Below are 288,358 nucleotides of genomic sequence, written 5' to 3' on the forward strand. Positions count from 1 at the left end.
CACACTCCCTGGCTCCAGCACAAGTACTCTTCTATAGCATTTGGGGTTTTGTGAGAAGCGTTCGGTCTCAATGTTTCCCTTATGGATTGAACTGTGAAAAGTTAGCGGTGGAACATCGGTATGAAGTTCAGAGTTATAGATTTGGCTCAGTGCTCCTCTTACACTCTGTGCTGCACAGCTTTTTTATTTGTCTCCCAAGGCCATTAAAAAAGGCATATTTTATCTTACTTTATTTCGAAATGTTTGGAGGACTTCCCCCTGAGAAGTCATCTTGTTTTTACGGGGGTTCTGGTATGACAACATATACGCAGTATCGTGAAATCCATTGCAGTTCCCATATCATTATTTTTCTCAAAACTGTATATTGCATATAGCTTGAATACATTGACTCAGTGTGTGTCTGAGGCAGAGATGAGAGAAAGCAAAGTGGTGGTGGTGAAACGGGCCTCAAGTGGGAGTCCAGCATAGTAAAACAGAATAGACTCTCCCTTCACCAGGGTGAAGCCACATTCCCTGGTCTGAAGTCTCTGTGATGAAAGTGGTGTGTGATCTCCCAGGTCATCCTACGACCCTGCCAATGTTTTCATAAGAGGAGGCTGGGTCCTGGGTGTTTTATCTGCCTGGTCTGGATGGAGCTGGACAGGGGGTGGGGAGGGGCCGGACCCTAACCCCCCTTTGTTTGGTTTGCGGGACGGGCAGGATTCTCGCAGCAAGGTGCTCGCTGTCATCGCTTTGACCCCTGACCTAGGCCACTGGCAATCCCCAGGACTCCAGAGAAGAGGGCCGCAGGGGCTCCTGGGACAATCACACAGAGGTCAGAGGGCAGGGATGCTGGCCATGTGCACATGTGTCAGGAAGTGGACCACGCTCTCTCTTCTTCATTCAGCAGTATATCTGGTCTCTAGATTTGTTCTCAGTTATTTACCCTTTAGAGTTTTGTCTGAGGTTTAATTTAATTCTGAGCCAATGTGTAATGGATATCTCTACTGAATGACAGGGTAATAGCCTGATCCAAGTGTGGTGAAGCCAGCTTCATGTAGATCTGCAGCCTGCTCTCAACCTCCCAAATCAACAGTCTCTGCCTCATTTCATAGTGTCTGATTACTATGAGACTTCTGTGTGTTAGCTAGAGTAGTGCTGAGTTTCCCCCAGACAGGACAGGCGTTCGTCTTAAATAAAGCTATAATTATCAGTGAAGGGTATGTAGTGGACTTGTCAACAGCAAATAGTCTGCTTGGATCACGTCTGTGCCGAGAGTGTGTTACATGTAACTTATACATTGCCAATCCTGCTGGCCCTCGTTTTGTACAAGGAAGGGGAGAGGTTAAACACACACATCGCAACACAAACCAGGTTTCCATCCAACCTTTTTAATGCCAGTAAAGTACGTGGGATAAAAAATGTAATGACAGGCCTGATGGAAACAGCAAATTTGTCGGTAAACGTTCCAAATGTCGACAATACGAAATATGCTACACAAGGTGGGATCTTTTTGAGTCAGTAAAATGTATTATGCGAAAAATGGCATTGGAAACTTTGAGTCGTGCGTTGATATGTTGTGTGGTCCTCCCACTACTACTCGGGAAAGCATGCAGTTTATTAAGCTACAGATGAAGTAAGTTATGAACTTCACAGGGTGGTGAAAGTGATTGGTGATGATCTTGATGCTCCTTTCCAATAAATATCGAGGGTCTTCTTCTGGTGACATAATGATTGATGCTTGGCTGCCGTTTGACAAATAAAAATAATGCTATTTTGTCCTCATCATGTAGGTAGCCTACCCACACTGTATCTATGAGCTATATAACACAACATGTTTTGTGACAAAACGATCAGTAGAGTTGAAAATGTGATAGAAACCCATTTAACTTGTATTTTTTATTCGGTACATGTCAACACACACAGCCTTTTATCCGCAGCAAGTCAATTTGATGGAAACACATCTCTGGTGGGAAAATGTGCATATTGTTTTTATGCAGATTTTAGAATATTCACATGAAAATCTGTCCCCAATTGGATGGAAACCTAGCTACAGACCCTAAGCCTATCACTCAATGGTTGACGGACAGTGTCCAAGGGTGTTTTACGCTGTTTACTCATACTCTCTCTCTCAAGCCTGTACCCTCATTGTCACACACATTTGCACGCACACGCAATGTACACACATTCACACAGACACACACACCACACACACACAGATTCCTTCCCTCTTTCCCAAGCTTGCAAGCGGATCTCAGAGATCCAGGTCAGCCACCTGCCTCCAGGCTGGCACATAGTCCAGTCTATGGACTACCTTTTCCTTCCTATAACTACCACCTCCAAATCAAATGGAAATATTATGATTGGACAGAGGTCAGTGTCACCCCTGCCCCCTCCATCTCCTCCCTTGCCCCCTCCAGGCACACCATTGTAATTCAATTAAATATTTTCTTAAAGAGGATGGAGCAGGAAGAGGCTGGCTGGTCAGACACAGGTCAACACAGGCCTTCCAGCATATACTGCAGACAAAAGCTCTCAGTGCTATGGGACACAGAGCCATACTGACATATGGATTTACTGATGCCCTCAGCACCAAGGAGGTGCTCATTCACTCTCACTATCATTAAATGTGTGGAGTACCTCTATGACTATGCAGCCTACAAAACGTAATGTAGTACCTTGCACAACATGTAAAAGGAAGAATTCAGATACTTTTGCCCTTTATTTGAGTCCTCACAAGCTCCCAAAACGACCCATCTAAAATACTGTACATCTTTTACTTTGCGTGAATGTTTTGTTTCAGTGGAAAGTAATAGTGTGTTATTTTATCTCAGAAAAGGTGTCATGTGTGTGAAGTGTCTGTGATTTCAGTCTGATGTTTAAATTACCCCTTTAAAGTTTCTCGCTCTCGTGTTCTGTGTAATGTGGCCTCTCTCACGGTTAATGGCAACACAGAGAGCAATCACATGTTATATAATAGCCCTGTGTTGTAGACTGTACAGTCACAGAGGAAAAACATCACAAATTAAAAGTCGTCTGTCTTTAATTTGTCAAATCTGGACAGAAGAATCCATCTTTGTAGAATGTAAGCTAGAGCTCCATCTTTGATCCGGCTTGGAAACCCACTGTAGACTTACTGTATACAGATTGACTTACAGTGTACTGTAGACAGATTGACTTACAGTCTATAAAGAGAGGAAGAGAGTGCTGTGAAATAGAGAATATATGCCTCCAATATTTGTATTCTATATTTGTCAGTGTATTAACTCAGTCTCATTGTCAATATGGGTTTGATATTCTGCAGAAAATCATCCATGTCCTATTTCTATGCCTCTCAGGTTGTCCTGGTTGTGTCAGTCATTTCCATATTGGATGATGACCATTACCAGAAGAATGATATATCATTTATTTGGAAAAAAAAAGAAGCAGCTGTAAAGGCTCTCGTTGGCGATCTCATTTTACATGGGTTTCCACATAAAACACTCTTGTGTGATGCCACAGAGGGGGTTCACTGTTTATTAAGGGTTTGAGATGGTGATTCTGGCCTAGACAGGAACTTTTTTTCTACAGTACAGCACACCACTGCTTACTTTGGTTTAACAAGCATGACACCACATCACATACTTTACAGTAAAACTACATGAATATACAGAGTGCTTGATTTCAGTGGACAAGCAGTAGAGAAATAAATAATCCATTTATCTGAGACCGTCTTCCATCCACAGAGTACACTCAGTGAAAGTGGCACAGAGACAAACTGGAGTCAAGGCAGCTTCTGTCTGCAACACAAAAAGCTGTATATTTCATAGATAATTTACTTCTTAATGAGGTGTTTGTGTTTTCTCCATGAAACCCCACTATAATGTTCATTTTGATGGCTGGCTAGACTGTAGCCAAAGGCCGTCCAAGTCTCCATTGATGGAAGAACTCCATAGACATGCACTGCCACTGCACTCACAGGTATTTCACAGGGGGTAATATTGCACTGTGGCACCAAGCTCAGAAGAGGTAGACAGTGGGCCAGGAGGTCTGTGGGTAGAGAGTCCATCTTTAACTGTGAAGGCCGGCAGCCCATCCTCCAAAGTAGTTACAGTCTGTGGTCCTGTGGCTATCATACAAATGTCCGATTTTATTAGGCTCAATAGAGGAGATGGCTGCCATCAGAATACCACACTAACTATCTCTGCCTCAGTAAGGCACATTTGTAGTTTAAGCTATGATTTTCCTGATCTTTCATAGAAATGAGGATTTGAATTGGAAGGTCTTCCCAGAAGCATTAAAACAATCTCCTCACATTTGCTTCTCCAATAAGCTGATTATCTCTCTGTGACACTGAATGTGAGGACATTACTATGTCATTACTGCAGCGATAAGATAAAGACAAAGAGGTCTAGTGCAGTTTGATGAACAGGAAATGCCACAAATCTTTGTTGGTCTACGTACAATGTTGGATCAGACGTGTTTGAGTTGCAGCCTCTCTAAGGCATCATTTGTTTATCTGCTAACAGGGCCGGGTGGCGTGTTGTGTTGTGGAGCCGGAGCAGCTGGCATCCTCTCTGCCCAACAGAGCTGTCAGGTATTGCGAAAAAACTGACCTCTTGAGCAGAGGCCATCATGAGGAGGAAACAGAGAGGGCCACTCATAGGCCTAATACCTAGGAATGTCCTGAAAGAGACTAGAAAGGAGCCCTTTCAAACAGCCCCCTAATCAGAGTCATGTTCTTCATTTAATTTGCGAGGACACTTGCATGGATGAAGATGTCCTTTATTCACAGCTCATTCTTTCCCAGGGTTGGGGAATTGAGGAACACAAGAAGGAGGCTGTGGGGGTGGGGGGGGCTTGATGTCTTCTCCATCTCTCCCTCTATAGACCCATACATACATCCAGACATTTATTTCACTCCTTGCTTCACTTGCCCGCTACCCAATTCAATGTAAATGCAATTTAACTTCAACAATAGTAATTTGATCTTATTTTATTTACATTTACATAGTTGATTGGTGTGTGCATATGTGAGTGTGTGCGCTTGTGTCACAGGCTGGGCAAGTGAGCAATCAAACTGCCAGGATTTTTTATGAAATGTACTAATAATGTTTGATCACATTATCTAAAATAAGGACCCACAAAGACCTTCCAAGTGTTATATTTAGAATGTGAGGGCCTTGGAATGTAGCCACTGATTACGTTGAGGGAAGGTTAAGGCTTGGCAGATTGCGGCCTGATAGACTGGTTGAATGGTTGTCTCTGTGATACACTTGGGTCAGCCATCAGTTTGACCCCTCTCATCTGGAGAAGACCTGACCTGGGAGGTCACTGATAGGGCACACGTAAGCAGTAAAATGAGTGAGTAGTTAGTGCATAAAGGGCACATTTGCACTGTAATTGTAGAGGTGTAGAACAGTTTAAAGTGTAGCCCATGTGGTCCAAACCTGTTAGATATTGCAGGTTGTGGAGGTCAGCCAGGTTGGCAACAAAGCCCTGTTCATCCTGCTTGGAAGGTCCAAATGATTTCAATCAGAGCTGTATGTGCTGTTTACTGACACTTGGGTCACAAGGCTCATGCTGATCTTCATCGTATGGACCAGAGTCCTGAGTCCCTCGTCCTCTCTCCCAATGGACAGACACAGGATCCAAAGTCAGTGTTCTCTCTCTTTTCCTCAGTCTGGCTGGACACTACAGGAGAGCCTCCAAACAACAGATAACAGTGTTATAGTCCTTAAGGACCATACAACACTGAAACTAGATTTGTCCTCTTCCAGATTTGGTGGGAAATCCCCTAACATAATACAATGGTACTAAAATAAATTGAATGGTTCCAGAGGGGTTTTAGACAAGCACCACATCCCACAATAAAACTCCCAATCTCAAGTGAATCTGAACAGACTTGGCTAACCTCTGACCCTTATGGTCTCTACCCTCATCCTCTCCTCTGAACACTAAAATACAACCAACATGACTAAACTGCACACAAACAATGTAAACCAATTAATTCGATTAACATAGAGCCATGCAGAAAAAAAAGGCAAGAATAATCAATTTGGCTTAGTATATTATGACATCCGCTGAGTGAAAGGGAGCGGAAGGCCGGGCCTGGAGGGGAGAGGAAGCGGAGTTTAGTGGTCTGCTAGCTGTGCCTGAGGCCAGCTATAGCTCAGCTATGAACAATGGAGGCCACAGACAGAGGCCCAGGCAGGCAGAGCCCCATTCCACAGCTACAGCCCAGCAGGGGATGGCATGGTTGGGAAAGAGGCAAACATCACGTGACACCGTTACGTCCATATGGGTGAGTCTTCCCATCTCTACTCTGTGAATATACAAACCTAATTCACTTGAATTTATGATATTACACGATATCTGGTAACATTTCATTTTAAGGTGTCCTTGTTGCAGTGTAATTACACTGTAACAAGTGTTGTAGTTAACTGTAATAACTCATAGTTACAGTGTAATAACAACATGCCACTGGTAGTAATTGCGGTCTGTAATTACAGAAGTATAACAATGAATTCTTGTTACCATGCTTGTTACAAATGGGCAGGTTTCCACTAAGTTCACCAACTTATACAGTACATTACAGTACATCACCCATTCTGACAACCTGGCCCTCATTTTCAAGCTTCTGGAAGTGCGACCCAAGTGGGAGAATAAATACACTAGTACACCAGAGTACATGTAATATCTGCATAAGTACAATGTAATTACTAGGTGTTACACTTCATTTTAACTAGCCAAATCCTGTGTATCTTGAGGGGTACTTACTTGTAATTATAGTGTACCGATAGCCAGTGGTGGAAAAAGTACCCAATTGTCATACTTGAGTAAAAGTAAAGATACCTTAATAGAAAATGACTGAAGTAAAAGTGAAAGTCACCCAGTAAAATATTCCTTGGTTTTAAATATACTTAAGTATCAAAGTAAAAGTATAAATAATTGTACATTCCTTATATTAACCAAACCAGACGGCACAATTTTACTTTTAATTTTTATTTGTGGATAGCCAGGGGCACACTCCCTAAACTCAGATATAATTTACAAACAAACCATTTGTGATTAGTGAGTCCGCCAGATCAGAGGCAGTAGGAGTGACCAGGGATGTTCACTTGATAAGTGTGTGAATAGGACCATTTTCCTGTCCTGCTAAGCATTCTAAATATAATGAGTACTTTTGGGTGTCAGGGAAAATGTATGGAGTAAAAAGTACATTATTTTCTTTAGAACTGTAGTGGAGTTAAAGTAAAAGTTGTCAAAAATATAAATATAAATAGGAAGGAAAGTACAGATACAGTACAAAAAAATGTTTTTCCTTGAAGATGCACACTCAAACTTTTGTATAATTTCAGCCAGTAGTTTTGAAAGTGGTGCTCATGAGCCAAAAGTGGTCCCCATTTTTTGTGTACTACGTTATCAAATTGTGTGTTATGTCATCCATTTCGTATGATATGTTACATCCTGCAAAAAAAAACATATTTTTTTGTTGTTGTGCAATTTGTATGATATGTTAGGAATCCAATTCAAACTATATGTTACGAATTTATTGTGCTTAAGATCCTGGAGTGCATCTTTAAGTACTGGTACTTTAGTTTACACCACTGCCAATAGCATCCCAACACACCATTTTCAGCCTGCACAAACCACATTATATGTGTTAGCCAATTTAGAACCAATCATCTCATTGACACAACTCTGCAATAAAGAGCTCTGGAGTCTGATGTCCAGGCCCAGGTCAAACTTTAGTTTCAAATTAATGGAAGCTTCTGAGTGCAATGGCAAAAACGGGTTCACTAATGGTTCACATAAAAAAAACATTTAAATTGTTAAATCATTTAAAGTTGTATTTGACAATGGTTCAATTGTTTTAACCACCAATTAAACATTTTTAGAAACAAACAGTTATGGTAAATATTGTGAAATAGTCATTTCTGCTTACCAAATTGTAAGCTTGCACTTAAATGGTCATAAGACAAACTCAAAATTCTATAGCAATATAGAGTGGGAAAGCGTCCGTGTGTTTGAACAATTAATAGACACTGGACTAAATAAAACCTAATAAAAACATCTGTCTCGTCCAGTACCGAGTCTACGCTGACCACTGCACCATAGCCAATGGAGCTACAGTAGTCCTTTATGCAAACAACCCATTGCCACACAGCTTTGAACTGGACTGTGTGTATACAGGCAGTTGCAATGGCGCGACGTTAGATCATTAGAACGCATTTGCCAAAAGCCACAAAATACATCTGAATGGATTTCTGCAAATATGTCAATACCATGAGAGTTCTCTTACATTTGGGAACTTTACAATCCTATTGATCAAACAACCATGAAAATATAGGCTTTCTCCCCCTCAATTATGCACATCAACAACAAGATCAACACCTAATGCTAACCAGAGCAAGATGAGCTAAAATATAACGAAGAAACATTAGATAAACCCTCTCAAACCTTTTCAGCTAGTTGGCTGTCAAAATTGCACTGATAAACGATGGGGTATTGTAGCCTACAAGTCCTTCTGCTGCTTGCCTTCCTGGCTAAAGTTGGCTAGCTTGCTAGCTAGCTACTTCCAGACACAAATGACAAACCTCACTCTGACCATTTTACTCACCCTAGCAGAGCTGGTTAGCTAGACTGTTTACATGTTATCTAGAATGTTCGTGACTAAATATTGTTTTGCCTATGTTTACTGACATCGGCCATATTCAGTGGGTGTTGTGTAAATTAATCAGCTATTCTGCGCTCTGGCACACTCAGACAAGAGTGCTCTGAAATCAGAGTAGATAGCCAGAGTGAATTTGCGAACACAAGAGATATGCTAACTGGATAACAGTCGTTCAAGTTCTTGCTAGCTAACCAAATGACAACTGCATCTCTAACTGTGTATAGTAGGGGTGTAACGCGTTTAACAACGATTCGATTTGTATCCGCGATTCAGTGGTTGTCGATACGATTCAAGCGAAATTGGTTCATTTAGAACGATACGATCCGAAGCTGATTCAGTGACTTGAAATCGATTCAGTAACCTTTTAGCCAAAAATTCAACCAGTGTGACTGAATATATACCTGGATACTGGACAGTGCAGGTGAAGTTTCCTAGATTCCTGTTTCTTGTAAGGACCGCAATGGTGCCTTGATAATTTCTCGCCGGCTTCTCCTCTGTCGTCCGCCTGCTATGTTTTGTTGTCTTTGCGCCTTTGCGCTGCTGCTGTCGCAGGCGATGACGTCACGGATAGGCGGACTGAATCGAGTAATGTTTAAAGCCTTTATCATTAAAAGTGCTAGAAAAAACATCCATATAAAGTCTGACGTGCTTAAATCCAATGGGTTATTTCCTAGTATCGATACAATCGATTTATTACATTTTAAAACGATGTTAGATTGATATATGTTGTCCAAAAGGCCAACTGCTTGAGCACAGATCGATGTAGTTGGATCATAGGAATATAAATCGATACATCGATGTAGTAGATGGATCGTTACACTAGTGTATAGCCACCGAAAAAACAAAATGAGGGGAAAAAGTCAGTCACTCACCCACTCCTCCAATGACATGACATGACATCCTCCTAGCAGCTAGCTAGCTATCTAGTTAATGTTATGCTCTTTTTTTTTTTTTAGCTTGTTACATAAATACATATGCTATTAGCCATGTCATAACTGACTTCTGATCATTGCCCTTGTCACAAGTGTAGAGAGGAGTAGGCAGGAGGCAGTCACAAGTTTAGAACTACTGAATTTATTAAAGCACCATAGCTTAAAGTGGGACAAAACCCACAGTGCAAAAGATAAAGTACTCAGGAAATAGTAGGAGAGATTCCTCTCAGGAAAACAAGCAACATATACAATGACCGACAAAGACAAATGACAGAGGGAGTATGGGGATTGGAACTAGGCGGGTGTAATGATGACGAGACAAGTCCGGGGTTGATGAGTGAAGGGCGTTTGCCAGCAGCAGGTTCGGCAGCAGCTAGAAGGCCGGTGACGCCGAACGCCTGAGCTGGACAGGAGGGGGAGCCAAAGTGAAGGCTGGTGTGACAGTACCCCCCGCCGACCTTGGGGACGACCCTGGAGACGCGGTGTGGGTCAGTAGGGACGACGCCTGTGGAAATCCCGAATGAGAGAACGGTCCAGGACGTCCCGTGCCAGAACCCAACACTGCTCTTCGGGACCGTACCCCTCCCAGTTGACCAGGTACTGGAGAGACCCTCCACGATGCCTTGAGTCCAACAGGCTGCGGACGGAGTACTCCTGAGGAGAGATACATGAAATGAGGGTGAGATACGGTAATTGACGGGGAGCTGTAATCTGCACATCACCTCATTGATTCTCCTCAGGACCTTGAACGGCCCCACAAACCGCGGGCTCAGCTTCCGGCAGGGCAGGTGGAGGGGCAGGTCCTTCGTAGAAAGCCAGACCCTGTCACCGGGGTGAAAGACCGGAGCCACACTGCGGTGACGATCGGCCTGCGCCTTCTGCCGGAGGACAACGCGCTGGAGACGGGTGTGCTCTGTGTTCCATATCTCCTCGGCGTGCCGGAACCAATCGTCCACCGTAGGAGTCTCGATCTGACTCCAGTAGCCCACTCCCCCGGCCGTTCTGACAGTAACTACAAAGGTACCTACCCAGTTCCTGATTTACCCTTTCCACCTGCCCATTAGATTGGGGACGGTACCTGGAGATGAGGCTGACCGTGACCCCCAGTCGTTCCATTAAGGCCTTCCAGACACGGGAGGTGAACTGAGGACTACGGTCAGACACGATGTCCTCCGAGCTCCCGTAGTGCCGGAAGACATGAAAGAAGAGAGCCCCCATGGTCTGCATGGCCATAGGGAGACCAGGCAGAGGAATCAACTGACAGGCTTTGGAAAACTGGTCCACAACGACCAGGACGGTGGTGTGCCCCTCCGAGGGGGGAAGGTCTGTGACAAAGTCCACGGAGAGATGGTACCAGAGTTGTTGTGGAACCGGCAGCGGGTGGAGTTTGCCATAGGGGAGGTGTCTCGGTGTCTTGCTCTGTGCGCAGGTGGAGCAGGAAGAGACGTAAACCCGGACGTCCTGGGCCAAGGTGGGCCACCAGTACTTGGCGGAGAGACAGTCGATAGTACAGGCTATACCCGGGTGCACCGAGAAGACGGTCCCGCACATGAGAGGGCACGTAGATACCCCCCGGGACAGGGGAATAATGGGTGTCGCTTCCTCCCGCCGATCCTCTTTGTAATGCACCTGGGACAACGCATCGGCCTTAACGTTCTGAGATCCTGGCCAGTAGGAGAGGGTAAAGTCAAACCTGGTGAAGAATAGGGCCCACTTGGCCTGATGCGGGTTCAGCCTCATCGCTGCTCGAATGTACTCTAGGTTCCAGTGGTCCGTCCAGACAAGGAATGGGTGTTGAGCACCCTCCAGCCAGTGCCTCCATGCCTTCAACACGTTCTTGACGGCCAACAACTCACGATCCCCCACGTCGTAATTCCGCACCGCGGGAGACAGCTTCCGTGAGTAGAAGGTGCATGGATGGAGTTTAGGTGGCGATCCAGTACGTTGGGAGAGAACAGCCCCTACTCCAACCTCGGAGGCGTCCACCTCCACAATGAAGGGCCAAGATGGGTCAGCGTGAGCTAGAACCTGTGTGTTTATAAACCGTTCCTTGAGCGCACAAAAGGATTCGTTAGCCTCCCCAGTCCAGTGCAGCTGTCAAGGACCTCCCTTCAGAAGGGAGGTGAGAGGGGCCACCACTGTGCTGAAACCCCTAATGAAGCGCCTGAAATATTTGGCAAAACCTAGGAAGCGCTGCACCGCCTTGATGTTGGAGGGAACAGGCCACGACCGTACTGCACTGACCCTCTGTTCTTCCATCTCCACTCCCGCGGTGGATATCCGATAGCCCAGGAAGGAGACCGCCTGCTGGAAGAAAAGGCACTTATCGGCCTTGTCATACAGGTGATGCCTTATCAGCCTCTCCAAAACGGACCTGACATGAAAGACATGTTGCTCACGTGTAGTGGAGTACACCAATATGTCGTCTATGTACACCACTACTTATCGACTCAACATGTTCCTAAACACCTAGTTAATGAAGGATTGGAACACAGAGGGTGCATTTGTCAGGCCGTAGGGCATTACCCTGTATTCGTAGTGCCCTCTGCTGGTGCTGAAGGCAGTCTCCTTTCATCCCCCTCTCTGATGCGCACCAGGTTGTAGGCACTGCGTAAATCCAATTTGGTAAAGTACTTTGCACCGTGCATCTGTTCGATCACAGTGGGTATGAGAGGCAGGGGATAACTGAATTTAACCGTAGCCTTATTCAGTGTCCGGCAATCGATACAGGGGCGGAGACCTCCGTCCTTCTTCTTCACGAAAAATTAGATGGAAGAGGCCGGAGAGTTGGACGGATGGAGGAATCCTTGGGCCAGCGCCTCCTGGATGTACAACTCCATGGCTTCGGTCTCTGCATGCGTGAGAGGGTAGATGTGCCTCCGCGGCAGGGTAGAACCAGGCAGTAGGTCGATGGTGCAGTCCCATGGGCGATGAGGGGGCAGGCACGTGGCACGAGTCTTCGAAAAATCCACCTGTAGGTCCCGGTATTCCTCTGGGATAGGGACGTGGGTGGCCTGGTCCGGACATTCCACGAAGGTGGCAAAGATAGACACCGAGAGACACCTCCCCTGAAACTCCTGCGACCAACCCAACAACCTCCTCTCTGTCCATTATATACTGGGGTTATGCAACTGTAACCAGGGGAGACCTAAAACTACGGAGTGTGCAGGAGAGTCTAAGATGAGGAACTTGATGCGTTCATGGTGGTTGTGATCAACTTTGAAGGAAATGGGAATCGTGGTCTGGCTCACCAGTCCTGTTCCTAGTGGACGGTTGTCTAGGGCATGGACTGGGATAGGGGGTTGTAAAGGGACTAGAGGAATGTGTAATGATAAGGCCACTGACCGGTCTAGGAAATTGCCTGCAGCACCTGAGTCCACAAGGGCAGGACTCAGTGGGGGACCAGGATAGTCCGGGAAGGTGACAGGGAGGAGGACGGGCTGGGTGGACAGAGAGTAGCAAGGCACATCCACACCTACATGGGAAGGTGCAGGAGCGCTCCTCGGCCTGTCGCATCCTCGCCTGGTTCTCCTTCTGGGACAGGTGTTCCAGGGGTGGTCCGACTCCCCACAGTAGGAGCAGAGAACCTGTTGACGGCGGCGTTGACGTTCCTCTTGGGGAAGGTGCGTTGTGCCCACCTCCATTGGCTCAGTCTCGCTGGAGGTTCCTGGGAGAGACCCGAACCCCTGGGATGGGCGACGACGGGCATGCAGGAGATTATCCAGGCGGATGGCCAATGGCGATGAGCTGGTCCAGCGTGAGGTCCTCATCGCAACAGGCCAGCTCGGTCTGGACGTCCGCCTGTAGCCCGTTGCGGAAAACTGTCTACAGGGCCTGGTCATTCCAGCCAGTGGACGCAGCCACCGTCCGGAAATCCAGAGCGTACTCAGACGCTGTCCTGGACCCCTGGTGCAGACAGAGGAGACGCTCACCTCCCTCTTGGCCCTCTGTTGGGTGGTCGAAAACAGCACGGAAGAGTTGGGTGAAGCGTTCATAGGACTGTACTTCTGGACCGTCCCTCTCCCAGACAGTGTGCGCCCACTCCAGACCCGGCCTGTCAGCACTGAAATCACCAAGGCCACCCGGCATGACGTGCAAGGTGGAGGTCACACTGCAGGAGAAACCCCCTACAGTGAGCTGGGGTGCCGTCAAACCGCTCCGGGAGGGGCAGGTGGATGTTGCTGATCGAACCGGATGATGTAGAAGGTGGTGGGGTGAGGAGCTGGGAAGGTGGAGAAGCTGGGAAGGTGGAGGTGTAGCCTGCAGTTGGCGTACGGTCTGGATCACCTCGTCCATGGCAGTCCTACAGCAGAGAGGTCGGGATGTCCTGCTGCCTCCTGTTTTCTTGGGTCGGTCATTCTGTCACAAGTGTAGAGAGGAGTAGGCAGGAGGCAGTCGCAGGTTTAGAACTACTGAATTTATTAAAGGACCATAGCTTAAAGCGGGACGAAACCCACAGTGCAAAATATAAAGTACTCAGGAAATAGTAGGAGAGATTCCTCTCAGGAAAAAAAGCAACATATACAATGCCCGACAAAGACATGTCAGAATAATAGTAGAGAGAATTATTTCTTTCAGCTTTTATTTCTTTCATCACATTCCCAGTGGGTCAGAAGTTTACATACACTCAATTAGTATTTGGTAGCATTGCCTTTAAATCGTTTAACTTGGGTCAAACATTTCGGGTAGCCTTCCACAAGCTTCCCACAATAAGTTGGGTGAATTTTGGCCCATTCCTGCTGACAGAGCTGGTGTAACTGAGTCAGGTTTGTAGGCCTCCTTGCCCACACATTTTCTATAAGATTGAGGTCAGGGCTTTGTGATGGCCACTCCAATACCTTGACTTTGTTGTCCTTAAGCCATTTTGCCACAACTTTGGAAGTATGCTTGGGGTCATTGTCCATTTGGAAGACCCATTTGCGACCAAGATTTAACTTCCTGACTGATGTCTTGAGATGTTGCTTCAGTATATCCACATCATTTTCCTTCCCCATGATGCCATCTATTTTGTGAAGTGCACCAGACCCTCCTTCAGCAAAGCACCCCCACAGCATGATGCTGCCACCCCCGTGCTTCACGGTTGGGATGGTGTTCTTTGGCTTGCAAGCAACCCACTTTTTCCTCCAAACATAACGATGGTCATTATGGCCAAACAGTTCTATTTTTGTTTCATCAGACCAGAGGACATTTCTCCAAAAAGTACTATCTTTGTCCCCATGTGCAGTTGCAAATCGTAATCTGGCTTTTTTATGGCGGTTTTGGAGCAGTGGCTTCTTCCTTTAATTAGTCTATCAGAAGCTTCTAAAGCCATGACATCATTTTCTGGAATTTTCCAAGCTGTTTAAAGGCACGGTCAACTTAGTGTATGTAAACTTCTGACACACTGGAATTGTGATACAGTGAATTATAAGTGAAATAATCTGTCTGTAAACAATTGTTGGAAAAATTACTTGTGTCATGCACAAAGTAGATGTCCTAACCGACTTGCCAAAACTATAGTTTGTTAACAAGAAATGTGTGGATTGGTTGAAAAACAAGTTTTAATGACTCCAACCCTAAGTGTATGTAAACTTCCGACTTCAACTGTACGTGTTTGTTTTGGGCTTCGTCCACGTCGTTTTCCATGATGTACCTTATGTTGGGTTGAGTAATAAAAAAACTATTAAGTATTCCTGCGCCTGTCTTCTATCAGTATACAACGTGACAGAATAATCGACCCATAAAAATGGAGACAGTGGGAAAGGCAGAGCTGATGACCATCGTAGAGACAGTCCAGCATCACGAGGACTGTCTCTCCAGACTCGGCAGCGCCATGGACAGCGTGCTGGCAACCATCCTGCGGTTGGAGGGGAAAGTGCAGTACCGCAGAATACCCCTGTCCCTCCCGGAGCACTTTGACGGCACGCCAGCGAGATGCAAGGTTACCTTCTGCAATGTGACCTGTACCTTGCTCGCTACGCCAAGGCTGTCTCCGGGAGGGACAGGGTTGCCACAGTCTTCTCAGCACTGACCGGAAGGGCCCTGGACTGGGGTGCCGCGGTCTGGGAAATGGGCGGACCCGAGGTCGAGTCCTACGAGCGCTTCACCCTCCTTTTCCGCTCGGTGTCAGATCATCCTGTCGAGGGCCGAGAGGGGGGTGAGCGTCTACTCCGACTACGCCAGGGATCTAGGACCGCCTCGGAGTTCGCCCTGGATTTCCGGACCATCGCGGCCGCCACCGGATGGAACGAGTCTGCTCTGGTCACTGTTTTCTGCAGCGGACTGCAGGAGGAGGTACAGATGGAGTTAGCCTGCTGTGATGACATCCTGTCACTCGACCAGCTCATCAGCATGGCGATCCGGTTGGACAACCTCCTGCTGTCCTGACGAAGACATGCACGGAATCTGGAGCCCATGGCTACACCTGCTCTGTGGCCAGAGCCGATGGAGGTGGGCTCTGCTCGTTTGCCCGAGGCAGAGAGTAGGAGAAGGAGGAATCTAGGCCTCTGCTCCTATTGTGGAGAAAGGAGTCATTTCTCCCCAACCTGCCCTCTATCCACTAATAGGCGAGGAGGTGACAAGCCAGGGAATTCCCCTGCTCCAACCCAGGGAGGATGCAAGATCTACTCTCCTTTTCTGTCAACTCAACCGGTGTGTTTTCCCATTAAATTCCCTGAATACCCTAACCCCTCACTCCCGTTAGCTCTGATTGATTCCGGAGCTGCCAGGAATCTTTTAGATAGCGCACTGGCCACTGCATTACGCATTCCTTTGGTTCCCCTACAGTCACCCATTCCGGTTCGAGCCCTGGATAATCGTCCAATAGGGACAGGGCTCGTACATCACATCACTGTTCCCGTTTCTCTGCTGACCCATGACACTCATTTAGAACAGATCACCTTTTTGATTATAGACACCCCCACGCACCCCGTTGTTTTAGGTCTCCCCTGGTTGAGTTGGCATAACCCTGTTATTTCCTGGTCCGAGAGGAGGCTGCTGGGTTGGTCGCAGGAGTGTCAGGGGAGGTGTTTCGCGGTGTCTGTCAACACCACTACGGTGGAAAGTCCGGACCACGCCACTCAAGTGGATTTACCGGAGGAATACCAGGATCTGGAACGGGTTTTCTCTAAGACCCAGGCTACACGCCTGTCTCCTCATCACCCCTGGGACTGTGCCATTGACCTGCTGTCTGACGCAGTACTCCTGAGAGGACACGTCTATCCCCTCTCCCACGCGGAGACCGAGGCCATGGAGACCTACGTACAGGATAGCCTCCAGCAGGGTTTTATCCGCCCTCTACGTCACCAGCCTCTTCAAGCTTATTTTTTGTTAAGAAGAAAGATGGGGGACTGCGCCCCTTCATTGATTATCGAGCATTGAACAAAGCCACAGTTAAGTTCAGCTATCCTTTATCCCTCATCCCAACCATCATCGAACAAATGCACAGGGCGCAGAACTTCACGAAACTGGACTTGAGGAGCGTCTAAAATCTGGTGCGCATTCGTGAAGGCGACGAATGGAAAACGGCCCTTTCCACGACCACAGGGCATTACGAGTATCTCGTAATGCCCTTTGGCCTGTCTAATGCTCCTTCAGTCTTCCAGGCCTTTATTAACTAAGTGTTTCGGTACATGCTGGGATGGGGTGTAGTGGTTTATAAAGACAACATTTTGGTCTATTCTGCTGACCGAGCCTGTTGGACTGTTGGACTGTTGGAGCATAATCTCTATGTTAAACAGGAGAAATGTTAGTTTTTCCAGCGGTCCGTGTCCTTTTTGGGCTACCTCATATCCACAGAGGGAGTGGAGATGGAGGAGCAACGAGTCAGCGCAGTCAGGTCATGGCCCATCCCCATCTCTGTGAAAGCAGTCCAGCGATTCCTGGGGTTCGCCAACTATTTCCGGAGGTTCATCTGGGGCTTCAGCACGGTGGTCGCACCTCTTACCTCCCTGTTGAGAGGAGGTCCCCAGTGGCTTCATTGGACGGCAGAGGCGGAGAGGGCGTTCGAGACGCTGAAGGCACACTTCACCACTGCTCCCGTGCTGGCACATCCCGACCCCTCACTCCCCTTCATCGTCGAGGTGGATGCCTCCTAAGTAGGAGTCAGGGCAGTGCTGTCCCAGCGCACCGGAACCCCTCCAAAACTGCGGCCCTGCGCTTTCTACTACAAGCAGCTGAGCCTCACCCAGAGGAACTACAACGTAGGGGACTGGGAACTCTTGGCGGTCAAGAAGGCTCTGACGGTGTGGAGGCACTTGCTGGAGGGGAACAAACACCCTTTCCTGGTGTGGACGGACCACCGCAACCTGGAGTACATCAGGGCAGCGAAGAGGCTAAACCCGAGACAGGCCAGGTGGGCTCTATTCTTCGCCAGGTTCCAATTCATGCTTTCCTATAGGCCAGGCTCGGAGAACGTGAAGGCGGATGCCCTGTCTCGCCTCTATGATGCAGAGGAGAGGCAGGGAGAGGAGACCCCCATCGTCCCTCCGTTCAGTATCATCGCGCCAGTGGTGTGGGACGTGGACTCCGACATACGACAGGCCCTGCGTACATAACCTGCACAGTGCCCGGAGAACCGCGCCTACGTGCCCACGGGTGTGTGGGACCGCCTCCTTTCCTGGGCGCACACGCCGCCTGTGTTGGGTCATCCTGGGATAGGCCGTACCATCGCCTGCCTGACTGAGAAGTACTGGTGGCCCACCTTGGCTAGGGACGTCCGGGCTTACATCTCTTCCTGCTCCATCTATGTCCAGTCTAAGACACCCAGACACCTCCCTTATAGAAATGTCCTTGCCCTGCCAGTTCCACAACGACCCTGGCCTCACCTCTCGGTGGACTTTGTCACTGACCTTCCCCCTCCCAGGGGAACACCACCATTCTCGTCGTTGTGGACCGGTTTTCCAAAGCTTGTCGCCTCCTTCCTTTGCCTGGGCTCCCGTCGGCCATGCAAACCGCGGAGGCTCTTTTTACACACGTTTTCCGGCACTACAGAATCCCGGAGGACATTGTGTCAGACCGTGGTCCTCAGTTCACCTCACGCGTATGGAAAGCGTTCATGGAACGACTGGGGCTCACGGCCAGTCTCACCTCCGGGTACCGTCCTCAAGCTAATGGGCAGGTGGAGAGGGTCAATCAGGAAGTGGGCATGTTCCTGAGGTGTTACTGTCAGGACCGGCCGGGGAAGTGGGCAGATTTTCTACCTTGGGCTGAGTACGTGCAGAATTCCCTCCGCCACTTCTCCACTAACCTCACTCCTTTCCAGTGCGTGTTGGGGTGTCAGCTGGTTCTGGCACCTTGGCATCGGAGCCAGACCGAGGCTCCTGCGGTGGACGAGTGGTTTTAGCGTGCTGAGGAGATCTGGAACGCTGCGCACACTCGTCTCCAGCGGGCCATGCGTCGGCACAAGGAACAGGCCAACCTCCACCGCAGTGAGGCGCATGTTCTCTCTCTAGGCGACTGGATCTGGCTCTCCACCCAGAACATGCCCCTCCGCTTGCCCTGCCGGAAGCTGAGCCCGCGGTTTGTGGGGCCGTTTAAAGTCCCGAGGAGGGTTAATGAGGTAATGTACCGTTTTCAACTCCCTGCTGATTACCGTATTAACCCAACTTTTCATGTGTCTCTCCTCAGGCCAGTGGTGCCTGGTCCCCTCACTGAGGCTGGACCCAGTGACGCCCCGCCTCCTCTGGACATCGAGGGAGGTCCGGCGTACTCGGTCCGTGAAGTCCTGGATTCGAGGCGTTGGGCGGGGCGTCTCCAGTACCTCATCGACTGGAGGGGTACGGCCCAGAGGAGCGGTGCTGGGTTCCTGCGGTGGACATCCTGGACACTTCGCAGACCAGGGATTTTCACTGTCGGCGCCCTGACCGACCCGCACCAAATTCCTGTGGTCGTTCCCCGAGTCCAGTGTCATCCCGCTTGGGGGGGGGACTGTCACGGATCTCCCCGGTACTGCTGCTCATTCCATTCACCAGCTCTGGAGGTCTACGTCACCGGCATTCTAGGCATCACTGACCTGGTTCATTACCACCAACCCCGGACTGTCTTGTCTCATTACGCACACCTGGGTCCCATTCCCCCTGATTAGTATGTTTATATATGTGCCCTCTGTTCCCCATTGTCCTTGTCGATTATTGTCCCATGTCCGTTGGTCTCGTGAGTACTTTGTATTACAGTTTACATGCCGAGTAATTGTGCACTTGTTATTACGGGTCTCGTCCCGTGTATTTATTTAGAGGTTTACACCTCGCTCTTTTGTTTCGGTTACAGCCCTGTGTTATATATATATATATATACGTGTTTGTTTTGGGCTTCATCCATGTCGTTTTCCATGATGTACCTTATGTTGGGTTGAGTAATAATAAAAACGATTACGTATTCCTGAGCCTGTCTTCTATCAGTATACAACGTGACAATATCTGCAAAGTAGTTAAAACGCTGTCAGTTCCACTTTAAGGCATAATGTCTTCCCGATCTGTGACAATGCACATGTGACAATGCTGATTTTCTCATCGATTAAACATTTGATGTCAATACAGTTATCTGTTCCCAAAACTAGAATATGTTACAAACAGACTAAGTTGTGTAGTGTCTCCCGAGTGGCGCAGTGGTCTAAGGCACTGCATCGCAGTGCTAGCTGTGCCACTAGAGATCCTGGTTCGAATCCAGGCTCTGTCGTAGCCGGCCGCGACCGGGAGACCCATGGGGCGGCGCACAATTGGCTCAGCGTCGTCCAGGGTAGGGGAGGGAATGGCTGGCAGGGAGGTAGCTCAGTTGGTAGAGCATGGCGTTTGCAACGCCAGGGTTGTGGGTTCGATTCCCACGGGGGGCCAGTATAAAAAAATACAAATAAAAAAACAATTCTAAAAAATTATAATGTATGCACTCACTAACTGTAAGTCGCTCTGGATAAGAGCGTCTGCTAAATGACTAAAATGTAAATGTAAAAAATGTGTAGATTTACCCTTTGCCAAAGTGTTTTGAAATTGTGTTGTTTAGAAGAAGTGCAAGGGCAAATTGAGTTATTGCCCACACACGTCACAGAGTAGGCATTCCCTAACGGAAATATGCTAATTTAGTTTGTTATAAAAATGTTTGGTGTTAGCATGCACTTTTACAGCTAGGTAAGACTAAACTATAGAAAGCATGATGATAGGAACTACTATAGGGTAATGTAGTGTATAATGCTAAATTGTCATACATTCTTCTTCTCTACCACAGATTTCCACAAGGTCTCAGACTCCAGGATGGGAAAATGCTTCTAAGAAAGAAACAGATGAAGACAGAGACAGATTGTTGATTTCCATTGCTACTGTAATGTTAAAAAGGGGAGTAAAAGACAATCTCATTCTTCTAAATGACCTATCTAGGCTACTCACCATTCTATAGGCTACAGATTTGAGTCACCACTAGAATAGTTATTTTTAGTTTATGTCTTTGTTTAATCTAATGAGTCAAATTATTAATCTAACAATAAAAATCCTAATTATTTTGTAAGAAATGCAAGGTCTTTTTACATGTTGCAATAAAGTTGACTAAAGTAGAAGTACATCTATTGTTTGTAGGTATTTTCACTTGGTAATGAGTAGTAGGCCAAAGTAATTATATACTGTAGAAATAGCTATATCCTGTGTAACACCTAGTAATTACATTGTACTTATGCAGATATTACATGTACTCTGTGGTGTACTAGTGTGTTTATTTTTCACTTGGATTACTCTTTCAGAAGCTGACGATTTGGTTGTCAGGATAGGCAATGTACTTTGTAGATACACTATAATTACAAGTAAATACCCCTCAAGATACACTTCATTTTAACTAGATAAATCATGTGTCACAACTAGTAATTACATTGTACTTAGGCTTTGAAATAGTGTCTTCTTGCTCATCTGGAATAACACTCGTATTAGTTCTGTTTTCGTAAGCTCAACCAATTTAAACCATATGGTATGCATTATTTTGGGGGCAAGTGCTAGCAACAACATTGACTGGAGATATACACTGAACAAAAATATAAAAGCAACATGCAACAATTTCAAAGACTTTACTGAGTTACAGTTCATATAAAGAAATCAGTCAATTGAAATAAATTCATTAGGCCCTAATCTATGGATTTCACAGGACTTGGGAATACAGATATGCATTTGTTGGTCACAGATACCTTTAAAAAAAGGTAGGGGCGTGGATCAGAAAACCAGTCAGTATCTGGTGTGCAGCACATCTCCTTCGCATAGAGTTGATCAGGCTGTTGATTGTGGCCTGTGGAATGTTGCCTACTCCTCTTTAATGACTGTGCGAAGTTGCTGGATATTGGCGGGAACTGGAACACATGTTGATCCAGAGCATCCTAAACGTGTTCAATGGGTGACATATCTGCTGAGTATAAAGGCCATGGAAGAACTGGTACATTTTCAGCTTCCAGGAATTGTGTATAGGTCCTTGCAACATGGGGCTGCGCCTTTTCATGCTGAAACATGAGACGATGGCGGCGGATGAATGGCACGACAATGGGCCTCAGGATCTTGTCACGCTATCTCTGTGCATTCAAATGGCCATCGATAAAATGCAATTGTGTTCGTTGTCCATAGTTTATGCCTGCCCATATCATAACCCCACTGCAACCATAGGGCACTCTGTTCACAACGTTGAAATCAGCAAACTTCTTGCCCACACGACGCCATCTGCCCGGTACAGTTGAAACCGGGATTCATCCGGGATTCTTCTCCAGCGAAGGTGAGCATTTGCCCACTGAATTCGGTTATGACGCCGAACTGAAGTCAGGTCAAGACCCTGGTGAGGATGACGAGCATGCAGATGAGCTTCCCTGAGATGGTTTCTGACAGTTTGTGCAGAAATTCTCTGGTTGACATTCCTACAGTCAGCATGCCAATTGCACATGCCCTCAAAACTTGAGACATCTGTGGCATTGTGTTGTGTGACAAAACTGCACATTTTATAGTGGCCTTTTATTGTCCCCAGCACAAGGTGCACCTGTGTAATGATCATACTGTTTAATCAGCTTCTTGATTTACCACACCTGTCAGGTGGATGGATTAACTTGACAACGGATACATTTTCACTAACAGGGATTTAAATAAATGTGTGCACAACATTTGAGAGAAATAAGCTTTTTGTGTGTATGGAACATTTCTGGGATCTATAATTTCAGCTCATGAAACATAGGACCAACTCTTTACATGTTGCGTTTATATTTTTGTTCAGTATATTTTGAACAGTGCACATTCATGGGTAAGTAATTCGATCTGATTGAGTATAGGCTATAATCTCTCAGACACGCAGCGCATCCACAAGGGTTCCCAACCTTTGTCACAGTTGTTAATGAATCGGATGCAGCTGAGAAGAAGTTGGTGAATTTAGTGGAAACCTGCCCATTTGTAACAAGCACGGTAACAAGAATTTGTTGTTACACTTCTGTAATTACAGACCACAATTACTACCAGTGGCATGTTGTTATTACACTGTAACTATGAGTTGTTACTGTTAACTACAATACAAAGTGTTACCAGATATCTTTTTGATTAGATTTATGAGAAGACGTGGTAATAAATATTGATTTAGTATGGCTGTATATGTTCACTTTAGTATGCGGTTCATGCCCTGAGTATCTCAAGGGCCAACTCAAATGTTAAAAGTGTGATTCAGCAGTAGCTGTTCAGGTGCGTCAAGCAATAAAAACAGTCTGTCATCAGAATGTCTTTCTAGCGGTACAGTAGGTTTTAGTGTGGTGTACCTTCACAATAGGTAGTGAAAGGAGTAATACGTAGCGCCAGCATGTGGTATCCAAGGCTGAGTTTTGGGTTCTACCTTTGTGCCAGCTGCTGTGACTGTAATAATAAAGCACTACAATACGTCCTGCCCGCTGCCCGCATGGGGAATCAGTAGCAGTGATTTGAAATAAAACTTAACAACCAATCAGAAATAGCAAACTCCCCAGGACAAGCCTTGCTGTGCTCCACTCACAGTCTTTGTTCATAGCTAATGAGCTATGGTTATTTAGAAACACATGTTTTTTCCATAAGATTTAATGATTTCCTAATATAGTGACTTGCAGCATACACAGCAATTATATTCCTATAATGATGGCCATTATAGAGGACCTTTCTCTGGATATTGTATGATGTTGGCAAAGTCTAACACCAGGCTTGGTATGGCACGGCCTCCCGTTATGAGAGCACAGCAGCCATGTTGTAGTCCTAGTCCATGGTCTACTGTTGCATTGAAAATGTTGCACGTTTATTTGGTAGATTTGCTACTGTTTATTATGGTTTACAATGTGGACAGTCTTCAGTCACAATAGTCTTGGGTGTTAGACCATAAAGCACATATCTGATTAGTGAGATATCAGTCCCATAGGTTCAACTTTACACACAATTTAAGGTGAATTACCAAACCGACAAGTTTGGATGAAGATACACTTTTAATGGAAGTTAATTTAATCTAATATTAGTTCAGAATTCCTCTCAGGGCCTCTGGGGTATGAAATATGATTATGGAAACACACCAAGATGTGAAAACGTTGGACATGTGAGAGGAGAATCCCAAAAATGAAAGCGAGAGATGGCCTAAGTTGATTAGACGATTGGACAGGGGGTGTGTGGTACGAGCGCTGGCAGTGCCTCGGTCCAGAAGGGCTGCTGGCCACGTGCCGATCAGGACTTGTGACTGAGGGGACTATCAAAGGTAAGGACTGTGGCCGGGTCGTGATACAAAGAGGCCACTGAGCAGTCGCCCTTTTCATTTCATGACATACATCCATGCCCTTATGCTGCTGATTCAATTACAACTAATCACTCAATTAAAATCACATGCAGGGGCAAGTAAGTAACCTTTTTTTCTAGAGCCTCAGCCTCAGCCCCCCCAAATGTCTGGTGAAGAGAATTTCTAAATAACATGGCAGAACAGGCCCATTATCCCATTTTTAGCACCTTTAAACAACCAGCCATTAAATGGGCCACTTGTTAGTGAAATACATTCATCTGAGGACATACTGTATATTCAGAGGTTCACTTAGGACAGTTTTTCTTTACAGTGGACACAACTTTTCGTAGTTTTCTCCATACTATATGAACACCAATATTAAAGTTATATAAATGTTTCATACAGTGGACCAATCATCATTCCCCTAAATTACATGTTTTAATGTCTACCTCGTTTTTCTATTCCTTAGGTTTATTTCCCAGGCTACTTAGAGCCAGTGATTCTCCCTCCTCTCCGTTCTGCTCCCTACAGCGCTAGCTGCACGGCTTTGGTGAGGCCTATAGCACACACAGAAGGGAGAGATTGCTTGCAGAGGAAGATGTGAAGAAGAGGAAATAGGGTCTGGCATGTTGACTCAGGAGTAGGCCCCTCAGGACCCCTCAACGGACAGCTATTAAAGTTTAATTGCTAGCCTCGCCTATCATGGAAGTCCTCAGAGCTCTGTAGGGGTAAATTGCTGAGCTACTGGGGAAGGAAGGATTTGTTGAATAAGGCCCAGTCATGGTTTAGGTAGGAGATCATCACTACTACATCTACAACATACCATGATGTTACTGTAGGTTACAGTGTATGGTATAGTGAGAAAAAAACCACAATGGATTTTAGGGAAGATTGTGGCCAGACCAATTTCTTCTTTCCCTCACAGGAAAAATAAGGAGTATCTGAGCATTGTTTTTTGCATAATTCACTTTGATGGGCGGATACTTGTCTCCATCCCTCGCTCTCTTTTGTATGTGCAGATTACAAAGGGACTGTTTCCAGCGCCACACAGGCTACCAGGAGGAGACTATCAAAGGGAAGGAATGGGCTTTCAAGTCAGGACCCTTCGATTGTATTACAGATTGGTTCCAGGTGAGGCAGCTTTGGTAAATTCAGCCAGAGGAAAATTGCCCTCCGTGGATTGCCGGCGAGAGGCAGGGAGGCTTCACGGTTGGCATAGCATTCCAGAATTCCAAAACTACACACGTTCAGCAGGATTTCGAAGGGATGAACGCCGGGCTTCAAAAATCTTGTTGTGGTTGATTGCAGTTACATTAAAAGCTAAGCCAGAGAAAGGGGTACACAGGGTGTCTGGCTATTTCAAAATATGATGTTGGAATAGCTGGATAGTATGGTCATGCACAGACTTCAACTGCCGCCATAATGGTCAAATTATCCCTTTGATTCCCTCAGAAAATAAGTCCAGGATTTATCTTTCAAACTGAGACATTCTCCAGCTCCTCTTTGGTGTTAACTTGATTTTGTAAATTAGAGGTTCATCTTCATTTCCATCTCATTCACACATCATGACAGGAATCTCTGCCTGCAGCACTCCTGACTGCTGAGAATCTTGCAGCTTTTACTAAAGAGAATACCAATCCTATTGACTAAGACTGACCTCCGGTTGTGTCTTGGTTAATTTGATAACAGCTAGTTTTGAGGCTTGGTATGAATGGTATGAATGACACTGCCAAATCACAAACGTGGCCATTGTTCCTGTTTTTCTTTGTGCAGATTGGATTCATTGTGTTATAACAGTGGCAGAGAGGAAATTCCTTGGTACGTGAAATAGAGGCAGAAAATGAAGGTTTGGTGCAGCACAGGTGCATACGGAACGTCTATCTTTGATATACCTGTTGACAATGGAGCAGAACCTCACCTTGAGGGTAACCCAGCCAGCCTTAACTCCCTCCCTCACTGGTGTTACTGTATCTCTGCTGTAATGGATACCCTGTCTGTCATCATCTTCTTTCAATAGACCCGTGCCCACTGCCCATGTTGCCAGATCTCAGAGCCAAGCCCGTCTGTTTAGTTAAACGCATCATAAACCAGTCCTCAGGGAAACACTAAACAGATCTTGGATTGTTGTACATGTATGTAGAGCTGGTTGTCCTGGACTCCCGCTGCACGCAGCAGTGTCAGCTCTGATCTAAAGCAGGCTGCGTGTGGAAAGGCCAATTAGGCAGAGTGTTCTGAGGACCGCGTGGGCATGCCAGGCCTTGCCATGCTACATCACTCACCTGCCCCGACAAATTGTCCCAGACACTGCAACATCTGCTCATGTTTTTGAACTGGGCGGATTAAAAAAAAATCATCCTTAATTAGGTGTTCTTCTTTGTTGTCAAGGTTTTTTGAAGCAGAGCACAAATGAAAAGAGTAATCTATTTTGGTTTTGCAACACGCTATACAACAAAGGTACAAATCAAATGTCCACTGCCAGCATCCTTTAAAGTGCCCCAGTCTGGATTTCCTCTGTGTTATTTTTTACATTTTAGTCATTTGGCAGATGCTCTTATCCATAGTGACTTACAGTTAGTGAGTACATACATTTTCATACTTTTTTCATACTGGCCCCCTGTGGGAATCAAACCCACAACCCTGGCGTTGCAAACGCCAAGCTCTACCAACTGAGCTACACGGGACCTATTTCTGTCAGATCTTAATTCATCAAATGTTCCCCCTTTTGAAAGAACATACTGTATGTCCTAGCTGTGAGTCAATCATCAACGTTCTATTTCCAAACAGCATCAGATAGCAGAGTTAGTAAGGCAGTGGACCAGGTTGAGTGAGGAGGCCAGGTTATTGACGTGGGGAAAAATGTAATCTTGTAATGGTTCACCAATTCCCCACTGATTAAGTTTACACTGAGAGGAAAGATTGTTTCCACCTTTGCAGAGGGCTGAGCTCAACAACAAAGAGTATTCGGTGGATATCAGTGCAGACTACAATTACTCCACCCTCCTCCTAGGCACACAGAGCAAATAAGCTGTTATTCCACTGTTGTTTGGAAGGATTGCAGAGGGATTGGTCCTGTAATGAAAAGAAAATAGAGGCGATGTTCCCATGACAGATATGGTAAACCGAATCGAGACGGGCCGCACCGTTGGCTCTGAGTTCACACCTCTTGTCCCGGAGCACCCCCCTTAACCCCCATCCCCAACCCTCACTGACTCACCCTTTCCAAATAACCTGATCCGGCCTGGAGGCCCATGAGGTCACGTCCTGGTGAGGATTTGTTTGATTTCTCTAATCACTGCTCCAGCTCTGCTTGTCTTTGTTTGCTTTGTAGAACAAGCAGTAAACACACATGCTTAAGATGGTTGAATGGCACACAGACAGAGAGAGCAGAGGACAACTGCTGGACGACAGCGAGCTCTTGATTTTTTTAAGGTCATGGTAATTACTTTGTCATGTGCCTGTCCTGAACTACTCTGACTGTGCCAATGGTATGTCAAAAATATGACGTGGGCATTGCAATTGATTCAAAACAGATAGACATGAAAATATACTGGTCATACGTCACACACAGTGTGAATCCTAAGACATTCCCAAGTAAACAGCAGTATTTGCGTCATCAAACAGAGTGCCACTCCATATGTTAACTTAGAGATCAGCTCAGCTAGGTGGATATCCAGCCTCCTCTTGTAAACAGAGGTTTGTTTCTGTTGGACCCTAACTCCCTCTCTGGTGGTAGGGGGTCAGAGGGGTCAGCCCTGATTGGACTAAACGCCAGGCCCACTTGCCAAGCCAAAAGGCAATGTGGGAGCTTCAAGACTGAGTGGAACACTCTGGCCATGTCTCACAGGGGGAAGAGGTTGGGGGTGGGGCAAGCTGGACCCCTGAGGAGAGAGACCCACAGGGTGGGAGGACGCTGCTGTGAATGAAAACCAGGAGAGGGAGGAAGTGCAGTGTTTATGCTGCTCATGGTCTCCTCTCTTCACTGTCAGGGGGAAACAAGCCCTACTGGCGGTAGGTAGAGCCTGCCTGGCCTGGCCTTACTCCACTAACAGGAGAACCTGCAGGGCCAGAACCCTGCTGCCTGTTACTAGGTTTAGGCTTTGCTCTCCCCCTCTCGTCAGGACCCCAGCTGCCTACCCTCTGAACTCCCTGCTGCTCCATGATTTGGTGGGAAAAGGAAGGAGATGATATGGGATTGATATGGATTTGTTTCTGACGACAGGTTCGTCCTGATTCATAAGTCAAAATTTTAACAGAGACATGTTGATTCTTCAATAAGAAAAAGTGACTTAGTATAGGATTTAGTGCCAAAAGGCGTTTTCTGCCTAGGCTGATCTGTAAACTGTAAGTGGTTGGAATTAGCACAACCAAATGTAATGCAACTCTCTGCAGAGTACACACCATCATAACTTTGTCATAATAATCCACTGTCCAAAAATCTCTCCCGTAGAGTTCGGAGGCAGAGTTATAGTTGTTTATTGTTTGGTACTGTGTGTTGTCATTGTTAGATCATGGCGTAAACTGTAATTGTCTTTTCTCAAATCTCATTTGCTCCGTTACCAGATAACCATCAGTTTTATTTGTTTGTGTGGAGTAACAGTACTCTGGTCATTTATTGAGTCTTTGGCTCTTAAAGGGAAATCTAATTTATGTTACAATGACACGCTGTCGGTATTTTTTGTTTTGACTGCTTTAGGTCAGGTGATAATTACAGTGTTATATTACATTAGATTAGAGGAAAAACAAGATACTGAAAGAAACTATGTGATTAATATAATATCACTGCATACTGGTGGTCTGCAGTCATTGTCTTTTGGCATAAAAAATGTAGACTGGTCTTAGTCTAAAAACGATATGCTCAGTTTGAGAATTTCTGATAAGATAAACCAACAGGAATCAAAGCTGCGGATGCGGCCCTTGTGGGTGAAATCAATTGAGAGGTACACAATTAGCCTAATACACAATTCAATGCCTTGTTTTCCTATTTTACCTGACATAAGGCCATTCTCCCACAATTAATGCACAGTCACACCACCACTACCAGGTCTGGAGGTCTGGAACCGAACTATAACTACATAATGAACCATCTGGTCTCTGATGTTGGACTACAACATTGCACACAAACACAGACAACACACCGCAAGGGCCTGCACACTGTCTCCAATCACACATATACACGCAAGTACATGTACACACACTCTCTTACACTCCCTGACACGCACACACACATGCGCGCGCACACACACACAGGCCTGTTGATGTGCGTGAAACACGTAGGTGGATCTCTGCAGTGCGTCTTTATGAGCTTTGAACTGTCATTAGTGTGTTTTGAAGGCTCCTTTCAGGGTCTTTGATTGGACGCTGCCCGCCCATTGCGTGCCAGGAAGTGTGTCTGATATGGAGTCTGTATGCTCCGCAGACTTCCTGGTACTGACGCATGCCCATGGTGTAATGTCAAACCCTACCTTGTCTTAATGGCTCCTCAGCCTCAATCTAAACCCTGACCCCAGATCATCCACAGAGCCCCACCACGTCAGCCTTTCAACCCCATAACCATGCCCATTCTGAAGGCCCGACGTGGCACACACACACCGACCGACTGAGGCCTGCTGGGCCGAGGGGGTCAGCCAGCGCCTCACGTCAGCCCTAAAGAAACAGGAAAGAGAGAGAGTGGCTCATGTTATTCAGAATAGCAACCAAAGTTAATTAAATTGAGGCTGTCTCTGTTCCTGAAGTCTCCTTCTGAGGAAATGCTGACAGGTTCCAGAGCCCTGGTCCAGTCCGACCAGACTGCAGAGAGACACCGCAGAGGACTTGGGAGTTCTGGGACACACAGGAGTCACAATAGACCCTTCTCCTCAGGAAAGTACACCAGACATCAGCATGTGTGTTCAGCTGTGAGCATGCTAGTCAGAAATTCTCATGCACACCGTATGGTCCAAATCTGTGCACGCTTGTTAGAGATGCTCATGCACATGAAAGCATCCTGCACGGTGCATTCTTTTTGGGGCGCAGTCATATAGCTAATTTTGTCTATGATCTATAATTGTGTATCCTGTGTTTCTCATAACCATTCCACTCCCATAGGTTCAGTCATACTGTGTTTTTCAGAGCAGGCCTTTCTCCTCCTCTGTCCCTATGATTTATGTGGAGCATATGTGTTTTATCTGTGATACAGTGTGATGTAGGCTCTCTTTTTCAATCATCCTCTCCCAGTCCCTCTTTTTCTTTCTCACTTGCTATTTTTCACCTTCTGTATGCCAAGATGTTCCCTGGAGAAAGCAGTAGTTCTTGATCGCATGAATATTGTTACTTCCTATCTTAGGCAGAGACAGTGCAAGAGTGTAAAATGTTTAATGGTCTCTCATCCTAGTTAAAAACTAATGGTCAATCCTTTTTATTTTGCTGCATATCTATCCAGTGAGCTGACATCTGCTACAGAGCTCATGGACTGATACCATCAACAGGAATGAGGATACATCCAAACATGTTTCTCGTTTCACTCGTTTGGATGAAATGTCAATTTCTGTTATCTGCAAATTGTTTTGTTTTTCCAAAATGGATAGATTTCACCCGAGGTAACAGTGGAAGTCTAAAACCCTCCATAAAGCTAGAACACAAACACCGGCCTGAAGCGGAGGCTCTTTGGCTCCAAGTTTGGGTTTAGATTTCCATCTGAATTGATTAAAATCTGAATTTCAAGTAAACATGACAGAGTCCATCTGCTTTAATGTAAAAATGAGAGAGTTCTGATGACAACAGCAGAATGTTTTAAAGAAATGCACAGCTAGGTATTTCAGGTCAACTCATCACTGTCTTCTCTCTTCTCCTCCTGTTGTGATCTGGTTGAGACCCTCTTTGTGTGGCCCAGGGGGTTTCATTGGCAGAGCACACAGAAATATCACAGAGTGCTTTGATGCTGATTTCAAATGAGACCTAAAGTGAAGCACACACAACGTGTAGTCCAACATTGAGCATAGTAGGTCACAGACTTCCATTCTACTATGTGACCCCTCCATGTGTGTCGAGGCTTGGATCTGAGATGGGAGAGCAGTGCAGTTGGATCACAGTGGGTGAGCTCAGATTTAGTAGGAGACAGAGTCACACCCCTGGATGGAGTCAATCACCCCCAGGGGAAAGTATGAGATCCAGCACAGAGTGTGAGATCCAACCCCGCCTCTCAGCTCGTAGGACAGGAGGAAACGAGAGGAGGAGAGAACCAAAGATCCAGTACTCATAGGGACCCCTTTAATTTCTGCTCTGCAAGATCTAATAATTGCTGATCCCTATTTTCTGCCTAGTTTGTTCTACTGGTAGTATACAAGTAGTAGTAATAGGAGCATCATTTTATGTTGTGTATGATCTCTTCAAGGGACACATGTTTGAAAGGCCATCTGAAAAGAACACTGTCTCATAAAGAAGAATGGTAGGAGACAAGGGAGTGTGCTACACACCTCTTTTCTATCTTCAGGGAATGAAGAGGGTTGAGGGATTTCATGCACAGTGACTGAACAGTACCAGAACCAGAAGTGCTCTAGTCTAGAACATATGGTGATGGTTTAAATAGGAGATAGAGTTATGGCCTAAAACATGACACAGACTAGAATGGATTGGTGGGGAGGTGCATCATGGGATGGCTTTGTATTTGTTGCCCAACTGTAACACAGACACACACATGTGCACGCACACACAAAAACTTGTTAAATTGGGAATAACCCTAACCCTAACCTCAACCACAACCCTAACCCTAGCTTCATGTCCACATCCCGGTTCAACCCTAACCCTATCCTCAACCACAATCCTAACCCTAGTTTCATGTCCACATCCCGGTTCAACCCTAACCCTAGCCCCAACTACAACCCTAACGCTAGTTTCATGTCCACATCCCGGTTCAACCCTAACCCTAGCCACAACCACAATCCTAACCCTAGTTTCATGTCCACATCCCGGTTCAACCTAACCCTAGCCCCAACCACAACCCTAACGCTAGTTTCATGTCCACATCCCGGTTCAACCCTAACCATAACGCTAGTTTCATGTCCACACCCCGGTTCAACCCTAGCCCCAACCTTGGTTTATGATACTTTCTTTATTAGTTTTAGTTGTAATTTTTACCCCCCTTTTTTCTCCCCAATTTCGTGATTACGATCTTGTCTCATCGCTGCAACTCCCCGAACGGTTTCGGGAGAGGCGAAGGTCGAGTCATGCGTCCTCCGAAACATGACCCACCAAGCCGCGCTTCTTAACACCCGCTGCTTAACCCGGAAGCCAGCTGCACCAATGTGTCAGAGGAAACACTGTTCAACTGATGACCGAAGTCAACCTGCGGGCGCCCGGCCTGCCACAAGCAGTCGCTAGAGCGCGATGAGCCAAGTAAAGCCCCCCCCGGCCAAACCCTCCTCTAACCCGGACGACGCTGGGCTAATTGTGCGCCGCCCTATGGGACTTCCGGTCACGGCCGGTTGTGACACAGCCTGGGATCAAACCCCAGGCTGTAGTGAAGCCGCAACACTGCGATGCAGTGCCTTAGACTCTTCTTTTTATTCTCCTTTTCTCTTTGACCCAGGGTGCAGGAGCCCTGCTCCAGGTAGCTCCAGCTCAATTTAACCTCTGCCGCTACCGTACATGCATGCACATTTGCGCTCACAGTATTGCGCTAGCATACACAAACATTTCAGACCAAAACAACATCTTTATAAAAGGCAGCATGTAGCCTAGCAGTTAGAGCATTGGGCCAGTAACCGAAAGGTTGCTGCTTCGAATACCTGAGCCGACAAGGTCAAAAATCTGTCGATGTGCCCTTGTGCAAGGCACTTAACCCTAATTTGCTCCAGGTGCGCCGTACTACTATGGCTGACCCTGTAAAACAACAAATTTGTGTACAGTGGGGAAAAAAAGTTTTTAGTCAGCCACCAATTGTGCAAGTTCTCCCACTTAAAAAGATGAGAGAGGCCTGTAATTTTCATCATAGGTACACGTCAACTATGACAGACAAAATGAGGAAAAAAAATCCAGAAAATCACATTGTAGGATTTTTAATGAATTTATTTGCAAATTATGGTGGAAAATTATTTTATATACCCTTTGTTGGCAATGACACAGGTCAAACGTTTTCTGTAAGTCTTCACAAGTTTTTCACACACTGTTGCTGGTATTTTGGCCCATTCCTCCATGCAGATCTCCTCTAGAGCAGTGATGTTTTGGGGCTGTCGCTGGGCAACACGGACTTTCAACTCCCTCCAAAGATTTTATATGGGGTTGAGATCTGGAGACTGGCTAGGCCACTCCAGGACCTTGAAATGCTTCTTACGAAGCCACTCCTTCATTGCCGGGCGGTGTGTTTGGGATCATTGTCATGCTGAAAGACCCAGCCACGTTTCATCTTCAATGCCCTTGCTGATGGAAGGAGGTTTTCACTCAAAATCTCACGATACATGGCCCCATTCATTCTTTCCTTTACACGGATCAGTTGTCCTGGTCCCTTTGCAGAAAAACAGCCCCAAAGCATGATGTTTCCACCCCCATGCTTCACAGTAGGTATGGTGTTCTTTGGATGCAACTCAGCATTCTTTGTCCTCCAAACACGACGAGTTGAGTTTTTACCAAAAAAGTTATATTTTGGTTTCATCTGACCATATGACATTCTCCCAATCCTCTTCTGGATCATCCAAATGCACTCTAGCAAACTTCAGACGGGCCTGGACATGTACTGGCTTAAGCAGGGGGACACGTCTCGCACTGCAGGATTTGAGTCCCTGGCGGCGTAGTGTGTTACTGATGGTAGGCTTTGTTACTTTGGTCCCAGCTCTCTGCAGGTCATTCACTAGGTCCTCCCGTGTGGTTCTGGGATTTTTGCTCACCGTTCTTGTGATCATTTTGACCCCACGGGGTGAGATCTTGCGTGGAGCCCCAGATCGAGGGAGATTATCAGTGGTCTTGTATGTCTTCCATTTCCTAATAATTGCTACCACAGTTGATTTCTTCAAAACAAGCTGCTTACCTATTGCAGATTCAGTCTTCCCAGCCTGGTGCAGGTCTACAATTTTGTTTCTGGTGTCCTTTGACAGCTCTTTGGTCTTGGCCATAGTGGAGTTTGGAGTGTGACTGTTTGAGGTTGTGGACAGGTGTCTTTTATACTGATAACAAGTTCAAACAGGTGCCATTAATACAGGTAACGAGTGGAGGACAGAGGAGCCTCTTAAAGAAGAAGTTACAGGTCTGTGAGAGCCAGAAATCTTGCTTGTTTATAGGTGACCAAATACTTATTTTCCACCATAATTTGCAAATAAATTCATTACAAATCCTACAATGTGATTTTCTGGATTTTTTTTTCTCAATTTGTCTGTCATAGTTGACGTGTACCTATGATGAAAATTACAGGCCTCTCTCATCTTTTTAAGTGGGAGAACTTGCACAATTGGTGGCTGACTAAATACTTTTTTTCCCCACTGTATCTGGTGTATGTGACAATAAAACATCATTACTTTATTTTATCAGAATAGTCACAAAAACCCTGTTTTCTGTGTATGTTTTACATTTCCATCCTTAAAATGCTAATAGACAAATGTTAAAATATGACAAGAAAATGATTATGTAGTATGATTTTCAGTAGCTATTTTGGGTATATGAGTTGTAGTATATTAAATGTTTTCCCCTGGAAGTGTAACTGGACCTGGAGAGGGATTAATGATGAGTGACAGATGAGATTCAAAGCCAGTCTCTGAGCCGGTCACATGACTGTGACCCTCAGTCAGGTTCCTGCCCCTGGGCAGGCATCCCAGGAGTTCCCATGATGCCCTCTGGGCCTGGCTCAGTTTGATGGCAGCGCCAGGCCTGCTCTTGTTTCACCCTGCCAGATAAGATCGGCGCGTGTGGATTCCTCAGCTCGCTGACCAACGCAGGTTACCGTTGACCCCTTGGAGCAGCTGAAATAATGCCCCAGGTTTGGGGGTTCAAGAGCCAAACTCAGTCACGCAACACTAGAACAGGAAGCCAGGGTCAAAGTTTGGCACTTCCTCTCCTGTTGGTATGATTTAACTGATTTTACAGTCCTCTAAACTTCTTTGCTTACAGCAATGCTGTAATTCTACATTCGAAAAAGAGTCTCTCCTAAGTGTAGAGAGAATCAATCCAGGCCATCTCGCTCCTCTCTCTCTCTCTCCCTCTCTTGATAAGTGTTGTAATGTATCTGTGCAGGGCCTGCTTGGGCCTCACAAGCAGAGGAGTCTGCTTTGTGTCGGCTGAGAGAGAGAGGGGGAGAGAGCGAGAGAGAGAGAGAATATGGGCCCCACCAATTCTGGGTCTCTACTAGAGACTAGAGACTCTCTAGTCAAGAGTACACTAGGGCCCTCAGCTACTCAGCCTGGAGAGGCCTGCTGAGGAACAATGGGGGAGAAGAGGAGAGGATTAGAGGAGCATCTCACAGAGCTCTTCTCATCTTTTCATTTCTCTCTTAATTAACTTGCTACTCCCTGTTGTCTGGGGAATATCTGGTTCTTTACTGAGAGGAGGATTTGTGTGCGTGTGAACAACACATTAAAAAACTAGGGATACCAACTCTGACACTCAGCATCAGAGAGCATTCGCATTAGGAACATGTTGAAAAGCTGTGTGCTAATTTCACCCGCAAAGAGCATGTGCTGTGGTTCAGAAAGGGCCTCAGTTATCCATGTGCCTCATAATGAAACACTCTTCCTTTAATGTCACCCATATCTCTTTTACTTTAGGGAGGCATTCTCTGAGTGTCTCTTGGGTGCCTCACTGGGTGCTGTGTTCATATCAGATATTACATTAAACTAATTATGTAATTCCCATTCACATCTTCACAACTTTCACAACTTTACCCCAAGAGTAGTGGTTGAACTACAGTATACAAGGCATGGTGAATAGAAGTTCAACATCTTATATCAACATATTTTAATCAAATGGTAAATAAATCAGCTGTGGCAGCAGAGGTTATTGTAGTCAGCTAGGGGACTCTGTGGGGTCTCCTTTAGGGTGATGCTGAGGGACCTGCAATGCTGGGGAGAGAAAGTCAGCTAACCCTACAAGCCAATGGGAAGCATACATACCCCCAAACTACAAGAGACGGACACACCCTGCTTATAGGGAGATATAGGACAGATCTCATACAAGGCAGCTGGTGAACAGAACAGACCCCCCCAACCCGCTGCCTCCCATTCCCCCCATCAATAGAGGAGGAGATCAGGCCTCCACTCTCACATCACTCCTGGGGAAAGGAATATTTATCTTTTTGATTTCAATCTTGGCACCAAATGCTGCTCCTAGCTTCCCCCATATGGGCAGGCATCCCTGGATCCTCATAAAGACAGACACACAGGGCGAGGGGGAGACACAGAGATAAAGAGAGTGAAAGAGAGAGTTAGCTAGAGGGAGGGTCTGTGTGGAGGCCGACCACAGGCCCCTGTCCCAGCCTGCACATGGATGGATGTGTACCCTGATGGATGTCTGTGGTAATTACGAGCTGGGATTATCCTGCCCACCCCCCGGCTGGACGCCATATCATCCCTGAGCGGTGCACGTGGCAGACAGACCAGGGGACCACAGGCTCACTGAGCATCAGTCTGCTGCCTGGCTAGTAGTAAACACACTCCTATGAACTCACCATGTTATGACTGGCCAGTGGCTTCAGCTGGCCACTCTCTGTGGGATAAGAGACTCTTATAGCCTCTTTAAAAACATCCAAACTACCAGAGCCTTTGCTGGTTTGGTCTTGTAACTTCTGCAATCCAGGACATGATTGATTTGGATTTTAAATCTAAAGCTAGGGAATACATCATCTTGAGCTCTGATCCTAAAAACTGATTAAAGCATGGAATCGTAAGCAATCCTGAACCAGCCCCCAACCAAAACCTCACTGTATTTGCATGATGGTGCATAAAATGGGCCTTATATAATAATGATAACGGTGGGTAGTTACGACCGTGGACTTTGTTTGTAATCTCTCTCTGCGGCACATATGGCCCATTAATTATTAATGTAGCTTGACTAATTTAAGGGAGACTCTTGGTGGAGTAGCGCGCAATTGGCCCAGAATCGTCCAGGGTAGGGGAGGGAATGGCCGGCAGGGATGTAGCTCAGTTGATAGAGCATGGCGTTTGCAACGCCAGGGTTGTGGGTTCGATTCCCACAGGGGGTATGAAAAAAATAATGTATGCACTAACTGTAAGTCGCTCTGGATAAGAGCGTCTGCTAAATTACTAAAATGTAAATGTGAGTACACACATCCAAATGACTCGAGGAGTTGAAGATCCTGCCTTTACCTCTGAAGAGAGAAAGGGAGGGGGAAGAGTGTGAGAGAGAGTTTGGTTTAAACAGTGTTTTAAATGAGCTACAGCCTCCTGTGGGTTTGGAGATAAAGAGAGGGAAAGGGAATATAACTAATTATAAAATGATTCTAATCAAAGCTGCAAATTAATTAATATCATAGGAGGTACAAATAGAGACAACTGAGGATGACATAAATCAAATCAAATTGTATTCGTCACATGCGGCGAATACAACGGGTGTAGACTTTACCGTGAAATGCTTACTTACAAGCCCTTACCAACGGTGCAGAGTAAAATAAATAATTGTAACCCAGGAGGAAAACAATACACAAGAATTAAGCTATATACAGGGAGTACCAGTACCAGTACCATATCACTGTGCAGGGGTACCAGGTATTTGAAGTAGATATGTACATAAAGGCAGGGTAAAGGTACTAGGCATCAGGATAGATAATAATACTAGTCAAATAAAGGACAGAGTGGGAGCAGCATTTGATGAGTGTGAAAGTGTTTCAGTGTATGTGTGTGTGCGCGTGTGTGCGTGTATGTATGTGTGTGTGTGGTGTCAGTATGCGTGTGTATGTAGTGTATGTGAATGGGTTTGTGTGAGAGTGTCACTGTAGTGTGTGTGAGTGAGTCTATATATAGTGTTTATATAGTATTGTGAGTGTGCATAGAGTCAGTGCAAGATAGGGTCAGTGCAGATAGTCCGGGTAACCATTTAATTAACTATTTAGCAGTCATGGCTATTTAGCAGTCTTATGGCTATTTAGCAGTCTTATGGCTATTTAGCAGTCTTATGGCTATTTAGCAGTCTTATGGCTATTTAGCAGTCTTATGACTTGGGGGAAGAAGCTGTCTTGGAGCCTGTTGGTCAGAGAGCCGATGCTTCGGTACCATTTGCTGGATGGTAGCAGATGAACAGTCTATGGCTTGGGTGGCTGAAGTCTTAGGCAATTGTTCTGGCCTTCCTCTGACACCGCCTAATATAGTGTACTGGACCGTCCACACCACCCTCTGTAGCGCTTTGCGGTCGAGGGGGGTGCATTTGCCATACCAAGCGGTGATGCAGCCAGTCAAGATGCTCTCGATGGTGCAGCTGTAGAACTATGAGTGGAACCAGAGAGATTCATACGAGATGTAGGAAAGCGAAAATAATATGGAGAGCTGATATTGGAGAGAACCTGGAAAAATGAAGGTGGAGAGTAAAGGAGAGGTGAGGAGAGATACAGAGACATATTGTGAAAGGGAGAAGAGAAGAGAGGAGTAACCGGTGGGGCATCTGTTGAATTCCTGCACCCGTCTAGGCTGCACTGAGAGTGGAGCTGGGCTGAAGTGTTTGTGGGGCCCCTGTGGTTTTTCATCCAATAAATCCTCTGCACGTATTTAATCCAGTCAGAATGTGCAGCAGGAGAGGAGCGCTGAAGGATGTACGGCCATTACTCAGCGGCCCACATCAGAGAGTGGAGCTGGGGATCCATAAACCTCCACCTCCCCTGCCCCTGTCCCCGGCAGCCCAGGAGAGGGCCAGACGCTGGGGATCACTGTTGAGGTGTGAAGAGGTCTGGTGCTCTGGAGGCCTGATAAGCTCCTTGTACTCACAGGTCCTTCACCAAATGATCCAAAGTGTTAGACATCCTAAATTTGACTCTTCAGACAACCCTTCTCTGGCCATCTGATTCATCAACTAGGACTATGAGAGAAAGTAAGGCAAGAAAAAAAGTAGATAAGGGAATAGGTCAGATGTAGGCTTAATGATTTCCAATACAGTGTTTCCAAATACATCAGCACATGAGTAGAGTAACATTTGCTGTTACTGTGTACATTTAGTTGATCAGAGTGCATCATGTTCTCTGTAGCCTGTATTGGTATTCCTTTTTGGTTTCCCTTCATTTATTATTAAAAGTGAAAAGATTTGACAGAGGGCAATGCAAGTGCATCATAATATCCTCTAATGTGAAGAAGATGCTGTAAAGTGCATGTTGTTCTCTTCTTATAAACAAGTTCAACTCTGTGTCTATCCTCTCTTCTCTTTCCCTCCTCTTGCGTCTCTCACAAACTGTGCACTTTCGCTTCTCTCCTCCCAATCTGTGATATTAGCGCCATCTTCTGTCTATAGGAGCTATCAACAGGCGAATCTCCAATAGGTCAGTTTGTGTCTGACTTCAGACAAACACACTGGTCTAGTCCACTGTCTTTACCTCATTTTCCATGAGGCTCATCCATTGACTCTGTGTTCCACCCCTGTCCTGAATGGCTGCTGGTTAGTGATGGAGTCATGATGTAACAGACGTGACCTCTTAAATAAAGCGCTGCTCTGTGTCTCAACAGGGTTCAGTTTCTCTCAGGCTCAGCCCTCTCCGGCTCGGGAAAGACCTGCGATTGGAACCAGACGCCCTTCATGTCGTTTATTAGAGGTTTACATTCTGTTTATACTCTGGATGCTATGATGAAAACAGCAGTCTCTCGTGGCTTTCCATCTGAGACTTGATGAACTCCAGCGACAGAGGGTTTTATTTGGGGCAGACGTGTGTCAGGCCTGTGCACTTGTTCAATGGCCTGACTGAAGACAGGTGTCTCCAAGCGCTTTCAACAGGAGGGTAACACTGGGGTTCTGTGTTGCGGATTCATGGCCATATCCATTCACAACCGAGGGACTGGGTGGGTGTTGCCCTCTTAGGAGACAGCAAACTCTATGAGGGATAGGCAATAGGCAGTCGTTATGCTGAGTAACCATTTTGTATGCTAGAATGTATAATCAGACATGAGTTGCTCTGATGTGTATACCAGGCCATGTAACCCCCTGGTGCATGCATACATACAGAGCAATCATCATATCTAGGGAGAGAGACAGAATTCTGGAACCGTTCATTTTGTGGATGGAGCCAGTTCAGTACTCATTCTATTTTCATTCCTTCTTTCACTTCTTTCCTCCCTCTTTGCACACACAGAGGACATCATCCCTCTCTCATGTGGTCGTGATCCTTTCGCAAGCCAAACACTAACCATTTGTTTGTCTGTTAGCGCCGTTTCTCCAACTCCCTCAATTACGACAGACTTAAACATTTTCAGAGACCTCACATGCAAAACCGAAAACATGGCAGCCATGGATGCAATTATCTCTCTCAGCAGTGTTCCAGGAGAGACATAGAGAGAGAGAGAGAGAGAGAGAGAGAGAGAGAGAGAGAGAGAGAGAGAGAGAGAGCAAGGGCTGTGGTCGTTCACTCACTGGCTCAGAGAAAGACGAAGGATTACTAGAACTGGAGCCTGAGGAGGGGATGTCAGATGGGGGCGGGGCTCTTTAGGAGCTGTCAGTGACACAGGGGTAAGGCCCTCAGATGGAGACGCTCCCATGACAGGCACAAGCATGGGAAAGGTAATGGGGAATGATTTGAGCTTCAACTTAATTCCACATAAAAGCCTTTTTAACCACAAGACAGACTCGATTCTCTTTTCAGATGTATTCTCTTTTTTTACGCCCATCCACAGCAGCCTCCATAAATAGCCTATCAAAGCACAGCTCAACAGTTGCGCAAGCGTTCAGTGTCAGGGGACAATATTCAGATCATCAATTCAGCTCTTATGGAAGGTTCTCAAGCATCTCTCAGGGCCCAGATGTGTTGGTAATGCCAGTTTGAAATTAACAGTCTCCTTAATCAAATTACAGTACATTTTCCCCTCAATATCAGGGGTGTAATTAGTTTTTCCCCATAAATTATTTGCTTTGGTCAATAAGGGGAGCAGATCTCACACAGACTCTCATATCTCAGGCCATCCATCTTAAAGATGAGACAGTAAGAAGATCTGTGCCAAACCAGACTAAATTGAAGAATAACAAACACATAAATTAACAAAAGACAGGGAGACATACAGATGTTCCAAACCCCAGCGATGGGGAAGAGAACAATAGCTACTTGTGTGTGGCGGCATGGTCTTCAGAACTACAGTGGGGAAAAAAGTATTTAGTCAGCCACCAATTGTGCAAGTTCTCCCACTTAAAAAAGATGAGAGAGGCCTGTAATTTTCATCATAGGTACACGTCAACTATGACAGACAAATTGAGAAAAAAATCCTGAAAATCACATTGTAGGATTTTTTTATGAATTTATTTGCAAATTATGGTGGAAAATAAGTATTTGGTCACCTACAAACAAGCAAGATTTCTGGCTCTCACAGACCTGTAACTTCTTCTTTAAGAGGCTCCTCTGTCCTCCACTCGTTACCTGTATTAATGGCACCTGTTTGAACTTGTTATCAGTATAAAAGACACCTGTCCACAACTTCAAACAGTCACACTCCAAACTCCACTATGGCCAAGACCAAAGAGCTGTCAAAAGACACCAGAAACAAAATTGTAGACCTGCACCAGGCTGGGAAGACTGAATCTGCAATAGGTAAGCAGCTTGGTTTGAAGAAATCAACTGTGGGAGCAATTATTAGGAAATGGAAGACATACAAGACCACTGATAATCTCCCTCGATCTGGGGCTCCACGCAAGATCTCACCCGTGGGGTCAAAATGATCACAAGAAGAGTGAGCAAAAATCCCAGAACCACACGGGGGGGACCTAGTGAATGATCTGCAGAGAGCTGGGACCAAAGTAACAAAGCCTACCATCAGTAACACACTACGCCGCCAGGGACTCAAATCCTGCAGTGTCAGACGTGTCCCCCTGCTTAAGCCAGTACATGTCCAGGCCCGTCTGAAGTTTGCGAGAGTGCATTTGGATGATCCAGAAGAGGATTGGGAGAATGTCATATGGTCAGATGAAACCAAAATATAACTTTTTTGGTAAAAACTCAACTCGTCGTGTTTGGAGGACAAAGAATGCTGAGTTGCATCCAAAGAACACCATACCTACTGTGAAGCATGGGGTGGAAACATCATGCTTTAGGGGCTGTTTTTTCTGCAAAGGGACCAGGACGACTGATCCGTGTAAAGGAAAGAATGAATGGGGCCATGTATCATGAGATTCTGAGTGAAAACCTCCTTCCATCAGCAAGGGCATTGAAGATGAAACGTGGCTGGGTCTTTCAGCATGACAATGATCCCAAACACACCGCCCGGGCAACGAAGGAGTGGCTTCGTAAGAAGCATTTCAAGGTCCTGGAGTGGCCTAGTCGGTCTCCAGATCTCAACCCCATAGAAAATCTTTGGAGGGGAGTTGAAAGTCTGTGTTGCCCAGCGACAGCCCCAATACATCACTGCTCTAGAGGAGATCTGCATGGAGGAATGGGCCAAAATACCAGCAACAGTGTGTGAAAACCTTGTGAAGACTTACAGAAAACGTTTGACCTGTGTCATTGCCAACAAAGGGTATATAACAAAGTATTGAGAAACTTTTGTTATTGAACAAATACTTATTTTCCACCATAATTTGCAAATAAATTCATAAAAAATCCTACAATGTGATTTTCTGGATTGTTTTTTCTCATTTTGTCTGTCATAGTTGACGTGTACCTATGGTGAAAATTACAGGCCTCTCTCATCTTTTTAAGTGGGAGAACTTGCACAATTGGTGGCTGACTAAATACTTTTTTTCCCCACTGTACTTTACATTTGGGTATGTAATTGGTCACTGTTCATGTTTTGTCCAAGGCATAGATCACTGCAGCACCCCGACCTGGACAGACAGGTGTCTCAGCAGCATTGCTGTGTATCAAACCCTGATCCAAGATACAGAGAGGGAGATAGAAAGAGACTGAGGGGAGAGATACTTAATGGCATCACAAACCACCCACTATTTCTGGCATAGGCACATCGAGAGCTGTTTAACAACATGTGGGCTGCATTATTTGAACAGAAAATGATGGAAAACTGGTTGAATAAGAGTTTAATAACATGCAAAGAAAATCTAAACGATCTATGAAAATATAGTTAAGCATTTGTTACTCTCTATTGGAAATCAAGGGCTGTCAATTTACAGTAAATCACCTCAATGTAATTTATTTAGAATGCTTAATGCATTTCTGTATAGCCAGAGTGGGAAAACTCATGGAATGGAATTAAAATGGGTAAATCTGGAATTAGATCACGGTCCCAGGGCTCAATTCCCAATTAGCCTGCCTGTCGTTTCTGACCTGAGCAGTAGTACATAATTGTCTCAACCTGCTGTCATAATCGCTATGGTGCCAGAGCAGCCATCATAGCGATTATGACAGCAGGTTGAGACAATTATGTACTACTGCTCAGGTCAGAAACGGCTAGTGTGGCTGTTCCATGAGGTAGGCAGACGTGGCTTCTGGGGTGGCTGATGATATTTGACAGCCTGAACCTCTCATCATATGTAAGAGGGTTTTAAGACTACAGAAGCACACATGAAAGACTGCTGTCATCATCATGGAAACTTTTCAAAGGCATACAGTATGTAGGATGTGTGTGTGTGTGTGTGTGTGTGCTTGCAGATGTAGCCTATCATGTGGGTGAAGTGTATATGGGAATGAGTGCCTGTGAGGCTATCTATGAACATCTGTGTGCCTGTGTATTTGTGATTGTATGTGTGTGGTGGTTTAGTTGCATGAGTGTGTATCACCATTGATGCTGTACTAGAAAGTACTTTGGTCATAAACATCACACTGCTCCTGACTGCAGGCACTGCCATTGTGCCACCCTTTACATTTAAAGAGTAATGCGGAATCAGTTTCAGACAGCAGAGAAATTCCTAATGGCCCTGGACTTTGTGGTCATTTGGGATGTATGTTGAATTGAGACAGGAGTGCTTGATTATACTGTTATGCCCTCTAGTAGTAAAAATTGGTCATTTTCTGCAGTACCACTGGCAGCACTTCTACCATAGAGTTTTCATCTTTGCTTATTCGGACAGCCCAGTAAATCACTGGGACATAGCTCCCTACCACCCAGGACCTCTATATCAGGTGAAAACAGGATTTTAGACATTTTTGCACATTTATTAAAAATAAAAAAATGAAATACCTTATTTACATAAGTATTCAGACCCTTTGCTATGAGACTCGAAATTATGCTCAGGTGAATCCTGTTTCCATTGATCATCCTGGAGATGTTTCTACAACTTGATTGGAGTCCACCTGTGGTAAATTCAATTGATTGGATATGATTTGGAAAGGACACACCTGTCTATATAAGGTCCCATAGTTGACAGTGCATGTCAGAGAAAAAACCAAGCCATGAGGTCGAAGGAATTGTCTGTAGAGCTCCGAGACAGGATTGTGTCGAGGCACAGATCTGGGGAAGGGTACCAAAAACGTTCTGCAGCATTGAAGGTCCCCAAGAACGCAGTGGCCTCCATCATTCTTAAATGGAAGAAGTTTGGAACTGCCAAGACTCTTCCTAGAGCTGGCCGCCCGGCCAAACTGAGCAATCGGGGGAGAAGGGCCTTGGTCAGGGAGGTGACCAAGAACCCGATGGTCACTCTGACAGAGCTCCAGAGTTCCTATGTGGAGATGGGAGAACCTTCCAGAAGGACAACCATCTCTGCAGCACTCCACCAATCAGGTCTTTATGGTAGAGTGGCCAGACGGAAGCCACTCCTCAGTAAAAGGCACGACCGCCTGCTTGGAGTTTGCCAAAAGGCACCTAAAGACTCTCGGACCATGAGAAACAAGATTCTCTGGTCTGATGAAACCAAGATTGAACTCTTTGGCCTGAATGCCAAGTGTCACATCTGGAGGAAACCTGGCACCATCCCTGCGGTGAAGCATGGTGGTGGCAGCATCATGCTGTGGGGATGTTTTTCAGCGGCAGGGACTGGGAGACTAGTTAGGATCGAGGGAAAGATGAACAGAGCAAAGTACAGAGAGATCCTTGACGAAAAACCTGCTCCAGAGTGCTCAGGACCTCAGACTGGGGCAAAGTTTCACCTACCAACAGGACAACGACCATAAGCACACAGCCAAGACAACACAGGAGTGAGCTTCGGGGAAAAGTCTCTGAATATCCTTGAGTGGCCCAGCCAGAGCCGGACTCGAACCCGATCGAACATCTCTGGAGAGACCTGAAAATAGCTGCCGCAGCGACGTTCCCCATCCAACCTGACAGAGCTTGAGAGGATCTGCAGAGAAGAATGGGAGAAACTCCCCAAATACAGGTGTGCCAAGCTTGTAGTGTCATAACTAAGAAGACTCGAGGCTGTAATCGCTGCCAAAGGTTCTTCAACAAAGTACTGAGTAAAGGGTCTGAATACTCATACAAATGTGATATTTCCCTTTTTTTTTTTATACATTTGCAAAAATGTCTAAAAACCTGTTTTTGTTTTGTCATTATGGGGTATTGTGTGTAGATTGAACAATTTGATCAATTTTAGTATAAGGCTGTCACTTAACAAAATGTGGAAAAAGTCAAGGCTTCTGAAAACTTTCCGAATGCACTGTAGCTCCATTCTTATGTAGTTATTCCTCTTGTGTTACCATTTTTCATTTTATTATTATAATTTTTTAACTGCAACATTGGGAAGGGCTCATAAGCAAGCGTTTCATGGTTAAGTCTACCTGTTGTATTCGGAGCATGTGACAAATACAATTTGATTTGATTTAAACATACTACACTTAATCACTTAATGATTAACAGGCACCTGTGGTTAATAAAATATTTGTAGACTATTAGAGAACAATATTATCAATGTCAGTACAGTATGAAGATAGGCTTACACTGCTTCTCCAATAGAAATCACCGATCACATTTGTAGGCGATGTTATGGCGACGTTGATCAACTAAGCTAATGCATGGAAACACGTACGTGATCGGGTCTAACGTTCGTCTCGCGCCAAACTGCGCATGTGCAAGCCATCAAAGGCACTCCTTCGATTTAAAGTTGTTTTTTACAAAAAATTGAACGTGTCAGTTTGTCACTTTCACGGGGTTGGAGTAATAACATGTTCAACTATTTACGAGATTGGCTCGAATCTAGGTTGTGCCTTTAGATTTCGATAAAATTAACAACTAAGGAAGATTTTTTCACTTCTCTCATTGACTGACTTCTCAAACCCCAAACCCTGGCCTGGTCTGTTTGGTCTGTTTCGCAAGCGTCCGCGGGAGTCTCGCGATGTTGAGCCTCTGGGTTTAGAAACTGTGATATTATTTAAACGTAATCGTTCTATAGACTTGCAAAGGATAATCTATGGTACTTTTCAAAGCAGAGGAAAATAGCTTAAATAAAGTTGGTATTCAGTAAATGGCTTGGAATACAATACAAATTGACAACTTTCCTTGCATAAAAATGCTTACCTAAAGCTGTCAAATGCAACTGCTTCCATAATAATTGGTCTGCAATTTAATTGCAATGTTGTTGAGGAATTATTCTAGTTAAATCTGTCCAGTATCCCAAGATGAACTCAGGCAATTCTAGGACTACCAACCGGGCCTTGCAGCCATCTGACCCTGTTCTCGTGTCTTGTTAGCATCTAGTGCAGCCAGCCAGCAGAATAGTGTATAGTTGTCGGTGAGGCCGGCGAGGCGGAACACCATTGTCGAGACAAAATAACATACAAGTTACACGAAATATATAGAGCTAAAACTACAACGTCAGACGACGAACCAAGACAGATAGCCTAAAGGTAAGTGAATGTTGTCAGCATCAAATTCAGAATTTTTTTTGCTAGCTAAGTTAGCGAGCTAGGCTAGCCTCTCAAAAGTCGTCTTTCTAGCTAGCATTGTCCAGTCATCCAATCGATTAAACGGAATCCAAGTTCAGTGTTCACATTAGCAAGGTACATTTCAACAAAATAGTGTGATGGCTGTCGTTCAAATAAATGTAGTTAATCATATTTTTCGAATCGCGTTATTCAGCTATCGATTTCTACCTCGCATCTAAGTGATTCGCGTAGCCAGCTAGCGAACGCCGGTCTCGGTAACAATGCGAGGAAAAAACGAACTAGCTAACATTAGCTAGATAGCTAAATGTTGCTAAGCTAGCCATGCAGCCGGGTGGGGGTTGTTGTGGGATGGGATTCAAGTTTAAGCCTAATTTGATGACCATCTGTTTTCAAATGGCATAAATGTTATACTTGTGACGATATGTAGCTAGCTGCATCAATAATTGTTTTGTCGGAATTAGTTATTTGTTTGATGTTGATGGAAGATGAGTAGCGTAGCTAGCTAACGTTAGGCAGGTAACGTTTATGCTGTTCAATGGACAATGCCCGGCTGACAGTCCCTCGACTCACAAAGGACTTGCAATTTATCCCCGTTTTCCCTTTTATGTGCCTCGTCGGCTTCAGTTTCTTAGTTGGCTAATAGCAAAAAATCTGGGAATACTAACGTAAACTAGCTAGGTACTAGTTATTGAATTATACTTGTTTTGAGAGTTTGCGAACGTTAGCGGTTGACAAAAATGTTCCTGCAAAGCGACACAATATCCAAATTGATTCATATTTACATTTTACATCATTTAGCACACGCTATTATCCAGTTCGACTTACAGGAGCAATTAGGGTTAAGTGCCTTGCTTAAGGGCACATCGACAGATTTTTCACCTAGTCGGCTCGGGATTAGAACCAGCGACCTTTCGGTTACTGGCACAACGCTCTTACCCACTAAGGAACATGAATAGGTAGTACCCCATGCTTGATTTTTTTTGTATATTAAAATGCCTGTTGTCTGACCCCTTATGTGGTCAACAATGTAATGCTATTGTTCAGATGAGGCCTTTGTTGTTTATAGCACCATGTTTTAATCATCAACATATTTTAACCTTTATTGTATTCAATTACAGGCTCAGTGTTATGTAGCCTTCACTAATAATGACTACTACAAATAATGTTCTGTCTTCTCATCAGATGCCTTCAGCAACAGTTGGCAACAATGCTTTTCAGGCCTCCAGCCCAGAGTTGGGTTCTGGGACCCAGTCTGAGGCCATGAAGCAGGTCCTGCAGGTGATCGACAAGAAGGTCCGCAACATGGAAAAGAAAAAGGTAACAATGTTTCCTTTTTTTCATCCAAGCATTTCAGAGACCTCCCAAAAAGCATAGATTGTTTCATGCTTAGTCATTGCTTGAGACCAACTGCAACTGAGGAACAATTCTGGATGTCTTTCTTGTCTGGGAAGATTGTCTGCTTTATGACCCTGCATTGACTTTCTCAAAGTTGGTAATTAAGATTAAGGTTACAGACAAATTTAGTTGGTGTAATCAATCATTAACCTGTGACTTATTTGGCATTAGAATCACATCACTTAATAGATGGTATATACCCGGGTAAACCAAAGTTGGTATATTTCTGCTGAAAGAATCTCAGCAGACCTTTTTGTAACCCTTATTAAATGTGCCATATTTTTATAGGGCAAGCTGGATGACTACCAGGCCAAGAAGAATAAAGGAGAACTGTTGAACCAGGATCAGCTGGTATGTACAAGACACTGTGGTCTGGGTTGATGTTAGCTCAGGGAACTTCAATTGTGAACTTGATTGTTTAACCTGTTGCATATGTACTATAATCTTTCAGTCTTGAGCTTACCATTGTTTCTATACTTTGGTGTTTGTTGTTTTGATCTGTGACACAGCTAGCAAAACATATGTAATGTTCATTCCCTCTCTCGTCTCGTCTCGTCTGTAGGATGCCTTGACTAAGTTCCAGGAAGTGACCAACAACCTGGATTTTGCTCGGGAGTTGCAGAAGAGCTTCCTGTCTTTGGGGCAAGAGGTGAGTTCAGTCTCAAGGTTTCAAATCAAATCAAATTTTATTGGTCACATACAAATTTTTAGCAGATGTTATTGCGGGTGTAGCGAAATGCTTGTGTTCCTAGCTCCAACAGTGCAGTAGTATCTAACAATACACATCTAAAAGTAAAAGAATGGAATTAAGAAATATATAAATATACAGTGAGGGAAAAAAGTATTTGATCCCCTGCTGATTTTGTACGTTTGCCCACTGACAAATAAATGATCAGTCTATAATTTTAATGGTAGGTTTATTTGAACAGTGAGAGAATAACAACAACAAAAAATCCAGAAAAACGCATGTTAAAAATGTAATAAATTGATTTGCATTTTAATGAGGGAAATAAGTATTTGACCCCCTCTCAATCAGAAAGATTTCTGTCTCCCAGGTGTCTTTTATACAGGTAACGAGCTGAGATTAGAGCACGAGTGCTCCAAATCTCAGCTTGTTACCTGTATAAAAGACACCTGTCCACAGAAGCAATCAATCAATCAGATTCCAAACTCTCCACCATGGCCAAGACCAAAGAGCTCTCAAAGGATGTCAGGGACAAGATTGTAGACCTACACAAGGCTGGAATGGGCTATAAAACCATCGCCAAGCAGCTTGGTGAGAAAGTGACAACAGTTGGTGCGATTATTCACAAATGGGAGAAACACAAAAGAACTGTCAATCTCCCTCGCCCTGGGGCTCCATGCAAGATCTCACCTCGTGGAGTTGCAATGATCATGAGAACGGTGAGGAATCAGCCCAGAACTACACGGGAGGATCTTGTCAATGATCTCAAGGCAGCTGGGACCATAGTCACCAAGAAAACAATTGGTAACACACTACGCCGTGAAGGACTAAAATCCTGCAGCGCCCGCAAGGTCCCCCTGCTCAAGAAAGCACATATACAGGCCCGTCTGAAGTTTGCCAATGAACATCTAAAAGATTCAGAGGAGAACTGGGTGAAAGTGTTGTGGTCAGATGAGACCAAAATCGAGCTCATTGGCATCAACTCAACTCTACGTGTTTGAAGGAGGAGGATTGCTGCCTATGACCCCAAGAACACCATCCCCACCGTCAAACATGGAGGTGGAAACATTATGCTTTGGTGGTGTTTTTCTGCTAAGGGGACAGGACAACTTCACCGCATCAAAGGGACGATGGACGGGCCATGTACCGTCAAATCTTGGGTGAGAACCTTCTTCCCTCAGCCAGGGCATTGAAAATGGGTCATGGATGGGTATTCCAGTATGACAATGACCAAAAACACACGGCCAAGGCAACAAAGGAGTGGCTCAAGAAAAAGCACATTAAGGTCCTGGAGTGGCCTAGCCAGTCTCCAGACCTTAATCCCATAGAAAATCTGTGGAGGGAGCTGAAGGTTCGAGTTGCCAAACGTCAGCCTCAAAACCTTAATGACTTGGAGAAGCTCTGCAAAGAGGAGCGGGACAAAATCCCTCCTGAGATGTGTGCAAACCTAGTGGCCAACTACAAGAAACATCTGACCTCTGTGATTGCCAACAAGGATTTTGCCACCAAGTTGTTTTGCAGAGGGGTCAAATACTTATTTCCCTCATTAAAATGCAAATCAATTTATAACATTTTTGACGTGCGTTTTTCTGGATTTTCTTGTTGTTATTCTGTCTCTCACTGTTCAAATAAACATACCATTAAAATTATAGATGCGATGTCTTTCGTAGGGGAAAAAAAAACAGGAGATCAAATACTTTTTTCCCTCACTGTACAGTTGAAGTCGGAAGTTTACATAAACCTTAGCCAAATACATTTAAACTCAGTTTTTCACAATTCCTGACATTTAATCCTAGTAATAATTCCCAGTCTTAGGTCATTTAGGATCACCACTTTATTTTAAGAATGTGAAATGTCAGAATAATAGTAGAGAGAATGATTTATTTCAGCTTTCAGTTCTTTCATCACATTCCCAGTGGGTCAGATGCTTACATACACTCAATTAGTATTTGGTAGCATTGCCTTTAAATTGTTTAACTTGGGTCAAAAGTGTCGGGTAGCCTTCCACAAGCTTCCCGCAATAAGTTGGGTGAATTTTGGCCCATTCCTCCTGACAGAGCTGGTGTAACTGAGTCAAGATTGTAGGCCTCCTTGCTCGCACACGCTTTTTCAGTTCAGCCCACACATTTTCTATAGGCTTGAGGTCAGGGCTTTGTGATGGCCACTCCAATACCTTGACTTTGTTGTCCTTAAGCCATTTTGCCACAACTTTGGAAGTATGCTTGGGGTCATTGTCCATTTGGAAGACCCATTTGCAACCAAGCTTTCACTTCCTGACTGATGTCTTGAGATGTTGCTTCAATATATCCACATCATTTTCCTTCCTCATAATGCCATCTATTTTGTGAAGTGCACCAGTCCCTCCTGCAGCAAAGCACCCCCATAGCATGATACTGCCACCCCTGTGCTTCACGGTTGGGATGGTGTTCTTCGGCTTGCAAGCAACCCCCTTTTTCCTCCAAACATAACGATGGTCATTATGGCCAAACAGTTCTATTTTAGTTTCATCAGACCAGAGGACATTTCTCCAAAAAGTAAGATCTTTGTTCCCATGTGCAGTTGCAAACCGTAGTCTGGCTTTTTTATGGCGGTTTTGGAGCAGTGGCTTCTTCCTTGCTGAGCGGCCTTTCAGGTTATGTCGATATAGGACTCGTTTTACTGTGGATATAGATATTTTTGTACTTGTTTCCTCCAGCATCTTCACAAGGTCCTTTGCTGTTCTTCTGGGATTGATTTGCACTTTTCGCACCAAATTACGTTAATCTCTAGGAGACGCAACGTGTCTCCTTCCTGAGCGGTATGACGGCTGCGTGGTCCCATGGTGTTTATACTTGCGTACTATTGTTTGTACAGATTAACGTGGTACCTGCACGCGTTTGGAAATTGCTCCCAAGGATGAACCAGACTTGTGGAGGTCTACAATTTTTTTTTCTAAGGTCTTGGCTGATTTATTTTGATTTTTCCCATGATGTCAAGCAAAGAGGCACTGAGTTTGAAGGTAGGCCTTGACAAACATCCACAGGTACACCTCCAATTTACTCAAATGATGTCAATTAGCCTATCAGAAGCTTCTAAAGCCATGACATCATTTTCTGGAATTTTCCAAGCTGTTTAAGGGAACAGTCAACTGAGTGTATGTAAACTTCTGACCCACTGGAATTGTAATATAGTGAATTATAAGTGAAATAATCTGTCTGTAAACAATTGTTGGAAACATTACTTGTGTCATACACAAAGTAGATGTCCTAACCGACTTGCCAAAACTATCGTTTGTTAACAAGACATTTGTGGAGTGGTTGAAAAACAAGTTTTAATGACTCCAACCTATAAGTGTATGTAAACTTCCGACTTCAACTGTAGGTGGTCAACAATCCTTTTCATTCTGGTTACTATGACCACACTCACTGTATTTATTAGTTGCTGTTTCTCAGTCACTGTGGCCATATTGCAGCGACACAACTTCTTCCCTGTTTCCTTGCAGATCCAAAAGGCAGTGAAGAAGTCTGCCCGTAGGGAGCAGCTGCAGCGGGAGGAGACGGAGCAGAGGCGGCTGAAGACTGTTCTGGAGCTGCAGTTCCTGCTGGACCGGCTGGGGGACGAGCAGACGAGGCAGGACCTGAAACAGCCCGCCGCAGGCTCCCCCCTGCTCACCGATGCTGACCTCACCGCACTGGACAATTTCTACAAGCTGGTGGGCCCTGAACGGGACCATGACGTCAGGTACAAACCTTTTTTTGTTTCTTTTTAACTTTTGTGGTAAATGACGAACGAGTGAGGTAATATAATGGAAGGCATGTTGTTAATGTCCTTCCCTGTTCTCTAGGTTGACTGACCAGTATGAGGAGGCCTCCCTACACCTATGGGAACTGCTAGAGGGCAGAGACCAGGCTGTGGCAGGAACCACATGTATGTTTCTAACACTTTTGAAGTAGCTCTCAATGTATTTACTCTGTACAGTTTAAGTCGGAAGTTTACATACACTTAGGTTGGAGTCATTAAAACTAGTTTTTCAACCAATCCACAAATTTCTTGTTGACATCATTTGAGTCAATTGGAGGTGTACCTGTGGATGTATTTCAAGGCCTACCTTGAAACTCAGTGCCTCTTTGCTTGACATCATGGGAAAATCAAAAGAAATCAGCCAAGACCTCAGAAAAATAATTGGTGACCTCCACAAGTCTGGTTCATCATTGGGAGCAATTTCCAAATGCCTGAAGGTACCACGTTCATCTGTACAAACTATAGCACGCAAGTATAAACACCATGGGACCACGCAGCTGTCATACCGCTCAGGAAGGAGACGCGTTCTGTCTCCTAGAGATGAACGTACTTTGGTGCGAAAAGTGCAAATCAATCCCAGAACAACAGTAAAGGACCTTGTGAAGATGCTGGAGGAAACGGGTACAAAAGTATCTATATCCACAGTAAAACGAGTCCTATATCGACATAACCTGAAAGGCCGCTCAGCAAGGAAGAAGCCACTGCTCCAAAACGGCCATAAAAAAGCCAGACTACGGTTTGCAACTGCGCATGGGGACAAAGATTGTACTTTTTGGAGAAATGTCCTCTGGTCTAATGAAACAAAAACAGAACTGTTTGGCCTTAATGACCATCGTTATGTTTGGAGGAAAAAGGGGGTTGGTTGCAAGCCGAAGAACACCATCCCAACCGTGAAGCACTGGGGTGGCAGTATCATGCTGTGGGGGTGCTTTGCTGCAGGAGGGTCTGGTGCACTTCACAAAATAGATGGCATCATGAGGAAGGAAAATGATGTGGATGTATTGAAGCAACATCTCAAGACATCAGTCAGGAAGTTAAATCTTGGTCACAAATGGGTCTTCCAAATGGCCAATGACCCCAAGCATACTTCCAAAGTTGTAGCAAAATGGCTTAAGGACAACAAAGTCAAGGTATTGGAGTGGCCATCACAAAGCCCTGACCTCAATCCTATAGAACATTTGTGGGCTGAACTGAAAAAGCGTGTGCGAGCAAGGAGGCCTACAATCTTGACTCAGTTACACCAGCTCTGTCAGGAGGAATGGGCCAAAATTCACCCAACTTATTGCGGGAAGCTTGTGGAAGGCTACCCGACACTTTTGACCCAAGTTAAACAATTTAAAGGCAATGCTACCAAATACTAATTGAGTGTATGTAAGCATCTGACCCACTGGGAATGTGATGAAAGAAATGAAAGCTGAAAGAAATCATTCTCTCTACTATTATTCTGACATTTCACATTCTTAAAATAAAGTGGTGATCCTAACTGACCTAAGACAGGGAATCTATACTAGGATTAAATGTCAGGAATTGTGAAAAAACTGAGTTTAAATGTATTTGGCTAAGGTGTATGTAAACTTCCGACTTCAACTGTAGGCTTTGGCTTGTTTAATTAGTTACCCACATCCCCATATGTATACTGAGTATCTTGGGGCTTATCTTAGATTTGAGGGGAAAAAATAGCTTGGAAGCAAGGTTAGCTGAGCTGGCTCAACTGGGAGCAGCGTTATGACTAAAGCCCATCCATCACCCAGCCCCTTGGAGCACAAAGGGCATGCTGGACGTGCAGGCCATGTTAGCAGAACATGTATAAGGGGAAGCTCTTTTCTGGGTGGTTGGGGTGAACTGGGGTGAGGCTATGGGCTGGCACTACCCCTCAAAGCCCACGACACAGGACACCTGTCATTCCACAAACACTGAGCATCCACCTCCCATGTTCCAGAGACAACTTTGCGGTGGATCATATGGCATTGTGGATTATGAATACTTGAGGGTTATTAAAGTGCTTAGAGCAGTGGATCTTGGCCAGGCCTGGCACGGTGCTGTGGAATGGGTCACAGCTGTGATTATACCAAGCATAGACCCGGCCTATTGACTAACTCTGAGTGCTTCGTTGCACAACACAAACGTTTCTGTTATGGATTGGGACCACTAAACAGTGGTACATTTTATGCTTTATCAAGACCTTTCTAATACCTTCTGAATATGATCTGCCCCTTTCCTATAGACAAGGCACTGAAGGAGACCCTGGACAAGGTGCTGCTGAGTGGCTATTTTGACAGAGCACAAACGCATCAGAATGGAGTGTGTGAGGAGGAGGAGGTGGTGGAAGAAGAAGAGGAGGAGCAGTCTGTGGCGCATGAGTCGTCTGGGAGTGGGGAGCAGCCTGCAGAACCAGGTATCCACCATCACCATAATCTCCCGTTGGCAGAATCTGTGTGTAGACAAAGAGAATCTGCTAGGACTGAATGGAATGCGTGAGATTCTAGCAGCATTAGTTCCGTTTTTTAGGTTTTTGTCACTGGCTATTTGGAAGTATCAGTATGAAAAATGTATGCACTCACTAACTGTAAGTCGTTCTGGATAAGAGCGTCTGCTAAATGACTAAAATGTATCAGGATTGGGCGAAGGCGGTGCTTAAACTGCTTCGCCTTGAGCGCTTTGGCTGAGAGTTTCCTTTTGCGAGGGTGGAGACTTTGTTTTTGCCGTAACTCTCAATTTCTAATACGTATGAAGACAGACTTTAATCACGCAGCTGACCAGATTACGTGAGGTTTTACTTCTGGGTTAACAGATTACCATCACCTGAGGGGAACTCATGTTACGATTGGTCTGAGTGTGTGGACCTGGATGAGTGGATATTAATCAGAGCGTATTCTTTTTACAGAAGAAACAGTTACTGAAGAATACACAGAGGCCGTTGAAGTAGAAGCCACGGAGGTGAGTTCAATCTCTACCCTGACTCTTGACTGCTGTAAAGTTCAGAACTCTCTGGTTTACCTTGCCTATTGGAATCTAATCAAGTGATCTCATGTTTATTTGTGTAGTTTGTAAACAGACAGTTCATTCCAGAAACCACATACAGCAGGACTGGCAACGACCAAGTAGAGGAGTGGACGGCAGAGGCCCAGGTATGTTGCATGTCTACACCTCATGTCATTTGTCACAAAGTCTCACACATAATCCTTTAGGGTTCATCAAGTAACTCCATGGCCCAATGATGTCATCAGCTGGGTTTAAATCTGTCCCTGTGTCTTTAGGTGGTCAACGCCCTCCAGCACCAGCCTCCTCCCCAGATGGCCCCCGAGCCCCACACTGTGAACCCAGTCTCCCACACGCCTGACCCCGTGGTCAGGAAGCAGGTCGTACAGGACCTCATGGCCCAGATGCAGGGAACCTATAACTTCATGCAGGTGATGATCCTTCCAACTGCCCCCTATGGTCCTGAACTGGGTGCCTTATTGGATCCTGTTTGGTGACTTGTTCATGCTGACCCATGTGCTTCCTCCCACAGGACTCCATGTTGGAATTTGATGGCCATGCCCTGGACCCAGCCATCGTGTTGGCCCAGCCCATGAAGCCTGTGCAGAGCGTGGACCTGCAGCAGATGGGTCAGTGTTAGTACATCACATTCTGTTTTAACTCCCCTCAAACCAACACCACCACTCAGAGGCTGTAGTCCTCCTAGAGATGTTCACATATACACTCATAGACAGTTTATTAGGTACACCCATCTAGTACCGGGTCGAACCCCTCCTTTGCCTCTAGAACAGCCTGAATTCTTTGGGGGCGTGGGTTCTACATTGGTATCAAGGGACCTAACGTGTGCCTGGAAAACAGTCCCCACACCAGGCTGGATGGGTCCTTGGACTCATGCTGCATACGCCAAATCCTGACGCTGTCATCAGCATGATGCAACAAGAACCAGGATTCGTCTGAACAGGCGATGTATTTCCACTCCTTAATTGTCCAGTGTTGGTGATCGCGTGCTCACTGGAGCCGCTTCTTCTTGTTTTTAGCTGACAGTGGAACCCGGTGTGGTCTTCTGCTGCAATAGCCCATCGGTGACAAGGATCAACGAGTTGTTCATTCCGAGATGCCGTTCTGCACACCACTGTTGTACTGCGCTGTTATTTGCCTGTTTGTGGCCCGCCTGTTAGCTTGCACGATTCTTGCCATTCTCCTTCGACCTCTCATCAACGAGCTGTTTTCACCCACAGGACTGCCGCTGACTAGGTGTATTTTGTTTGTCACACTATTCTCAGTAATCCCTAGACACTGTCGTGCGTGAAAATATCTGGAGGGTGGCTGTTTCTGAGATACTGGATCCGGCGCACCTGGCATCGACGATCATACCACTCTGTCTCTTAGGTCACTCATTTTGCCCATTCTAAAGTTCCATCGAACAGTAACTGAATGCCTCGATGCCTGTCTGCCTGCTTTATATAGCAAGCCACGGCCAAGTGACTCACTGTCTGTAGGAGCGAACCATTTTCGTGAACGGGATGGTGTACCTAATATACTGGCCGGTGAGTGTAGTACTGCTCATATACTCTTGAGGTTTGTCAGTGTTCAATTTTAGTTGCTCTAAACTGTTTTACCGACAAACCATTTTATATTTATCTTGTGTGCAGTTCATTCAGAATCCAGACTTCCTCAACCAAGCTCAATTCCTGAATCTACACAAGTAAGTGGCAATAGTGACACTTGAACAGAATTCTGATAGTAGTGGTCCCCAAGACTCAATACAGGAGCAAACTTATTTAAAGGGCAAGGGTACCATGTGAACCTTCCCTTATTCTCCCCCTTCCCTCCCCAGGTCCCCATGGTATCCCCCACACCTGATGCCTACTCCTCCACACCACCCCTCTACCAGCCCTCCCACACAGCAGAGCCCCAGCCACAGACAGACAGCACCGACCACATCCAGGTAAACCCTCCCTCCCCAAGGTACCCTCTATTCCACCACCCTCTACCCCCCTGGCTGTGGGTGGTGGAGCTTCTCTGTGCTTGGCTGTTATTGGGCAGTGTGAGAGATGGTTAGCACTCATCCTACCTGCTTTTCCTGAAGTGTCTGTGAAAACCATTGAAGTATGTGACGTCTCTGTCTCCCCACCACGCCCCGCCCCCTCCCTAAACCAGGCCTCGACGTCTCTGTCGTCTGAGCAGTCCCCCGCCCAGTCCTCCTTGCCCTCTGCCTTCCCGCCTGTCTCCACCCCCCACAGCGGCGGCATCAATGTCAACGCAGCACCATTCCAGTCCATGCAAGCGGTAGGCTTTGTTAATGGAGGACTTATAACAGACAACGCGTCACTTGAACAAAACCGTCATATAACCCACTTAACTCGAGTCACTTATTACACAACTATGGTAGCACAAGTCTTACGACAGGGAGAATAGAAGTAGTACACACTATCACACAACAGTAATACCAGATTTATTTGCAAGGATAATCAAAAAACTGATTGGGACATCAAAACTGAATTAATAAGTATAATTCCAGTGTTTTGCCTACATTTCTCAAAACCAAGCTTCAATCCCATTTCCTCCCCCCACCCCCACACACTCCACTCTGTCAGAGCAGAATAGAATGCTCCTCTTGTCTACCCCCATGTCTACATAAGGCTTTATAATCAACTTTAAGCTGATTAACTTTATTTTGCGAACCTTGAACAGTATGTACGGCATGCTCAATAATCAGACTAAAGTCTCAGTTACTGATGATTTGCTGTTGTCTGCGAGTCCTGCATGGGCATCTGCCACCTCTAAATGAAAGCTTTTCTCTGGTTGTATTGTGTCCTTCAGGTGTTCAACCTCAACGCCCCCGTGCCCCCCACTAACGAAGCAGACAGTCTGAAGCAGAACCAATTCCCCAGCAGCTACGGCCAGGGCTTCAGCAGCCAGGCGGAGCACTCCGTGGAGCAGCCTGACATCCAGCAGGACACGCTACAGTCTGGTGAGAGAGGGACTGGGGTGGCTGTTGGGCCTGAGGGTGTGACTTAGACAAGCAGAGTCTGAGGAGCAGTAGACCTTGGGTCTAAGGGCATGATCAGCAGAAAGATCAAATGTTAATGACTCTTATAATGTTGTAGGAGGCTTCCACACCCAAGACCAAGTGATATCGTCGGCAGCGGGCCACCAGGTGCAGTCGTCCCAGGGGCCAGGCTTTGGGCGGCAAGGCCAGTCCTTCTACAACAGCAGGGGGGCCGTGCCTCGCGGAGGCCCCAGGAACCCCCGGGGCATGATCAATGCATACAGAGGATCCTCTAACGGTTTCAGAGGTATGAGATCCAGATGATTTATTGTAAGGGACCTACTTTGACACATGAGTGATTTATTACGGCGTTAACAGTTTTTAAATGGTTGTCTTCCTCAGGAGGATATGATGGCTATCGCCCTCCCTTCTCGAACACTCCAAACAATGGTTATGGGCAACAGGCCCAGTTCAGCACGGCTCCCCGGGACTACTCCAACAGCACCTATCAGCGGGTAAGGGAGGACACAGCCAACCACTAGGTCCTAGTGACTAGAAGACACTTGACCCTTGCATTAAGGTTGCGTTAGTCCAAATAAAAGGGATTCTGTGAGTTGTTGTCCCAGATGCTGTCATGAAGATGGTGTATAAGAGTCTTTCTGAATGACCTGTTGTTTCTACAGGAGGGATATCAGCCAGGCTACAAGCGGGGAGCAGCCCAGGGACCTCGGGGTTGCTCTCGAGGTAATGCTCAAGCGATGCGATCCTAAAGCGCTTAAAGGATTGTCAACTTCTGCCACATTGAACATTCAGATATTATGAATGTGTTTGCCCCAGCTCACTTTTATAAATCTTTTTTGTTTTGTTTCTCATCTATTTTTGTTTTTCCTGGCCTCCTTTTCAGAGTAAGCCTGCTTTGGTATGTCTAAGATACTTTTGTTTTAACACATGTAAAGCTGAAATCCACAGCATTTAGATTTATCAGCAAGTCTGTGTTCGAAACAACAAATAGATATTCCTGTAAACTTGAAAGATTTCATTAATTTATTTTTTGTACAAAATAAATGCAAAAAAAAACCCTGCAACTGTCAGTCCAATCCATGAGAATCTTTTATATTTTCTGTCACTGCCCAGCCCTGTCAACCACTTTTCCCTGTGCTTTTGGTTTTCATAACATTACTTGTTTTTTTCTTCTCCCACCATCTCCTCTTTGTAAGCCGATGTTACTCCTTGGGAGACTGTTTCAATAAAGATGTGTTGTATAACCTGCTGTCTGCTGCTAGTTTCTTTTCGTTGGTCCCTGAACCCTGCTGCTCTGTGGGGCTACTGCAACATTATCTGCCTGTGCTGACATTATCTCTTGGGGTTAAGAGTGTGCTGGAGGATTTTGGTTATGCTTTGCTGAAAGGACTTCTCTCTGCTTCTGTCTCCCTCACCTGCTGTGCCCTGCCTTCCAGTGATGGGTGGAAGTAGTCTGTATTTTGTCATGGGAGCATACATATTATATTGGTGGCTATTAACATGCTTAGAAACATTCATGAAACGTAAATGTCACTGAGTTTCAAAGTAAACCTGTGGTGTTATTTGTAAATCGTAGGGCAACAGATGTACCCCCCCCTTTGGCTCAATCTGGCAAAATGCATACTATTATTCTGCATGACCTTGATAAATGCTTTCAAAGCTGTTTTTAGATTTGCAGTGAATATTGCCACTGTGTGTATATAACTGAGTTGACATGAAGGCAACTATTACCTTTCCCTTGTTTTCAGGATTCCATTTTGTAATGAGTGTATTAGCTTGCTCGTAACAGTCAATGTCCATTTTGTCTCCCTATTAGAGTTGAGAGATCTCTTCCTTGGCAGGTGCACACTAGCAATTTCAAAGAATGTGGATGAGGGTTTTTGATTACTCCATGCCCAGACCTAACCCAGAATAAGGGTGACGGGCTGGCCTCAGCTGACTGATTATTTTCTATCTGCTTAGCGGTTGCAGGCCGGGGGGGACTGTTTAAGCCCAGCCGAGGGATGGTGACCCAAATGGCTGCACATCAAGCCAACTAGTCTTGGATACCAACGCCTCTTCTACCCTCCACCTTGGGCAACCTTAAACATCACCTCAACACTCCTGGACCACCCTTCCCCTTATCTGACTGTTCCTCTCCATATCAACCTCTAGTTTGGTTTGGTGAGGCCTGGGTCTGAAGCCATACATGCCACCCTTAACTCCTGTCAGATCTTTAGCTTTCTCGCAATCATATGCTATTGCATTGCCTTAAACTGATCAAGCTGGAACACGTGTGCCTTTGCTGTTGGACTGTTTATTTGGGTCTCTGCACAATAGGCAATAATTTACAAATCAGTGGCTGGGGCTAGTGACAGGCTTTGGAAGCATGTTATAAAAGACCAAACAATATGTTGACTAAGGTCAGACCACACAAGGAAATGTTTTTGTCTCAATGTGAAGGTTGTGTGTACTGTACATTGTATTGCCATGGCATGTTTGGGAGTAAGGTCTGTCCAAATGGTGTGCAGTCTAAGCAGGTTGTAGGTCTGACTGAATGACGGACTGCTCATTAAGAGTACTTTGGTCTAGCCAACTGAGGCATTTGAGAGAAAGGCATTTGAAGGACTGTTTACCCAAAATGAAGATTTCCTGTGTGTACATTTTGCTCTGGCCATATGGTAGCTGTTAGTGATGCACTGAATAAATGCACTGTTCTGTAAATTTGCGTTTGTCACTTCATATCTGCTCTGTCCAAAAACATCATACCTTGGAAATGATGTCAACCCTGGAGGTCTGTAGAATGTAAGGATTGTGTCAACTTCATAGCTATAAAGAAACAAGTAATCACCACTTTATACTGTCTTAAATTTAACAAAAGTCTACAGCAATATTGATGTTTTCCTGTGCAACTGGTCACCTGAAAATTAAACTAATCTTTTGTACAAACAACTATGGAACATTTTATACAAAGTAAAATTAGGCACACCTCTGGATGGTGCAGGAGAAAATAGCATTTGCCCGAGCTAGCAGAATTTGGTAAAAGTAAACCAACATAAAGGCCCAATATAGGACAGACTGGGGGTGATTTGCTGAGTACAAAAGGTAGACCTCATTGCCTGGTAATGGGCATGTTCAGTATCAATACATGTACTGGCCTTGGCCAAGACACACCTGCAGGTCATTAGGAACAGTAACCTTATTCAAGCACAAACTTGAAAACAAGACGTGATTACTTATAATCTCCACAGAAATAACCAGATCATCAACTGATTCTTACATTTGCAAATCAGTTAAGATAATACAAAGAGCTGGCTATAGTATAGTTACCACAAAAGTAATGTACTGAAAAATAAGACTGCAATCCACTCAGGTTTCCCATGACTAGTGCCCATAACAGCCAAGATAAGAATACATTGCTGTTATCAGACTTGAGGATATGAAATAAAGTTGTGGCCAAGCTCATGCCATGTAATACACAGGAATTAACCCATAAAAAAAAGTATATCTATATTCTATTCTGTTCCATGAGACAGTTTTGTCTTTACTGTTCATAATGCTCCCAATGCCATTTTCAGTGTCTTTTGAAATGTAGCCTTTTCAGGAATCCATCAATTTCACAACTTTATCCTTATTCAGGTGGAGTGACCAGACAATTATTAGGCCTAATTGTCATGACATCACTAATTCAAAACGATGTTCCAAAATATATAGACATTGACACTACCAAAACCATTCCACCAAAGCTATGCATTTTAAGTAATGATCAATTATGACATTTACATTTTAGTCATTTAGCAGACGCTCTTATCCAGAGTGACTTACAGTTAGTGAGTGCATATATTTTTCATAGTGGTCCCCCGTGGGAATCGAACCCACAACCCTGACGTTGCAAGCGCCATGCTCTACCAACTGAGCTACAGGAGGCCTATGACCAAACCATACATCACATACACATATGCACTCTATAACACAAATTCCCTGACTGCAAATGTATAAAACATTTCTAGGCCTTGAAGGCTCAAATTGAAATCCACAAGTGGGCAGGGATACTGTAAACGCCTCCTGTGTTCTCCAGCTGGTTTTCAGTTAACTCTTCAGGATAACAGGGGCCACACATGCCCATATGGCGGGATCTCTGCACACTGGACTGGAGGTATATAGGTACTGTAAAGGGCTGTGGGTGGGGGCCATGGAGCCAGCGGTGTTGTCTATAGAGTTTTATCTGGCAGCTGGGGGTTGAGTGAACTGGTTCTGATGGGGGCCTTATGGTAAGTCATGTTGGCCCTATGGCACTGCCTGATGGCCTGGTGGCAGATCCTGGAGACGTGGTTGGGACAAATCCTGGATGTTGTGGGGTATTTGGTTCTGGAGGTGGTTGTCTTGCTTCATACCCGGGTGGTTTTGGGACATATCTTGGTGGCCCGGGGGCAAAGGATGGTTCTCTCCTTGTGGCTCTGGGATAGCATTCCCTTCTACTGAAAAAGAGAGTCGAGTTTTGAATACAGTTCATTTTTCAAATCTTGAGATACATTTTCCTCTACATTCTGAAAAATACACGACACACCAGTAAAGAGAAAATGGAATAGGGGTAAACCATCACTCACCATGAACCTCTGGAGGGGCTCAACTTTCTGGGTTTTCAACCGTTCCATGTGTTCTACTGCCTGAAACACCACAGACAAACAGATAGAGATAAGCACAGACACCTCAATGGATTGTTGTAGGTAAATATGGCAGCTCATGTCAAAAAGAACAATACCACACAAAACAATACCACACAGAAGAAGTGCATTCCAGTAACAGAGAACCTATTGGTTGTGTCTGTTCTACCACTGCCCACTCTGTACCTGCTGAAGCTCTACTTTCTGTGTGTTGAGCTGTTCCTGCTGCCTCTCCAACTCATCCCTCTGTTTCTGGAGTTCTGATGCTTTCTGGTTGAGGTCCTCTTCCTGCTGGGCCAGGTGCTCCTCAAACTCCCTCATCTCCTCATCTGTGTAGGCCTGGTTCTGCTCTAGGGTCTAACAAAGGAGGCCGTGTCAGTTCATACCCTTCTACCTCTCCTTACTGATTTAAAAAGCAACAGAATTACAGTGTGGTTGAATGTAGGGGTATTTACAGATATGGTATGATTTTTGTTACTCTTGCCGTTTCATAATAATGAGTTATAATGTTGAAGTATTAAAAGTAGGTCAGTATGAATGAGAGTTGAATAGATATAGCTACACACCTCCCAACTATCTGGTTCCAGGAATTCCTTTTTCTTTGTGGCAATCAGGAACTCTTCTAAGGAGACCAGTCTGTCTTTGTTGGTGTCCACCTGTGAACAGTGAGAGATCAGTCACCATGTGAACTATTTATTTCTTTATATCAATGAAACCAATCTCTAACTTTCAGTGATAGCAATCCTTGGGAATATAGTATGCAAGGTTCACGGCCGTGACAACAGTACACCTCGTTCATGACGTGCTCTCTCATACGCAGGCGCTCCTCCTCCATCTCCACCATATCGTCCTCTTCATTGGTAGGATCATAGATCTTCTCCAGCTGAGCCCACAGAATAAACCGTTATCTATACACGCACACATTTCATTATCATTTCAGGTGAGACATTCAAAAAGAGGACAAATCTTTACCTCCTTTGTAAACAACGCCTCCAATTCCTGCTCATCGAAGAAGCCATCTCCATTGGAATCTGAAAATTCAAACGCGAGAATGTTGAGGAACTCCGTGAGATGGATCTCCCAGCCCCAGCCTGTGATGTCTATTGATGAGGACTTACCATGCAGCTTGAAAAAGGTCTTGGGGTCAAAATCTTCAGGGTCAAGACCATCTGCTTCCTCCCACAACTCTTTGAACTGATTCTGGCTGCCCTGCACAGCAAAATAACAACAAATGTTAGTCCTGTTAGATATAAATGGCTCACTTGAGCTAATCATTAAGTATGGGGAAGGTCTAGAGCAGAAATGGGCAACTGGCCGTCCACCTTTTGTAGGCCTGCAGATCAATTTCCAAAAACAAACAAATATATACAGTATATGCATACGGAGTGTCCAAAACATTAGGAACACCTAACTAACATTGAGTTGCACCCCCCTTTGCCCTCAGAACAGCCTCAATTCGTTGGGGCATAGACTACAAGGTGTCGAAAGCGTTCCACAGGGATGCTGGCCCATGTTGACTCCAATGCTTCCCACTCGTGTCAAGTTGGCTGGATGTCCTTTGGGTGGTGGACCATTCTTGATACACACAGGAAACTGTTGAGTGTGAAAAACCCAGCAGGGTTGCAGTTCTTGACACACTCAAACCGGTGCGCCTGGCACCTACTACCATACCTCGTTTAAAGGCACTTAAATCTTTTGTCTTGCGCATTCACCCTCAATGGCACACATACACAATCCATGTCTCAATTGTCTCAAGGCTTAAAAATCCTTCTTTAACCTGTCTCCTCCCCTTCATCTACACTGATTGAAGTGGATTTAACAAGTGAGATCAATAAGGGATCATAGCTTTCAGCTGGATTCACCAGGTCAGTCTATGTCATGGAAAGAGCAGGTATTCCTAATGTTTTGTACACTCAGTGTATATTGTTAAGGAACTCATTTGGGGTCTCAACTTGCTGTTGAGAGTTAGAATAGTAGAATACACAAGGTGCAATTTCAAAATGTGGTTGTGCATCAGCAGTTTTTCTCTTGTTATGTCAGTCACTGACAGTCAGTCATTTAGACCATGTCAGCTAAACATTTTTAGACACAGACCCTCGAGCCAATGCGACCCCTCATGATGAGTTCAGATTTACTGTGGCCCCCACCCCCATCAAAGTTGCCCATCCCTGGTCTAGAGACTGGCTAGACCATATGTGAGCACAAACAGACTGAGCACTGAAACACACAGTTAACGTAGCATCCGAGTGTAGTTGGACTTACTGGATGGTTGACTTTGGGATGGTCTGCATGTTTCTTCTTCATCTCCTCGTAATGTTCTTCCTCCTTCTTCCTCCCTTCATCATCTAGAGTCTTGAGGTGTTCGCTTCGCTCATGGTCTTTCATCATCTCGTACTTCTTGAACTCCTCATGGCGCTCCTTGTCATAGTTCTCCAGATCGTTTGTGGCCTTGTGGTCAAATGAAGGATGAGAGTTAAAATGTCTTGAAGGAGAAGAAGACTACAGGTACTTCATTAAGGTATTGTATGTATGTACCATGAAAAAATGCCATGTTGTCTACATTATACTTACTGATTTGATGAGTCTGTCCAGATCCTCCACTTCAAAGGTGTGAGGATTCATGTGGTTCAGGTACTCAAACTGTTTCAGCAGAGCTTGGTGGTCTACTGCCATATCTGTGAGTGAGGTTTAACAGAATCATTACACACATAGGCACAATAGTTATCCAGTGCTGCAGGGTGTGTTGTTGTTGGTCAAAGCTCAATAACCCTGTGTGCATCGGTACTAGCCTGTAATCCTGCCAATTAGTGGTTTAAGTGAGACGTTACTATTGTGTCTAATACTGTGCTGTTACTATTGTGATTTGAAACAGATATAACATATTCAGAAGCATGTTTCACAAGTAAGTAGCTGACTCAACACTGACGCTGCACTAACCACGTCCTCCTGAGACCTTTGCCTCAAAAATGTACTTCTTGGTCACTCGCCCACACGCCCTAGTGTTTCTAGATGTTAACAGTATAGCACTTAAGGCATATTAATGGTATTTTCACTGGGCAGCATACCGTTTCCTCCTTCGATGTCTTGCTTGGCTTTGATCAGTGTCCGTAGCCGGCTAACCTCCTGCCTTTTTAGCTCGTCCAGTTGTGTCCTTACATGGTGGCTGACAAAGTCCAGCTCTTTGGCCAGCTTCCCCATCTGTAGGAAACGTGATGTAATGATTATCATACCGCTGCTGTTTTGCATTTTTCATGACTAATGACTCAATGAGAGAGTCAGAAGGACAAGAATGAGCAGGACACTGTTAGAATACCTTGATGTCCTCCATATCTGTGTTATGGAGCTTCTCTCTGAAATGCTGGTCTTTTTCCAGAAAATCAATGACTTCCCTGAGATAACGGTCATAGTGGAGTCCAGTGTCCTGTTACATGAAATAATTTTGTAAGTGGTAGTAGTATGCATACTAGCTCATGCATCATTCAATATACCTTCAGTTCAGTCTGTATACGTTACAATTCAATAGATTATGTTAGAGAAAATCATTGCTAGCTGGTATAACTGGTCTGAGCTTGTACAGGAAGCACAAATTACTGCTTTTTTCCATGTCTGTTAGGGCTGCTATGCCTGCCATGTTTCTCCACTGTGCATGCTTGGTATGTGATCCTTCACCAACTCTTACCACACTTGGTGGCGGCTCTGAGGCTTTGTCCTCCGGCTGGTTCACCTTGGTCTTGTCCACACTGATGGGCACTGCCTCCAGACAGAGCAGCTGTACCAGAAGTGCAAGGCAGCTGGTGTGGAATACCCGGCTACAAGACATCTGGAGACACAAGACGCACCTTCACACAACAACACATGGCAAGCAACACCTCAACCAGAGAGAATAGAAAACATCAGTCTCTGCCCCAAATAAAGTGTCTGTGCCCCAACCATAGAGAAAGACAGAGGACTCTTTTGTGTCCCATTATGGCCTCTGAGTGCATGGGCATCTCCATTTTGACGCTTTTATCCAAAGCAACTTACAGTCATGCGTGCATACATTTTTTTTTTTTGTGTATGGGTGGTCCCGGGGATCGAACCCACTACCTTGGCGTTACAAGCGCCGTGCTCTACCAGCTGAACTACAGAGGACCACTACTTCTATGAGTTGGTAAACAAACTGAAAGGGTGCATACTGCCACCTGGAGTATGTTCTTTGAAAAGGTTTAAAGCCAAGGCTGGCGACGTACTGCCACCTGCAGTTATGGAGTGTTTGCACACAAGCATAATTAATTAGCTGATCCCTCCTGATGACCTGGATGGAATCATGTGATCCTTCCTTAACCCATAGGAAGTCCCACCCAGTTGACTACTTAAAAATGGTGAAAGCAAAGATGGTAGATAAATGAAGATGTCCCACAGGCCATTTACCATTGGGAAAAAAAGGCACAGTTCCGGTCTGCTTACAAGGGTGGCTCTCCCATAGGCACCAATGCATTAGCAGCTGGGTCTGGCGTGCTTAATTAATTGACTGTATAAGAACCCGAAAAAACTAGCGAGTGGGATGTCTCGCTTCCTCTTCCATCTCTGGTGGAAGTCCTCAATGGCGATGCCCATGATAAAACCGGCTTTTGGGCACTAACATGCTGACTTCACCGGCCACGAGCGTGCATCTGCCTTCGCGCGCATGTTGATTTTGTCCATCCACACCAGACACGCTGTTAAAATATCAAAACCAACTGTGAACTAAGTAAGGTTACATGCAAACCTCACCAGACACGTTGCGTGCGCGAGCATTGCAAAATAAATGTACACATACATGTTATTCAGTCATTTCACCCACACCGCTCGCACGTTTGAATGTACGTCTGCATCGCCAAGTGCTAAAATAGAACTTGGTTCTTTTTTAGACACTCCACATGCTGCAAGTCCCCTCGTTATTGGATTTCAGGAAAATCCAAACCCACATGGATGCTTGAAAGACAAATGAGGAGAGAATAAATAAAGATGACTAACTGAAAATTAACTAGGTTTATTGATCTGTGGATTAAACGTCGGAGTAGAGAAACACGATTTTGTATGACTCCTGGTCAAAATTCTACAAAGAACCAGCTAAAAAAGGACCATATGCATGTCAGGTAAAATAACAACCCAATGTTCATCTTCCAGGACAAACTAGCTAGCAACAGCTAAATGTCCATGAATGTTTCGTGTGTGTTTCGACCTGCTCCGAAATTAATATAATTAATTCACAGTTGATTTTGGTATTTTAACCTGTGTCGTGATTGCATCTGGTGGGGATAGACCTAATCAACATGGTGTCACGGGTTTAGTCAGCATATTAGTCCTCTAGCTACAGCGCTTTCGGAAAGTATTCAGACCCTTGACTTTTTCCACATTTTCTTGCGTTACAGCCTTATTCTAAAATTGATTAAATAAATGTGTTTCCGCATCAATCTACACACAATACCCCATAATGACAAAGCGAAAACAAGTTTTTAGAAATGTTTGCAAATTTATAAAAAATTACATAAGTATTCAGACCCTTTGCTATGAGACTCGAAATTGAGCTCAGGTGCATCCTGTTTCCATTGATCATCCTTGAGTTGTTTCTACAACTTGATTGGAGTCCACCTGTGGTCAATTCAATTGATTGGACATTATTTGTCTATATAAAAAGGTCCCACAGTTGACAGTGCATATCAGAGCAGAAACCAAGCCATGAGGTCGAAGGAATTGTGCATTGAGCTCTGAGACAGGATTGTGTCGAGGCACAGATCTGGGGAAGGGTACCAAAAAATGTATCCAACATTGAAGGTCCCCAAAAACACAGTGGCCTCCATCATTCTTAAATGGAAGAAGTTTGGAAACACCAAGAATCTTCTTTGAGCTGGTCGCCCGGCCAAACTGAGCAATCGGGGGAGAAGGGCGAGGGAGGTGACCAAGAACCTGATGGTCACTGACAGAGTTCCAGAGTTCCTCTGTGGATATGGGAGAACCTTCCAGAAGGACAACCATCTCTGCAGCACTCCACCAATCAGGCCTTTATGGTAGAGAGGCCAGACGGAAGGCACTCCTCAGTAAAAGGCACATGAAAGCCTGCTTGGAGTTTGCTAAAAGGCACCTAAAGACTCTCAGACCATGAGAAACAAGGTTCTCTGGTCTGATGAAACCAAGATTGAACTCTTTGGCCTGAATGGCAAGCGGCACGTCTGGAGGAAACCTGGCACCATCCCTGCGGTGAAGCATGGTGGAGGCAGCATCATGCTGTGGGGATGTTTTTCAGCGGCAGGGACTAGGAGACTAGTCAGGATCGAGGGCAAGATGAACGGAGCAAAGTACAGAGAGATCCTTGATGAAAAACCTGCTACAGAGTGCTCAGGACCTCAGACTGGGGCAAAGGTTCACCTACCAACAGGACAACGACCCTAAGCACACAGCCAATACAATACAGGAGTGGCTTCGGGACAAGTCTCTAAATGTAATTGGGTGGCCCAGCCAGAGCCCGGACTTGAACCCGATCTAACATCTCTGGAGAGACCTGAAAATAGCTGTACAGCGATGCTCCCCATCCAACCTGACAGAGCTTGAGAGGATCTGCAGAGAAGAATGGGAGAAACTCCCCAAATATACACTACCGGTCAAAAGTTTTAGAACACCTACTCATTCAAGGGTTTTTCTTTATTTTTACTATTTTCTACATTGTAGAATAATAGTGAAGACGTCAAAACTATGAAATAACACATGGAATCATGTAGTAACCAAAAAAAGTGTTAAACAAATCAAAATACTGTATATTTTATATTTGAGATTCTTCAAATAGCCACCCTTTGCCTTGATGACAGCTTTGCACACTCTTGGCATTCTCTCAACCAGCTTCACCTGGAATGCTTTTCCAACAGTCTTGAAGGAGTTCCCACATATGCTGAACACTTGTTGGCTGCTTTTCCTTCACTCTGCGGTCCAGCTCATGCCAAACCATCTCAATTTGGTTGAGGTTAGGGGATTGTGGAGAACAGGTCATCTGATGCAGCACTCCATCACTCTCCTTCTTGGTAAAATAGCCCTTACACAGCCTGGAGGTGTGTTGGGTCATTGTCTTGTTGAAAAACAAATGATAGTCCCACTAAGCCCAAACCAGATTGGATGGCGTATCCCTGCAGAATGCTTTGGTAGCCATGCTGGTTAAGTGGCCTTGAATTCTAAATAAATCACAGACAGTGTCACCAGCAAAGCACCCCCACACCATAACACCTCCTCCTCCATGCTTTACGGTGGGAAATACACATGCGGAGAACATCCATTCACCCACACCGCGTCTCACAAAGACACGGCGGTTGGAACCAAAAATCTCAAATTTGGACTCCAGACCAAAGGACACATTTCCACCTGTCTAATGTCCATTGCTCGTGTTTCTTGGCCCAAGCAAGTCTCTTCTTCTTATTGGTGTCCTTTAGTAGTGGTTTCTTTGTAGCAATTGGACCATGAAGGCCTGATTCACACGGTCTCCTCGGCACAGTTGACGTTGAGATGTGTCTGTTACTTGAACTCTGTGAAGCATTTATTTGGGCTGCAATTTCTGAGGCTGGTAACTCTAATGAACATATCCTCTGCAGCAGAAGTAACTCTGGGTCTTCCATTCCTGTGGTGGTCCTCATGAGAGCCAGTTTCATCATAGCGCTTGATGGTTTTTGTGACTGCACTTGAAGAAACTTTCAAAGTTCTTAATTTTCCATATTGACTAACCTTCATGTTTTAAAGTAATGATGGACTGTCGTTTCTCTTTGCTTATTTGAGCTGTTCTTGCCATAATATGGAATTGGTATTTTACCAAATAGGGCTATCTTCTGTATACCAACCCTACCTTGTCACAACAACTGATTGGCTCAAACGCATTAAGAAGGAAAGAAATTCCACAAATTAACTTTTAACAAGGTGTAACAGTGTTGCTTCCGTCCCTCTCCTTGCCCCTACCTGGGCTTGAACCAGGGACCCTCTGCACACATCGACAACAGTCACCCTCGAAGCACCGTTACCCGTCGCTCCACAAAAGCCGCGGCCCTTGCAGAGCAAGGGAAACAACTACTTCAAGGTCTCAGAGCAAGGGACGTCACCGATTGAAATGCTACTAGTGCGCACCGCTAACTAGCTAGCCATTTCACACCGGTTACAAAGGCACACCTGTTAATTGAAATGCATTCCAGGTGACTACCTCATGAAGCTGGTTGAGAGAATGCCAAGAGTGTGCAAAGCTGTCATCAAGGCAAAGGGTGGCTATTTGAAGAATCCCAAATATAAAATATATTTTGATTTGTTTAACACTATTTTGGTTACTACATGATTCCATGTGTCATTTCATAGTTTTGATGGCTTCACTATTATTCTACAATGTAGAAAACAGTAAAAATAAAGAAAAAGCCTTGATTAGGTAGGTGTTCTAAAACGTTTGACCGGTAGTGTATATACACCACTATTTCATAAAAATCACTACCCCATTAACTCTTCTGCAGTAAAATCTCATACACCCTGGTACTTCTCTGCAGCTGCCACCCACACTCGTTAAAAACCCACTACCCTTTTCCACTACTTTTGACCCTATCTGCTCCTGCACCATTCCAACGGCCTGGGAGGACGGGCCACCACCCCTCAACACACCCTGTAACTCCTCTGAAGTCAAATCTCGTATAACCAAATACTTCTCTGCAGCTGCCACCTCGGCAGTACAGAAGATAACCATTGCTATGAACGCTAAAAAGCCAACCTTACTGAAGCATAACTCACTCGTTGCCCTATCCCTCTGTGGCACAAATCTACTACCCATCCTGCACTACGCTGACTCTGGCCACTTCAACCTGCCTCTCTCGCAGCGGACACTTCCGATCCCCAGCAACATGAGCACCCCTACAGTTGACACGCAACTTTATCCACCGAAACTACACAATCCTCTGTCCCATGCCCTCCTGCACACATATTGTAATCTCCATCCCAGTACACACTGCTACAACATTACCATAAACGTTGCACCTAAAACAGTTACGGGGATTCTGTACAAAAGCTCTAACAGGATAACTGATATATCCTAACGTGACTGTCTGGTAGAGACTGACTCAAAACGACTGACAATGAATCCTGTTTCACCACGCTCCCCACCGGGTCTTCTAGCCATCTCCATGGCCCCAACCCCATATGTTTCCAGTCCATTTCTGACGTGTCTCTCTGCAATCGATAGCTAAGCTATTAAAAACATGTTAGCTAGGAGGTGATACTTTTTATCTAACTAACTAGCGTGCTACAATTTAAATCACCATCAATTCAATAGCTAGTCGTCTAGCTAACGTTACACTTTACAGGCAGACTCACTGTGGTCAATACAATAGCTTAGCTAGTAGTGATGATGATGGCTAGGTAGCTGGTAGATGGCAGGCTAATGTAATGACAGCTAGCTTGAAGCTAATTGAGGTTTCCATTTCCACCCAAGCTAGCTAGTTAGCTAAATAACAGCGATACCGGGTCTTGTGTCGACCACAACGAGACGTTGCGATCTCTGTCTCATTCTCAAAATAACAATAGCTTCAAACCAATTAATGCCACGGTGGTACTTACTTTTTGGTTGGAATCCCCGTCAATCGGTCGTCACTAGTTACCACAGTCAAAAAGTCATAACCCCCACCTATTTCTACACTTTCTCTTCTTAAAATTAGATTTTAACCTTATGCCTAACCTTACATCAACACCAATTTTGTTTTCATTAATTTTTACGATATAGCCAATTTTGACTTTGTGGATGTGCTATCTAGTTGGAAAACCCGGCGTCAAGCTAATTTAGTTAGCTAACTAGTCTCCTCCCTAGCTGATAACTCGTCCTCTCGTCCCTTCCTTGATGCTAGCAAGCATTTGTTTACAGTGCTAGATAACAAGTGAATGAAATCCTACATTGATAACTTGGCATGCGTGCTAAATTGGGTAGTTGCCATTGGCTAAAATCTTCACTTCCTGAAGACGTGCATCGCTATTCGATTAGGCCGCGCACACTGCCAGTCAAAGGGTTAGGGAAATACTGTGCTATCATGTTAGGTTGCACTGAATCGTACGTGGCGTTCATAATTTGGAGGAGGTGGATGTTCCCTGATCCTGGATCAGTGTAGCTTTCTTGCCATGACATCAGAGACAGTGTCTAGAAACAGTAGTGTCTAGAAACTCTGTGACACAGGAGGTTGGTGGCACTTTAATTGGGGAGGACGGGCACGTGGTAATGCCTGGAGCTGAGTGAGTGGAAAGGTTTCAACAACATCAAACTCATGGTTTCTATGTGTTTGATACCATTCCATTTGCTCCGTTCCAGCCATTATTATGAGCCGTCCTCTACTCAGCAGTGGATATGGTATGTGAAGACGTTTAGGTAGGGAGATCTGATCCCAAAGCTGCATTTCTCACTTCGTCATTCTTACATAGCTAGTTCAATTAAGCAGCCTTTATTTTCAATACACCAAAATCATTCATTACACTCAGATAATGATGTATTTGGGGTGAAGCATAAAGCAGACTTTATTGAGTTGGTTTAATGGGATTGCTTGGACTATTGAGAAAATTGATGAGCAGCTTTCTGCAGGGTTATTGTATGAGTGAACATTACTAAGCTAGAAATATTAGCTAAGCTAGAAATACATGTATGTGGTTTTCTAAATATACTGAACAAATATATAAACACAACATGCAAAAATGTCAACGATTTTACTGAGTTACAGTTCATATAAGGAAATCAGTTAATTGAAATAAATAAATTAGGCCCTAATCTATGTATTCCACATGACTGGGCAGGGGCGCAGCCATGGGTGGGCCTGGGATGGCATAGGCCCACCCACTTGGGAGCCAGGCCCACCCACGGGGGATCCAGGCCCAGCCAATCAGAATGAGTTGTTCCTCACAAAAGGGCTTTATTACAGACATAAATACTCCTCAGTTTCATCAGCTGTCAGGTTGGCTGGTCTCAGACTATCCCGCAGGTGAAGAAGCCGGATGTGGGGGTCCTGGGCTGGCGTGGTTACACGTCTAAAACGACAAGGAGGCGGCTTATGGTAAAGAAATAAACATTCAATTCACTGGCAACAGTTCTGGTGGACATTCCTAAGTCAGCATACCAATTGCACGCTCCCTCAAAACTTGAGACATCTGTGGCATTGTGATGTTTGACAAAACTGCACATTTTAGAGAGGCCATTTATTGTCCCCAGCACAAGGTGCACCTGTGTAATGATAATGCTGTTTAATCAGCTTCTTGATATGGCACACATGTCAGGTAGATGGATTATCTTTGCAAAGGAGAAATGCTCACTAACAGGGATGTAAAGACATTTGTGCACAACATTTTAGAGAAATAAGCTTTTTGTGCATATGGAAAATGTCTGGGATCTTTTGTTTCAGCTCATGAAACATGGGACCAACACTCTACATGTTGCGTTTATATTTTTTTCAGTGTACATGGCTCTGGGCTATTTTATCCATAAACAATCATTATTATGACCATATAATTAGAATGAGTCATTAGAATTAGAATCATTCTATTTCTATGATTATGACATTTTCATCATCATCATTATGAGGGCAGGTGTTGTTACATGATGAATGATGACATATGCATTCTATTTGTCAAGTGGATCAAGATTAGCCATCAGTCAACTTCAAATTTCCTTAAAATGCTCAGGAAATGATTGATGTCCTAAATCAGAATATTTTAATAAAATCAGAATATTTTAGTTGTCAGCCTCTGTCTCTTTCACATGTATGATAAGTTTAGGGTTTTCCTTAGATTATGCTCCAAATTAGTCAGGAGATTAGGTCAGACATTCAGTCCATGGTCAAGTGTCAGACTATAAATCAAATCAAATGTTATTTGCCACATGCGCCGAATACAACAGGTGTAGACCGTACAATGAAATGCTTACTTACAAGCCCTTAACCAACAACGCAGTTTTTAACAAAATAAAAAAATTTGTTAAGTAAGAATAGATAAGTAAAAAATAAAAAATAGCAAATAATTAAAGAGCAGCAGTAAAATAGGGAGGCTATATACAGGGGGTACCGGTACAGAGTCAATGTGTGGGGGCACCGGTTAATCAAGGTAATTGAGGTAGTATGTACATGTGGGTAGAGTTAAAGTGACTATGCATAGATAATAAACAGAGTAGCAGCAGCGTAAAAGAGGGGGTGGGGCAATACAAATAGTCTGGGTAGCCATGATTAGCAGTTCAGGAGTCTTATGGCTTGGGGGTAGAAGCTGTTAAGAAGCCTTTTGGACCTAGACTTGGCACTCCGGTACCGCTTGCCATGCGGTAGCAGAGAGAACAGTCTATGACTAGGGTGGCTGGAGTCTTTGACAATTTTTAGGGCCTTCCTCTGACACCGCCTGGTATAGAGGTCCTGGATGGCAGGAAGCTTGGTCCCAGTGATGTACTGGGCCGTATGCACTACCCTCTGTAGTGCCTTGCGGTCAGAGGCCGAGCAGTTGCCATACCAGGCGAGGATGCAACCAGTCAGGGTGCTCTCGATGGTGCAGCTGTAGAACTTTTTGAGGATCTGAGGACCCATGCCAAATCTTTTCAGTCTCCCGAGGGGGAATAGGCTTTGTCGTGCCCTCTACACGACTGTCTTGGTGTGTTTGGACCATGATAGTTTGTTGGTGATGTGGACACCAAGGAACTTGAAGCTCTCAACATGTTCCACTACAGCCCTGTCGATGAGAATGGGGGCATGCTCAGTCCTCTTTTTCCCCCCTGTAGTCCACAATCATCTCCTTTGTCTTGATCACGTTGAGGGAGAGGTTGTTATCCTGGCACCACACGGCCAGGTCTCTGACCTCCTCCCTAGCGTCGGAGCCGGTGTAGTACGATTAACTGGTTCAATGATATGGAAAGTAGCAAAAAACATAGATTACAAGCTTTACTAACTATTACAATAGTTTTCATTTTATAGGGACTACCACAGGTGTAGTTACTTGAAAAACAAACATGTCACATAAACAACAACAGAAGAAAAATAAACACACACACACAGGAGCTATTTTTTATTGCACTGATGCTATTTTAAGTTTCATAATATAATTATGCATATATACAAAATATCACCCATTCCGTGGTCGATATGAAACACAATAGCCATTTTTATTTAAATGAGTCCTACCATAGATAAAAATATCACCAAAAAAGAAATCTTCCTTCAGCCTACGTCACTTCCGATTCAAAGCTTTACTTCCGAAAGGCCGCACATTTTTCAGCCTCTTTCTTTTCGCTTAGAACGCCATCATGGGTCGTATGCACGCTCCTGGGTAAGCATGTATTTCATTCGGAAATAATAAGCATATTGGCTTTTGTTATCCGTAGCTGGACCTTTTTACAGTACCTCATCAACCCCAACATATGTTTTGTGGACACATTTGGTTAAATATTTCCACTATAATGATTTCTAGCTAGCTAGCTGGCTAACAACTAGCGTTCTGCCGCAACGGACACAGTGACATGATGGCCGCGCACACAGTCCTGCCCTTTTAGCCGATGGCTTAGTCATTTAGAATAATTAAATGGTTCATATAATTATATATATTTAGTTATATATGCGCTGATACTGGAATGGTAACAATGAACCCACTCGATCAAATTTGTATTTGGTTACCATCAATTCGGCCTAAACCAGATTACTTTATTAGCTTAAGCCAATGCTAATGTTAGCGTAGTGTAGGCTAGTTAGCCATAGCTTCTACCTAAAGCTAGCTAGGTACACTACATTTTAGTCATTTAGCAGACGCTCTTATCCAGAGGGACTTAGTTAGTGAGTGCATGTATTTTTCATACTGTCCCCCGTGGGAAACGAACCCACAACCCTGGCGTTGCAAGCGCCATGCTGTACCAACTGAGCTACAGGGGACTACTCAACAGTTACAGTGAGCACCATTGTCTACCTGTTCGACAGGGCTCTGCAGGCCAGTCAAGTTCTTCCGCACCTATCTCGACAAACTATTTCTGTATGGACCTCGATTTGTGCATGGTGGCATTGTCATGCTGAAACAGGAAAGAGCCTTCCCCAAACGGTTGTCGCAAAGTTGGAAGCATAGAATGTCCTTGTGTGCTGTTGCGTTAAGAGTTCCCTTCACTGGAACTAAGGGGCCTAGCCCTAATCATGAAAAACAGCCAGAGACTATTATTTCTCCTCCACCAAACTTTACAGTTGCTACTACGCATTCGGAAAGGTAGTATTCTGCTGGCATCTGCCAAACCCAGATTTGTCCCTCGGACTGCCAGATGGTGAAGCTTGATTAAATCACTCCAAAGAATGCATTTCCACTGCTTCAGAGTCCAATGGTGGCTAGCTTCACACTAGTCCAGCCGATGCTTGGCATTGCGCATGGTGGTCTTAGGCTTGTGCGGGTGCTCAGCCATGGAAACCCATTTAATTTTGCTCCCGACAAACAGTTCTTGTGCTTGCTTCCAGAGGCAGTTTGGAACTCTGTAGTGAGTATTGCAACAGAGGACAGATTTTTACGTGCTTCAGCACTCCGCTGTCCTGTGTGGCCTACCACTTCGCGGCTGAGCCGTTGTTGCTCCTAGATGTTTCCACTTACCAATAACAACACTTAGTTGACCAGGGCAGAAATTTGACGAACTGACTTGTTGGAAAGGTGGCATCCTATGACTACCACGTTGCAAGTCACTGAGCTCTTCAGTAAGGCCATTGATTGTCTATAGATTGCATGGCTGTGTGCTCAATTTTATACACCTGTCAGCAACGGGTGTGGCTAAAATGGCTGACTCCACTGATTTTGAAGGGGTGTCCACATACTTTTGTATATAGTGTAGCTAGCTAGTTACACAGTACTGCACTAGGTAGCTAGCTAGTTAGAGTACTGCACTAGCTAAATAACTAGCTAGCTAGTTGAAATGCATTATTTCAAGTCCAAACGTGGCTTTAGCAGCCCATGGCGGTTTGTCATCATGATGTAGCTAGCTACCGACTTAGAGCTACTTTCCTTCTGTTTCAGCAAGGGCCTGTCCCAGTCTGCACTTCCCTACAGACGCAGTGTGCCCACCGTAAGTATCTAGTTGGTCATTAAACTTTTGGATGGTCAACTGGGGTCTAACTATCTGTTTGTAAAATATGGTTATGAATCTGGTCAACCCTGTAATGTGACTACATGGTTTGCCAATGTATCATCATTGATACAACTTTCACTGGAATGTGCATGTCATATTGCTGAGTCTAGCTAAATACCGAACTTAAACTACAAAGGATAGATTCACTACTGTGAATAGAAGGCTCAGTGGACAAAGGGGACATCAGTCTCATCCTCAAATGTTGTTCTACAGTGGCTGAAGGTTACATCTGATGATGTCAAAGAGCAGATCTTCAAGCTCGCCAAGAAGGGTCTTTCTCCCTCTCAGATCGGTAAGGACCTTGTTCATTTCTATACTGTCCAGGCCTTTCATGAGATTGTCTTCTCAGTTCATGATGTGGCAATGACTAATGCACCCCAACCCAAAGGCCATATCAAATGAATGGTATGATCTTGTCAGGTGTGCTAAAATCAACACGTACCTTGTCGCCTTTCTCTGAAGCTGCTGTGCCGTTGAAAGTGAATTCAAGGTTCAACACTCATTCCAGATTATTTACCAAGGCTGTTGTCCTATGCATATTGTTACTCACATTTTCTCTTCTTCCTCGCCATCCTTTAAGAACAAAAGTACAAAGGATTGTCGTGTCTATTTTTCTACAATCAACCCATTTCCAGTTTGGCTGACCCCCACACAAAGTACAAACCACAGGGCGGAAGTTAGAAAAGGCTGACACTACTGTTATTCTCTCTCCAGGTGTGATCCTTAGGGACTCTCATGGTGTTGCCCAGGTGCGCTTCGTCACTGGAAACAAGATCCTGAGGATCCTCAAGTCCAAGGGCTTGGCCCCTGACCTGCCTGAGGATCTGTACCACCTCATCAAGAAGGCTGTTGCTATAAGGAAGCATCTGGAGAGGAACAGAAAGGTAAAAGGGCCTCCTCTACATGTCTGTCTCCAGTTCACTTCCAGGGAGGGAAGAGACTGTTAAACCACCAGGAACTCAAGCAAAACGTACTGTTTGAAAATCCAACTAAATTGTGCCCTGCTGTAAAAAATGTATTGATTGATTGCTCAATGTGGACATCCGGTGAGGTTGCTCTTGCATGGCTCTGTCCAAGTGGCTTATGGGAGCGTAGCACTATACAGTGCCATGATGTACAGTCCCGTTCCACAACATTGTACAGCAAGCCTGTTCCCAGCCTTTGGGCTGGTGGGGACGGCGTCCTGCATATTCCTACGTCTTCCCAGAACCTCTGGGCTATGACTGGGGAGGCAAACCATGTAGTGCACAAGTTAACTCAATTGTAATACCCGCCTTTGCCATTGACTGTTTGAGGTTTTAGACTGTGGAAGGGCTGGTTAACTCTAGTTTTTTCTTCTTCTTACAGGACAAGGATGCCAAGTTCCGTCTGATTCTCACTGAAAGCAGAATCCACAGATTGGCCCGTTACTACAAGACCAAGAGAGTCCTTGCTCCCAACTGGAAGTAGTACGTATTACAGCTTTATTGGCCTTAGGGAGACCAAGCCAGCATGAAGGCATAGTACCTACTCTTCATATTTTCAGTTTGTTTGTTAGCTCACTAAATGGCACATTTCATTGTCCTGTTCTTCCCTTGTAAGAGCGGAGATATTTCTTATGTGCTAGATAAACCTTGGAGGTAAATTAGTAGAGTGGCTGTTCTGTGCCAACCTGCCAGTCCCCTTCATACATCTCCATGCCACTCAGTGGTTTTTTCATTCTTACTGACTGCCAGAGGCATTACCTGAACTGGATAATTATCAGTCTCAAGCAGGCTGAGAATATATACCAACAAATGTACACACGTGTTGACTTCAGACCGGATCATCAACATACGACTGCTTCTATTGTTAGAATTGGTGACGTTCAACTTTTCGGTTGATTACACTGCTTTTTCCTTTACTAATCCCTTTTCCCTCTTGATCCACAGCGAATCCTCTACTGCTTCTGCTCTGGTGGCATAAGGAGTATTTTTCACAAATAAAGATGGATTTGGAAGGATCTTGTCTGTGTTTCTGTTTCGGGGGGGTCGTCTGTAAAGGGTGGTGAAAGTACACATGATGGTACTTATACTGAACAAAACTATAAAAGCAACATTTAAAGTGTTGGTCCCATGTTTCATGAGCTGAAATGAAAAATCTCAAATGTTCCATATGCACACATATTATTTCTCTCAAATGTTGTGCCTAAATTTGTTTACATCCCTCATAGTGAGCTTTGCTTCTTTGACATTTTAGTGGCATATCGAGTTGATTTAAACAGCATGATCATTACAGATGCACCTTGTGCTGGGGACAAAAGGCCACTCAAAAATGTGCAGTTTTGTCACACAACGCCACAGATGTCAGAAGTTTTGAGGGAGTGTCATCCAACCGCAGACGTTACCACGTCTGGGGGGATTTCTGTCTAATACATTTTGTGGGGAGAAACTCATTTTGATTGGCTGGGCTTGGCTCCCATGGCTGCGCCCCTACCCAGTCCTGTGAAATCCATAATTTGGGCGCAATGAATTTCAATGGACTGATTTCCTTCTATGCACTCAGATCTTTTAAATTGTTGCATTTATATTTTTGTTCAGTATAGTGTAGATGGAAAAATCCCCAGAGAATAAAGGAAAATCCCTTGTTATTGCTAATGATGGCTAACCAATTATATTGAATGTTTTAATTGAATAAACATTTCCCTTAGTATTTCAAAGTCATTTGTATTATATAAACACAAGTGTAGATGTATGTTACCTTGTTAAATGTGTTCTATATAATTGGATGGAGAGGCTCTGGTTCCTAGGCAACCTGGTGCAGTGGTGTAAAGACTGCTGTGCCCTCCAGGCTGCCTCCCAGCTCTGACTCGCAGCAGGGAAGAGAAGGTGGAGACGCGATCTAACAGACTTGGCCTACACATGCAATCAATGAGAACCCTTTGTTCTGTGGCATTTAGAGGCTAAATTAATATATTGATGGCTTAATAATGGAAAAATACCACTGCAGGGAAGTGATCAGGCATAATGCACAATATTACCAGAAGAGGGCAGCATTTAACTGCTAAATTACACTGAACCAAACAAATCCCCTTAAAGGCTAAATGCCTGAAGTTACTCCTTTTGATGGTACATGTTTGTGAAGCAGTTGAATTCTGCAGGCATGTTTTTGCACGTGCAACTGGTAGATTTATCATGGGTTGGTGGTTATGTTATTAAAAGGTGCACCACAGGCCACAAAGACTACTCTTCACTAGCAGTCTCGTAAACCCACAATCCTTAAGACTGCCAGGAAGCAGTAGTCTGATTAACGGAGCCTAACCTCTCACCCAGCAGACCTGCTCATTTGGCCCCTCTGGGGAGACTGAGTGCAGGACCTGGAAGCTGTACTTACTCTCCATCCAGATGGAACCATACACCTGCCAGAAGATGATTCACTTCAACATCACCTTCAACTTTTATTCTATGACATGAGTTCCCCCCCCCCAAGGTATTATTCATATGATTAGACTAATATATTAATCTTTAATTCTATAATAATAATAAATCATTGTAAATATGTGATAGCCTCTGGTTTACATGTCTACATTTTGGCTATCAGTAATCAAATAAAATATTATTGTCTAAGATCATATTACCAATATGGTTCCTAAAGTTCCTTGAAAACAGTAGTCTATAAATATAAGCTTTATTAAGGGCTGGGGTGGGCTGTTCTGTGATCCTTTTTTTCTGGAGATTTAACATGCATTGCTTAGGCTAGCTTTATTCTGCTAAAAGAATAACGGGTAATGAAGGTGTCACACATTGTATTGATTTTGTATCAGTATCTGTGTTGGACAGGGGCATGGTTTTAGTGCCTGAGGAGTGAAATGCCATCTTGGTGTGATATCAGATTGCCTGGTAAGAAAGTGGAAGAGATCTTTATTGCATTTGCTGCAGAGCCCCTTCAGCTAGCACTGATTCAGCCGGAGCTGCTGCCTCCTAGGAGAGGACGATAACATTGAGTCACCTTGCTGCATTGTGAGCCTCTGGCAGTGGAGAGGCAGGAATCAGCAGCAGCAGCGCCTATACTGCAGAGCTGCGCAGGACTGTGCATCACTACTTTGTGTGAGAGGGAGATAGAGGGAGAGAGCGAATAGTGGAGAAAGGTTGACTGGGGACTGCAGTGTTATGGCCCCCTCTGCCCCAGGGTTCATGGTTTGGAGAGTTTTTCTCTGTTTGAAATGCTTTCGGGGAATGCACACCACACCAGTGTAGAAGACTTAGTACAGTGCAGCGACTGATCCCAGTTAAAATTGTTATGTTTTTTCCCCCTCAGACTGCTACTTGCAGATACAGTTTTTCAGAGTTTGTGGGGTGTCTCCAGGACTGAGTTGCTGCAGGGGGATTCAGTGGAATGAGAAAGGCAGAGTGTCAGGAGAGTTGTCCAAGGACTCTATAACTGTGGTCCCATGGGGTCAGAGAGCTGTCAACCACTCAGTGCTGGCCCTCTCCCTCAGCAGCCTTGCTCTGAATGCCTAATGCAGCGTTCACATGCTAGTGGGAAATAGGAAACTCAGAAATGTCCAACTTGCTAACTGGTTGTAGTTATACACGTGCCACATTCAACCAGTTAGCAAGTCAGAAATTACAGTTTCCTAGTTCCAACTAGCATGTGAATGCAGCATAACATCGCTGCTCTGAGAGTTCCTGTCACTCATCAGCAAGAATAAGTTATTCTTTATGTTCCACAGAAATGTACCAAAGTTATTTTCAAATGCTTATTTGTGTGTGTTATACTGATACAATAAATGAAACAATAGCATGGTATTTGGCTCACCTAACTTCACCTATTGTTTGCAGAGTCAGCAATGAAGACAGATCACCACCACTACGGAAACACTACCTCAATATGCCAGCCTTCAACATTTTCTTCAACATCAGGCTTACTTTTTTCATCAAGGTAGGTTTTAAAAAAGAGCTGGTTTGATGTATAATATCTGTAGTCAAATGGGTTTTGAGAAGAAGTGTGTTTGATTTCACACCAACTTTCCAGAGGAACAGTGCATCAAACCAATGGGGGACAGGCCAGCAAAGCCTCCTCCAAAGGGATTCAGTGATCAAATATTTATATTGCAGTGGGGTGTTTGATGCTTTCTACTCCCTGGGAGTGTACTCTGGGTTGGTTTTAGTCCAGGAAGGAAGGAGATTGATAACCTTTACCTAACAGGAAGCCCACGAGGATAAGGAGAGTTATTTCTCTTCTTTTAGTTGTTTTATAAATGTATTGGACCAGGAGACTGTGTTCAGTAAGAACCGGTTTAGATTAACACTGCATTACATTTAGTAAAAAAGGCCTGATGGCAGTACTATATCTATTGAGATGTAATCCACTCATTCTAAATTATGAGGAATACGTGACATTCAAATGACTATAGTAAAAAATAAAGGTTGTCATAAAGACATTGGAGAGAGGCCAGACATTATATGTTGATGTCTTCCTTTTTTGCTGTCCAGTGATACAGCTCTTTTCCCTCTTTACTTATGGAGACGTAGCCTGCTGTGTAATCTGTACTGTGACTTTGAGTTTTGCCTCACACACCCCCAAGTTAAATTTATGGGCAGCATCAGGAAATTGGGCAGGTCCGTTTGATGCAGTGTAAGCGTTATTGTAATGTGTCATGGTTGGGAAGGCTCTCTGTCCTTAAGGTCTGCAGCTGCAGTGAGAGAGATGTGAAGCTGACAGATCCACAGCTAAACCAGCTTGTTGTGTACATGCCACATACACGGTCACACACACACACATACACACACACACACACACACACACACACACACACACACACACACACACACACACACAAACACACAGAGAGAGAGAAAGAGTCTGATCGTAGATGCATCATTAATTCACTTACTGCCATTAAACATATGGTCAGCCATACCACACAATAAAGCTGGCTATTAATAGCCTTTCTCTGACGACAACAATGGCCTCCTGAGCAGTTGATTCTTCTTATGTTGTGAACTTGCCCTGCTCTTGAGAGAGGTCCTGCCTTGTCAGTGTATTTTTGTTATTGGGAAGTCTCTCACTCAGAGAAACCTGATAGCTGCTGGACCTGGGGTGTGAGGACTGTGAGGACAATGTAAGGCATGATATAATAGTCCCATTACAGCACAGCTAGATGGCATATTTGTGGACATTTCTGTCAGTATACAATTTTGACAGTACAGCTTCAGGCAATATTTACCATTAAAGAAATACAGATTTACATAGCCTATACAGATATAGACGTAATTTGATCACTGCACAGCATTTTAATTTGGAATAAGTAGGACACGTTTTGCATTTCTGTCTTTTGTAACCTCTTTCGACATCTATCCAACATATTAACCCAACACATGATACATTTCTGAGATCCTCTAGATGTTTCCATAGCCGTGGGAAGTAGGGGTGCTGAGGGTGCTGCAGCGTGGGGTGAGCTTCCTGTTTGAAGCTTTTTTTGACCTGATTCTGATCATGTGATTTCTCTGCAAAGGCTTAGTAACAAAATTTTTGATTTTCTCTTGTCAGACCAATAAATAAACGCGTCATGATTAAGCTGTCCCAGTTTATATGATGTCCCACTCATTCCGAATTCACCCTATTTGAGTTTTTAAAATGCTTCTAAAGTTTGTCATTTCCACTTTGAAATTTCAGACTTGATTTGGCCTAACGAAAAATGTATCAACCCCTACAAAAACGTCCATTAATTATAATCCATATAATAATTCACATTTCCTGCTGTAGCAAACTGGCTCAAATTAAGATCCTACATCTTTAAATGTAATCTGTTAGAAAGAGAGATACATTTTGCAGACCAAGTTGAATAGTTCATTATGTGCTATGTATTTTGCACCACACTAGAAGGAAACACAATCTTATCATGTGTCCTGTGTTATAAATGAACAATGCAAACTTTGTATAAGTTATAATGCCCTAACTGTATTTATGGCCAACTTATACATACATATGCCGCGTTCACATGCTAGTTGTAACTAGGAAACTGTACTACTTGCTAACTGGTTGAAAGTGGCACGCAGAGGCATCATGCCCATCAGATTTGTCCTGTTGTTTCTCTGTAGTAGCCACCTAGCAATTTTATGAAGTTGGATATAGCTAGCTCAGATAGGTTCCCAATCTCCCAGCCTCGTAACTAGCTACCAAGAAGACATTTCAGGCTATCAAGTTAGAGATTGTCTAACTATCTTAGCTGCCATGTCTGCTGGCAAGGTTGGTAGACTTTAGAAAAGCAAGCAATAACTAAATGTACTGAATAAGACTCACATTCCTTTAAATCTTTTACCCAGATTTTAGCAGAGATGCAGAGAAGCATGTTTCTTAAAAAAATTAACCACCAGTCAGGAGTATACAGACAGCTCAAGAGGTATGCTTAGATATATATATATTTTTTTTACATATAATTAAGCATAATGATTATGACTCTAGATTGCAGGAAAACGCTGTTTCAGGTGTTTGAAAAATGCAAAATTCTCCAATTTACGGTAGGGGGGCCTAGCCTAGCCCCGTTAGATTTTTGGGGTCTGGGGGCCTAGCTCCGCTCCGGACCACCCCCCAGCCTTCCTCACTCACTTTGTGCCCCCTTAGATTTTTGGGGTGCATGACACCTCTGGCGGCAAGTATATAACTACAACCAATTAGCAAGTCAGAAATGAGTTTCCTAGTTCCAACTAGTACATGAAAGTGGCACTAATGTTCCATAACCTTACAGGTAACTGCCAAAATAAAAGAAACTCTTGAGTAAATGAGGGATACAAAGTACAGTGAGGGAAAAAAGTATTTGATCCCCTGCTGATTTTGTACGTTTGCCCACTGACAAAGAAATGATCAGTCTATAATTTTTATGGTAGGTTTATTTGAACAGTGAGAGACAGAATAACAACAACAACATCCAGAAAAACGCATGTCAAAAATGTTATAAATTGATTTGCATTTTAATGAGGGAAATAAGTATTTGACCCCCTCTCAAACAGAAAGATTTCTGGCTCCCAGGTGTCTTTTATACAGGTAACGAGCTGAGATTAGGAGCACACTCTTAAAGGGAGTGCTCCTAATCTCAGTGTATTACCTGTATAAAAGACACCTGTCCACAGAAGCAATCAATCAATCAGATTCCAAACTCTCCACCATGGCCAAGACCAAAGAGCTCTCCAAGGATGTCAGGGACAAGATTGTAGACCTACACAAGGCTGGAATGGGCTACAAGACCATCGCCAAGCAGCTTGGTGAGAAGGTGACAACAGTTGGTGCGATTATTCGCAAATGGAAGAAACACAAAAGAACTGTCAATCTCCCTCGGCCTGGGGCTCCATGCAAGATCTCACCTCGTGGAGTTGCAATGATCATGAGAACGGTGAGGAATCAGCCCAGAACTACACGGGAGGATCTTGTCAATGATCTCAAGGCAGCTGGGACCATAGTCACCAAGAAAACAATTGGTAACACACTACACCGTGAAGGACTGAAATCCTGCAGCGCCCGCAAGGTCCCCCTGCTCAAGAAGGCACATATACAGGGCCGTCTGAAGTTTGCCAATGAACATCTGAAAGATTCAGAGGAGAACTGGGTGAAAGTGTTGTGGTCAGATGAAACCAAAATCGAGCTCTTTGGCATCAACTCAACTCGCCGTGTTTGGAGGAGGAGGAATGCTGCCTATGACCCCATCCCCACCGTCAAACATGGAGGTGGAAACATTATGCTTTGGGGGTGTTTTTCTGCTAAGGGGACAGGACAACTTCACCGCATCAAAGGGACGATGGACGGGGCCATGTACTGTCAAATCTTGGGTGAGAACCTCCTTCCCTCAGCCAGGGCATTGAAAATGGGTCGTGGATGGGTATTCCAGCATGACAATGACCCAAAACACACGGCCAAGGCAACAAAGGAGTGGCTCAAGAAGAAGCACATTAAGGTCCTGGAGTGGCCTAGCCAGTCTCCTTACCTTAATCCCATAGAAAATCTGTGGAGGGAGCTGAAGGTTCGAGTTGCCAAACGTCAGCCTCGAAACCTTAATGACTTGGAGAAGATCTGCAAAGAGGAGTGGAACAAAATCCCTCCTGAGATGTGTGCAAACCTAGTGGTCAACTACAAGAAACGTCTGACCTCTGTGATTGCCAACAAGGGTTTTTCCACCAAGTACTAAATCATGTTTTGCAGAGGGGTCAAATACTTATTTCCCTCATTAAAATGCAAATCTATTTATAACATTTTTGACATGCGTTTTTCTGGATTTTTTTGTTGTTATTCTGTCTCTCACTGTTCAAATAAACCTACCATTAAAATTATAGACTGATCATGTCTTTGTCAGTGGGCAAACGTACAAAATCAGCAGGGGATCAAATACTTTTTTCCCAAATACTTTTTTCCCAAAGCATTGGTTCCACACAGATGTGGTTCCTGAGTTAATTAAGCAATTAACATCCCTTCATGCTTAGGGTCATGTATAAAATTGACAAGTTGCCCATTATTTTGGCTACCTATGGCTAGAAGAAGAGATCTCAGTGACTTTGAAAAAGGGGTCTCAAAGGAGCATAGTATGTCTCAGTCACCAGATCTCCAACCAATTGAACACTTATAGGAGATTCTGGAGCAGGGCTTTCCACCACCATCAACAAAACACCAAATGATGGAATGTCGCATCCCTCCAATAGAGTTCCAGACACATCTATGCCAAGGCCCATTGAAGCCGTTCTGGCGGCTGGTGGTGGCCCAACACCCTATTAAGACACTATATGTTGGTGTTGCCTTTATCTTGACAGTTACCTGTTTGTTCCACAGGTCATAGTCTTAAAGGCTATCTTAGATTCATCAGGATAGGTTATATCATCTGTAGGTTAGTCTACCGTAGGTGACACATCATTATTGCAGGAAAAATCTTGCAGTAGAGTTTTGGAATGTGCGTGTGATGGACTGTTGTTTGGGAATGTTAATCTTCTCAAATAACAGGGCGTTAATGAAGAAATCTTTTCAACGCATTCCTTATGTGTAATTACTGTAGTTTAACCCTTGTGATGCATAACAATACTGCGCCTGATTGAATTGGAAGCCATGTTTTACGCACCGCATTTGATTCAACCACAGCCAACCACGCACGCTTTGGTATGGCTACCCCCCTTTTTCGTCGGCTAAAAATGGCACAAAGACGCGCTGGCTTTAGGACTTTTTACAAGTTTGGTCTTCCCCTTTAAAAGTCTGCAGCCCTAGCGGTGATCATTGGACTGAAAACTCTGCGGAGGGAAGAAGAGAATGAAATAGCTTGAACAAGAAGCCGGGATCATGGCGGCACCGCTCGTGCGGGACACTCTACCTGACCACTGGTCCTATGGAGTCTGTCGAGATGGCAGGGTCTTCTTCATCAAGTGAGCATGCACTGTGATGTTTTAAATTTAAGTTTTACTGATGAAACGGGTTAATTATGCAGTTATTCACGTTATCCTCGTCCAGTAACAGGTGTCTGTTTCTTTCAGTGATAAAACTCACAGCACTACTTGGCTCCATCCCCGTACGGGTGAACCTGTCAACTCTGGACACATGATACGATCAGGTACGCGCAGGAATTAATACTACGATTTTTCATGACTGGTGTGCACATTGTGCTTTAGTCTACCGCTTCTAGATATGTAAAGATTCACGTAGCCCATTGTATTCATGTTTTAGATTTACCACTGGGATGGGAAGAAGGATTCTCGGACGAGGGGGCCAGCTACTTCATTAAGTGAGTGCAGCTTTATGTTGTTAATGTATGGGATGTGCGTGACTCCAATAACGTCCGATTCGAGCTCAAATGGCTCATAGCTGTGGGCTACACACAAACACTGTCCTGTCCCAACGCGTATTGATGTGTGGGTAGAACGCTTGAAGGCATGCAGTCTTTTAAATGCATCATTTGCAGCGGGTTGAGCAATGATGACGTTGCAATGCAAGCCATCACTTTCTTTCTCACCGTTACACATAAAAAGACCCCAGGTGTTCATGGATACAATGTTGCTCTAGGACACAACGCACTGGTTTGCTGATTTGGTTGATCATTTCTGAATGTCACAGAGTAGCCTATTGCTCCTGACTAGCCTCATATGAGACTATTAGGCTACTGGCTAAACGATAACAAATGCTGCATAGCATAGCCTACTACTTCATGCAAATGTTTAGTCACAGGGATTTCTGCTATGTTAGACTATTCAGGCTTTATATGATACAGTATATTGCAATGTCATTGCCAACCACTAATTGTTATTTTTCAGGACCATTTTATTATGATTTATTAAGTAATTTATCTATAGTTTTTTCAAATTATAGACTGCTGTCTTTAAACTTTTAGCCTAACATATGCACCAGTAGCCTATGCTTACTTTAGGTTTCAGACAGAAATGACCCAGGCCTATTATAAACCAGCACTTTGAAACACATTTCTGGTTATTTCGACAGAACTCCCCAAAGATGAGATGCATTTTTCATTCAATCTGAGACTTCTCTTCATTGAGAAAATATTATTGTGTTTGACCAACAACCTAATCCTATATTGTTTTGAGAAAGGTCATGTTTGCTTGTCTTCAGGATCTGTAGCTAGATAATATCCAGCTTTTCATTTACTTTCTTTCTATTTAGAGCATCTGTGTTTGAGGAAGAGAGAGGACTGAACACACACTTGATGCTGCTTTATGACACACACACCCACACACTCACACACACTGATGTGATGTAAATGTAAATGTGATGTAATTTCCCATCTGTCCCATGGATACGCCTGCATGGAGTGTTTGAACATGTATGGTTCAGTTTTGCATCACAATATATTGTGATTTGATTACAGACATCACAATAGATTGACAGGCTATATTGATGCTCTATGTTGAAGTTCTCATGCCAATTAACTCTTGCTTTCTGCCCACATCATTTAGAAAATAAAGGGCAATGCCAAGCAGGACTGAAAGAAATCTATTGAAATTCAGCTCACACCCTCCAATACGCAAGACCTCTACCTACTCTCTCCATTAGTTGTGTGTGTGGCTGGGGAAGGGGCAGGAGAGGGGCTTGTGTGTCTGTGACCATATGGTGACAGAGATGTATAGCATGATTACAGTCTTGAGGCAACGAGGACAGGATCCCCGAAGTCACACTTTCTCTATCCAGAAAATTATTATGGCTCCCAAAAACCAATCCACCACATCAACCAGAGCATTCTGTCAGTCTTTGCCTTTCTCTTGGCCAATACCAGGCTGTGCTATATTTGTAGAAGTAACATTAAACCATTCACTCTCGCTACAGTATTTTATTTGTTTACCCAGACACTCAGTAAAGAGCCATTTGCATTAGCTAGCTGGGTATTTCCTTCTGCAGTGTTTCACATCATGTTTGTTGATGGGAATCAACTCTGTAGGCTGTGGCTGCCAGTTTGTAGAAGATGGGTCCCTGTAAGAGGGAGAAAAACACAGAGCAGATAACAGACCACTCTGAAAACCAACTGATAAATTAAGCTAACAATGACAACTGACAAGTCTACTTTTCCTTGCCACTGTGCTTCTACATCTGCATTGCTTGCTGTTTGGGGTTTTAGGCTGGGTTTCTGTATAGCACTTTGTGATATCTGCTGATGTAAAAAGGGCTTTATAAATACATTTGATTGATTGATTGATACTGTAAAGCAAGTGTAGACATGGAGAATGCATGAGCAGTGGTCCCTCATTGTGAACCAATGGAAGGAGGACTCCTCCCACCATGGGTGGTTTCTGGTGGGAAGCAACTCAGTCACAGAGTTTCTAAACCCAGAGGCGCAACATCACGAGACTTCCGGGAACACTTGCGAAACAGACCAAACAGACCAGGCCGGGGTTTGAGAAGTCAATGAGAGAAGTGAAAAATTGTTCCTTAGTTGTTAATTTTCTCGAACTCTAAAGGCACAACCTAGTTTCGAGCCAATGTCTTAAGTAGTTATTAAAGATGTTAATACTACAACCTTGTGAAAATGACAAATGTACACATTTTCTTTATCTTCAAAAACAACTTTATATCGAAGGATTGCCTTTGATTTGACATTTACATTTTAGTCATTTAGCAGACGCTCTTATCTAGAGCGACTTACAGTTTAGTGAGTGCATACATTTTTCATACTGGCCCCCCGTGGGAATCGAACCCACAACCCTGGCGTTGCAAGCACCAACTGAGCTACACGGGGCCCTGCACAACTGCCTGCACATGCACAGTTTGGCGTGAAATAACAGTTAGACCCGATTACTTCTTTCTACGCATGAGCTTAGCTAGCCAACGTCGCCATGACATTGCCTACAAGTGTGATTGGGGATTTCTATTGGAGAAGCAGTTTTAGCCTTCATACTGTACTGTCTTTGAATCAGTGTTTTCCATTAGCGCCGGCTGTCGGCTAATTAGCCGGTTACAGACTCATTTTCAGCTGGCTACATTTTCCACTTCATATTAACTGGGCTACTTTTCATTTAACATTTTCAATTCGGTAGTCCGTCGAGCCCTCTCCCGCTAGAATGAATGATATGCATCTTTTAGCGATCTATTGATTGGATAGGTGCCTGTCAGTCAGAAAGAGAGCAATAACGGGGAAACGCAGCAGAGAGGAACAGGCGAAGGGAGAGTTTTCATTGTCGCCAAAATCTGTCCAAAATAAGCCCTATGCATGTCTATGGGCTTATTTTGGACCTAAGCTTGTCGCCTGCCTTCCGGCCTTTGGGACAACTACTCCCATTGTTAGGGTGGAGACATGAGCATCTCGTCATTATATAAAGATCGCTGGTTGCAGTCAAATTTCTTTACATGGTGGGGAGAGAGCATGATGCTAGTGAATTTGCACATCCAATGTAATGTATAGTGCATTCGGAAAGTATTCAGACCCCTCCCTTTTTCCACATTTTGTTACGTTACAGCCTTATTCTAAAATTGATTAAATTATTATTTTTCCTTATCAATCTACACACAATACCCCATAATGACAAATCGAAAAGTTTTTTTTTGCAAATGTATTACAAATAAAAAACAGAAATACCTTATTTACATAAGTATTCAGATCCTTTGCTATGACACTCGAAATTGAGCTCAGGTGCATCCTGTTTCCATTGATCATCCTTGAGTTGTTTCTACAACTTCATTGGAGTCCACCTGTGGTAAATTCAATTGATTGGACATGATTTGGAAAGGCACACACCTGTCTATATAAGGTCTCACAGTTGACAGTGCATGTCAGAGCAAAAATCAAGCCATGAGGTCGAAGGAATTGTCCATAGAGCTCCGAAAAAGGATTGTGTCGAGGCACAGATCTGGGGAAGGGTACCAAAATTGTCTGCAGCACTGATGGTCCACAAGAACACAGTGGCCTCCATCATTCTTAAATGGAATACGTTTGGAACCATCAAAACGCATTCTAGAGCTGGCAGCCTGCCCAAACTGAGCAATCGGGGTAGAAGGGCCTTGTTCAGGGAGGTGACCAAGAACCCGATGGTCACTCTGACAGAGTTCCAGAGTTCCTCTGTGGAGATGGGAGAACCTTCCAGAAGGACAACCATCTCTGCAGCACTCCACCAATCAGGCCTTTATGGTAGAGTGGCCAGAGTTTGACAAAAGGCACCTAAAGGACTCAGACCACGAGAAACAAGGTTCTCTGGACTAATGAAACCAAGATTGAACTCTTTGGCCTGAATGCCAAGCGGCACGTCTGGAGGAAACCTGGCACAATCCCTACGGTGAAGCATGGTGGAGGCAGCATCATGCTGTGGGGATGTTTTTCAGTGGCAGGGACTGGGAGACTAGTCAGGATCGAGGGAAAGATGAACGGAGCAAAGTACAGAGAGATCCTTGATGAAAACCTTCTCCAGAGCACTCAGGACCTCAGACTGGGGCGAAGGTTCACCTTCCAACAGGACAACGACCCTAAGCACACAGCCAAGACAATACAGAAGTGGCTTCGGGACAAGTCTCTGAATGTCCTTGAGTGGCCCAGCCAGAGCCCGGACTTGAACCCGATCAAACATCTCTGGAGAGACCTGAAAATTGCTGTGCAGCGATGCTCCCCATCCAACCTGACAGAGCTTGAGAGGATCTGCAGAGAAGAATGGGAGAAACTCCCCAAATATACACTACCGGTCAAAAGTTTAAGAACACCTACTCATTCAAGGGTTTTCTTTATTTTTACTATTTTCTACATTGTAGAATAATAGTGAAGACATCAAAACTATGAAATAACACATGGAATCATGTAGTAACCAAAAAAAGTGTTAAACACATCAAAATATATTTTATATTTGAGATTCTTCAAATAGTCACCCTTTGCCTTGATGACAGCTTTGCACACTCTTGGCATTCTCTCAACCAGCTTCACCTGCAATGCTTTTCTAATAGTCTTGAAGGAGTTCCCACATATGCTTAGCACTTGTTGGCTGCTTTTCCTTCACTCCGTGTTCCGACTCATCCCAAACCATCTCAATTTGTTTGAGGTTGTCGAGGCCAGGTCATCTGATGCAGCACTCCATCACTCTCCTTCTTGGTAAAATAGCCCTTACACAGCCTGGAGATGTGTTGGTCATTGTCCTGTGGAAAAAGAAATTATAGTCCCATTAAGCCCAAACCAGATGGGATGGCGTATCACTGCAGAATGCTGTGGTAGCCATGCTGGTTAAGTGTGTCTTGAATTCTAAATAAATCACAGACAGTGTCACCAGCAAAGCACCCCCACACTATAACACCTCCTCCTCCGTGCTTTACGGTGGGAACTATACATGCGGAGATCATCCGTTCTCCCACACCGCGTCTCACAAACACACAGCGGTTGGAACCAAAAATCTCAAATTTGGACTCCAGACTAAAGGACAACTTTCCACCTGTCTAATGTCCATTGCTCGTGTTTCTTGGTCCAAGCAAGTCTCTTCTTCTTATTGGTGTCCTTTAGTAGTGGTTTCTTTGCAGCAATTCGACCATGAAGGCCTGATTCACACAGTCCCCTCTGAACAGTTGATGTTGAGATGTGTCTGTGACTTGAACTCTGTGAAGCATTTATTTGGGCTGCAATTTCTGAGGCTGGTAACTCTAATTAACTTATCCTCTGCAGCAGAGGTAACTCTGGGTCTTCCATTCCTGTGGCGGTCATCATGAGAGCCAGTTTCATCATAGCGCTTGATGGTTTTTGCGACTGCACTTGAAGAAACGTTCAAAGTTCTTGAAATGTTCCGTATTGACTGACCATCAAATCAAATTTTATTGGCCACATGCGCCGAATAAAACAGGTGTAGACATTACAGTGAAATGCTTACTTACAGCCCTTAACCAACAATGCATTAATTTTTTTATAAAAAAAGTAAAATAAAACAACAAAAAAGTGTTGAGAAAAAAAGAGCAGAAGTAAAATAAAATAACAGTAGGGAGGCTATATATACAGAGGGGTACCAGTGCAGAGTCAATGTGCTAGTTGAGGTAATTGAGGTAATATGTACCTCAACCGTATTACCTCAACCGGCTAGTTGAGGTAATATGTACATGTGAGTAGAGTTAAAGTTACTATGCATAAATAATTAACAGAGTAGCAGCAGCGTAAAAAGATGGGGTGGGGGTGGTGGGGCAGTGCAAATAGTTTGGGTAGCCATGATTAGCTGTTCAGGAGTCTTATGGCTTGGGGGTAGAAGCTGTTGAGAAGTCTTTTGGACCTAGACTTGGCACTCCGGTACTGCTTGCCGTGCGGTAGCAGAGAGAACAGTCTATGACTAGGGTGGCTGGAGTCTTTGACAATTTTGAGGGCCTTCCTCTGACACCGCCTGGTATAGAGGTCCTGGATGGCAGGAAGCTTGGCCCCAGTGATGTACTGGGCCGTACACACTACCCTCTGTAGTGCCTTGCGGTCGGAGGCCGAGCAGTTGCCATACCAGGCGGTGATGCAACCAGTCAGGATGCTCTCGATGGTGCAGCTGTATAATTTTTTTAGGATCTGAGGACCCATGCCAAATCTTTTCAGTCTCCTGAGGGGGAATAGGCTTTGTCATGCCCTCTTCACGACTGTCTTGGTGTGTTTGGACCATGATAGTTCGTTGGTGATGTGGACACCAAGGAACTTGAAGCTCTCAACCTGTTCCACTACAGCCCCGTCGATGAGAATGGGGGCGTGCTCTGTCCTCTTTTTTTTTCCTGTAGTCCACAATCATCTCCTTTGTTTTTGTCACGTTGAGGGAGAGTTTGTTATCCTGGCACCACAGGTCTCTGACCTCCTCCCTATAGGCTGTCTCATCGTTGTCTGTGATCAGGCCTACCTCTGTTGTGTCGTCGGCAAACTTAATGATGGTGTTGGAATCGTGCCTGGCCATGCAGTCATGGGTGAACAGGGAGTACAGGAGGGGACTGAGCACGCATCCCTTAGGGTCCCCCGTGTTGAGGATCAGTGTGGCAGATGTGTTGTTACCTACCCTTACCACCTGGGGGCGGCCCGTCAGGAAGTCCAGGATCCAGTTGCAGAGGGAGGTGTTTAGTCCTAGGATCCTTAGCTTAGTGATGAGCTTTGAGGGCACTATGGTGTTGAATGCTGAGCTGTAGTCAATGAATAGCATTCTCACGTAGGTGTTCCTCTTGTCCAGGTGGGAAAGGGCAGTGTGGAGTGCAGTAGAGATTGCATCATCTGTGGATCTGTTGGGGCAGTATGCAAATTGGAGTGGGTCTAGGGTTTCTGGGATAATGGTGTTGATGTGAGCCATGACCAGCCTTTCAAAGCACTTCATGGCTACAGACGTCAGTGCTACGGGTCGGTAGTCATTTAGGCAGGTTATCTTAGTGTCCTTGGGCACGGGGACTATGGTGGTCTGCTTGAAACATGTTGGTATTACAGACTCAGTCAGGGACATGTTGAAAATGTCAGTGAAGACACTTGCCAGTTGGTCAGCACATGCTCGGAGTACACATCCTGGTAATCCGTCTGGCCCTGCGGCCTTGTGAATGTTGACCTGCTTAAAAGCCTTACTCACATTGGCTACGGAGAGCGTGATCACATAGTCATCTGGAACAGCTGGTGCTCTTATGCATGCTTCAGTGTTGCTTGCCTCGAAGCGAGCATAGAAGTGGTTTAGCTCGTCTGGAAGTCTTGTGTCACTGGGCAGCTCGCGGCTGTGCTTCCCTTTGTAGTCTGTAATAGTTTTCAAGCCCTGCCACATCCGACGAGCATCAGAGCTGGTGTAGTACGATTCAATCTTAGTCCTGTACTGACTCTTTGCCTGTTTGATGGTTCGTCGGAGGGCATAGCGGGATTTGTTATAAGCGTCCGGGTTAGAGTCCTGCTCCTTGAAAGCGGCAGCTCTACCCTTTAGCTCAGTGCGGATGTTGCCTGTAATCCATGGCTTCTGGTTGGGGTATGTACGTACGGTCACTGTGGGGACGACGTCATCAATGCACTTATTGATGAAGCCAGTGACTGATGTGGTGTACTCCTCAATGCTATCTGAAGAATCCCGGAACATGTTCCAGTCTGTGCTAGCAAAACAGTCCTGTAGCTTAGCATCTGCGTCATCTGACCACTTTTTTTATTAACCGAGTCACTGGTGCTTCCTGCTTTCAAAGTAATGATGGACTGTCGTTTCTCTTTGCTTATTTGAGCTGTTCTTGCCATAATATGGACTTGGTCTTTTACTAAATAGGGCTATCTTCTGTATACCACCCTACCTTGTCACAACACAACTGATTGGCTCAAACGCATTAAGAAGGAAAGAAATTCCACAAATTCACTTTTAACAAGGCACACCTGTTAATTGAAATGCATTCCAGGTGACTACCTCATGAAGCTGGGTGAGAGAATGCCAAGAGTGTGCAAAGCTGTCATCAAGGCAAAGGGTGGCTACTTTGAAGAATCTCAAATATAAAATATATTTTGATTTGTTTAACACTTTTTTGGTTACTACATGATTCCATATGTGATATTTCATAGTTTTGATGTCTTCACTATTATTCTACAATGTAGAAAATATTAAAAATAAAGAAAAACCCTTGAATGAGTAGGTGTTCTAAAACTTTTGACTGGTAGTGTAGATGTGCCATGCTTGTAGCATCATACGCAAGAAGACTCAAGGCTGTAATCACTGCCAAATGTGCTTCAACAAAGTACTGAGTAAAGGGTCTGAATACTTATGTAAATGTGATATTTTTTGCAAACATTTCTAAACACCTGTTTTTGCTATGTCATTATGAAAAACTATTTAATCCAATTTAGAATAATGCTGTAACGTAACAAAATGTGAAAAAAGTTTTTGTTTTCTGACACATTCATTTAGTACTATTTTCTTTCGCTCTTTTTACATAGCCAACCACGCGGAGTCGTGGCGCAAAGTAGGCTATTTACTGTGCTGCGTTTGAAAACTGAACAGCAAATGTTGAGTAGTTTATAAAAGGTGTTGAACTGAGTGAATAAGGCAACAGTCATATAATATAATTGGCTTAACAGCCCATGTGTATTATTTAACATTACTTTAAAATAGTACTCACTTAAAGGAATGGGTAATTGTTTACAAGTTGCTAGCTATTCCATAACGCCATCACCAAAAACCAGATATTTTGATCTTCTTTTGTGGTTTGGTAACTTCCTGTTCTTCGACGGACTCTGGCTGGACTGAAGACGATGCAAAGTCTCACAACAGAGCCTTCAACCGCAGGGGGCCGTTGCGTTTCCACTCCAATGTGGACATCCCCATTGAAATGCATGACATCTGGAACAACGTAGCGGAGTGCTTATGGTTAATATGAATGAGGCTTGACTCTCGTCTCGTCAGTAGTGAGTATGGTTATAAGCACACATAAACAGGATTATTAGGGAAATCGTTCTTCTTGCAAAGCATGTACACATTTTTATCAAATTATTATATTAATCAAATCAAATCAAATTTTATTTGTCACATACATGTGTTTAGCAGATGTTATAGCGGGTGTAGCGAAATGCTTGTGCTTCTAGCTCCGACAGTGCAGTAATATCTAACAATTTCACAACATATACCCAATACACACAAAAAAGTAAGGAATGGGATTTAAGAATATATACATACAGTGGGGAAAAAAAGTATTTAGTCAACCACCAATTGTGCAAGTTCTCCCACTTAAAAAGATGAGAGGCCTGACAGACATTGAGAAAAAAATCAAGAAAATCACATTGTAGGATTTTTTATGAATTTATTTGCAAATTATGGTGGAAAATAAGTATTTGGTCACCTACAAACAGGCAAGAATTCTGGCTCTCACAGACCTGTAACTTCTTCTTTAACTTCCTCTGTCCTCCACTCGTTACCTGTATTAATGGCACCTGTTTGAACTTGTTATCAGTATAAAAGACACCTGTCCACAACCTCAAACAGTCACACTCCAAACTCCACTATGGCCAAGACCAAAGAGCTGTCAAAGGACACCAGAAACAAAATTGTAGACCTGCACCAGGCTGGGAAGACTGAATCTGCAATAGGTAAGCAGCTTGGTTTTAAGAAATCAACTGTGGGAGCAATTATTAGGAAATGGAAGACATACAAGACCACTGATAATCTCCCTCGATCTGGGGCTCCACGCAAGATCTCATCCCGTGGGGTCAAAATGATCACAAGAACGGTGAGCAAAAATCCCAGAACCACACGGGGGGACCTAGTGAATGACCTGCAGAGAGATGGGACCAAAGTAACAAAGCCTACCATCAGTAACACACTACGCTGCCAGGGACTCAAATCCTGCAGTGCCAGACGTGTCCCCCTGCTTAAGCCAGTACATTTCCAGGCCCGTCTGAAGTTTGCTAGAGTGCATTTGGATGATCCAGAAGAGGATTGGGAGAATGTCATATGGTCAGATGAAACCAAAATAGAACTTTTTGGTAAAAACTCAACTCGTCGTGTTTGGAGGACAAAGAATGCTGAGTTGCATCCAAAGAACACCATACCTACTGTGAAGCATGGGGGTGGAAACATCATGCTTTGGGGCTGTTTTTCTGCAAAGGGACCAGGACGACTGATCCGTGTAAAGGAAAGAATGAATGGGGCCATGTATCGTGAGATTTTGAGTGAAAACCTCCTTCCATCAGCAAGGGCATTGAAGATGAAACGTGGCTGGGTCTTTCAGCATGACAATGATCCCAAACACACCGCCAGGGCAACGAAGGAGTGGCTTTGTAAGAAGCATTTCAAGGTCCTGGAGTGGCCTAGCCAGTCTCCAGATCTCAACCCCCATAGAAAATCTTTGGAGGGAGTTGAAAGTCTGTGTTGCCCAGCGACAGCCCCAAAACATCACTGCTCTAGAGGAGATCTGCATGGAGGAATGGGCCAAAATACCAGCAACAGTGTGTGAAAACCTTGTGAAGACTTACAGAAAACGTTTGACCTGTGTCATTGCCAACAAAGGGTATATAACAAAGTATTGAGAAACTTTTGTTATTGACCAAATACTTATTTTCCACCATAATTTGCAAATAAATCCATTAAAAATCCTACAATGTGATTTTCTGGATTACTTTTCTCAATTTGTCTGTCATAGTTGACGTGTACCTATGATGAAAATGACAGGCCTCTCTCATCTTTTTAAGTGGGAGAACTTGCACAATTGGTGGCTGACTAAATACTTTTTTCCCCCACTGTATATGGACAAGCAATGACAGAGCGGCATGGTCTAAGATACAGAAGAATATTATAGAATAGAATACAGTATGAGATGAGTAGTGCAAGATATGTAAACATTATTAAAGTGACTAGTGTTCCATTTCTTAAAGTGGCCAGTGATTTCAATATGCAGCAGCAGCATCTAATGTGCTAGTGATGGCTATTTAACAGTCTGATGGCCTTGAGATAGAAGCTGTTTTTCATTCTCTCGGTCCCAGCTTTGATGCACCTGTACTGACCTCGCCTTCTGGATGATAGCGGGGTGAACAGGCATTGGCTTGGGTGGTTGATGTCCTTGAGGATTGTTTTGGCCTTCCTGTGACATTGGGTGTTGTATGTGTCTTGGAGGGCGGGTAGTTTGCCCCCGGTAATGCGTTCGGCAGACTCTGGAGAGCCCTGTGGTTGTGGGCGGTGCAGTTACCGTACTAGGCGGTGATACAGCCCGACAGGATGCTCTCAATTGTACATCTGTAAAAGTTTGTGAGGGTTTTAGGTGATAAGCCATATTTCTTCAGCCTCCTGAGGTTGAAGAGGCTCTGTTGCGGCTTCTTCACCACACTGTCTGCATGGGTGGACCATTACAGTTTGTCGGTGATGTGTACGCCAAGGAACTTGAAGTTTTCCACCTTCTCCACTGCGGTCCCGTCGATGTGGATAGGGGGGTGCACCCTCTGCTGTTTCCTGAAGTCCTCGATCATCTCCTTTGTTTTGTTGATGTTGAGTGAGAGGTTATTTTCCTGGCACCACACTCCCAGAGCCCTCACCTCCTCCCTGTAGGCAGTCTCGTCATTGTTGGTAATCAAGCCTACTACTGTTGTGTCGTCTGCAAACTTGATAATTGAGTTGGAGGCGTGCTTGGCCACGCAGTCATGGGTGAACAGGGAGTACAGGAGGGGGCTGAGCACGCACCCTTGTGGGGCCCCAGTGTTGAGGATCAGCGAAGTGGAGATGTTGTTTCCTACCTTCACCACCTGTGGGCGGCCCGTCAGGAAGTCCAGGACCCAGTTGCACAGGGCGGGGTTCAGACCCAGGGCCTTGAGCTTAATGATGAGCTTGGAGGGTACTATGGTGTTGAATGCTGAGCTATAGTCAATGAACAGCATTCTTACATAGGTATTCCTCTTGTCCAGATGGGATAGGGCAGTGTGCAGTGTGATGGCAATTGCATCGTCTGTGGATCTATTGGGGCGGTAAGCAAATTGAAGTGGGTCTAGGGTGACAGGTAAGGTAGAGGTGATATGATCCTTGACTAGTCTCTCAAAGCACTTCATGATGACAGAGGTGAGTGCTACAGGGCGATAGTCATTTAGTTCAGTTACCTTTGCTTTCTTGGGTACAGGAACAATGGTGGCCCTCTTGAAGCATGTGGGAACAGCAGACTGGGAAAGGGAGAGATTGAATATGTCCATGAACACACCAGCCAGCTGGTCTGCACATGCTCTGGGCCGGCAGCCTTGCGGGGGTTAACATGCTTAAATGTCTTAATCATGTCGGCCATGGAGAAGGAGAGGCCACAGTCCTCAAAGTGGGCGAATAAGTTGTTTAGCTTGTCTGGAAGCGAGACGTCGGTGTCGGCGACGTGGCTGGATTTCTTTTTGTAGTCCGTGATTGTCTGTAGACCCTGCCACATACATCTCGTGTCTGAGCCGTTGAATTGCGACTCCACTTTGTCTCTATACTGATGTTTTGCCAGTTTAATTGCCTTGCGGAGTGAGTAGCTACACTGTTTGTATTCTGCCATATTTCCAGTCACCTTGCCATGGTTGAATGCGGTGGTTCGCACTTTCAGATTTGCGCGAATGCTGCCGTCTAACCACGGTTTCTGGTTAGGGTAGGTTTTAATAGTCACAGTGGGCACAACATCACCTATACACTTCCTGATAAACTCAGTCACTGTTTCAGTGTATATGTCTAATTAATTTTCGGAAGCTACCCGGAACATATCCCAGTCCGCGTGATCAAAACAATCTTGAAGCGTGGATTCCGATTGGTCAGACCAGCGTTGAATAGTCCTTAGCACGGGTACTTCCTGTTTGACTTTCTGCCTATAGGAAGGGAGAAGCAAAATGGAGTTGTGGTCAGATTTGGCGAAAGGTGGGCGGGGGAGGGCCTTTTAGCAGCACGAATACAACAGTCGATATGTTGATAGAACTTCGGCAGCCTAGTCCTCAAATTTGCTTTGTTAAAATCCCCGGCTACAATAAATGCAGCCTCAGGATATGTGGTTTCCAGTTTGCATAAGGTCCAGTGAAGTTCATTGAGGGCCGTCGTGGTATCGGCTTGAGGGGGGATATACACGGCCGTGACTATAACCGAAGAAAATTATCTTGGGAGATAATACGGTCGGCATTTGATTGTGAGATATTCTAGGTCGGGTGAACAGAAGGACTCGAGTTCCTGTATGTTACTACAATTACACCACGAGTCGTTAATCATGAAACACACACCTCCGCCCTTCTGCTTCCTGGAGAGATATTTATTCCTGTCTGCGCGATGAACTGAGAACCCATCTGGCTGGACCGATTCCGACAGAATATCCCAAGAGAGCCATGTTTTCGTGAAACAGAGTATGTTACAGACCTTGATGTCTCTCTGGAAAGAAATCCTTGCCCGTAGTTCGTCGACTTTGTTAACCAAAGATTGAACATTAGCGAGTAGAATACTTGGAAGCGGTGGGTGGTGTGTGCGCCTCCTGCAAAACACTTTCTGAGCTAATAATGTAAAAGATAATACATAAAAAAACAAAATACTGCAAAGTTTCCTAAGAGCTAGTCGCGAGGCCGCCATCTTCATCGGCACCAGGATAATCCACAATAATAGCATTATTGTGTGCATGTAACCGCACTCAATAATGCGATTATTGTGGATAGTCAGATTAATATAATAGTTCAATTAAAACGTTTACGTTCTTTGCAAGAAGAACGATTTCCCTAATAATCCTGTTTACATTGACTTTACTGATGGCACTCTGATAAATGCAGAAAATTGGCAATGAAAATAAACTTTCTACCACATTTTCTAAGACACATACATTCAGTTGTTCCAAACTCACTTCACTCGCGCTAAAGAGGGAGGCTTACGCTACCTACCGGTGCTGGCACATGCGCAGATCAAATACATGAACAGCAGATCAAATACATGAACAGAATGCATCAGTGATATTTCCTGCAGCTTTATGAAGAGGCAATGAGAATGCTCCTGTCTGTGTGTGTGCGGTGCGTGAGTCTAGCCATTAGCGATGATGCTAATGAAAACAGTCTTCTGGTAGATGGAAAGGCTTTCCCAAAAACCTTCTCAATTAAATGTTAACTACAAAGTAGCATATTCTTACCTGGCAGAATGATATCATGATTATTTTTTATAAATCCAGTGGGTATTTGTTTTGCAAACTCATCACATGTGTGCTACAAAAACACAGCTAAACAAAAGCCTCTTGCAAGGTGCACACTTGAATTAAAGGGTAACTACACCCAAAAATCAAAATGTATCAGTATTTTCGCAGACCTCAAAAGTGGTCTCCTGGTGGTTTAAACATTGTTGTGTTGAAACTCCAATTCTGTTGTTTTTCTATTTAAAAAAGTGTGATTTTTGAGAGCGAAAACCAAAACAAACGGGGGAAAATGGAAACCTGGACAAACAAAACCTTTAATTTATTTCCTTAATTTTTTGTTTTAATAAAATATATATAGTTGAAGAACATCATTATGGCATATCTTGCAGTAAAACTGTAAATAAAACTTTAATCTCAAGAGAAGACAGGTTAAAAGGTTGAATGTTCTTTTACTTAGAAAATAATAATAATAATAATAATATAATATGCCATTTAGCAGACGCTTTTATCCAAAGCGACTTACAGTCATGTGTGCATACATTTTTACGTATGGGTGGTCCCGGGGATCGAACCCACTACCCTGGGTTACAAGCGCCATGCTCTACCAATTGATCATATAGCCCTAGACCTAGACAATATCCAAAACAACTAACAATACATTGGATTCATAAATGTTCTGTAATTTAAATAGAAAAGTCATGTCTTTCTACACAATACCACTAATAATTTTTACAATCTGGGAGGTAAACTCGATAAAGTATTCAATAATGTTGCTGTGTATTTCAAGTGGAATCATGTACCAGAGGCCACCAAAATAGAGCTCTTTCGGCGAAGAATTTTGAACGCCTGGCAGGCTACTTTTTCTATTTGTCTGGCTACTCTATGTACTTGTGGAAAACACTGGCAACTCTGTCCACAGTCATGCCCCTTTTAGTTTGCCTCACTTGCCCCAGTCAGAGAGCCTGCCATAAAGTGCTTTGTACTGCTATGGTTGTATTCTTGTTTGTGTGAATAGTTTGTTGAATGTAGGAAATTATTGGGAGCAAACAAACTTTGGTCCACGCAGCACACAGCACAAACATGAGCCTCAGTATAACACGATTGTATTGGAATATGAAGTTATCCTGGCTCAAAGCAGTTGTAATAACTAGCTCCCCTGTAGCTCAGTTGGTAGAGCATGGCGCTTGCAACGCCAGGGTTGTGGGTTCGTTTCCCACGGGGGGCCAGTATGAAAATGTATGCACTCACTAACTGTAAGTCGCTCTGGATAAGAGCGTCTGCTAAATGACTAAAATGTAAATGTAATTGATAACTAATGAAAGTGTTCTGTGGTTGCAGACAGATGCTTTCTAGTGCTTAGCAACAATGGTGTGGATGCCCATTCAAGTCTGGTGTGTTCCTCAGTAGTCTCAGACAGACTCAGTCTGGTGGGACCGTGGGAGTATAACTCATTCAGCACAGCATGAACCTACCTGTGTGCAAGGCACTGATATCCATGTCCTCCCATATGCCAACTGAACAGCCCAGTGCAAGATCATATCATAGATTGAGATAGATTGTGCCACTGTCTTGCTCCCTGTGTTGCATTTGAAATGTGTTGCTCTGAGATGGAGGACTCGTAACATAGACAACCTTATGTAAACACTATAGAAACGACTGAGGCAGGAAGCTGGCATTCAGACGTGAGTTTTTTAAAGGGCAAAGAAAATGATTTCAGAAATGTTTTATAGCTGACACTTTTATTGTGTGCTGCATGAAGGGAGTCATTGTGCCCCTCTCTCTGGCTACTGAGAAAAGAGAACAACAGGCCAACCCGGAGATGTATGATGGCCCAAATGTCAGCCTGGCTGTAAAATCAATTGGTTATTTGTTGCCGAAATGACTTGATGGAAGCAAGGATCCTGTTTTGGTCTTCCTCTCTGGCTCTAGCTGGACATTTTGTCTTTGTCATTGTGCTGTTTTAACATTGGTGGGTTAGGTAACAGCAGATCTCTGAGAACCAAACAGATGACAGGGACAGGCCAAGTCATGACTGTCCTACATAAAGTTTCCATAAAGTATGGCTGTGGTTTCAACAGAATTCAAACTTGAAAAAGTGTTCTGTTTGTTCCACTCTACTGCTACTTTACCTAAGGTTAATCAAATCAGTTAGTTACTGCTGTGTGGTTGCATGTAATTACACCAGAGCCTGAACTGTAGATTCCATGTACTGTAACTACATGTGCAACCAAGGACTTTTTAAATTACTTTAACCATTAAAATGAATATGTGTTAATGTCTTGGAAGAGCCGATGAGAGATGTCAAGTTTGTCCTTGTGATGTGCTTGGCCTCTTTATTATCCCTCATTGGGGAATCATTGATTTCTGCTGATGTGGATGCTATTATTTTCACCTAATGGTGGGCTCTTCAATACTTCACAGTGGACCGTCCACATCAGAGCTTTATTTGATTTACTACCATCTTGGACGGCACCAGGTTTTTCTAAATTTGTCCCGTGTGTCTTTAAGGTAATTATGGGCGAGTCGTTGAATGCATAGCCCACCTGCCTGCCTGGTCACCCTAGCACTCAGCTAATTAAGCACCATGAGTGGAGGCATGGGCTGGTTAATTCATCATTCCTCCAGTCTCAGAAATACAGTATTATAGTCAACTGTGAAGTAGAGCTTTATATAACTGATCGCCCCTGTCGAAAAGCAAAACTATATTTACTCCATGACTGACAAAGATGTGGTTGAGGTTTCAAACAGTAGCACTTTAGGTTGAGGTCTCTCATAATCATTGGTCGGAGGTGTCTGGATAGGTTTTTGCCCCCCCACCCCCTTCCCTCCTCCCCCTCCCCCCTACTGTCCATGGAGCATGCTGTGACAGGCTGAGCGGAATCCAAGTCCACATGGCGCTGCCGTGACAACGGTCTGCTGGTTGTGCAGCGGGTTTCTGGTGGAAACCAGCGGAGCTAGAGTACAAAGAAGGGATTGTTGAGACAGGCAGTGCGGTCATAGTAAAAGTCACATTAATTTACATGTAGCCCAGTGGAGGAATGGAGGTCTGCCTAGTGCTCTCTAACATGGTGGGTTAGTAAGATGGCCTCTCCTGTCTGAGAGTGGACCAGGGCTCTTTGGCTGTTACTTTACTCTGGCACTATATTCATGACTTGCATTTCTTTAGAATTTTTTCTACTCAGACTGAGAGAGGTATTTATTTTGATAAAATCTACTCAGAAGAAATGAATATTGTTTCAATTGGTTTTAAGTAGCTACACTAGAGCCCGTGAAGTCGATTTCCCCCAGCAAACGGATACATGGAACAGTCAATGCTTTGGGAAAAGTGCAACTCTATAGCTCCCCCAGGGGAGACATGATCCAATTGAGGTACAATGGTGTCCTGTTGGGACAATGTTGTTATTGTCGTTTGGGGTTTGCAAACCTCCGGGACTGGCAGGGGGAAGTGTACGATATCCTTATAGACCCACACAGAGACTCCATACACACACACAGAGACTCCATACTCACACAGAGAGACTCCATACACACACAGAGACTCCATACACACACAGAGACTCCATACACACACAGAGACTCCATACACACACAGAGAGACTCCATACACACACAGAGAGACTCCATACACACACAGAGAGACTCCATACACACACACAGAGACTCCATACACACACAGAGACTCCATACACACACAGAGAGACTCCATACACACACAGAGAGACTCCATACACACACAGAGAGACTCCATACACACACAGAGAGACTCCATACACACACAGAGAGACTCCATACACACACACAGAGACTCCATACACACACACAGAGACTCCATACACACACACAGAGACTCCATACACGCACACAGAGACTCCATACACGCACACAGAGACTCCATACACGCACACAGAGACTCCATACACGCACACAGAGACTCCATACACGCACACAGAGACTCCATACACGCACACAGAGACTCCATACACGCACACAGAGACTCCATACACGCACACACACAGAGACTCCATACACGCACACACACAGAGACTCCATACACACACACACACAGAGACTCCATACACACACACACACAGAGACTCCATACACACACACACACAGAGACTCCATACACACACACACAGAGACTCCATACACACACACACAGAGACTCCATACACACACACACAGAGACTCCATACACACACACACAGAGACTCCATACACACACACACAGAGACTCCCTCTCTTCTATATCTCTCCACTTTGTTTCTTAATAAGAAATGATGGTTCCATCAATCTTTTATTATTTCTCTCAGATCTATGTGTTTATTTGCCACCTCCCTCCAGTCTTCTAATTGGTATTGTGTGTTCTGTGGTACAACGGCACTCTGGGAAGAACGAGTTAATTATCCGTAAGATGTAGCAGAAGTGAAGCAAAACACTTTAAATGGAGATTAAAGGCAGCTCATTTTCCCTACAGGCGTTTATCTCTAGGCTCCACTAATAAAGCATTCTCTTTCTGCAGACAGCAAATCCACGCTTCACTGGTGCAGATATCCAAGTTGCCAAGTGAAGGAAGGCTAGAAACTAACTTTACAATGCTTTAGTTGACCTTTGGCCTCAGCATACCAAGATCCCCTTGTTCTGAAGGAACATGTGTTTGAATGGTAATGATCATCTCCGTCAATGCAGATGACAAGGTTAATCTGTTCAGCAAACCTAGTCAAGTGTAGCAAATTCAAAAGTTTTTGGTGGTTACACCAGTACCTGTATTCAACTTTTGAGTGCTTTTGAAACTGCCAAAAATACCTTTGATATTCAGTGCTGACTTTCAAACTGCCACAGAGAGTGGAATAACTTTAGCGGTCCTTTGTACTTCTCTATTTTCACTGGGGCTGCTTGACCCTAGTGGGTCGGGTTTTGAGAGTTGTTTGACAGACTTCATTTTAAAGTGTATCTCCAACTGTTCCTTTCATCCTGGTGACACAGGAAGAAAAAGAGTCGTGTTGAGTCTTTCTGGAAGGTAAATCGTGTTGAGTCTTTCTGGAAGGTAAATCTAAGGGAACACACTTCTATTCTATTCTTACAGCAACGTGTTGACGGCTGTCATGTCTGTCTTTGTTATGACTCAGTATTGGCAGGTGTGGTGTGCTTTCTAGGAAAGCCTATTGTCACTACAGACACTGAATGCACTTTCATTACTTTCATCATAATGGCTTCATCATAGCAGTTCAATTGACCACCCAGAACTAAGTCCTGATTCCCTCAGGTGGATGTACAGTAGGCAAGATTGTCTGGACAGTATTGAATTTGTCCATTAACGTCATGTTTGCTCCAAGGACTATGGAATTGGATGGGAATTGATTGAAATTCAGATATTTCTGTGTCAAGTGGCAGAGGGAGAGATGAGGGGGGAGTGATAAGAAGCATGCCACTGAATACCAATCAGACAGACCTCCCTGTACCTGAAATAGCCGCAGCCAAGCTGCTCACAATGCAGTAGACTGGAGGTGGGTTTAACTGCTGTTCTCCCATTGAAACTAATATACATTTTCAAAGAGCTGTTCATCTTCTCATATGCAGAACGATTTACCACAGAGTAAACATCCTTTTTCTCTCCTGTAGCTCAGTTGGTAGAGCATGGCGCTTGCAACGCCAGGGTTGTGGGTTCGTTTCCCACGGGTGGCCAGTATAAAAAAATTTATGCACTCACTAACTGTAAGTCGCTCTGGATAAGAGCGTCTGCTAAATGACTAAAATGTAAATGTAAATATGAAGCAGTATGCCCCCCATGGGATTCGGGCCAACAACCTACAGTTTTCACAGTCTTTTCTCTGGCTAATCTCTGAAACTATACTGCTACCCACTCTTACATACTGGTTGTGGTGTTTAGAAGTTTCATGCTGAGAAGTGGAATTCCGCAGTTCTCACTGCTCAATCCTGTGGCTGTTTCATTCAGCCCAGGGCATCTATGAGAGGGCAGACTGCAGGGTGGCTTAAATCTGTCTTTTCTATTTGTTTCCAAGTACACAAACATCTCTGTATGCATTGGCTATGATTGCTAAAAAGCATCCTCACCCCCTGTCTCTCACACTTCAGCATGTCATTGAGATGTGCTGTCTGTCTGGTCCAGTGTGTAAACAACAACCATTGTCCTACTCCTCTCTCAGCTGTTTGTTAAGACCATGCTGTGACCTTCACCTGACATTAGTGATTCTGAGAGGGTTCTGCCTCCTCTCTTTGTCTAGCCCCCCCCCACCCCCCCCCACCCCCAAGTGTCTGGGCATGTCAAGCTCTCCAAACACTCTGGAATCGCTCCTTGCAGTGCTGAAGGCTGTAATCAGTGAATGACTGTGTCAACCTCCATTCACCTGCATGCAACTCACCACCATGGCATCAGCAGCACTACCAGGCAGTCACTTTTCCATCCCCAAATACATACTTGGATCTGTTAGGTGATACAGTATTTTATCACTCAGCTAAATGATAATCAAGACAAATACGTCTCTTGCATAGCTGGTCAACATTCACGTAATGCTGTTGAAAACTCAGAAGCACTTTGACAGTCTGTGTGTGGGCTGAACTGACAGGTCTAGCGTTGACATTGTTTGTGATGTGTGTGTGATGTGCCGAGAGGAGAGGCAGAATAGTTATGCCCTCCTGTGTTCTGGCCCTCTTTCCCTGGCTCGCTCCCTCCCTGATGTTTGGAGAATGGGGGTGTAGTGATTATTCTGAATTTTTGGAGGAAGTAGGCAGTGGCTGTGGCAGAGCCCTTTGCCGTGACAAGACTTTTTAATGATTTCCTTTTTTGGCAAAAGCTGTTTGCAGTGGGGCTGCAGCAGTGGTACAGGGGCTATAGTGAACGCCTCTCTGAGAATACTCTACCTGCTGCAGAATTAATCATTTATCCTGTAGAAGTGGGAGAGGAAACAATGTGTTAGCTTAACACTGGCCCTATGCACCAGGATCCATTCTAAAAGAAATGACACTATATCAAATAGGTGGTGCTTATATTTGTCCTGTTTCACTGCATGTACAAGTGGAGCAATTAGGGTTAAGTGCCTTGCTCAATGGCAGATCGACAGATTTTTTACATTGTCAGATTGAGGATTCGAACGAGCAACCTTTCTGTTACTGGCCCAACACTAACCACTAGGCTACCTATGTATGTGCTAGTCTGCCTTTAATATATAAAGTTAATAATAATAAATAATAGATGGTTTGTTTACTTATACTGTAAAGCTGTTTTGTCATTAGTCACAAATCCACTGGTGTCATGTCTAAATGTCCATCCAGGTCTCCAGTTTCCACATTCATCTTGTCCTAACCTGTGAAATGGTTTGAACAGCCACTCAAGGCCAAGGCGTTAGGAACACAGCTGTCATGTCAACGTCATGTTCGTGGTGACAGATTAGGGCGATGGCAGTTTAAGAACACATTATTTAATGTCGGTGGGTGCAGATGGGGTTGGGGATATAACAGTGCACTGAATGAAAGGGAGCAGGACAAAGAGTGGATTGAGAGGCTGATACAGTGGGTGGCTATGTACTGCAGAGCTGGGAAACAGGCATTCCATCACGCACCAAACTGACTTTTGATATATTTCACTCTGGAGCCTACAATGAATACATTAGCAGTTGTCAGGGCAGAAATAAGATGATCTTCTTCCTGTGATGAGCTACATTATAGAGAATGGGCCAGTCATGGTCCAGACGGTCAGAGACAGAGCAGGGTGGCCAGCAGCAAGGCAGCAGAGGAGAGGCTAGTGGGGCCTGGATGGGAACCTGCTGCAGCTGCATACCTCTTGGTCAGGAGGCTAAATGCCTGGCTGAACATGAACAGGTACTGCTGGAACTGGAGGCCGCCGGACAAGACAGGGAGGAGACCAATGAAGAAGACAGGGAGGAGACCATAGAAGAAGACAGGGAGGAGACCATAGAAGAGGACCGGGAGGAGACCAATGAAGAAGACAGGGAGGAGACCATAGAAGAAGACCGGGAGGAAACTATAGAAGAAGAAGATGCAAGGTAATGCCTCAGAAGATTCGCTTGGCAACAGATATCATGATAGATGATAACACCTTGAAAATGTATGCACTTTTATTGTAGGCTGAAAGATGAAGCATTGACCTACACTGAGTATACAAAACATTAAGAACACCTGTTCTTTCCAAGACAGACTGACCAGGTGAATTCAGGTGAAAACTATGATCCCTTATTGATATCACTTGTTAAATCCACTTCAATCCGTGTAGATGAAGGGGAGACAATTGAGACATGGATTGTGTATGTGTGCCATTCAGAGGGTGAATGGGCAAGATAAAAGATTGAAGTGCCTTTGAACAGGGTATGGGAGTAGGTGCCAGGTGCACTGGTTTGTGTCAAGAACTGCAACACTGCTGGGTTTTTCACACTCAACAGTTTCCTGTGTGTATCAAGAATGGTCCACCACCCAAAGGACATCCAGCCAACTTGACACAACTGTGGGAAGCATTGGAGTCAACATTGGCCAGCATCCCTGTGGAACGCTTTCGCCACCTTGTAGAGTCCATGCCCCGTCGAATTGAGGCTGTTCTGAGGGCAAAAAGGGAACTCAATATTAGGAAGGTGTTCCTAATGTTTGGTATACTTATTGTATTTGCATGTGCAGTATCTCTTGGGAAGGAAGGTGGCTGAAGGAAAAACAGCTGAGGTGGATAATAGTTTTTGAGTTGTGGAATGCTGGTTTGTTACTTGCCATTTGTCTCTCTCCTCATGAGGCAGAGGGAAGATCCTGTGCACCTCAGAGTTGTTTCCAATGCCCCACTGGAGGGAAATCACTGGGTCTGTTCCTACTGATTAAATTCACATGACAGCAGCTCCTCTGCTGCCTGCCTGCCTGCCTGCCTGCCGCATTCTGTCAGAAAGACACTGGGAGTGGAGACACTGCAGAAATATGCTGCAGGTTTCCCTAATTTCTCAGACAGGAAAAGTTTTGATTGGCACAGAGGGATGAATGAGAAAGTGCTTATTAACAAGAGAAAGTCAGTGTAAGAGAACGATGACTATGAAGCTGAACAGCAGTATTAAACAATATAGTGTTGTCATTGAGCCCCCATGCACAATTGCCAGTGTTTGGTTTGGAAGTGTGGGATTATGATATGCAGACCTTGACTGGAATCTCCTGACCGGCTTCCAAGCTCCTCTGTTTTGTAAATGGAAATTCTGGCCTGAGATTTTCACTCTTCCACCCGAGCTCCGTGGAGCACTGAAAATCCCTTCTGCATGCTTCATGGATTTAAGTTTCATTAGCAAAATGTTCCAACGTTTGTGTGTTGTATTGTCTCTGTTCTGTGATGCAGAGGTCTATTATTTCCATTTTTTGTCTGTTCTTGTCCTATTAATGGCTTGATTTGATAACTGTGAAAGACATGGGCAGCATTTTCCATGGATTTGTCTTAGTTGTTAAATCCTAGACATTTGTCACACTATGGAAATAATTATTCTATATTACATTTATTACTGGGCAAGGTTGGGATTCCTCAAGTTCTCTGTCAAGTGTAGGAGTGTGTCTCTCAATTTGTAGTGTAAAGTGTCTGAGGCTATAGACTCTTCGGTATGTGTGTCATCACACTGGGGACGTCATCCAACCTGAAAATATCCCTCAAATGATCCTCCAGCTAGAGCCCATAATGCCTGGTGCTTTGCCTCTGACAGGGCTTGAGAAGTTCAGTCCTAGCTGGTTTTTGGATCTCACAAGGTATAGACTGCCTCCAGTAAACGTGAAATCATAGAGTTTATAAGATCATGGTCTGTACCAGTTAGTGACTGTGTCCTGCGAGGGCTGTTGTGGATTTTGTGATTGAATATTGCTGTTCACATTAACGGATTATTGAGTGTGAAAACCTCCAAAATGGAAAGCTCTATGTTCTGTATGCCACTGAAAGCAGATCTGGAGCAATTTCATTCACTGCAGCATTCATTGAACACATCGACCACATGGGAGTGTGAGGACTCAGCCCGATGCAATTTAATTTGGTCCATTGTGCAAAGATGCAAAACAAATTGTTTATTCATGATGGAGTGGACCCTCCCCCCATCCACTGTAAAGTGGGTTGTGTGTGCTTTGTGCTAGCTGCATTAGGTCTACTGTATATTACCCTCTTGTTTACCCTCTAGCTTGAGCAGAGAGAAGTAGGCTAGTTGTATTAAAAAGTTTTCTGTGGTTTCTACAGCTATTATTTTTTACAGATGCCATATGAGTTTGTGACAGGAGTGACCATACAGTAATCCTGTGGCTGTTGTGAGAAGTGTAGAGGGAGATTAATGCCACTGAGTAGACACGGTAGACACACATGGCTAGAGTAACACATCAACGGCCGTCCTGTCCCAGGCTGTGTGGCACATCAAACAGTAATGGCTCTATTGATTTCTACTATTTATGTGTCTAATTATGGCTGGGCAGTGGTTAGTTGTCTTTAGCTCGATGACCGTGGCCCCCAGTTATAACTCTATGGCTCCTTAATTCACTGAGGCATGAGTGATCAGAGAACAAATAGCCCAGAGCTTTGGGCATGGCAGCCCCTCAGGACATAAAAGACTGGTGAAATATCTGTAGTGGGAGAGTAAAGTCATCTCTGTCTGAATGAATCATCCTCTGGCCACTGGGGTGTGTATGTGTGCCTGTGTGTACCTGCGGTGTGTGTGTGTGTGTGTGTGCGTTCGTGCGTGTGTAATGTGGAACAGGGCCAGATAGGTTAAACTATGGTTGTTCACAGATCAACCACTAGGTATTGCTGTTGAATCTTCTTTAACCACACTTGACTTTCACCTCACCTCTCATACCACATCACAACTGAGGTCAGTCGTCCCTGGCAACCAGCCTTCACAGAGGAACTGTCATTTACATAGATCAGTATTGGAACATGTTCATTTCATAACAAGTTCCTGTTCACTGCTCTTTTCTCACATTTTACCAAGGTGGGCCATTCCATACTCAAAATGAAATGGGTAATTTGGGGGTAATGTTCGTTCCCTCACTGAACATGCCACAGAACAAAGTCATGGCCTAATTAAATAGCTATTCAATTAAGACGTTCTATCTAGCCTCATCCTTACAATGTCCTGTCTCTGCTCCTTTCTCTCTGTAATGGTGTCATAACTCGTGGGCTAACAGGACAGATGGGATCAGTCACCCGATAGAGGGTCTTTAATTTCAACCTCAATGTGTAATTGGGTTTGATATGGGGATTGATTGGAGATGCTAGGGCCTTGTTACTGTGGATAGGCCTATTGACAGAATTTAACAGCAGACAACAGTGATCTGTCTCTTACCTAGATTACAGGGGATACTGGTTCAACCCTAGGGGTCTGTCCTATTGAACCAGTGTGCCCTAAGAGCTTAACCAAGCCTACTAGCTGTCCTATCTGTCTGTCTGTCTGTCTCGCCCTTGTCCTATCGGTCTGTCTGGCCCCTGTCTTGAAGAAGAGAGGGGCCCCAGACCGGAAGGTTCCAGTTGCATCCGGAGAGCAAGGTCATCACTTACTGCTGATTTGACGAGACACTGTCTGTCTGTGAAGACGACTGCGTGGCTGCTGTAACCTGAGAGACTAATGCTCTTTAGAGACGAACAGACTGCTTTACCTAGTGTGCTAGACAGGACCCTTCCTCTTTCCTCATCCTTTTTCTCTCCACTGAATGGTAGGAAATTCTCAATCTCTTTATTGTCTCTCTATAGTTGTGTCCCAGAGAGGAGGAGCAGCATAGGTGCTGACAGGGTTACCCAGGGTGACAGTGGGAGCAGATCAGAGAGTGGGCTGAAACAGCACAAATACCCCTGTCTGATGCTGCACTCTGCTCTCTCCCCAGTCACCCTCTCACCTAGCCCTCTGCCTCCACACTCAACGCAGGTACAGGGAAACTCACTGGGAAGAAACAGCTCTGTGTGTGTTACATCCTGATCTGTGATGATTGTTTTCTCCATCGGTGGACTCTGAGGACAGAACCCTCCCAGGACAGTCCAGGATATTTTTGGCCTAGTTGGAGTATGAGGTGCTGGCAGTCCAGATTCATCCAGGCACATTCCTGAGACAAGCAGCCCAACCCTGTCTCTGTCTGTGGGGCTGCAGGCTGCTCACTGCAGGCACTGCAGGCTCACTGGTCACACCCTGGGAAGGAAGGAGTGCTGAAAGGAAAGCAAAGGACAGAGGAAACCAGAGTTTCCACCAGTTACAGTACCTCTCTTCCCATTCTGAACTAATGCAATGCTGTGACATACTGAGGATTGTGGAGGGAAAGCCTAGCCAACCGAACACAGACCAACAGGAGGAATTCATAGCTTGTGGCTGGTGGGAAAGGCAAAGGTAAGATATTATTTATAGCTATGTGAAAGAGAAACCTTAGCATTCTGTATGAAAGGCTATGTATTCATGTAGGATTAGCTCAGCCTGTGCATATACCTAATTCAGACTCAGTAACAGCAGAGAGGTTCAATAAATAATGTTATGTTGTGGTTCTATATCTTACTCAGAGTTAATTAATGACTTATGCACTAAGTGGCCTATCAAAGCCGGCCAATAGTAGTCATATATTGGGTGTCATATTTCTGGATGTGGCCATGGTTTTGTTGACAGTGTTTTCCTGTTTGTAATGCTGTAGTTTTGTCCCCAGACAGTGGTATCTCTATCAATACCCATACATGGTGCTTGTTCCTGTTTGATATTGTACCAACATTGCTCTCAAGATGCTGAGTGGAATATTTGATATGGACACATATGGAAATGAATAATAGATAGGGTTCATAGCTTTGTGGCTTACTTTATGGGAGGTTTCATTTTCCCAGTACCAAGATTCAGGGTTTCAGCATTCACTTTGTTTTGTACCTTGCACTGGCACGACATCCCCACACTGTTTAATTGATTTGGAGCTCATCTTCCAGGAGGCTAGCCTGATATCAGAGAGTACCAGGGTGAATCATTACATTTTCAATGCTGAAAAGTCTACAACAGAAGTGGTTGAAGAAGTGTGTCTGTGTCCACCAGGTACTGTGTGCTGTCAGCACTCCCTGAATAAGGTATGTGTGGATAATATGTGTGGATAATATGTGTGTAGAAGCCATTTAAGGAAGCCAGGGTGATTATGCTAAGTAGAAGCAGAGGGGAACAGTGGGCAGGGGGCTGAAGTAGATGCTCTATTCTCTCTTGATTGAGGCACTCATTCTGAAAACCCCCTGCATTTCAGAGCAGGGTCACCTTCGGTTCCTACAAAATGAGGAGAGGATGAGGAGGTCTGATGATGAATGCCCACCAGCTTCAGCTCAGATAAATGTGCATGAGCAATATGCAGTGTACATCATTTGTCTCCTGGGTGGCTTTGATAACTTCACTAACTCCTAGCTGTTCAGATCTGACATTGACAGATGGCATGAAGCAGCTCAATGGACTAGTGATGGGCGCAAAAATCGATACAGTTACATAACACAATATTATTTTTGGACGATATTATTTCACTCCAAGTATCGATGTAAAAAAAAAAGAATTAACACTCCGGTATTGGTCATCCTATAGCTTGTTCTCCGTCTTCTTTTTAAATAGTGAGCTAACATGTTTTCAGCACTTTTATTTCCCTGACTGATCAAAACAAATTTTGTCTCTCTGCAGCAGACATACACTCAGTGGCCGGTATATTAGGTACACCCATCTAGTACCGGGTCGGACCCCCCTTTACCTCCAGAACAGCCTGAATTCTTCGGGGCATAGAAACATTGGTATGAAGGGACCTACACCATTACACCACCACCAACAGCCTGTACCGTTGACACCAGGCAGGATGGGGCCATGGACTCATGCTGCTTACGCCAAATTCTGACTCTGCCATCAGCATGACGCAACAAGAACCAGGATTCGTCGGACCAGGCGATGTACACTGCTCCAAAAAATAAAGGGAACACTTAAACAACACAATGTAACTCCAAGTCAATCACACTTCTGTGAAATCAAACTGTCCACTTAGGAAGCAACACTGATTGACAATACATTTCACATGCTGTTGTGCAAATGGAATAGAAAACATGTGGAAATTATAGGCAATTAGCAAGACACCCCCAATAAAGGACTGGTTTGCAGGTGGTGACCACAGACCACTTCTCAGTTCCTATGCTTCCTGGCTGATGTTTTGGTCACTTTTGAATGCTGGCGGTGCTTTCACTCTAGTGGTAGCATGAGACGGAGTCTACAACCCACACAAGTGGCTCAGGTAGTGCAGCTCATCCAGGATGGCACATCAATGCGAGATGTGGCAAGAAGGTTTGCTGTGTCTGTCAGTGTAGTGTCCAGAGCATGGAGGCGCTACCAGGAGACAGGCCAGTACATCAGGAGACGTGGAGGAGGCCGTAGGAGGGCAACAACCCAGCAGCAGGACTGCTACCTTCGCCTTTGTGCAAGGAGGAGCAGGAGGAGCACTGCCAGAGCCCTGCAAAATGACCTCCAGCAGGCCACAAATGTGCATGTGTCTGCTCAAACGGTCAGAAACAGACTCCATGAGGGTGGTATGAGGGCCCGACGTCCACAGGTGGGGGTTGTGCTTACAGCCCAACACCGTGCAGGACGTTTGGCATTTGCCAGAGAACACCAAGATTGGCAAATTTGCCACTGGCGCCCTGTGCTCTTCACAGATGAAAGCAGGTTCACACTGAGCACGTGACAAACGTGACAGAGTCTGGAGACGCCGTGGAGAACGTCCTGCTGCCTGCAACATCCTCCAGCATGACCGGTTTGGCGGTGGGTCAGTCATGGTGTGGGGTGGCATTTCTTTGGGGGGCCGCACAGCTCTCCATGTGCTCGCCAGAGGTAGCCTGACTGCCATTAGGTACCGAGATGAGATCCTCAGACCCCTTGTGAGACCATATGCTGGTGCGGTTGGCCCTGGGTTCCTCCTAATGGAAGACAATGCTAGACCTCATGTGGCTGGAGTGTGTCAGCAGTTCCTGCAAGAGGAAGGCATTGATGCTATGGACTGGCCCGCCTGTTCCCCAGACCTGAATCCAATTGAGCACATCTGGGACATCATGTCTCGCTCCATCCACCAACGCCACGTTGCACCACAGACTGTTCAGGAGTTGGCGGATGCTTTAGTCCAGGTCTGGGAGGAGATCCCTCAGGAGACCATCCGCCACCTCATCAGTAGCATGCCCAGGCGTTGTAGGGAGGTCATACAGGCACGTGGAGGCCACACACACTACTGAGCCTCATTTTGACTTGTTTTAAGGACATTACATCAAAGTTGGATCAGCCTGTAGTGTGGTTTTCCACTTTAATTTTGAGGGTGACTCCAAATCCAGACCATCATGGGTTGATACATTTGATTTCCATTGATAATTTTTGTGTGATTTTGTTGTCAGCACATTCAACTATGTAAAGAAAAAAGTATTTCATAAGATTATTTCATTCATTCAGATCTAGGATGTGTTATTTTAGTGTTCCCTTAATTTTTTTGAGCAGTGTATTTCCACTCCTTAATTGTCCAGCGTTGGTGATGGCGTGCCCACTGGAGCCGCTTCTTTTTGTTTTTAGCTGATAGGAGTGGATCCCGGTGTGGTCGTCTGCTGCATTAATAGCCCATCTGTGACAAGGACCGACGAGTTGTGCGTTCCTATGTTTAGGTCACTCATTTTGTCCATTCTAAAGTTCAATCGAACAGTAACTGAATGCCTCGATGCCTGTCTGCCTGCTTTATATAGCAAGCCACGGTCAAGTGACTCACTGTCTGTAGGAGTGAACCATTTTCGTGAACGGGGTGGTGTACCTAATAAACGGTGTATTGTTTGGAACATTAAATCGCAATAAAATTGCAGTATCGAATCGCAATACATATCGCATTGGCACCTAAGTATCATGATAATATCGAATTGTGAGGTCCCTGCCAATTCCCTGCCCTACAATGGATACCTTCCATTTTAGTTTCTGTGTCTTTGTGCTTCCTGGGAAGCAGAGCATGGTCAGGCTAATGCTGCATTTAGATGATACGAGGTAGACGGCAAACCGGATGTCATTGTTTTCAATGAGAGCATGACGGTAAATGCCGTTAAGGCTGGCAGTGAATGCTGTCAGCCTCCACGGTAGACGGGACTTGCTGCCAGAGTTCAAATATTTAAACTTTTGCCGTCTGTCGTAGCGTTGTTTTCTACCGGATGTTGATTTGCACTGCGTGTTTACTGAAATCACCACAGCAACGCATACCCTCGTGCTGGCTTGCTTGTGCTGTCTTTCTTGCTTTCTTGCCCCGCTATGCCGACTGGTATGACGGTTTTTGCGTCCCTCGTCTAAATGCAGTATTATGCATTATTCCAAATGACATAATTGGTGCGGTTAGACTGGAGAATCTGCCAGACTGGTGTAAAATCTACAATGCTAAAGAGGCCCTTATTTGGAATGTGAGTGCCAATGACTCATGGGAGGTAGATGCTACGAGACTGGGGTACAGAGTCTGTCTGTGTGGATGGATGAGCAGGGCAGCAGTGGATGAGGCTGGGGAGGATGAGGGCAGTGCCACAGTAGATGTGGAACAGACCAGGGATCAGGGGTGAGAAGGGGGCTGAGGTAGAGGGGATGGATGAGGCATAAGGATGGTGCTGGGGTAATTAGTTCTCCTCTGGAGGCTCTTTTTCCTGGTGCCGGAGTCATCCTTAACCTGCGACCCCCTCACTCTCTTCATTAGCTGATAGGAGGCATTTTCAGCAGGGCTAGTAATCAGTCTCTTAGGCTGCTGGAGCATTGCCAACGCACCACTGCTATTTCTCAGGGCACGGTCTCTCTCTCTCTCTCTCTCTCTCTCTCTCTCTCTCTCTCTCTCTCTCTCTCTCTCTCTCTCTCTCTCTCTCTCTCTCTCTCTCTCTCTCTCTCTCTCTCTCTCTCTCTCTCTCTCTCTCTCTCTCTCTCTCTCTCTCTCTCTCTCTCTCTCTCTCTCTCTCTCTCTCTCTCTCTCTCTCTCTCTCTCTCTCTCTCTCTCTGCACATGCTACCAGTGTGACAGCGGTGTCTGCATTAGTGCAGGGAGAATGGAGCAAAGACAGAGGGCATCCAGCACAACACAGGAAAGGAAAGGGCTCTGACGTCACTGCTCCACTGTGGAATGCACATAGCAGAGGAGAGGGGGGAGCTCTGGCAATCCCAGGCTGCTACTCCTACTGTTCAATGGCCGAGGCTCCACACTCTGGTCCTCCTTAGTCCTGCTGTGTTGCTGCTCTGGGGTTGACTGCCCCCCTCTGTCCTCCTATCCCACCCCAAAGCTGGTGGCTGTTTTAGTGAGGGTCTCATCACGTCAGATGTGGGTGTGCTGCAGTAGCCCCACCCCCAGAGTCTCCGTCTGAGTGGGACAGCCCAGGAGAAGAAGCGGGAAGCGGTATTTAAAAGCGTTCCTGAGACAACGTCAACAGCCAGAAGCACCACAGCTGAGTGGAGTACAACACAGAGCAGAGCAGAGAGCTGTCCTGTCCTGTCCTGCAGCTAACATGTGGAGGGAGCCGGGCTACTCCTCCTCTTCCTCACACACCCCTCAAGCCAGGGCCAGGAACCCCTTCTATCATGGGACTCATAGCAGGTCTGTATGGCTGACGTCCCCTCCTGGAGGACGCTACAGATGTAGAGTCCTCCAGCACAGATGTATCGTAGCCTACTTTATGGCTACCTGCCTACGTTCAGTTTGTTTTGCTAGGGCTTGCTAACAGCTGCTGCAGACTCACTGCTTTGCATACTGTAAAGCGCCTGTGTATGCTCCCTGGCAGGGAAGTTTTGCCTTGTATATTATGTGTTAGTGCAGAGCTTTTTGAACAGACATCTGGCTATTGCCTACCTACGATGTCTCAGGCTGAATCTAAATGATCAGAATCCGACACTGTGGACTGGTGTACAGAGGAAACCTGCATTTAACCAAGCCTTTTAGCACTGCAATGCCGTCTCTTGCCCCAGGGAAAACAGATAGAAAGGGAAGCGAAATAACCATTATGGTGCTTTAGTACGTGCTGTCATTAATATTGACTACTGTGTTGTTGAACTGTTTCACGCTCACTTGTTTGTGTGTGTGTGTGTGTGTGTGTGTGTTGAGGCAGGCTGAGGACACACAGATGGTTGTTGGAAAGCTCAGTCATGTTGTCCAGAGACACTGACTAGCCTACTCCTTGTTATTGTGGTCAGGCAGACAGTGAGACACCCCTGTTTGGAATGTGTTGTTTGGTGGGGTCACACCTCACACCGCCCTCAGGACCCAGCTAGCCAATTCATACATCTGTCCCATATCTCAGTTGCTCTATTCAGTGATGATGGGCTATTTATTTCACTATATGTTGAAATGGTTTTCTCCATACTTCATTGATTGAGGAAGTAATACTGTTTTCTCTACCTCCCTGGTGTGAACATACTTAAACACAGATTGAATCGTTGAGGTTAACATTCATATTTATTTATGAAATATTGATAGTGTTTAGCTCATGGCATGATTGTACTCTGTCATTACCTTTCCCCTTCATAGGAGTCTATGACTTCCTGCTTGTTATCATTCTAGCAGAGTCTCAGTGTCAAGCACAGCAGTAAGGTTGCTTTATCTATTTATCATTCCTCCCTGCTCCCCTGTCACCTCCCTGCTGAGCTTTCAGCCACAAAGTGCCCCTGCTCATAAGAAGTGTGTGACAGCTCCAGACGACATATTGTGACCCATTGGATGCAGGGGACTGGGAGTGGAAGCCAGACCAAACTAGCCCAGCCCAGCTTGGCTCGGCTCGGCCCAACCCAACCCGGCCGAAACAAGCTCAAAGCAGCCTTGCTCAGTCCAACACATCTTAGCCCATCCTAGCCCAAATCAGACCAACACATCACAGCCTAGCTCAGACCAACTCAGCCAGTCCGCCACTTGGCCACAGGGCGACATGGCTCAGTGCCAACGCTCTTCATCTGTATGCTCAGAAGGTATGGAGGTCATGTCTTTCTTAGCTGGAGGTTTTGGCTAGCACCCGCTACACGGTTCACTATGAAAAATTAGAGAAATAACATTGAAGCAGGACAATATATTCAATAGAGGAAAGTAATTACAAGGAACTTAACCTGTTGTTACTCACATAGGTTACCTACAATGAATAAAAATATAAACGCAACATTTAACAATTTCTAAGATTTAATGAGTTACAGTTCATATAAGGAAATCAGTCAATTGAAATAAATTAATTACGCCCTAATCTATGGATTTCACATGACTGGGAATACAGATATGCATCTGTTGGTCACAGATACCTTTAAAAAAAAAGTAGGGGCGTGGATCAGAAGACCAGTCCATATCTGGTGTGACCACCATTTGCCTCATGCAGCGCGACACAGCTCCTTCGCATAGAGTTGATCAGGCTGTTGATTGTGGCCTGTAGAATGTTGTCCCACTCCTCCTCAATGGCTGTGCGAAGTTGCTGGATATTGGCGGGAACTGGAACAAGCTGTCGTACACGTCAATCCAGAGCATCCCAAAAATGCTCAATGGGTTACATGTATGGTGAGTATGCAGGCCAAAAACGGGGACATTTTCAGCTTCCAGGAATTGTGTACAGGTCCTTACGACATGGGGCTGTGCCTTTTTATGCTGAAACATGAGGTGAAGGCGGCAGGCCTGCATACAATGGGCCTCAGGATCTCGTCACGGTATTTCTGTGCATTCAAATTGTCATCGATAAAATGTAATTGTGTTCATTGTCCATATTTATGCCTGCCCATACCATAACCCCATTGGCACCATTGGGCACTCTGTTGACAACGTTGACATCAGCAAACCGCTCGCCCACACAACACTGTCTGCCAACTACCCGGTACAGTTGAAACCTGGATTCAGCCGTGAAGAGCACACTTCTCCAGCATGCCAGTGACTATCGAAGGTGAGCATTTGCCCACTGAAGTCAGTTACGACGCTAAACTGCAGTCAGGTCAAGACCCTGGTGAGGACGACGAGCATACAGATGAGCTTCCCTGAGACTGTTTCTGACAGTTTGTGTAGAAATTATTTGGTTGTGCAAACCCAGTTTTATCAGCTATTCGAGTGGTTGGTCTCAGACGATCCCACAGGTGAAGAAACCGGATGTGGAGGTCCTGGGCTGGTGTGCTTACATGTGGTCTGCAGTTGTGAGGCTGGTTGGATGTACTGCCAAATTCTCTTAAAGATGTTGGAGGCGGCTTATGGTGGAGTAGGGCTGTCCCCGACTAAAACAAATCTTGGTCGATCAAGAGTCATCCTGTTCTTTCGACCAAATTTATAAAACATAAAATATAAATACCTTATTTACATAAGTATTCAGACCCTTTGTTATGAGACTTGAAATTGAGCTCAGGTGCATCCTGTTTCCATTGATCATCCTTAAGATGTTTCTACAACTTGATTGGAGTCCACCTGTTGTAAATGCAATTGATTGGACATGATTTGGAAAGGCACACACCTGTCTATATAAGGTCCCACAGTTGACAGTTCATGTCAGAGCAAAAACCAAGCCATGAGGTTGAAGGAATTGCCCGTAGAGCTCCGAGACAGGATTGTGTCAAGGCACAGATCTGGGGAAGGGTACCAAAACATTTCTGCAGCATTGAAGGTCCCCAAGAACACAGTGGACTCTTCTTAGAGCTGGCCGCCCAGCCAAACTGAGCAATCGGGGGAGAAGGGCCTTGGTCAGGGAGGTAACGAAGAACCCGATGGTCACTCTGACAGAGCTCCAGAGTTCCTCTATGAAGATGGGAGAACCTTCCAGGAGGACAACTATCTCTGCAGCACTCCACCAATCAGGCCTTTATGGTAGTGGCCAGACGGAAGCCACTCCTCAGTAAAAGGCAGATAACAGCCCGCTTGGAGTTTTCCAAAAGGCACCTAAAGGACTCTCAGACCATGAGAAACAAGAGTCTCTAGCCTGATGAAACCAAGATTGAACTCTTTGGCCTAAATGCCATGTGTCACATCTGGAGGAAATTTGGCACCATCCCTACGGTGAAGCATCGTGGTGGCAGCATCATGCTGTGGGGATTTTTTTCTGTGCAGGGACTGGTAGACTAGTCAGGATCGAAGGAAAGATGAACGGAGCAAAGTACAGAGAGATCCTTGATGAAAACCTGCTCCAGAGTGCTCAGGGCCTCAGACTGGAGCGAAGGTTCACCTTCCAACAGGACAACGACCCTAAGCATACAGCCAAGACACTACAGGAGTGGCTTCGGGACAAGTCTCTGAATGTCCTTGAGTGGCCCAGCCAGAGCCCTGACTTGAAGCCGATCGAACATCTCTGGAGAGACCTGAAAATAGCTGTGCAGCAACTCTCCCCATCCAACCTGACAGAGCTTGAGAGGATCTGCAGAGAAGAATGGGAGAAACTCCCCAAATACAGGTGTGCCAAGCTTGTAGCATCATACCCAAGAAGACTCGAGGCTGTAATCACTGCTAAAGGTGTTTCAACAAAGTACTGAGTAAAGGGTCTGAATACTGATGTAAATGTAATATTTCATTTTTTTATTTGTAATACATTTGCAAAAATTTATAAAAACCTGTTTTTGCTTTGTCATTTTGGGTATTGTGTGGAAAATGATGAGGGAAAAAAACAATTTAATAAATGTTAGAATAAGGCTGTAACATAACAAAATGTGGAAAAAGTGAAGGGGTCTGAATACTCTCCAAATGCACTGTATGCACTGAGCTTGTCTGATGCTTTAAGCACACTGTTTGATTAAATAATTAAGAAACACAAATTACTCAAGAAAGACCCCAATGGTCACACTGTGTTAAAAAAAATGACAGTGAGTGCCTGTGTAACTGGTGCACGTTGTCTCGCTCTCCTTCCTACTGCATCGAAAAGGCCCCACAGCACAGCAAGTGTTTATTGCGCTGTCCATGCTAAAGCTGCAGCATAATTACAGCCATTTACTTTCTTACTGAAAAGTTCTGTTACTGAAATCCCTAATTTGTTTAGGAAAAACATTCCCTATTCCCTCAACCCTTGCTCTCTTTACGTGAAACATTTAAGCATCGCATGCATGTGACCAATAGGGCCTGACCTATAGCATATCATAATCACATTAATAAATTGGTTATAACAAACTCCAAACACAGTAACGTCAACAGCAAAATGGATGCGGAGGACTTGAAAAAGAAACAAAAAATTTAGAAATGTTTACTGGTTGCTCAGGCGGGAAACAGGAAGTCAGATCTGTGGAAGACATTTGACTTAGTTGTGGAAACTACTGGAGATCAAGATAAAAGGAAGAATAGGAGCAAGGGTTGCGTGAGTATTATGTGTGCCAAACAGTTGCTGTTAGATTACGATATAAAAGAAAATCGGACCATTTGAAACAGTGTAAACAACACTAAATAAATAAGTGTACCAGAGTCTGTTCTAACGAGAAAAAAAAGATATAAAAAGCCTTTATTACAGCAGACTAAAAACAGTTGCATGCATTTGTGAATTGTGGTTTATTTAATGTTTAGGCTAATGATTCAAAGCTCCCTTTGTTATTTCATTAAATCTAAAATGCTTGATTGCATTTCAAAGCATGAATGTCTCGTATGCTTTGTGATGGCATGAACAAATGAATGATTGATTGATACGGTATATATTTAAATATAGGTAAGTATAAATATAAGTAAGTTACGGTATTAAGACTAAACAGGATGCGCTCTTAGGCCTACAGCTCAATGGTGGTTATACAAGGCTACTATACAAAGCCTACTAATGATAACGACATTGCTTATTATTATAATGATGATCATAATAATAATTGTAATAATAACAATAAGAAGGAGACCAAGAGAAAGGAGGTTATAGGAGCGAGAGCTGCGTGCATATTGTGTGACAAACAAGTGCTGTTAGATTACAATATAAATTTTCTGCCTGTTTGGAACAGTGTAAACAACACTAAATAAATGATAAGTGTTACCAGTCTGTTCTAACGAAAATAAAATTGTAAAGCCATTATTACAGCATAGCAAAGATTCAAAACAGCTAAATCTGTGAAATTGCTTTATCTGACATTTTGCCGTTGCATGAGGCTTGGCGCTCACAGAATCAGCAATTAAACAAACACTCAAACAGGCAACAGAAGCAAGATCTGTCTTATTTCTGCAGATATCTATGGCTGAATACAGGTCCCGTGTAGCTCAGTTGGTAGAGCAAGGCGTTTGCAATGCCAGGGTTGTGGGTTCGATTCCCATGGGGTGCCAGTATGAAAATGTATGCACTCACTAACTGTAAGTCGCTCTGGATAAGAGCGTCTGCTAAATGACTAAAAATGTCAACAAAAAAAAAGAATTATAAAGCCAGGCACATTTAACAGTTAGGCTATTGATTATATACCTAATTAGGTTGGGGTTTGCTCCTGCCTCAAATTTACCCCTTTTTCTCCCCAATTGGTAGTTACAGTCTTGTCCCATTGCTGCAACTCCCATACAGACTCAGGAGAGGCATGCATCCACCGAAACACGACCCAGTCAGCTTGCAGGTGCCCGGCCCGCCACAAGGAGTCGCTAGAGCATGATGGGACAAGGAAATCCCGGCCGGCCAAACCCTCCCCTAACCCGGACAACACTGGGCCGATTGTGTGCCGCCTCATGGGTCTCCCGCTCACGGCCGTCTGTGACACAGCCTGGGATCAAACCCGGGTCTGTAGTGGCAGATTATGTTTCAGAACAGTGGACAGTAACCATATCCAACGCGGGAGAAAGCGCATTTGTTTTAAAATATTAGATTTATTAGTGTTGCACCATTATTTCTGCAGAATATAACCATATACAATTTCAGTGTCACATGTCTTAGAATGATGGACTAAGCCATCCCCGTGGCCTCCGCAATGGATTAGTCCACTGAGACAGGCGCCAATCAGGTGTCTTGTGCACCATGAAAAAAATTACTTGCAACTGCTCGGCTAAAAAAGTCTCCCTCAAAACTTGAGACATCTGTGGCATTGTGTGTTGTGTGACAAAACATTTTAGAGTGGCCTTTTTATTGTCCCCAGCACAAAGTGCACCAGTGTAATGATCATGCTTGATATGCCACACCTGGATTATGTTGGCAAATGAGAAATGCTCATTAACAGGGATGTAAACAAATTTGTGCATAACATTTGAGAGAAATAAGCTTTTTGTGCATATGGAAAGTTTCTGGGATCTTTTATTTCAGATTGTGAAACATTGGCCCAATACTTTACATGCTGCGTTCATATTTCTGTTCAGTATACATGCGATATAGAAATTCCTTGAATTTCCATAAAGGATTTCCAATAATAGCCTTGGTGATATCTACCAGAAGGTTAAGCTATTTGAAATGGGAGTGGATTCCCTGTAATATTAAGACCATGACCTTTCAACTCCCACAGAATTTAGATCAACCCTGTGCTGCTGAGAAATACCAGGGAAGGGTTGGGTCTCCTAGTAAGATATCTGGCAGCTCACTATTTCCTCAAGACTGTCCAGCTGGACATCAGGCTCAATGGGCCAGATGGCTGGGTACTCCTGATGCCTGACTTCCAAAGCCTCTTAAGTCTCCACACCCTCTACAAGAGAGGACTGAAAATAGCCCCTGGATTCAATAGCTCTCTATCAGCCAAGTATAACTTCTCAGAATGTATTTGTTCACTTTGTTCACCCCTTACTTGCTGGATCATTTGAATGAATGTCTTGCGTACAGTACCCTGACTGACTTTGTCGTTTTGCTGGTTTGGTATCAAATCTATAAAAGCATCACATGAAAATCTCTAAGAGACTGATGACATTTTCTCTGTCACACCTATTGGAGATTGATTTGTATGAACTATGGTTCTGCTACAACTGCTTTGTAAATGTCATGAGCCCTCTCACTCCACCGGGTTACCACCTTAATTGGTTTCCACTATCTTCCACTCTGCTCACCTCCCTCTCTCTACTCAGCCTAACTAGCTCCACCTGTCCCTGCTCTGCTCGGCTCTAATTACTCTGCCAGCTGCGCTGCATTACCCACTAACCTCTCCCAGTATTTAAGGCCCTGTCTTTCAGCTCTCCGGTGTCAGATCGTCTGCAAAGCTCACACCCGGAACCTGTTTGCTCGCGCTTCTGGCTCACCCTGGTTTTGTGACCCCGGACCTGCCTGTTTTTTGGATACTCTTCTGCCTCAGGAGATCCAGACCTGCTTCTGCCATTACGACTCCTGACTACTCTTCAATCCCGGTAACTCTGACCAGCCTTCTGCCTTGCTACTACGTATTTTGGATTTCCCTTGAACTGTACTTCTGCCTGTTTTCATCCGCCCCGTTGTGTCTGTGTTTCCTCCCCCCCCAGGACTTCTGGACCACCAACCACCGGCGTCATCGGACGCATCGCCGCCACTGGGGGGAGGCACAGACCCAGCACATCGGACGGGATAACCCCTGGAGCCTTCACTCACTCCCTACATCCCTTTCCCCTTAAGTTTAAATAAACTTTCTGGTGTGACGCAATTGTGGTCCTCTTGTCGTCTGTCTGAACCGTGACAGTACGATCTGACCATCATGGACTCAGCGCACACTTCCCCCGACATGGAAACCGAAGAGCCTGAGCAACCCACCGCCATGCTACGCCTGGAACACACTGAGAGAGAGCTAGGCCGCATGAGCGGCGTCATCTCCTCTCTGCTTCAGGTCGGGCCACCAACAGCTTCAGCAGTTCCAGCAGCACCAGCAGCAGTCCCAGCAGCAGCAACAACAACTCGCCATGATCATTCAACTCCTCACCAACCTGACCCCAGCCAGTCTGCCCACCAGCCCTGCCCCCGAGTTACCTGCCCCGGTCATTGCAGCCGCTGCTCCGAACCCAAGATTGGAAACCCCGAGCGGTTCAACGGCGATTCAACCCAGGTCCGGCCATTCCTGACTAGCTGCCGACTTCAGTTCTCCTTGCAGCCAAGGACCTTCGCCACGGAGGGGGCTAAAGTTGGGTATGCCATCACTCACCTGACGGGCCGAGCTCGACTCTGGGGAACAGCAGAGTTCGAACGTCAAACCCCCCGCATGTGCAACCTTCGACCTGTTTGCTGAGGAGATGCTGAAGGTGTTTGACCTGGATTCCCCAACCGCAGAGGCGTCTCGTGAACTGTTCAGTATTCGACAAGGCAGACGTACAGTCGCAGACCATTCCATCGACTTCCGAACCCTGGCTAGACGAAGTTCTTGGAACACACCATCGTTGGTGGACGCGTTCTTCCATAGTTTGGCTGACTATATCAAGGACGAGTTGGTCTCCCATGAACTGCCTTCCACTCTTGATGAAGCCATCGCACTGACTGTCAGGATCGACAGTAGGATACAGACCCGTCGTCGTGGGAGGGGGCGCCAAGGTCCACCTACTACCGGCATTCGGAGAGATCCGACTGGGCCCCTGTCATCTACTGCCACTCACCCAGGTCAGCTTGATCAGTCTGAGCCTATGGAGATTGGGCGAGCCTCTCTCACTCCTGCAGAGCGCCAGCGACGCTTCACCTCAAACCTCTGCCTCTATTGTGGAGGTGATGGACATCGTGTGGGAACCTGCCCTTTAAAGGGCCGAAGCTCACCGGGCATAGGGGGAGTCCGGTTGAGTTCAATGACCATCCAGTCCTCCGACCGCAAACCCCTGCTGCAAGTTCACCTCCGCCTCCCTGACTCAACTCACACCCTGGCTGCTCTGGTGGATTCTGGCGCCGAAGCCAACATAATGGACATCAAGCTGGCACGCCAACTGGGACTGGAGAACCTCCGTTTGACACCTCCTATTCCTGCCCGGGCACTGGACGGACACTTACTCGGATCGGTCACTCATGTCACGGCCCCGGTCTCGATGGGTCTGTCCGAAACCATCAAGAAACTATCCAGTTTCACCTGCTCCCCTCTCCAGGCCAACCCCTCATCCTGGGTTACCCATGGCTCCGCCGGCACAACCCTCAGCTCGACTGGGTGACCGGGGTGATCAGGGAGTGGGGAGAGGACTGCCACCGAACCTGCCTGCTTGCCGCCGCACTACCCCCTCGGCCAGTACCTACTAACTCCGCTCCTGACCCCTCCAAGGACCCCGTGTCGATTCTGCCAAGTCCCTGCATCGTTGCAGCTCTGACCTGGGCTGTTGAGGAACAGGTGCTGGAGGCTCTCCGTAACCAGCCAGGTCCCAGCACTTGCCCAGCTGACCGCCTTTTTGTCCCCGAAGACCTGAGGTCCCAGGTCGTTCAGTGGGGACATGACTCCCGCCTAGCTTGTCACCCTGGCTCCACCCGCACTTACAACCTGCTCGCCCAGAGGTTCTGGTGGCCCTCTCTGAGGAAGGATGTACGGGAATTCGTCCAAGCCTGCCCCATCTGCAACCAACACAAGTCGTTCTGCCAGCCCCCAGCTGGATTGCTGCAGCCCCTGCCTGTGCCCAGGAGTCCGCTGGTCCCTGCTGCGCCTTGTCCTCCTCCTCCACGGCTCGTCGATGGTGGTCTGGTTTACACCGTCCGCCGCCTGCTTCGGTCCAGACGGAGGGGTAGGGGTCTCCAGTACCTCATTGACTGGGAGGGCTATGGACCTGAGGAAAGGACCTGGGTGCCAGCTAGTCGGATTGTGGATAGGACTCTCATCACCGCTTTCCACCAACGGCATCCTGATCAACCTGCAATCCGTAGGGGCCGCCCCCAGAGGGGTCCCTAACCGTCCGGCCCGCTCGGCTTCCTGTCCTGTGCCTGATCCTGTCTCGGGACCTGTCCCATCTCCCCGACCACGGCCCTCCGGCTTCCTCCGAGGTTGAGGACGTTCACTCGGACCGTTCGGAGGAGTTCTAGCCCTCCTCCGGCTCCTCCTCCCGCCCGGCGTGGTGTTGCTCTTGGGACTTCTGGGGCCGTCCCTTGGGGGGTTCTGTCATGAGCCCTCTCACTCCACCGGGTTACCACCTTAATTGGTTTCCACTATCTTCCACTCTGCTCACCTCCCTCTCTCTACTCAGCCTAACTAGCTCCACCTGTCCCTGCTCTGCCTCGGCTCTAATTACTCTGCCAGCTGCGCTGCATTACCCACTAACCTCTCCCAGTATTTAAGGCCCTGTCTTTCAGCTCTCCGGTGTCAGATCGTCTGCAAAGCTCACACCCGGAACCTGTTTGCTCGCGCTTCTGGCTCACCCTGGTTTTGTGACCCCGGACCTGCCTGTTTTTTGGATACTCTTCTGCCTCAGGAGATCCAGACCTGCTTCTGCCATTACGACTCCTGACTACTCTTCAATCCCGGTAACTCTGACCAGCCTTCTGCCTTGCTACTACGTATTTTGGATTTCCCTTGAACTGTACTTCTGCCTGTTTTCATCCGCCCCGTTGTGTCTGTGTTTCCTCCCCCCCCAGGACTTCTGGACCACCAACCACCGGCGTCATCGGACGCATCGCCGCCACTGGGGGGAGGCACAGACCCAGCACATCGGACGGGATAACCCCTGGAGCCTTCACTCACTCCCTACATCCCTTTCCCCTTAAGTTTAAATAAACTTTCTGGTGTGACGCAATTGTGGTCCTCTTGTCGTCTGTCTGAACCGTGACAGTAAAAGGATGACCTTGGTGGACGAGGTAAAGACACAGCTGGAGAGGATCTAAGGATCTAGTGAACCAATTTGTACCCACACAGTATGTGAATGCTTGGCATAATGCTGAATGAACAGATTGAGAGAGACAGACAGCTCTTTGATACATCAGTGGTACGTTCTACAGTGCTTTGATAGCTGTTTGGACCACATGTGTCAGAAGCAGATGTTTAGTCAGAAATATATACTGTTAATCATATTCTTCCATATTTAATACTTTATACAGGATTACAGTGAAGTCAGTCATTCTTACCACTGGAGAAAAGCCTATCAGTCTATTAGCCCCTGATGCTGCTGTGGGCCGTGTGTCTGTTTGTGTCTCCATGGTGGTGGGCCCTGTGTGTCAGTGCCACTGAGCGGTGCGGTGCAGTAGCGGTAATGGGGCGTTGTGTTGGGTTAACCGTGTGTATTAGAGCAAGGCCCTGTGGGAGCTGGGGCTGGGTGGCTCTGCTCTGTTAGCCTGTAGCCTGAGGACAGTGTAATGAGAACTGCAGAAGGGCGCAGGAGAGAGAGGAGGGATGGAGAAATAGGGAAAGATGGAGAGAGTAATTGGGAATGAGTTAGCTAGAGAGGGTTGGAAGGAGGAGGTAGGAGAGAGGCAGAGGGAAGGAGATGATAGTGGGAGGAAGAGGAGGAGAAATTGCTCCTCTTGATGTTGATGCGCAGTCATAAAAATCTGTGTACGTTTTGATTCTATGCCCTGGGGGACTCTGGGGGGATATTATACTCACTCAGCCAAGCCAGCGTGGAGGTAAAAACAACCCTCTCTGCCGCAGTAAACATTACATCAGAGTTGTGTGAAGAAGACCTCTGCCTCGGTCACAGGCGCAGACTCCTCAAACTTCCTCAGGGAATCGTTCCTCAGTGGCACAATTACCACAGACTAATCAAGTTTCTCTCACAGTATGTGTGTTTTTGCCTCAGCGTGATTCATAAAGGACTAAATTCCAGAGCGACTTACAGTAGTGAGTGCATACATTTTCATACTTTTTTTTTTTCTTCGTACTGGTCCCCTGTGGAAATCAAACCCACAACCCTGCCGTTGCAAGCGGCATGCTCTATCAACTGAGCCACACGGGACCACGTAATGCATAATGCATGGTATATCTAATGAAACTTGATGGTAAATATGGAATGTAGTTAAGATGGCTGAAGGCACATCTATAATAATAATAATTTATTTAACTTCTATAGCGCTTTTCATTACAGAAAATAATCTCGAAGCGCATAAAAAGCAAAACAAACCACATTTAAATTGAGATGGTGGAGATTGAATCTCTATTTGGCTTCAGATGAAAGGCTGGGAGTTGAGCTTCAGCAGAGGGGGCATCGATGGTACAGCCAGAACGGAACAAAGAAAGTCTGACAAACAGGCCTGGAGCGCTTCAGCAGTGCACCACTTCTGCTTCTCCGACAGTCAGTTCCTCCATCGGGCCCGCTCCTCCGTAGGTACTGGTCCTCCATTGCTAAACATGTAGCACCCACCTGGGTGATGCCATGGCTGCTAAAAAGAGCACAACAAGCCACCACATCTTGGCAGTGGTTAAGAACAGTCCTTGAGCCTCTTCTGCCATCTCTAGACGCAGCATGCAGTACTTGTTGTAATTCTTCCCTACAGATGAAACCATAAAGCTCGGCCTGCATTATTTGAATCCAAACAGCCAGCTAGCTAGAAGATAGCCAAACAGTCAAAAATATAGACTTTTCATCCCAATTCTGCAACTCTGAGCGTCAAGACCACGAGATGTAAGTGATCAAACCCCAAAAGATAGTTTAAAAAATGCAACAAAAACAAACAAAAAAATTACAAAATGATGGACAATATTCCCTCTCTGCCCCTAGGCGACCTCACGGCGGCATGGCAACCATGGAACTCATGAACACATCTGTAGGTTATCTAACGGAGTGTCCTTCATATCTTATCCTCATACACCACCCATAAACACATGGCATCTCTTATCTCTGTGCTGTGAACAAGCAACATTTCCACCTGTCCTGTGCACAGTGCAATGTTATCCTATATTGGGCTGGTGTATTATAGGATGAGAACAGATTTATTTAAAGCGTGTCAATACATGACACATGAGTTATTCTGCAATAATTACCATGCTATAATTACTACCTAGATCCCTAATAGATTTGACACCATCATAAATGGATTGTAGATGAACATGTGTGAGCATGTGTGTGTAAGGACATTGTGTGTGTGTGTGTGTGTGTGTGTGTGTGTGCGTGTGTGTCTGGATGGGAGTGTGTGTGTGTGTGTGTGTGTGGCAGCAGGATAAAAGCTGTGTGTGTGTGTGGTACGGTAAGAGGATTGGACATGTTCCACAACATGAGGGGAGCTGAATCGGATTGTCACATGATCCATCTTTATCTCCTCTCCCTCAGCCCCAGGACATGATCCCTGTCTGTTTACATGGCAGCCAGGAAATGCTTTTGGAAAAAGAGGGATTAGCTCAGATACAGATTCCCTACTCCGAGGCCTACAATAGAATAAAACCATGATCCTCTTGTCTGGTATCCTTCCACTGTATGTATAGGGGGATAGAGTTAGCCTGTTAAAGTGATCCTCGCGTCGCTTTTGATATTTCAAACCCTCTCGCCGTAGGCCAGGCTTGGAGATGTGGTGATATTATGCCCTTGACAGTTTCTACTCAGCGGAGCCGAGAGGAAACGTTTTCTAAACGACATGGAGAAACAACAACGACACCTTGGACGGGCGGTGCCGCCCCCTCCTGACGTGATGGATGTGTGTGATGGTGTGGAGCAGTGTGATGGTGTGTGGAGCTCCGTTCCAGATGTGCAATGCCCTTCATCACTGTCTCCCCCAGGCCCAGGCTCAGCCCAGGGAGGGAGAACAACAGAACGACAGGAGGGGCTACCACACAGCCCACTCCTCTCCTCCGCTCCGCCCATGCAGGGCTGTATGTGCCCTCATTAAACAACACACCTCCGGCCTTTACATCTCACTCACTCCATTACAGGAGACTCTGAATGACTGGTGTTGTCAGTGAGACATCATAGACCTGCTCTAGCCGTACTCAGCCAAGCTGAGTAGAGTGTCTCTATTCGCTCTGTGACAGAGGCAAATAACCCCAGTTAGGGGATGAAGGCTATATGCTTGATGTAGCAGTAGCTTTCTGTTTTGATCTATTGTGATTGCTTTTCACTCTGGTGAGATTCCAACAGACCTAGACCAGAGCAGACTCCCCTCTCCCGTCTTGCTCCTGTGTTGCAGGCTGCAGTGCTGTGGCCAGTGGAATTGGATTGTACATGGCTGTGGAGGACATTGATTATTTTCAATTTACACAGCTACCGCTTCCATATGTCTCTGAAGACCTTTCTAGACCAACCACAGAAGCTGAAAAGGAGTAGCTTCCACACAACCTATTTTTAGTTCATCTTGCTCAACAAGTTGTGTTATGTGACTTCCACTTTCATTCTTTTTTTGTTGTAAACAAACATTTTGTTCACACAACACACAGTTGGAGTCCAGCTAAGAGGTTGCCAAGCTATACATGTTTGACGTGACTCACGTTTAGCCGTAATGATTAGTGTTCATCTGATATTTGATTTATTTTTGATGTCCGAGGATTAAGAGGATCAGATCAGACAGATTGCCTAGATGTGAACATATGCAATTTTGTGTGTGTGTGTGAATGAGCGTGTGTTCGCTCGAGTGTGTGTGTGTTCGATTTGCCAGTCACCCTCCTGTCCTCTTGAGGCAGATGTGAAAGGCAGATTGCAGACCGGTACATTGACACAGAGAGGAATAACAGAGTCAAGCCATTGAAAGACCTGGAGACCACTGGAGAGAAGATTATTATTTAAAAGGCACTGGTGAGAACCAAAAGCTCATCGTCAATATGGAAACTGATAACTGTTCCTGTATAGGAATGCTGAAAGCCTGCAGGTAGGAACCATTTTGTTTTGATGCAATTATGTGTTTTACATGACACTGTTTGTCATAAGATTGATAGAGACGCATTTGAATAATGTCAAGGCCAGCGCATGCTGCTGTGTGTCAGTTTATGGATTGTAGCTGACTGCTGGGTTGAGAAACAACAGAACAAAGCGTTGTTTCCCAGATGTAAGCTGTTCTGTTGAACGTTACTCAGATCAACTGATGCCCCTTGTCTGCTTCTAATGATCTGCCGTTCAGTCAGTCGCCTATTACTGTGCTGTGGGAGATTAGACGGCATGTTTGATCAAAAGTCAACGCTGACTTCTCAATGTAGAGCAGCGTTTTTCACTTCTGTTTCAGCTCTTTTTCAGACGTTCAGATGGTCGAGTACTTTTGTCATGTTCTCTCAGCGGGGGGCGGGGTGACTTATTGTTCTTTTGATGGGGAAAATCTGTCACCTCTGACCTGTGAGGTGGTCGTGGTGCTGGTCCGCTCTGTTAGGCTGTGTTAGGCTGTGTTAGGAGCCTGGGTCTCTCAGGCATTGGGAGCAGAAGCAGCCTGTAAATTGTCCTTCCAGCCCCTGAAGCGTGGTGTGTATTTCTCACCTGACCTTATGGAGACAGACACATTCTCCATGTGTTGTTCTGTACTGTACTAGTGGGCTGTGAGACAGCACAGTGGAGCGCCGTCCCCATTAGCAATGCATGGTACCTGCTGTAAATCTGCTCATGTTGTGACAGCACTGCCAGTGTTTTGTGTAGGAATTTCAATGATTAATGCAGTTAACTGTAGAGATGAGCGAGAGCCTCCTCCATGCCCACCACTTCTCTCCTCTCCCGGTCACCAGCTCCACATACTCATCTCACAAGTGGAGGGAAACATATTTAATCTGATGAGACGAGTACAAAACTGCTCTGAGTGCTTGTAACCGCAGAAGTTTGTGTGTGTGTGTGTGTGCGTGTGCGAGTGTGTGCATGCGTGTGTGTGTGTAATAATCCTGTACTGCAGTAAACACAGATGACCAATGGCCTTCACATGAGAACAGCAGTGAGCAGAGCAGTGAGTGAAATGGAGAGCTAGGGGGAGTAGTAGTGTAAACAGGATTGCTAGTTCCTTTAGCTGCTGGCCATTCGTTCCACACAGAGCTCCATATTTCAGAAGAACCATGGATTGTTCTCAGGACTCAGACTATTATTCCAGCAGGGCCGGCCCCCTGAAAGGAGACAATTGAATTCTGCTGCGTTCTCCCTGATCCACAGTTTGTTATTTATTATTATTACCTCCAAGTATGAGTCCAGAGTTTACTTTAATAAGACCATTTAATTGCAAGCCAACATTGATTGAGCATGGCTTGATTTCAGAAAGGTCTGGGAGATAAAAGCAAATAATTAACAGGTTTATTTTGGCAAACGAGGACATAGCCCTCTCTCATCTCAGTCAAGAACATTTGTCATCTGTCAGTGAAACATCAATTAACTTCAACTTTTAGTGAATTCCTCAAGGTTAATTTGTGTATTTTCTTGTAATTTTGCTGTAACCTTCTGGCCTAGAAAGGTTATTGAATTAATCCACAGCGTAATGAGTTTTATTTGATTTATTAGGTTGACTTAACCCTTATTACCCGGACATCATGAATACAACTGCAGTCTCGTTAGCTTGAAATGATCTGATTAAATCACTACTATATCACTTCAGCACATTGGCCTGTATAGAGAGATGACCCAAGATCTCCCAGCATTCCTGTTGTCGAAGGATGAGATGGATGAGACCAGAAGGTGTTGCTGAGTACAGAGTAGTACAGGATGTCTGTGACCTGAGAGGAATGTCATTCAATGTATGTCTTCCTATATGATCACCTGTCTGTGTCCTGTCTGTGTCCTTGTTCCAGCCGTGACACAGTTGTCCTTTGATCCTGTGTCTGTGTTGGACAGCAACTTCCAGATCATGTAGGAAGTGTAAACTTGGAGAGAAGTGGTCTGGAACACTAGCCAGGTCTCTGACATGGGATAAAAGACTTCATCTGCTCTCTCTCATTCTCCACTTTACCAGGACCCCAGCCACCTCAGTGAGATTCTGCTCATGTTCCAAACTGCTGACTATGCCTTTATCATCCATAACCCCAAGCTCACATTATTCCTTCTTCTTCCTATCTGGTAGGAACTGCCGGAAGGGGATCTTTGGGTGGGATGTGGAGCCGTTATATTCAAACGTTCTTTGCCTGGGGGCGAGTAAGCTCTGAGATAAGGCACCACCTGCATTACATAAATTAAATGTTGTCTACAACACTGTAGAAGTTTAACACATTGAAAAATGCCTTATCTTGGTGTAGCTACTGTATGTCCGTTTCAAACTCTTTTCAGAATCTGTGAAATCTGGAGCTGCTGAACTGGTGCTACAGCTTTTAGGAGATGTCTGTGTTTACTTGCGATTTCTGTCAGCGAGCACATTTCTTAGTATACAGTATGTATTTGGTCTGTAGTTGGTCTTTCAGTTTAGTCTTTAAGGTCTCTTGACGGCTTCATCTTGTCTGGCTGCGGCTGACTGCACTCGCCTGACTCTACCAGCCCCCCGCTGCCTTCCCCTCTACTCCCCTAAACTCCCCTACTCTTCCCTCTCCTCCACTCCCCTACTCTTCCCTCTACTCCCCTAAACTCCCCTCTCCTCCCTCTCCTCCCTCTCCTCCCCTAAACTCCCCTCTACTCCCCTAAACTCCCATACTCTTCCCTCTCCTCCCCTCCCCTCTACTCCCCTAAACTCCCCTACTCTTCCCTCTCCTCTCTCCCCTCTACTCCCCTACTCTTCCCTCTCCTCCCTCTACTCCGCTCCCATCCCCTTTACTCCCCTAAACTCCCCTACAGATGTAGGATCTTAATTTGAGCCAGTTTGCTACAGCTGTAAAATAATCCTGCAGCAACAGGAAATATTAATCAAATCAAATTTGATTGGTTGCATAGACATATTTAGCAGATGTTGTTGCTGGTGTAGAGAAATACTTGTGTTCTTAGCTTCAACAGTGCAGTAATATCTAACAATACACAACAATACACACAAATCTAGGGGAAGGGTTGGCTAAAAGGTTTAAGGTTAGGGTTAAGAGAAGGGTTAGCTAAAAGGGTTAAGGTTAGGGTTAGCTAACATGCTAAGTAGTTGCAAAGTAGCTAAAAAGTAGTAAGTAGTTGAAAAGTTGCTAATTAGCTAAAGTTGTCCGTGATGAGATTTCAACTCACAACCTTTGGGTTGTTAGACGTTCGCGTTATATGCCCACCCATCCACCCCGACCAACCACCCTACTTTAGCTACAATGCTAAAGTTGTCCATGATGAGATTCAAACTCCCAACCTTCGGGTCGCTAGACGTTTGCGTTATACACACCGACCAACCACCCTACTTTAGCTAAAATGCAAAAGTTGTCCATGATGAGATTCGGTTATAATTAATTACATTTTTTGTAGGGGTTGATACATTTTTTTGTTAGGGCAAATCAAATCTGACATTTTAAAGTGGAAATTACAAACATTTGAAGCCTTTTTAAACCTTGAATACACTACACGTTTGCATTTGCTGCTGTGCAGGAAAATTCTCAGCAACAAAATAGTGATCAAATTAAGATCCTACATCTGTACTCTTCTCTCTCCTCCTCCCTACTCCTACTCCCCTACCATCTACTCCCCTCTCCTCTCCTCCCCGCTACTCTCCTCCCCTTCACTCCCCTCCCCTCTCCTCCCCTCCACTCCACTCCACTCCCTTCTCCTTCACTCCCCTCTCCTAAGTCTATAAACCCTCAACTCCCCTCCACTCCCCTCTCCTCCCCTACCTCTCCACTACCCTCTCTACTCTGAGCTGAGCAGGATTATTGGGAGGCCAGGCAGGGAGGCAGGGAGCCTTCAGCCAGCCCAGAGCCTAGCAACCATGGGACACTCCCTAACAGGCCTGGGTCTGGGCAGAGCAGCAGAGGGGAGGGGACACTACCTAACAGCCCTGGGTCTGGGCAGAGCAGCAGAGGGGAGGGGACACTACCTAACAGCCCTGGGTCTGGGCAGAGCAGAGGAGGGAGGGGGACACTACCTAACAGCCCTGGGTCTGGGCAGAGCAGCAGAGGGGAGGGGACACTACCTAACAGCCCTGGGTCTGGGCAGAGCAGCAGAGGGGAGGGGACACTACCTAACAGCCCTGGGTCTGGGCAGAGCAGCAGAGGGGAGGGGACACTACCTAACAGCCCTGGGTCTGGGCAGAGCAGAGGAGGGGAGGGGACACTACCTAACAGCCCTGGGTCTGGGCAGAGCAGCAGAGGGGAGGGGACACTACCTAACAGCCCTGGGTCTGGGCAGAGCAGCAGAGGGGAGGGGACACTACCTAACAGCCCTGGGTCTGGGCAGAGCAGCAGAGGGGAGGGGACACTACCTAACAGCCCTGGGTCTGGGCAGAGCAGCAGAGGGGAGGGGACACTACCTAACAGCCCTGGGTCTGGGCAGAGCAGAGGAGCTCCTGAACTATGTGTATCATTCACTGTGTTTTGTGCTGATAGCAGTCCAGATGAAAAGGCTTTTAGATTATCTGTTTGCCTGTAATGTATTTTTGTGCTGATATCAGATTAAGATAAGGATGAATGAATACAGGGTATGAGGAAACCAAGGGTTCTCTCTCTCTGTTACTCATCTGTCATCCCATATTCTGTAGTATTTTCTACCGTCCCACCACAGATGAGATTTTGCCTGCTGTTATCAATATTCATGTTTATAGCTCTTGTATGACAATATCATCAGTGTGGCGTGGTGGGGACTGGTCGGGGACGGGGTGCCTGCGGCCGTCTCAGGCAGTAATGTTACAGGCCCTAGGAGTCACCTCATTACTCTGGCAAATGAAGCCCTGGCTCGAGCCCTTCTGATTGGCTGGCTGGATAAGCTCAAGGCATCATGTCACATCTCCCAATTACAGCCTGCAAATAGTCTGCAATCAAGATGGAGAGGCTCATTTGAGCATGAGAATTGAATTCTGGGCCCTGGACTGAGCTTCCTCCTTGTCTGCCTGCTCTGAGTCTCTCTGTGTCTAGAGAGGAGAGAGCAGGGCCGGCATTATGGGCGGGCCTTAGGGGTCCTGGCCCGCCCTACCGTACCTCCTTGCCCGTCCAAATGAAATATTGAAATATTGATCATTATTTGACTTAGACGTGCGCCGACAGAAAGACGCATCAATCTCAGATAAAACATTTGAGCGATCGAAACAGCGCCCCTCTGTCTCTGTATGTGTAGACCATGTACAGTATCTGATGCTGTCTGGACAAAAATAGGCTGGCATGTCATACTATTTCTGGCCAGACAGAATCAGATACATGGGCTACATATAGTAAGACAGAGGGGCGCTGTTTTGCTCGCTTGGATGCTTTCTCCGGTGAGATGCTGTAGTTTCATCAGAGAGGAAGGGCTCACTCGACAAAATGTGTCCAGAATAAGCCTAATGCATTTCTATGGGAATAATATGCAGACCTAAGCTTGTCGCCTGCCTTCCCGCCTTTGGGACAATGACTCCCATTGTTAGGACGGAGACATGAGCATCTCGTCATTATATACAGATCTCTGGTTTCAGCCACTTGGGAATTGGAAAGGAAAGTTGGCGGGTGCACAGTGCACTGTTCGGATGCCGGCTTCCTCTAAAGCAGGGGTGTCAAACTCATTCCATGGAGGGCCTAGTGTCTGCGGGTTTTTGGTTTTTCCTTTCAATTAAGACCTAGACAACCAGGTGGAGTTATTTACTAATTAGTGACCTTAATTCATCAATCAAGTACAAGGGAGGAGTGAAAACCCACAGACACTCGGCCCTCTGCGGAATGAGTTCGACATACAGTATGTGCTCTAAAGTAAATTGATGTTTTGCCAAAATTATATAATTACTCCTGTCTAAATAAAATCATTTGAAATACTTCACCAGTGAGCATGACTTGATGATCATTAGCTTCTTTAAAGTGCATAGGCCTATGCCTATTTGGGAAGTCCGCAATTTGGGCAGCGCACGTGGCAATAGGCCTAGCTGATTATTGAGTTGCGGCTGTCAGTGAAAAGGGTCTCAAATATGCATGTAGATGATGTGTCTTGAGTATAATTTAAAATGTTGAGACAAGAAGAAGGGGAGGGGTGTTGGGCGAAGATATGATGCGTCTCTCTCGATGCATGCACTCCGTTCTCCAGAATGCTCTCAGCTGTCTTCCGCATTCATTGTTTCATTGTGTGAATTGTTTGCCCTTTAATTGTTTATTTGTATAAATTCCCCATTATGTCCACCAGTAGGCCTAGTAAATGTACCATTCATCCCCGTCATTTGGTTACATTAATTTACATTTACGTCATTTAGCAGACGCTCTTATCCAGAGCGACTTACAAATTGGTGCATTCCCCTTATAGCCAGTGGGATAACCACTTTACAATATATATATATATTTCTTTCTTTCTTTGGGGTGGGGTAAGGGGGGGGTAGAAGGATTACTTTATCCTATCCCAGGTATTCCTTAAAGAGGTGGGGTTTCAAGTGTCTCCGGAAGGTGGTGAGTGACTCCGCTGTCCTGGCATCGTGAGGGAGCTTGTTCCACCATTGGGGTGCCAGAGAAGCGAACAGTTTTGACTGGGCTGAGCGGGAACTGTGCTTCCGCAGAGGTAGGGGGGCCAGCAGGCCAGAGGTGGATGAACGCAATGCCCTCGTTTGGGTGTAGGGACTGATCAGAGCCTGAAGGTACGGAGGTGCCGTTCCCCTCACAGCTCCATAGGCAAGCACCATGGTCTTGTAGCAGATGCGAGCTTCAACTGGAAGCCAGTGGAGTGTGCGGAGGAGCGGGGTGACGTTAGAGAACTTGGGAAGGTTGAACACCAGACGGGCTGCAGCATTCTGGATTAGTTGTAGGGGTTTAATGGCACAGGCAGGGAGCCCAGCCAACAGCGAGTTGCAGTAATCCAGACGGGAGATGACAAGTGCCTGGATTAGGACCTGTGCCGCTTCCTGTGTAAGGCAGGGTCGTGCTCTCCGAATGTTGTAGAGCATGAACCTACAGGATCGGGTCACCGCCTTGATATTAGCGGAGAACGACAGGGTGTTGTCCAGGGTCACGCCAAGGCTCTTCGCACTCTGGGAGGAGGACACAACGGAGTTGTCAACCGTGATGGCGAGATCATGGAACGGGCAGTCCTTCCCCGGTAGGAAGAGCAGCTCTGTCTTGCCGAGGTTCAGCTTGAGGTGGTGATCCGTCATCCACACTGATATGTCTGCCAGACATGCGATTCGCCACCTGGTTATCAGAAGGGGGAAAGGAGAAGATTAGTTGTGTGTCGTCTGCGTAGCAATGATAGGAGAGGCCATGTCAGAGCCAAGTGACTTGGTGTATAGCGAGAATAGGAGAGGGCCTAGAACTGAGCCCTGGGGGACACCAGTGGTGAGTCGCCCTCCAGGTTCCCTTGGAGAGTTCATCAATGAGCTTGACGCCTTGATAAGTTCCTTTCCTGAGGATGACTCACCCCTCACAGTTCTGGGTGACTTCAACCTCCCTACGTCTACCTTTGACTCATTTCTCTCTGCCTCCTTCTTTCCACTCCTCTCCTCTTTTGACCTCACCCTCTCACCGTCCCCCCCTACTCACAAGGCAGGCAATACGCTTGACCTCATCTTTACATTTACATTTACGTCATTTAGCAGACGCTCTTATCCAGAGCGACTTACAGTTAGTGCATACATTATTCTTTTTTTTTTTTCTTTTTTTCATACTGGCCCCCCGTGGGAATCGAACCCACAACCCTGGCGTTGCAAACGCCATGCTCTACCAACTGAGCTACCTCCCTTACTCCCTTTACTAGATGCTGTTCTTCTACTAATCTCACTGCAACTCCCATCCATGTCTCCGACCACTACTTTGTATCCTTTTCTCTCTCGCTCTCCTCCAACACTACTCACTCTGCCCCTACTCAGATGGTAATGCACTGTCGCAACCTTCGCTCTCTCTCTCCCGCTACTCTTCCATCCTATCATCTCTTCCCTCTGCTCAATCCTTCTCCCTCCAATCTCCTGATTCTGCCTCCTCAACCCTCCTCTCCTCCCTTTCTGCATCCTTTGACTCTCTATGTCCCCTATCCTCCCGGCCGGCTCGGTCCTCCCCTCCTGCTCCGTGGCTTGACGACTCATTGCGAGCTCACAGAACAGGGCTCCGGGCAGCCGAGCGGAAATGGAGGAAAACTAGACTCCCTGCGGACCTGGCATCTTTTCACTCCCTCCTCTCTACATTTTCTTCATCTGTTTCTGCCGCTAAAGCCACTTTCTACCACTCTAAATTCCAAGCATCTGCCTCTAACCCTAGGAAGCTCTTTGCCACCTTCTCCTCCCTGCTGAATCCTCCTCCCCTTCCCCCCCCCTCCTCCCTCTCTGTGGATGACTTCGTCAACCATTTTAAAAAGAAGGTTGACGACATCCGATCCTCGTTTGTTAAGTCAAATGACACTGCTGGTCCTGCTCACACTGCCCTACCCTATGCTTTGACTTCTTTCTCCCCTCTCTCTCCAGATGAAATCTTGCGACTTGTGACAGCCAGCCGCCCAACAACCTGCCCGCTTGACCCTATCCCCTCCTCTCTTCTCCAACCATCTCCGGTGACCTTCTCCCTTACCTCACCTTGCTCATCAACTCATCCTTGACCGCTGGCTATGTCCCTTCCGTCTTCAAGAGAGCGAGAGTTGCACCCCTTCTCAAAAAAACCAACACTCGATCCCTCTGATGTCAACAACTACAGACCAGTATCCCTTCTTTCTTTTCTCTCCAAAACTCTTGAGCGTGCCGTCTCTAGCCAACTCTCTTGCTATCTCTCTCAGAATGACCTTCTTGATCCAAACCAGTCAGGTTTCAAGACTGGTCATTCAACTGAGACTGCTCTTCTCTGTGTCACGGAGGCTCTCCGCACTGCTAAAGCTAACTCTCTCTCCTCTGCTCTTGTCCTTCTAGACCTGTCTGCTGCCTTTGATACTGTGAACCATCAGATCCTCCTCTCCTCCAATTTCTGTTAATGAATGCCTTAATTACAGTCATTTATCGTTCTCATTCTCTGAGTGGAAATGTTGTTTGCAGAGTTCACAACCTGCTACACTAGTGAGAAACAAGTTTTGGTTTATTTCATAACCATCGATTTTTCATCGTCTTTTGTTTGGAGTGCTCCATGTGAGCAATGACGGTGTGTCTGGTTTCTCTGTCCTGATAACGTTGAGGGAGGGCGCGCCTGAGCACGCCTAGAAGTAGGACTACCTGGCCTGCTACGCGCAAATGTAGGAAAGTGGCCATTTAGGGATGACTGATTTCTGATTGTCTAAACTCACCATGTCCACCATTAATAAGCTGAGCTTCATAGTACATTGTTCTTCACCTCACACAGTAAGTCAAACGAAGTCTGCTTTTTTAACATCCATTTCAAATGATATTAGTTCCTCACAATATTAGAAAAAAAAATCTAACACTCTCCCAGTTTCGATAATCACCAAGCCTCAGTGTGAAAGAGCAAAATATCATGATCTGATGATCCGATTATCCAGTGTAAAAATATCATGATCTGATGATCCGATTATCCAGTGTAAAAATATCATGATCTGATGATCCCATATATCCAGTTTAAAAATATCATGATCTGATGATCCCATATATCCAGTGTAAAAATATAATGATCTGATGATCCCATATATCCAGTGTAAACGTCAGCTGTCTGGAAACTCTGAGGGCCCAGAATAGGCTAGTTGATACAATTTTGCAAGTTCTCTAGTGCTGGATCCAGTTAATTGACTCCAGAGTGGAACAGTGGTCTAAGGCACTGCATCGCAGTGCTAGCTGTGCCACTAGAGATCCTGGTTCGAGTCCAGGCTCTGTCGTAGCCGGCCGCAACCGGGAGACCCATGGGCGGCGCACAATTGGTCCAGCATCGTCCAAGGTAGGGGAGGGTTTGGCCGGCAGGGATGTGGGTTAGTTTCCCACGGGGACCCAGTATAAAAATAAATTAAAAAAACGTATGCATTCACTAACTGTAAGTCGCTCTGGATAAGAGCGTCTGCTAAATGACTAAAATGTAAATGTTTTATCACTGTCTCGCTTACTCTCTCCTTCCTCTCTCTCTCGCTAACACTCTCTTTCTCTCTCTTTCTCTCTCTCTTTGTGTGTCATAGTATTCCAAGTGCAAGCAAGGACAACACAGCACTGTCACAGGCTTGCCATCTAGTCATCTCCTCCAGATTAGGACTGAAGTGTGCTTCTGTCCCAGGGTTCCAGAGACAGTTTTCCAATAAATATTGAGGCAAAGCTCATTAGAGGATGTTAACAAACCAAATGTTGGAACTGACGTATTCAGAGGTGCATTATACTTTTGTTGATGTTGTCCTTGAGCGTGACTGCTTTACTAAATGCACCCAGTTGAAATGGATGGTGGATAAACGTGTGAGTGAGTTCAGGCGGACAAAAGGGGAAATGGGCAACAGGACAGAACATTGTGTGTTGTCCTGGAAGTGTCAAGTTTTGTTTTCCAGGCAACTGAAGGGTACTTGTGCCAAGCTAGTGCAAGGGTCATGGCACTCCAGCAGACTCAACTCCTCTGATCCTGAGGTAAATAACAGAGGGGACTGCTTGTCACCAGTGTCTATGGGCCTGGTGGTACATTTACATTATCTACTCATTCCTTTCAGCAGGCGCTGTAGGCTATCGTTGACAAGATCATTTGGTGTACATACTGTCATTGGAAGAAGTTGTTGTTGAAGTAGCAAGCGATTCATCTGAATAAGGAGGTGACAGTGTTGAACATCAAGTGTGTTGTAGTCTATGGATGGGGATGAAGAGCAGCGAAAGACAAAGAGGGGAGGACAGTCAGTGTTCGGTGCCAAAACACAGACAGGCCTTATCCCCTCCTCTCCTAGCACCATCCTGTTTGTGTATGCAGTTCACAGGGAGTTGACCCTTGATTGGTTTGGATGGCAGTCAGGTAGTGAGCGATTTGGATACGGCATGCAGGGGCTGGATCTATGGGCATTAATTATTTCCCCTGAAGTTGCAGGACTCCTCATTGATTCTCCCTCCGATCCTCATCCCCCTTGTTCCAGATAACTTCCAACTTTTTATTTTGCCACAGCAAATCTCTGTCTGTATTGATCCCAAGATAAGTGCCTTTGAAAGTCATTTCATTGTGATGGTTGGAGGGGGCCATTAAACAGCAATTTCTTTGATGAATTACATCAAATCGTCCTTTATAAATATTTATCAGTTGGCTAATTTTGTGCCATTGGAGTAATGGAAGTGCTGATGTGGACACACTTGAATGGCTCCCTCCTCTTCCTCCTCTCCCCCAGGCCTCTCTTACTGCTTGGACTGCTGTTGGCACTGCCTGGAACAATGACAAACAGGAGTGAGAGTGTTGATGAGTGTTTATCGCACCGTAACCAAGAGCAACGTTTCTACTATACAAGCTATTAATGTCTGGCCATAAAAAGGAGCAACAGAGGAGAGTTATGAGAGGAGAGCTGCTGAGATGGCCATTCTGTAAAGGGCCTACTTGGACACCAGGAGACTTCAGTTGGATTAGATGGCTGAAGACCAAGCATCTCATTTGTTTACTTGGTCATAGAAACACTTTTAATGGTGGCACACATGCAATTTGGCCCGGTTTTTGGTCTGTGTCTGGCATTGCACGTCTCCCCTCCCACTGGGCACAGACATAATTTCAACATCTGTTCCACGTTGGTGCAACGTAAATTTATTGAAATTATGTGGAAACAACGTTGATTCAACCAGTGTGTGCCCAGTGGGCTGACTACAGTGTCATCTTAGGAACAGCATCAACATTCTCTATCAGAGGAGTGATTCCTCTTCTAAGCCTGGAGAACAAAGTGTGTGAGAGAGTTGCCATCTCGTCCAGCTAAACCCCTCATTATGGTCCCAGAGCCCCTCTCCTTTCAGGCCTCTCTAATTAGCTGTTGGCTAGCCTCTGCTTTGGAGCAGCGCGACCTTGTGGCTGGAGGTGTGTGGTACAACACTGCATTGTAATGTGCTGTGTCAGAAGAAGCATCGTGTCTTGGCTGTTGTATGCTGCCCAGCCTCTCTGTGTCCTCAAGCGTCTCCCCCTGCCAGGGTGACACAGTGCCAAGGTTCAGGCCTTGTGTTTACTTCCCATGGAGTGTGTTGGGACCTGCCAGGGCCACTCTGTGCCCAGTGCCCAGCAGTGTCTCAAGGCTTTAGAGCTGGCCGTCTGCAGTGTGGGCCTGGATGAGGAGTGAAGAGGGTCCGATTGTTCCCACAGGGTCAAGCTAGGCAGAGTTGATCCACCTGTAAAAGAGTCCCTGCCTGTGTGGTTGAGATATGTTTCAGTCCGGCCATAAAACCAGCCTAATGAGGTAAACTCAGCCTGTCAGACAGACAGTTACTCTGCTAAAGGAGATTGGAGAGAATGTATAAAGTACAGAGTAGAGGAGTGTTTTCTTCGCTGAAGTAAGGCTTGCCAGTCAGCGATGAGATGAGATGGGAGGGCTCAGGGCTGGGTAGCCAGGCGGTACCCTGCAGGTTTTCCCATTTTCTCATTGAATGACTAGAAGCTTTTCAGTGCTCCAAATGGTTTTTGTAGCTCTGCATGGATAATTTCCCACAAAATGTTTTGAATTGAAGCTGGCATGGCTGCAGTGCTTAGTTGAGGGAACTGATAAAGGCAAATGGACATCCTCATGCAGAATGATCATCCTCTTAATGGGTTTAACTCATTTTGCTGGGATAATAACCACCGTTAAAATAATTCACTCTGCTAGGCCTAACCAGACTTATTAGATTCTGAATGTCCCTGACTCTGTGGCTTTGCCTTACTCTGTACCTTCCCATTCACATTGGTAATGGCCTTTTACATAACTGGAAATGATTGTGATGAAAGGGCTCTATGACTCTCCATGCTAACTCTGTCTCATCATTTAGTCTTAGATTAGATCTACTCGTTTTTATGTAGTTAGAAAAACAAGCCTAATTTATTGTGCCAGACAGCTGCCAATATGAATCTGGTGTTTGATTTCCAATAAAAGTATTTAACCCCCTGTGTCAAATGAATGCTACATGCCATGGTGTTCACTGGTGATTAGTAGAAACACACACAGTGATGAGAAATCAGTCACAGTCAGTGGTACTTGGTGTTCTGACCTGCATAGATCTGAAAGTAGTCTCACATTAGTTACATCTCAATAGATTCAGATTCAACATTCCTCTGCTGAATCTCTCACTGACTAGGCCTATCTGAGATGGATTTGTCTACACCTGAGTTTAATGATCAACCCAATGTTTATAGAAGCTTTAATGTCTCTATTGAATTAGCTAAGGAATGCTGTCTAGGTTCTGCAATAAATTTGTTATAAAACCAATTGCATCGTATACTAGCTAACTTTCACTTCAAGAAGATAAACTATGTTTCTTTTAATAAAGAAAGGGCTAGCTACTAGCAGTTTTTTTTGTATTTCCTAAGCTTTTCCTTTTGGCACATGAACCATGGTTGTTTATCAGTTACAATATTGACCACGGGGCAGTGTCAATAGCACTTGCTCTCTGGGCCTGGCCTGCATACCTCTGGATCAGTTTCACTTCCTTCTCCATCCCCATGAGGTCACAGCACACTATTGTCCTCAGCCAATCTGCTGAACCACAGCAGGGGTTATAAAAGAGGTACTATAACTTCCGAAAGTATGTGTGAAAAACAGACAAACTTACCCTTACCTCAGACAGTGGTTTCTGTTAACAAGGAGAAGATAGATTCCTCTGCACCCTGTCAAAATGTGTGATATGGAGTGTGGAGCAACTGATTGACTACTGCATGCCCAAATTTGGGAAAATCAACCAATCAGGAGCAGTGAGGTTTCCATGTTGGGAGAACTCCATGTCAATGTCCCCTCCCACCTTCCCCTGACCCTAGCTCCACGGCTGCCACTCAGAGGAAAGACAAGGTACTCTGGTGACAATAAAAGTGCCAAATATGTGGGCCAGGATGAAATTATTAATAGTAACAAAAGTGTGAATCTGACCTGACTGTGAGAAACTGAGGTTGTGTACATGTTAGAAGGTGTGAGTGCTGAGGACTTGCCAGGACAGGTAAAAACCCCAGTGTTTATCTTGGCCCATATAGAGATGGGACAGAGAGGTACAGTACTTCCTCTTCTGATCGCTCTGTGGCTGCTGGACATCCCCTCTCTCTCTCCAACACAGGGCTGGAGTTAATTAGAGCAGAGAGCGGGAGAGCGGGAGAGCGAGAGAGAGAGAGAGGCAGGCGTTCCTCCTGAGCAGGGTGAGAGAGAGATAGTACAGTTAGATAGTGGTTTGCTCTGTGAGTGAAAGGAGACAGCTCCAGTGGGAGCCAGGGGGGAGAGAGAGAGAGAGAGAGAGAGAGAGAGATAGTTCCCTTCCTTTCATCACTCCCTCACTGGGATCCTAGCTGCCATGATAGAGCCTCAGCCCTTCTCCCCCCTTGCCACCACAATGAGGATCACCACCAGCCGATCTAACTAGGAGGAAGTAGATAATCCACTGGGACCAGGTGAGACTGCTCTGCTCCTTCACTTTGTGCAAAGAGAACAAAAGAGAGAGAATGATAGGACAGATACAGTAGAAGATAAAAGAACAGAGACATCTGATTGGAGTTTACACAAGGAAATGTGTTTAGTAAAATTTCACTTTTAGTTAAGGAGGAGAGAGAGAATGTGTGACAAGCAAGGTAGTGGGAGGCGAGCAAGAGAGAGTGGACTGTGGCGTTGTAAGATAATAGTGTGTTCCTGGTATTTGATGTGCAGTGAAGCCACACGGAGGATCTGGTGTGTGAGGGTGAGATGAAAAGCACCCTGGGCCATGCCCATGCCCCTCTGTGCCACGCTGCCAGCCTGGGCTTAGCCCCTCTATTGGAGAAGGGATTACCCTGAGCCTGTTTTTGCTGTGAAATTTGGTACGGAGTGCCATGCCGGGCTGAATCTTGGACTCCAAAGTTGTGCGTTTGTTCAGCGCAGCAGGAAAGGGGGAGTGTGGTGGGGTTGGGGGAGATTGGAGCTATGTCAACCCTGAGTGTAACTGTGTCTCAGTCTGGGCTCTGTGAGGAACAAATTCCTTAGCTGACAAAATACTCTAAAGTAAAATGTGTTAAGGAGAGAAAACGCTCTCAGCTGAAATGAAAGCCTGGGGTTGGACTCAAATAAGAGAGCGAGCTGAATAGTCATATGCTTCGTAAACAACAGGTGTAGACTAACAGTGAAATGCTTACTTACTGGCCCTTCTCAACAATGCAGAGAGAAAAACAATAGAGAGAAATAGAATAGAAAAAGGAATAAAGGAATAAATACACAATGAGTAATGTTAAATTGGCTATATACACGGGGTACCAGTACCCAGTAATGATAACTTGGTTATATACACTGGGTACCAGTACCCAGTAATGATAACTTGGTTATATACACTGGGTACCAGTACCCAGTAATGATAACTTGGTTATATACACTGGGTACCAGTACCCAGTAATGATAACTTGGTTATATACACTGGGTACCAGTACCCAGTAATGATAACTTGGCTATATACACGGGGTACCAGTACCCAGTAATGATAACTTGGCTATATACACGGGGTACCAGTACCGAGTCGATGTGCAGGGTTACTATGTAATTGAGGTAGATATGTACATATAGGTAGGGGTAAAGTGACTAGGCAACAGGATAGATAATAGACAGTAGCAGCAGCGTATGTGATGAGTGTGGAAGTGTGTGTGTGGCAAATGTGTGCCTGTGTGTATGTGTTATGTGTGAGTGAGTGAGTGAGTGTGTGCATAGAGTCAAAAATAGTTAGTGCAAAAAGGTTCAATGCAGATAGTCCGGGTAGCTATTTGGTTAACTATTTAGCAGTCTTATGGCTTGGGGGTACAAGCTGTTCAGGAGCCCTTTGGTCCCAGACTTAGCGCTCCGGTACCGTTTGCCATGCGGTAGCAGAGAGAACAGTCTATGACTAGGGTGGCTGGAGCCTTTGACAATTTTTAGGGCTTCCTCTGACACCGCCTGGTATAGAGGTCCTGGATGGCAGAGAGTTCGACCCCAGTGATGTACTGGGCCGTACGCACTTTCCTCTGTAAAGCCTTGTGGTCGGATGCCGAGCAGTTGCCATACCAAGCAGTGATGCAGCCAGTCAAGATGCTCTCAATGGTGCATCTGAGGGCCCATGCCAAATATTTTCTGCCTCCTGAGGGGGAAGAGGCGCGAGGGGGAAGAGGCTCTGTATAGTGTGTTACTGTAGCTCAAACTGTATTTGTGTGTTGCAGAATATGTCCAATCAACTGAACTTCTTTGCCATATAGTGCACCTTTCTTGCTCAACATGAAATAGAACATTTCAAACGCTTTTCCGAGATAGAAATCACATTTTTCATTTAATCTGCTCTGTGGAAAATACTCCCATCCTTTTAACAGTGTCTAAACAGACACTCCTCCCTCCTTTATTTTGTAGCTGTGCCTGAAAGGTTTTACATGGATGTTAGACCTTAGAGTAAACACAGCCACACTCTGGTAGACCTGCTATTAGACCTGTCAGTCGCGCTAGCTGCTCCCTATTAGGACCACATGGAAACATAAACTCCACTTAAGTGTTTTGGTTCCAAGTGACATGCAAGTGACATGCTGTTGAATATAAATATTTCCTGTGAGCTGAATGTTTAGCAATTCAAGGCATGCATTTCCTATAATATTGCAACACCAATCTTGTAAAGCCAGCTGAGACACCTAGACATTTTCAATTTTTTAAGTATAGTTCCACATTGTCAACATTACCTTTAGCCTAGTTCTTAAAATATCCCTGGTTTATACCTCTGGACATTTAAATCAGTGTGATATTATTATACTATGATATTAACAGTATAATCATTTTCATAAAGACATGGTGTGATTATAAATCCAATGTAAAAATGCACAATAATGTTGATGTTAACATCTAACCTGTGATTTAACCACAGGTTGCAGTGAGGATGTTAGGAAGGGTCCTAACACTGAGTGGTACCCAGGCTGATAAGGCCTGAGCCATGAGAGTGCTACATGGGGAGAAAGAGTTATGGAGGAGGAAGCACAGGGAGACATGTAATCACATCACAGCCATGATGATTACTGGCTAATGAGCACGTGACCTTGCCTGCTCCTCGCAGCAGGTGGGGTCTGTCAGTGTGTAGAAGGTCAGTGTGTAGAGTGTGTGTTACTCTGTGTGTCTCTCTCCCTCTGTGTGTGTGTGTGTGTGTGTGTGTGTGTGGGTGGTTGGGTGGGTTTGGTTTGTGTGTGTGTGTGATTCTCAGTGTGTGGAGGGTGTGTCTGTGTGTGATTCTCAGTGTATGGAGGATGTGTCTGTGTGTGATTCTCAGTGTGTGGAGGATGTGTCTGTGTGTGATTCTCAGTGTGTGGAGGATGTGTCTGTGTGTGATTCTCAGTGTGTGGAGGATGTGTGTGTGTGTGATTCTCAGTGTGTGGAGGGTGTGTGTCTCTGTGTGACCCTGATAATGGAAGCCTTCGTGTTTTTATAACCCCTGACCTTTTCCTGTCAATCATAGAGGTCATAGGATTTTTGTGCAAGGGGTTAGTTTTGTTCTCAATGGAGTTTGGCTGTGATGCTGATCATTTGGTTCTGTCTTTGAAAACGATGCAAGATTTGGAAGGGTATTAGGATGACCATTTCACCTCCATTTCCTCTCTTGTGATAAACCTTGTTATAAAAGGTTTGTGTATGGTGGTTTGTGACTGTATATGAATAATTTCTTCATATAGTTTAGGCACTAGCCTATTTGCAGAGTAGCACTGGCAGTACAATGGAAATGTTTCATGCAGCTCTATTCATCCTGGGGGCTGCACCAAAACGCTGACGCCAAATAAGAAGTAGAAGGAGTGGGGCCCTAGTCAGACTCAGGTGGCATGCATACCATCCACCGCTTCCTAGTATATTACTCGCTAACTTTCAGTCCCTGGACAATAAAGTAGACGAGCTCAGGGCGAGTATCTCTGTCCAGAGAGACATCAGGGACTGTAAAATACTCTGTTTTACGGAATCAAGACTATATTGTCCCCATCCATTCAGCCAGCAGGGTTCTCCGTCCATTGTGCGAAAGGTGGAGGGGTTTTGTTTCATGATTAACAACTCATGGTGTGATTGTGGTAATGTACAGGAACTCAAGTCCTTTTTTTCTCCCAATCTTGAATACATCACCATCAAATTCCGACAAAATTACCTCCCGAGATAACTTTAATTAAGGAAATCTGAGGAAAACGCTACCGTCATTCTATCAACACATCTCCTGTGCTACAAGCGCAACACGAACCCTGGATCATTGCTACTCTCCCTTCCGGAATGGCTACAAGGCCCTCCCCCGCCCTCCCTTCGGCAAATCAGATCACGCCTCCATTCTGCCTATAGACAGAAACTTAAACGGAAAGCTCCCGTGATAAGGACTGTTCAACGTTGGTCTGACCAAACAAAATCTATGCTTTAAGATTGTTTTGATCACGCGAACTGGGAAATGTTCCGGGTCGCCTCTGAGAATAGTATCGACGTATACACTGACTCGGTGACTGGGCTCACCAGGAAGTGCATAGAGGATGTTGTTCCCACTGTGACAATTAGAACTTATCCAAACCAAAAACCGTGGATAGATGGCAGCATTCGCACAAAACTGAAAGCGCATTTAACCATGGCTAGGTGACTGGGAACATGGACATGTACAAACAGACTAGCTATGACCTCCGTAAAGGCAATCAAAGAGGCAAAACGACAGTACAGGGAAAGGTGGAATTGCAATTTAACGGCTCAGACACGAGACTTATGTGGCAGGGACTCCAGACAATCACGGATTATAAAGGGAAAGTCAGCCACGTCGTTTAGCTTGTCGCTGCCAGACAAGCTAAACACTTTCATCGCTCACTTTGAGGAAAACAACACAGAGCCGCCAAAGCCATATGGACCATATCACCTCCACCTTACCCGACACCCTAGACCCACTACAATTCGCATATCGCCCTAACAGATCCACGGACGATGCAATCGCCATTGTACTGCACACTGCCCTATCCCACCTGGACAAGAGAAATACCTATGTAAGAATGCTGTTCATCGACTACAGCTCAGCCTTCAACACCATAGTGCCCTCTAAGCTCATCACTAAGCTTAGGGCTCTGGGTCTGAACCCCTCCCTGTGCAACTGGCCCTGGACTTCCTGACAGGCCAACCCCAAGTTGTGAAGGTAGGCAACAACAACTCTGCCACGCTGATCCTCAACACGGGGGCCCCACTAGGGTGTCAGCCCCCTCCAGTACTCCAACTCAACCATCAAGTTTGCTAACAACACAAAAGTAGTAGGCCTGATTACCAACAACGATGAGACCGCCTACAGGGAGGAGTTCAGAGCCCTAGCGGAGTGGTGCCAGGAAAATAATCTCTCCCTCAATGTCAACAAAACGAAGGAGCTGATTGTGGACTACAGGAGACAGCATAGAGAGCACACCCCCATCTACATCGACGAGGCCGCAGTGGAGAGGGTCAAAAGCTTAAAGTTCCTCGGCTTGCACATCAGTGACAACCTGATATGGTCCCTTCACACAGACAGCGTGGTGAAGAAGGCACAACAGGGCTTGGCCCCTAAGACCCTCACAAACTTCTACAGATGCACAATTGAGAGCATCGTGCCGGGCTGTATCACCTCCTGGTATGGCAATTGCACCTTCCGCAACCCCAGGGCTCTCCAGAGGGTGGTGTGGTCAGCCCAACTTATCACCGGGGGCACACTGCCTGCCCTCCAGGACGTCTCCCATTACCCGGTGTCACAGGAAGACCATGAAGATCATCAAGGACCTCAGCCACCCGAGCCACGGCCTGTTCACCCCTCTACCATCTAGAAGGAGGAGACAGTACAGGTGCATCAAAGCTGGAACCGAGAGACTGAGAAACAAGGCCATCAGACTGTTAAACAGTCACCACTAGCCGGCCTCCACCGAGTACCCTGCCCTGAACCTTAGTCACTGTACCACCCGGTACTCTACCCTGCAATAAACTTTGATTTGATTTGATTCTGTAAATTAAGACAAATAGCATGCTCATCTGCAACCGGAATTAATTTTTCATTCAGGATGTCAGAATTGGGTCTGCAAGAAGGCACTACATTGCCGAAATGTTGGTTATTAGGTTTACCCATTCAGTTGTTGGGAGCTTATATAGAGCTTATATAGTCTTTCTTCCTTTTTATACAGTTTACTCTTCGTTAGTCAGCACCACTACAAACATTTTTGGGTGTGCGTCAGCTCATGCGTTTTACTGAAGTGGGTCTGCAACCAGGTCTTTTCCCAGAATACTACACTATGTGGCATGGCAAAACAAACAGGGCCACTGTGCTGCCTGAACCGTTTGTTCAATAAGTAGGAATGCAGTGAATTCCATGGCAAGTAGTTCAGAAGTAATGTGGCTGAAACAAAAGGTCCAAAGAATGCAGGTTCCTAATTAACAGTGGAGGGTAGGGTACTACTGCATGGGCCTTGTGCAGTTCAACACACTACATACTGTTACTGGAACGCAGCCCAGGCCAGGACCAAACAGAGTAGAGCGCTGTGTTGTTGTGTTTGTGTGTGTGTTGTTCTGTGTTTGTGTGGGTTGTTATGTGTTTTTGTGCATCTTGCTTTGTGTGCGTTTTTGTGTTTGTGTGTGTGCAGAAATGTCTCTGATGCTCAACCACAGCTTCCTGCGAACATTTGAAAAATGTCAACCCATAAATCTCTCCAAAGAATCAGATTTATTTCCTTTACTTTGCTGCATGACGCTGCAGTAATACTAACAGGGTTGGTATAACACTATGCCTCCTCAGTTGGTAAAGGCTGTAGTTGTCCTTCAGGAGGCGTTTGCCATATGCTGCTGACACCAGTCTGTTTACTCATTGTATTACCATTTACACTGTAAACATTAGGATGCCTACTGAGCACGTGTGATGCTGCCGCTGCCGCTGCAGACTGCATCTCAGGCTGGTACAGTCCAGTCCAGAGCAGGCTGCATCTCAGGCTGGTACAGTCCAGTCCAGAGCAGGCTGCATCTCAGGCTGGTACAGTCCAGTCCAGAGCAGGCTGCCTCTCAGGCTGGTACAGTCCAGTCCACAGCAGGCTGCCTCTCAGGCTGATACGGTCCAGTCCAGAGCAGGCTGCCTCTCAGGCTGATACGGTCCAGTCCAGAGCAGGCTGCCTCTCAGGCTGATACGGTCCAGTCCACAGCAGGCTGCCTTTCAGTCTTGTACGGTACAGTCCAGTCTACAGCAGCAGGAGTGGGATAGCTCTGCTCTGCTCTGGGAGGACCTTACCACTTCATATCTGTCCAGTGGCCGGACAAATGGGCCTGTCTTCTCAGTGGCCACACCTGAGTAAAGAGTTCAGAGAGGGCTGGATGCCAGGATGAGATAGAGGAACACTCAATGAATCACTACAGTTGTATAGAAGTTATATATAGAACTAAGACATTTACGGAATGCATATTCTGTTGTGATTATAGATTGTATGAGGATGTTGTGTTCACAATTTTATTATTGAGAATGGGTTGGAAGAGAGCAGAGAGTACAGTCAGCTGTTGTCTATTACCTCAAATCTTGGTAATTTGCATCACTGTTTGCCAGTGTTTACATAAAACAGAAGCATCACAATAACGTAACTTTGCGAGAGAGATTGAAACAGTCTCAAAGCAAAAATGGCCTCATGTAACAGCGTACGGAAGCATTAAATATTTCATTAGAGGTAAAGGCTAATTCAATTAAGACATCCGCAGTCATCTGGACTGAATTACATATGTGATTTTTACCTATTTCTGCTAGACTGATTGGACAGTCAGTGCACCAATAAATTGGCCCACATCATTGCCCTGGTTGTGTTGTCATCCTTATTGTGATGACTGTTTCCATAGCGACTGGATTGGCGTAGTATTTCTCATTGGCTGTTGAATGTGACAGTGTAGCGTGAGAACAGGAAGCCTAGGGTGTGTTATCATGGTCTATCTGGAGGGCACACAGACACACCAATAGGCTAGCTAGCACAGCTCACCTGACCCACTCTGGGAGCCTCTGACCTGCACGGGGGGATCTGCACTATACAGTAGCACAGTGAGAAACACTACACTCACATACAGCGGTCACATTCACACAGTCTGACCCAGAAGTCCTCAGAGTAAATAAAGACAGGTCAGTCTGGGTCAGAAGTCCTCAGAGTAAATAAAGAGCAGGTCAGTCTGGGTCAGAAGTCCTCAGAGTGATTCAAGACCAGGTCAGTCTGGGTCAGAAGTTTCCATCTGTGCATGTTCTGGACCTGGATAACCCTAAGTTGAAACGTATGGAATCCTGTCTGCTCCACTGCTCCTAAAGCTAATGTTGAATGAAGCAGAGACCCGTTCATGGAATTACTCTCTCTTACTGTCCGGGGGGCACGTCTGCTACGCAACTGCCATCCAAAGTGTGTAAAAAGTCAATAATTGAGGCGGACGGTTAAGAACAAATCACGTCATTGTGTTCTTTTTCATTCTTTCTACCACCAGCGCTGCCCCCCTGTCTCTTATTTTATCCAACGATACAGGGATGCTTTAATGCCCTATTTAAAGCGATGAATGACCCCTTGTAATTGAAATCAATAAAGCCTGGCGAGCTGGTAGGGGAGAGTGCTGAGACTTACACTTTGTGTGAAATAATATGAGTTCCTGCCTTGGCCAGCCTTCAGCACTACCGCACATTCTACACTTGGCTGTGAAAGTCATTGGAAGTCTAGAAACTTGGTGTAGTCTTGTAGAATGCCCAACCAGCAGCCAGCGACCAACACATCAGTGCACATAATAGTGGAGCGTTCAAGCAGAAATATGATTAATGACGGGATACTAATTGTATTTTCTCCTTTGCTGTTGTTTTCCTTCCTTCCCTCTCTTCCCTCTCTGTTCTCCCTCTCTCTCTGACGCTCTCAGCCATAACCAGATGAGCACGTCGTTCCGACACCCTGTGACTGGACAGATATCTCCAGAAAACACTGAATATATGCTCCACGACAAGTGAGTGCACCTCTACTATTTTTACTCAAGGAAGGTTATAATGTGGGCTTCAGTGTAACGTCTGGTTGGTCCAAGGGCATGCTGGGAGGAGATGAGAATAGAGTGTAATTTAACTCAGATTAGAGTGTGAGATTATCTGCTGCTTGTCCCAGGGATGAGAGGGACAGACAGGAATTGACTGCCTGAGGTAATGCTTTCTATTAACTCCAGTCATAGTAATGAAGAACAATAATAATGATGATAAAACGAATAAAAAGGATGATGGCCATTCTATTTTTTATGGAAATGGATTCATAACTGCTTGAACTCGCCTTACGGCTGCTCCCAGTCCAATTTTTTGTGTGTATTTTGAAGGTATTATCTTAATTGAATTGATGGTAATGAGCCAACTATGGTTCACATTATGTCTTTGACTGTGGCCATGGCACGCCTGAAGCCATTCATCTGTCTGAAACGTCACAGTTGTTATGCTAATGATGGCTATTATTACCACCGTTTTTTAATTTTTTATCAGAGAGCGATATATAGAGTATTTTCTGCAGGTTATAGCTGTAGTCATGAAGTTGATTGTGTTGAACTGTGTGGGTGGTACGGTCATGGTGGAGACCCAGGTGGTGTGATGAGGTTGAATAGCATGGGACCTCATGCACAGATATGGTTTGACCTAGATGTACTGAAACTCTTTTTAGAACTGGATGGACTTCAGTGGATGACCATGTTTTTGGTAATATGCTTATCTTTAAGTTGTAGCGTTGTAGAGCTTGCTTGTAAGTGCCTCTAAAACATGTGAGATGACATGGCATGACATTCCTGACATACAGAGGAAGGATCTTAATTTGATCACTCTTTTGTTACTGAGAATTGTTCTGTTTTGTTGTTGTGAAAAGCAGATGAGCTTCACGATTTGCATAATTTCACTGAAAACCCACACTAACACACGGTTATATTAGCAGTATTGCACTTTTCATGTAGCCAACTTTTGGCCAGCTAATAGCCTAACCACCGATCAAGCAACATTATGGACTAAACATTCAAATCCTGTTGCTGCAGGATTGTTTTGTTGTGACAGTATAGGCCAAATTAAGATCCTACATCTGTACCATGACTTTCATGTTAATTATTCATGATAAATGGCCCTGATGTTATTACACTTTCATTATGATGTATTAGAACCATAGCAGGACCACATTTGAGTCCTTTATCTTTCTGTCATAAATGTGTATGACAGGTGTCACAACATAATTAGGTGGTGTTATGTAGGCTTTAGGATGCATAGCTCAATGTGTTAGTGTTGCAGAGAGGGTCGAGAGTGGTATCTGATCTCCACTGTCGCTGTGTTTGAAAGGTAATTTGTAGGAGTGACATGAAGCTCATTGGGATTCCTCTCTTCTCCACTCCTATATCCCTCATATGGTACTGTTGAGCCAGGGATTTGTACACCATCAGGGGGTTTGAAAGTTAAAGTGCCCTGCCTTGCATATTCCCTGCACTGTAGGGGCCACAGTAACTGCATTATTCTATTACTATATAATACCAGATCAAAGCTCAATAGACCAGCCAGGCTTAGAATAGCATCATACTTCCCACAAGAATATGTGACGAATCACATGTATTTAAATAGCATAATTAATGTCCTCTGTCCATTGTCATAGTTTACTGTTGATACATTTCATTATCATCAGTCCTTAAAATGTCATCATCAGATGCTCCCCCACTCCTAGTCTACCATAGACTTCTTTCCAGTACAGTAAAATCATGCAGCTATGACAGAGATCATAGATTTGAAAATGCTTGGATCATTATGGGAATATCACAGAGGCCCATCAAGCCCATCTCTCACAGGTAGGAGACAGGCAGTCTAATACTCTTGCAATGGCCTGATTGATGCCCCTCATTAGAGACTGTGTGTGTGGGACCTGAGTTACAGTCGGGGCTACTTTCACTGTACACACACACACACACACACACACACACACACACACACACACACACACACATCGTCACAGAAAAACACTGGGGGAGGTTATTATCCCACAGAGTTCACGGCCAACCAAGTGACACAACCTTGAACTCTCACCCCATGCCACCTGTTCAGTGGTACATCCCTGCCCCCACTGTATGCTGCTGGACTCTACCACTGAGTAGGGGGTGTATGGTAGGCTATAGAGTTTCTATCTCACAGCCAGTCTGTTAGGAGAAATATCACCCTCTTGGCATTCCTCTTTTTCCTCTTTAAAATGTATTGAATGCCTGTGGTGTGCAGGGGTAGAAGGAGCTAAAGTAGCAGGACTTATGAAGCCCCTTGACTCTCTGCTGGCTGCTATTTATACTACGGCCAACTTGTTTTCCCTTTCCCTTCTTCGTCCCCCCTGTGTATCTCTATCCCTTCCTCCCAGTCATACTTTAGTTGTGGAAATAGAGCATCGTAACAGCTGGGGTACTGATGCACCCAGGGAGAAGCATGTGTGTTATGCAGTGATGATGCCTTCGCCCTGGCGCCTTCGCCCTGGCCTGCATAGCCCAAACAGACAGCCAGGGCAGATTAATGTGGTTGGATGCTGTGGCAGCCAGGGTGTGGATGTCACCCATGCTGAGACCCAGATCTGGATGTGAAAGTAGGTTCCCTCTCCTGTATTCCCTCTGTGGTGTAGGATGGGTACAGGATGGACAGGCAGGCACATTTAGTGCTGACAGACTCAGTGACAGGGTCATAATAAATAAATAAATAAATATATATATATATATATATATATACAGTGCCTTCAGAAAGTATTCACACCCCTTGAACTTTTCCACATTTTGCTCTGTTAGTCTAAATTTAAAGGGGATTCAATTTAGATTTTTTTGTCACTGGCCTACACACCCCATAATGTCGAAGTCGAAATTATGTTTTTAGATTTTTTTTCAAATTAACAAAACATTTAAAGCTGAAATGTCTTGAGTCAATAAGTATTCAACGCCTTTGTTATGGCAAGCCTAAATAAGTTCAGGAGTAAAAAGGTGCTTAACAAGTCAGATAATAAGTTGCATGGACTCACTTGTGTGTTGAGTGTTTAACATGATTTTTTAATGACTACCTCGTCTTTGTACCCCACACATCCAATTATCTGTAAAGTCCCTCAGTCAAGCAGTGAATTTAAAACACAGATTCAACCACAAAGACCAGGGAGGTTTTCCAATGCCTCGCAAAGAAGAGCACCTATTGGTATATGGGTCAAAATAAAAAACGCAGACATTGAATATCCCTTTGCGTATGGTGAAGTTATTAATTACACTTTGGATGGTGTATCAATACACCCAGTCACTACAAAGATACAGGTGTCCTTCCTAACTCAGTTGCCAGAGAGGAAGGAAACCGCTCAGGAATTTCACCATGAGGCCAATGGTGACTTCAAAACAGTTACAGAGTTTAATTACTGTGATAGGAGAAAACTGAGGATGGATCAACAACATTGTAGTTACTCCACAATACTAACCTAATTGACAGAGTGAAAAGAAGGAAGCACGTATAGAATACAAATATTCTAAAACATGCATCCTGTTTGCAACAAGGCACTAAAGTAAGATTGCAAAAAAATGTGCAAAGCAATTAACATTTTGTTCTGTATACAATGTGTTACAGTTGAAGTCGGAAGTTTACATACACTTAGGTTGGAGTCATTAAAACTAGTTTTTCAACCACTCCACAAATTTCTTGATACAAACTAAAGTTTTGGCAAGTCGGTTAGGACATCTACTTTGTGCATGACACAAGTCATTTTTCCAACAATTGTTTACAGACAGATTATTTCACTTATAATTCACTGTATCACAATTCCAGTGGGTCAGAAGTTTACATACACTCAGTTGACTGTGCCTTTAAACAGCTTGGAAAATTCCAGAAAATGATGTTATGGCTTTAGAAGCTTTTGATAGGCTAATTGACATCAATTGGAGGTGTGAATGTATTTTAAGGCCTACCTTCAAACTCAGTGCCTCTTTGCTTTACATCATGGGAAAATCAAAAGAAATCAGCCAAGACCTCAGAAAAATAATTGTAGACCTCCACAAGTCTGGTTCATCCTTGGGAGCAATTTCCAAACGCCTGAAGGTACCACGTTCATCTGTACAAACAATAGTACGCAAGTATAAACACCATGCGACCATGCAGCCGTCATACCGCTCAGTAAGGAGACGCGTTCTGTCTCCTAGAGTGAACATACTTTGGTGCGAAAAGTGCAAATCAATCCCAGAACAACAGCAAAGGACCTTGTGAAGATGTTGGAGGAAACAGGTACAAAAGTATCTATATCCACAATAAAACGAGTCCTATATCGACATAATCCGAAAGGCCGCTCAGCAAGGAAGAAGCCACTGCTCCAAAGCCGCCACAAAAAAGCCAGACTACGGTGGACAAAGATCGTACTTTTAGGAGAAATGTCCTCTGGTCTGATTAAACAAAAATAGAACTGTTTGGCCATAATGACTATCGTTATGTTTGGAGGAAAAGGGGGGTGGCTTGCAAGCCGAAGAACAACATCCCAACCGTGAAGCACAGAGGTGGCAGCATCATGCTGTGGGGGTGCTTTGCTGCAGGAGGGACTGGTGCACTTCACAAAATAGATGGCATCATGAGGAAGGAAAATTATGTGGATATATTGAAGCAACATCTCAAGACATCAGTCAGGAAGTTAAAGCTTGGTCGCAAATGGGTCTTCCAAATGGACAATGACCCCAAGCATACTTCCAAAGTTGTGGCAAAATGGCTTAAGGACAACAAAGTCAAGGTATTGGAGTGGCCATCACAAAGCCCTGACCTCAATCCTATAGAAAGTTTGTGGGCAGAACTGAAAAAGCGTGTGAGGGCAAGGAGGCCTACAAACCTGACTCAGTTACACCAGCTCTGTCAGGAGGAATGGGCCAAAATTCACCCAACTTATTGTGGGAAGCTTGTGGAAGGCTACCCGAAATATTTGGGAATGTGATGAAATAAATAAAAGCTGAAATAAATCATTCTCTCTACTATTATTCTGACATTACACATTCTTAAAATGAAGTGGTGATCCTAACTGACCTAAAACAGGGAATTTTTACGAGGATTAAATGTCAGGAATTTTAAATGTATTTGGCTAAGGTGTATGTAAACTTCCGACTTCAACTGAATGTTTGGGGCAAATCTAATGCAACAGATTACTGAGTACCACTCTCCATATTTTCAAGCATAGTGATGGCTGCATCATGTTATGTGTATGCTTGTAATCATTAAGGACTGGGGAGTTTTTCTGGAGAAAAAAATAAACAGAATGGAGCTAAACACAGGTAAAATCCTAGAGGAAAACGTTGTTCAGTCTGCTTTCCACCAGACACTGGGAGATTAATTCACCTTTCAGCAGGACAATAACCTAAAATACAAGGCCAAATCTACACTGGAGTTGCTTAACAAGAAGACAGTGAATGTTCCTGAGTGGCCGAGTTACAGTTTTTACTTAAATCTATAATTCTGGGGTATTGTGAGTAGATGAGTGAGAAAGAAAATATATTTTGAGTTCAGGCTGTAACACAACAAAATGTGGAATAAGTGAAGGGGTATGAATACTTTCTGAAGGCACATATATATACACACATATATATATATATATATATATACAGTACCAGTCAAAAGTTTGGACACACCTACTCATTCAAGGGTTTTTCTTTATTTTTAGTACTTTCTACATTGTAGAATAATAGTGAAGACATCAGATTTATGAAATAACACATATGGAATGATGTAGTAACCAAAAAAGTGTTAAACAAATGAAAATATATTTTATATTTGAGACTCTTCAAAGTAGCCACCGTTTGCCTTGATGACAGCTTTGCACACTCTTGGCACTCTCTCAACAAGCTTCACCTGGAATGCTTTTCCAACAGTTCCCACATATGCTGAGCACTTGTTGGCTGCTTTTCCTTCACTCTGCGGTCCGACTCATCCCAAACCATCTCAATTGGGTTGAGGTCAGGTGATTGTGGAGGCCAGGTCATCTGATGCAGCACCCAATCACTCTCCTTCTTGGTCAAATGGCCCTTACACAGCCTGGAGGTGTGTTGGGTCATTGTCCTGTTGAAAAACAAATGATAGTCCCACTAAGCCCAAACCAGATGGGATGGCGTATCGCTGCAGAATGCTGTGGTAGCCATGCTGGCCCTAACAGTTTGTGAGCACCGATTGTCACCGTTATAGTCCAATTAATGTATTGTTTAGTGTTGTGTTATGTAGTGGCTTTGCTGGTATGCATCCCCAAAATCCCCACCAAGATTCACATGCTAAAATTGCCACTGCACTTATGTAATGATCGATTATCTTGGCAAAGGAGAAATTGTCACTAACAGGGATGGAAACAAATCTATGCACAACATTTGAGAGAAATCCGTTTTTTGTGAATATGGAACATTTCTGGGACCTTTTATTTGAGAGAGAGAGAGAGAGAGAGAGAGGCACCTCCTCTGACTACAATCATTTCTCATGTTCCCCTAAAGCAGAGTTATTACCCGGGGCCGGTTAGAGACTTTCAAGCTGACTGTAGGTCTATTATTTATGCAGAATGTTATGAAAATGAATAGTCGGCTAAAAAATACTATTTGTCATATAATGAAAGATGCCAGAGCACGAGGTGGGTGGCACTATCAAATCTATCAAATTAAACGTGTGGTTCCTTTGTGCTCTGTGGCTATCACAGAGGAGAGATCTGGGTTTGCTGTGGTCTGATCTCTGCGCTGCTGTATTCCTGCTCTGTAGCAGAACTGTTGCTGAGGCTGGGTTAAGACTGGACTGGACTTGGGCTGCAGCCTGCAGTGTTTGCTGGGAATAGGCTGCTGCTGTGGCCATTCCTCTCAGGTGGTAGGTAACCTATTTGGCCCCAGGCATGGATCGCTCCCTCTTTCTCTCTGATGTGAAATATTGCTAATTTCCTCCGCCACATCCCAGAGCAAATCTCCCAGGGAATGTTTCAAAAGACAGCAGAGGTAGACAGCATGAAAGCTGCAAATAAAACCGGCGAGGATCCCCTTGGTGCGGAGGGAAACGTACTGTAAAAATGTTGGATGGTATCCAGAGAGTTGGAACAGTTGTGTTTTAGTTCCATGGTCAGTCCCTCTCCTTTGGCTGTGCCCCCTTTTTTTCTGCCTGTTTTTATGCCCTGCCCCAGCCTGCCCTGGCCATAGACACATCCCAACACCTCTCCTCTTCCGAAGCTGCACAGGAACACGGCATGGCCGACAGGAAAAAACACTAGTTACAACATCTTTCATGCTCAGGCAGAACAATGCAGGGGTCCAGTGGATGTAGTGGTGGAGTGGGCGGTCAAGCACGGTTTCCTAGTATAAGCACACACTTACACTGAGGAAGAGCACTCTATTATGCCAGAGGAGGTACTTTTCAGAAATCCAATGTCTGTAATATATAACAATGAGGACAATAGGCCTATTCAGTTTAGTTCAATCTTCTTGAGTACTTGCTTTGAAGTGAACCTACAGCCACCGGCTCTCTAAACATCACAGCCTCTGCGTCTTTGGTTCCAGAGAGCAGTGAGTTCTGTGAGTGATGCCCAGCATGGACGGCTCCGTGTAGGCAGCACTTTCATGGCTGTCTGGGTGTCACAGAGGCATGAACCTCTGAGTGAAGTTTCCTATACACACAAACACACCACTGACATGGCAGGGACACATGGTCAATGGAGAGGACCTCAGCTTGCTCTCTAAGGCTTTACAGTGTGTCTGTGGTTAAGACTGCTACTGACAGACTACTAACATCATTCTATGACAGTCGCTATTATAGTAAAACTATGGCGGGGGTCATTTCAATAAAACTGTAACTGTGCCCTTAGCTAGTACCAAAATTACTCAGTCAATTAATCATAGGTAATACATGTCATTTGAAAATGTCAAAGTTCATCCCAAGCCCTGTGCATGTCAGTTTGAGGGTTTGAGTTTCAGGCATATCCTCTGCATAGTCTAATTAACAGACAGGCTGGTCTGTCAGTAAGACAGCTTCGATTTCAGCCCTAAGCAACTCTGATCCCACAGCCACCTCTTCTCCTGAACTCAGCACTCACTTTACACTATGTGCTATGAATAGGAAAGCACCACAAATAACCTAACAAGTGAAACGTGCCTGATAGGGATGTAAAACACTGGGCCTCCTAGTGGAGCTACTAGCAAGTCTGTCTCAACGGGCTGCAGACATTGTACCATCCTCACACAGACTTCTTGCTCATGAACCTACTGTAAATAGCTGACATATTAGGATGACCTTATCAAGAATGTTGTGTGAGCAGCACGCCCAGATAAACTGGCAGTAAAATGATTAGGCATAGCTACCTCTATGATGAATGATACACTCTCACAACCACCTGTTAACACAAACAGACCCATTTGTTCTTGACTTGATCACTCCTCAGCCTCCCAATGTCAGAGAGCATTTTGTCAGTTCATGGATTATTAAAGGACTATTGAACAAGGCTCTGGAGCCTCTACAGCTGGTAATTGAGTTATATTGACTTCAGGAGCAGTGAACCTATACAGTAACTTGTCTGAATCTGATATCAGGAGATGGGAGGAGCTGTGTTATGCCTCAGTACTTCATTTGTAATTAATGTCATTATTTGTTTACCCAGCCCCTCGGGAATGCTATGTTTTTATCGAAGGGGCATGTTAATTAATTGTAGAAGGGCACATTAATTGAGAACTTTCCTCTGTTCTAATGAACCTCATTACAAAGAGAAAGCCCCTATGGCCTCCTTGGAACGTAGATTTCCCATAATCCCTCTTCCTGCTGAAGTTTCCATGCGGCTTCCCGTTATGCTCACTACAATCTGTGTAACAGTGTGACCTTGGTCATTGCCTGGGCATTCCATAACTGCCTCAGATTCCTGCTTTATCCTAAGGGAGCAACCACCTAGGTGCCCTTAAACTGTAATGGAATGTACTATGAGTAGCGGTACTTGAGGCCAAATATTGGGCGAGCCTGGTTACAGATGTAGGATCTTAATTTGAGGCAGTTTGCTACAGCAGGAAAAAAATCCTGCAGCAACAGGAAATGTGAATTATTATGTGGATTATAATTAATGGAAATTTTTTGTAGTGGTTGATACATTTTCGGTTAGGGCAAATTAAGTCTGACATTTTAAAGTGGAAATTACACAAACTTTAGAAGCCTTTTTAAACCTCGAATACACTATACGTTTGCATTTCCTGCTCGGAAGGAAAATTCTCAGCAACAAAAGAGAGATCAAATTAAGATACTACATCTGTAGATAAGAGAAGCTGGTTGATTTTCATGTCATGCCAGTGAACTGGAGCGGATTGTATTTCTTACAAAAACAGTTCCTGGCTGTAACAATGTGATGATGTCATGAGGAAATGTGAGGTGTCATTTGGAAAGCATGGTTGTTCTCTGCTGAGTGAGTGTGTTATCTAATGGATGTAAATATTAAGACGTTTTTGTCTGGAGGTCAGGACACCCTGTGTGTTTGTGTGTGTGCGAGTGCATGCGTGGGGGGGGGGTTGTGTATGTGTGTGTGTGAGAGAGAGAGAGAAGGAAAAGCGAGAAAGAGAGAGAGTGGATATTTGATCATGAGGAAGCTCATCTGGGGTAGCTCTGGTATCTCTGCTCTGGGTCTTTGTGTTGGAGGTTATGTGGATGTGGAAAAGCTCTTGGTCGTATTACAAGTCATCTTATGAAACAAGACATGCCAGCCCCAGGGACAGTGTCAGACAAAGTGTTACTTGAGTGGCTGCTACAAAAAGGTCCTGCCTGTTAAGATAGCTGCAATTTCATTGGCTGTGACAGGTCGTGTGGCAGGAAGTTGTCATTTCCTCTCTGAGAGCCCAGCACTTAACTGAACCCTGGCTTCCTGTACGGCAGATCCACTACAGAGGAATGGTGGTGGTGGTGAGATACTAGCATGACCACTCATGTCTATGTCATTGATTTCCTTCTTTGCTGCCTCCACTGCAGGACAGAGTCCCGGGGCATGTCCAAGCCACCGCCACCACCCAGTCAGAGGCCCCCCAGTATGGTCAGCCAGACTTCCAAGGCTGTGACCTCATCAACAGTGGACACCACCTCAGGGTCAAAGGTGAGAAAACGGCTCTCTTTTATGAGCAAGCATTGTTTACTCAGTGTGTTTCATTTGTTTGGGTCTATTCCACAACAGTGTTGCAGCAATTAGGTCCAGTGATTGCAGTGTAAAGCGTTTGAATTTATATTGTTTCTAAGGGTACTGGGAGACTGTTAATGATCATGCTGGAGAATTGGTTTCATCTCCTCCAGAACACTCTCTCTCATTTTGATTAATGGCTGGAGACTGTAATAGGTTACTGATTTTCTTCAAGCCCAGTGGAACTCAATTAAACCTCCACAGTGGTTGGCCATGGGTTCACTGTGTGCATACTGTGCATATAAAAGGTAAAGGGTTTAGTAAAGGAACAGTATTAGACGATGAAACGGCAGCTATTGGATGTTTTGAAGGCACAGGTGTGGAAGTGACACTCCGTAGAATGGCCTTGTCCCCTTCTTATAAGGATCATACTTCCACAGAGGGCAGATGAGGGCAGTGAGGGTGTCTTCCAGACCCTGTGGTCTCTCCTCTGCCACTGACATGGCTGTGGTCTATCTTCAGGACATTGGCAGTCCAGTACTCACATGACACCCAGCAGCCCATCTGTAAAGTGATTTAGTGGCTCTTCCTTGGCCCTTCCCAGGCCACATACGCCTGACTGTCTCCAGCTTCCAGAAAAAGCCTGCCAGCCTCCTCTCCCTTCTCCCCCTGTGGCCCAGCTCTCCCAGGCTGAGAGGGGTGGCCATGCTGGGTGGCATGACATGGCTATCTGCCAACTCACTATCGCCTCTCCAGTCTGACTGACTGGTGTTGACATTAGTGAGTGTAGAAACAGCACACGCCTGCCTGCCTGGCTGGCTGTAAAATGACCTCCTGGCTGTCTCAGTAATGCTTCAGGCGTGTGAGCGAGAGACAGCATTGTGTCAGCATCATATGAGCTGTCTCAAACCGATCAATCCTGCCAGAACCCACATGTCCAGTCAACCTATCAACACAATCACAGTACCACAACACTCTTCAGCTACACACAGCTCCCAAACACATGCACTGACTTTGACTGGGACCCTAAGCACTGCACTAGGCATATAAGTATTCTTATAGAACAGTGCCTCTTCAGTTGTGAAAGTACCTCTAAGGTTGTTGTACCTGTGTTAGAAGCAGCACTTCATCAGACCTCATGTCAACGTGTTGTCTGCTATCAGAGATGCCAGTCATTTCAAGCAGAGTGGCAGGCAGGGCATGATTGATGACCACTTACTCATTCTCAGTGATAAGTAGAGTATAGATTTGCTTTAACATTCACTGTCTATCGATGTATACTATAAGGGGAACGTTGAGTTTCCAACCACAGTACAGTGAATATGTGACTACACAATGCTTTCTAATATCTGCTCAACTTAAATGAGGCTGTGCTCTTGATGGCTCTCCTGACAAACATGGTGTAGATTTCCCAGTGCTCTGCATGCTTAGCTGGCCATACAGTAGCTTCTGTAATTAGTGCATGTTTTTGCCAGCTGTGGAGGAGGAAACAGCAAATGGAAGCCTGACTCAACTGTTGCTAGGATGCAATCTGATTTGGCTTAGTTGAGCATTCATCTAAAATCATCTGTGAGATTCAGAGAAGGGAGAAAACCAGTGGGCCTTGAAAGTGTGCCTCATCAAATCGTAATGTATGATTATAATACTGTATTCCCATTTGGGTGAAGTGTGCTTGTTTGTCATACGATGTGCTGAAATTAGAAGGTTAAAGCTAAATCAAAGAAGAAAAAGATAAATAAACACGAAGGAGAAAGTTGATCAAATTATATGTTTAAAAAATAACTAACTTCAAACATTTGTGGGCCCCAGTCTCAAAATCGAAATGGTGTTCTTAACCTTAATCTGAACATCAAACATACAGTAACGCCTAATGATCTCTTTATAATAATAATAATAATATGCCATTTAGCAGACGCTTTTATCCAAAGCGACTTACAGTCATGTGTGCATACATTTTTACGTATAGGTGGTCCCGGGGATCGAACCCACTACCCTGGCGTTACAAGCGCCATGCTCTACCAATTGAGCTACAGAGGACCATCTTTAAACATGGGACACAATGGTCATATTGTTTTCAAATCAAATCAAATTTTATTTGTCACATACACGTGTTTAGCAGTGTAGCGAAATGCTTGTACATGCTCCTGTTTCCCAGCTCCTGTTCCTACTGGTTGTGTCTGTAATACCGCATTTCTTTCACACAGCTCCTTACCATTGAGCCCCCTGGGCAGCTAATAGCAGCTGGTGTTTAAAGGAAACCCTGTTCATAACCAACATGTTTATTTTGCCAGCCGCAGGGCTCCAGGAGTAGTGGCAAGGTACACAGCTTCGGCAAGAGGGACCACGCCATCAAGAGGAACCCCAATATCCCTGTGGTGGTCAGGGGATGGCTCTACAAACAGGTGAGCCCTCCACATCACCCCATCTCAGTCACTGTAGCTACTGGATGGTTCAGCGTAATCTCTGTAGTTATGGCTAAGAGTACAACTCAATCACTGTAGCTATAGCTAAGGGCAGTGTGTTGGGGTCTTATGGTAAACTGTCCTCCACTCTAACGGGAGCACACATAAATCTCAGGTCAATATTACATCTCTGTCATGTTATGTCATGTCATTTACAGTGGCCTTTCACTTAATGCATAATTCAGGATAGGTAATGATGAGAGTCCACGTCTATGAGAATGTACTACAGTATTAATGACTGTGACCTTGTGGACTCTAGCTGAGTAAACAGGGAACGACAGTCATCATTTGTCATTATGGATCTCTATTTACCTAGAGGATGGAGGGACGGAGGGAGCATGAGAGAGATGTCTCTTTAGGGGTGAGGTATTAGAGGACGACACCCAGGGTGATTATCTCCTGTTGACTGATGCCCCCTGGCACGGCTGGCACAGGGGTGTAACACCCCTGAGGCAGGCCAGAGGGGATGAGACTTAAGACCCTGACATGGTAACACGCCATCGACTCATAAGGAGTGTTTAGACAGACAGACAGTGGAATGATGGTTGCAGAACACTGTCGATGTGCCCTTGAGCAAGGCACTTAATCCTAATTGCTCCTGTAAGTCGCTCTGGATAAGAGCGTCTGCTAAATGACTAAAATGTAAATGTAGAACACTAATGAATCCTTCATAACAGGATTCTGATTAGGGAGAGTTAGTTAGACCTATTGGAGCTCCTATCATGAAATGAACACTGTTCTGTTCAGGGGGAACACTTTAATGGAATTCATTTACTGGCTGTTCTAATACAATGTATGACGTTTCTTGTGCTTTCCTTCTCCCTGTAAATGGGTACTTTAGCCTATATTCCCCAGCTATGGTTTTTAATTAAAATGTGCATTAGAATGTGATGTTGTATTGCTGAGAGGGCTTAAATTCCATGTTGTGTTTCCCTCTCCAGGACAGCTCTGGAATGAGACTGTGGAAGAGGAAGTGGTTTGTGTTGTCCGACTACTGCTTGTTTTATTACAAAGGTGAGTCACACAGGCACACCGGGCCAGGGTTTAATTGAGACTAATTAAAATAGTCCCAGGGTGAATTGATTTGGTTATGAAATCCGAGCCAGTCCTCTTAATTCCAAGTCGTCTGCTTCTTAGTGGAGCTAAACCTTTCAATCAGAGAGACATGACTGCAATTAGACAACGTTCTGTTCTGCCACAGGCTATTCTCTCTCCTCTTCTGTCTCTTTCTATCTCTATTTTCCTCTTTCTTTCACCTCTCCTCCATTCATCACACTGAGCTAGAGATAAGCCTCCTGTCCTGCTGCCTGCCACCACATGGGGAGCACAGCGGCTCCTTGAATCATGCTTGAATTAAGTCTCACCAATTACATTTCCTACAGTCACGAATCACCATGCCTTTGTGTGTGTGTGTGTGTGTGTGTGTGTGTGTGTGTGCCCTCTAGACAGCAGAGAGGAGACAGTCTTGGGGAGCATCCCTCTGCCCAGTTATGTCATCACCCCTGTGGAGCCTGATGACCACATCAGCCGCAAGTATGCCTTCAAGGTAAGTCTAGAGGGTAAGGGTGGGAACTAGCTAGTCACCAAAGGGAAAATACTATTACTAGCTACTCACAGTCCAACCAAGCTGCATGATTTCAGAACCAGACTAGACATATGAAGGAGGTTTTCAACTGTGAAGGAAATGCTAACTAACAGCCATTAGATAATGTTGCTACACCTTGGTTACAGAGTTAGACAGTCACATAGCCAGTGGCCTGTGTGGGCGAGCCAGACAAAGTGTGCAGTGCTCCCTCTGATTGGTGTCAGACTGGTGGGCTGTTATAACACTCCATTCTTACCACATCAGTCTGGATCCTTTCTTTAAAAGCACAGAGATTAATCAAAAAACCTATACAGTCTAGACCAAGTTGATTATGGCACCAGACTGGCTCTTCCTAATGTCTGCTTTGGCTTGGCCTGGCATGCTAGTTCGCTTTGACATGTGAGCTTTCAGTGTGGGCCCTTCATGCAAACCCAATGTCACGTCACACTTACCTGTACCTCTCATCTGCTATTTCATAACACACATGCACCAAACACTTAAGGCCTGTAGGTCTCAATAATGTACTCCAGTAGGTATCTTATCCTGGTCTGAGGTACAGCGTCTGTCTCTTTAAAGGTCTGTTTTGAAGCTGTGTTACTGTGCTGCTCTGCTCTCTGGCCCCTCCCCTGTCCTGTCAGTCAGTCAGCAGGCCCCAGTCATCACCAGTAGAGCTGTGGGATAGCAGCACTCTGTACCCCCACCACACTCCTCCCAGCCCCTCTCCTCTCCACACTCGTCCCAGCCCCTCTCCTCTCCACACTCCTCCCAGCCCCTCTCCTCTCCGCTCCTCTCAGCCCCTCTCCTCTCCGCTCCTCCCAGCCCCTCTCCTCTCCACACTCCTCCCAGCCCCTCTTCTCTCCACACTCCTCCCAGCCCCTCTTCTCTCCACACTTCTCCCAGCCCCTCTCCTCCAAGCCCCTCTCCTCTCCACACTCCTCCCAGCCCCCTCTCCTCCAAGCCCCTCTCCTCTCCACACTCCTCCCAGCCCCTCTCCTCCAAGCCCCTCTCCTCTCCACACTCCTCCCAGCCCCTCTCCTCTCCACACTCCTCCCAGCCCCTCTCCTCCAAGCCCCTCTCCTCTCCACACTCCTCCCAGCCCCTCTCCTCCAAGCCCCTCTCCTCTCCACACTCCTCCCAGCCCCTCTCCTCCCAGCCCCTCTCCTCCAAGCCCCTCTCCTCTCCACACTCCTCCATGCCCCTCTCCTCCCCACACTCCTCCCAGCCCCTCTCCTCCAAGCCCCTCTCCTCTCCACACTCCTCCCAGCCCCTCTCCTCCAAGCCCCTCTCCTCCCCACACTCCTCCAAGCCCCTCTCCTCTCCACACTCCTCCCAGCCCCTCTCCTCTCCTCTACACACTCCTCCCAGCCCCTCTCCTCTCCACACTCCTCCCAGCCCCTCTCCTCCAAGCCCCTCTGCTCTCCACACTCCTCCCAGCCCCTCTCCTCTCCACACTCCTCCTCTCTATTCTCCACACTCCTCCCAGCCCCTCTCCTCTCCTCTCCACACTCCTCCTCTCTCCTCTCCACACTCCTCCCAGCCCCTGTCCACTCCACACTCCTCCCCTCTCCTCCCAGCCCCTGTCCACTCCACACTCCTCCCAGCCCCTCTCCTCCAAGCCCCTCTCCTCTCCACACTCCTCCCAGCCCCTCTCCTCCAAGCCCCTCTCCTCTCCACACTCCTCCCAGCCCATTTCCTCTCCACACTTCTCTTCTTTCTCTGGGCCTACATGGGAACATCATTATCTCTCTACTCAGTATGGCTGTGGGGGAGTAAACTCAAACGTTCTGAATTCCTCTGCTGTTTGATTGTATCTGGTCCAGGGATGTTTCCTCTTGCAGACATACAGTAGAACATAGGAAACCAGTTTGTTTATGCCTTAACTATTAATGATGACATGCACCACATTGAATACGTTTACATACACACTCATAATTCGATATTAAACTGATTATGGCAGTAGACAGATTATGCAATAGTCAAGTAAATACCTTTCTCTATTTATCTTAATCGGCTTAAGGTCAAAATCGAAGTAAGCATACGCGATTAAAACACCTGGTTTTCTGAGCAATCTTTCGAATTAGTAACACTTAATCGGCGTTCCAGCAGTGTATTTGATCTGCGCGTGCTAGCACCAGCCCAGCGAGCCTCCCTCTTTAGCGCGAGTGAAGTGAGTTCGGAACAACTGAATGTATGCGTCTTAGAAGTAGTTTTCACATACAAACTTTATACAGTGGGGAAAAAAAGTATTTAGTCAGCCACCAATTGTGCAAGTTCTCCCACTTAAAAAGATGAGAGGCCTGTAATTTTCATCATAGGTACACGTCAACTATGACAGACAAATTGAGAAAAAAAATCCAGAAAATCACATTGTAGGATTTTTAATGAATTTATTTGCAAATTATGGTGGAAAATAAGAATTTGGTCACCTACAAACAAGCAAGATTTCTGGCTCTCACAGACCTGTAACTTCTTCTTTAAGAGGCTCCTCTGTCCTCCACTCGTTACCTGTATTAATGGCACCTGTTTGAACTTGTTATCAGTATAAAAGACACCTGTCCACAACCTCAAACAGTCACACTCCAAACTCCCACTATGGCCAAGACCAAAGAGCTGTCAAAGGACACCAGAAACAAAATTGTAGACCTGCACCAGGCTGGGAAGACTGAATCTGCAATAGGTAAGCAGCTTGGTTTTAAGAAATCAACTGGGAGCAATTATTAGGAAATGGAAGACGTACAAGACCACTGATAATCTCCCTCGATCTGGGGCTCCACGCAAGATCTCACCCCGTGGGGTCAAAATTATCACAAGAACGGTGAGCAATAATCCCAGAACCACACGGGGGGACCTAGTGAATTACCTGCAGAGAGCTGGGACCAAAGTAACAAAGCCTACCATCAGTAACACACTACGCCGCCAGGGACTCAAATCCTGCAGTGCCAGACGTGTCCCCCTGCTTAAGCCAGTACATGTCCAGGCCCGTCTGAAGTTTGCTAGAGTGCATTTGGATGATCCAGAAGAGGATTGGGAGAATGTCATATGGTCAGATGAAACCAAAATATAACTTTTTGGTAAAAACTCAACTTGTCGTGTTTGGAGGACAAAAAATGCTGAGTTGCATCCAAAGAACACCATACCTACTGTGAAGCATGGGGGTGGAAACATCATGCTTTGGGGCTGTTTTTCTGCAAAGGGACCAGGACGACTGATCCGTGTAAAGGAAAGAATGAATGGGGCCATGTATCGTGAGATTTTGAGTGAAAACCTCCTTCCATCAGCAAGGGCATTGAAGATGAAACGTGGCTGGGTCTTTCAGCATGACAATGATCCCAAACACACCGCCCGGGCAATGAAGGAGTGGCTTCGTAAGAAGCATATCAAGGTCCTGGAGTGGCCTAGCCAGTCTCCAGATCTCAACCCCATAGAAAATCTTTGGAGGGGAGTTGAAAGTCCGTGTTGCCCAGCGACAGCCCCAAAACATCACTGCTCTAGAGGAGATCTGCATGGAGGAATGGGCCAAAATACCAGCAACAGTGTGTGAAAACCTTGTGAAGACTTACAGAAAACGTTTGACCTGTGTCATTGCCAACAAAGGGTATATAACAAAGTATTGAGAAACTTTTGTTATTGACCAAATACTTATTTTCCACCATAATTTGCAAATAAATTCATTAAAAATCCTACAATGTGATTTTCTGGATTTTTCTTTCTCATTTTGTCTGTCATAGTTGACGTGTACCTATGATGAAAATTACAGGCCTCTCTCATCTTTTTAAGTGGGAGAACTTGCACAATTGGTGGCTGACTAAATACTTTTTCTCCCCACTGTATGTCTGAACTCAGAATCAAATATGCTTACCAAAAACAACATGGTCGCTGTGGTTGAACGTTTATTTTGATTGCTGATTTTCTGCATTTATCAGTGCCATCAGGTAGCCTGATTTCAGATGTGTCCATGTAAACAGGATTATTATGGAAATCGTTCTTCTTGCAAAGCACGTAAATGTTTTAATCAAACTATTATATTAATCTGACTATCCACAGTAATCACATTATTGTGTGCATGTAACCACACTCATTGTTTTATTGTTTCTCGCCTCAGTTGAAAGCAGGGTAAAGGATCCTCCCTGTGGGTAGTGGAGGGTAATAGAATATTTTCACATTTCAATCAGTATGTGTGACAGACAGAGTAGACAGTACGAATAGGTTTCTCTGCTGGGTCAGAGCCATGGTGTTGACAATAACCATCTCCATATCTTTCTCAGTGAGAGCAGAGGACCCTTTATGAAGAACAATACAGGGTGAATGTTTGATGTGCTAGTTTGACGGCATTCAATTGCAGTCCTTTCATATCTTTTGTGCTTGGCTTTTTGTTCCTCCTGGGTGTGTGTACTGTATGTGTGCGTGTGCGTGTGCGTGTGCGTGTGTGTGTGTGTGTGTGGTGCAGGTCTGGGTATTACCCCTGCAGCTCACATTACACACAATGGAATTTGTATAACGATTGTTGCCAGGGGAAAGATTAATTATACATTGAAGCTATTTTCTAGCGTCCTCTCTCTCTCTCTCTCTCTCTCTCTCTCTCTCTCTCTCTCTCTCTCTCTCTCTCTCTCTCTCTCTCTCTCTCTCTCTCTCGCTCTCTCTACCTGCCTCTCTCTTCCTGACTCTCTCTCTCTTTCTCTCTCTCCGTCCGCCTCTCTCTGCCCGGGGAGGGAATGTATATCATGGTTAGGTGAGAGGTTCCTGCTCTCAATACTGTTCTGCTAATTATCCAGCGCATGTATTTAAGAGGTCTCTGTTCCGCTCAGCTCTCTCTTCTCTCTCTCTCTCTCTTCCTGCCTCTCTCTTCCTGACACTCTCTCTTTTTCTCTTTCTCCGTCCGCCTCTCTCTGCCTGGGGAGGGAATGTATATCATGGTTAGGTGAGAGGTTCCTGCTCTCAATACTGTTCTGCTAATTATCCAGCGCATGTATTTAAGAGGTCTCTGTTCCGCTCATCTCTCTCTCTCTCTTCTCTCTCTCTCTCTCTCTCTCTCTCTCTCTCTCTCTCTCTCTCTCTCTCTAATGACATATTCCAGACCAGGATCTTTCATTAGAGATTGTCAAAGTTCAGTTAACTGCCTCAACAGAACGCATGAGGCACTAAAGACCAGAGTTTCCCATCCTAGCCTTACCTGAAAATCCAGTAGACCCCCAGCCTATGGCCAACTACGTTCTCTTCAGCCATTTGCTCTCTCCAGAGTGTGGTGTTGTGTTTGCTAGTGTGGGTCTGTATTTTAGTCTGCTTGCTGCTTCCTCCGGTTCTAACAACAACATCAATGTTAAGCTACACTGAACAAAAATATATGTTTTGCCCAAATTTGTTTACATCCCTGTTAGTGAGCATTTCTCCTTTGCCAAGATAATCCATCCACCTGACAGGTATCAAGAAGCTGATTAAACAGCTTGATCATTACACAGGTGCACCTTGTGCTGCTAAAAGGCCACCCTAAAATGTGCAGTTTTGTCACACAACACAATGCCACAGATGTCTCATGTTTTGAGGGTTACGTGCAATTGGCATGCTGACTGCAGGAATGTCAGAGAATGTAATATTTATTTCTCTACCGTAAGCAGCCTCCCAATGTCGTTTTAGAGAATTTGGCAGTACGTCCAACCGGCCTCACAACCGCAGACCGCGTGTATGGCATCGTGTGGGCGAGCGGTTCTCTGTCAACGTTGTGAACAGAGTGCCCCATGTTGGCGGTGGGGTTATGGTATGGGCAGGCATAATCTATGGACGACGAACAAAATGACATTTTATCGATGGCAATGTGAATGCACAGAGGTACCGTGACGAGATCCTGAGGCCCATTGTCGTGCCATTCATCTGCCACCATCACCTCATGTTTCAGCTTGATAATGCATGGCCCCATGTCGCAAGGATCTGTACACAATTCCTGGAAGCTGAAAATATCCCAGTTCTTCCATGGCCTGCATACTCACCAGATATTTCACCCATTGAGCAAGTTTGGGATGCTCTGGATCGACGTGTACGACAGCGTGCTCCAGTTCCCGCCAATATTCAGCAACTTCGCACAGCCATTGAAGAGGAGTGGGACAACATTCCACAGGCCACAATCAACAGCCTGATCAACTCTATGCGAAGGAGATGAGTTGTGCTGCATGAGCCAAATGGTGGTCACACCAGATACTGACTGGTTTTCTGATCCACGCCCCTACCTTTTTTAAAAGGTATCTGTGAGCAACAGATGCATATCTGTATTCCCAGTCATGTGAAATCCATAGATTAGGGCCTGACTAAATACTTTTTTTCCCCACTGTATGAACTGTAACTCAGGAAAATCTTTGGAATTGTTGCATGTTGCGTTTATATTTTTGTTCAGTATAATTCACTCTTTCTGATTAGATGACTAGCCAGCCGAGAACAGCAGAGAGACACTTGTTTTCTGGAGCCAGTCAATGACCTTTACCCTCCTGTTCTGTTTGCTCTTCTCACTGTGTTTATCTCTCGTGTGTTCCTATTGGTTGAATGGCCTCCTGTTGTGACTGTGTACTGGTGGAGCGAGCGCCGCTCCCCCCGGACAGCCGTCCAGAAACACGCTGGCGGGCCCCTCTTGCATGAATAGGTATTTTATTTTCCTTCATCCTCCTCAGAGGACCGTCAACTAGCTTCGTCATCCGTGCTCATAGTCTACTTTTCATTTGCCAAACCAATTGAAGAATGCACATTTAGATTAGATGATGATTTTTCCACATCAATCACGAATGGATGGACAATGCCAGTGCGTCTCCAAATATTCAGGTAGGCTAATTTCACAGAACGTTTGCCTTTGAAGCCAACCTTGGTTCTTGGTATAACTGTAACAAGTGTCAAATGAACTGTTGGATGACTTAAAGTTCATATGGAACCACCCATCAGTCAAAGCCTGATACACATCGGTTGTTGCGAAGGTTTAAACTCTGTAGCACTGGTATTTGGCCCTGCCTCCTCCATGTCAGTCATCAGGACACTGTCATCACCATGTGAACCTTGGGATAGCAGGGTCTCACACTGGGCTGGGCCATCCTCCTCTCATCCTCCTCCCAACCATCTCTTTTCCACACTCCTCTCCAGTTTCACTGCCTTTCTTTCTGTTGGCCTCATCACCATCGCATTCAACAAACATTCAGTCTATCTAGCCACGTCTAGCTATACCAGACTGTATATCAATGTTTCTGTTGTATTGTACAACCAGGCCATATCATTTAGTGCCATGGAACTTGCTCATTGATTAATATGTTTTGTAATGCATTTGTTTTGTAATGTATAGGACATTTACAGTATTAGGCAAGACTGCCTTCTCGTCTTGTGCACCACAGGCATGGAATAGTCTACAATCCATGCCTCATCTAGATATGTTAGTGCCACTGAATTATTATAATTTTTTGATGAGAGACTGTTACAGAGGAGTGTAAATGCTTTTTTTAGGCTGGATCATGTTGTTGAATTGTATTGTTGTGTTGTGTTTTAATTCTGGCCTCCCTTGAAAAAGAGACTCTGGGTCTCAATGGGCTTTTCCTGGTTAAATAAAGGTTAAATAAAAATAAATACAAATTTCGGAATGTTTTTTTTTTGATTGGTTTTTATTCGACTCATTGGCATGGTTTCTATTAGTGGAATAGGTCCTGGAAGTTAAAGTGTGATGTCTGTCTATCGGTTGATACTCTGCCCCAAAAGCTCTCTGGTTCTTAAAGTCAAGATCAGCCTGTCGATAACTCACACAGGTTCATTACCCAATGAATGCTTAAGACCAGACCCCCCTAATGTTATGTCAAGAGAGCCTTAAAATAGAGCCCTCAAGTCTTCCATGCTAAAGAGGGGAGAGAGCTGGGTAGTAGCAGAGGTTCCTCCATTTATACTTGCCTTAAAATCACACTATTTTTGTGAAAGAGGAACTGTGGAAAGTGAGTAGCTGTTCCGACACGAAACATCCCCACATTGTTGATGTGTGTGGTAGACTGCAGAGCTGGTGAGTGTGGATGTGGACCCTATGCCATGGGTCTGGGTCTGGCCTGTCCATTCAGCACTTTTCTCTGGGGGATTCAGTTGAGATCACGCTGGCACTATGCTGCTGGATAATACAGGACTCTGCAATCAAAACAGGCTTTGTTAACCCCGCAGCCAAGTAAGATCGCTACAGCTGATCACAAGATGCAGTACAATACTGAACAGAAACACGACATGATGGTGGATGCACCTGTTGGACACTAAAGAGAGGTTTTCAGTGATTTAGAATGGATGGCTGTTTATTTGTAAATGGAGGATGGATTCCTGCTAGACATAGGTTGCATTCCATATTGCATCCTAATTCCTATAGGGCTCTGGTCAAAAGCATTGCACTGTATAGGGAATAGGGTGCCATTTGGGATGCATTCTGAGACTGCAAGGCTGTACCCAGACTCAGAGTTATTATACATCAGGATAGATGGAAGGATATTGTACCAGATAGTACAGGAATGTACTACTTTGAAGAGTTGTGCAATAGTTGCAGGCAAAATGATGGTCTGGGACTATGCATGGACTAACATGCTGGGCAGTACTGGATGATACAGGTTGTATTGTAATAGGAAAGGCAGTAGGATGGTTTGGAGAGCAGAAAGCTGTATAAAGGTCTTAGCTGTGCTGGAGGACTGGGCAGTGTAGTAGTTTGGGGTGGAACTGTGCTGGGAAAATGCTGATCTGTGTTGTAATTGGACAGTAAGTTGTCAGTGGCAGCGTTGCCCCCCTATCAGGGCAGGATGGGGGAGATTAGGCATGCGTTGGGGCGTTGGGGTGGGTTTGCAGCCAGACAGGGGAACAGGGGGCCAGATTTACAGTAGGGGCCAGACAGGAGGGCAAGCCCATTACACTATAATGTAGAGACGGAGCTACTCTAGCCTGAAGCAACCAGGGACCAGGGTAAGGCTAATTATGAGGTTGCTCTTTGTGTGTGTGTGCTGTGTGTGTGTGTGTGTGTTGTGCTTGTCTCAGTGTGTGTTTGTACTGCGTATGTTTCTCGTGTGCATATGGGTGAGAGGTTGTGCTCTGTAACAATGCTATAGCTAGGCAAAGTGGGTACGCTATGTTGAGTTACTGTAACTTTGTATAAAATTAGTTTGTGCCCAAGGGTATTAATGAGGAATTTGCTGTGCATTGGGACTTGTGAAACACTTCAAATATACGGCATAAACTGGCTGCTTGTCTAACTTTAAAACCAATGCTTCTTCATGCGTGGCCTGTTGCATGAACAGCTTTAGTGTAGAGACAATGGTGCCTCTTGCTTTTGTTATTACTTTAGTAAGTTCTGGTGATGGCTTTGAGTCCCATTGTGAGCTAATATGCTAACCTGCTCTCTCTGAGTCTTCATTTTCAGAACGTACCCTTTGACCCCTCAACCCATCCATCCCCTCTCCCTTCTTTATTTTTGTTCTTTCTCTTCTATTCTCTCTCCACAGGCGAGCCACACAGGAATGCGCTCCTACATTTACAATAAGAACTCTGTGATTGGCTCGCAGGCAGAGCACTGTGGGATGAGGACGTACTTCTTCAGTGCCGACACGCAGGAGGACATGAATGGCTGGATCCGAGCCATGAACCAGGCTGCTCTCATGCAGAGTCAAGGCATCAAGAGGTTAGTCCCTCCCTCCCGCCAGGCAGGCCGTCCCTAGTTATCCCCAATAGTCTCATCTGTAGTTATCCCATTAGTCTCATCTGTAGTTATCCCCAATAGTCTCATCTGTAGTTATCCCCAATAGTCTCATCTGTAGTTATCCCATTAGTCTCCTCTGTAGTTATCCCCAATAGTCTCCTCTGTAGTTATCCCCAATAGTCTCCCCTGTAGGTATCCCCAATAGTCTCATCTGTAGTTATCCCCAACAGTCTCCTCTGTAGTTATCCCCAACAGTCTCCTCTGTAGTTATCCCCAATAGTCTCATCTGTAGTTATCCCCAATAGTCACCTCTGTAGTTACACCCAATAGTCTCCTCTGTAGTGTTACACCCAATAGTCTCCTCTGTAGTTATCCCCAATAGTCTCCTCTGTAGTTATCCCCAATAGTCTCCTCTGTAGTTATCCCCAATAATCTCCTCTGTAGTTATCCCCAATAGTCTCCTCTGTAGTGTTATCCCCAATAGTCTCATATGTAGTTATCCCCAATAGTTCCTCTGTAGTTATCCCCAATAATCCCGTCTGTAGTTATCCCCAATAATCCCCTCTGTAGTTATCCCCAATAGTCTCCTCTGTAGTTATCCCCAATAATCCCCTCTGTAGTTATCCCCAATAGTCCCCTCTGTAGTTATCCCCAATAGTCTCCTCTGTAGTTATCCCCAATAGTCCCCTCTGTAGTTATCCCCAATAGTCCCCTCTGTAGTTATCCCCAATAATCCCCTCTGTAGTTATCCCCAATAGTCTCCTCTGTAGTTATCCCCAATAATCCCCTCTGTAGTTATCCCCAATAATCCCCTCTGTAGTTATCCCCAATAGTCTCCTCTGTAGTTGTCCCCAATAGTCCCCAGTAAACCCAATGCCTCCTAGTCCAAACAGGGATCCACCAGTATCTCTCCCAGTAGACCTTTTCAACTCACCTCTGCCTCCCTCTCTCTTCCTATCACCTTCTCAGCACCAAAGCAAGCACATTTTTCCCAATCTGATCTTTATCATGTGCCTGTAGTAACATTAGCAAAGTGCCTAACTGTTGGGGTTGTACGTGGGAGTGTACCTGGCCTGGCCTTGCTTGGCATGGTTTAGCATGGCCTGCTTGGCTGGGACTCAGTGAGCAGTCATCCATGGCAGGGCAGGCGTAGCACTACTCTGATAGAGTCTACTCTCCTGTGCTGTGGGATGGATGAGATGTTGAGTACTGCAGCTGGCTGCTGTATGGATGAGTGCTCCATCCTGCTCCTGCTGCCAGCTGAGCATGGGCCAGTCACAGGGCACAGACACGGTCCCTCCCTCTACTCCGTCACATGGCACAAACACAGCTGCGTCCCAAATAGCACCCTGTTCCCTATATAGTGCACTACTGATTAGAGCCCCATGGGCCCTGGTCAAAAGTAGTGCACTATATAGGGAATAGAGTGCCATGTGGGACGAGGCCATTCACACACCCTCCTCCATCACAGAGCACAGTCACCTGCCCATTATTGGCCTTGACTTCATTTGTGTTGTTAATAAATCTATTTAAATTAGTGTCAGCATTAGGTGAACACTGGACAGGTTTATGTATAGCTATTTCAATTAAGAGGAGAAAAAGTTACGGTTTGGTCAGATGAATGACAGCTTGTGGTGTAGTAGAAATGAAGTGTACACTGAACATACAGGATGTGGCTGATCTGGACTGGCATGCTACAGCTGAGAGGGAAGGCTGGATCTGATGTTTTGTCAAACAATTCCATCTAGTGGCCAATGCTGCTCAGTGCTCGTTAGCGGCTGCAAGGAAAGCTATTTCTCCTGAAAAACATTGTCTAAATCTACTGCTAGTGCTACATTATCATGTATCATAATGGATGTCAGCATTATCAGGTTAGTCAGCAAACTAGAACTTGGAATCCCAGTAGAACATTAGCTAACACTCATTATGTCTGATGGAGAGAATATGCTCTGAACTTTGAAACTGAGTTAAAAACTGTCCGAAGAGGACCTGCCTTGACGTGTATAGTGTTGGTCTGGGAATCAGATAAATGATATCTCAGATGAATGACTCCATGCAGAGGGAGAGAGTGGGACAAATGAATGATCAGCTCCATCACTAGAGCTATTACACAGAGTCATGGATGAAGAGGCTACCCCAAGCTATATGTTTAAAGACAAAATGGCTGTCATTTAGACTCTCAAGGGGAACCCAGCCAGCCTCCTCTCCAAAGAACCTCACTTAGTTACACTCCCCTCTCCATGAAAATATGTGGGTGTTGAAAACATATTGAAAACCCCTCCCTGTAGTCTCCCTTCCCTCTTTGGAGGAACTCAGTAATGAATAAAGGACATTTGAATGCTTTCACTAGTATCACTCAAGTGGGAAATAGCATTGAGAGTCAGAGTCAGCTCAGGTTAATGGAGGTGTCCATGTTGGCTTTTTATCTACAGCATAATACCTTCTAATCCCCTGTTTCAAGTGTACAGCTGTACTTTACCATAATGTAGTCACCTGTATTAATATCTGAGGGGAAGGAGGAATGAATAGCATGAATCATTTGTCTTAAGACATATAACTTAAGTATTTAATGCATTACTATAGGTCACTAAGTCCTTGACTAACATTCAGGGGATATATACTGAACAAAAATATAAACACAACATGTTTCATGAGCTGAAATAAAAGATCCCAGAAATGTTCCATACGCACAAAAAGCTTATTTCTGCACAAATGTGTTTACATCCCTGTTAGTGAGCATTTCTCCTTTGCCAAGATAATCCATCTACCTGACAGGTGTGGCATATCAAGAAGCTGATTAAACAGCATGATCATTACACAGGTGCACCTTGTGCTGGGGACAATAAAAGGCCACTCTAAAATGTGCAGTTTTGTCACACAACACAATGCCACAGATGTCTCAAGTTTTAGAGGGAACGTGCAATTGGCATGCTGACTGCAGGAATGTCCACCAGAGCTGTTGCCAGAGAATTGAATGTTCATTTCTCTACCATAAACTGCTTCCAACGTCGTTTGAGAGAATTTGGTAGTACATCCAACCGGTCTCACAACCGCAGACCACATGTAACCACGCCAGCCCAGCACCTCCACTTCCAGCTTCTTCACCTGCGGGATCGTCTGAGACCAGCCACCCGGACAGCTGATGAAACTGAGGAGTATTTCCGTCTGTAATAAAGCCCTTTTGTGGTGAAAAACTCATTCTGATTGGCTGGGCCTGGCTCCCCAGTGATGTGAAATCAATAGAAAATGTATTTATTTATTTAATTTACTGATTTCCTTATATGAACTGTAACTCAGTAAGATCGTTGAAATTGTTGCATGTTGCGTTTATATTTTTGTTCAGTATATTAGCATGTCACTAACCATGTCACACTGAGCTGATTAATCATGCCAGTTGTTTCTAATGTCCAGGGGTTGGTGTGATAGAAACGCCAGGTTTGGCTGTTGTCTTCAGCCTAGGTAACTGTAAAGTGCCTCTGTTATAGTCCGGTATCCCTGTTGACCTCTATCGCCTCTCTCACCCCTCACAGAGAGGCAGTCACAGAGAGACCAGAAATGTCAGTGCAGGAGGCAGTACCACAGACCAACCACGTTAACAACAACAACACCAGAAAGAGCCCCTCCCAGTCGCGGCCTGAGAGAGAGAAGCCTCCGGAGGGGGAGATCCGACTGACCCAGGGGGACGAGGAGAGGAACGTGTTGGAGGCTCCTAGAAAGCTCAGCCATCCAGCCACGGAGGTAGTGGTAGAGGTGGACAGGCTCTCCCCAGACTCTCTCCCTGGCCCCTCACACCCCAGGAATGGCCAGGCCCACACGGTCCTCGCGACGCTGCCCCCTGAGCAGAATGGGAACGTGGTGTATAAGAGGGGCTTTGTCCCACGGACAGCCACAGAGAAGCAGGTGCAGAGGAAGACGGCTCTGACTCAGGTGGAGCACTGGGTCAAAGTACAGAAGGGAGATCCGAAGAGGTCAGTCAGAAGACCTGCATTACTCATCTAATCTAATCTTCACTCTTATCCTGAGCATAATCTTAACCTTATCCTTAGCTTCAGTGATAATAACCCAAACCATCAAAGGAGGTTGGTGGCACCTTAATTGGGGAGAACGGGCTGGCGGTAATGGCTGGAGCGGAATAGGTGGAATGGTATCAAATACATCAATCACATGGTTTCCATGTTTGATGCCATTCCTTTTTTCCCATTCCGGACATTATTATGAGCCGTTCTCCCCTTAGCAGCCTCGTGCTAACCATAGCCTCAGCCCATGCCCCAATATCAACCATTCAATTGACATACTGTATTTTACCAAACTAACTACAAATGTCTCCCCCTGGTGGCGATTGTGAATGTCTCAGCTCTGAACTTCTTTTTCACTGTAACCGTTTTTTGGAATAAAGTGGTCATGCCTGAATGGCTGTTAATACTTTACTTTATATGCACTTTTGTTTCAACTCAGTATTGATGCTCAATTATGTGCCTGGTGAAATAAGTGGACTGCACAGTTTGTAAAAGGCTCTATCCCTCTTTCCTAACTTTAGCAACACATCTACTACTGAGTACGCCCTCCCTCTCCCTCGGCGGACCCCTCCCCTGCAGCCTAAGGCCGTGGTAGTAGAGGCCTACCAGACGTTGCCAAAGACCCCCAGACTTCCGTCCGGCGGGAGCTCCCCTTCGGCGCCCCGCAACCTGCCCAGCGACTACAAATATGCTCACGACCGGCTCAGCCACTTCCGCATGTCCACCGATGAACGCATGGCCACCAAGGAGGGCATGGTATGGCAGCTGTATGAGTGGCAGCAGCGCCAGCAGTTCCGCCACGGCAGCCCCACGGCGCCCATCTACACCGGGCCAGACTTCCTGGACACGGCCTCCTTCAGGGTCACCGTGGAGATGCCTCGCTCCATCTCTGTGCCCCCTTCCCCCTGTGAAGTCCCCCCGTCTGTCCCCACCTTCAAACCACTGTCCCCACACAGGCCACACACCCCCTCAGACAGGGTGACGGTCAGGCCGCTGGATGAGGTGCCACCTGGGGAGTCCTCCACCGGCTCCAGTTCTCCTAGACGGGTGTGTTCTCAGCTCTCTAAGGTAGGACACTGACCCACTGGGGTTTAAAGGGTTAAAGAGGCTGGTCTATCAGCCTAGGACTGTCACAAGACTAAATGTTTCACAGCTAAGGAACGTTCATCTTTCATAAAAGGGTTTAATTCTCACAGTTACTGAGGCTTGTAGTGAATTTCCAATTCATCTCTGTCTTAGAGGAATAATAACTTTGATGCGTTAACCGTTAGAGAAAGGGCCGACCATGGGAAGATGAGCATGAGAAGTAGCCCTGCTGTAATTTCCCGGCATCTTCACTTTGATGTCGGTCACAAGCTCCGAAGGATTCACACAGTCCACACCCAGGCCCTCTACACAGGTGGCTGGGTGTGTGTGTGGGAGTGTGAGCCTCCCCATCGCCCATTCATCCCGGCCCAGCCCAGTCTCCAGGCTCAGACACACATCAGCCTGTGTGGCCGTGTGTGTGTGCAAGTGTGTGAGCCCCTGTGACAAGGCACTGTCCTGCGCCATCCGCACCCTGGGCTGTCTCCCTGCCGGCTGCCACACCCCCCACATGTGAGGCTGTCTTTACAAGGCTGCACCACACCAGCCTCCACACAGCCCTCATCACCAGCCCACTGTCCTCACACCAAGTAAACAGAATGTCCCAGCCTCTGTTTCCTCATCATTCACCCATAACATCAAGTCACTAATTATGTGTCTCAAATAGAACACTGCCGCTCCACTCGCTCACAGAATAATCATAAACACACAAAGAGGAAAAGTATATTTTTAATGAGCCACAGTGTGTGAGACCATCCAAGAAAGCAATGGTTTATGGGTACTAAGTTTAGTCTGCAGATTAACTTTGTTTTGGTGGATCCAGCATCTTTTAGGCTGGTGATGTCTTTTTGGCTTGAGTGTGTCTTTTTGGGCTGTGTTCTATGTACCTCTATGGAATATCACACAAGTGTGTTTGTGTGTGTGTTATTAGCGGCTAATTCAGTTTGCCCAGGGCCTCTCAGCACTCTATAAACATCTCCACTGTATCTCAACCATCAGCAACGGTCTCTTTCTTCTGATCTTACATTTAAATAAAAAACCTATTATACAGCAAAAAAAGAGTGGCTTGGGAATCTCTGAGGGAATGGCTCACAGTGCTTCTCTCGCTGGTAGCAAACAAATGTTATTTTAAGAAAGCAGGTTGGGGATAATTTATGTGTAGTTAAATACATCTCTTGTTGTTTGTGTCCTTTTAAGGTTCTGTGATGGGCCTAGCCGAGGAATTCTGTGTGTTAAGCAAAAATGTCAAATCTTCCAAACCCTGTAGCAACTTAAACTGGGGGCACACCTTATTTCAAATAAGAGGAGGAGGGATGGAAATAAATACAGGGATAGAAGAAAAAATATGCTGTGTGCACAAATTTGTTTGTAAAGTTGCAGGCAATGCCTTTAAGTTTGGGATGCTACATATCAGAATGCCCCTTAGCGGGGACAGAAAGCCAGTAACAATCTGAGCCACATTGCAGGCATATTCATCCTTATAAATGTTCATTTATGATTTGACATTCTGTTTGATTTGTGAAATGGGATATGTAGCCTAATAACGTGTTGATGTCTGTGTCTTCCCACAGACTAGTCAGATCGAGAGACTGTCAATGCCAGCCATGGGCTACATCACACACACAGTCAGCGCACCCAGCTTGCATGGGAAAACGGTACAGCTTCTGTCTTTTTCATTTATCTTCATCACACACCCAGTTGAAACTATTCTCTGCTTTATATTAGGACTATTAAAGATTAATGCTGAAGGAAACTTTGATGTAAAACATTTCAATCAGAAAGCAGCACCATTTTCAGGCTGGTGGATTCAGTGTTGTTCTGCTCTGAAGGGCCTTGTGTGGGTGGCGGGAAGAGAGAGGAGCAGATATTGTGGTAGGATGCTTAGGCACACAGCTCTCTGGGGCCTGAAGAGCTGAGCCCTCACTGCTGCCGCCCTGGTGGTCAGGTGTTGAAGTGCTATCTGTCTGCCCCTCCCTTCCTGGCTCTCCCTGGCATGGGCCTGACCCTACTGCAGCCGGAGGAGCTGACCCTCCTGCTCATTCAGCTCAGGAGGCACCAGGCCAAGATGGCTGGTGTCCACGGCGACGCCCTCCACCACCTACAGCACAACGGCCTCCTAGGCCCCAGCCTGCAGGTCAGGCCCCCTCGTATCCTCCCCCCTGCAGCCACCCTGTCCTGCAGCCCCACTCCAGTGAATCATGGAGACCCAGCCCCCAGCCACATCCCCATCACCCGCAGTCTGTGTCTCTGCTAGTGTTTTGGTCCCAGCCCCATCATTCATTGGACTGTGTGGTGTGTTGGTTGTGTCTTGTTGTACTAGTGGCTTAGATGCTCCCCTGTTAGCATGGACTGTCTGCAGCTATAGATACACCAGCCTGTGTTGTGTTTGAATGGATGGCCTCACTCATCTATCAACATAATGTAGCGCTCCGTTGAGCCTTATAGAGCCGTGTTTCATTTGATTTGTTAGAAAACAAAACAAACATGATTTTGCTCCTAAGCGTCATCCCAAGCATGTCGCTTGTTGACTATGCACCGTGCCTGCCTTTACACACATATACTGTAGCCTTATCTTCTGTTGTTTGAGGTCTTTGCAAACCTGGATAACTACAATGAGAAATGTATGTTTGTCCTGGTTGTGTTGAACTGTGTGTTTCTGAGGTCACTCTTATTAGTGTAAAGTGATCCTGGGTACACAGCACAGGTTGTTGGTGGTACCTTAATTGGGGAGGACGGGCTCGTGGTAATAGCTGGGTCGGCATTAGTGGAATGGTGTCAAATACATGGTTTCCATGTGTTTGATGCCATTCCATTCGCTCCGTTCCGGCCATTATTATGAGCCTTCCTCCCCTCCGCAGCCTCCACTGGTACAAAGGCTGGCTCAGTAGTGTGTCTCCCTAGAGCAGGGGTAGGCAACTAGATTCAGCCGCGGGAGATTTTATGTCGGAACGAATGGTCGGGGGGGCCGGAACATAATTATAATAATTTGTACACTGCAAATTGATCACAACTAAGCCCAGAAAGAGGTTGTATTTTAAATAATGCCTTGATTATATTGAGTCATGATCACATATCTCTTTTTTTATTTGTGGGAATACTTGGGAACAGATTTCCTAAATTAATCTGAATTCCTGGTGATTTTACAATCTTAAAAAAATAAAAATAAAATAAATATGCCTGTTGCTGACCCTTGCCCTAGAGGAGCCAGTCCAAACACAGTGCACTGTTCTCAGACCTGAACACCACAGTGAAGCTGCAAAGGTGCTCAATAACAACCATGCTCATTCTCTCTCCATCAACACTTACGTTCTCTTCATGCTCATGTAGACATGATTTACCCATGGCAGAGATTTGGTGGCGAACTGAATTACAAGCATTATACTGCCCTATGAAATGCTAAAGCTATTTGTGTAAGCATCCCTCCCTAAACTATTTAAATAGCAGCCCTACACTACAATCTAGTTTGGTGTACATTCTCATAATATAACCCAATCAATCTCCCTGATTTTCTGTCCTATTTTGCCTCACTAATATTATTATATTAATTTGACTGTGGTGATATGATCTCTACAATGAGAATGAAGTAGAGATGTAGAGTTGTGCTGTAACAGCGCCTGACTAGTCTTCCAATACTATAATTTCCTAGCATCCTTTGCAGCTTCCAGTCTTGTGATCTGTCTCTCCACTCCTCACTGTCTGTCAGGCTGATGATACTTACATGCAACTGAAGAAGGACCTGGAGTATCTAGATCTGAAGGTGGGCCCCAAGAACAAAGCTAATGTAAATGATTATTCATCTCTCTTCCTCCTCCTCTCTCCTCTGTAGCCTGTATCCTGCTCTTCCCTCCACTGTCTACAGTGTCAGTCTCTTCCTCATTCACACACCTCCTTCTGCTGCTCTCTCCTCTTCTTTCTGCCCTTGTTCCTCAGGGCTGTGTGCTTTAGGTTGATGTTGGAATTTAAACTGTCTTCTGTGTGTTTTAACCACTGTTGTTTTTGTTAATAATGCTCTGTATTCTGACAATAATGCTATGCTGCATTAATCTGTGTGTCTTTACTATCAATTCAGCAAAGCAAACAACTTGAGTGCAATATGATCTTATACAAAAAAAGTATATGGTTATTGGCTACAGTATAAACTATACAATTTTCTATATTGTGCCAAAGCTAGCTATTCTTGCAATTGGATAAAAGTACATTGGGAATAGTACATGTTCACCCTGAAAACATGGGGCCAAAATATCATACCTCCACTGATGGGAACTGTAGTTTCAAGCAGCACAGTACTAGATGTCAAAAACTACATTTTGCATCATGTAAACTTCACTTCCCATCAGGCAGTGCTGCTAAAAGAGACCTACAATGGGCGCGTTCAACATTGCAGCCGACTTTAAAGGCGAGTCGAGACTGACTGATCTACAAATCACCTTGCATCCTAAATAACTACTCAATATTATTTGTAGTTCATTCAGTCAGTCACAATTTACCCATGATACATCACAATTTTGATGCTCTCGAACACGTAAAGTATCTTGCTGCTGTGCGGCTTCATATAAGTCTAATGCCAGCTTCAGCAGAATGACCTTGTGTGTTGTAATGTTTCTACATTCTGCTATCAGCAATTCTCTTCCATTAACAACAGTACAAAGCATCTGATCCCCCTGAAGTGATTTGTATGTATAACACCACAAACCTTAACTAACCTTCTGTTTCTTGGAGTGGGGAGTTCTATTATCGATGTGTACATTCTGATGTAACACCTCTCTATTTCCTGTTTTAAAACAGATCAAAAGTATTGACCCGTTGATCGTTATGGTACTCAATGTGTTAGAAAACACCCCTCCAGGTTTTGGGTCCAGTTGGAATGTAAGGATGGTGTGCATACAAAGAGTGAGACCATTCCACTGCTTCTCCTAATAGAATGTGTATAATGCACTCCTCACCTGCCCATGTTTGCTGTGAGGAGTGGACATGTCAGAAGAGAGACCCACCTGTAACTGTAGTGCATAGCTTGGCCTGCTGGGTACTGTAGTCCATCATGGTGATGCTGTGTCAGTGTGTGCTGACTGACTGATGGGGACTCTGTCTCTGCTCTCTGTGAGAGGGAGTCCCATTGCATGCTGTTAAACCCTGGATTGCACTTTGTTTCACAGCTTTTCTTTTCCTTTTGTTTGGCTTGTAAGCACTAAAGAGACAACCCAAGGGTGCTCTTTGAGAAACGTCAATACTGATTATCATTTAACACTTGTATTAGAATCAGAGCTAAAAGGTCAGCTAAATAATGTGTGCTTTGGTAATAATTGTAAACACACCTACATCTCTATGCCCTTTGAAATGGATCAACAGAAATCATTAGCTCTGTTTGGGCATTAAGTCAATTGAAATCTCTTAGCGAAAGACACTGAAATATAGCTACAGTTTATATCAATTCTAACTGGGCCAGTTCACTGACGTCTCTGAGATATGTCTTTGGCCAAGTCTGATTTATCATTGTAACAGAGAGGATCTAAAGGAGGTGCCATAATTCCTTCTAGTTCCTCCCTTTCTCCTGGTTCATAAAGAGGACATGGTCGTTAACTAAACCCACTGACACACTGCCAGGAAAGAGCAGCTTTGTGATTCTCCATCATCCAGGCCTCTCTTAAATGCACAGATGCTGTTTTTGTCCATAAATATATTTGCACAGCTTTTAAAGCAGTCGTATTGCATTGGCTTGTGCATACTACTACCCAAGTCTTTTTTGTTGAGTAATTTTTGCATAACTGTTCTACATTGTGGTTTTTGCAATCCCAATGTCCTTAGCAAGGTCTCATGCTGTTGCTTGATAATTGCTGTAATGTTGTTGTTCAGTGTTATCTATTGAATGTTGGTTTTAATATTTAGGGTATTTGAACTATTTTTTTGCAACTATTACTGGGAGAAGTAAGGTTGTATTTGTGCCTTTGGGGCATTGCAGGTTACAGGGCGTGAAACGCTAAAAGACAGACCATCGAGACCTGTTAAGATAGCAGAGAGTGATGTTGATGTAAGTATACCATCCCCCACCCCCCCCCTAACCAAACATTGTGTGATAAACACCCAGTTTATCCATGTCTCTCCTTTTCTTCAACGTCTATCGTTTTTCACATCTTACGACCCACTACAGAGACAGTGAACTGAGGAGTTGAGAAGTTGGTATTCTGTAGTTGTGGTAAACAGAGGGTGTGTAGGGAGGAAGGAAACGGAGCAGAGCTAAGATGCAACACTGTGGGGACAGATAGCTTCACCGTTAAAGCTTGAGAGTATCGACGAGGGCTTTTATTTCCAGCTCTCAATTTAAAGGGAAAAATACATGTAAAGGGATTTTAGACGTAGAGCTCTTAAATGTTTCAGTTTGATTTGTGTGATCCGGCCTTTTTAGTTCTTTATTTGCTCAGAATGGAGGTAAATAATCTTGATGTCTTGGCTTTTCATCATTAGCATTGTTCCAGTTTAACAATTTATAAGAATTTGCTGGTGAATTTGTTTGAACAATAAATATTTCATGCAATTAAAACAACAATATACGGCTGTGAAATAAAAAACAGCTTAATTATTAATTGAACAGAATGATAAATAGAGCTCGAGAAGAAACACTCACTGTGTGAGAAAGACTGTAAACTAGGCAGTCTTATTTTGTTTTCAGAAACATATAACCCATTTCTGCAGGGAAACAAATATGCCAGTCTCAATAAGCACTGTTCTCCTGAAAAGTGAATTTAAAAATATGGATTTTTGATTATGATTACTTATAATGGGCATTACCATTCTCCACAAGCAGATAGTATAAAGCTTTATTTATTTATTTTCACACAGAGAAGATGAATAGAGGTCCTCAGGGCATTTCAAAGAGATGGGTCTTATAGACATATTTACAGACAGAGTAGACTACAGTAGACTATCAATTCATTCTGCTGGGCACTGTGGTTTGAATAGTGTTTACCAGAAGTTGCTGGGCAGAGGGCCCCTGTTCTACCCATAGACCTAGTCTTCTTAATATACCTTATCAATCTCTGTTCTCTGTGCTGCCTGCTGCTGGTCCCTGTGCAGGTGAAGCTAAGTCGAATGTGTGAACAAGACAAGATCCTTCAGGAGCTGGAAACAACGATACGCACGCTCAAGGAAGACAAGGTATTGGGTTTTGTGTGTTTGTTTGTGTGTGTGCGCGTGTTTGTGCATGTGTGTGTGTGCCTGGGTATGTATACGTGTGTATTAGCTCCCTTGTCGTGATAACCCCATGCCCTCGTGGTGTCCTGTCCTACAGGACAAGTTGGAGTCAGTGCTGGACGTGTCCCACCAGCAGATGGAGCAGTACCGGGACCAGCCGGCCCACCAGGAGAAGATATCCTACCAGCAGAGACTACTGCAGGAGGACGTGGTGCACATCAGAGCTGAGATCTCTCAGGTGTCCACGGTAAGACCTGCTCTGTCTGACCTAACACAGACTCGCTCACTGGTCTGGACAAAGCCCCATTCACTGACTACTACACTCTCTCTCTCTCTCTCTCTCTCTCTCTCTCTCTCTCTCTCTCTCTCTCTCTCTCTCTCTCTCTCTCTCTCTCTCTCTCTCTCTCTGTCTCTCTCTCTCTCTCTCTGTCTCTCTCTGTCTCTCTATGTCTCTCTTGCTCCATGCAGGAGATGGAGAATGCCTGGAATGAGTACAGCAGCCTGGAGAGAGACGTAGACTGGTTGAGGACAGCTCTGGAGGGCCAGATGAACCGCAGTGGTCTCTCTCAGGTCAGGATCGCACCACAACCACACCACTGCAAACACATACTCTCGTACACCGTCAGATTCCCAGAGGGATGGGAACAAACACCTGTAGTGTTTGTGTTCATGTTCATGGTTGTGTGTGTGTTTGTGTTTGTCTATGAGCAGCAGGAGAAGTCCCAGATCAAGAGGGAGTTGTGGAGGATTGAAGACGTAATAGCAGGCCTCAGCTCTAGCAAAGCCAATTACCAAGTCACCATCTCCTCTGTGACCAACCCAGGTGAGAGGAGTGCTGTGCCTCTTCCTCCGCTAGCCTCTACCCACACACACTGGAGCTCAGGACGAGGTAGAGAGAGAGAAATGGATGCTACTTGTCATACGCTTATATATTTACAGGGGACAAAATGCCTCTCATTATGCAAAACATTGCTGAGTTTATTATGGTCTGTATGTGTATTTGGCTTTTGTGGTTGGAGTGTTGTTATCTTATGTAATTTGAATGTGTGTGTTGGGGAGTGTTTTACATGTGTTTTTGTGTCTCCAGAGAGAAAACTTGTGCCTTCCGTGTTGCCGTCGTCAGTGCCTTCTCTGTCTGCCATTCCCTCCATGGGAGAGATGAGACTGGCCCAGCAGCACAGCCCCCACCTCAGCCCCACAACCCCCACCCCCACCTCCACCCAGCACACCACCGCAGCCCTCCCCATGTCTGTGCCAAAATGGGTGAGTGGCCCCCGCTCCTCTCCCACATGGAGGACATACAGTGTTGAATTTTATACTATCTGATAGTAAATGTGATTGAATATGATAGTAAAGGCTATGCTGGTTGGTTGTTTTCTCTGCAGGCAGAGGAGGGCGCCCCTCCCCGACCGCCACTACCTCAGCTATACAGTCCTGAGGACCACGCCCCGGCCGTGCCCCCGCTACCCAGGGAGACCACCGTCATCAGACACATGTCTGTACGGGGCCTCAAACGACAGTCTGATGAACGCAAGCGGGACAGGGAGATTGGCCAATACACCAACGGAGACAACAAGGTGCGTGTTTGGAGAGAGCTATGGAGCCGTGTGTCTGTGTGTACAGTGAGGGAAAAAAGTTTTTGATCCCCTGCTGATTTTGTACGTTTGCCCACCGACAAAGAAATGATCAGTCTATAATTTTTATGGTAGGTTTATTTGAACAGTGAGAGACAGAATAACAACAAAAAAATCCAGAAAAACGCATGTCAGAAATGTTATAAATTGATTTGCATTTTAATGAGGAAAATAAGTATTTGACCCCCTCTCAATCAGAAAGATTTCTGGCTCCCAGGTGTCTTTTATACAGGTAATGAGCTGAGATTAGGAGCACACTCTTAAAGGGATTGCTCCTAATCTGTTTGTTACCTGTATAAAAGACACCTGTTCACAGAAGCAATCAATCAATCAGATTCCAAACTCTCCACCATGGCCAAGACAAAAGAGCTCTCCAAGGATGTCAGGGACAAGATTGTAGACCTACACAAGGCTGGAATGGGCTACAAGACCATCGCCAAGCAGCTTGGTGAGAAGGTGACAATAGTTGGTGCGATTATTCGCAAATGGAAGAAACACAAAAGAACTGTCAATCTCCCTCGGCCTGGGGCTCCATGCAAGATCTCACCTCGTGGAGTTGCAATGATCATGAGAACGGTGAGGAATCAGCCCAGAACTACACGGGAGGATCTTGTCAATGATCTCAAGGCAGCTGGGACCATAGTCACCAAGAAAACAATTGGTAACACACTACGCCGTGAAGGACTGAAATCCTGCAGCGCCCGCAAGGTCCCCCTGCTTAAGAAAGCACATATACAGGCCAGTCTGAAGTTTGCCAATGAACATCTGAATGATTCAGAGGAGAACTGGGTGAAAGTGTTGTGGTCAGATGAGACCAAAATCGAGCTCTTTGGCATCAACTCAACTCGCCGTGTTTGGAGGAGGAGGAATGCTGCCTATGACACCAAGAACACCATCCCCACCGTCAAACATGGAGGTGGAAACATTATGCTTTGGGGGTGTTTTTCTGCTAAGGGTACAGGACAACTTCACCGCATCAAAGGGACGATGGACGGGGCCATGTACCATCAAATCTTGGGTGAGAACCTCCTTCCCTTAGCCAGGGTATTGAAAATGGGTTCGTGGATGGGTATTCCAGAATGACAATGACCCAAAAACACACGGCCAAGGCAACAAAGGAGTGGCTCAAGAAGAAGCACATTAAGGTCCTGGAGTGATCTAGCCAGTCTCCAGACCTTAATCCCATAGAAAATCTGTGGAGGGAGCTGAAGGTTCGAGTTGCCAAACGTCAGCCTCGAAACCTTAATGACTTGGAGAAGATCTGCAAAGAGGAGTGGGACAAAATCCCTCCTGAGATGTGTGCAAACCTGGTGGCCAACTACAAGAAACATCTGACCTCTGTGATTGCCAACAAGGGTTTTGCCACCAAGTACTAAGTCATGTTTTGCAGAGGGGTCAAATACTTATTCCCCTCATTAAAATGCAAATCAATTTATAACATTTTTGACATACATTTTTCTGGATTTTCTTGTTGTTATTCTGTCTCTCACTGTTCAAATAAACCTACCATTAAAATTATAGACTGATAATTTCTTTGTCAGCAGGGGATCAAATACTTTTTTCCCTCACTGTATGTGTGGTACTGATCTCTGTCTCTGTGGGTGTCAGGTGGAGCTGCGGACCTTCCTGAGTGAACCTGAGCTGCTGGGAGTGGGAGGGTCTGGTCACATGAGGATGGGGGCCTTGGGGCATGATGGTGGCTACCAGACCTTGCCAAGCAGAGGTAAGTAGCTCTAGGTCCAACACATGTAATTACATTTTACATTTTAGTAATTTAGCAGACACTCTTATCCAGAGCGACTTACAGTTAGAGTGCATACATTTTTTCATACTGGCCCCCTGTGGGAATCGAACCCACAACCCCGGCATTGCAAATGCCATGCTCTACCAACTGAGCTACATGGGACCTTGATGTAAAGTTGAATGACATATTTGTTTCTTTGAAGAATGTCTTACTCTTCAGAATAAGCAAACAGCTTGAAAGGCTAAACAGCTTGTTTTTATATAGTGTTCACACCAGCAGCAAATATGTGGTTTGTAATGTACCCACTGAACATGCTTTGGCTCTTGTGCTAACTTGGGAGTCGTGTTTTCATATTTGCTGTCTTTCTCTCAGGGCCGGCTGGTTCCTCATCCAGGCTAAATCAGTCCACAAACATCTCCTCTTACGTTACCCTCAGAAGAGGAGCCTCAGCCGCCTCAGGTCTGAAGGTAAGACTCCAACTATTTCTGGCTGACTAGGAGTCAAGAGAGTAGGTGGAGAGGCAGCACAAATATTGTTTCTAAATCCTGTCATGGCTTTTACTTTTGTGGAGCTGACACAAGCTGACTTGATTAGATGCAGCATCTAGTACAAAAGGCTGAGTACATGGAAAAAACTAGAAGGTCATTTTCCATTTAGAAAAATTGTGACATATTTCAGCTGGCCAAAAGTATTGTTATAATAATCGAAGAAGTTTAGAAGTTTTAAATTGCTATTGTTGAAAAATATAGGCTAATGTAGAAGTAGATACTGTATTACGGTAGTGGGATAGCCGTTAGTGGGATAGTAACAGTAGAATTGCAGTAGTTGTGACTGTAGTCCAGTAGTAGTAGTAGTAGTAGTAGTAGTAGTAGTAGTGGTAGTGGTGGTGAATGACTGTGGTAGTAGTAGGCCAAGTAGTAGTATTTTGATATATAGAGTGGTTTTGCTGAAGCAAGGAACACAAATAACAAGTCAGAAGTATATCAAATAACTACAGTACTAGAGTGTTCTTGCAGAAGTAAGTCACACTAATTAGTGATTCTCATTCATAAAATGTGCTCCCCTACTTCTATAATTTGACATTTCTGAAAGTTCCACGGCAGTTTTACATTTACATTTTAGTCATTTAGCAGACGCTCTTATCCAGAGCGACTTACAGTTAGTGAGTGCATACATTTTTCATACTGTTAATTGAATAGTGTGAAGTTAGCTTAATTAAAGTAGGTGATGTGGTTACTGAAACAGCTGTAGCACTTAATTGGTAGAAGTTATTCCTGTTCTGATTTCAGATTTGAATAGCCGAGAAGTAGACTAAGATTTCATATGCTATAAGTTGTGGTTGGGAAAGTGGTCAAAACGCCAGTTGTTTCAAAACTTTGAGAGAAAAGTAGTTGATGTGGTTACTAAAGCAGCTGTATCGTTTCATTGGTAGAAGATATTTCTGTTCAGAATTCAGATTTAAATAGCAGAGAAGCAGACTAAGATTTCCTACCCTCAAAGTTTTTGTCTAACTTGTTGGGAAAGTCACATTGTTTACAGTGAATAGAATGTTGGAAGTCTGGGAGTTTTTAACAATGAGAGCTTTAGAATGTGAAGAAACCCTATTAAAGTGGAGGATTTTTTGGGGACAAGGACAAAAAGCTTAATAGTTTAAAAAGTATACATTTGATCAAAAATATGAAATGTATACAAGAACACTGTTCCAGACCGGTATGCACGTTTGAAAGTTTGAATGGTGTACAAGAAATAGTGTTCCGAAGAAAAAGTTTAAAATAAGTTTGGTCATTATTTAAAGTGTGACTGCTGAGCAAGTCACATTAAAGAGCAACTGCCCCTAAAAAACGACTTCTCATTTAGAAAACAGCCTATGTCGCCTCGATATGAGTCAGACGCATTTATTCTACTGTCAAAATGACTACAAAGTGTAAATATAATAATTTTGGTCGTAAAGTCAGTCTTGTACAAAACTGAGTTTTGTTCCTGAGTGTATGTCACAACGTAAATGAAGGTTGGTTTTATTTAAATCCTGCCCGCATGCCCACAGCTGGCAGCACACAAGTAATAATCAGTTTGGAGTGCAGCTGCACATGACCCGATCGTGATGCCCGTGGTAAAGTTTGTTTGACTTTGGATATCCCTATGGGACAATATGTAAAAATTCCAATAGCTCCAAATTTCAATGACTTAAAAACCTAAAACCAACTATAAATTGTAGAAATTCATATACAGATATTGAAAGCTAAAAGGTATGCAACATAAAAATATTGTCTCATTTACATTGTAGTTTATTGACGGTCCCTAACTACCCTGGAGATAGGCTATCCAAAGTCAAACTAACTTTGCCACGGTCGCACACCAGCTGGATGAAGCTAATTGGCAAAATAATTTGGCTAACTCTTCCCACCTGCGAACACACACACGAAACACCAACATCAAACCACACCCCGAAATCAACTCAAGTTTGAATTCAGTCATGGCTGCTAGAATTTCTTAATGACCCAAATCTAAAATGAGGCCAAAACAGGAAGTTAAGCCGCCCTTTAATAATCCAACATCTACAACTCAAGGGGGTGCAAGACAGCCTATGCAATGCTAATGAGTTACTGCTTTAAAGACATGCTCTGGAACTTTGGCGACTACTAAGTCTTTTTTAAACCTCCCGCTTTGGGCTGGATGTGTCAATACGTAGTTCATACATGCATAATATGAGCAGAAAATGTCTGTCTTACTTCAATTAGCCACGAAATCCCTAGTTTGAAAGCATAAGAAATTCTGGAAGCTGTGCTGCGACATTTTACCTACCTTGTCCCCCACGTGGGCCAGCTCCCTAGCAATTCAAGTTCTAGCCAATGAGCTTCAGCCCCTCACCATTTGAGTGACAGCTAGCAAGATGCACACACAGCAGAGAGAGAGCAATGACGTGGTGCACATATCTGCACATATGTGACGTAGTACGCAATTTTTGGGGACCACTTTTGGCTCGTGAGCGCAGCTTTCAGAACTACTGGCTAAAAGGTGTACAAAAGTACAGGAGAACCTCTTTAATGTTGTGACATGGATGAGAACTCAGTGTCTTTTTGCACATTATTCTAATGTAAAATGGTGGTGGCACCTAAACTCTCTCCCTTCAGTCTTCTCTAACCCATTCCTCGTCTTTCGTTTAATCTCTCCTTTCTTTCCCTCCTGCTCTCTTTCTCCCTCTCAGTCGCCCCCCTCTTCCTCTCCCCTCTCCCTCCCTCCCTCCCTCTCTCTCTGGTGTCATGGGCTATGTTAATTTATGCCCTCCCTCCTCTCAGGAGAGACCAAAGAGTGCCTTGGAGCCGTCTGTACTCTGGGGATGTGCTGCAGCAGCAGAGCAGGGGGGAGGATGAGTGCTGAGGGAGCAGCTGCAGAGGATGAAGAGGCACCAGAAGGCTCTGGTCCGCCAGCGCAAGAGGACCCTCAGTCAAGGAGAACGCCAGGCCTCTTCATCGCGAGCTTCCTCATCATCATCACAGCAACGCCCCCTTTCTGCAGACCTGGGCTCAGTACGTTAGAGCTACAGCTACAATGCATGCAGACATAACAATGCATGCGACCACTAATACATTTCAGTTGCATGGGTTTTCATAGTGCCGTTGATGTGAGTTTATGAGTGAGTGAGTAGGCCTGAACTAGCTGGTGCAGCAGGTAAGTGGGTATGTGAATTGACTGCTGTGATTGTGTGAGACGTGAGAGGTGAGAGATGCTGTGGTGTGACATGCAGGTGGAACTACTGGTGTTCTCACCTAGGAAGTGGAGGACTATGAATATGCAATAAAAAAAAGGACAGAATAGGTGGTGCCCCTGATTTCAAATGTCCTTGACTCCATCGCAAGAAAAGGATTGAAATGATTGAGAGATATTCACATACTGCATTTTAAACTACAGTCTCTCTAATGAAGTGGACTCTGCTATGATACTGATAATGGTAATGATTAACCTCACTTCCACAACTCTATTAAATGACCTGGGAGATATGTATAACGCCATTCTTATATGACGGACATCTTTAACTGTATCAAAGTGCTTTTTGTTGGTTAGCTTGTGAGAATCTTTATGTGAATTGTTAGTACTTAACACTGATGCATTGATGCAGCTTCAGTAAATCAGCTTTGTGGGAGGTTGATTGAAGTTGATTGATTATGCTACACTGAATCATATCCGTACTGCTGCGTTAACGGCCCATACCCATTCCCTCTCCTCCCTACACCCACCCCTGGCTAAACAAGAAGTGTTCTCTCAGCATTTCTCTAATGTTACCTCAGTACTGGAGATACATACAGCAGCTAATAACTCTCTCAATCTCTTCCACTCTGACTAAACTGCAGTTTGACCTAAGCTCTCAGGCTCCATGACAGTGTTTCAGTGTGTGTTTCTATCACTCCACTAGTACAGCCCACTGCTAAGATACTAACCCCATCCCCTCCTTCTAGAACGGTCTGTCTCTCTTTCTCTAACCAGGTCTCATTGTGCTGCTCAGACAAAACACATAATCCTGAAGATAAAATAAAACTATACTTTTTACATTATTTATTTTCACTGACATCTTAAAGAGCTGACTCTCTAATCATTATAAGTGTGGCTATGCACTACTGGATTAAACATTTTCTAATGATCTTTATGATCATATGCTGACTCATCAGCATATACATTTATATTCCCTGGTAGTTTGATACGATGCAACATCTGTCTAATACTGTGCTTTTTGCTAGAAATCATCATCATTCACATTTTAGTCGATTAGTCTTTGTACATGAGTAAAAGTTTATAAGGAGTGACTTTAGCAATGCGGATGCAGTTCTGATTGTGGTGACTTGTAGATCTTATCACCACTTATCCCTCCTTGTTAACTGACTATACATACAGCAATGCCTAATGTACAGTACATGTATCCATGTGCCACTACCTTTATCCATTGTGCCAATCATTTACAGTCCTATCAGAACTCAAGCCAGATAATTATTTCTCTGTTTATCTGCAAATGGAGGATCATCTACTAAGCTCCCTCGCTGTTCCCCACATATTTAATGTAGAGGTTTGCAAATAAGAAATAAACACACATTTTCCTAATAAATGCATGCTTGCCATGTGTTTTTTCTTCATTGCATGTGTATTATAAATATGTATTTGTGGTATTTACTGCAGTGGGCATATTTTTTTTTGTCCAGTAAGCACAATAATGCCTGGGACCAATATGTACATGTAAATGAATGTAGCTAGATGGATCCCTCTCTTCTCCTCATCTTCTCCCCAATCACTGACTGCACAAGTAGAGTGATGCATGCCGAGGTCTGAGAGCTTGGGACTTCACATACTGCACGTGCATGTGCACCACACCCCCATCAACAGTCCTGTACACGCTGGTGGTTTTGCCTGTGGTGAATACTGTTGCATTTGTCATATTGTATGCCATTGTATGTATGTATGTTTGAAAAAAGGGAAAATGCACAATATACAGTATAGCTACAGAGAAGACCATCTCAACGTCTGTAGAGTCTCACACTGGGTGTTGCCATGAAATTGTAGCAAAAAGTAGAATTCCTGAGTCAACAGGTGGAAAGTATTAGACTAATGTTGGGGACTAATCGTGTGGTTGTATTGGTGTGTAACTGTTGTGTCTGTGAAGCCACAGTATGATTGTGTTGGTGTGTAACTGTTGTGTCTGTGAAGCAGCAGTATGGTTGTGTTGGTGTGTAACTGTTGTGTCTGTGAAGCTGCAGTATGGTTGTGTTGGTGTGTAACTGTTGTGTCTGTGAAGCCACAGTATGATTGTGTTGGTGTGTAACTGTTGTGTCTGTGAAGCAGCAGTATGGTTGTGTTGGTGTGTAACTGTTGTGTCCGTGAAGCAGCAGTATGGTTGTGTTGGTGTGTAACTTGTGTCTGTGAAGCAGCAGTATGGTTGTGTTGGTGTGTAACTGTTGTGTCTGTGAAGCAGCAGTATGGTTGTGTTGGTGTGTAACTGTTGTGTCTGTGAAGCAGCAGTATGGTTGTGTTGGTGTGTAACTGTTGTGCCTTTGAAGGAGCAGTATGGTTGTGTTGGTGTGTAACTGTTGTGTCTGTGAAGCAGCAGTATGGTTGTGTTGGTGTGTAACTGTTGTGTCTGTGAAGCAGCAGTATGGTTGTGTTGGTGTGTAACTGTTGTGTCTGTGAAGCAGCAGTATGGTTGTGTTGGTGTGTAACTGTTGTGCCCGTGAAGCTGCAGTATAGTTGTGTTGGTGTGTAACTGTTGTGTCTGTGAAGCTGCAGTATAGTTGTGTTGGTTTGTAACTGTTGTGTCTGTGAAGAAGTAATATGGTTGTGTTGGTGTGTAACTGTTGTGTCTGTGAAGCAGCGGTATAGTTGTGTTGGTGTGTAACTGTTGTGTCCGTGAAGCAGTAGGATGGTTGTGTTGGTGTGTAACTGTTGTGCCTTTGAAGGAGCAGTATGGTTGTGTTGGTGTGTAACTGTTGTGTCTGTGAAGCAGCAGTATGGTTGTGTTGGTGTGTAACTGTTGTGTCTGTGAAGCAGCAGTATGGTTGTGTTGGTGTGTAACTGTTGTGTCTGTGAAGCTGCAGTATAGTTGTGTTGGTGTGTAACTGTTGTGTCTGTGAAGCAGCAGTATGGTTGTGTTGGTGTGTAACTGTTGTGTCTGTGAAGCAGCAGTATGGTTGTGTTGGTGTGTAACTGTTGTGTCTGTGAAGCAGCAGTATGGTTGTGTTGGTGTGTAACTGTTGTGTCTGTGAAGCAGCAGTATGGTTGTGTTGCTGTGTAACTGTTGTGTCTGTGAAGCTGCAGTATAGTTGTGTTGGTGTGTAACGTGAGGAGTAGATTGGTTGGCGTTGTGTCTGTGAAGCAGCAGTATGGTTGTGTTGGTGTGTAACTGTTGTGTCTGTGAAGCAGCAGTATGGTTGTGTTGGTGTGTAACTGTTGTGTCTGTGAAGCAGCAGTATGGTTGTGTTGGTGTGTAACTGTTGTGTCTGTGAAGCAGTAGTGTTTGTGTGTAACTGTTATGTCTGTCTACCCCTCCTCCTCCAGTGGAGGCGAGAGCAGGAGTTTGACCTGCAGCTGCTGGAGCGGGCGGTGCAGGGGGAGGAGGCACGGGGCGTGGTCCAGGGTGAGGAGCGTCCAGCGGAGCACAGGGATAGACCCCGGTCCCAGTCAGACGAGTGGCTGACCCTCCGCTCGACAGCCACGTCCACACTTACCCGGGAGGCGGACCTGGAGACGCTGGACTATGACCTGGACCTCAGCCGAGAGGTACGGCCTGACCCTCACCACCACCACCATCAAACATCACAAAGTCAGAGCTGTTCACTTTAACATTTCATTAAGGAGTACTTTCACGATGTTGTTTAAACAATTGAATAGGCTTGTTTTCAGCCTCAATGGTTATATTCCCTAATCCCTACAATAATGGTACTAGAGGTGAATACCAGTTAATAGGAAACCTCTACTGTGTGTGTTTCTCTGTGTGTAGCTGGCCAAACCTCAGAAGGTGTTAATCCCTGAGCGCTACATAGACACAGAGCCTGAGGAGCCTCTCAGCCCTCAGGAGGTGGAGGCTCGCCATCGCAACATGGAGCGCATCAAGAACATTCTGGCCAAGTCCAGGTCTATTACAGCACCACCACTACTCACTGGGCCAATATGGAAGATCAGTTTGACAGGCCATTCAATTAATTGTGTAATGGTGTGTGTGCGTGTGTGTGTGATTAGTGTTCAGATCCTGGCGGGGCCCCCTGTGGGGGTGGACAAGCCAGAGGTGGTGGGTTTGGACTCAGCCCTACAGAAGCAGGAGAGGATCATCACCATGTCTTACACCCTGGCCTCAGAGGCCTCCCTCAAGAGCAAGCAGGTCGCAGGTAATACCAACACACACAACTGGACACACTCTCTGCAGTAATACCAACACACACCTTTTTTTTCTTTCTTTTTTTTAGTAATTTAGCAGACGCTCTTATCCAGAGCGACTTACAGTTAGTGAGTGCATACATTTTCATACTGGCCCCCCGTGGGAAACAAACCCACAACCCTGGCGTTGCTAGCGCCATGCTCTACCAACTGAGCTACAGGGGACTACACATCTGGACACACTCTCTGCAGTAATACCAACACACAACTGGACACACTCTCTTTGCAGTAATACCAACACACACAACTGGACACACACTCTGCAGTAATACCAACACACACAACTGGACACACTCTCTGCAGTAATACCAACACACACAACTGGACACACTCTCTGCAGTAATACCAACACACACAACTGGATACACTCTCTGCAGTAATACCAACACACACAACTGGACACACTCTCTGCAGTAATACCAACACACACAACTGGACACACTCTCTGCAGTAATACCAACACACACAACTGGACACACTCTCTGCAGTAATACCAACACACACAACTGGATACACTCTCTGCAGTAATACCAACACACACAACTGGATACACTCTCTGCAGTAATACCAACACACACAACTGGATACACTCTCTGCAGTAATACCAACACACACAACTGGACACACTCTCTGCAGTAATACCAACACACACAACTGGACACACTCTCTGCAGTAATACCAACACACACAACTGGATACACTCTCTGCAGTAATACCAACACACACAACTGGACACACTCTCTGCAGTAATACCAACACACACAACTGGACACACACTCTGCAGTAATACCAACACACACAACTGGACACACTCTCTGCAGTAATACCAACACACACAACTGGACACACTCTCTGCAGTAATACCAACACACCTACTTGTCCTGTATACACACTCTGCACCAGGTCTACAGAAATCATACCACTAATGTATCTCAGAGGCTGGGGAAAACTCATGACTGCATGGGATAAAATAAAATAAGTGATCATTCACTGTTTGATGCTCTCAGTGACTCTTCTTTGAATTTGTATACATAAAAGGTTTTCAACATTTCAAAACGTCAAATTATATTTTGTAGAAGGCATTAATAGACATACCTGAATGTTCTGAAGAACTGGTCATCTTCTCACTACAAACTTCCACAATACTTTTTAGTCTTCACTCTTCAAACCTGAACTGAACTTTGTGGTAGAACGTCTGCTAATCATGTGTCATTTCCAATAACTATACTTCCGATTGAATACCTAGTCCTCCCCTTTTTGGTTAATGGACAGATTCTAAGATACTGCTGACACTCATCTGTGGATGTTCATCATGGCAGGGCCAAACACTTTCAGAAATCATTATCTTTCAAGTATGTGTCTGACAATATCAGTAAAATCTACCTTGCATCACATTGACATCCTCTGGATAGCTGAAGACGGGATAAAGAGAGGGTAGCTTGCTTTCAAGACGGCTAGGCGGATGATGGAGGAGAGGAGGAAAACAGTGCAAAGCCGGGCTATCAGACCGTTCATCTCCTAATAACTCAATATTATTTCTTATTAGTGTGGGTCTTATGAGTAAAGACAGAGATAATTGCGATCCATGTCTAATCTTTCAGACGGGGAGGATTCTCTTGATGAGGCTATTTTGTGAGGCTGATCAATGACCCAGTAAGACTGTGCTCAGGCTCTCCACTGCATCCTCCCGTAGCTGGCTCTTTGAACACGGTTCTGAACCCTCATAAAAGACACTCAGATCACTTTTCATCTTTACCTTTCAGCAGGCAGGTTCACTCTTCCAGTAGCATCATCAGTAGCAGCCCTTTAGATGAGTTGCATCTCTCTCTCTTCCTCTCTCGTTCTCTATCTGTCTCTCGCTCTTCTCTCTCTTTCTCTTCTCTTCTCTCGCTCTCTGTCACACAGACGTACACTCAAGCGTCAGGATGGAGCTTAACATACACAGGAGAGCAGAGTCAATAATTCTAACAATCTTTCCAGCATAGAGAAATGTCCGAATAAATCACACGAGGCATCTTGTCAGTAGTTTTTTTTCTCAAACTTCTTTCAATGGGATTATGTATAATTCAGAAATAAAGTTATTAGACACCTGAAAACATAGCCATTTTATTGACATGCAGCTACATGATAATTGATTGAAGTGACATCTATTATTGTGTGGTGTTTTACTGTACGGTATGTTTAGTGTTCCAAGTTGGATTGGTGTCTTGTTTGTTATTGAGGATAGTGGGAGTGGCCCCAGCCAGCCCCTGTCCTAGTGTTGTAGTATTCGAGACTAGTCTCGAGACCAAAGGTTGAGTGTCTCAGTCTTGTGTCGGAAATGTTTTTATTCGGTCTTGACTTTGTCTCTGACAATGAGGGCTTGTAATTTCTGACCGAGACCAACCAAGACCAGCGGAGCGAAAAACTCATAATTATCAGCTCCCATTCAGTTAACCCATAAAACCGTTTTGCCAGGCCAAATATATACACTCCTTTCATTGCGTATTAAAATCTTATCGCCTATTGAAACCTGGGCTTCCTACTTTACTTGTAACATTACTGTCCTTTACTTTCGTTGAAAAATATCCTCAAACTTTGTCAAGCTCAGAATTTCCTTGATTCGCTGGTAGGGAAGAGTAGGGGACATTGCTTAAAAGTTTCACTCTCACTATTAGTAAGGGGAGACTGGGGAAAGATGTAATACTATATATTTTGTATTTTTATATATTATAGACCTGTTTTGGATTAGTGATCATTTTTAGAGTGGCTCTCTATTTGTCCTCAGCATATATCTTTTTCACCATTCTGATTGTCTAAAGAATCCATATGTTCTTCTGAAATATGAACAAAGAAATACTGGATGTTTTGAACTGAATTATGGTTGCGATTTGACACAATTACAACCATGGTCTTCAATTGGAATCACATTTTTCTGGTCGCCCCCCTCCCGGTCATGCTCTTGACTCGGACTGGATTTTCTCCGGTCTTGGTCTTGAATCGGTCTGGCTTTAGGTGGTCTCGAACACAACACTGCCCTGTCCTAACCTTTGGATTTTCCAGTGCTGCTCCAAATGTGACTAATGTCCTGTTCTCCTCTTCCTCTTCTACTTCCTCTTCTTCTTCCTGTATCTACTTCTCAGTAGTACCACTGCACCCTAACATCCCCACCGTCCCTCCTCCTCCTCCTCCGCTTCCTCCTCCTCTTCCTCCTGTCTCTCAGGCACCTCCCCCTCCTCCTCCTCTAAGCAACGGATTTCACTTCTCGTTTGTCTAATCAGAGCAAACAAAGTAAGGACTAACAGCATGTTGAACGCGTTAATGGAATTGAGGCTTCACTAATTCTCCCTAACATGGGTGCTGCTTCCCACCTCTCTGTCTGCATGATCACTGCACTGTTGTGATTCCGAAGGTAGTATAGCACCCCTCTCATTACCGTCAGCATACCTACACATCTGCAGGCAGCCAGCTAATCTCAATGTGTTAATTGTCTGTAAATTGTTTTTGTAACTTTATCCAAAATGAGTGTTGGGCAGGGTAAGGGGGCAAAACAAATGCCACTAGCTATGTGAGCATTGTGTGTAATTAAAAAAGAAGTGAGACACCTTTTGCTTCAGCACCTTGACAGTGAAACAAGTGTTCACAGCTGCATTCCACAACACCAATTATTCCACCATCTGTAGACTGCTAACATTATTCACCAAAACATGTAGAACAGGGAGAAAAACAAAAGTGACACTCTTTTTAATGTGCAAACACATTGGGACTGATCATGATACTGTGTGTGTGTGTGTCCAGTTAACTTTGGACCATGGCACTCTCAGGCTCTCTACTGTACTGGCTCATGCACCGTCCATTGGGTATCCTTGACTACTAACCCTAACCCTCTGCAATATGTGTGGGACTGTGCGCATGTCTTTGTGTATACAATGCCTTCAGAAAGTATTCAGACCCCTTGACTTTTTCCACATTTTGTTAGGTTACAGCCTTATTCGAAAATGTATTAAATCGTTTTTTCCCCTCATCAATCTACACACAATACCCCATAATGACAAAGCAAAAACAGGTTTTTAGAAATTGTTGCTCATTTATAAAAAATATTAAACGGAAATATCACCTTTACAGAAGTATTCAGACCCTTTACTCAGTACTTTGTTGAAGCACCTTTGGCAGCGTTACAGCCTCGAGTTTTCTTGGGTATGATGCTACAAGCTTGGCACACCTGTATTTGTGGAGTTTCTCCCATTGTTCTCTGCAGACCCTCTCAAGCTCTGTCAGGTTGGATGGGGAGCGTTGCTGCACAGCTATTTTCAGGTCTCTCCAGAGATGTTGGATCGGGTTCAAGTCCGGGCTCTTGCTGGGCCACTCAAGGACATTTAGATACTTTTCCCGAAGCCACTCCTGAGTTGTCTTGGCTGTGTGCTTAGGGTCGATGTCCTGTTGGAAGGTGAAACTTCGCCCCAGTCTGAGGTCCTGAGCGCTCTGGAGCAGGTTTTCATTAAGGATCTCTCAGTACTTTGCTCCGTTCATCTTCGCCTCGATCCTGACTAGTCTCCCAGTCCCTTTCACAGAAAAACATCCCCACAGCACCACCATGCTTCACCGTAGGGATGGTACCATGTTTCCTCCAAACGTGACGCTTGGCATTCAGACCAAAGAGTTCAATCTTGGTTTCATCAGACCAGAGAATCTTGTTTCTCATGGTCTGAGAGTCTTTAGGTGCTTTTTGGCAAACTCCAAGTGGGTTATCATGTGCCTTTTACTGAGGAGTGGCTTCTGTCTGGCCACTCTACCATAAAGCCCTGATTGGTGGAGTGCTGCAGAATTGGTTGTCCTTCTGGAAGGTTCTCCCATCTCCACAGAGGAACTCTGGAGCTCTGTCAGAGTGACCATCGGGTTTTTGGTCACCTCCTTGACCAAGGCCCTTCTCCCCCGTTTGCTCAGTTTGGCCATGCTGCCAGCTCTAGGAAGAGTCTTGGTGGTTCCAAACTTCTTCCATTAAAGAAGGATGGAGGCCACTGTGTTCTTGGGGACCTTCAATGCTGCAGAAATGTTTTGGTACCCTTCCCCAGATCTCTGCCTCGACACAATCCTGTCTCGGAACTCTACGGACAATTCCTTCGACCTCATTGATTGGTTTTTGCTCTGACATGCACAGTCAACTGTTGGACCTTATATAGACAGATGTGTGCCTTTCCAAATCATGTCCAATCAATTGAATTTACCACAGGTGGACTCCAATCAAGTTGTAGAAAAATCTGAAGGATGATCAATCGAAACAGGATGCACCTGAGCTCAATTTACAGTCTCAAAGCAAAGGGTCTGAATACTTATGCAAATAAGGTATTTCTGTTTTTTATTTTTTATACATTTGCAAAAATGTATAAAAACCTGTTTTCGCTTCGGCATTATGGGGTATTGTGTGCAGATTGCTGAGGATTCTTTTTAAAAAAAATCCATTTTAGAATAAGGCTGTAACGTAACAAAATGTGGAAAAGGTCAAGGGGTCTGAATACTTTCCGAAGGCACTGTATTTGGTGTCTTTCCCCTTTTTGGTGTCTGTCACCAACCCTGTCCTGTTTCCTTCCTCATCCATGTGTGCTGCTCAGCTGAAAGGGTTGTGGTCAGAGGTTATGATGTGTGGACATTTGGAGATGCCCAAATAGCACCTTATTCCTTATATAGTGCACTAATTTTGACCAGGACCTATAGGGCCTATGTAGTGAATAGGATGCTATTTGGGACGCAGACAATATGTTTGGAGATGGTTCAGTGTGCACAGCCAAGCCAAAAATCTACACTTACATACATATATATTTGGAAAGGAAATTGTTCTACAGTAAATGATAGCTATGTTTGTTTCCAAAGGATACCTAAAGATACAGCTCCTATATGTTTTCTAAAAGAAACAAGCTGTGTCCACTGAATCAGTCTCACACACAGTATGATGTTGTTGTCTGACTTTGTTGTTTTTCACCACTTTGGCTTATGAGTACACTGCTGCATTTCATTCAGTTGCTTCAATTTTGTTGTGATGCGAGTTGAGTTTATGAGGAAAATAAATAACACAACATTCTTCCACTATGTGACATGCTGTACAGAAAGACAGAAAGCGGAGAATGTTTACCACTTCACCATGTAGTAAGGTACAATGATCCATTAATTCCATAGGTGGTGTATGGTGGCTTTGGGGTTTTGGCTTTCTTGCTTTCAAAAAGGGTGGATTTCTCATGGTTTCCTATGAGACTAATATTCCCTTTTTAAAGATCTGGTGTGTTGTATGATGCACTTTATGTTGTGGTGAGTTCTGCTGCATCATCTACATTGTGGCTGGGATGTATTTAGGTTAATAACCTTTACCCATGTACAGTACTGTACTTTGGTATTCAATAAGACCATGGTATTAGATTAATATATATATATATATATATATATATATATATATATATATATATATATATATATATATATATATATATATATATATATATATATATATATACACAGTGAGGGAAAAAGTATTTGATCCCCTGCTGATTTTGTACGTTTGCCCACTGACAAAGAAATGATCAGTCTATAATTTTAATGGTAGGTTTATTTCAACAGTGAGAGACAGAATAACAACAAAAAAATCCAGAAAAATGCATGTCAAAAATGTTATAAATTGATTTGCATTTTAATGAGGGAAATAAGTATTTGACCCTCTGCAAAACATGACTTAGTACTTGGTGGCAAAACCCTTGTTGGCAATCACAGAGGTCAGACGTTTCTTGTAGTTGGCCACCAGGTTTGCACACACATCTCAGGAGGGATTTTGTCCCACTCCTCTTGCAGATCTTCTCCAAGGCATTAAGGTTTCGAGGCTGACGCTTTGGGCAACTCGAACCTTCAGCTCCCTCCACATATTTTCTATGGGATTAAGGTCTGGAGACTGGCTAGGCCACTCCAGGACCTTAATGTGCTTCTTCTTGAGCCACTCCTTTGTTGCCTTGGCCATGTGTTTTGGGTCATTGTCATGCTGGAATACCCATCCATGACCCATTTTCAACGCCCTGGCTGAGGGAAGGAGGTTCTCACGCAAGATTTGACGGTACATGGCCCCGTCCATCGTCCCTTTGATGCGGTGAAGTTGTCCTGTCCCCTTAGCAGAAAAACACCCCCAAAGCATAATGTTTCCACCTGCATGTTTGACGGTGGGGATGGTGTTCTTAGGCAGCATTCCTCCTCCTCCAAACACGGCGAGTTGAGTTGATGCCAAAGAGCTCCATTTTGGTCTCCTCTGACCACAACACTTTCACCCAGTTCTCCTCTGAATCATTCAGATGTTCATTGGCAAACTTCAGACGGGCATGTATATGTGCTTTCTTGAGCAGGGGGACCTTGCGGGCGCTGCAGGATTTCAGTCCTTCACGGCGTAGTGTGTTACCAATTGTTTTCTTGGTGACTATGGTCCCAGCTGGCTTGAGATCATTGAGAAGATCCTCCCATGTAGTTCTGGGCTGATTCCTCACCGTTCTCATGATCATTGCAACTCCACGAGGTGAGATCTTGCATGGAGCCCCAGGCCGAGGGAGATTGACAGTTCTTTTGTGTTTCTTCCATTTGCGTATAATCGCACCAACTGTTGTCACCTTCTCACCAAGCTGCTTGGCGATGGACTTGTAGCCCATTCCAGCCTTGTGTAGGTCTACAATCTTGTCTCTGACATCCTTGGAGAGCTCTTTGGTCTTGGCCATGGTGGAGAGTTTGGAATCTGATTGATTGATTGCTTCTGTGGACAGGTGTCTTTATCAGGTAACAAGCTGAGATTAGGAGCACTCCCTTTAAGAGTGTGCTCCTAATCTCAGCTCGTTACCTGTATAAAAGACACCTGGGAGCCAGAAATCTTTCTGATTGAGAGGGAGTCAAATACTTATTTCCCTCATTAAAATGCAAATCAATTTATAAAATTTTTGACATGCGTTTTTCTGGATTTTGTTGTTGTTATTCTGTCTCTCACTGTTCAAATACACCTACCATTAAAATTATAGACTGATCATTTCTTTGTCAGTGGGCAAACGTACATAATCAGCAGGGGATCAAAAACTTTTTTCCCTCACTGTATATATATTTCTACTTTACTAGCCTAAAATCCTGCTAATACTGTTTGATTGAATCCCAGCTAAGAATGTATTCTTAATTTCCACCCATCCTTCCATTCTGCTTGGTGTTGTAGAATTTCTCATAGTGTACCTAAACTAACTTTATGTGTTCTGTTGATTTTCCTTCAGCCAAAGCGGTTTCTGGACACTGAGGTGCTATTCCATGATGACAATACAACCTGGATTCTTGAAGAAAGAAAGACTTTGTTTGATTCTGACAGTTAGACTGTTATACAGTAGATGAGCGTTAGTGAACATTTAACCTGCCCCTCAGTGGCACACGCTTTTAATCTAATTAAGTAACTATTTTCTTAAGAAAATGTATGTCTTTGCCGTGGAAGCTGCTGTGCAAATTAACTTTGGAAGTGTCTAACAAATGTTAATCCCATAACAGAAATGTTTTATACATGTTATTGCACTTTTAGCATTATACTGTATCATAGTAAATAATTGAAAGAGATATTTTCAAGGTGAGAATGATATGTTTTGTCTTGCAGTGTGATCTGAATTTGGAGGGAACTTGTATTTTCAAAAACGTTATTGAGAGTATTCACCAACTGGAAGGTTGATATGAACATGATAAGAACATGTTGATTGTATTTTTGTAAAACTCAGATGATATTCTTACACAAATCACTTGAAATGTAATTTGTGTTGTATCTAGTACTGCCAGTCTCTTATTGGCTTGCCAAATTGATTTTATTTTTTGCTTAAACATTGGGAGGAAAATAAATAGAACATAATATTTTCTGGATGGTTGGGCAGGTTTACAATGAGAATTATTAAAAATGTAAATATTAAAGATATTAACATGACATTTGGCTCATCAAATGTTTTGTCTTCAGACAACAGACTCATACAGTAGTCAAATAACCGTTTAAAAGATAAGGATATGAGGTATTCAGAGAATGTGAACCCCCAAAACCTTAGGTTTATAGCCTATTGTACAGTATTGAATTAAAATCATATTTTATTGCATCAGTTTAATAATTGTACAGCTCTGTGGATGACAGTTGAAGTAATATGGTTGACTGTGTTGGAATCTAACAAAACCCTATCTTGTGCCAGTTCTGGTAACCTTTCCTCATGCTGACTAAAAAGTACAAAATGTAGCCCATACAGCTCCAAGGATTCTCTTTGAACATTCCTATTGATTGCTTTGACCCGTTACATTTCATTCTATTATCTGAGAAGGGAATCCAACTTTACAGGCTCAAACAAATGAGGTAAACTTTCAATACAAAAAACCTTATTGAAATGTTTCTTAGTTCAAAGCTTCTCCTCTTAAAGGGCATGTTTTATTCTGTGTCTCTATATTTTCAACTGGGAAGGTGGGTAGTAATAACATTGGTGTATTGAAGCATAGAATTTATAAGATGTTTTATTTTGTAAAAGAAACCTCTTGAGACAAACATGGCATTGAACTTATGAATCAAAGCTGATGGAATTATGAATCAAAGCTTTTTGCAACTTACTTTTTTACATGTTCTGTAAATGGAAGGTAGATATATAAAAGTCATGACTAGAATAATTGAATTGTTTGTAGTTATACATAATTCTACAGTTTAACATATTCGATAGCATGTACTGCTATCTTGCTTATAACCTCCTTTGCCTGGTGGGCCAGTAGACTGCTCCCCCTCCCTGTGAGATTTTATTTTAATTGGAGAGTAATTACATACCTGGTCTGCATCGGGACGCTGAAAACACCTGGAGGGGGATGCACCCCCAGAGCTCCACAGTGGGAGCTGCCATGTCCCCTCCTCCATGCCGCTCGAGGAGTGGGAGTGTGGGCCCCAGAGTGCTGAGCCTGGTGGGTATAAGACCCATCACATCCGTTATTCTGCTTATTTCGCAATAAATGGGTTGTTTTTTTCCTCCTGCAGAAATTACCCAAGACCATCCACTGAGGATTGTGGGATTTCGCATTTATTGACGTTTGGATGCTGGCTCATATACATTTGTTATGCTATGTGACTTCAAAGAGAATGAAATAGGGCCTATTATGCTAAATGTTTGTTTGTTAACGTAATCAAGGCCTCACACATTAATCTTTACAAAATGTTCCTCACTGACTCTAGGAAGAGGTTTTAAACAATGAATAGAAAAACAATCTGATTCCCAGTAGACTCCAAAATCCTGTAGCTGAGCAATTTGGGGGAGACAACCTTAGTATTTTGAAACTATAAATGATTTGAGGACTTGATATGAAATCAGAGTATAATATGGAAAACAGTGAGGGTCTCTTCCCACATGATTGTAACAGGGTGGAACTGTTTGTTGGTAAACGTGCCCATTTGAACCCCTTGCCAGTCCCAGGTGTAGCTCATTTCAAACAAGGGCATGGCCCTGGGTATTTAAGATTGAATTGTGTATTCAGGATATTCCATGACCACTAGAAGGCTGGCGCGTGCAGGGAGGACGTCTAATGGTGAAAGCCAGTCAGTGTCTGTATAAGAACATAAAAATCGATTGGACTCTAATTGTACATGAGCTGAACAAAGGATCCAACACAAAAGGTATTTGATTCTAAAATGGTATTTTATGCTCTTTTATCATCTCAGGTTCAATATACATGCTTTAAAAAAGGGATGGGTGGTGTTAATTATTGAACAGTTAAGAATTATTGAATATTTCTCCCAACACACTGTACATGCCTACATATGAAACTAATGAAATAGTCAGTAACTTTTTAAGACTGATATTATTAGTATATATGTTCATTCTGCTCAGTTTATTGCAATACAAATTCGATGGTTAAAACAATATACTTGTGCTTCAGCATAGGGTAGACGATACAGTTTCCTCAGAAAGTAAAAACACCCCTTGATTTTTCCACATTTTGTTGTATTACAGCCTGAATTTAAATTGATTAAATTGTCCCATTATGGGGAATTCAGGCTGTAACAACATGTGGAATAAGTTAGTGCATTCGAAAGTATTCAGACCCCCTCACTTTTTCCACATTTTATTATGTTAAGCTTATTGTAAAATGAATTAAATAATAAAATGTCCTCATCAACCTACATACAAACCCCATAATGACAAAGCGAAAAACAGGTACATAGATTCACACCACTGAGTCAATATTTGTAGAAGATGTGGTGTACAGGTCTGAGAGCAGAGCAGTGCACTGTGTTTGGACTGGCTCCTCTAGGGAGGGGGTTGGCAACAGATCTTTTTAATTTTATTTTTGGGTCAGAAAATACTGTAAAATACAGGAATTCAGTAATTGAAGAAATCTGTTCTCAAGTATTCCACAAATAAAAAAAAGAGACATACAGTGCATTCGGAAAGTATTCAGACCCCCTCACTTTTTCCACATTTTTTACGCTACAGCCTTATTGTAAAATGGATTAATTGTTTTTTTTCCTCATCAATCTACACACTATAACCCATAATGACAAAGCAAAAACATTTTTTTTGCAAATTTAACAAATTTATAAAAAAATAATAATAAATGAAAACCTTATTACATAGGTATTCAGACCCTTTGCTATGAGACTCGAAATTGAGCTAGGTGCATCCTGTTTCCATTGATCATCCTTGAGATGTTTCTACAACTTGATTGGAGTCCACCTGTGGTAAGCAAATTGGACATGATTTGGAAAGGAACACGTCTATATAAGTCACAGTTGACAGTGCATGTAGAGCAAAAACCAAGCCATGAGGAAGGAATTGTGGAGAGCTTGAGACAGGATTGTGTCGAGGCACAGATCTGGGGAAAGGTACCAAAACATTTCTGTAGCATTGAAGGTCACAAGAACACAGTGGCTCCATCATTCTTAAATGGAAGAAGTTTGGAACCACCAAGACTCTTTCCTAGATCTGGCCGCCCGGCCAAACTGAGCAATCAGGGGAGAAGGGCCTTGTCAGGGAGGCGATCAAGAACCCGATGGTCACTCTGACAGAGCTCCAGAGTTATCTGTGGAGATGGGAGAACCTTTCAGAAGGACTACCATCTCTGCAACACACAATCAGGCCTAGGTAGAGTGGCAGACGGAAGCCACCCTAGTAAAAGGTAAATTACAGCCCACTTGGAGTTTGCCAAAAGGCACCTAAATGACCTCAGAACATGAGAAACAAGATTATCTGGTTTGAAGCATGGTGTTGCGGTGAAGCATGGTCTTGGCAGTCTCTAAATGTCCTTGAGTGGCCCAGCAAGAGCCCGGACTTGAACCCGATCCAACATCTCTGGAGAGACCTGAAAATAGCAGCAGAACGTCCCCATCAACCGACAGAGCTTGGAGAGGATCTGCAGAGAAAAATGGGAGAAACTCCCCAAATACAGGTGTGCAAGCTTTGATAGTGTCATACCCAAGAAGACTCAAGGGTAATATGACAAAGATGCTTCAACAAAGACGAGTAAAGGGTCTGAATATTGTAAATGTGATATTTAGTTTTTTATTTTAATAAATAACAAAACATTTTAAAAACTGTTTTTGCTTTGTCATTATGGGGTATTGCGAGTAAATTGATGAGGGAAAATAAACAATTTAATCAATTTTAGAATAAGGCTGTAACGTAAAAATGTGGAAAAAAGTGAAGGGTTGAATATTTCCGAATGCACTGTATATGATAATAGGTTTATGTAAACACAGTTGTTTACACTATAAATGATTGAGTATGAATGTTAAAAAATGCTGTGTTAAAGAAAACAATAAATTGCCTCATGTTCCTTAAACGGTTTGCATTTACAATACCTACAGTGAATTGGGTTTTTTGTGTACGTGAATGAAGCAGATGCCCTTGGGCTTTCCTCTTTGATCCAGCAGTAACTCAAACTTTGTCTGCCTCTTAGCAACACCTTTCACTTCAAATTAAGGCACAACTCTGTTGCAGGCACAAATAAAAAACTGCACCATAATGAAATGTGTTGCAGTGTTGGTTATTGGTACAAATTAACATTTGATGAGTAGTTTTAATGAGGCTCACCTTCACTCTCACACATTGGGTTGTGATAGAGTATGTGTTGTGCAAATGTGTGCCATCTTCAGGTACTTTCAATCCTCTACATTTACATTTTATCATTTAGCAGCGACTTACAGTTAATTATTTTATTTTTTTAAATATACCCCTGTGGGAATCGAACCCACAACCTGGCGCCTGCAAACGCCATGCTCTACCAACTGAGCACATCCCTGCCAGCCACCTCCCCTACTGGACGATGTGGGCACATTGTGCGCTGCCCCATGGGTCTACAAAGCAAGCATTATGAAGATGATGATGATGATGATGATGATGATGACGAGAACACATCCTCACTATAAAGACTGAACATTTCCCCATGTTTTAATAATTGAATGGGTTAGGGTATTGTTTACTGTTTGTGTGTAAATGGCTCTGTTTTCCAACTTTTCATATCATGCCATAGCTTGAGATCTCATTCCACCATTTCACCTGCAGCTGTTAATTTTTAGTCATTGAGAGTTTGTGTGTTGTTCAGGTATTGGCTGAAGAGATCATTGTAAGCCTTTGACTTTTAGTGAACCTTTTATGTGAGGGGCAACGACCTGCCTTTTCACTCTGCTGATCACTGTCGGAAGACACACTGCTAACATGGTAAGAATCTCACAAATGTATCAACCCTCTTCAAGCCCTACCCCTGAGCTAGCAATATGCATTAGTGGAGTTTGTGCAGATAGTAATGAATTGGTAATTAAGTAGTTAAATGCAGTAATATGACGCCCTGTCATTATATAATTAGACAAAGCATGTAGATTCCTATTTAAACATGATTAATTAGTGCTCCCCGTTAACCTAAAAGGAAATATTAGATCCTGACTAAACTTTGAGGAAATTCTGGAGTTACAAGAAGAGATAGGGTAGATAATGAGAACAGAGGTCATTAGTAATTGGGAGAAGGAGGATTTGCATGTATGCAAATGTGTGAGTAATTAATAACTTGGCATTCATTAATAATGAAGTTTGGTGGATGTCGGGCCTTATGCTGGATATGTCAGATTGTGGAGTGTCCATTGAGAGTGTGTCAGTTTGTGAAGGCAGTAGAGCACCCACCCGCCATCATCAATAATGGCAGTTTACAGACTGGTCATCATACATGTGCTGGAAATATGTTAATGTTTAACTTTCTGACCTTTCTTTGGCATCTGGAGTAAATAAATTAGCAGTAGCCTATTTAGTATGTGCCAAGTCAAATAACATTGATACATGTATCAATTTGTCTTATTTTTGCTGTATAGCTAAACTATGAGATTATATGAGCTAACGTATGTAGGCCTACAGCATGATATTAAATTATTGAAATTATAAACGGGTAGTTTGGGTCCTGGATGCTGATGGGCTGAAATAGCATTTCAACTGTGTGTATATCAGACAATATACCACAGGTATGACACAAAAATACTTGTTTATGTTCTATTTATGTTGGAAACCAGTTTAGAATAGCACATAAGGCACTCTGGTTTGTGGTATATGGCCAATATACCACACCCCCTCAGGCCTTATTGCTTACCTATCAACCTGAGAATAAATTTGAACCATGGAAAGTAACGACCTGTTAGCACTGTATAGAAAGGAAGGCTGTGAACACTCAACTTATGCAGAAAAGTGTTTACATAAATAAATAATTATGGGAAAATAACCCCTATTTACACATTCCAGGTGAGTGCATTGAACTTGAAGTCTACATTTTTAAATATATTTTTTTTACAAAATCTTCTGGGAAGTTGTAGCAATGTAATCTTATGTTATTTTTTATTATTGGTATTTTATAGAATAATTTATTTGAATTATTTGACAATTATCTGAAGACTAACACAGTTGAGTGTAGTCAGTAGCCAGGATGTCAAATACTACATACCTTAAACTTGCAATTAACTTTGACCAAGAATTACAAGGAATACTTTGGCACACGTAAAATGAATTCAGTCATGTTAATTGTTATCCTCAGCCTGTTAGGGTTTCATCTCAATAAAGAAATGGCTAATTTATGACAGTTATATATTTTCTGACTCCCAAAGGATAAAGACCTCAACTTGAAAAGGGCCTATGTTCAGTGCAGAGCATTATGATAAAATATGTTGCACACATGTCCCCCCCATGAAGCTATTATCTATAATTAAAATGTTTGTAAAGTCTTGCCATCAACACAAAACGTATAATGAATTGGTTTTTCCGACCACCAACAGTTAATTGATCCCTTCCTGTTTCCCGCCACATAATATGTTGCAGTTAGTTATTTTCTCCTCTTTATGGCTCCTCTGCAATGCACACCATCCTTTGCTGTATTTTACTGAGCCCACATATTCTTGAAGGTAGTGAAGAAGTGTTTATTGTTCAAAGGGTTATAGACCTTATGGTGTGGGTTTCTTTTCGGATTTTGCTTTTATACAAAGGGACATGCCATTTTGACTGACAGTATGTGAAAGTATCATTGTCTGTGCACATTTAGAATAAATTATTATAGATTGAATTGAAACCATTTTTTTCTCAACTTCTGTTACAGTGTATTTGTTTCCTGGATGATATATGTGAGGAGGTTACCTTTTCAGGAGCCTCTATAATGATGTATGATTTAAACAATAAACTCTGCCATGAAGCTAAACTCCAACATGAAGTTGACGGTAGTAACGGTTGTTGAATGGCTTGGTGCTAACCCAACAAATCACACGGCAACCTCCTATCTCCTCTGACAGAATAGTGTTCTCTAATTAACCATGCAGAACAGGAGAAGAACACGGTTAATTTAATGTAACAAAAAATTTTGATTTTCATGCACTCTCTTTTCAAATATTAATAGCCTAGTCTTGCATTTCAAGATGCATCAAAGTAGCTCAGGATATGCAAATGTGATGTATGCTGCTGCCTTACCCAACCAGTGGACTGACACAATCTCTCTTTATGCAGACAGTTGCGGTTATAAGCACAGGAGGACCAAGAACAATAATCTACATATTGAGTTGACCACACACAGAAAAAAATATGTATCCATGTAATAATCGTAATCAATTATAAATTAATTGACGTATTCAAGAGTTGAAATGATAAATTAGTTGCATGGATTATTATAGTTATCTGCATAGCCATATCTGGCCACATTTAGAACACTAATTAGCACAGTGTACAAAAACATGTTAAGCCACATTCAATGAGACAGATGAGGTATGGTGTAGGTTTTATCATATTACAGTAAGATATTTTGAAGCTTTTTAGGCAGACATATTGCAACTATTATTTATTTAGTCTATTGAATTGCGTTGTTTTAGTAGCTTGGAGTTGAATTCAAAACAGCATCAACCAACTTTTCTACCTCAAACCATGTCTTACCTCTCTGTATTACACATTAAACCTACTTACTGTGTGTTTCATAAGCGAGTGAGGCGCAAGAGGACATTCTCAAAGTCACCGAAAGGTGGCGTATGAGTCACGTAAAAACAAGTATACTCAACTTCTCTTTGAAAGGCGCTAGCTTACATTTCTACGTTAAATAAACGAAACACGAAAATATTAAATATTAATGAAATATATGTAGTAAGAACTTTTGTTAATTAATTAATAATTAAAAATTGCTCTCAGCAATACGCTTCACACACATCCATTTTCCCTCTTGATTTCAACACAACATGCCATTTCTCTAGTGTAGGCCTATGTAAAATATGACTTTACGAATAATTACACATCGAAGATAAGATGTTTTAATTGTTTTAACATTAACCACACTGAAATTTAACTAATTGAAAGAACACATTTGAATTCGCCAGAGGGAAATCCAAAATGTGCCAACATCCTTGTTTTTAAATTTGAGGAATCTTTGCTGCATCGTCATTGAAGAGCAATGCGTTTTCTTTCTAATTTAAGACCCAGTAGAAGATCCATGCAAAGTCCCCTTGACCACTTTATAATAAAAATTGTTCTCATCCTTATAGGACTTGCACTCGTTTCTGTAGAACTTACCAATCTTAAAAAATATATCAAATGTAACAATACTGGAATATTCTGCTCAGGTGTTTTGGGGAGCTCGGTGAGCATTAGTTTGTGCCTTAGCGAAGAAAAAACGGGATTGATTTATAATTTATATTTCCGAACAGAAGGAGACAACGAATTTATGTGAGGAAAAGTTTGCAGTGCATTAGTTTACTATCTGAAAGTAATGCTCCAATTGAATAATAAAAAGATGTGACGGTGGATATGATTTTTCTTGAACAAAGGGAATGGGAAAATGAAAGACAGAGAAGAGCCAGAACTGACGCGAGGAGATTTGTGGAGGGGCAGTATTCTCTCTCTCTCTCTCCCCTTCTCCTCCTCCACTTCTCCTCTTCTCCTCCCCTCTTTTTAGCCCTATATGACTCCTCAGTTAACAAACTGTATTTCCTACTGCTTCTTTCCCTGTCATTGTAAGTACAACATTATTTACATTGAATGAATGAAACCATTGTCCTGCTATTCTTGGAAAGCGAGTGTTAAAGGTTTTGTCGTATTTGTTTTGTCCACCTATGCGGTATATGACAAACTTTTCCCTTTGCATTTTCAGTTTATATTGCATTGTTCCTTACGTCATCTTGTTGTTGAAGGGATTGATTTTAATTGATGATGGTGCGTGATAGTGATTGTCGATTTGTTGAGTGTAGATGAAGACAGAGGTAAAAGGTTAGTGCGCTGCAACCTGGGTTACTCTTACCTGTAGCCTATAACGCCCTGCGGTGGACGCACATTTTCTTTACTGTAGCCTACTACCTTTACAGCTGACAAAGGTGTTGCACTATATTCCTCAGAACAATTTCCCATCTAATATCAAACTATATAGCCTACTGTTGAAAGATGGTTTATTCTATGTGTCGTTAATTATGTCCGCTTAGAGTTTGGTTATACAGCCCATTGATGAAGGCTATATATTAGTTTTTAAATTTTAGATACATAGAGGTACTATAGACTCTTGAGAAGTTATTTTATTCCTCTAATTTCAACGGAATTTTTGCCTATATTAAAACCCAGGAATTCTATTTAAGCCTTTGAAATATTTTATATTGAATGCTCAAGGGGGTGGAAAACATTTTTGGTAGGCCTAGGACCCAAATATTATTTTGATATAAAAAATGTCACTTCATTTACATTTTACAATGCAGCCTATTATATGTAAAGTAATAAGAAAGTGTTCAGGTGGGCTACCAATATTTTTTTTTAAATGTTATGTTCTCGATTGAAATACTTTTCTGAAACACGCTGACCTATCACTGGTCGTTTCAATCATTAAAAACACGTTATTTTCATAAACATGTAGGCTAGTCAACCCACACAAAACTTCAAAGTCTATAAACTATTGTGTATATTGAAAAGACAATAGACATGAACTAATTTAGGTGTATGATATAGGATGATTGCATGAATAGGAAACCAGAGATAATCAATGACTTAATATAACATTATGCAGTAAAATGATTTGTTTCTTTTATAAAAGTGACACATTGAGTTCTCAAAATTGAGTTATAACTAACACCGTAAACTTACGACATTGATATTATTTTATACAGATCAGACTAATAGAAACAGGCGGGCTCCCTATTTGAGAGAGATTGTATTTATTTTTTGAAATTATGACCTTTTTTTGATTAAATACTTTATTAATTGCCTTTTTTCCTGTGTTAACTTATAATCGCCTATATAATCCTGAAATTAACAATGTAGGCTATAGGCTACAATGTATAATGTATTCCTACTACATTAATTCTACCCAACATAGAATCGATCTATGACTGTTATAGCCTATACCAAATATGTTTGTCATAAAGAGGTATGGTTGAAACGAGTTCTTTAACGTACTAACATCAAAGCTTCAGTTGATCTGTTATTAAGGCAGCAGTGTTATAGTATTGGTACAGTATAAAACCCCACACAGAGTAGTTTTCTGTCTTAAACGCTGAAGTGCGTTTTGGCATGTGTATTGATAAAATGTTCCATTAATTTAGAATAAGGCAAAAGACAACAATAATGCATTACATAGTCCACTTTACAGTAAATAGGGAATAACTCTTATTGGAGTTTGTTAAGTGCAAATTATGTTGTCGCAACTTTCAATTGTGCTGCGTGTAATACTCGGATAATTTTTGTATTTAATCAAATCAAGAGCAAAATCTCCCTCTGTCTTTTCACTCACCAAGCCTCTCTCTCTCGCTCCCCTCTCCTTCGCATCTCTTGTCTGGGCTGGGAGGGGGAGCCGCCTCTTTGCCTTCCTCAGATCAATGCCCTGGCCACTCACTCTCGATGTTGCACGACGGGAAATGCTTTTGAATACTTGCGACATGGCCGCTCGCATTGATTGCCAAGATTGACAGATCTGCATGTCTTTGTCTCAGAGAGAGAGGAGATAAAGAGGATAGAGAACAACAAAAGCCCTTGCAGTTTTGACAATTAAACTTCATAGAAAGAACGGGATCCCCCTCATATAGCCAGTGGGAACCACAGCAGACTTTAGTTCTCTCTTTTTCTACAGATAGTAATCATTATGTTTTAACATAATAAGCGTGAAACACACGACTCGGGATACGATACCGTCAGGACCTGCATCTCTCTTTTCTCCACTGATCTAAGTAAAAAGGTTAGTTTTAACATGTTGTTTGTGTTTTATGCAAACGCGTTTTTTTTGCCTTTTTTGTTGGTACGTAACAGAGTTTGCCTCCTTCGATGTAATAGGGGTGTTAAAACGGTTTTTCTCTCTCATGCTTCGATGTTCAGGTTTTCATGGAGTGAAAAGATTTGTTTGTAGGGCGTTTTTTGTAAGGGGAATATGATAATTTATTTATTGCTTCTCAATCGCGAGAGCGTGGTAAACGCAATACGAAAGCAGAGTGCGTAAAAAAGACAAGCCAGAGGTTTCTTTAAGGTTTGGATAGCTATGTAACAATGATGCCCTGTTTTATTTAGACACAGGATATTTGTGTAACTTATAAGTTACAATCAATCGTGCGTCTCGAGTAGTGATATCAACAGCTCTATATTTCACTTGGATGAGCATCTAGGCATGATTTAAGCATATACAGATAGGTAGGCGTATGAATTACGCGCAACCCTTTTATTTCATTCTTGGTTACGCATCCACAAAGTCTTGTCGCGAAATTCAACACTTAAAAAGTATCACTCAAGTTATATGTGGTTTGCTATGGTGTTGTATCCGGATGCTCAAAACTTTCTCCTCTGGGACTGGGAGGCAATTTCACTTTTGTCCACAGAGCGGTATATTATTGACAATGACGTGCGCATTGCTCTAGGTATCCTTCCATAACCTTCCTTTCTCCCGAATGTTTCTGGATGGAGATTTACAAGTTTTTGAACTTGAGCATAGGTTATTTTGTTGTTTTTTCAAACTCGAATTAATCATTTTATGTTAACCGGAATTATAATCAGGTAAAAATGTTAGATGCGTAGTTGGGAATTACTCTGCCTTAACTTTAATTTGAGGTCAGGCAAATTGACCTTAAAAGAATGCATAAGCCATAAATTAAATCCAACTACTCCTCGAAAGGCTAGCCCATTTAGAGACAATATACCTGGACAAGAAGGCTTCCCTGCAAGCTTTAAAGGGCGGACTGTAGGACTAATAATATCTGGTGTAAATTTTGTTTTTGCACTATTGTCTTTATATCATGGACAGGGGTGAATCTGGCTATAGCTACACGCAGATAATTGAATGCACAGGTTTAATTGTATGCTAAAATTTAAATAATGACGTTTTATTTGTTTCTAAGTGTTATAGATTGGATATAGTTTCCCCATTTTTCATTTATTTGTTTTGTTAAAAACAACAACTTTTACCGCATATTAGGCTATAACCAGATATTTAGTAATTTTAATATACACATGGCTTTTTGAAGGTGCTTGAGATTTTGACAAAAACACGATTGTATACAAGGTATTGGGAGGACAAATGCAACGCAGTTCGTGTGAACTAGTCTGTTGTGTGAAGATAGCCCATCATTTACAGTGTGTTTCCCAAAATGAGACACTTGCAGTTCAGATAAAGTTTTTTTAACTTTGCACAAGCAGTGATACCATTTTAATAGAAAACACAGAAAGCAGAAATGGATAGCTAGTTTTAAAAGTATGAGAGGAGGAGTACAGAGGATCTCTCTGTCACTGCAAATCTGGACTCTATAGTAATGTAGCCTAAACCTATTGCTGCCGGAATATCAATGCTCTTTTTTTCGTAACCTTTGAAATAAATAAATAGGTTGCTGTGCCCACCCAGTACGCGGAATCTGAAACCATAATTAAAGACAGCTTTATTTTCTCTATTTTCCTTCCAAATAGTGTCAGTCCGTCAAAATAACCCGGTTAATAATAAATATGTTAAGTGAGGGCTCATGGGTGAAAAACAATCCTCCGGGTCCCCTAGGGTGAAGTTGATATCGTAATGGTATTTTGTTTTGAACAGTTGGTTAGTTGGGAGTGCAAGTTCCCTCATAAGGTAAGGTGGCACCGGACCCAATAAATCTAAATGGCACATTTATAATTAGACTGCCAATTCAGCACATTGTCCTGATTGACAGGGACACTCGGCACCGTCTGGCTGCTCAATAGGAGATAGTTTTTCTCTGACGGACAGTTTAACACTGCCTGTAACAAATTAGAGAGGAGTTTTGTTGATGGTTCACTGCAGTGTTTAACTCGTATTTTATCAGGGAAATAAAAAAATACCCGCGATTAGTTTTTCCGGTTTCTGCCCATCTTTGTTTATTTTACGCAAAATACTCTAAAAGAAAGTGCTCACACAGCAATAAATTAGATGAAAGGAAATTAAATATAAAAGGAGATGTAATCGATTTTAAATAAACATACGCATAGCAAGATAAGAAATGTGTGCGATATGCCTTGTACACAATGCTGTTATTGAAATCAAAGGTTATATTGATTAGGCCTATATTATCCAGAAGTGTTGGGATTATTTGTTTATTTTTAATACGATGATGAAAGTTGATTTAAATGTTTTATTATCATTTTGGGGATTATTTAGAAAAATATGTATAGTTGCATTTTCATTAGATTATGGTTGAAATTTACCTATTCATTTCATATATTTCTTACTGTTTGCTTTTAGAACATCTGCACGTGGACTTCAGAGGAACTTGTGGTTTTGCGAGAGAGAAAACATTTCCGAACTGGATCCGGGATAAAGATAGACTCGACGGATATGGTGCCAGTAAGTTTAGAGATTTAGAAGTGCATTTTGACATACGAAACCGCATGCTTCACAGTGGTCAGCGCCTTTCACGGTGTTTTGTAAATAGATCCCCCATTCAATCCCAGATAATAGAGTTGTATGTTGCGAGACGAACTTTGGAATTGGAAATCATTATGTATTAAAGACCGAATGATGAGCAAAACATTAACAATATTTTGTATTATTAGAACAAATGTTATCTATTTAGTAGCTAATGGTGTTACATACGTTTACGTTTTATGAATGTATTGTTTTCCTGAGGGTTGTATTAAACTAATTGCTTTTGATGAGACAGTGCAGAAATATTAAGATTGACAGACAATCTAGACCTGCAATGTGAGTTTATAACACACTTGGCACAATAATGATCATATTTTGAAAAATATGTGTGAGCACAAAACATATGCTATGCTTGATTTTAGTTAGTGAGTCTGTCCAGAAAGACTGTGGTTTTAGATCTCAGCAAGACAACATGCAGAAGGGGATGTGTTTATTCCATACCAGGATATTGTTAGTTTAAAGAGTATGTTGTAATATATATTTTGTAATTATTTTGTGCTTTGCATATCATGCACAGCAATTAGCTTATGAGACTGGGTAGGCCAGGTGGGGTAGTAGCTACCATGTTGTTTAATTGAATGTTAATGTGCTAAGAGGAGGGTGGAGACCAGGCATTATTGTCTGTGTAATTTAAAAGAATAAATTAACTTTGAATAATTCCCTTTCAATTAATGAGTGAGTGGTTTGGACTGTTGTCTGAAAGGGGCATCTTGCCTACTGTGGAATACATTACTACTGTTATCACATAATGTAGCAACACTTATTTAGTAGGGGTGGTGGGGGTGTGTGTGTGTTGTAAGTGAGAGGTGTGTGTGTGGACGCAGTATCATGTAATTACAGAATGTTGAATGTATGTAGGTTATGCAGTAAAATTTGAGCATTGATGGGGTTTGGTATTTGAAAATATTTGATAATGATTTGAAAACATTAATATTTTTTTTTATGTTTTTGGTATGTGCATTTGGCATCAATGGTTGCTTTATTGAGTTGATCGCACCACTTCATGTTAATGCTAATCAGTGCCACTCATAATAGCCTAGAGACAATATTATAGGAAAAAAATATATGGGATGTTTCTGTGCTTCAGTAGTTTGAAATATTCATTGACAATGAAGACTGAAATAAGAAAATAAGAATAAGAAAAAGTGATTGAAAGTGTAGTGGTTGTTGTGGATTATTTTAGCCCTTGCTGTAAAGGTTAGCTGTTTCATTAGTGCGATGGTTTAGATAGAGTTGTGCATCTAGAACAATGAGATAAAGTAAATGGAATTGTTGGTTTAATTTGATGGCCTTTGTTTATCGAGCTAATTCCCTTGCCAAACTGAATTCCTTGCCCTCAAAATGATATTATGACCTGCATATTGCTATTGCTCTAATAGCACGAAGAAAGAACAACTTTCCAAGTTCAATAAAATTCGATGTAAAACTTGCTTTTATAAATAGCCTACATTATGTAGAGTACTTTACAGCAACTTTAGGAATTGATAAGTTGAGAGAAAAGTTTTGCAAATGATAGGGTTAATGACGAAGTTAGGCACACAAAAACATTTAGCAGACGCCTTATCAGAGCGAGTGGATACATTTTTAAACGCCCCGGGAACGAACCACAACCCGGGAGCAAGCGCATGCTCTACCAACTGAGCTACAGGAGGCACGTCTGTTCCTTCTTGTTGTACCCCCAGACATTGTTGTGTGGTTGTGATAGTTGTCTGTCAGGGGTCACTGGATCAGGTCATCCATGACACATGCAATCTTGACATAAGTCTTATTTTTTGTAACTTTCTGTTTTACATGAGATTTTGAATCGGTAGTGGATAGTAATGAGTTGCGAAGTTACAGTATGAATAATGAGAGAGATGTTGGTCTTGGATGCAGGTGGCAGGGAAAGAAAACAGGAGGTAGTTGAGTTGAGGCTGCTCAGGTATAGTCCTCCCTCCTCCCCCTCCCCCCCCCCCCCCCCCCCCCTCCTCTCCCCCCTCTCCCCTCCTCTCCTCCTCTCCTCTCCCCTCCCCTCCTCCTCCCTCTCCCCTCCTCTCCCCCCCCCCCCCCTCCCCCCCCCCTCCCCTCCCCCCCCTCCCCCCCTCCTCTCCCCTCTCCTCTCCTCCTCTTGTCTGAGGGGGAGTGGAGTGGCAGGCGAGGGCCTAATGATAAACAAGATGAGAGAAGAGAAAAACATCAGGCTGGAAAGAGGGGTGTGGCAGCAGAAGGGAGAGGATTTCTGGGGATAAAAATGTGGCAGCGCATGTTGTGACATCTGTCTTTATAAGTGTTAGCTAATTTGAGCAGAATATTTAACAAGATCAAAACGATGGAACATGTTTATTACAAGAGTCTTTTTTAGTTTTTCTTCAAGTTACATTATGATCTTCTTGTATGACACAATTAAAAAAAGATGTTCTTTACAGCACATTAATGCACAATGATTTTAATTTTCATTATGCAAACTGTGAATGCAGTTTTAATAAATGAAGTGAAGACAATGAAAATGATTTTAAGGAATCCTCACATTTTTTATGCCCTTTTGGCTGGAGGTGAACAGATCTCAAGTGACCTGTTCATTTCCAACTTTGACAGTCTGGAGAGGGTCAGGCACCATCCTGAATGTAATGGTTTTGTTCCAGAGAAAATGTAGGCTCTCAGACTCAAACCATTTCACCACTGTGGGTGATGGGGTGAGTCTTGAAATATTGATGAAATCAATGGTTCAGTGGAGACATCAGCATCAGAAATGGGATCCAGAGGCTAGATACTCCAACTGTACAGACACAGATGATTTTAAGTCTTGAAGATGGATACTGTAGATGAATGATTAGACACATGGGCTTGGTGAGATGCTAAGTCCCATACTTAGTATATAAGATGTAAGAATTTCTTTCAGAATTTTAAGTGAAAATTAACTAAGATATTATCTGGGGTTTAATACACTCCCAAATTGCAGTTTGCTTTAGATTAGAATAAAGGATTGAATCACTGGCAGGGAAGTATTGCAGTTGTATGTGTTTTAGCTGCAGTCAAGCTAAATTGGTTTTTTTTAAAAAGGCTTATTGTTTTTTTTAGTAATTTGATTACTCCAGATTACTTCTGCTTTGAGATACATAAAATAAATACAAATACATTAAATTAAATAGGTTGAGTGCATCGTTTCTTTAAATTGAAAACCATCAGCAACTGCCCCCCATTACATGTTGAAAACCAAAGTACAGTACAGAGAGAGATAGAGAGAGAGAGAGAGAGAGAGAGAGATAGAGAGAGAGAGAGAGAGAGAGAGAGAGAGAGAGAGAGAGAGAGAGAGAGAGAGAAGAGAGAGAAGAGAGAGAGAGAGAGAGAGAGAGAGAGAGAGAGAGAGAGAGAGAGAGAGAGAGAGAGAGAAGAGAGAAGAGAGAGAGGAGAAAAAAAAAGAGAGAGAGAGAGAGAGAGAGAGAGAAAAGGAGGAAAAAAAGGGAGAGAGAGAGAGAGAGAGAGAGAGAGGGAGAAAGGAAGAGAAAAAAAAAAAAAAGAGAGGAAAATGATTTAAAAATAGCATAGTATTTTACACTGGTATAAATAAAGCTAAACCAATGTACATTTTTAAGCAATTGTATTGCTTCACATTAACAATATAATTGAATAACTCACCAAAGTGGTACAATTTGAACTGTTTATTCACTCACCCACTGAATATGTTCACATTTGGACTGCAAAAAATTGGACAGTTTTTTTAATCAAAGCATAGTTGTGATAATTAAGTTAGACTTCAAAATCAACAGTGCCGGTATGGTAAATAGCCTCTGTTGAATTCCTCTCTCTTTAAAAATAAACATTAATATGTAGAATTAATTGGAGGAGCCTTGGTGGCCGTGGTGTTTTTGAACGGGGTTGTTTCTGTAGGGGGACGAATCAGTAGCACTGTTAGCTGGAGGAATTAGGACAGCTCATTTTCTAGGAATCACATGAAGATTTGCACAGTCATGTGTGAAGATGGCTGGTCTATTTCCATATCAAAGAGGCCCACAGTGCTGCCTGTAATTAAAATGCAGTGGTTTTGGGAGCCCTTGCTCGCGGATTAGCACAGTACACTGAAGCAGGAGTGTTGTAGCTTTCCCTAGCAGTGTGCAAGCACTCCTGCATGCTTCTCAATACAACTATAATTTGAAATGTGAATGCAGTCCACGCTCCTTTTGTGGAGAGTTTAGTTTTTTTTAGTTCTCGTTGTGGCTGTCTGTTTTATTTTAGCCCTCAGAATAGACATGACTTAGTGTACGCTGTTGTATGTAAGGAGAATTGACAGTGATATTATACATATGCATGTATTCATTGGCAGTATTTATTCAGAACCCTTATTGTGGAAAGGCAATGGAATCCCACTCTTGTCCATGATTTGCATGACTTGCTATTAGTTAGTGACCTTGTTGCAGATTTTCAAAACGGGGGGCAAATATTGGATTGTTGACAGGTATTGAGGTCCGTCTTCCTGAATTGGAGAAGATCTGAGGTTGGGTCTTGTGAGAGAACGAAGGAAGAGAGATTACTGCGATGTGGGCTAGGCTGAAAACTCAGAACAACCTCCTTTTGTGATCCCCCCATTGTGTTTGGATCAGGCCTTCCCGCTGGCCGAGACAAGGACCTAGAACAAAAGGACACTATGGAAATATCAAACGAAACCAACATGGGCAGCTCTGGGTGAGAGTGAGGTACCAGGAAGAAAACGTTGTAGTGCCCGCACCCGTTCTAATTCGAATGTATCACATTAGGATGCATTTTGTCATTGATATTAGCATTTACAAGGAGGATTGGTGACACTAGTAATAGGAAAACCGACTGGATAAAACTGGGAATGATGAAGTCCCAGGAATAGTTAGAAATGTAAAATAGGAAATTCTTTCTCTTGAAATATTTATGAAGTTCGTAATGAGCTGAAATTGGAGCATCCTGTACTACTCCAGGATTTTGGATTTTATTTGTGTCAATGAGGGAAGTTGAAGTAATGAGAGACATCCATAGACTTCTAGTCAATGCGCTAATGAAAATGGTTCAAGAAACAACCTCTAATTCCTTCATACTGGACAAAACAAGGAACCACAGGTCATATTTTAATCTTTGATAATTCAGCCTATTTGATTCAAAAAATAATGATCCCTTGCATCGAACAAAGTTGGGGAATGAAAAAGTTGGTTACTGGTCCCTTTTATGCAAATAACAGAGGTAGACATTAGATTGAGGAGAAAAGATAGAGATGTAAAATAATGGTTGTGACTAAGCGCCATTGGTGGCGCTCGCCCCGCTCCGGAGTAAAGGATGCTGGGAGCAGTCTAGTTGGCACATGATGCCTGCACCACTGATGCTGTATAATATAGGACTCGATTTGTTTTTAAGGGCCTCTACTGCCATCACATCTTTATACGTGCAAAACTGTCACAAATGATAGATCACAAAGTTTATTGTGCCGAGTAGTGACAGAGTACTAATTGATCAGATATGATTTGGCAGATTGATTTACAAGGCAACACCCAAGCTTGGACTGTGGGGAGTATCAGCCCATATTAAAATTAGCCCTCAGGTACTGAAGAATTACGTAAAGAAAATAAAGGGGTCATTTATCAATCATGCGTAGGCACAAATTGTGAAATAGGGATATATGGAAGTGGATTTATAATATGAACTTTGATGGAGAGTTTGCGAAATAGAAAGCAGACAGAAGAAGTGCAAAGGGAATAGGAAGTTACGAAGGTAGAATGGGAGAAATATATGTTGAACATTTTGAAATTGTGAGAGTAATAATTAAATCATTTTTTAGATTTAATGATTTCCAATGTGAATTATGCAAATATATCTTGACAGGCTTATATATAATTTAACCACATCAGTGCATTTTGTTAAGATAATAATCATATAAAGAAGTAAAGTTAAATTAAGGATGTGTGTGAAAGGAAACATGTTGAAATATATTAAAGACTGAGATAATTGGGAAATAAATTAGAGATGGCTGATCTTGCTCTGTTGGAAGATTTGGCACACGCTCATTTTGCAGACAGCATGGTTTTAGTATAGATATTGTATAGATATTTTCCAAAACAAACGTATAGGATGAATTTAAGACAGAAAGGAAAACGCAATTCGTGCACATCCAAGTGCTATAACCCGGTTTTTGGCAATGGGCACCTTTTAAACTTGTCGATCGGATCTCACATCCCCGATGAGAAATGTGGATGAATATAAAACGAACTGTAACATACAATCTCCATACATCATGCACAAGATGAAGTAAGAGGGGTTCTTTGCCATAATGGGTTCAAATATGAACAGAGTAATAGATGGAAAACAACGCCAAAACCATCCAAAAAGTTCAACTATGTGAACAGAAAAGGCTTCACCTAATGTGAGGTGATAGGTTATGTAATGCGCAAAAACAAAAATCATTGTGAACAGCAAGGCTACATGCCTACAGAAGAGAGCTGTTGAGGATGGATTGGTTATTGGGTGAGTAAGTTGCTTACTCATTTGAAGTATATTTGCCATTGCTAAAGCAACTTGAATTGTCCTAATGGTCCTCTCTTTGTAGCTTTTTTTATTTTTACTGATAAGCCACAGCTGAGCGAGCCAAATATAGAATTTTGTACCTATAACTGAAAAGTAATATTTTTGTAGTTTTTGTTGCGCGTTATTTCATTGTACAGCGCTAATATTCCAAGTTTTAAAGGAAGATTGAAGATATAGTTAATTAGGAGGTCGCAATGAAATACAAGTCGTGAAGCACTGAGGTGAGAAAATTGGTATTATAATGGTAACAGAAGTGGAAGAATGTATAAATCACACTTACTATGCGACGAACATTAAATTTACCAAAGAATAAATGAGGCCCCAGAAATTGAGACATCAACGCATGCATGTTCTCCTTTTCAAGATTAGTGGATGGCGTAATCTAGTAAGATCTTTTTCTAAGGATAGATGCTAACATAAAGAATAGACAAGATATGGATAAGTTAGAGGACTAATTGCTACAAATGGAATAGGCAATCTAAAAATAGTGGAAAATTATTTGGAAAAGCTGGGATGTATTGAGCTAAAGTCAAGATTCCCCTTACACTTTTTGTGTGGAAACTGGGAATAATAACACCAAAAATAAATTAAAATGACAAAAGGAGGGGGTAAGGGGTGGAATGGCTCTTGTGGATGGGTTTGATGAAGTTAACCAAAATGTCTCCCTGCTCCAAACCCAGGTCTTTTGTTTCCTTCTTCCATGATTATTTTACAATGACTTGGGTTTTTACAGGGCTTTCCCCAAGGCTGCGCTCATGAGAAAATGGTTTGAGCAGACTCAACATTTAGTTCCTTTTGCCTTCACTGAGAAAATTAGAATGTAGTTATTGAATGATATATATAATTTATCATACTCTATTGTTCAGGGGAAAGAGGAGAGAGAGAGAGAGGCAGAGAGAGAAGAGGGAGGGACAGAGAAAGAGAGGGACAGAGAAAGAGAGGGAAGAGAAAGAGAGGGAAGAGAAAGAGAGGCTGCAGTGTGGAGGGTGAGGAGATTCGTGAGACGGAGGCTGAGAGAGTTGTCTGAAGATTCGTCATTGTAGGATCAGCAGGATAATGATGCTAGGTACTAAGAATGTACTCTGTGAGCCCCAGACGATATGTGTAAGTGGACTGAAGGGCCCTGCTATGTAGCAGATTGAACTGGAGTTGTTTTGAAAGGACAATGCTGTAACCTCCCTCCAACAAGGTGTATAGAAACTGTATTTGGTGCTTGAGTGAGTATGACAGTTTAAACTGAGAGGTAGAAATGTTTGTGTAGATGGAAGTAATGTTAATCAGTATAGAGAGCTGGGTTGGTTGAGACCTCTACTGAGCTCCATTCTCTCAGAGCTACAGCTTATCTACTAGGGGCCCTCTCTAGAATGGAGAGTTTGAGCCAATAGCAGTATATAAATAAATATCCTCAAAAAGTGTCCACATGACAAAGTCTATGCCTCACCAGTAGTTGGCATAGCAGGAGATGTTATATCCCCCCCCCCCCCCCCCCTCTCTCTCTCCCTCGTCCCCCCCCCCCCTCCTCTCCCCTCCCAGCAATATAAAAACAGTATGAAAATAGAAATTTAGACCAAGTGGAAAAAAAAAATGAATTAAAATTACCATTAGTGAGTCAGGGAAAAAAATGCTAGAAAAAAGTATCAGAGAATGTTTAAGACATGCAAAGAGGAATTTTACTCCAAATTGCCAATGCAAAAACAAATGGAGTGAGAGAAACAAGAAATACTTTCACCACACTTGTCCATACACACAGTGCAGATATAGTGTACTTTAGGAAAACCCAGACTGCTGCAAGACAGAAGCTATAAATGCAAAGAGAGTAGTCTTAAATATTTTTTTTGAATGGGATTAAAAAAAGAGAAAAAAAGATGGATAAAGCGTGGGGACCCTGCTGTGCATTTCCCATAGCCTTTGGACAATCTGAGATGATAGCCACTCTGGCACACGCTTACATGCTACACACCCACATACAATACACACACATACAACACACACTTACACACACTGCCAGGCAGTAAGTGTGCAGAAACCCCCCCGGGAGGGGGTTGGGGAGGGAGGGATGGATGGGGAGGGTGGCTGACGAGAAGGGTTGCACGAGAGGGAGGGAAGGTGAGGAGGGGAAACAAGGGGAGGCGAGAATCAGCCACAAGATCGAATGGACTGGATGGGTGCAGAGTACACAGTATGATGTTAGGGACAAACACATGCATGATTTACTGAGAACAAACTGAAAGTATGATAGTGTGACACCAACCCAGAGGCAGGTAGGGTTTCCTCAGTAAATAACCAATCATTTAGATCTCAGTGAAAGCAAGTGGTAATTGAATTTTGAGCCACCAATAAAAATGTTAGACTGGAACAAACTGCTATCATTAAGCTTTCATATGGAAGCAGGAGTGGTTGCTTAGTACAGTTTAGAGAGAGAGACGGGGAGAGTGTTTTGTGCCTGAATGTGAATAGCGAGGAGGAAAACACAACACACACACAAAAACACACACACACACACACACACACACACACACACACACACACACACACACACACACACACACACACACACACACACACACACAGGCCCTGGGTTGTGTGAATGTACAGTGGAGGAACACTAGTGTTAGGGGTGTGGGGCGAAGAGTAAGAGGGAGGGATGCCCCCTTCCCTGGTGAAGCTAGATTTATTGGTACCATTGCAGGGGAGGAGTTTGGGGGGGTAGCGAGAGAGAGGAAAAAAATAATTGTGGGGGGTGATCATCCCCAACGCTGGCTCTCAAGATGAAATGGAATACGAGGTTTTGAGGTTGGATGAATTAGAAAGGGAGAAACGAAACGAGGAGAAAAGTGAACAGAGTGTATTTGGGAGGCAGAGAAAGTTCGCATATCACTCAGGTTTAAACAATACCCGAATCACTAAAAACCAGAAGAACCTAGAATAGATGTGCTGGTTAGCCTGGTTTGAGTGGTATGATAGCAAGGACATGTGGAGGGATAATTTCAATAAGGCCAGTCTCTGGATCTAGTGCAGGCCCGGGAGCTTCCTTGAGGTTGAGGGGCCTTTAATATAGTATTTATGGTTTGATAGTGAGTGAACAGAGTGTCAAGAGTGACGCAAAATGGTTATTAGGGCCTAATTACAGCCCTGGATTAAAGGGGAAGTGACTGTGATTAGGATAGGAGGACGATGTGGAAAATGGATGAATATTCAGAGGAATGAGAGTAAGGGGGGGTGTGTGGAGTGTGAGTGCAGGAACCTGACTGACTGCAGGAAACATCTAGAGATAATTTACAGCAGATCTCATCTGGGGTTTTCAGCTTTAGCTATTGGGAGAAAATGCACACAAAGATATGTGGTGTGCCCTGGAGTTGGTAATCCAGGTTCTGGTCCGTACTGCCTGGCTCTCTTGGAAAGTATGCAAAATGAGGCTAGCTTTCCGACGAAGATAAAGGAAGTGTTTAAGCCTTGTATGTGGGATTAAAATAAAGGAAAGGAGTAAGGGTTGAAGCTTGTTTTGGTATGCTATCAGGCTCCCGCATGCAGGAGTAATGCAGTGGATTTCACAGCCAATTGAACATGAAACCGCAGGAATGTGTAGAAAGCCAGGTTGCTCGAGAGGGGAACTTGCTAGAATACACATTCTGTGTGAACTTAAAGTATGCAACTGTTAAAGAGATAAATGGCTATTATAGAAGTTTTTAATGGGGAGATTAGTAATGGTAATTTTAACCTGCAACACACAGACGGATATCGAATTTATAAAATTTGGAGGTCTGAGTGTATGAGATGGATGTAAAACTGGATTTTACAATCACAACTGAATTCATCCTTAAAATGACGTGGCATAACCTGCCTATTACTCCCTTTGATTTAACAGCACATGATTTTGCGCTCTGAGAGTATTCATAATAAGCTTAAACTGACTTATTGCCATAATAAGAAAAATAATATTTTCAATTCAAATTATTAGTAGAGCCTGCTAAACCACCTTGAGGGGATTGTAGAGGCAAACAACACACACACTAACACACACACACACAAATAAACAACAACATAGAATGCGCACCAGAAATATAATTTAAATAAATGTGAAATGTTATAGCTGTGGCATTCCCTTAGCTCTAAACAGAGCCCTAGGTGAATATTCAAGGATTTAAAAGAGCATGAGCATTATTTAATGTCAGGGGTATTATATGTTTGATCTTTTAGAACTAATCTTTATTCTTCCTTTTCCTTGATGAGATGGAAGCAACGGTAATGAGGGGTTTATGAATAAGGAAGTGTGTGAACGGATCGGTGTTCAGCTACATTGCAGGAAAATGTATCCTCAAAAGTGTTTTCTTGCATAAGTGTTTTCTTGCATCACGTCGAATAAGTGTTCTCCGACCAAAAAAGAATTTACATGTCCAGACATCACTTTTACTTATTTAATCTCTGTTTCCTCCGAATGTACTCTCAATGCACGCTCTGCTTGGAAATGTAATTATACGTAATGTAAGATATATTTTATAAAATAGTGTGGAACATAGTGGTACAGACCCATATTGGAGGTGTAGTTAGTGAAATAATGGAACCATGTGTTTGGAAAAAAAATGAGAACTTTCATTGACTCCACTGTAGTGCTTGTAGAACGCTAACGCTAACCCATATATCAGGAGACCGCCAGTAGCCAGGCCAAGGGATCACACAGGGCCTGGTAGCAGCTGATACACTCTAAATCCACAGCACGGGCAGGCTCCTGCCTAACCAGAATCTACACTTGACACTAATGGACTTCTGCTACTGGAGAATAAGAAGTTCGCATTGAAAAGATGGGTACGCATTGTGGTCGGATTGTGTTCAGGATCTGGCTGACACTGCAGGGAGGCTGGCTCAGGGGTGCATTGTGTGGGATTTTCCTCAGTTGGAGAATCTGGCTACCGAAAGATGGACATAGCACTCTGCCCACAAGTCTCCAGAAAGCTTGTTTTGGGAGCGAGAGACACCTTATTAAACGTTGGAGGAAATATGTTCTTAGGAGAGGAATGTGTGTGGTTTATAAATGCTAGCCAGCTAGCTTATTTAGAAAAACATATTTTTTTGGTGGGGGGTAGAGTTACGCCAACCTGCTTGCAACCCTTTAGTGTAGTAGCTTTGGCTGAAAGTAGGATGAGAAGTATGATACTGCCATCAAGTAGTGTGTTATTATAAATTAGCGTTCACGTTTGCAGAATGCATATGGCATTGAATAAGTGGGAAAAGACAATGAAAAATGTTAGAATTACTCATCAGAACTCAAGATCAGAAACAAAAGCTGAGGAATGTAATAGACACGGCCAGAGCAGCAGAGCAATAACCAATAAACGAAGGGAAAAACATACCAAACAAATATGAAGATCTCCACAATCAGCCGAGGGCAGAAATATGCAGGAGAGCTTATCTTAGACTTGGTTCCCACTAGGCACTCAACCAGAAGGTGTGATATTGCTGCAGGCAGGAGGAGACAGAGAGTTGGAGTATAGTGCAGGCTCCTAGGCCTGAGCTGGAGCCCCTCCACAGAGAGCTGAGCATGCACAGCTCCCATCTTTTGACACATGGCCTGTGCCAGGTGGTAATGGGCTCAGGCATGATTGGAATATAATAATGTTTCACTATGTTTTGCTTACCCTCACTCTCCACAAATGGAAAAATGTGTGGTACATGGGATATAGTAGTAGAAGTGTGATGTAAGATGTTATTGCTGGATATGAGACCTAGGAAAATTTGATTATTTTCCAAAATCTACTGCAGAAAGCATTATGAGTCACAAAGGCCACATGTAGCAGTTTGGGTGTACAGCGCCGTGTTCTTGTGTAATTGTCCGGCCACCTTCTGTGCTCCTGCCCAGGGCTACAGGCTTATTATCCCCTTCTTTTCTTGTGCTGTGAATCAATGCCCAATGGATAGGACCGCTTTACATAAGGAAAATAATTGCACAGACAAAGTACAGTTGAAATATAAGTAATAATATGAATTATATGAATTATTATTTTATCTGTTATGGGAATAGTGATGTAATACAACATGGTTATACATGTTATAATAACAATAAAATATTTGATTAAGGTTATTACAATATCTAAATATTTGTGTTTAATACAGTATAATGTGAAACACACACACTCATGGTTTGGGAACAAGGATGTGTTATTGCTAGTGCTTAATTAAATGACAGGAGGGCCTGTGGTTTTGATCTCTGTCTGAGGGATGGAATTGACAGGGACCATTGATTGGCTAGAATGGAGATCATGGGAAATGGAAATGCATCAATAAGTTAAGTGAAAACAGCATCTCTGTTTTTCACTAATTGAATTTGGACAAAATGTGGCAGGAGCCCTTACCTTGTTTTGACTGATTTATTGCCTGACTGGGAGAGGTAATTGACCATCAAAGGTATTTTTGGTCCAGCGAAAAAGAGTGTAAAGCAAAGAGTGATAGTGACTGAAACACTACATTTGTTTTCCTCTGAGGGAAGCAGAGCTGGGGAGAGGAGGAGAGCAACGAGAGCCCGGATCTCTTAGCTACCCCGTCCCCCCACCCGCACTCACTGCTACGCAAACTACAGGTGAGAGAGAGAGAGAAAAGGGAGAGAGAGGGAGAATGATCTGATAACGAGATTTAGAAGATTAAGAACGAAATTCCAAAGACATTTCCCCAAATGGACCATTTGCAAACGCACAAATAGGGTTTAAAGAAGAGAAATGATCCCGCGACTGTAAATAAAAAAAAAATAATATAAGAATTTAAATGGTGTACAGGAAGTGGAACCAGAAGAGATGACAATTACCATCAGATTTACAGCCTAACCTACTTGGAAGGCAAGATATTTAATGTTATTGTTGTACTGTTGTTATTCTCATCTAGATATTGTTTGGTATCCTGAGAACACAATATACATTCCCAGTGTAATGTATGGACACACCGTGGTGAATCTCTAAAATTTCAATTCAACCTTTAACTCAGAGAATACTGTTGTTCAACAGAGCCTTGCTTTGTGACTGCTTCTTCTAGTAATCATTCTTGGTGAAGAAGTTCACCACTAGACACATTTATCTGGATGCATGGGCTTGAATTGTAAATCAAACATTTATGACTAATTAAATGTATTTAGTGACTGAAATGGAACACAGATCTGTGCCGTGTGTGCTTCTGCTTTGAAGAGGGACAAAAAACACAAATAATTTGGGCCACCGATGTGCCTTGTTTAACCGATCATTTGGACTCAACCCTCTGGTTTAATTAAGTGATGATTTCAGTGCTTTACTGTTGGAAAATATAATTGAGGTGTGCGAAATAGGGAGCATTGAATAAGATGCGAAAGGGGTAAGGATGCGCTCCGAGTCAGGAGACAATCGCAGGTTGATTATGTTGGTACTGACAGAAGTTGGCAACTTTGTGGTGCGATATTTGCATTTAAATGCTTATTGTAGGCATTAAAAAGCTAAAGACTGATGTAAGTTTGGCTGCTGGTTTGTACTAGCATAAAAAGAGAATTGCAATAAGGGAGATTGACATGGAAATTAGGAAATTATTTTCAAACCGAAGGTTGAAATTAAATAAGTAGGTTGTGTTGTTTCGGGGTTATTTGATTAGAGGCTGGAGATGGGTATGAATGTGTAGTAAGATATGTTAAAATTGATAAAATGATATTTCTGATTGAGGTATTTTTTGGATACATAACATTTTTGTCAATGTATTTTTCGCTGCTCATACTGCATGTTTGTGTGTGAAAGTTTAAAACAGTCAGCATGCATGTGATGTGTGAATTGTTGGTAATTTATGGTTTTGAGAGCGTCGGGATGTTGAATGTGTGTTTATTAGTTACAAAAGTGTTTTGGTGGAGGATTAGTGTAATGTGTGAGAGGCTCTGAAATGAAGAGTGGTATGTAGTGGTTGTGCGGGTGCCAGAAGATGCCCGACTGACTCGTGCCTCTGGCCCTTTGTCCTGCAGCACTCAGCGTGTCTGAAAGTTCAGGAGACTGAAGGCTCCAGGTGACCAAAAAAATGAGGGTAAAATAATTATGACCCCTGGAAAAAAAGCACAAGCCCATTTGAGTCCGGTGGAGACACAGGCAGACATTGTGGCCAGCTTTCCAGCACTCATTTCACAGATTCTGAAACCAGTATGTGGTGAACAGATTGGAGGGGGCTAAAGTAACGAGGAGGGGAGAAACACCACCACTCATAAACTAGAAGATGGAGCTGTGGAAAATAAATACATTACCTGAGAGAGAACTAGGCTTAGCAAACCCCCACAAAGAGAGAGAGAGAGTGAGGGAGAGAGAGATGGGGGAAAGAGGAGAGAGAGAGAGAGAGAGAGAGAGAGAGAGAGAGAGAGAGAGAGAGAGGAGAGAGAGAGAGAGAGAGAGAGAGAGAGAGAGAGAGGAGAGAGAGAGAGAGAGAGAGAGGAGAGAGAGAGAGAGAAAACTCCTTTCTTAGAGAAGGAAGAAAAGAAAAATTGTGTATGGGAAATAATCCAGAAGCTGAGAATAGAAGCCAAAAGACAAGGCTATTTATTTATACATTTGTCTTAGAGTGGCGAAGAGGAGAGTGTGAATAAAGAGGAATTGATAGGCTGCACACCCCGCGTTATAACACAGGGGAATGAATGCTCGGAAGCCTAGTTGTATTCTCATAACCACCTCTGTAAATTGACTTTTATTTTATAATTTGAGGCAGAGTAAATATTGGTAATGATTTGGGAAGGATATGTTAGAGGTTTGACAAGAGAGCTGTCCCTCTTCACAAACACAGGGAAGAATGTTTGATTCTCCCTTAATGCACCACTGATTCAAAGGAATGGTTAAACACTCAATAAGAACAGTCAAAAGCCGTCATCTGTTTCAGCCTCTGGACAACAAAGACATTACTGTATGGTGTCATTTCCTTCAGCCTCTGACCTGGAGTGTGATTGACAATGGGGAGTGTTTCAGGCAGGTCTGCTTTGACCGTGTTAGAGGAGGCTGGGAGCTCCATCTTTTAATCTGTAGCCGCTAGTTAGAGGAGAGAGAGAGAGAGAGAGAGAGAGAGAGAGAGAGAGAGAGAGAGAGAGAGAGAGAGAGAGAGAGAGAGAGAGAGAGAGAGAGAGAGAGAGAGAGAGAGAGAGAGAGAGAGAGAGAGAGAGAGAGAGAGAGAGAGCGAGAGAGAGAGAGAGAGAGGAGAGAGAGAGAGAGAGAGAGAGAGAGAGAGAGAGAGAGAGAAGAGAGGAGAGAGAAGGGGGGAAAAAAGGACATAGACAAAGAGTAAAGAGAGAGAGACACAGAGATGGGAGAGGAGACAGACCGAAAGAAAGAGGTAGCGAAGGAGAAAGAGAAATAAGGGGAGATGCAAGGAGGCTGTGACAGGTAAAGAGTGCAAGGAAGCAGCTGTGTTGGCTGGGTGATTGGACTGTTTTCAAAAACAATGATATGGTGGATGTTTTGGGGTGGGAAATAAAGTTGTTTGTGAGCTATATTCTTTGGCATGCCGTGAAGTGCACTGTAAATGATAGTTAAAGATTATCATAGGGAATCAGCGATCCCCAACTGCTCCCCTCATCCTCCCCCGTGTGACCTCCCAAGCTGCCAACACCTAGGGTGACTGCAGCCTCCTGCTAACCTCCCTATTAGCCCAGATACATGGGTTCCCCCTCTTTGTAATGACGGCCATTCATTCACTGTATAGTACAGCTTATGCTTTTTCTCATTCGCGGTGGCTGTTGGGAAAGTGGGTTGATTTTGTGATGTGGATGGTATTAAATCGACAATGGCTTGTGCCGCGTGCACTTAATAGACATTTCTGCACCAAATTCTCACCCCCATCCCTCCTCTACCCCCTCGACCCCCCATTTCCCCAAGGCTCCCTGCTGTTTAGCCTGACTGCTGTTATGGGCCCACCTCATTGCCTTATCCCCACCACCACCCACCCGCAGCCCTCCCATAGTCCCCAGCCCTGGCTGGGCCACTGCTGCCTCTCTCTGTCTGCAGAGATAACCAGGTCTCAGCCAGTGGGGACCAACACGCTGATGGCAAAAAGATTGCCTCCATTGTCAAAATAACTACCTCTGCAGAAAATCCCTACTTTTAACATGTTTGGACTGCGTGAAGTGTGAGGGCCTGGAATAGCGCACTGGGGATATTTTGAACATGTTGTAGATCTGGATAGAGCTTTTTGTACAGGGGATTGGTTTGTCCCTGTGCGTATTTGACAACATATGCAACCCACTTTTGCACACACGCAGGTCTGAACAATGTCAATGGAAGTGTCCTTATGTGTATTCATGTGTGTCTTTGCTTTGTTTGTCCTAGTCTGTACATTGACAGGTAAAGGACACTTGTGTAATAATGGTCTACAAACCCTGACCTGAACACTCGTGGCAACTGTATAGTTGTTCTGAAGGTTACGGATTGATTCCCAGCCACGTGCATGATGGTCAGAGAGAGAGACAACACTCCGTTATGTGCTGGGGTAATCAAACAAGCTGTGCCCCTGTAGATGAACACATGTCTGGAATTTGAGAGGTTCATTTGATTGGAGAGTGATTCTCAGATGCTCCTCCCCTTGCGATGGCAGTGGAACAGCTTTCCTTACAAATCAAAGGAAGCGATTTCAGGCCAAATGGTAGCTCCAGAGGGCATACGTTCAATCTGTAACATATGGATAAATGAAAAAGTAACCAAGCGAGAGAGAGAGGTTTTTGTATTAGTGTATAGATTTACTATAAATCCTTCTTTAACATGACAGACGTGCATTTTGGGTTATGGCCTAGAGGCCTGCTTTATTAGGCCTGACACACACAGGGCTGTGGTGTGGTGTTGGATGAGGGTCTTGATACAGGGCTGTGGTGTTGGATGAGGGTCCTGACAGGGGGCTGTGGTGTTGGATGAGGGTCCTGACACAGGGCTGTGGTGTTGTGTTGGATCAGGTCCTGAACAGGGCTGTGGTGTTGGAGGAGGGTCCTGACACAGGGCTGTGGTGCTGGAGGAGGGTCCTGACACAGGGCTGTGGTGTTGTGTTGGATCAGGGTCCTGACACAGGGCTGTGGTGTTGGAGGAGGGTCCTGACACAGGGCTGGTGTGAGGTGTTGGATGAGGGTCCTGACACACAGGGCTGTGGTGTTGGAAGAGGGTCCTGACACAGGGCTGTGGTGTTGGAGGAGGGTCCTGACACAGGGCATGTTGTTGGAGGGATCCTGACACAGGGCTGTGGTGTGGTGTTGGAGGAGGGTCCTGACACAGGGCTGTGGTGTTGGAGGAGGGTCCTCTAATATAGTCCAGAGGTTTGGCCAAAGACAAAGGAAAGGAAAGGCCACCCTTTGCCAGAACTACCACAGGTGTCCTTGAGCCTCTGGCCCTGGGCCTTTGTGAGCACTGTTAGTCTGTCTGTTGAGCTTGTTTTGAGGGCTTTCTGTTTGTCAGATCAATCCCTCTGCGTCTCTAGTGTGGGACATAGATAAATGTTGATTTTTCTTTAAAAGCGATAGGGTCTGTAATGTGTGGCAACCCCCTGACTGACTGTCCACCTGTGGTTTAATGGGAATTATCTATTTGGCTGATAGCTCACCACCCCCGACGTCTCGGGCACTCCAGTAGAACAGACAGCTGGTGGTTGTCTATGTGCCTTGTGTGGTTGTGTGTGTGTGGTTGTGTGTGTGTGTGTGTGTGTGTGTGTGTGTGTGTGTGTGTATGTTGTGTGTATGTGTGTGTATGTGTGTGTGTGTGTGTGTGTGTGTGCGTGTGTGTGTGTGTGTGTGTGTGTGTGTGTGTGTGAGAAAGTGTATGTTTGTGTGTTAGAGCAAAATAGAGTGTTCATTCAGTGTGTGTATGTGTTAACTTTGTGTTAGTCTCAGTTTATGTGTGTTGTGTTTCAGTGTGGTTTGTTGTCACCACCCCTCTGCAACAGCTGAGTAAAAAATTAAAACATTTATCAGGCTCTATGGTTATTGTGGACACAATGATTGGGCAACAAAAAGTGTTGGGGGAAAATAATAAAGAGAGAATTTGGAGTTGATTGGGATTCTGTTTTAATGAATCCATGATCGTCCTAATTAGGCAAAGGAAGGGTTCCCATCTCTGTGTTATTTACCCAGCAGCCCGTAGGCTGTGTTCTCAGCAGGAAAAAAGAGCTACTGTACTGCATCACACCACTACAAGCACAGTCTCGTCTGAGGCACTTTATCACACACAGAGGGATTACAACATTTGTTTAATTATTTGTAATATCACTCTGGTTTTTCTTATTATTTATAATCATAATCGCTAATATTTTTTCTCCAGACAAGTGATTCATTTAAATAAGCCATGAATACAAAATTACATATTTTCTATTTGTCTGTTACTTTCCTCATTGTTTCAATCTAACATCATATTATAAATTCAAAGGGTTGTTAATTTCTACCCACTGACAATTAAAAGAGCTCTCATTTATTAAGGCACAACGGGAATGAGTCAGATGTTATACACTGAGTGTACAAATCATTATGAACTTTACACTTACTCTTTCCATGGATAGACTGACCAGGTGAATCCAGGTCAAAGCTATGATCCCTTATTGAGTGTCACTTGTTAAATCCACTTCAATCAGTGTAGATGAAGGGGAGGAGACGGTAAAGAAGGATTTTTGGCCTTAAGACAATTGAGACATCGGATATGTGTGCAACTCCATATTAAGAAGATTCTTAATGTTGTCGTACACTTAGTGTATGTTTCATAAAGAAAACACTTGTTTATTGGAATTACCACCCTGCGTAGTGCTTTAATACAGTGGGCTATGATAGTCTTGGTGAGAGCGCCTTAGTGGGTTTTAAAAAGTAAAATTGTGGGTGTGTGTCTGTCCGTCTTTCTTTCTTTGTTTGTTTCTCTATTTGTCCATCTGCACTGTCCATGTGTGTGTGTGTCTGTTTTTCCATCTCCTGACCCTATGCGTGTATCGCCTGTCTGTCCGTAGTGTGTGTGTGTGTGTGTGCAGTACAGTGCAGAGAGGTGAGACAGTGTGGTGTGGACACTGGCAGACTGCTGGCTAGGACGGCTGGGTCCTTTGGAGAGGTTGGAGCAGACTGTCAGCTCAGAGGTGCGTTATGAAAGATGACAACAGATTTCCATTCAGTCAGGGCCAGTCTGTGGGCCTTCTCCCTCTATTGTTACCTTCAGTCTGAAGGCTGCACATTCAGATCCATTCATGACTACTGCTTCTCCTATTCTATTAACCCTCCCATCCTCTCTTACTGAGATGTATTTTCTGTACTTTGACAACCAATTGCAAATGTGTTGGATATATTTCTCTGGTCTGCTGTTGGTGTCTTTATTCCCTGCCTAGCAGCAGGAGACCAAGGTACAGTAGCACAAATTACTGGCAGATCACATTAAGTGTGACCTTAAAAACCTCTGTCCCTGGTTTAATTGGTGGTGCTGAAGCAGGTAATTGTATAAATCAGCTGTTAATGAGATCGCAGCTTGTTGTGAAAAACAAGATAATGTGAGGGAATGAACATCAATGAGCTTTGTGCCGTTTCAGGCCCGCGCTGTGGCTGTGCACCATGATCACGCCACTTTCTCTCTCACTTTAGATTTTGTTGTGGTTCCTTTTTTGGTGTATTTTGCCACTGCTTGGAGGTGGAAATATTGATGTTAAACTCTGGGTTAGATAATGGCTAAAACTGGTATGTCCATATTGCAGAGGCTTCTGGTTGTTTGTGTTTTCCCTAACAGAACAGAGCTCTGGTGGCTGGGCTCAGAGAGAGACAATGCCGTCACTAGCAGAGCATGCTGCTAAATAAATCATTAGCCTGTCGCGCCTAAGAAAGAAAGTCAAAATTAGAATAAAACAACCACTTTATATGAAAGCCATTTATTAGGTGGAGAATCTACGGCTGTAGGACAGATTAATCAGGTATTAGGGAGAAGTGGATTTTAAACATTGTCTAGGACCTGGTCCCCGAACTCTTTCATTACTGAAGCTGTTTAACCTCAGCTGTAGACGTTCTGACCATGAACCAGCAGTCACCCTCTCCTCCTATCTTCCTCTCTCTTTCCTCTCCAAGTTCGTTTGATATGCGCAAATAAAGTCATTTTTACTGACCGTGCACCGATTTTTTTATTCATAACATATCCCCAAAAAATGTTGTTTTGAAATTAATGTCTGGGATGGATTGTTTATTTGTTTAAATAAAGATTTAATTAAACAATTTTTTAAAAGATGGACAAAGAGACATTTATATATTTTGTCTGTTCTTTTTTATCATTTCAGGTCACTTTCGCAGAGTTCAAATCAACTAACCAGTGACTTCGCTGGGTGCTGGGGTGCTGGGTGCTGGGTGCTGGGGATTTAGTCTTTCTGTTTGTGTAAGTACTCTTTTCCTCCAGTTAGATTTATCTTTTACCCCAGGAGTATCCATCCACATTGAACACCTGCATTGAATGAAATGCACAATTAAATAGTCATAATGGATGCCACAAAATAAGCTTATATTGTTGCTTCACAAGGTCACTTTTACAATTTAGACTTACACTACATGACCAAAAGTATGTGGACACCTGCTTGTCGAACATCTCATTCCAAAATCATGGGGCATTAATATGGAGTTGGACCCCCCTTTGCTGCTATAACAGCCTCCACTCTTCTGGGAAGGCTTTCCACTAGATGTTGGAACATTGCTGTGGGGACTTGCTTTCATTCAGCCACGAGAGCATTAGTGAGGTCGGGCACTGATGTTGGGCAATTAGGCCTGGCTCGCAGTCAGCGTTCCAATTCATCCCAAAGGTGTTCGATGAGGTTGAGGTCAGAGCTCTGTGCAGGCCAGTCAAGTTCTTCCACACCGATCTCGACAAATCATTTCTGTATGGACCTCGCTTTGTGCACAGGGGCATTGTCATGCTGAAACAGGAAAGGGTCTTCCCCAAACTGTTGCCACAAAGTTGGAAGCACAGAATAGTCTAGAATGTCATTGTATGTTGTAGCGTTAAGATTTCCCTTCACTGGAACTAAGTGCAACGTTGAAAGTCACTGAGCTATTCAGTAATGTCATTCTACTGCCAATGTTTGTCTATGTAGATTGCATGGCTGTGTGCTCGATTTTATACACCTGTCAGCAACGGGTGTGGCTGAAATAGCCGAATCCACTAATTTTAAGAGGTGTCCACATACGTTTGTATATATAGTGTATTTTGGAGTTGTTTATTCCTGTACTGAATCTGTATTTTTTCAGATTCTGCTTTTATTTCCAGTAAAAAGACAAATACTGCACGCAATCTGAAGTTAAAATACATTTTGACACCTATGTTGTTGTTTTCTAGCTTTAGAGGTTGGATACAGTAGACCATGAAACTGTAGCACGTACATAGCTAATGACGTCACGGCCTTGTGAGACTTGTGAACCCTCTGTGAATTTACCTCAACCTCTGAGGCCCTTTGAAAACTAAAGCCAGTTGTCTTGGTTATTTTCCTCACTTTCCATGTCCCCGTCCATAGTAGCATGTAAGGTGCTTTTGATTCTATTCTCTACGCTAATGTCAGCTGCTGTTATTGGTAGTTTATGGCTTTGTGTCGTCTCAATATGAACATTCACAAGAGGGAAGAAAGAGTCCTTTTCAGGAAACGCAGTCAGCGCCTCAGAAAACAGCCAGTATATGGCTACACTATATTGCTACAATATGCCTTTAATGTGAGCTCTCTCTGCTGATGCCACTGTTGTAATAAAAATTGTATCTGAGAAAATCTTTCTTGAGCAAATAAATCCGAGAAAGTTTAGTTGATATTAATCTTTTTTCAAATGTCAGTTGGAGATGGTTTCCGGAGAGGCAGGACTGAATTATATTAACGTGGCTGAGGAGCCCTTGCTGGTCCTGCATAATCAACTGTGGCACTGATAACAGTCAATCCCATCTCAAAGTTCACGGCCATTTACTAATACCGACGGTTTATCGCTTCCATTTCTCCTCAAACACAGTTGTCTTCAGTGCAGATCAATGCTCCCATCTAAACCAAACTGGCTTATGGTTTTCTGATTTGTTTGTAGTGTCTGTTGATCTTGTTAAGTCCGTTCTCAATGGCAGTCCATGTTGGGAGTGTGGGCTTGTCCTTTAGCTCCAGTGAGCAGACAGAATGGTGGAATAACAAAGCCTTAGCAGTGATTACTACCTTTGTCTGCCCAGCCTGTCAGTCAAGCCATTATCCCATCCTGTAGCTCTTTGTTACTATAACGATAAGGTTCACATCGGTCAGCTGCTCAGGTAACAGAAAAAAAAGATCCAGATATAATTTAGCTATTTATTTAGTTCAACATCCAGTCTGGCTGTGAACTGTCTAGTCCTTTTTGATTCTATCGCTTTAGAAAATATTCTAAAATGTCACTTATAGAATAGATATTTTTTGTTCTTTCTCTTCTTTAGTTTTTTTCTAATTTATCAACGTGGCAGTGACAGTTTCTTGTCAAAGAAACTCTAAACAAATAGGATGAATGTAGAGAATGGACATGATGAGTGAAAGAGCATACAGTAGCCAGACTGCATCGCATGCTAGCACTGTGTAACACTGGTGAGCTCCTGATACTACCACTGCTTTACACTTTGTAGTATTAGTAGTAAATAAACCAAAACAACAGTGGTCCACTGCTTTCTCTGGAGAAAGACCTGGAACCAAGATATTGAACATTGCTATTGACAAGTTACAGGTTACCTCTCTCTATTTTGTGAATAAAACGGTTGGTTATTGTTGGACCAAAGGGAAAAGATAACTAGCTACTGACTAAGAACAGAAAACATCAGCCAGTATGTGTTGGCATAGGTCCAGTTGGATGAGTAACAGGGGTATGCCTTGAGTGTGTGTTTGTTTTTGTAGGAAGGCAAATGGTCCCATTGACCTGTGTGTTGAGTAAAGGACCGTACAATCGCTCTTATAGAAAATCATACGGACCTGAAGGAGATTTTAGAGGTCTCCTCCATTACTTGAGATGCTCCCACTCATGAGGACCTTGATAGTGAATAGCCGATGGAACGACCACCTGAGCTTTTCTTAAGCAGCAGATAAGGAGTGCATTGTGGGAAAAACGTTGTAGACATAACATAATATAATTGTAAGTGTTTTATTTAATTGTTATTCAGTGATTGTACGTGGTTGGCGTTGAACACAGTACACAAATATTGTTTCCCATTTGAAGAGAAACTAATGGGCATGGTGTAAAGTTAGTACTTTGCTTGCACTGTTCTTTATGAAGTGTCAGTGTGCGTTAGAAGAGATTGTACTACACTCACTGTCTCCCTGTCTTATTGGTTTTAGAAGGCCTGTGTGTGACGTTCCAAAGACCTGCTCCACTCCCCTGTGCTCTTCTATCAGCCAGACCTCACACACTCATTCATCTAAATCCTATGCAACTTGAATCTACATGTTTAATTAATCATAAAACGAGACGGTGAGTCATTTTGACGGTGTGTGGCTTGTTTTGTGGGACGACGTATTTAATCACTCCTGTGTGAACTAATTTGGAAACACCCGCGTGGAGGGGCCGAATCCGCTCTTTGTCAGCGTGTGCCATCATGTAATAAGTGATGGGCACACAGCAGGTCACTCTGGGCTATGCTCAGCCCAGCACTGATGCCCCTCAAGGGGAAGATCTGCTGGAGCCGTTTTCGAGAAATGAAATAAAACAGCACTTCACCACATAATGAAAATGAAGAACCTTTGGTTGGTTATTTTCTCATCTATTATTTATCAAATGGGCCTGTTGGTTCAGCTGACTGACCCTGCCTACGCTGGTTATGACCCATGGCGCAGATAAACGGAGACTGCTTGACAAAGTGATTTTAATTACATCAGCCTTGGTTTCAATTGCTCCAGAGGAACACTGGGAACATTCAAATTGGGATCTGTCAGGAAAGGGGTTCCCGTACAGGTATGTAGATATGCCTCCATTCACTCAGACCAATGCCATATAACCCTGATAGATCCTGTTAGTTGTAAGGTTTGGTGACATTGTGTCTAATCCCTTTAGATATGACCATCTTTCAATCCCCTCTCTATGACCTGACATCCCAGCAACATGCTGTCGTTATCAGGGTTATACTCTCCTATCAGCTTTATTAGATATATGGCCCAATTTTGATGGCTTGATGTGCTTTATTTGATTCTCTGTAGAATGAAACCTAGTATAGACTTGGCAGCTTTCCTTCCTCTCAAGATGCAGCCTTGTAGGACAGGAGAGAAGTTTCACCTATTAGCTATGTACGGCAGAAAGGGACCTGAGAACATGCCATTAATCTTCTCGCTTCCCCAGCTGTGGAAAGTAATGCATAACTAAAAGTCTGGTAAAAGGAATTAATGATTTCAACCATGAACTTTTTCTCCCAAAACGCCATGAATCGTCTTTGGCTGATAATGTGCTCCGACCCTGGAGTGTGAAATGCCCGTTTGCTTGAGAGTATCCAGTTAATTGATTTGCAAATTATTTTGAGTTTTGGTGCCCAGGGGAGTTGGGCTCTAATGAACGGCCATTTCGGGAGAGTTTAAAAACTCTTTCTTTCCATGCCTGGGTTGGATTATATTAAGCTAACAAGCCCAATCAAAGCCTGGGAGATGGGAGTGAGGCAGAAGGCCCCCAGCCTCCACTGGTCCCCTGTATCCACTTTCTCTCCCACCCTGCAACCCCCAACCCCTGTCTGGAGGGGGATGCTGGGGCAGGGGTCTCTAAAGGCTGTTCTGTGAAAATGACATGGTTTTAGCAACCTTCATCAATGTTGTCTGTTTGATAATGGAGAGACAAGCATGTTACTGGATGATTGAGATGCTGAGAAAATATCAGTTGAGTGTAGCATAAGTGGCCTCATCATTGGGGTGAAATCAGAAATGACCACTCCAATTCATGACCTCCCTCTTGTGAGACAGACATATTTTGACAGTTTTTTTCCCAGCTTTTGTAGCTGTGGTTTTATGTCGATTATTGTGCCTATAATGGTAACATGAAGTGTTAAGGTCATCTGTGTTGAGCAACCATCTACTGTAAGTACAGTATGCTTTTAGCTGGTGTCTGGTCACATATTTGATAAACAACACATTGTGAAACATTGGTCTTAGGCAATGTGAAAAGCATTGGAATCAAAGTTTGGATTCCATTCACAAAATGTCTTCCATTCTAATGAATTTGGGCAGATTGGACTGATAGGAGAGATAATCCAATTGAATTTTGAATTTTGATGGATAGAGAGGGTACTTGAAAATGAGCCACATTTCCCCCATGGTTAAGATGTTTATTATTTGAGTTATGTAAAAGGTGCTACTGCATTTAATGCCAGGGTTGTAGTCTTTCTTCCAGGGGTCATTTAAGCAATAATGCCCGAGGAGGTGTGTTATATGGCAAATATAACACGGCTAAGGGCTGTTCTTATGCACGACGCAACGCGGAGTGCCTGGACACAGCCCTTAGCCGTGGTATATTGGCCATATACCACAAACCCCAGAGGTGCCTTATTGCTATTATAAACTGGTTACCAACGTAATTAGAGTAATACAAATAAATGTTTTGTCGTACCCGTGGTATACGGTCTGATATATCATGGCTGTCAGCCAATCAGCATTCAGCGCTCGAACCACCCGGTTTATTATAACTTGTAAGCAGTAACATTACATTTTTCGCTGTAAACTTACATTTATATTTCTGAAGAACTTAGATGCCAAAACGAATGGGGAATGATTGACTTGGACATCGTATAATGTCATTACTCTTCAACTTAATTACATGGCTTCACTGTGACTGGCTTTAAGATGAGTAGAATGAAGGTTGAGAACAGCTCGCAGTGAGTAAGCATCGCCAGTAGATCTTTCTGAGAAATCAGCTGCCACTGTCTGAAATAACCACCCTGCCTAATTGATATCAATATGAATGTACTGTAAGCTCAGTGAAGTGGTTTCCTTGTTTGTCCTGGAGGGTGGAGAGGGGTGGAGGATCCTAAGCCTGTGGTAATGTCTGCATTATGCTCAGCTGGTCTTGCTGTAGTGTAGCCCGACCCAGTAGCTAGCGTCCGTTACTCCCCCACTAAGTGGCTGGATCTCTGTGCTAATACCAACGAGCCTGTAATCTGGGCCCATTAGCAGGCGCTGTCATTCAGACACACTGTGTCGGCCTGATTTAAATAAAATGAAATGAAGATGGTTGTTTCTGTTCCCTTGGCTTCAGTCAATGCCATAAACATATGCTCCCTGCTCTGCTTCTTTCCGTCTTATTTATGATTTTAATTTGTTGTGTGGGCTGTGCTAGAAATCACATTTAATACAATCCTCCCAGGGACTCTGTCATATAATAACATGGTAATTTCTGTGTATCCTTTTGAAAAATGAGGAAATTAATTCTTCCTGACATGTTCTAATTATTCCAGTGTGAACGGCAGATAGGCTCCCTCCCCAGCCCCCTTGTGTCGGAGGCAAGCGGCTGCGGCGGGTGCCGAGGTGCTAATGCTGACCAGCAGCTTCCGTTTAATTTGAAACATGAGCAGACACCTTTCAACACACCTTCTTAATGTTGGAGTGCCTCACACAAATTAATTCACTACTCATCTGGCGGCTCTAGCTCGGGGGGATGGAGAGATAGAACACTATCACTATTAGTCAAGGTGTAGCTGTAGCCGAGGTGTGTGTGTGTGTGTGTGTGTGTGTGTGTGTGTATGTGGAGGTGGGGGAACACTGGGGACGTTGGGGATACTTGGACAGGTTTTCTCTAATCCTCTCCCAGTGCTGTCAGCAGGCCACCCTTTCACACATCTTCTCTGGCGACTGAGAGGTCTGAAATGCTTATTTAATTAGACCGTCATCAGCCTGTCATTAATACAGCCCTCCTATCTACATTGAGACACTATGGGGACAGATTACTTTGGAGATGAACGTAAATTCGTGCCCCATACATCACCGCCACATGTCCCTGCAAACATGTAAGGCTCCTTTCTACTGTTTCCTCCTGAAGGAATGTGTTAGTTTCCTCATATGGTAGTGTTGTAGTGTCTTCCCCAGCACAGCTTGAAGTTAGTGTCTCTCTCCAAGCAGAGCCAGCAGCAGCAACTCTATCCTGTGCCTGTCAGACAGATCCCTCCTTACCCCTCCCTCCCCACTTCCTCCCCCTCCCTCCCCACTTCCTCCCCCTTCCTACCTACTCCCTTCCTCCTCTTCCCACCACCAGGATCCCCCCATGGGATCATTGATTAATTAATTGCCTGAAATGAAGACACCACAGTTGTTCCTATATGACATGTCTTCTGAATGACAAGGCAATTACACCCAGAGCTTGGTTTATGTTCAAAAATAAATTTAATCGCTGCGCAACAAGGGAATCTTAATATCATCACTGGCCAAGAGCAGAGGTACTTAATATAAGCAGCGCTCTTCATCCAGAACTCGGCAGAATGTATATGATTAAGCAGAACTAAGAGTGGCACATCCAAGTGTGTATGTGTGTGTGTGTGTGTATGTGTATGTGTGTGTTATACTGTGCGAGTGTAATTCTGGGTGAATTTCTTAAAAGTGTGTGGGTATGACACATGCACTCTCACACGCACGTTCACACACACGCACACACATGCTCACACCGTAGACACAAAGCTGACACCAGACAGAAAGACCTTAACTAACTTCTCAATTAAACCATCCCATTGACATTCACCTCATCACAAAGTCATCATTGAATGGTCAGCCACTGGATAGTCAGCAGACAGATGTTTCCTAATTACCTGAGATGTGTCATTTGTACTTTTTCTCCCTCCATTCTCCTGTTTAGCTTGACATGAGGTCACAAAAGAGGGTCACATAGGACGTTAAGATTGTGGAGTACGATATTGAGTCATCAAGATGACTATATTTCCTAGGAAAGAAAGACTATGTGCTCTAAGAAAGTGATATACTGCCCTCTGATATACCAGAGCCAGCAGGTACTAACAGTCAAAAGCAAGGAGGACCAAGGCACTCTTAATATCATTAAAATTCCTTTATTTGTATGGCATGTTCAATGGAACAAAGATTTAAAAATTAGACACAACCTTGTACTCCCTGATGAAGGCCATGCTGCCGAAACGCGTCAGAGTTTTAAAATCTTTGTTCCATTGAACATGCCATACATATAAAGGCATTTTAATTATATGAAGAGTGCCTTGGTCCTCCTTGTCCAATTTACCCCTTTTACCAAAGAACACTTTCTATTGACAAAGACGTACTATTGTGTAGCCTAGCAGCGCTTCCCTTCCTGTAGTTTGAGTTAGTGCAAGGCATTGTAGACATTCAGGCTGTTTGAGAGAGAGGGAAAGTGTGTTTTCCACTCTAATTATGAACAGAATCTAAGGACCTGTGACAGGAGGAAAAAAAATAAACAAACAGATTTATTGAACCTTTGGGGCAGGGTTAAAGCCACAGAGCTGTAATTGATTTGGTGTGTGTGTATGCGTGTGTGTGTGAGAAAGAGAGAGAGAGTTTGTGTGTGTGTATATGTGTGTACGTGCGCGTGTCTGTGTATGCTCATCTACGAGTGGGAGAACAGAGGGCTTGAGGCAGCCGTGGCGTCATGCTCTGGGAGAAGAGAGGAGAGCTTTGTGAGCGGTGGGTGGGTCCCCCCATGACTCAGAGAGGAGGAGAGGCGTCAACATGGCCGCCTGGCCCAGAGGAATTAACGTCCCCACACCCTGGTTAATCAGTGCCATCTTGGCTCTACGTCACCACCCAGCTAGGGAGCAGTCTCCTCTTCTCCATCACTGTGGAAGAACTGAGACACAGACAGTACCAAGCCCTCAGCCTATTGACTGCTGCTACTCCCTATTCTGTCCAGACCTGGGACATGGTCCTATTTCCACCATGTCCCCCTGCATACATTGGTCCTCTCCCCTCTTGCCTTATTGGCCTGATCTGGGAGATCTGGCCTAGAACACTCCTCTTCTCCCCTCTCCTCTCTCAACTGCCTGGGCTGACATGTAGGCATAGGTTATAGCCAGACTCTCCCATTAATTAGAAGTCACTTTCCATTGACCAAGTCAGACATGGTGGAGTAGAGTCTGTCTGTAGGTAGCCGCTGTGTCTCTCTGTCCGCTGGGCTCAGCTCTGCTCAGCTCTGGGCAGGCCTGGGCTGTTAATGACTGAAGGCTGGGAACAGCGCTCCATGCCAAGACCCACATGGCTGTGGTGGTGCATTAATTCAGCAGTCAATTTGACTGGAAGTTTGAAATCTGTGCTAGGTTAGGGGGACGTGCTGAAGCTGTGTTAATAGCTAGCTTGTTGTCCATATGGTACTGCTTTAATGGAGCACATTTGCTGCAGATGGTGAGAGTTGGTTGGGCAGAGGCAGCTTTTGGCAGAGGTCCGTTCTTCGCAAGGGCTGCCGTGAGCCCAGTGCTAGCTGTCTTTTAACACTGATGTCTATCCTCCCTATTTCTCATTCACCAAACCGCTACCTTTGAAATGTGGCCTGCTCTTAATTTAAAACTCCAGGCTCCCTGTTTTCTTTATGGATCTATGGAGAGGAGCAAATACAATGTGGCTCAGTCACTTTTTTCCTGAATTCGGTCTCCAAACCACACCTTTACTTCCATAGGGCGACGTACTTCAGTTGTCTCCATTACCACAATGGAGTTTTAGACAGCACACACTGCTGAGGAAACACAGGCAGAGAGACAAGAGGGAGGGAGGGAGAAAAAGAGAGAAGGAGAAAGAGAGTTGTGAAACAGAAACAGAATGTGGCAAAGCAGCAAGAGAAATGCAGAGGGAAGGAGACAGACAGACAGACAGACAGACAGACAGACAGACAGACAGACAGACAGGCAGGTAGGCAGGCAGGCAGGCAGGCAGGCAGGCAGGCAGGCAGAGAGGCAGGCAGACAGAGAGATAGAGAGACAGACAGAGCGAGATAGAGAGAAACCGGCTCTTCTGTATTGGTACTTCCTGTCCTGGTGACAGGCTGGTCCTCTGCTAGACAGTGAGCTTGCTGAAGGCTATGTTGTGGAGCCACTAAAGCATGAGACATGCATTCAGTCTCATGACAAAGGAACCCAGCCTCTATGGCTCACTGTCCATTCACTCAGTGGGTTTTATCTAGGTTAGTTTATGTTTCCTGTGGCTTTCCATAGCCTTGTTGCCTGTCTTGCTAACCTGCCATCATGGAATCTAAACTCCAAACGGGTGTTTGGGGCACGTGATGACGGTCTGTTATGCAGTTATGTTGTGTGTTTCTCTGTGTTCAGGTCAGTCCCCTTACTAAAGATGAGATAGAGAGAAGACTGAGAAAGAGAGGAGAGAGAGAGAGAGGAGGTGCAGAGAGAAGTGTGTGTGTGTTTTTAACACTTCTCTCAGAGTGGTGAGGAGACACGCTTGATCGGTTCTGCATGATTTGACTGTTGTTTTCTCACGTTGTCACTGGTGTGATGTTGGTATTATGTGCTCTGAGAAGAGCAGGGCTGAGTGTAGTGGAGCGGGGAGCAGAGCAGAGCAGCACCCCTGGCCTAACCCCCTCCTCAGACACCTGATTGTGAGAAAAGTGTCAGCTGAGCCCACTGGGCCTCGTGGGTCCACCGCCCTGCTAAGTGCTGGCCAGGCTAGCCTGAATGGCACAGTGTCCTTGGTCCTGTCACTCTTTCCATTCTCTCAGTGGCTTTGTCTCCACAGCCTCACTGGAGGAGAGGAGAGGAGAGGAGAGGAGAGGAGAGGAGAGGAGAGGAGAGGAGAGGAGAGGAGAGGAGAGGAGAGGAGAGGAGAGGAGAGGAGAGGAGAGGAGAGGAGAGGAGAGGAGAGGAGAAAACAGCTAATTACACCCATGTCCCAAAAACTGAAAGCATTTAGGGCCAAGATGCTGGATCTCTTTTGCTCTGATGTGTGTTATTTATGATGATGTCTGCAAGGGAGTCGACTGTTACAGCAGGAGAAAACACTCATTAGTTTCAGCAGTTTTTTTTATCTTTGCCGCTACTGAGTATTGCGTTTTCTAACATGGGTTTTGAAAAGCACACTCAAGCTTTAGCTCTTAGCTGATCAGAAGCTGGTGAGATGGTGATGTATTATACAGGACAGGGATGTGATGATGTGTAATACCGAGACAATTGGATAACAAGCTGAAACTACACTGTGTGTCTTTCTATGAATGGGTGTGATGACTTGTACATATTTATTTCTGCTGACTTTACCATTGTCAGAGAGTGAAGCCCCTGGCTGTTACAGTCGCTCTGAAAAGGGAATTTCCTGGTAATTACTGAAATTTTAGGCTATTGTTTTGATATCACTGACGTACTTGTATTCCAACCACTCCACCCCACGGCTCCACTCCCAATTAGTTTTCTGTAATAATATGTTGATGGTAGCGCTTAAAAAAGAAGCACACAGTAGTCCAAAATCACAATACACTGTGCATACGTACATACAGTATATATTCTGAAGACCAATAACAGAGGCTAATGAAACCTGTTGGGAATCATTTCCAGCCATGTGCTTCCAAAATGTTTCGGCGAGGCTTCTGAATCGACCTCTCCGAACAGTGACATTATGAACCACACCCTCCCGCCTCCTTGGCGGTGCGGTCCCAGCCCCTGTGGTGGGGCTCCTAGAAACCACAGAGCCCTCGCCACACATGGAACACAGCTGGACCACCTCTGGCTGCTCCTCCTACCACTCACCCAGAGGCTGGTCTAGGATCAGCGGTTATAGAAATGTATGTGTCACTCTGGAGAGAGCCTAGGAAGAAGGCTGGTTCAATAGGAAAGGGTTTATTTGTTGCAAACATATCATCAGGCCCTTGCTGTATGCAAATCCACTCCCCTCTCTCTGAGGAAAGGCTATAATTAATTATGTCAATGCAAAGAAGAGAGGATGGGCTTCCTATCCTCCACACTGCCTTAATTAAAGACATTACCTTATTAGAAGAGAAAGATGTATGCATTGCTCTGTGTTTTTTGCCTGTTGCTTTTTGTCAGTGTTAAAATGGTTCTCTATGTATTTCTCCTGCCGCAGAATCCCACACGCTGACATGGAGGGCTTTCTTCGTAGCAGCTTTTTACTGAGGTTAGTTTCTTTTTCAGTTGTTGTCGTGGCCGGGGGTCAGAGGGTCAGGGGGTCATGGGCTAAACTCATCTGTCCCTTCACAGCTCCAGCTCCCGACACCTAGCCTTAGATCCCGTCCCTCCCTGGGTGGGTGGGGTCGGTGGGAGGGTTGTGTGTCTGGATATCCACCCCAGCTGTATGTTGGGAGTGTAAAATAGACACTTCCACCTTTCCCCTCTAGGGCGCTCTCCATGGCATGCTGACACTGATACCCACCACACTCCATAGTCAGACTGAAAGCAGTTGCTACTCTAACCTCACACACAGATGTTTAGAGAGACCCCTCTTCCCTCCCCCCACATCTTACCCCTGGGTACTGTGCGTCTCAGACTTGGGTTTCCGTGTTCGTACTGCATGCTTTTGTCTGTCCCCCTCTTCTAGACTCATGGCCAGGACAGGTGGGGTGGGGGGTCGGGGTGGGGCTCGGTTTGTGATGTACTGTTTCCTGTTGTGTGTGTGTGTTTGTACTCGATCGCAAAGTCTCAAAAATGTTTACCTTGACGCTATTTTTATTTTATACCCATCCTGTGATTGTATTTAAGAATTTGTGCTGTTATAACACGGTGGAAGTCAATAAGTGAGTATATTCGCCATTGGCTCCTCTTTCCTCTCCTTGTGAGCAACCTTCTCCAGGCTTGAATGTTGCAGCCTAATTAATGGTGTCTCATTAAAACACGCAGCAGCATCTGCCTTTCAAAGCTGCTGTCAGCCAAACTTTAGTAAAGCTAATGAATCCTCTTTGATTTTTTTTTCAAAAGGTCATTTATTTGATTAAATTAACAGCATTTTTCTTCATCTCAGAACTGTTGGAACCCAGTAAAATAAAGGACATGATAATGCCATGGATCTAACACGGCTTTAGATCCGATGTTAAAATACCCCATTAGTATCTAGTTTGAAAGGTTACTATTGAGTGTCCTTATTCTCAACACAGACAGCAGTAAAAAGACGTCGGATGAGAAAAAAATATGTCTCAGTCAATTGACCAGCACACCAGAATGAAGTGAGATGGTATAGATCAGCCATTTAATTCCAAATATAGCACAAAAGCTCTCTGGGTTACCCTATCTAGAATACAAATACACCAAGCAAACATATATCTTCAAAAATCCTATTTATTAGAAATGTCCTTAAATAGACTCTTCTACTTCATTTGCATTTAGCCTCAGTTTCCAAGGCGTAGTGAGTGTTACAACTCCAGTGTTGGCCCGAGGCTTGGGTTCATACTCAGGCATGTGTTGGATTATTGAGGGTATGTTGCCTCTATTCATTTCCACTGGGCCACTAATGCTACAGAGTGGAGGATTGTGTTTGACTCCAGCCACCTGTTGAAGCAGCACCAGTTGGGGAGATTTCTAGCTGAACAGAGGGTGGGGGAGGGCTGAAGAAAGCAACACCTCTTAAATCCAACAGAGATTCTTACAGCCCAATAACTTAAAGACCCACATCGACCCACATCGACCCACATAGACAAAACATGATCTTTGACTGCTAGAAGAGCCTCTTTTGTAACAATTTCCTTTTGTTCTTTATTGATAGCATTACTCTCTGAGAGAACACTGCGATTCATCTAAGTAAATGCATCATTACGGTTCCTAATCCACATCCTTCTGTCAATGTCTGTTTTAATTAAATGAGAAGCGCCAGTGGAATGATATCACGCACACATGCTTGGGTGATTGGAGGATAGAGGCCTCAACAATCAGGCCAAGATTAAAGGCAGGCTTTGCCTCAGGGTTTGGCCTTTTGCTTGGCCACAGCTTGTTGTGTCCTGGGGAGTGAGGGTCGGAGGGAGAGAGAGAATGAGAGGGAGAAACAGGAGGGGAGGGGTATGGGAGACGGACCATGTTTCTTCAGTGTAGCTAGCGCCACAACATTTTTCTTAAGCAACTGAATTGGGTTAAAGGGGGCTCTGTCAATGTAATTATGTGAAAGTATGACAGCAACTCTGCCTTGTGCCTCATTGATACATCTATTTCTGTCTAGTACTCTGAATGGACATGTTATCTATTAAACTCAGTCATATCCCCAGCTGTGTGGCCCAGAGTTTCCACTTCTGCTCTCTGATAGAGGGGCAGATGTTTAAGGTGACCTTTCACATTTCATATCTGCATCACTCACTAACATACCGCTGGACAGACTAGTCATTATTTTACACTAATGAGTCAGCACATCTTGTTTTGACTCATAGTTGCAAGAGCTGTGAAAGTACCAATCCCCCATTTTCAGTTTAGAAAATGATGCTGGTTATTAATGTACGCTGACGCAGGCAGAGGAATAGTCATTGTGAAAAATACATCAGGGAGAACTTTCAACAGGTTAACTTTATGTTAATAATGCAGCATGGAGCCTTTGTACTGTCTTTGAAAATAATGACAGTCTGTTTAAATCTCACATGCAGAGCAGTTCGTCTGCAACAAAGTGAAAGAATTCACTAAATTATACAGTGAGTGCACAATGTATTTTAGTGGAATAGGATCTGTTCTTACTCACATTAGAAGCCAACTTTGTTTCAATTTAGCTGCATATTTATGAAGAACGTGATGATATCTCAGCAGATTATGTGTGTGTGTGTGTGCGTGCGTGAATGCATTTGTGTGTGTGTGAGCGAGAGGGACATCTGCAACAGTCCCTGGCTAATCCAGTAGAGAGGACCTCCTCTTACATCTCTCCCATTATTTGATGTAATGAAAGGAGAAAGTGTGTAACACAGAGATTGTTAATTAATTTAGTCTAACAAGATGAAGATAAATGCAACCCACTGAAGGTTGACTAGGCAAAGGGGGCCCACTTAGCATTCCTTCTCTCCTGCTCTCCCCTGCTCTCCCCTGCTCTCCCCTGCCTCACAATGGAGCACATTTAAAAGGTGCAGCTCCGCGTTTGACCAACCCCACTGAGCTTTCACCCATTAAATGTAGACGCAAAACATCTCACTTAATGTTTAATTCAGCCCTACAACTTAATCTACCATTATCACCTTCCCCTGTTAGTGTTTGTTAACCTCAATATGATTGTGATTAAAGCTGGATATTTATATAGCTACAATTCTTAGCTTTTTTAATGTGCTGGAATCTAATCAAGATATCACTTCTCAGCCCACTGAGTTGATGTTATTCTTCATGATTATTTATATTGTTTTAAGAAAACTTTTTGCCATGTTAGTTGGGAGGGTTTTCTCTGTCTTTTAAGGCTGACCATAGAGACCAATTTCCCTTTCCTCAGGGGAGATGAGTTAAATGAGTAGAGCAGGGCCTGTTTAAGCATCTAGCTAGCTGCTACTCTCCAGCACTAACATGCCCTTTCAGAAGGGTCTGTGTGACTCCCAGCCTTTCACCATATGAATGGCCCTGCTCTAATGCGGCTTGGTGGCTATTTGAGCGGTGAGAGAGACAGACAAAAAATAGGAGATTTTTCTAAAAAAGCCAGACAGTTGTCTTCATTCACACCACTTTCAACAAATCAGCAGTCTATCAAGGACATTCTTCTGTGGACAATTCTATACAGGGCCTGCATGGCAGCACAGACCAATCATTATGGAACCCATTCTCTGCTCCCTTAGTTCTCAAGTCCACAACAATGAGTTGTTGATTGTGTGGACAACACCACTCTCTGTTTTGGCGGCAGGGCAGCATTTTAAAGTCAGATCCTTAATAATGGCCTCATTATTGTTATTCTTAGACCAGGCCTCAGGATAAGGAATAGTTGCTCACAGTACATCATTATTTAGCACATTTCGATTAGCTCGTCATGTTGTCTATGTACGAATAGAATCATATCTAATTAAGGCGAGGGAGCTGTGCTCGCGGAACGCTGGCCTCTGACTTAAAAGGTAGCACTTGATAGGTCATTAATATGAAGAAAGGTGGTAAAAATAAGGATTAGAGCTGTTGCCGTAGTAACTCCAACTTCCATCTGTGAGGGAACAATGGACTTGTGTTCCTCCACCACCTTGGCTTGAAAAAATTGAAAGCGAGAGAGAGAGTGTTCTGAAAGGACAAGACCCTTCTTAACCACGTGGAAGTGGAATCGAGGCCTAATAGGTTCTTTGGTGTGAGTTGTTAGGCGAGACCGCTGGGGATAGGGGAGTGGAAAGGTCACCATGTAATCCAAGGACAGCCGAGGTCATCATCCTTTTTACAATAGCAGTTTGTTTTGTGCTGCTTCAATGTGCTCAACACAGACACGGAACCTGTAGTTCACACGTCAGCCACACTAACGGGAGGGATAGAGAGAGAAGAGAGAGCGAGAGAAAGGGTCTGTATGAGGGATGTGAGACGGTTTAGGGAAAGAGAGAGAGAGGGGAAACATGCCACAAGGCCAAAACCTACTTGTTCCCTTACTGACTCTAAATAAACACAAACTAGATTTATGCCAGAGACTTGGAGGAAAAATAACTTTCTCCAATTAGAAGGATATGTCAGAAGCTACTTGAAGTGCCTCCAGCCTTTTCCCATCCATGTTCCCTCTTCCCCGTGCAGCAGGAGAGGGAAACACACGACTTCTCTGTTTGTTTCTGGCACCTCTAGTCTACACACTGCTCTGATAACAACGTTCCCTCTTGGATTATCTCTACACAAACACACCGTAGGGAGTTAGCGGATCTATTCCATGCCTAGTACTAACAGGTACACATCATATCTTAACACATGGTAGTCTTTCACATAATTATATACGACAAATGATAAAAGCAAACCAATGTGATAACTCCATTGCCAAAACCTAAGGAGTTACAGTAGTAATGAAAACACACGGTTGATATACTGTAAGTGTGTCGCCTTTTTATTTTAATCGTCGTATAAAAGTTCCTGTGTGGAGAAAGAGCACAAAGAGCTGATGTGATAGGAGCCACTAAAAACTCTGTCTGGACCAGAGTGGGTCCACCTAAACCACTGCAGAGTTATAACCGTCTATGATCTACGGGCGTATGTGTTTCACCGTACATTTTATGTCCCTTATTACAGCTGCAATACGTCTGCCCACATTAAGCTAATTTATGGCCCAGGCCAGTGATACAGCAGTACGGGTTAATGAATTTGGCATTACTAATTAACTGTTATTGAGGGCGGAATATGAATCCAGAGACTGGAGAATTAGCAGAGCAGGGAAGGAGAGAGGAGAACAGGAGGGACAGAGGACTGACTGGGGTAGATGGGTTCATTTCTCCCTTTAGTCTTTTCTTACCACACAATGACAAACAGTCCACAGAGTCCTCTAAGGAAAGCTGTTTTCCAATGACCCAGTCAAGTCTCATCACAGACTCATTCCTGATCGCATGTATCTGAAAAGAGATTGTTGATAAGATTATCTTTAATTGGACAGAATGTGTGTCCTCAGTCAGTGGAACACAAGGATGGCTCTCTTTACAAAACTTCAAACACAGGTGTCTCTCAATGAATGACAAGGCTGCGCTTTTCTCAGTCTTAGAATTATGGATATTTTTCTCCAACAAAACATGCATTTAACTGTTTAATTTCTCCATATCTGCTTTAATTTGAAGCTTAGTGCCTGGTAAAAAGATGATATGAATAGCTGACGGATTATAGACTTTGGAGGTGATTACATCCCATACAATGTACAAAATGTCTCCTCTCACACCAAACAATGGGCACGTTATGCAGGCAGAATCCAGCAGTTAGGTTCCTCACATTTACCTTTTAAAACAGGAAACTACAGTCAGAGTAACGGGGGCATTCAGGCAGAAAAGGCCGACTGTGACAACTTGGAATATTGTGCCGCGTTCGTGCTGACGTACATTCTCCAGAAACAGTCTTGGCCCTGCTGAGGAGAGTCATAATTCTTTTACTGTACTGTGCTATGGATACTGCTGCTAGTACACTGTCCCCTATACCCATAAGTAAGCAATACCACAACCCTGAACAGACAGTGTGGCAGTTTTACAGTCTCCATTAGTATGGCCTCTTTCCCCGTATCTCTCTCTGTTTCTCTCTCTCTCCCTCTCTTTATCTCTCCCTCTCTCTTTCTTTCTTTCCCTCTCTCTCCAGCCGCCAATACCTCCACACTCTACTTCTGACATACTCTCCCCGTGAGCCAAGCCTTTCAATTTAGATTTCAATTATCATGTTAGTTTTGTGATTAGACTTTGTCCTCCAGGAATCAGACCTCTCTGCTCCTCTCTTTTCCCCTCTTCCCCTGCAATCAGATCCCATCTGATGAATGGCGCATATAATTACGGAAGTTATTGAATATGCAGATCGCTGCTTACTCTTGGTGGGCTGTTCATAATGCATTAACTCTAACTGTATGAAACAAGGGTCCCCGGTAAAGAGCCACTTCAGTAATGAGAGAGGCCCAGTGTATGGCATTAGTCGGGGATAATATCCGCTAGCAAGGGGGGAACTCCATTAAAAAACACACAGGCATATTATGATATGCCTTGTTTCTCTCTGTGTGTGTGTGTGTGTGTGTGTGTGTGTGTGTGTGTGTGTGTGTGTGTGTGTGTGTGTGTGTGTGTGTGTGTGTGTGTGTGTGTGTGTGTGTGTGTGTGTGTGTGTGTGTGTGTGTGTGTGTGTGTGTGTGTGTGTGTGTGTGTGTGTGTGTGTGTGTGTGTGTGTGTGTGTGTGTGTGTGTGTGTGTGCGTGCGTGTGTGTGTGTGTACGCTGGCCTGATACCATAGAGGCTGCAGCTGCTGGTCTGAGTCCTGACCAGCCAGGGCTAGCCTGCTGCACTTCACAGTGGAGGCAGTGGGTCCAGCACAACCAGGGCTCCCACTCCCACAGCATGGAGCTCTCTCTACTAGCCAGCCACGCCAACACACAGACACACACAGGCAGGGTGTTTATGAATCATTCAACATGAGGTATTTTCCCCCGGCCTACTATGGGCTCACGCCCTGCCCTGCCGTGATGCAATCCCTGAGTGGCTCTGAGTGGAGGAGAGGAGAGACAGCCACTTCACAGGGCCTAACTGACTGCCACAGTGGAAAGGGGAAGTGGGACATTTTGACAGATTCAGAGAAAGCTTTTAGAGATGTCTCCTCTGCAGACCCTTTACTGTGTGGAGTTATTGACAGAGGTACAGATGGGCCCCTAAGCCACAGCACATGATCTCTCCCACTCTCCCAGAATGTAATCTTCTCCTGATGTTCTTAGATGTTCAATTCTGTAATGTGGTTCATTTCGTGATACGCATTACACAGGTAGTCAGAGACAGAAAGAGACAAACAGATCTAGAGAGACACTCTGTTCCGTGCCGAGTCTAGTTAAGTGATGGGCCAAGCATGAGTCTACCTTATTCATTATTCAGGAGTTAGCTAACTTTCTCCTTGCTTTGACGTTCATTTGTTTTTCACATTAAGCCTGAGGCAAAGCCGTTCTGATTTAGTGTTTGGCTCCTGTTGTATTTAATTCAGGAACACCATTCCTAAAAACCACAGCCCCCCTTTATTTTTAGCTTGTGAGCTGTACCTGCCATTTATAGCTGGCTGGCCCGTTCGTAGACTGACTGACTGGCTGGCTGACTGACTGATACTCTGCTGATGTCTTACAGGGGATTTGTACATTACACTGCAGGAGCCTTGGGAGGCCCTCCCACAGAACAAAGTTAAAGACACACACCGCGTGCACCACACACGCACATACACACACGCACATACACACACACACACACATACACACACGCACATACACACACGCACATACACACACGCACATACACACACGCACATACACACACGCAGCCACACATACACGCCTCATACGCAGCATTTCTACACATTCAGCTGTAGTTGTACACGTAGTTACAGTAGCATATATACAGTATATCTAACTGCACAGTGTGAAGGCAACATGTGCATTTATAATAGATGAAGGAAGCGTCCTCTCCTATTCATTGTGTCTGTACAAAGCAGCCCTCTAGTCTAGGACAGTCTATGTCTCCTGACACGCGTTGGCTCCTCACTCTCCTACAGTTCTATCGGCTTAAATGGCTGCCTGTTAAATATTTACCCTGACATGGTCTCTCCGCTCCACTCACTGTTGAGCTGACTGACACCCGTAGGACGTTATGCTTTCATATCGCTCAATACAATGTGTTGTTCATTGTTTTAAAATGGCTGCACAATCATGAGTATTGCGAGACCATACAATACAGTACCCGGAGAGGTTATTTTCATGGCTTTGTTCAGCCTGTGAACAGACAAATGAATAGTTACTGAATGCTAACTGAATAGTTATTAATGCTTTTACATTATAGAAATATCTAAATGTCTCATTTTGTGATGACACATTTCCTCATCACAGGAAACTTTTTTATTTTGTATAATCTGTGGAACGACCCACTGATTTCAAATTAGTATAATCTATCATTTTTATGTAAATAAATCTGCTGTTCTCTTCAAATATATGTTCATATTGTACCCATAATATTAATATTCTGTTTTTAAGAAGAGAGGACACAAACTAAGCCATCCCCCCAGCTCCAGTATAAAGATAATTGATGAGCTCTAATAATGTATTCCAGTCCTCATTTGTCTGTTTGTGGCCTGCAGCCTTGCTCATTGCTACTGTCATAAACCTGTGAGAAACTCAGTGTACTATCACACTGTACACTATGACACACACACACACACACACACACACACACACACACACACACACACACACTAGCTTTTACTTTGGCATTGTGAAATCCAATCCATATTGAACCAGTATGTCATGCAATTAATAATGCAGGATATTTACAGTGTAGAGATCAACTGAGATGCCAACAGTACTTTCTCTCTCTGAACATCAGTCACTTCAGCGTTCACTTAATACTGTAGATACCTACTGGAATGGATAAAGAGAAATGCCATTCTAATGTCTATTATTGCATTGTCCAGTGTCCTGTCTACAGGACAGACAAAGAGAGAGATGTGGAGTCATGGCTGTGTCTGTATCTGTTTCTCTGTCATGGCTGACTGTGGTATTTAAGACTCAGAGACGGCTTTCGCACACGGACCTGTGGCCACTGTAGCCGGCTCCATGTATATTATTAAGTTAATAGGATTGTACATGTTTACACCAACTGTTATCTCAACGGGAGGTCAGGGAGGTGACTTACACTGGTGTAATGGGCTTACTGACGGGCTCAAATAGCATTGTAGTGGCCCACTAACACACACACACACACACACATTCTCACAGTCACACCAATAGCTAGGCTGGAGTGACCTGTTAGAGGAGAAACAGCTGTAGGGCATGGGTTTGCAGCGTGGCATGGACTCTGCGTTTTCACCTCTCTCCTAACTGGTGTGTTGCGACAGACAGACGACCTTTGTCAAGTCCCAGCTATTGTTTGCAGATTGGTTGCACACTCCACAGGCTGTGAAAGACACATCTGCTACCTTGAGCCTAGTGAGCGAAGGACAGATAGGGGGGGGGGGCGGAGGGTGGGGGTAGGGGGCAGCGGAGTGCAGGGCGATGGGAGTTGGGGGAATGATGGTCGCTTATCCTCTTACAGCTCAGCTACAATCACTATCCACTATTTGTCTGGCCTTCACCAGATATTAGCCTTTTTCTGTTTGCTGCTTATTTAAGTCTATTTGAGAGACAGTATTTCCAAAGACCACGGCTCGGTCTTCTGTTTTTGTTTGTTGCATGATATACTTTTACTGTCTCTCTCTCTCTGTGTGTTTTAGGATGTTGACTTTTCAGTGGATTTTGTCCCCCAGCTTTCCTTTTACAGTAGCTAGTCTTTTAAACATTTGTTTGTAAGAGATGTAGTAAGACATGCAGACTACTACATTTCCCTATTAATTGCCATGGCACAGCAGGACACACCAGATAGCTATTTTAATGATGTTCAAAATTTTTTTTAAAGTGTTGTTAGGAACTGCAACTTTGTGTCATTATGTGGTCAGTCACAGTAGGGATCGTTGTTTGGTAATAAAGCAGTGTAAATGTGTGAAATGTTGACTCAGTCTTTTAGACAACCCCTTCAGACATTAAAAACCCCAGCTATAAAACCATATTTGTTTAATATGTTTTTGATTGATTCAGTAATTGAGATCTAAAGGGTGGTCATAAACGTACTGGGACAAAGGGCTTCTTTGTGCAGAGCGGAGCCGTCTGAAATGGAGGAGTAGTTTGAGATTACCCGATTATTTCCTACTGACCCAGTGAGTGAGCCCTCACAGTGTAGTGAGTCTGAGGCTGAGCTGAGCGTAATGAATGTGGTAGCAGGGAACCACAACAGAGCCGGGGAGCCGGGCAGAGGCTGCCTGAGAGGCTGCCTGGGAACCAGAGGGACGTGGCCACCGGCCAGACACAGACACAAACCCCTGGCTCACACTTGTGGTTTTTTAAGAAAGCAATTTAGTTAATGATTTCATTCTGAAAGCCTGTCATGATGCATGCATGGTCTGCGTCTGCCAGGAAAGAAGAGAAACCTCTCCCACCAAGGTGTTAGTCAACATGACTGCCTCTGACTACCAGAAAATACCAGAGGCCTGGGGCTGTGATGGAGATAGTGAGAGGGGAATAAAGGCCCCATTTCCCCCATCAAAACCTACTCACTGCTGACCAGGGAGAAAGAACTCTTATTATCTGTTTTTCCTAGGTAATAGATTGCAGTGAGTTTATCATTTGCGGTGATATTTATATTTCGACAGATGCCTACCATGTCTTTTTATCTGGCCTCTTGACAAATAGATGAATGCAGTGTGAGTTTGAGCGTAGTATCAGTGGTCAGACACATGGTTAACAGCCCACTGGTGAGACATTTTCTGTATCAGTCAGCGGCTAATCCAGTACAGCGCCTGTTCTCTCAGACTGGATATATTGCACATTTTTCTCTTCAACCATGTCTGTCAGCTCCCTGATTTTATTAGGCTATGTTTCACATTCAGTTATAGTGGTTTTCTCCGTGCCGCTTTGTGAGTGAAGCATTGCTGAAACAGGGGCCGTACATGTCTCCTGTGAACCAAATTTTTGCGCAATTACTCAGATCAATGGCAGGTGGTTCTGGTTTGGCTCCTCAGATCTCGCTTCTCCTTGCAGCCTCTTTTTCTCTGTATGGGCTGTCAATCAGCAGGATAACTTTTAACCACCTCCAAACAGAGCTGGCTGCCAAGCATTTATTTAGCCGCTCACTTTTATTCGGCCCTCCCGTCCGACCTGTCACAGCGTTACACACTGTTGACCATGCTTTCTATTCAACAAGGGCAAATTAATTGGTTTCAGTGGTTTAAATCGGCAATCAATGTCAGTTTCCCAACATAATAAGGCTTAATCATAAATCTGTGAGGTGTGGCCTGCCTGACCTCTATTCATCAGTCCCTTTTACATGGTCTCATCTGGGTGGAGCAAATGAACTACCCCTGTTTTGATTTTCCGATTGACGTGTCACATGAAACGTTGCCACTCTCAGAATATGGCCCTTTCCCTCCCTCCGTCGCTCCCTCCCTCTCTTTATCCCAGGCATCAGTTTCTCACCCTCCCTCAGTCCCTCAGAGAACATACAAGGCACTAAGATAGAGAGAAATGTCCAGTGTGACAAAGGTGGACACATTTGTGTGCCTTGTTTGCGCGCCCAATGAATTCTTTCAATTCATGAGTGAGTGAGAGAAAGACAGCGAAAGAAAGAATGAAAGAAAACAAATCCCCAAAGAATTAGGGGTGGGACTAACTGTAACTAATGAGCTGTTATCCGGCCAATCCCTAGAATAGAGCCGCTTAATCAAAGCAGCGTTGAAGGTAATTTCCTAATTTCCACCCCCCCCCTACAGAAATCCATTTATGAGATGAGAATGAAAGAGAACAAAACTGCTATTCTTTTCATTAGATGCTGTACATTTTCCAATTTGGTTGACCAGCGCTGGCGAAGCATCCTATTTTTGAAAAATAAAATAATTAGGATAGTCGCGGAGAAAGCGGGCCACTGTGTGCCGACATTCCAGATGTCCAAACGGCAGTTGGACCAACCAAACTTTTCTGGGCAATGGCTGCCAATGATGACCTCATAAGGAGCAGGCCAAAGACTGAGGCCCACAGTTCTCCTGCCATGCAGAAGAATACCCCCCCCCCCCCTTTCATAATCCATTCTGTGTCTCCAGTGTCCCTCTCTTTTCCTGTCCCCCTGCAAAATTATTCCTTCATAATTAGCCATTGTTCCTGCTCTTTTGGCGCGGCTCTCTTCGTTTTTCAGGGCCCCCCTTTTCTCTCCTCCCCTTCTCTTCTCTCCCTCCCCCTTCTCTTCTCTCCTCCCCCCTCTGTCCCCTATATACTCATTGTGTATCTCTAGGAAACTTGTGATGCCTGGTAGCCCCCCCAGCCCACTTGTTTGGCACCCCCAGCCCTCTCCACAGCTCTCTGCACTGTGGACTGTGGGAGATGTTACACTTGGTTTGTTCAATCTGAACTCTTTGCTCTAAACTCTCAAGTGCATAGAAGTTATCTTTATAAATGACAGAAAGGACCTGGCCTGAATGGCGCTTTGTTGACTGTTTTCCTAATAGGGCCCCCCACTATATTTCATCTGTCAGTCGCTTTTCTTTACTCCAACAATGCTTGATTGTTTCCATGAAAACTTCAGGTTCCACAGACAGGAGAATTCTGTATTATTATGTTCCTGCCAAATTCCGATCTCTGTTTTCCTTCCCCTGCACTCACAAAGGGCTCATAACTTACTGTCAACTGGGAGGGGAGCCACAAAGCTCCACTGTTGCTCAGCAAATAGCCTGTGTTGGTTGATGGCTTGACTGGCTGTAAGTTTGCTTAACTGCAGTGGCAGTGACAGAAGGCACTTTGGGAACTGCATCCCCCAGAAGGCCCAGACCTCTACACGTTGTTCAGAGAGAGAGAGAGAGCAGGGGAGTGTAAGAGAGAGACAGAGAAAGAGAGGGAAGGAAAAAACAAGTAGCTTTTCTTGCCTCTCAATCTCTTTAGCGTCAGGCAGCTGGCTGGACGAGAGAGTGGTAGTGCTGAAGTGTGCAGTAGTTCTGGTGCTGTTCTTTAGTGTGGGTGCTGCTCCTATGTGTGCTGCTCCTGGCTGTCCTCTAGTTCTGTCGTCTAGCTCTGTCCTTTACTTCTCCTCCTCGTGGATGCCTTCTGAGACAGAGTACTGTGGAACAGACGGGAAAAGGACTGCACTGGACGTCTTGGCCTGTCAGCGAGTGTTCGTGAGTGTGTGTGGTTGTGTATGTGAGAGTGTGTGTGTGTGTGTGTGAGAGAGTGTGTGTCTGTGAGAGAGAGAGAGAGAGAGAGAGAGAGAGAGAGAGAGAGAGAGAGAGAGAGAGAGAGAGAGAGAGAGAGAGAGAGAGAGAGAGAAAGAGAGAAAGAGAGTGAGTGTGTGTGTGTACCCCTCCAGCTCCTGGTGAACTTAGGAGGTGTTATGCCATCCAGCGCTGAAGTTGTCTCTCTTGGATCAGGAGGAGGAGGGCCAGCGGCGGAGGGGGCCGTTGGTGGAGACGAGCGGCTCAGTTTGTGAGTGTGTGCTCCTCGACCCTCACTGGGTAGACAGACAGACAGACAGAGCCACTTCAGCGCACTCACACCTGCATCAGCCTCTGTTATCAGGCTCTGCCTAGCGGCTAGCAAGGGGGGGGGGGCAGGACACCAGCCAGGCTGTCTAACTAATCCAGCTGCACAAGTGTTTAAAGTGAGACGCAAGACGGCTCCTCCAACAGGATATTATTGCAAATAATTTACTGTGCAAAGTAATTATCGATGCTCTGCTCAATATCTAAAGTGTGCACTTGAGGAGGCTTGCTTAATTTGCTCTGGGTGGCTATCTTTTTGAGTGTGGGTTTTAGACGTAGTAACTACGGCGGTTTCTAATAGCGAAAGCATCAGGAGAGAGAGTGAAGTGGGGATGAAGTGCTTGTGTAATTGAGTTGACTTTTTGAAGGGGGAAGGTCAACATTTATAGAGGAACAATTTAAACACATTCATTTGGACAACTCTCTCCAACTACCTTGTTAGGGTGTATGTATTTCCTCAGCCATTTGCCATATTTTTATATCATTACCCATAATTACTTCGTCCACTTGAATTTTTGTCCTTGGAATACATTTTTATATTATTGTCTGAAATAGATATCATAGAAGTGAGATGTTCATTTTACTTTTTAATTTTAACATCTCTATATTTTTTTATTTTCCTGAAAAAAAGCTATAATGTCTGACGGAGCCATTCATTTGTAGAATCCACAAAATCTAAATAGTGTAAAATAAATCTGATTATCATAAATAAACTATGAAATAGACTTCAAAAATAATATGAGTTCACATCTAATCGTCCTTATAGATGAGTTTATGTTCAGATATTGCAACCATTTTAGTTCCTCTCCATCGATTTCTTGTTTACTGGGTCTCATAGGTAGTGTTAGCTGCTGTGGAATGTGTGTGTGTGTGTGTGTGTGTGTGTGTGTGTGTGTGTGTTTGTGTGTGTGTGTGTGTGTGCACGCTTTATATAGAGAGTGAAGGCGAGAGGTAGAAGCTGAATCATTATTATATGTTTATGTATGGGGGGCCAGGCTCATCTGAGACACAGTCACAATGGAAGGTGATCATTAATTATGCTAAACGGCAGTGAGTGTGTCAGTAATTTTCCAGCTGGGAGCTGTCAGGTAGAAATATCTTATTATGCCAGGTGAAGACCCTGTGGATCCCTGCTATGTCACCTGGGACAACAGGGAGGAAATAGGAGGTTACATAGACCTCTAGAGGAAGACAGAAAAGTATCTCTTTACACATTGTTGTGAAATCAAAATACTTTACAGTCCACCTTTGTATCACTTTTGAGGTTGTCTGTCTTTGGAAAATCAATATTTCTGATGTATTTGTTATATTTTCCCATTGTACGTTGTACATAATAACTTCCATAGATAGACAATATTGAATGTCTATTGAAAGGAAATTCAATAGATATTTTCAAATGTAAAGAAATATGGCCTTGAATCCTCAAATGAGTTAGATTTCTTTTATTTTTATGTATTGTAGATTGCTTAAACTAAGTTGAATACTAGAACTTATATGAACTCTTTCTCTCTCCCACTATGTGTGTGAGCTTGTGATCTGGAGTAAAGCCTGTATCTTCTTTGTGTAGACAGTGTAGCAGCTCTGACAATGTTCTCACAGTGCCTTCACCAGCATGGTGTGTAATGCATTTACTCCCTTAGAATGACATTTCATAAGGTGCACCAAATGGTTCTTGTGCTGGCCTGCGATAACTGCTCGTATTTACATTTTTGTTTTCCATTTGTTAGTATGGTGTAATATTTGTGTAATATATATTTAACCTAATATCTATGTTCCAGTCGATGTTGTCTAAAGACATCATGCTGTAATTTTCTTTTGAGATGTTCACACAATTTTCAGTTTCCTTTGTTTTAAAATAACTTTAGATTTTTCTTTAGAAAAAGTCAAAAGATTCCATTAAGGAATATTTCCCCAAATCATTATCATTTATACCTTTTATTTTCTGCATTTTGGTGTGTGTGTGTGTGTGTGTGTGTATGCATGTATGTATGTGTGTATGTGTGTGTGTGTATGCCTGCACATCGTTACCCATTGAAACTTGAAGCTCTGTCATAAAGCAGCTTTTGCCATATCCAGCTTTCCCATCGTTATGTCCTAAAACAATGGCCCTCTTGTTTTAACAACCTATTTGATTATTTCTCTAAAACATTTTGGGTGGTGGTGTCTGAGGGAAAGGGGGCTAATATTTTCCTCCTGAAGTGACCTGTGATTAAGGCTGGGAGAAGAGGGAAGGGGCGTGGGGGGTGTGGAGCGCGAGGCAGGGGGGGGGGGGGGGCTGGTGTGGAGTTACTTATCACCATTGTCTATAAAAGGTCAGCAGTGTGAAAGAGCAGAGACAGCGGGCTGAAAGTCAGAGCTTGTTACGACAGAGCAGGAAATGGGATAGCCACAGACACACGGCCCCAGTCATAAGACCTAGGGTCCTCTAATGCTAACCAATTAAACAGAGGTTGTTGCGTGATGAAACATTATCAGTGGCAACAATTCATGACTCAAAGCATTCCAGGCCATATGAGCCTTCACTGTGGGCAGGATTGTCAGCTATATATAGGCCCTTTTCTCCTTCTTTCCTCTGCAAAGTCACTGGGGCGTTGGCTGGGAGAAGACAGGCAACATTTCATGCACTTATTGATTAGCTTGGTTTGTTAGCTGTCCATTGTTATTGTGTAATCAAGCATGAGGGGAGACGGCTTGTCAAGAATTCACGCCAGAGAGGCCTCTTCAGTTTGCCATATTCTCAATGCTCAATATACACAAAGGCACGTATTGGGCTTATTTACTAGAGAAACACATTAAATTATTGATAAGAGTAAAGGAATTGCAGCAGCGCAGAAGCAATGTACAAACGGGTTGTTTTGTTGAGCCTTTTTTATGAGTGTCTTACCAGAGCCTTGGATACGCTGTTATTCAATGTTTCACATTCACCACTGTCAACCTGGACCCCAGTTGCTCTCCTACTCTATAAAACACCTTATGTTTTATTGTTTAATTCAAACAATTCTGCAATCAAACGCTCACGTTGTGTACCATTATATCCCAGCATATGCTTTGGGGACTATATAATGTACATATTGTTGCCTTCTGACATTTTCTGAGACTTATTGCAATATCCCTCCCTCCCTCTCCCTTCAATAATGAGAGCTGGTATTGTATAGGGCCTCTGAGAGGTTGGGGGTGGGGCACCCTCGCTCTGTGCTCTCTTTAGCTGAGGCGTAGCCCTCCCAGCTCTGCTAATAAATTATTAACTCCCACTGACAAATACTGTTACGGAGCCTGCCGCAGATCTGTTGCATTTTCTAACAAGATTGCTGTAGACACATGTTACAGGAGGATGGAGTCAGCCCCTGTTCACTCTCTCTCTCTCACGCCTCAGCAGCTTGACTGATGGCTGGAGACCGGGGTAAAAGTGCCTGAGAGACTGAATATTTTAGTGGTAAAATAATACCACTTGATTTACTGTGTCATACAAAATAAGTGCTTTGTTTCACTCTCACACTCCATTGAAGACGGGAGCTTGTTGTGTTGGAGGCCCGGGCTTTTTGGATGCATGAATACAAAATGTGGCGGAATCTCCTAACTCCACCCCTCTCCCCTCCCCTTCTCAAACCCCTCTCCACCCCCATCTTCCTCCCAGCACACCATCACTCTCAACATGCATGTTCTGAACTTTGCTCTGAATTAACACTCAATTTCGAGATCATTTTCTATTTGATATAATTACAGGAAACAATTTATTGTCTGATTAAAATTGAGGGCTGGGTCTCTCTAAAGAAAACAGTAGACAACACAGGCCGGTCAGAGAGAGTGTGAGGCTCCTTCCCTCCCAGCGTTACGGTACCTGACAGACTGGCCGTGTTGACACAGCTGCTGGGGCCTGGGTGATTAACGTGGCCTGCCATTTTCCCATTTTCACCCTAACCACCACCAAAAATACTGATCTATAACTACGTGCCTCTGTGTATGCGTGTGTGTGTGTTTAGGTGTGTGTGTGTGTGTGTGTGTGTGTGTGTGTGTGTGTGTGTGTGTGTGCCTGCCTATAAGAGTTGGATGTCCTAATACGTATATGTGTTTTCAACACTCTTTATTGTAATGCCTTGTGAAATACAGTAATGTGCTGGCTCTGAACTCACTTAATGAACTGTATTTAACAATTCACATTGAGAGTGCCAGTCTGCTCGGCTGTTCAGCGGCGTGTGTAAAAGGATGGCACGCCTTCAAATGAACTAGTCATTCTTTAGTGGAGCTGAGGCTGCTGAGCGCTATCGGGCCTGACAGCGGCATGCGATGTGCACAATCTTCACGTACAGGGAGTGTGGACGCACGCAGGCGCTTGATCTGATTTATTCTAACACCAAACTGCGTGTTAATCTCTCCCTGTGTCACATTTGTTTTGATCCCTCTGTGAACCCCATGCCATACATTTGGCAGAGCCTGGTGAGTTACGGTGGAGTTGGCTGCGGTGTGGGTTAACTGACTCCATAACCTCACCTTCCTCTCCTCTGTCTGTCTGTCTGTCTGTCTGTCTGTCTGTCTGTCTGTCTGTCTGTCTGTCTGTCTGTCTGTCTGTCTGTCTGTCTCATGGTCCTCCCAGCAGGTAGCACAAGGACACGATCACACCACAGCCCTTGACCTAGAATACCCACCTCTCTGTCTCCTTCCTCCAGCCTGTAGCCTAGCTAATGGGACGGCAAAACCTCCGTCACAGTGACCCTGTGGAAGAGAGGAGAATGGGCCAGATTTCTCACACCCTGAGCTCCCCTCCCTGTCTCCCCCTGTCTCCCCTGTCTCCCCTATCTTCCCCTGCCCCTCCCTGCCTCTCTCTGGCATAGAAGATGCTACAGCAGAGATGAGACTTAGACTTGAGGCTCACATGCTGTTTTCATTGTTAAATACCCAGCAGATTAGAAAGAGAGGCAGACCAGGGCAATAGGGAAAAGAGGATTACCAGTAAATATGGACTGGTTCCTTTTCCCCACTTCAGATCAGCAGGAATGCCATAATATTCTCTTATTAATACCAATCGCATAATTAGATTTGCTGGCACTGTATTCATTTTTTAATAAAGAGGTGCATTCATTGTAAGAACAACAGAAAACACTGTTTAAATTGGTATTAACATTTGTTTTCTTTGCACCTGATATGTCAAGTGCACTCTTCACTGTAATATTCATGAAAGCGTGTGACAGATTTGTAAATTCTGTCTTCCACTGCCAGGATCTGATTTCCAAGCAGCTTAAGTAGGATTTATTGGCCTGGAGAAATAGTGTAGCACTGAAAAGTTAATCGTTTGCTAATTTGAAGACTGGAAGTGAAAAAGGCAGCAGCTTGGGGTTGGTGTTGTGTTTGGTGGCAGGTTCTGTTAATTAAGAAGAGGACAAGCACATTACTTTTACTCGTCATCGCCTTATAATTGTTTATCATAATCAAACAAAAGCGGTTTAAGGCATTATCTGAATTTGGAGTGATAGTGCGTAGTGTTGTCATGATTACCTTTATCTAGGGTCATTATTGACTGGGGCTTGACTGGGACACTTTATCTGTGGCTGTGTTAGAGGTTTAATGAGAACGTGTTATGTGGTATAGTAACCCTCTTAACGGCCTAATCATTGGCTGGGTGGAGGGAGGTTTGGGCCTGGCCCAGACACAGGCACCGCTCCAGCCTCATCTCCAGCCTCATCTCCACCATTTACATTAAACAAAGGATTAGGAGAAGCCCCATGGCCTGCTCTCACACCACATGACCATTGATAGGATCTCTCCAACTTTGACTCAGGTCCAACATTGTTTTTCAGGGCACCAACAGGTGTGGGTTGATGTGAGGATGGTGAAACATCCAGCAAACCTGTCGTAAATACATTTTGACGTCAGCTGTTTTGTCGTCCCAGTGTCATAAAACTGTCTGACGTTTGACTATGTGGCTTTCAAGTTTTCTGACCGGTCGTCCTGTTCCCTTTATCTCTTCCACAGCAGAATAATGTCTTCCAAACAAGCCACCTCTCCGTTTGCCTCCGTCACCGATGGGGAGGAAGCCATGAGTCAGGACCACCTGTCCTGGGATAAGGAGGAGAGTGCCGAGGCCCACGGGACACCCCAGCTGCCCCTGCACAGCCTGCTCCACAGCAAGGGCTCCATGGACGAATTGCAGCCCCTCAGCAGTGTCCCTCCAGAGAGTGACTGGGACAGCATGGTGTCAGCCCAGCAGCGCATGGTGAGAGACACCACCCTGTAGACCAGTAGACCAGTTGACTAGTAGACATATTACATTTGCTAAAAAATACAAAAAAAATACAAACCAATTATTTTTGTAAGTAGGAGTGAGGAATCATTGATACATCTCGTAATTCCTAGAAAACATACATCCCATAGAAAGAAGAATCATATGTCTTAGCAGTTTTTTCCCCGGATCTATCTGATATAGGACCTATAGCTAGCTACCTTACTGCTGCAATATCCTCAGTGTCAATATCCATTTACTGTAGGTGACAGGCAAGCCATCAGAAGGTTTCAGGGGGTACCGTATTATTGTCTCTGTACAACGTTGTCAGGGGTGAGGTAGATTCCAGACAATGTTCTGTATTTTCCGTTGGTGACCTTCACCATTAATGACTTTCACCACTGTCTAGCCTCTGAATGTGAGTAAGCCTCACACACACACACACACACACACACACACAAAACTGTCTTGTCACTGTGCCCTAGCAGAGAGGAATTTCTCCCACAAGGACACGGTCACAACAGAGCCCTCTGAACAATTTCAGTGAAGACTTAAGACCATGCGTTCTGCCAAGCACTTGTCTTTGAAGTCTAAGCCCTCACAAGTGTCTTGAGATCCTCCCCACTCTAAAAGAAGAGGACAACAACGTATTGAATTGCATTTTAATGTCACACACAGATTTGATGAAACTATAAATATGGAGACAATACGACAGTGGAACAAAGTCTCTGAGAGGGTATCTGTTCTAGAGGGCCTGCCTGGGCCCCTCAGCCCCCCTATCCGCCTGACTCCCTCACTGGAGGCTCTCTCTGGACCAGGATGCACTGGGGCCAAGATACAGGCTCAACAGCCACCCATTGTTCTGTGCTTGTAAAAGGGAACTCTTCACATGCCCAGCCCCTCCCTCCTCCTCCCAGCCATGGGTACTGTCTCTAATACTGTGAAGCCGTAGGGATCCTGGGACCCTCAGATAGGCAGCACCAAACCAACTATAATCAACTATAGGTTATTATTAGTCTGAACAGGCCCAGTGATTTTCAACAGTAAAACGTATAGTTCAGTACACAGCATCCCAATAGAAATGCATACCACAGTATGACAAATGAAGACAGAACGGAATGTTGCTACGCTTCTTCTTCGGCGGCTGCATTCTTTTTGTCATCAAAGAAACATCTCCCACAATATGTGTTGTTGTGTACATCTGCAGCAGGCCCCAGACAATCTGTGGAGCTGCTTTGATGTGTGCGGAGGAGAGAAGAGCAGAGGCACTTGTGGGCTGTAGCCGGGGAGGCAGGTGGTTGTTTGTGACAGACGGGCCTGCAGTAAAGAGACCCAGAGGGGCTCTGAAGTAGCCTTCCAGTGGGCCACCCCTCCATACTGCAGTGGCTGCTGGGAGAGAGTCACTGCCCCCCGCTCCTCCTACCCACTCATGTCCCAACCCCAGCCCCGTCCCAGACCCTTTGTCCCAGCTTGTTTTCTAAGGATGCTGGGCAGTCTGGAGACACTGTTCTTGCCATCCAGTATGTAAATGACAGTCAGGAGATTGCTCAGGTGGTCCGCTCTTCTGACAGGCTCTAATTGGATCACAGGGCCGCTAGTGATGAAGGTAATTAGAACGGCATTTGAAAGAATGTTTTGTGCATTGTCTCCTGTTACTCACTGCAATCACTTGACAGCCTCTTGATAGAATGAAAGGAACCGTATGAAAAGTTCATTCAATTCATTTTGGATCTGAGGAGCTTGCATTTAGTTTGCATAATGTTAAATCATTTTCAGTTTATCATTACTTCAATTATTATTATTTTATCCAGAGACGAAAAACGAACGTTTTTGGTGCCTTTTTAACTAGTGCATTACCAGCTAATATATAACATCTGTTGTCACAATAAATCCTTTATTATACCTTAAAAAACCTTTCCTATAAGACAGCTATGTAAGCCAGCTGTAAAATGATCTTGTTCTGGTTCATTGTTCTGCATTAAACAGAAAATACAGCCAGACATGGTGGAGACCTTGTGAATTTAAGGGTTGTATCAAACCGGAACACTGCCAGTTAATGGAGTTTCTAGTCTGAGTAGAATCTATCAGATGAATGGTGGTGGCTGGCTGTGATTTCATACTGAGGAGCGACATGAGGTCAAGGAAGGAGGTCTAGAACATGGGGCCATGACAAGTCTGGAGGTTAGTTATAGAAAGACGAACACAAATGTACCTCGAAGCTAGCAACATTAGTTTTCCCCCACCACTGTCAAATCACAGTTGGCTGTGGTTTGCCATGGCCTTAGCTCTGCGTGACAATGACTTTTTACCATTAAATTGAAAACATTGAAATTGGAAAAGTGAAGTGTCGAGATCCTGTCAGCTCAAGTTGACTTGGTACAGATGGCGCATGGGAGAGGGAGTGTGAGAGGGGAGAAGGAGGGATCGAGAGAGAGAGAGAGAGAGGCAGACGGCGAGAAGGCTGAAAGTGTTGCCTTTGCTGATTACTTGACTCCACTGCTGTGCCATACGTCTGTGTGGGCTGTGCCCTGAACCTGCGCCAGCTGATTAACCCAGCGCCACTCCACTCCCCACAAGCACCCTCCACTGGCCCTGGCACAACCACAGCCACCCCTGCATAATCACCCCCATCCTGCCCGCCCTGCGCTGGGTGTAGACCTTGCCGTGCCACCCCGGGCCCTGGTACTGAACCGAACCACCTCTCTGACTCCTCTGCCTGTCTGAGGATACTACGCTGGGATAAAAGATCGGAACAGGAATACCCAGTTTACATCACTGCATGTTCTTTGGAAAATCAGCAGATGCCACCCACTTCTCAACATCGTTCTACCTTCTTGATGTTCCTTTCTTCTTGGGTTGTCCACTTTCACCGTTATCTGTGTGTCCTTCAGTAGAATGGCTTCCTCCTTTATGTATGTGTTGAAGATATTGTGTTGTTTTGGGGTTAAATGCCAGATCAGGCAGTGTTATACATTACACACAGAACAGAGGTGAGAATAAACAGAGGTAAAAGGGTTCAACTCTTGACAGCAGAATTACCTGTTGTCTCCTCACTCTCTGCAAACCATAATTAAAACAGCCTTGTGTCTGAGGAGCCATGACTCAAGTTCTCTCTCTCTCTCTCTCTCTCTCTCTCTCTCTCTCTCTCTCTCTCTCTCTCTCTCTCTCTCTCTCTCTCTCACACTCCTTCTCCTCCTTTTCTGTGTACAGAGAGCACTCAGCCATCAGTCTCAGACAGGACCCTTAGTTAAATACTAAACCACACACAGGTGGGACTGAAAAACAACAACAGCCTGAGACAGACACAGATTTACGATGGCCCGCAGCACTCAGCTGAGAATTGGCCTCCGCTCGAAAATGAACAAATTACACAGCACTCACCCCAACACAAATGTACACTCAAACACAATTTGAGAAATTATAGTTGGGAGGTTTCTCTGTGTAGTTTCTCTGGAGGTAAAGTAGTGCCAGAGCACACGCACGCGCGCGCACACACACACACACACACACACACACACACACACACACACACACACACACACACAGACAGGGCTATGCCCTCTGAAAGTGTCCCTCATCATTTCACTACACTATTTTCACTTGCCAGATCTCATTTGATAGAAGCTGTTGTTGTATGAAAGCCAGAGAGGAGTCATTTGATATGGCCAAATCACCCTGAGCTGCCAAAGAACTAGCAATCACTGCATTTGACTAGATCAACTGTCAACAGCCGATAAAACTCAGAGACAGAGAGAATACACAGGGAAATACTAATGATTAAACCCAACCCCCTTTCTCTTTCCCCATCCCCTCCCAACTTCTGTTTTCTTACAGGAATCTGACAGCAATAAAGTATGTTCCCTGTACTCCTTCCGGAATAACTCAACCTCCCCACACAAGCCTGAGGAGGGGGCCCGGGAGCGCGGCGACCTGCTGAGCGGATCTGCGTTCGGAACGCCGGAGCGCCGCAAAGGAAGCCTGGCCGATGTGGTGGACACACTGAAGCAGAAGAAGCTGGAGGAGATGACGAAGACAGAGCAAGATGGTAGGACACTAAGAACCTATGTGTTTGTGTGTGTGTGTGTGTGTGAGGGAGTGTGTATGAATGCTTCCTTTTTCAAATGGCGTCAAACCTTTTCTCTCTCTCTCTCCCTCCCTCTCTCTTTCTCTATCATTCTAGTTTTTTCTTTCCCACTCACTCTCTCTTTTAATTAAACACACACAAACGCGCGCGCACACATACACACATACACACAGACACACACAGACAGAGGCTGGGAGGACTGACGTGACTGTGTTTCCAGTTTGTTCTGAACCCTTTCCAGAGTGACAAAGAGTGGGTGGCACTACACCTCATCTTAAGTGTGGTCTCCCCCCACTGCCAAGGCAAACTCTCAGGCCGTAAAACACATGCCGCCAACCTGACGCCAGGAACATTACCTTTTCATTCTTCAACACAGAAAGCTCTTCACTAAGGGCAGCATTCATCAGTCAAAGTCAACTACACCTACAGACTAAATGAGTCCTCTCCTTGGCTATTAACAGGGATACCTGTGCCAATTTAATTAATTCAGTTTGCTGTATCATATAGTACGTAATTTCCTCACATATCAAATGCACTTAATAGAACTCTATTTCACCCTATGGTAGCCCTCCACTCCCTAGTCCTATATGTTATCTCACAGAACCCCACAGCACCTTCTGTCACCCCCCACTTCTCTCCCTCAGACTGCAGACTGTAAGGAGGACGCACAGCAGAAAAACTAATATTTGAAAGAGCCGCTACAACATTTCCCCCATTCTTAATTAGCACTGCACTAGTAGTATAGTGTAGTATCCAATCAGACTTGGAGCCCCCTGGGAACACTGGTGTCTCATTCAGCGTCTGGGGAGCCCTTAGCTTAAGCGCTACATCACACGAATAAATTAGACGTCCGTTCGTTTAAAAATAATTTGTCGCTTTCTTTTTTTAAAGTGTTTGTTTGGTGGTCTTTGCACAGTATCAGCTATCCTGGATTATTCAGTAGATAGCAATTCCGATCCCAATATTTTATTTTACAAATGTAAGTAGGTCATACAATTTCTAATATTACTGATAACAATATTAGATTTTAGCAATATTAGATACTAGATTTACGATAATTTCTACAGATTCATAATTTATTCTATTGTTGACTTATGTGTTTAATAGTAAAAACAGTGTCTTAACTAGTATTTCTTTGTAAGGTCTTCTTCCCCTGTTGTCTTAATGGTATTGTTAGTTTCATACCCTTGACTTTTCTGGAGATGATACCTTTCCCTCAGCACAGAGGACATCTCTCATGTGTCTCTGGTTTCTGATTGGGTTGTTTTCCGCGGCGGGCGTGCTCCTCTGAGCCCTCTCTGGCGAATGCGGGCGTTATGGTAATGAACCCCAGCTGGTGAGGGCCGGTTGTTGCAGTAATTTAAATGGTCAAGTGCAGCTCGTAATCCAGGGCCATATGTTAGCGCAGGGAGGAGAGAGTGCTTCAGCGTGCAGTACAGCTGTTTTAATCTCCTGTTAATAAAAGAGCCTGGGCCTGCCTCATGCCCCATGCATCAACACCACCAAAATAAACTCCCTTGTTGGAGGAAATTAGTTTCTGAGAACACAGAACAAGACAAGAGGCTCACGGAGTTCAATATGTCGTCTGTAAGCTGCTGGAATGGAGAGATTCAGTGTCCTTGTGGACGCTTGACACCAACTCCATCAGTAGAGTTGACTGTGTGATTACTGTACATCAGAAGGGATGGGACAGAGTAAGGCGTGTAGAGCAGGCGGGTAACTGTTGTTAACATTCATAATCTATGTCAGTGTTTATAGAGAGCCTCTGTGAGCGTCTTGAAAGGGCAGGATTAACCGATTAAGGGCATACCAGAAGGTTGGAGAGCCATTTGTTGCCTTAATGACCTGGCGAATGTAAGACAAAGCAGCGATGAGCTAAATATATCACTTATCTAAGCTATGCTATCATGAAGACAACTGTTCCTGCTAATCCACCCTGCTTTAGTCCCTTCACTGGTCTGGATCACTGGAGTCTTCAGAGCAGATCTAGACACCATCTGCTGCCATTATTCTGACTGAGTCCTCCCTGTTATGTCCCTGGTCAGGAATCTCATCTCATTGTGATGATGGTTCAAGACTGAGCTTGCTGACCTTCATGGTGGAGGGCATGAGAATCCTCTCTGTTACACATACTACAATGTAGATCCATTGGAAAATCAGACTTTGTATATCCTCTTAGATTCAATGATGAATGAGTGAGAAAGTGTCATTTAGATAATTGTGTGGCGTTGTACTAGTCCAGAGGCCATATTTGATACTGAGCGATGTTAAAGCTGTGGACTGGGACAGAGAGCAGTCCTAACAGACGATGACAGAGTGAATCTCCTTCCGCCGGCTGGCCATATCTCTTTCAGTCCCCTAACAAAACGTTAATTAAATGTATATCGTCGTCAGGATTCGCTGCCCTCAAATCCAATCAGACGTAAGTTGACCGCAACTTTGCCTAACTGGACTGACATCTCAGTGCTCCGTGCCTGAACCCGACACAGTGGCCATACTCAGCGGCTCTCCCGCCCTCCCACCCCTCCTCTGTCCTCTCTGTCACTGGTCCTTAAAGTGCTTTAAGTGCTTGTGACTGCGCTAATGAATGAAAATGTCCTCCCAGCAGTGAGGACTGCATTAAGCTGAATAGCCACCTTAGCTGTAAAAGCTCTATTAGACTCAGTGGCCAGGAGGGCTAACGATTGTGCCCCATGTTTATTTACTAGGTATTGTAAATGCATTATTTATGGAGAGCTTTCCAGACAGCACTTGTCAAGAGTTAAAAATGTCAGTATAAGGTATTAAGGGAAAAAGAAAAATGGCCTCCATTATAAAGATCCAAGGTGACCTTGGTTGGATTCACATGCAATTAGACCGGCTTCCTATAATGCATTAAAGTATGAATCAATGGTTATAGGGAGTCAACACTCTGTTGATTCGTTATGATTGTCCCCAAGACAAGGACAGGTGATAGGTGTGTTTGTTTTAGGGTGTTCCTTTGGGCTCTATACAGATAGGTTGAATCCTTGCCAGCACAACCAGCTCTGGATTGGATTTGCGTGCAGTTAATCAATTCCTAATGTCTCTTTCTATTGTGCATTGAGTGGCATGCTGAGACATGTTTTTATTATC

The 288,358-nt window shown here is 44.3% G+C and overlaps 3 protein-coding genes, 3 non-coding genes and 2 pseudogenes across 8 annotated transcripts; 7 read left to right on the forward strand and 1 right to left on the reverse strand.

The window, feature by feature from the left end:
- Positions 1-46,628: 46,628 nt before the first annotated feature.
- On the forward strand, positions 46,629-62,344 carry LOC123484468 (caprin-1-like). 3 transcript variants are annotated; one of them, XM_045214848.1, is made up of 19 exons: positions 46,632-47,077; positions 48,299-48,433; positions 48,800-48,862; positions 49,074-49,160; positions 52,678-52,916; positions 53,020-53,102; positions 55,201-55,371; positions 55,861-55,913; positions 56,021-56,104; positions 56,234-56,386; positions 56,488-56,590; positions 57,608-57,660; positions 57,793-57,903; positions 58,116-58,244; positions 58,779-58,929; positions 59,066-59,254; positions 59,350-59,462; positions 59,631-59,691; positions 60,931-62,344. In XM_045214848.1, exons 2-19 carry the CDS (start codon positions 48,299-48,301, stop codon positions 61,005-61,007), a joined length of 2,055 nt encoding a protein of 684 aa, XP_045070783.1. In that variant the 5' UTR covers positions 46,632-47,077; the 3' UTR covers positions 61,008-62,344. The 3 variants fall into 3 exon arrangements, with proteins under 3 accessions (XP_045070785.1, XP_045070783.1, XP_045070784.1); XM_045214849.1 differs by having other exon boundaries at positions 46,634-47,077; positions 56,488-56,584; XM_045214850.1 differs by lacking the exon at positions 58,116-58,244 and having other exon boundaries at positions 46,629-47,077.
- An 820-nt stretch (positions 62,345-63,164) lies between these two features.
- Positions 63,165-73,547, reverse strand: LOC123484469 (annotated as a pseudogene).
- Positions 73,548-76,847: 3,300 nt separating this feature from the next.
- Positions 76,848-80,710, forward strand: LOC123484471 (40S ribosomal protein S13). Its single transcript, XM_045214852.1, has 6 exons — positions 76,848-76,910; positions 78,618-78,666; positions 78,943-79,021; positions 79,444-79,613; positions 80,077-80,177; positions 80,640-80,710. The coding sequence occupies exons 1-6, from the start codon at positions 76,888-76,890 to the stop codon at positions 80,671-80,673; spliced, it is 456 nt and encodes a 151-aa protein (XP_045070787.1). The 5' UTR covers positions 76,848-76,887; the 3' UTR covers positions 80,674-80,710.
- LOC123484473 lies at positions 79,099-79,230 on the forward strand. The gene has a single exon (XR_006658543.1). It is a non-coding gene; the product is annotated as a small nucleolar RNA SNORA68 (small nucleolar RNA).
- On the forward strand, positions 79,760-79,982 carry LOC123484472. The gene has a single exon (XR_006658542.1). It is a non-coding gene; the product is annotated as a small nucleolar RNA SNORA73 family (small nucleolar RNA).
- Positions 80,276-80,403, forward strand: LOC123484474. Its single transcript, XR_006658544.1, has one exon. It is a non-coding gene; the product is annotated as a small nucleolar RNA SNORA19 (small nucleolar RNA).
- An 8,239-nt stretch (positions 80,711-88,949) lies between the features above and the next one.
- On the forward strand, positions 88,950-214,961 carry LOC121562517 (pleckstrin homology domain-containing family A member 7). Its single transcript, XM_045214847.1, has 30 exons — positions 88,950-89,084; positions 89,193-89,269; positions 89,383-89,440; positions 159,090-159,173; positions 169,150-169,270; positions 171,589-171,693; positions 172,695-172,767; positions 173,199-173,299; positions 182,812-182,987; positions 186,536-186,973; positions 187,543-188,089; positions 189,676-189,759; positions 191,808-191,861; positions 194,061-194,129; positions 195,173-195,253; positions 195,387-195,536; positions 195,758-195,859; positions 196,001-196,178; positions 196,377-196,552; positions 196,675-196,866; positions 198,532-198,646; positions 199,040-199,134; positions 201,964-202,017; positions 202,054-202,194; positions 205,703-205,924; positions 206,145-206,278; positions 206,384-206,529; positions 209,701-209,848; positions 212,659-212,703; positions 214,828-214,961. Exons 1-28 carry the CDS (start codon positions 89,002-89,004, stop codon positions 209,832-209,834), a joined length of 3,990 nt encoding a protein of 1,329 aa, XP_045070782.1. The 5' UTR covers positions 88,950-89,001; the 3' UTR covers positions 209,835-209,848; positions 212,659-212,703; positions 214,828-214,961.
- Positions 214,962-249,737: 34,776 nt separating this feature from the next.
- LOC123484467 overlaps positions 249,738-288,358 on the forward strand; it is a 110,188-nt pseudogene continuing 71,567 nt past the window's right edge.

The sequence above is a fragment of the Coregonus clupeaformis genome, unplaced genomic scaffold, assembly GCF_020615455.1.
Source record: "Coregonus clupeaformis isolate EN_2021a unplaced genomic scaffold, ASM2061545v1 scaf0325, whole genome shotgun sequence".
Taxonomy (NCBI): domain Eukaryota; kingdom Metazoa; phylum Chordata; class Actinopteri; order Salmoniformes; family Salmonidae; genus Coregonus; species Coregonus clupeaformis.

Coding starts and splice junctions, on each gene's coding strand:
- LOC123484468 (XM_045214848.1), top strand. CDS start 48,299: ATGCCTTCAGCAACAGTTGGCAACAATGCTTTTCAGGCCTCCAGCCCA. Junction 53,103..55,200: donor GGCTGTGGCAGGAACCACAT/GTATGTTTCTAA, acceptor CCTTTCCTATAG/ACAAGGCACTGAAGGAGACC. Junction 55,372..55,860: donor GGAGCAGCCTGCAGAACCAG/GTATCCACCATC, acceptor TTCTTTTTACAG/AAGAAACAGTTACTGAAGAA.
- LOC123484471 (XM_045214852.1), top strand. CDS start 76,888: ATGGGTCGTATGCACGCTCCTGG. Junction 78,667..78,942: donor ACAGACGCAGTGTGCCCACC/GTAAGTATCTAG, acceptor GTTGTTCTACAG/TGGCTGAAGGTTACATCTGA. Junction 79,614..80,076: donor ATCTGGAGAGGAACAGAAAG/GTAAAAGGGCCT, acceptor TTCTTCTTACAG/GACAAGGATGCCAAGTTCCG.
- LOC121562517 (XM_045214847.1), top strand. CDS start 89,002: ATGGCGGCACCGCTCGTGCGGGACACTCTACCTGACCACTGGTCCTAT. Junction 196,867..198,531: donor ACACCAACGGAGACAACAAG/GTGCGTGTTTGG, acceptor TGTGGGTGTCAG/GTGGAGCTGCGGACCTTCCT. Junction 202,195..205,702: donor TTTCTGCAGACCTGGGCTCA/GTACGTTAGAGC, acceptor CTCCTCCTCCAG/TGGAGGCGAGAGCAGGAGTT.